General features: G+C 39.6%; 1 protein-coding gene and 1 pseudogene across 2 annotated transcripts; both read right to left on the bottom strand.

Annotated features, from left to right (window-relative positions):
• Nucleotides 1–50,567: 50,567 nt before the first annotated feature.
• On the bottom strand, nucleotides 50,568–283,895 carry PBX1 (PBX homeobox 1). 2 transcript variants are annotated; one of them, XM_007424304.4, is made up of 9 exons: nucleotides 282,969–283,895; nucleotides 279,519–279,592; nucleotides 106,256–106,500; nucleotides 99,727–99,917; nucleotides 98,259–98,394; nucleotides 90,123–90,282; nucleotides 80,405–80,517; nucleotides 79,166–79,255; nucleotides 50,568–58,230 (listed from the first exon to the last, which is right to left on the bottom strand). In XM_007424304.4, exons 1-9 carry the CDS (start codon nucleotides 283,157–283,159, stop codon nucleotides 58,138–58,140), a joined length of 1,293 nt encoding a protein of 430 aa, XP_007424366.2. In that variant the 5' UTR covers nucleotides 283,160–283,895; the 3' UTR covers nucleotides 50,568–58,137. The 2 variants fall into 2 exon arrangements, with proteins under 2 accessions (XP_007424366.2, XP_025019917.1); XM_025164149.2 differs by lacking the exon at nucleotides 80,405–80,517.
• Nucleotides 245,560–245,659, bottom strand: LOC112540208 (U6 spliceosomal RNA; annotated as a pseudogene).
• Nucleotides 283,896–288,358: the final 4,463 nt, after the last annotated feature.

The following is a 288,358-nucleotide window of genomic DNA, read 5'->3' as shown; positions in this document are numbered from 1 at the left end:
GAAGCATTCAATAGCTGTTGGAAACAATATGTCCTTATTGCAGCTGGCAAATCTAATGACCACACTGGCAGCTTTGTGACCTCCAGCTATGACCTTTTGGGTTTAGTGTAGCATTCTTCCTAAGCCATGCAAAATATCACTGCTCTTGCTTTTTCCACTTCTGTTTCCTTAGGTTGCTTGATAATGTAGACTGCATGGACAGAAGAATGTTCCTAGGTTCGGGTATTTTAAGATGTTAGTCTTGTATTCTAGATGGCTTTTAGGTACAAATCTTATTTCATCCCATCACCTCCATTTTTCAGTTTAAATATTTTCTTGCAGGTTCTGCTGCTGAGGTCTGTGAGCTGTACAGCAGTAAACTTCAATCCTGGTTGCTGTTTGCCAGCCAAAATTCTAGAAAATAATAGCCAGGACACGATAGAATTTCCTACCCCCCCATGAACTTCAAAGGCCAAGCTGGTCATCTCCTCTTGGCTTTCTAACTTGTAGCTAAAGCAGCAGATAGCAGGTAATACATAGGAGAGCCGTGCAGATTCCAGGAGGGTTCAGAAGAAGTGCTTTGGACCTCACACCAGGAACACATTCAGTAGCATCTGAAGGTTTTCGCTGCTTTGGTCAGAAGGATGACAGCAGCATTGCAGCTTGCTTTAGAACAAGGGTGGGGCTTGTGTCATGATGCCATGATGCTGCTTGCATCACTCTGTCCCCCTCTTGTGTCCCCTTACATGAATGCTGTTGAACACTGGATGACCCTACAAAAAGATGCCACAGCTTTGAGTTCACACACAACAAAACTCTTGAAGCAGCTACATCTTTTTCAGTTTCACATGAAAGCCTGAAAAAAGAAGGGCTGCTTCAGTGTAGAAGGTGCTGTGTTTACATCATGTCAGAAGCACTTGTTTCAAAACATTTTCAAAGCATGCACAGCCTCAGTAGCTAGGACTAAGATAGATGGACTAAAGATCAGCCATAGGTAAATGCTATGCTGGTATTTGAGACACCACTGCCGCTGTGTTAATAATAATTTTAGTTGTTGCTTATTCTGCTGGGGCTGCTGGGAACTGTAGTCCAACGGTATCTGGATAGGTGGCTGCATTTTCCCCATTCCTGTGTTAGCAAACAGTGCTGTGTTGTTACTAGATGTTCTCATATTAGCAAGGCATTGATTTATACTGTGAATATGGGTGAAATGAATGGTTCTATGAATTTACATTTGCAAGCCACAAACCTAGGGCCACAATGTCAGGAAAAATTGGAGATCAGCAGGCTGTCTCATGCTTCTTAAAAAAAAAAAAAAGTTTGAAAAAGCCATTGTGCAGGCTTTAAAACAATGTTTTTGCTGCATAGCTATTCACAGCTATGTAGGTGGACACTGACAGTTAGGCCTAAAAAACAAAACAAAATAAAACAAAACAAATGGCTGATTAATCAGCTCCAAGTTCAAAGGAAAGAAATGGAGAATGCCTACAACCTTCAGGTCACAGATACCTCTCCACCACCTTAGGTGAAAGATAAAGGGATAAAAATGTTCCAGCAGTGGTGGTAAAGCTCTGAAGACGTTCTTGTTAGTAGAACAGTGGCAACAGGCTAGACTTGTATATACATAATTTAATAAAGCAAAGAACACATCCTAAAAGAGACCTAGAAAGTGAAAGTATACGGAGGGAGAAGTATCATCAGGATGAGGAGTATCTTATGTGCCTCTTAGCTAAGTTGGGAATTGCAGTGTAGGGATTAACCTCAATTTGATTGTTCCTTTTTTAAAAATAATTTTTATTGAATATTTTTTACATCATAAAAGAAACATGAGAAAATACGAAACAGAGCATAAAAAAAGAGATGAAAGAAAAAGTGCAGGGAAAAAAAAAGAGAAAAGAAAAAGATATTAGGGGAAAAAAGTGACTTCCAATCTTCTTTACAGCAGTTACAAACAAGCTTATTTTCTCTCCTCCCCTTTTAAAATTTAATACACATTTCCCCTAGCCCCATATTCAATCTTTTTAATTAAGAAAAGCAAAAATTACCCAGGTCATTTTTAACTGTTTTCAGCAAAAAGTCCATAAAGGGTTTTACTAATCAAACAAGTCTATTTTATATTCTTTCCTTGTAGGCAATCTTCTAATAGATGTTTCTTTGTGCAGAATTAACTTGGTGCTGAAGCATTGTTGTATAACTTGATCTCTTGTCATCTTCCTGACAGAGTGCACCAGTATATCTCTTGAAACATTTTTTATCTTTACCTATTGTATATTGATTCTATGCACCCTGTCAGCTTCTGTACCCACATCTTCCTCTTCCGGTTCCATAGATTCTGTTAGAGCTTCGACAGCTCTCTCCTTAACGGCTTCTCCGGGTTGTTCCAAAATCACTCTCAGTCTCAGATGAATTTCTTCCTCTCTTGGTGCTTCCTCTCTTGGTGCTTTTCATTCATTTCTCTGGTTGTTATTTCCAACTTATTTTCTGGGGTCTCCATTTTTTCCTCAATTTTTTAACCTTTCCAACCGTTTGTATTGCAGATTCTTTCCATTTTTTATTCATTTTCTCTTCCATATTTGCAAATCTTTCAGCCAGGTTTTTCTTAACAAATTCAGTCACTGAAGCTGCCCCCCTCTCCCCCCCGCCCCCCAATTCACTGTCTCAGATATTCACGCTGAACATGCAGACACTGGAGAGGAAAGGATCAGGTGAGGTCCACTTGTCTACCCCTCCTGTGCATATTGCCAAAACATCCCTTTTTTAAAATTCCAAAATGCAAAACAGATAAAGATAAACCTTTATCAGGAAAGCAATAATTTCAGCATGTGGGCAACAATGGTAGCTTAGCCACTTTTCCTGGGCATGCTATTTGTTTCTTAATATCCAAGGGTTTCTTTGCTTTTGACACTTCTCTGGTATCTAAAATAGCTTTTTCCAAGATACTCTGAATGTAGATTCTCTTTCCTGTCAAAATCTTGAAGAGAAGCAGGTGATCAATGACATATTGTCAACCATTCGCCTTTCCATATGAGGGTAAAAAATTGCCATTTAAAGCTGTGTCTATCAAGGTTCAGCTTAAGTGGTTTCCTCTCTCCAACATACAAGTCAGAGATTCATGGTACAATTCAGAAACAGTCTGGATTTTCCCAAGCTCTGTTTTGGGAAGAAAGGCTAAAAATAATGCCCCTGGATGGTCCTCAGACCTACCTTCAGGTAACCTGGTGCCCTCTGGAAGGCCAGGCTACCAACAGATGGTTATGAAAGTGGTCTGATTCCTCTGGAGAGCACCTGGTTGGAGATACCTGGGAGAAGGCTTGACTTTCAAGAGGAGCACTCTTGAAAATTCTTGATCAAAGAAACAAACACTGAGAGTATAAGCTATGACCGCATTGTTAAAAATATATAACCCATCTTTCTGCTGGTATGATGCACAAGAAGGCTAACAATTAAAAGTCCCATGAAATAATTAGAATTGCTGAAACCTCATAAAATAATTAGAATTGCTACTGAGCTTGGTAAAGTCTCATTCAAGTCAAGTTCAACGCCTAGGGTGTTCTTGGCAGCAATACCAAACTGGTGTTGCCTTCAGTTTTGCAGTCTAACCATCTAACCCACAGTTCATTCCTTGAAGGTCTCCCATCCAAATACTAACCAGGCCCAATACTGCTTAGCTACCAAGCCCAGATAAGCTCATCCAGGTGCTGGCACCTACTGAGAAGTTAGCTAAATGAAATGGACATTTGGCTGAGGAGGAAGGTCTTGACTCATTTCCTGAATGTGGAAAAAACAGGGACTGAGTGCACACAGAAGTTAGCTGATCTGGAAGTTCCTAAGAGACAACACAGAAAAGGCAGCTCTCATTTAAATGGCCTGTGAACTACTAACATTAATAACAGTCAAAGGAATTAGGGGGTTTCCCTGTGGAGCCACCAAATTGCAAGACTGGCCCTCAGTCTGTTGCCAAACAGAAGCTTTCTGTAAGTCATTTAAGCGCGTGCCTCATCCCCTCCACAGGCTCCGTCGGGTGAACTCCATGAAGAACCTCTCTGAATGAATGGGAACTGCTGCACAGGTGTGTGAATTGCATTCTTGGGCAGCTTCCATGCATTTCAATGATGCTGATGGTGCAGGTGACATCGCCAATGGTTCATGCCCCACCAGTAGCAAATCTTCTCCCATCTGCTTGTATGGTGGATGAACAGATGTGCCTCCACAACAAGCAAAGGTTAAATATTATAATACATATTAGCTATATACTGAAAAGGAGATGAGCTCCTCTTTATCTTTTTTTCTTTATGCAAATATGTAGGAAGCTCATTAGCAAGGTGAGAAGCTGGAGCTTAATTAGAAAAGAAGGGGAGGCAGGGACAGTTTGATTTAGCCACGTCAGCAAACTAATGAGCTAATTGGCCTTTGGCAGCATCAAAGGCCTTTATTAATTGAGCACCCTGTACTCGTTCATTACAATCTTTACACTGATCATTCCTATCGTGGGCTCAGAAACGTTAATCAAATGTTAATCATTCTATTCTCTATCCAGCAAAACCTATATGTCATGATCATAACACAACATAATATAAAACATAACACAACAACATAACATAATTGTCTTATACTATATTATTAACAATTCAGAATAAGCCCTTTTGGCTGATGTTCCATGTTGTGTGTATATATATTTACATGTATCAGGTTATGTGCACTAGTGTTAAGATTCATCCAATACCCACTTGGAAATATTGACTCCAAAGAGCTAAACAGAACAGAACAGAATTATTACGGTCAGTGGCAAATACAAAAAGCTAAATATCAGTTGCTGTACTTGGACAAAACAGTAATATTCAAAAACATTTTCAGCTTCTTTTGCTCATTTACTCCATTCCCTGGCTTCTACCTTCTATAAGCTATCTACATTTCAAATCACCTTTGAACAATGTATGCATGTTCAATGTATGCATGAGCGCTCAAAATAAGCTTCATTGCTTGCACATTTTTCTATATGCACAGAATGATGACTTCTTTGGCTACTCAATAAAAAAGTGTGAGAAAGTTTATTTCTCACAAACAGTTGGACCAAAAAGGCTGTCTGGACATTTTGCCTTATTTGTCAGGCTCTTTAAGGGGCTTTATTTGAAGACTAGGTTTATCTGAATCCTAGATAATAGGCTGGGGGATGAAAGAATCTAGGTTCCTAGCCAGCTTGTTCCCCTAGGCTGGCCTTAAATTCTTAGTATGGTCCCCCTTTCAGTTTGCTTTTTTATATATGTGTTTCTTTCTTATTTTGGGGGGCGGGGGTGAAGCAAGAGAAAAATTACAGAAAATAAAAAGGAAGATTGCATATGACTAGTCATTAATGATAGAATATTCAGCTAGCATTATGTGTATATTCACATACTGTATTCTGCAATTATTTCATTTACATTTAAGTCAGTCTTTGCCTCTTTAAGAGTAAAAATACACAGAAGATTAAACATATGGAATAGTACATGAAGACCACATGTCTAAATATTCCTTCAACTGAAACTCCCAGTGATGGAATTATTACTGTGGAATCAGTAGTGAGGCGATCTGTACGTTATCCCTTTACTGTTTGCAGGATCTGACCTCAGGACAGGCAGCACCTCTCCAAGATCTCTCCTCTTTCCATGCCCATGAGGAGGAGTTTTTAAAAAAATCTTATTCTCCTCTGCCTAGGACCTGAGAATCGAATGCCTCATTATTCAGATTATTATTTTAACAAGATGTCTTGCTCTCTCAGAGGCAGCAAATGCACAGAAGAGCCCATCAATTTTCATAGAAAGCCATTAAAGTTCTTTCTCATTAGCCATAATTAAAAGGTCCTGCTTGTATTCCCAATAGATCACGCTGCATGGTAGGGTTGCTGGAAAGATATATCCTACTTGGCAGTTATGTGTGAAACTGGGGAGCAAGACAGGTGGAGGGTCACAAAATGTTCTGAATCTAGAAGCAGAAGGAAAGGGCGGGTGGGCTTCTTCAGGAATATATTCTTCAGACTAGCCAAAATTACCAATTCTAAATCCAGATCCAAGACCCCCTGATATCTGGAGTATCCAGTGTGTTTCCAGGCCTGTTGCACAGATGAGCTTTAAACCTGGTCTTAGGAAAGCTCTTCTCAGACAAGGGTGCTAGGCAAGTGCAGCCATGTTTGCCCTCTTTGATCCTGGGTGCTGTGCTCTTGTGGAGTGGGTAAAGGCACTGGGACACTTGCCTAAAGGAATGGGCTATGGTGGAGAGTCCTTATTGGATGAGCTCCTGGGGCTGGTGAAGTAAGGAGGCTACCACACTGTCTTGGGTGGGGTCCATGGGGTGTTTGGTCATGCAGGAGCATGCTGGGAGTTCTCTTTTGCATGTGTCAAAGGTATTGTTCACAACTCTGTTCCCAGTCCCTAGGACCTGGCAGGGGGCAGAACAGCCCTTGGGCAAAGCTAGGATTGCACTGTAATTTGTCTTGTACACCAACTACACCTATTCCTGGACTGGAAGGCCTTGCTCACCATGATTCATGCCAAGTGGATTAGTGCAATGCAGTCTACAATCAAAAGCTGCAACTGGTCTAGAGTGCAGGCAGTTTTTGGCATTTCTTGTAATGACACCACTGCTGGGCGAGCTGCACTGGTTCTCAATGGGTTTCTGGGTGCGATTCAAGGTGCTAGTTGCCACCGTCTGTATAAAGCCCTACATGGCATAGGGCCAGGCTATCTGCAGTACTGTCTCCCATCGTCTCTGCTCATCCCACCAGATCTAGCAGGAAGGGCATGCTCTGGGCCCTTCCTTCCAAAAATGCCATCTTTTTGGACCTAGGAGTTATGCCATCTCTGTGGCAGCCCCGCCCTGTGGAACAGCATCCCTCTGGAGATCTAGATGGCCCCAACTGTTCGCTTTTCATCAGGCATTGAAGAACTTGCTGTCCCTGCAGGCATTTAGGCTGTAAGGTAAACTCTGCTGGTTAATGTTGGTTAAAGGTTTTTTTTTCAGTTGGATTGTGTATGTGGCCTCAGGCATCATGGTTGTTGTTAAATTGTTGTTATTGTTCTTAACCTTTGTATACTCTCCAGAGTCATTTTTGTGAGATAGGCAGTTATATAAATTGTTTAAACAAACAAACTCTGGCAAAGGCTATGTATGTATGTATGTATGTATGTATGTATGTATGTATGTATGTATGTATATAATGCAAACAGTGGCACTTGTACCATTTTGGTCATTAATTCAGATACTGATGAGTATTCTGCTGAGGAGAGGGAGAAATCCTGCCTCGTGAGAAGTATAAAATATTTTATCACAAAACAGAACTATTTGTAAGACTGATGGATTCACTTGTGAGACCTATGCATATTTACTGTATATAGGTTGGAAACAGGCAAAGGTTTTCATCAAACTATAATTCTGTGTTTCCAAACCATTGCATTAATTTTAGATGCACTATTAGTAATAAGGCATATTTTATTCAGCTGGTTTCTGTGAAATCTTCTGCCTACAGCTTCACTTAAAAGAACCAGTACCATATCCTCACAAAGTTGCTGTGACCTTTGGAGGAATCACAATAGACTTGTTAGATCGGTTGACAAGATGGATGGAAAGAAGCAAACTCCTGTTTCCATTCTTGGACAACTAATGAGAACCTTGCAAGCAGGAACTGGAGGCCCAATGGGGCCAACTCAAAGCTATTAACAACTGAGAGCATGAGTGAAGGAAGTGAAGGAAATTGTAAGCCTTTCATGGTGGGAGAAAACAGTTTGGGGCAGTGGTAATTTTAAAAATGAAGAAAACATAATTTCAGAATGAAAAGGAACTGTTTTTATGACTGATAACATGGTATGTAAGGCATGGAGTTGGTTAAGTGTATGAGTGGTGCCCATGTTATAAATTTGTATTGGGGTATCAAAGAGCGGTATTCAGATTTTGATGCATCCAATGAAATGCTAAACCAAAGCAAACACAATTTAAATGTTACTGAATAATAGTTCTTCCCCACTGGGCCATGACCACCAGTTTCCTGTGCGGACAATCCCTGAAGCAAGAGGAAGGAAGACAGGCCAAAATCATTGAGGCTTGCTCCACTGGACTCACTACCTCCAACCAGGACTACTAATTGTCTGTGAAATCCTGGAAATTTATTTGTTTTAAACCATTTTTATATTGTTTGTAAGCCCCTTTGGGAGGATTGTTCTGAAAGTTGAGATATAAATTGACCCCAAGAAACAAATGTATATTGATTATACTAAAGAACTGAAGAGTCATAAAAATAATAAGAACTTACATGCATCTTGCTTAGCTAGAGGTCTGAAGAGTTCTGACAACTCCTTTATGCCCTTGGGTGTTTGCAGGAGGGGAGGAGGAGGGAATCGATGACATGTTGCAAATGCCGCAACTTACATACGTCAGATATCATGATGCAACTACAAAATTGTGGTGTTTGTGTGATGGCATCATCATGCACATGTTGTAATTGTGACATTATCATAGACGACTACACATGCCAGTAGAGTTGGTGGAGAAGCAAAAGGTTCCAACATAACAGTAACTATAACTGATGCTAAAATGTTAACTGTTAACACGAGAGCAACAGCCTTCATTCACACTCTTCTATTTTTATATATGCGTATGTCCATGAAAAGCATAGAACATTACAGAGATAAAGGGAAAGGCACTGAAAAGCACATAATACCAATTCAGAATTTTATGAATGTTCTTCCCTCATTATATCAAGGGTGTTAACCATATTCACTGTATTAGCAAGTTGCTTCTTTTAATTTATATTGCTATAATGTACTAAAAAGAGGGAAAAGGAACTAAACAAGAACAAAAACCACAAAAAGAAACAGAAAAAATAAAATAACATAAGCATATTGTATTACATTCAAAGGAAGTAATTTTGCCCAGTTTTTAAACTTCTCATTAAATCTTGACCACAAGGAATAATATTAATCCATCTTTTCACCCCATCAGCAGAGAGCTAGTTCATAAGTAGAAAGCGAACATGTGTCATCAGTCCAAGACTGTAAAACTGTCTTGTATTTCTGGCACTGAAAAGTAATATTTATTGCTGTTCTTCAGCAAAATAGTTCTTAACACAGGGCTAAATTCCTAATTTTTGGTACAGAGTTCAAAAGTACCTTAACATGTGTGCATTTAACTGTTTTATTGGGGGGTTTTGGATTTTGTAAGCTGCCTGGAGTCAGAGAGGGTGGCCATAACAAATTTAATAAATTGAAATTGAATGAAAACCTATTTAAATCTCTATAGATCTTTGTAACATTATATTAACAAATGTATGGATATTAAGTCAAAAGAGGGCAATAGTGAGACAAGCCCATATTATGTGAGTGAGCGTCCCCACTTTCAGCATAATGCGCTGACAGCCAGCTCCTTTTAAACTGTCTCTGAGATGTTCACACCTCATGAACCACCCAAGAGGCAATTGAAAAGTTGTATCTCATTGTCTTACACCATCTGCTATACAGTCTAGACTTGGCACCATTTCACCTTTTCCAAGGGGGAATTTGAAATCTATCACTTTAAGAATGAGTAAATCATAGAAGGTTACAAATGAATGGATCTAGGTGTCAGATTCAGCCGCCATGGCCTGGCACGGCGAAGGCACCGCTCAGCTTAGCCTAAGTCAATTTCACCACCTAGGCGCAAGCAGAGAAAAAGGGGAAGTGAAACCATGAGCTGATTACGGACAGGTGGCGATGCTTAACTCAAAACCGCAAGTGGATACTTTGTATCAGCAGTTTCCCCTCGGGCGCTGCAAACAAAGGAAAGCGCAGAGGCTCGGAAGCGAAGCAATCAACGAACGATCGAGAACGATCGAGAACGATCAAGCAGGCAAACCCAACAAAGGCAGCAACAGCATAACCCATAGACTGCAATCAGAAAGACAAAAGCACCGGACTGAATCTGCCATTTGGGTGAGGGGGGATTACTGCGGGTAATCTGTAACTAAGCAACGGGTAAAGTGTGGGAATGGAGAAGCTATAAAATACCATGTAAGCTATGCCAAGCCAACCCTGGCTTTGTCTGTACTTACTTACATTACGCTTGAGTAAACTGCTTTGCTGAACACATGTGTCACGAGAGTTTCTCTACCCGGTATCACCAAGGAGAGCTCGCAATTTTATCCACAGGACAGCCGAGTATTCCAAGCCTGTCGACTTTGACCGAGATGGCCAGCGATGGAGAAGGCACGAGCCAGCAGTGCAACGAGGAGCCCAAGCCCGAAGGCGGGATGGCGGGACCACCCAGAGCAAGGGGCACGGGGACGCAGCCGAGAGGGTGCTGGAGGATGCCAGGTGGTCGTTTGGCGTTGGCATGGGGCCCAATGGGTCAGCAGGATGGGGAGTCACGATGAGCCGTGGCTCAGGATCGAAAACTCAGGAATTGGAGGAACGCCTAACCCGCTTGGAGGCCAAATTCGAGCAGCGGGTGGAAGCCATCCAGGTGATGCTGCAGGCCATACTTCATGGGAACAAGGCCCCTGCAGCAGAACCATAGGCAGAGGAGGAGTCGGGCGAGGCCAGCGCTGGTCCTGCGCCCCATCCGGCTCCGAGGACGTTCCTCAGAGGTGGGGTATCAGGAGACTGATGGGCGGTGGACGCACTGCAACTCCGGGGCCTGAACGGAAAGTTCTCGGGGGGCCCCAAACAACTACCCTGCTTCCTCACACAGGTGAGGAATTTTATGAAGCGGGGTGGCCACCTTTTCTCCAATGACGGGGAGTGAGTCGCCTACATGGCTGACTTGTTGGAGGGCCAAGCAGCCAGTTGGGTTGTCTGTCTATACGATGCCAACGCAGTAGAGCTAGAGAGTTTCCCAGAGTTCATGCAGGCACTCCGGGATAGATTCGAGGACACGCTGAGTGCCAGGTGGGCCAGAAACGACATCCAACACCTGAGACAAAGGGAAAAGTCAGTGGCTGAGTATGCCCTAGAGTTCCGGTGCCTAGCAGAAAAACTCACCGATTAGCCAGAATCCCTGGCTATTTCAAGAATGGGCTCAACTCGGACATCCTAGAGAGGGTGCTCGGTTGGGACGATCCGACCATGCTAAAGGAGTGGATCTGGTTGTCCAGGATGGCAGAGGCTGCGTGGCAGCAGATTAAGCGAAGGACCAGGCACCAGAAGCCGAGCAAAACCGAGCCGGGCGAGGCGGCTGCGGAGGAGAAGCAGAGCAGCCAATGGCAAACTGCAGGAGGGCAGGAGACTCAGAAGAAACCAGGTCTCTGTTTCCAGTGTGGAGCACGGGGCCATTGGGCGGCGCAATGACCAACGGAGCAGGACGGGGCCCCACCCCACGTAGATGCCGGGGCCCCAAAACCTCCGGGACGGTGTCCCCCTGACCGATCACAGAAAGGAGTAGGGGCAGCTGCAGCAGAGCATAGTGGGGCCGGCTGGCCCACCCCCGAGATGGCATCGTCAGGGGAAGAGGCGGTGCCAGTGGGAAACGAGTGGTGCCCGCACTGAACGACGTCCCAGTGCGGGCAGAGGGGCCGAGATGCGAAGACCCAATGGTGACCGAGGACTGCCCACCCATGCGGGTGAGGGTCCACATCCAGGGAGCAAGGTCTGGGGCTGAGGCTAACCTGAAGGCGTTACTGGGTTCCGGGTACACCCATTGCTTGATACACCAGGCGCTGGTATCGGGACTGGGCCTCTGTGTGTGGCAGCTCTGAGAGCCCATAGCCTTCAGACAACTGGACCGCTCACTCGTGGGGGGGGCCAGCTCAGTACTACACTGAGCCGGTCAAGATGACGATCGGGACCCATCATGAGGAGCTATGGTTCATGGTGGTCCCGATTGCCGACTACGCACTGGTACTCGGACTGGCATGGCTGAAGCAGCGGAACCCCCTCATCGACTGGGTGTTGGAGGTGGTGTGATTCTGAGACAAGGAAGAGCAGACGAGAGAGAACCGGAGGCGACAACAGGCGATGACGAAGAAGGGAGCAACTCCGGAGCAGCAATCAGTGGAGGAGGAGCTAGCCATGTGGGGAAGCGTGTGGACTGCAGCGGAAGCCAAAACGGCTGCGGTGGCAACGTCGGGGATCCCAGAGGTGGCGGCGGCCCAGGTGGCAGCAGCGGCGGCCGACCCTGCGCAAGGGGGAGCGGAGGAGCTGGCGGACATCGGGAGTATCCCCCATCCTTACCGTGACCTGACAGCAGGTTTGGCAAGGCGGAGTCGGACCAACTCCCGCCCCACAGACCCAGTGACTGCTCCATAGAGCTAGAGCCCGGGGCCAGTTGCCCAAGCCTAAGATGTACTCCCTGTCAGGGAAGGAGATGGGCACCCTATGGGAGTTCGTGGACAAGAACTTGAAGCGGGGATTCATCCAACCCGCGAAGTCCCCCTTGGCGGCCCCGGTGTTGTTCCGGGAAAAGAAGGATGGCTCGCTAAGGCTGTGTGTGGACTACCAGGAGCTGAACGCCATAAGTACCGAATACCACTACCCCCTTCCCCTGATGAAGGACCTTCTGTCCCACCTGTCCAAGGGGAAGGTGTTCACAAAACTGGACTTGCGAGAGGCGTACTTCAGGGTCTGGATATGCGCGGGGCATGAATGGAAAACCACTTTCAATTGCCTGCTTGGAAGTTTCCAGTTCGATGTGATGCCGTTCGGGTTAAAAGGGGCCCTGGGCGTGTTCATGCAATTAATAAATGAGGTGCTGCATGATCTACTATACCAGGGTGTCCTTGTCTACCTGGATGACATCCTAATCTATTCTGAGACCCTGACCGAGCATGTGAGACTAGAGTGTATCGTGCTCCAAAGACTGTTAAAAGCGCAGCTGTATGCCAAGCTCTCAAAGTGTGAGTTCCATCGAGAGCAACTGGACTACCTTGGGTATAGAATATCCAGCAGGGGTGTTGAGATGGACCTGGCGAAAGTGAAGGATGTACTGGGGTGGGAAGCGCTGCGGACCCAGAGGCAGCTCCAAAGCTTCTTGGGGTTCAGTAACTTCTACCGGCAGTTTATTCCGAACTTCGCTCAAGTCGCCCTGCCACTAACGGACTTACTTAAGACTTGGGGCAGCGGCAAAACCCCCAAGCCTAGCATGCCCCTTGCATGGACCCCGGAGTGTCAAGAGGCGTTCCGGGACCTAAAACGAAGGTTCATCGGAGAGCCCATCTTGCGCCACCCCGATCCCAACCAGTGGTTCGTAATCCAGGTGGATGCCTCCGACGTGGCGACGGGAGCAGTCCTTCTACAGCCCAGACCTGAGGAAGCCCTCCACCCATGCACCTATGCCTCACGAAAGTTCACCGAGACAGAAAGGTGGTGGATGGTGTGGGAGAAGGAGGCGTTTGCTATAAAGTGGGCCCTATCCACCTGGAGACACCTACTGGAGGGAGCGAGCCAGCCGTTTGAGGTGTGGACAGACCACAAGAACCTCGAGGCACTTAGGACCCCACAGAAGCTTTCGCCCAAGCAAGCACGCTGGTCCCAATACTTCGGACGGTTTAATTTCGACCTCAAACACATCCTGGGGAAAAAGAACTTCTTAGTGGACGGACTGTCCTTCATGCCCCAACACGCAAGCCAGCGGGAGGAGGTTGTGGACTCGATTGTCCCCGCGACCTGGCTGGCCGCAAAAGCTGTAATGCGCAGCCAAACAAGGAAGCGGGCAAGCGACACCGAACTGGGAATCCAATGAAGTTTCCAAGAAGCCGGTGAGCAAGACTCTTGGGTGGCAGAGAACAAAGACTCTTTAACGGGACATGGGGGGTTGTGGTGGCACGAGGGCAAGTTGTATGTACCTAGGGGTTGCCGAAGGGAGGTGATGGAAAGAGCCCATGATAATAAAAATGCGGGCCACTACAGGTTTGTGAAAACCCTCCACCTAATACGGAGGCAGTTCTGGTGGCCGAGCCTTCGGAAGGACGTGGCAGCGTACACAGCGAGCTGCCCGATTTGTGCAATGGCCAAAGGGAGCAAGGGGAAGCAAAGGTCTCCTCCAGCCTGTAGCGACGCCGGATGGCCCTTGGCAAGAAATCGCCATGGACTTTATTGTGGAGCTACCCAAGAGCAAGGGGAAGACGGCTATTTGGGTAGTGATGGACTTGTTTTCAAAACAAGTGCACTTTGTGGCTTGTCGGCGAGTCCCCACCACGGAGAAGCTGGTGCGGATGTTCGTACAGCATGTGTATTGATTGCACGGCGCCCCCAGTTCTGGGCAGGATTGTTGGGGGGAAAAAACATATTCTAATCAAAGAGTGCCAGCTGGAAAAATCACAGGATACAATGACAGTTAAACAATTGGATGAGCTGAAAAGAATGGACCTCAGAGATAGGTAGAGTAAGAGGAAACATTGCTGGAGAAAGAACTAGAGACCTCAGATAATGATTGAGATGATAAGTTGTCAACTATCCTGGCTTGACCAGCACAGTCAGTACTTTGAGTGTTTGATCCCATTTAGAAAAGGCACTGTGGTAAAATCCCTGGCTAATGTCCTGGTCCCAGCAGGGTGCTGTGGTGACAGCAGCATCACAGCAGCAGAAAGAATGGAAGCACCAGACACCCAAATCTCTATTTATGTAGCCAAACCAATCATGACAGCCTCCCCAAGCTCTGCCAACTGCTTATTTCATTAAGAGCTCCAGTGTAAATTAGAAAGACCAGAGGAGAGTAAACTGGAGAGAGGATGGGATGTGGGAGTGACTGGCAGGATATATTATAGAGGTGCTGATCAGATAGACCAGATAGCAGGGTGTGATCTGGGGTTCGTGAGTGGTTGTAGTGGAGTGAAGTCAAAATTCTTTCTCTATGTAGTATTTTAATTCCAAAAGCTGCTTCCTGCTTTAAATCAGGGTTTTCTGGTACAGAACCGATATATTTTTTTAAATCTGCTTAGGTGCTACGTTTCTTGATTATCCCAAACACAGTTTTCAAAATCTTGTTATTCCACTGTGTCCAAACAGAAATAAAAAAACACCAAAAAAAAAAACAAACAAAAAAAACACTATATTTAGTTCCTCATATTCTGCAGAGACAGGATCTTTATAAAATTATCTGGAATAGGAAATATGTGTGATTTTTCTGAAACATATCCCTGTGATTCAGTTCCCAGTACGTGCTTCATACTGGGCATTTGGCTATTCAAGTGTAGGAGAAATGTAGAAGATCAAGAGTTTAAAAAGCTCCTGTGTGCTGATGAGTTGATCCAATTCACATGCAGAGCAGAGAACATAGAATTTTTTTTTTTTTTAAACTTCAATTTAATTTGCCATTTACAATGAATGATATCCATTTGTGTTCCCTCATTATTTTGATATATTTCTTGGTTTGGACCTAGAGTCAAGCCTCAGTGTCAAATGCTGCTTTAAGCCCGGTTATTAATATTTTGCTCTGTTGGATCTCTCTCTTTAGAATTTGAGAGACAGAATGTATGGTGGGATGGGAGGAGGAAGGAAATGAGAATATATATATTTTTTAATTGTATAGTGCATTATATACCGCATAGTACAGGATCCATGTTTCTACTTCTTATTCTAACATGTCAGCAAAAGTATATCACCCCTTTCTCAATCTATATTTTGCAAACAAAGCAAATATTAGAAGATACTAAAATATTTCCAATATCTTTTTCTAAGTAATTGAATTATTGATTTTTGCATTCTGGAGTTCTGACCACTCATAAAATTGGGATGTGAACAAATAGCTTAATACTTTCCAAAGTATAATACAAAGGGACAATTGCTATCGGTTGTTTCATATAATCAGCTTCCTCTATGTAGTTCTGCATCTGAGCACATAATAGTTGGGAGGAAACTAGGAGCAAGGCACTAGAAGCCACATCTGGAATTGTGGCCCAAACATTAGCCTCTGTCATAGACATTGATGATGGAATGTCCTACCAGCCTGATTAACTCTAGCCTTTCTTCACGTGATGTGTTGAGGAATTTGGGAATATGGCCTTCTGCTTATACTGTAAATAGAAGTCCCCCTTATTTTTTCATTCACTTATTCAGGAGTGCCAATGGGCATTTATATGGAATTTTCTCAGAGCTTTTCTTATTATTTCAATTCATATAATTACTTTAGTAACTCTATCAACACAACTGTAAAGTAGGCTATTGTTTTTATCCTCATGTGGGGGAGTTGAGCCTTAATGGCTGGCTTAAGGCCACTCAATTAGTTCCATGCTCAGAGGAAAGAATTCCTAATTATAATTTATCCTTTCAAATACTACTAGCCTTTTTTCCTGGTGGTACATCTGCATCACATCAAGTAAGAAATTATGTAAAGAGGGCTAATCTGTTTGTATAAGCCATGGAAGCCACACATACCCATCAACAGCTGAAAATACTTCAGACACAGAGAGAATGTCTTGTCAGATCATTCCTTGCCAGACAAATCATGGCACTGGATTTCAGCTGCATTGGATTATCTCCAGGTCCAAGTCTGACATCAGATTATTGCACCAGATTCTGTGTTTGACACATACTTGGTTCTAAAAGGCAAGGTCTTGTTGACAGAGCTTCTTATAGGGCCTGATAGCTAGTTATGCTGGATGGCAAGAGAGAGAATGAATAAGCCAGCTAGAATACCCTGTTCTTTGACAATTCTCTTTGACAATTTTTATGGCAGTGTGCCCATGGATAGTGAAGGGAGGATGTCATAACCTGAATACTGATTGCTTGGGATGCAAATAATCACTCAGCAATTCTAAAAAGGAATAGGATTGAAAGGTCACAATGCGTGAAGAAATTCATGTGCACCACATGAATGCAGAGATGCTCATCAAGTTGACAGTGAAGGAAGCAAGACTGCCAGCTCAACTCAGCTCAGCAAAGTTTTAAAAACTTTAGATATTATACCCAAGATACTTGCTTCAGAAGTTCTCCATGCAAGTCCTACTGACATGAAAGAGCATTGCAAAATATTATCTCCTCTCTCTGACTGCTGTGCTCTCTTGCCTAGGAGAAATTTTGGTGTTCATAGTTCATGCTAGTTAAAACAGTACTAAGTCCTTAAACCAAATCAAATCCAACTTTCCATGAAAAGTGAGAAAGGAGATAAAAGAAACCTCTAAGATAATCTAGTCCAATGCTGCCCTGCAAACACATAATTAATAATCACTTATAAATTCTTACAGTTGAAAGCTGCAAATAGATTATGAGTGACAAAGATAGATATGAACTAAGGAAATATAGGAATGCATGGATGAGCATAAATAGTTTCCTTACTTGGATTTGCTTCCAATTTACTTTTGCATTTGCTTCCCATATGCTAAAAGTTTCAGGAAGCAGAAGAACACTGCACCATGGTATCTGATTGTAATTCATGCATAAAGCATGTAACACTCCAACACATGTGAGCATATTCCTTATAGAGACATTCAGAACTTCTGAACACATGCTAATGAACACAAGGGAATATAAAATCAAATCAAATATTATTGAAATGAGATATGAAAAAAGCAGCAACATTAAAACAGATGCACAAATACAGTTAATCTTCCCCTGAGTTTTCCAGTGGAATTTAACAGAAGTAATTGATATTGAAGAAAGAAGTTTGATCATAATCTATGTATTTTGAGGGATGATGTGCTCAATTATGAGGGTTGAAAACATCATTTTTGATTAGCTGATGATTGGAAGGATATGTTCTGATTGCTTATTATAGATGAGTAAATGTTTCTGTTGCACAAGCAGAGGTTGTTGGGGAGGAATATAAGGTAGCCAATTTATATGGAATAAGCAAACTGAATGAGTGAGCAAGGAAAACTAACAGAAATGTGGCAGTGGATTTCGGTGGATGGATTAAGGGGAAACCCTTAACAAACCTATATTCTAACTGGATGTGTGCATTCAGCTAATCTGAGAGTCTGGGAAGTGATCAAGAAGATATAAAATCTTTTCTGTTATTGAGGCCTTAAGAAGCAGAAGATAAGAAACAGATTAACAATGTAATTCTGTAGTTGTGTTCTGCAATTTTTGTGGTATGTTTGCATTCCTGCATCAAAATAAGATAACATATATTTGCAGCAAATACAAGTTTGTAGCAGTGCTTGAAGATAAAGTAAGAGGATTGGCACAATGAGTGGGTACACTTCAGTTCATAAGAGAGGATGAATATTTATCGGATCACACAACAGAAGTCTTATAACAACAGCTGATGGAGGAAACCACATTTCATAGCAGAATAAAAAAAAAAGAGCAACTTCATTGGGTGAGAGTATAAAGTATAAATAAGAGATTAAAAAAAATTCTGCTGTGCTGAACTCAGCAACAATTTGAGGGCATCCCAGAAGAAAAAGTCTTTAAGCCTTTAGAGAAAGAAAAAGACATAGTGCCCAACAAGAGAGAGCATGGTGGATCTGTGAATGGCTATATCTTGCAAGCAGATATTTAAAAAATTGCACTTAATGACTCATCAGTATGAGGAACAGAAGCAAGTATGCACTGCCTAAATCTATCCACTTCTAAAGTGGGCTGTCTGCTAGGAGCACAGATCAGGGATGTAACAGAACAACTTCCAAGGCTTATCAACTCCAGTGACAATTATCCCTTCCTGCTTGTGGGGACAAATGATATCGGCAAGAACTGTTACAACCATGGACTTTGAAGATCTAGGACTGAAGTTCAAGAATCTTGGGGATTCAGGATAGTGCGCCCATCCATCCTTCCAGTATATAGAAAAGGACTGGAAATGGAAGAAGAGTAGGGCTGATGAATACCTGGCTATACATATAGCGTTGAGGACAGAGATTTGATTTTAGGGTCCAAGGCTGAATTAATTCAAGATGGGTTTCCTCTCTTAAGGTAAAAATGGGTTTGGCTGAATCATGGCAAGCTTGATTAAGTAGTCTTGAAACTGAAACATGTGGTAGTTGGAGATGAAAACCCTGAAGAACCTCAGAAAAAAATGTATATTGTAGAAGGAAGTAGGAGTGTTACTGTAATGGGGCCAATTAAACCACTCAGTACAAATGCAGGAGAACATTGACTCATAAATTCCATGGTTTTCATTGTCTACAGTATACCTTATGGCTCACAATATCTTAAATAAATAAGATGAACTTGAATCTTTACTCCATATTTTCCAACAAATACAATTGAATAGATATATCAGAGTCCTAGTGGCTTAATTCCCATGACTGGAATATATCAATTCCTTCCTTCCTTCCTTCCTTCCTTCCTTCCTTCCTTCCTTCCTTCCTTCCTTCCTTCCTTCCTTCCTTCCTTCCTTCCTCCCTCCCTCCCTCCCTCCCTCCCTCCCTGTATTGAAGTTTTTAATAAACATAGTAAAAACTAATACAAACTAAACTAGAAGAAAAAAGAAAAAGAAAAGTCAGAAGATGTAGAAAAAAGATAAACAAAAGGAAAAGAAAAACATAGAAGAGAAAAGAAAAAGAAAAAGGCAACAAAGACAATAACAAAAAAGTGGCTTCCAAACTTCATTATTGAGCATCAGCTAATACAATAACTTTTCACCCTCTTTTAAAGTTGCAAATAAAAAAACTCTTCTCCCCATAGCCTAACTTTTATCTATATGCAATCCAGAAATTGTCATCTTTTCAGTCCTGGCTCAGCAAAAAGTCCATTAGATGTTACCAGAAATATCAAACAATTAATTTATCCTTGTTCAAGTAGTGTAATTTTATATTCCTTCTTTTTGCTCTTCACAATCTTAACCTTTAAATCATTCCAATGCCATCGCAGGATTTGATCTTTCATCAATCTTTGGCATTCAAGAGGAGTCTTCAAAGCTTCCACCAGCCTACTTTGTAAATCCCATAAAGAGGCATTGTCCAGGATTTCTTGTCACAGCTGTTCCATGTCCAGATCTTTTTCTTGATTTGTCTTTTGTAGTCCCATTTTGGTGATCTCAATCTTTCACGCCTTCAAACTCTATAACATCTATGTCAGGTAAAAGTTTTAAAAAAATTTTCTCATTGTCTTCTAAAAATTTATTCATTGCAATCTGTATTCTTTCTGAGATCTAAGTTATTAATATCTCAATCCAGTTATCAAAAAACTCTTTAAGATAAAAAAAGGTTATAGCTGGCTTAGCCACTTTAACTCTTTTCTGCCTGATCCTTTAGTTCCCTCTAGCGTCCATTTGCGATCTTCCTCAAGCCTCAGTTCCTAATATGGGTTAAGTTCCATTTCAGTCATTTCCCACAAGTATATTATTTAATCATATATTGTTTTTCAAACCTTACAGCAAAAATAACCAATCTTCCAAATCTCTATGGTCTCCCAATCTGTTTAAAATGTTCTTAAATCAAAATCCTTTTTTTGTTGTTGTTGTTTTTTGCCAATTGTTTATTATTATTCTTAAATCTCTGTTTAAAATGTCTTAAATCCAAAGAAGAAGGTAAAACTCACCAGGTATCAAATTAAGCTCGCTGTTTTGAAGGTCTCTAATATCCATCAAGTGGTTAAACTTCACATTTCCAAATGTGATTAGAAAGCTGGCTTAGTGTCCTTATTAAAGGATCTGCTCTTGCTGACAGCAAAGATATGTTCTCCCTTGGCTCCTGGGGCTCAAATCCATGGGGGAACGCTGTTTTACGGTTGCCTTGTGAGGAGTTACATTCAGAACACTTGTGGGCGATCTCCCATTCTCTCCTTCTCTGGAGAGCTTTGAAGGACCGGTCTACTTGCCAGTCTTTAGTTCTACACAGCGGTCATCATCTCCACTCGTTCATGGAGTTCTCTTCAGTCAGCCAGCAGAAGCCAGAATATGTCAATTTCTTCAAGAGGAAGAGAAGGACTAACAAGTGAGAACAGTGTATGGAGCATGGCTTTTCTCAATCCCTTTACCAGCAGTTGGCCATGTGTTTGTTTATATGTGTGCCCTAGGAAGCACAGGATGGGTTCATCTGGGTTATATGATTGTGACTAAGGAGATAAAGGCTTAGAATAAGACAGCTGCAACAGTCTTAGCTACTACCCAACTGCCTGTTACATAAGGATGCATTGAGAATTTTTTTTAGGAAACTTTTCTCTGCAGCCCCTGGCCTAGTCCAGCTCATTTTTGAACTTGAATGTGGATGTTTCTAAACAAAGCATTCAGTAGGGTACTTTGTGGCATTCTAAGAAGCAAGCTAGTTACGTGTACATTAGATGGCATCACAATTAAATAGGTGGCTTAAAATTGTACTGAAAGATAATAGTTCTTCATCAAACTGAAGAAAGGTATCAGGTGGAGATGTCATAGGGTTCAGTCCTGGGGCCTCTACTATTCAACTTTTTTCTTAATCATTTGGATGATGAGATGGATGGAACATTTATCAAAATTGGATGGGATAGCTATAGGAATACTATCTAAATAAGAAAACAATCAATTCCAACAGCAACAATCAGATCTCTCCCAGCTCTTCCCCCTCCTCTTCCAACTTGCTGGTGTTCTGGACTCTTCATCCTGGATCTTGTCTGGTTGGGAAATGCAGGCCATGTTTTGGAGCCACAGCAGTGTGTATGCACCAATGGGGCCTATGGCTGTAGAAAAGGTAGCTGGCACTGGCAGTGAGGAGGGTAGGCTGGAAAACTGCATGCAGTGAGCAGTAACAGGGTGGAGGTGGGCAGCCTGGCATGCTGCTGGACATGATGCTCTTCAGTCAAATTGGACCTGCTGGGTCTCTTTCTTTCCTTGGATAAAGTTGGTATTAGAAATACAGATTCTAAAGAACAGAAATCAGTACTTCCACTGTATTCTTGTTTTGCTACCAGATCTCACTCTTTAGAGGCTCTGGGGATTGTGAAAAAGAGTTTGGAGGACTCTGGGCTGCTTGTGGACCACAGATTGCTTACCATTGAGGTAAACGGATTACAGGTAGAAAGGATGAGAACAACTCTAGAGCAGCTGCCAGTTGGAACAGAGTAGTTCCCAATTAATTGAACCAATGATTTAATCAAAATAAGTTGCCTTCATATGGTGGAATAATAATTTTTCTATCTGTGTTGGTACAGGTATGTCAAACCCCAAATCCACCATCATGAACAAAAAATAATCCAATCATAGGCAAAGGTTTGGGTGGGGGAGTGCTATATGCATCTACATTGAATTTGGAGTCTTAGAACCAAAGCTATACTTTGAACTTCTGTGTCTCAGTTATCCCTTTCTTTCTTCTACTTCTTCCTGGAAATGCAGTCAGAGTTCATTGGATTAGCAGCCAATTTAATCAAATTTAATTCTGATAGTGATTACAGAATTGGTAATGTTCATCTGAGTTCAATAAATGAGCACAGTCTGTACCTGTTCCACAGGCATAAATCCTGCATTATCACTGCTGAACCGTTGACAATGATCTTCCTGTATGGGGAGAGAGAGTTGGCCCTTGTCTGATGCCTACTATTCAAGGGAACTTCTGAGTAAGGCTGCTGGATGTGGGCACACACAACTGGAGCCTGCAGATACGCAACCTTACAATGCCTCCTTTTCTCTTCCTCTCCCTCCCTTTTTGATTGCTAACCTGAGGGCTGGAACATTACTCATGCTTGTAAGCCAAAAAAGAAGTCACATTCTTGGTCTTGTTTTGTGAAGAACAGGTCTAAGATTCTGGTTTAGATGACATGCTCAACTAACAGGAATCCTTTTAGGCATGGAGCCAACACCCTGACTGAAGTGGAGTGGGATGAGAGTTGAAAAATGACTTTATAAGTTGTGCAAACCCACAATCAGTAAAGCAAACAAACATAAAAAACATATGCTTGCACAGAATTTGATCAGAAGCTTGACATAAATAGAAATGAATGAAATTAAAATGTCATAATATCCTGTTTAAAATAAAATACTGTTTAAGGAATAAATGCTTGGTGTACTTGGTTGAGTAGGTTTCTGCATAAGGCCTTCCAGTTTTGCTCTTTAGATGTCTGCTTCACAGATTTCCGATTACAAACTATCCCTTATTTTGCTATGTATGATTTTGGAAAACCTCAGCTGCTACACGATCAGCATCTCTGGAGGGTGTGAATGTTGCATGATTCTGGTATGTCGATGCTGGTGGCCAGCTGGTAGCCAAAAGGTTCTGCAACTTGAAAGCCATAGGCTCACACCAGGGTGAATGCCAGGGAAATTTTATTGACTATGAAATAAGAGAATTATAGAGGAAAAAAGATATACCAGACTAAGGCCCTTCAGCTTGTCAAAAACCCCTGGCAGACAGACCTTCTGGAGCTGGCTGGCTGCTGCGCAACAACTTCAGGTCTTCAAGACATCTTCGTAGTCTTCAGGTCTACAGCCAGGTTCAGATGTGTGGAACCCTTTGCCATTTGTAATACTTTTTCAAAGGAGAGGGGGTATAAACAGCACAACACCTGGAGGTGGGGCCTGATGGCACATCTTATCAGTCATAACTCAAACAGTTGATTGTCTGCCAGAGTAAGACAGCACCTTTAGCATTCCACTGATCATCTTCTGCTCTATAGGTGTCACATTAGGGAGTACATGTTATTCTTTTTATCTTAATTGCTATAAGTTATAATACAGATAGGAGGCTCAAAAATGAATGTGATTATGCAATAATAGGATACAATCTGTAAGCTAGAATATGGAGGAATCTATCCTATATGTGCAAAGACAGGGAAAAAATGGACTACACCGTCACACCTCCTCACCATTTCTTCTGCAGTGACAGTATATCTGGCTAGCTGATACCAATCCTTTTCCTTCCATCATAAGTTTCCCGTCTTCCCTGGCCTCCTCAGGAGAGCAGTTGCTTATTTTCTTCTGCTCCTGCTTTAGAATCAGCTACAGTAAATGCCAAGTCTTGTTCTGAGCTTGCTCTGTAACTCACCAAGTCCAAAACAGCTTGTCTGCCCTTCTGGAAAGTTGCTTCAAGTTGACTTATGAGGCCACATCAGAAGTGGTTTGCCATTGCTTCCTCCAGAATTTTTTCCCCCACATTTTGGAATCTAGGTAGTCCCCATTCAAGAACTAGAGCCTGGGCTACCCTTGCTTAGCTTTCTAGATAGCTGAAGTCAGCTGAGACCTACCCTTTTGTATCCTGATACAGATTCATTTGCTGCTGCTTCTGACATTAAGATTTCTTGATGATAGATAGATAGATAGATAGATAGATAGATAGATAGATAGATAGATAGATAGATAGATAGATAATTTTTATTAAAGATACTTTAAAAGAATAAAAACAATACAAATTTTGAAAGAGTAAAGTAAGGGAAGTAAAGAAAATAAGAAGTAAAAAAAAGTGCAAAGAAAAAATAGAAAAAAGGAAGAAAAGAAAAAAGAAAAGAAAAGGAAAGGAAAGGAAAGGAAAGAAAAGGCTATAAAGAAGCAGCTTCCAATCTTCTTAACAGCAGTTACAAGTACATTTATATTTTACCCTCTCTCTCTAAGATTACAACATAATGTCCTTCTTCCCATACTTTACCCTTTCTAATCATGAAACTCATAAATCACAAGCTCATTTTTTTTCTTTTTTCAGCAAAAAGTCCATAAGGGGTTTCCAATCACTAATAAATGTAGTTATTATCCTTTCTTTAATCAAACAATGTCAAATTTTGCCATCTCTGCTAATTCTGTCATCTTCACCATCCATTCCTCCATTGTGAGTATTTCAGAATCTTTCCATTTTTGTACATATAATAATCTCGCAGCAATTAACACATATAAAAACAGTCTTCCACAACTCTTTTCTAACTGTCTATCCATTAGTCCCAACAACAAAAGTTCTGGTTCCAAATGAATATTAATCTTTAAAATTCTTTGTATTACTGTGTGTATTTGAACCCAAAATTTTCTGGCTTTTTTACAAGTCCACCAGGCATGATATCCACATTTCCAACATAAAATTGAAGTACCTTTATACATTCAAGATAATTTTTCTGGAGTCATGTACCAATGCTACATCATTTTAAAAAGTTTTCTTTTAAATTATAAGTCCTTTCAGCCACATATTTTCCCACTGTTCCATCAATATATTATGTCAAAAGTTCTTAGACCCATTTTATCATACAGCCTTTCACTTGTTCTTCTTCCATTTCAAATTTCAACAAAAGTTTATACATTTTAGCAATTACATGTTCATCATTTGCACATAGTTCAGGTCAAATTCTGTCTTGTGCTGTTCAATTCTGAATGTCCTATTATCTACCTTAAATCTTAACTGTGCATATGAAAACCATTGAAAACTAAATCCTTCTGCAGTCAGTTGATCTCTTGATTTCATCTTATATTCTCCATGCTCTGGTAACAACTCTTGATAGGTTAACCACTTCTCTTTGTCTGCTGTTTCTTTTCTATAAAAATGCCTCTTGTGAGACCCATAAAGGGTTTATATCTATTCCCTGTTCTCAATATGGGACTTCTAATATAGTGATTTTTAAAATCTACATTGACCTTAACTTTATTGTATCATAGAAAGCCATGCCATCCAAATCTCAGGTCGTGCTCTTCTAGTTCTAACTGACATTAAGATTTCTTACCAGCAACCAGTGTCTGAGAGATAAACCTTTCCCCTTCCATATAAGGGGTATGTCCATTAGGGACATTTGCAACCAGATTAAGCTAAGTGTGTTCTTATTTATTTAATAAATTTATATGGCCACTCATCTCATATGCATGGCTCAGGGTGGCTAACAGTTAAAAACAGAACAAAAACATAATAAAAACCAACCCAATTTTAAAACAAAGCACTTCCTTAGTATTTGATGCCTCTCTTGCTTGCTGGTGCCACCATGCTCATGCACTATCCACAGGGGAGGAGAGGGCCAGACAGTTGAAGGAAATCATGAATTGAGCTGGGGAGAACGAGGTAAAGGTGGCTTTGCCAGTAGAAGGCAAAACCGCCGAGCCACAACCTCTCTCAAAGAGATCAGAATACAAACCAAAGGAGAATCTTGGAGGCATATAAAGCTCCCCTTGCTTTGAGCTGGGATTCAGTCATCTTGCAAATTTGTTTCTAAGCCTGGCTCAGGAGTAGTAACTCTCTTTAGTAACCTCTCATCAGAGATCATGCAGTTCTGTGCTGCTTGTGCAGTACAGATGCTTTGTGAAGCAGGCGATGAACTTTGTGAAATTTTTGCCTATGCTATCAGAAATCTCCTTACAGTTATCCAGATTTTTAAGCAGCACATGCAGTTGTCAGAGAAGTTGGATCTAATGGTAGAACTTCTATGTGATTGATAAAGAGTAACCTCCTTTTTGCTGCTTCATAAGCTGACTGGTGCTGTGACAGGGGCAGGTCATATATGTTGCATGTTCTGGTTGACTGACGATGGAGAACTGGCAGAAACTAGTGCTTCCAGATGTATGACTGAGGGGGTGGCACCGAAGGCTTCATGGTGATGATCACATATCCAATGGTGGCATGAAGAGCTTTTATATGGCAATTTCAGAACACTGCTGTCCTGAATAAGCTCGAGGCACATACTTCCTAAATCTATAGGAGGTTTATTCAGTTAATGTGGGAATACAATCATAAATTTGCCACCACGAGTTTATTATTTATTTAAAATAAATACATAAATAATAAAATCAGAAAGGCTTTCATGTCTTCATCTCCCTGCTAAGAGCTGAACCAATGGTTTATTAATCATACTGGCTCTTCAGTTTGAGAAAAGAGAGGTTGGTTGGTTTTAATACACAGCATGTGTCAGGAATCATGTTACAGAAGTTCTCCAATCTTTTGTGGAATACAACACTCTGTCTGCATTCCTTTACAGATGTTGCTCTCTTTTACATTTGTCAGTAGGTTGGCTTGATCGTTTATTACAGCAGAGAAAATGGGTTGGGAGCTGCAGCTCAGAACATATTGGGGAGAGAAGAAAATGGAATACAACAAGGCACCAGGAATGACACCAAATAGAATAATTTCTGTACTACATTCAATCAAATATGTTTTTGGTTTTTCTGTTTCATAGAAACAGCTGTGTGAAAGATTTTCTTTTTGTGAGTGTGAATACATTCACTGTCATGAAGTTCCACCCTAGGGACTTACTAGCGAGAGCAGACATCTGATTTTTACCTTGGTGTAATACTAGCAATTCTGCACAATACAACTATCTGACTACACAATTTGGCCTTTTTCTTTTCTTAAGAGCCACACATACTATTCACAAATATATGCTTGTTCAGGATATTTGCACAAGTGAAATATGATTTTTAACATTTTGAATATCAGAATGTAGACAGAGCATCCCATGCGGGTTAACAGCTGAGTTTTACAGTGAAAGCCATAACCAGCCTGCCCACTGGTTGTGAAATACCTCCCTTTCTCACCAGAGCCATCCACAGTGCTGAAAGATCAAATAGCCATCTTGGCCACCTCCAGCCCTTTACCAAATTCTATTGTTCTGTCTGGCACCCAGCCCGACATGCATATGTGTGCCCCCCCTGTGCCCCCCGTTTCCCCAAACGGGGATGGAGCTCTGATCGCCAGCAGCAGCAGCAGCAGCAGCTGCCTTCTCTCTGTTTCCCCCTCCTGCCTGCAGACTAGCTCAGGCCCCACCTGAGACCTAACATTTGTCTCTTTGGAGAATAGATGAGTATTTATTAGAATTAAACAGCTGGGAGCGCAGTGATATTTAGACGAACATTAGAAGGGCTGCAGAAGGAGGAGATAATTCCTGGAGCTGCTTAGAAAAGCTGGCTGAGCTCAGTTTCCTCCGGGATTTCGCAGGTCTCCTGTGAGCAGCTGATACAGTTAATTCTGCACTTGAGCTGCAGGCTGGGCCACACTGATATTGCCATGTTATTTAGAATCGAAAGGTCAAGCTGGAAATTGAATAATCATTGACAAGGAATCCATCAGGGATGCTCCCACTGTGGTGAGCAGCAGCGCAGCCTGTCCTGAAGGCTGATGAGCAAGCCAGGCGGCAGGAAGTTGGGGCTTGTGGGGCTGCTGGTTCCATTTGCTCATCCGGTCAAAGCTTTACACACGTTATACAAGGGTGAAGTATTCAGCAAGAGCAGTGAAGCTCTGAACCAGAAGCCCCTTCGTTGCCAGCAGGAAATCTGCTATATCTTGAGCCCATATCCCCAGAACAAAGTTGAGGGACTCGTGAGGGATGCATGATATACACCAAGACTATTTTTGAAGTGAGCCACTGGGGCCTCCAACCCAAACTTCATGACACAAAAAGTATATAATGGGCAGGACACCTTCCAGTTTTCTTTTACTCCAGTGTAAACACATAGTGACTTAATTCAGATTGGGAGCACTGTCCGCAGGGAGGGATTCCTAACCCTTTCCATCAGTTTCTCCACTGATTAAAAATTATCTCCTCCATGGCTTAAAAAACCCCTCCACTGGCACCAGTTTTCTTGGTTTTTTAGTCACCCTAAAGGAAGGAGTAGAGAGCCAGTTTGGTGTCTTGGTTAAGGCACCAGGCTAGAAATCAGGAGATCCTGAGTTCTAGTCCCACCTTAGGTAAGAGGCCAGCTGGGTGACCTTGGCCAGTCACTCTCTCTCAGCCCTGGGAAGGAGGCAGGGCAAATCACTTCCGAAGAATCTTGCCAAGAAAACTGCAGAGAATTGCCAGGAGTCAACACTGACTCAAAGGCACAAAAAAATAAAACAAAAAAAAGGGAGTGGGTTTTTCCCAAACCAGCAAGTTGGCAGAGAATGGGCTTCCCCCTGTCTAGATGTAGCGCTCCTAATCTGAATCAGACCTGTGTGTGCTTACACAGCAGTAAAAGAATAGAGCATGGAAGGGCTGCAGTGTGATCCCTACTTGTAAGCATTTTCAGCTGTAGATGTCTGCACTCATCAGATCTCATCATATGAGTAGCCTCCTATGATTACTGACTCTTGAGGCAGGATTTCTATATGCACTTACCTTCAGGCTGAATCCGTGTGAAGGACTAAATAAAGACCTCTTTTATCTCAAGTCTCCCAACTAGTATCCTCAGCCCAATTTTTACCTTCCCTTTCCAATCCCATTTCAGGAAAGAAGGCTCAAAATCATGAAGCCACCACAGCAAACAGTGCCTCTCATCACTCTCCCCACATCTAATATTTTATTACCCTACAGAGACCCGTGCCTAAACTCCACACTCTTCTGGGTCTAACTCTTCTGCATTATTTCCCTCTGCTCCTGCCTGTGTTAATTGGCTGTAGATACAATATGTGTATCATCGTAGTGTTAGTGCTTTGCTTTGTTATTTTTGTTTACCCTGTCACAATCCTGAAGAATTCTTGAAGATGTACAGGAAATACAATACTGTAAACAATTAAAACATCCATCCAAAACAATTAAAACATGACTTGGATGTAATGTGCTCCTATCAGCTGCCTCACTTTAGACCAACTGGAGCTTCTGAGTGATCCTTAAAGGCAGCCCCAATGTAGAACACCTTACAGTAGTCCAAACAGGTGGTGACAAGAGCATGAGTCACTGCAGCAAAGTCCACTTGCCCAGTAGGGCTACAACTGGCACCCTAGCAAAAGCCCAGTCCCTCTCGGCCACAACCTTCACCTGCTGGTCCAACAGGAACCGTGAGTCCAGGAGGTCCTCCAAGTCCCCTGATTCTTCAGTGGCAGTGCTTCCCCATCAAGAGACACCACTGGAATGTCAATGGATTAACAGAATTCAATTTGAGCCTGTTCTCTTCCAACCAGACTCTTATAGCCTCTAGGTACTGCAACAAGACCAAGAGCATAACAGTGTGGCCCAGAGTAGCACTGTAAACCCCAGGCTGTTGGATAATTTCTCCTAGTGGCATAATTAAGATATTAAATAGTAGAGGGAAGAGGACTGGCTCCTATGGCACCCCACAAGCAAACTGCCACCAAGCCGACCTCTCTTCATCCCCCTCCTTCACTGACTAGAATTGTCCATTGATGAAGGAGCAGAGCCACTGCAAAATAATGCCTCCAATCCCCAGAGCCAGTAGCCAATCCAGAAGAAGACCATGATTGAAGATATCAGAGGCCACTGAAAGATCTAAAAAGCTCAAGACAGGTGCACTCCCCTATCCAGGTCCTGATAAAGGTCATCCATTACAACAGTTAATGCCACCTCATACACAGGCTGGAACCCTCCATTTCCTCTAGGCTGAAGCTATTGTACGCTCTGAAGCATAGTTGATTCTTCCCCACTAGAAAAGGAAGGTTGTAGACTGAGCGATAGTTGTCTAACACCTCTAGATCCATGGAGGGCTTCTGAAGGAAGAATTGCACCACAGCCTCCTTTATGGCCTCTGGAAACCTCCTCTCCTGCAATGAGATGTTAAAAATCTCCTGGATCCAAACAACTACTCTGCCGCTCCCCCCACCCCAGCTAACTGAAGCAGCCAAAAGGGGCAAGGGTCCTTTTCTCTTTCTCTCCATTCCAATGCACAGAAGCCACCCACACAGAAAATGCCTCCTGTTTTATTTTTCTAACTGGACTTTCATGGTCAGTTTTCATGAAGGCAGAACCATTCTGGATAGACTTGCAGACTCCAGATGTGGATGCTGTGATTATAACATGAAGAGGTTCAGGAGAATGAGGCAATGCAGCACTTGCTGATCTCCTCCAGCTACTATTTACTCTAATTGCATCTTATAGTGGAATTAAAAGTAGGAAACCAGTATATTTCAATATGGGGCTGCAATACAGTGCTGTCTGCCTTCCTGTCCCAGGGCTATTAATCTTTTCTGAAACCTTCCAGGCTAGGAGGTACTGTAACTGTTCTCCTGTACTTAGCATTGAAGCAAACAGACCTTAGAAAGCAGCTGCTGTTGCTTTGTTGCTGACTGATCTTGAGGTCAAATGAGGTGGGGCTTCTCCGACCATTGTTGTTCCAAGAATAGCTCTTTTTCCAGGGCCCAGACCAAAGCAAGCAAAGACAACGGAGCTTCCAGGAGGCTGTTACTGGAACATAATCATTCTAGTTTGACCTTAAGACAATTAATTCCAGCTCTTTGACTTTTGCTGTACAATAATATATTTTTAATCGTCCTCATATGGTTGCATGCCTTTTACATGGAAAAGGAAAGAAGGCTAATCCTCGTGTTCCTGAGCGTTTCCCCCTCAGTTTAATAGTATATGTTAATATTTAAATAATTATTTAGCCATGTTATGTAACTAGGGAATGTTGGAGGCATTTAAAAACAGAGGAAAATGTTCAGTCAAGTGATCCCCCACTGATAGTCTGTCACCCAAACTTAAGCTTCCAGATCATAACACGTGTCCCCTGTGTTAAGCATGATTCTCAGCATTGTTTATTAAAGGCTAGGCAATCTTTTGGGTCAGGAAACACATTTCATACCTTGAGAACATGTGGTCACACAGTGATAACAGTGGGAGATTTGATTTCCAAGAACTCCTGCCAGTCACAATTGGCCCTCCAGGTCAGTCTGTGCCATCCCAGTGTGATTTTGTGGGGCCCAAAGCCATTCCTGCAAATAAATATTCTGAACTGTCTACCTGAAACACATTTTGTGGAAGAGTGTCCTGTTTTGCATAGATCTGTTCAAATATTGAAAATCAAGTTTGAAATGTTCAGTTTGATGATGGAACAGCCATTTTTTTTTTGTCTGCGCTCAGTCATTACTGACCCTGCAGTGACTGCTTGGACGAGTCCTTGCAGTTTTCAAGGCAATTGTTTTGGAAGTGGTTTGCCAGAGCCTCCTTCCTAGAGCAGAGCCCAGCTGGTGAGCGCAGGAGGCGGGGTTTCCGTTGCTTCACGCCCTTTTCGGGCGAGCGCGGTTTCATGCTTACCGGCAACTGCTCCCGACTCCCATGAAAGCAAGCGCCACCAGCATTTTTCCTCCCACCGGAGTGAGAGTACCCATTTATCTACTCACGTGAGTTTTCGACCTGTTGGGTTGACAGGAACTGGGGAGGAAACAGGCGCTCACCCTGTTTAACGGGAAGGCTGGACTCGAACCGCCGAAGCGTCAGCCATTTCTGGCCGGCAACTTTCAGCGTCATTAAGCCGCTGCACCACCGCGTCCCCCTCGGAACAGCCATTGCTCAGAGGAAAAAAACAAACTGGCAGTGATTTGCAATCTCAGTTAAAAGAATCCCCAACATTCAGAGTCCTGTCCAAGAGGACCACCCCATCCAGAACAACAGGACACTAGAAGCAAAAGGCAACCCACCTCACCATTATACTAACTAAAAACCAAGGAAGTAGCCATTTATTTACAAAAATTTATTTGCCACAGACGTGTATGTTTTGAATAGTTTAGAAAACACTGTGGAAGATTAAAGGGGGAGACACAGAAGAAAAGATCTATAACTGACAGGTACTGGAAAATAAACTACATCTAGCAGACAGAAATACATGGAGGATACAAAAACAAGGATATTTCATGAGTTCAGGTATTTGCTTTTTAATATGTTTGCTTTATTTCCTGAAGAAGCAAAGTTTTCACTGAAATACTATTCTTGAGCATCAATTTCCTCACTGGAAGGATGGGGTTTCATGAAGCAAGGAGATGTTACTGATCCCTCATGATCTATCTCTTTTTTGTTTCAGGGAAGGTGAGATATGATCTGTTTTGGAGGACACTGCCTTCAATCCATTGCCGTTCTGATTGCTTTTTGACTCACTGTGCTACCTCATCTTAGAGAGAAATGAAGCCTATTAGATCAGCCCACCCCACCCCTGGCAACCGATGGGCCTGATTTGTTTCCAGAGGATGCTTGGGGTTTTTCCCCAGGGGCCTGATGGGCAGTTTGGCTGAGGTCCTAGTCGCAGCTTCCAATGGCCCTGTGGCGGGGGCCTTAGACCAGATTGCCTTATGCAACCTCTCCTTCTGCACCTGGGGTGCACCTTAGTTCTCTGAGCAGCTCTGGGATGAAGTGCAAGAACAGACACCTGGAGTGGCATTGGAGAAAGACAAAGAGTGAATCTGACCAAGCATGAGTAAAACCCCCTCATCGCAGTGATAAGGGAGGCAAAATGCTGTTATTTTTCCACACTTATTGTGTCTGCTAGTAGCTGCCCAGTGGCCCTGTTTAAGGCAATCTGGTCCTTGCTGCGGAGGGACAGGCAAGGACCATCTGCAGGGCCATTGTGAGGAATATTCTCACTATCTGGCAGATAAGTTGTTTGGATCTGCTCAGAGTTGGATTCTGACTGTAGAAATCCAGTAGAGGTGCCAGAGGCAAGGTCTTATGGGGTTATCTGAGTGGGTATTTGATTTTGTGACTCCCAAGGAAGTGGACAAGGTTCTCCAGTTTGTAAGCTTGGTTACCTGGATGGTTAAAGCTGCCTGGGAAATAACCTGTCATTGGCTCCATGTTTGAGTAAGGGATAGTCCCCACATTCATGAAGGAGTCTAGAAGTATCCTCTCCTCAAGAAGTCATTGCTGGACCTAATGGTCCTGGACAATTTCCATCCAGTCTCCAACCTAGGTTCCTCCTTCCTGGACCCATTTCAGTTGTACAGAGATGACACTGGTCATACTTGCTGATGACCTGAGGTAGAGCTGGGATGGGGGTGTCCATGCTAGTGCTTCTTGATCTCTTAGTGGATTTCAATACTGTTGACCACAGTATCCTTTTGGATGAGTTTTGGGTGTTGGGAGTGGGAGGCACCATTTTATGGTGGTTCTCCTTTCTCTGTGGCTGGTTTCAGTTGTTGTTGTGAGGTGGGGAGAGGTTGTACCTGCAGCCCATTACTTGTGGGGTGCTGCAGGGCTTGACACTCTCTCCCTGTCAGAAGCCTCACAATCAATTAACCATTTTGCTAATTAGCTTGCTTCATTTCTGCCATTATAAGAAAGGTGGGGCGGGGGGAAGCTAGAAGGATAACCGTTAAGTGCAGATGTTATCTGTTTCTTAGGAATGCCCAAGGTCATACCAGCGTGAGACCAGGAGAGACCCAGTGAAAGGTGCAAGAAGGACTATGGGATAGAAGGGTGGTGGTGAAGGAAAAAGAGGTTAAGTAAAGTTTTGTGCGTGCAGGCTTTTTAGTTTCAGCAATACTTTGGAGACTGTATATTACTTCTCAATGAATGAATCTTTCTTTGAACTTATCTGAGTTTCAACAGGAGTCACATTTGTTGGGGACTGAGCATTGCAATTCATCACACTCCCCTTCATTTAACATCTATATGAAATCACTGTGTGAGGTCATCTGTTGGTTTGGGTAAAGTATCATCAATATGCTGATGATATCCAGTTGTACATCTCAACCCCAGGCAGGCTAGATGATGTCAAATTCCTAACCTAGTGCCTTGAAACTGTGTGGGTCAGGACTTCTGGGGAAGAAATGGCAGACTGAAGACAGCTCCACAAAAAGCAGAGCTGATGACTACAGTGGAATGAAGAGCCAGCAAGTAGACCAACTCTTTGATAATTCTTCTCTGGACAAGGAGAGGACTTGAGATTGCCCACAAGTGCTCCAGACAGTTGCTTCTCATGAGGAGACTGCAAGATAGCCATCTCTGGCAGGTTTAGAGCTCTTAGAGATGAGGGAATAGCCATCTTGTTGAAACCATGGTCAGCACCTTTGAAAGGGCACTGGGTTCACATACTTCCGTTTCTAATCACTTTCAGAAATTGCTTGTTAACTGCTTTTCAGCTATTAGGAACTTTTGGATCAACAAGTTTTATAGCACCAGGTGAGTTTCCTTCAATCCTTAGCAAAAGAAGTTTTAAATACAAGTTTAAAGACTTTTTTTTTTTTGGAATAAACAGCAAAAGGGTGATTAAAACTTTGATTTTAGAAAGTTACAAATGGACTAAGGGTCCAGACAAATTTGAAATAAGATTTGGAATTAATTATAAAGAATCCTTCCCATAGGAAAATGCTTTTGTTTTGAATTTTTTTAAAAAAACATATGTCAGGCCCAGCCCAAGAACAACGATGAAACAGTCCAGTCGAGTACAGTTCCTTTATTAGCTTACACCTTATAGACAGAATCTTGCCAAACTAAACGTATACTACAGCAACTAGTGGATATACCCTGGGAGATTCTAGGGAGTGGCTACTCTGAACCTCTTATGCTTCCCACGCTCCCCCTGTGGACTGTATTGCCTTTTGCCTCCTTTCCCGTGCTGGAATGCACCCCCTCCTTTCTGATAGCCTTGATCTCCTACATTACTCTCCTCCTTGTAGATATATTCCATCACATCATAGTAAGATAAGACTTTAAAAATTGGAAACTAGAGGGAACTAGAAGGAACTAAAGATTATAATTAAAGAAGAACACTTAAACTTGGCTTACAAATACAGAATGAAGCAAAATACTTTAACACTGGACATATTGAAGGATATTTTTGAATGATGGACTCAGAAGTTAATTTTAAGAGTGTCTCCTCTATAGATAGACTGTGTTTAAAAGATGTTTATGGAAGAGAAACAAGTTTACCTGAAAAGATTGAGACAGATTTGAAAGTGAATTTAAAAATGACAGGCTACAAGACTGACATGGAACAAGATGTTACACTGGACATACAAAAGAAACCATCTGATGTCTTAATGATTAAAAGGGATATACAAATAACAAGCCAAGAGAGTGACCTGGATGATTTTCCTATATTGGATTTACTAAAGAGGCTTGTTAAAGCTTTGCAGAATTTTGTGAGAAGGGACAAAGAAAAAATGAAAAGAAATCAAGTTCTAGGACATTATTTGAAGGGACTAAAGATCAAGATTGTTAGAAGTAAAAGAAAGAAATATAAAGTTGGTTTATTTGATCAAGGTTAAAATAGATATGTTGTTATCTCTGGTAACACTTAGTGGACTTTTGCTGACATCAGTACTGAAAGGACGAGGTTGTATGGATTTGTTTATAGAAAAGAGATGGAATATGGGAAGAAGAGACCATTTGTTGTATTTTAAGAGAAGGTGATAAGTTACTAAAATTGTTTATACTTGTGATGAAGGGGAAAGTCATTTCTTTATATATTTATTTTATTTTTCTTTACTATATTCTTATTTTTTCTTTTTTCTAGTTTTTTTTCCTATTTTTTTTTCTTTTCTGCACCTTCTATTTTTTTCTTTTTTTCTTTTCTTTTTTTTAGTTTATATTGTTATAATTGTAATTTTTAATAACATTACTATTAAAAAGAGAGAAAATGTGCGTTTAGATAGGGAAGAACAGACTGAGGCTCAGTCTTGACCAGACCAAGTGCTATGTTTATTTGGCCTACTTCTCTCAGATCCAGGGATATTCCATTGTTGTCTCTCTCTTTCTTTTTCTATAATAACTTTACTCTCAATGAGGTTGCACTTCCCCATTCAAGACTTGTGTGCAGTCTAGAACTCTCAATTCCTGCTTGAAGAGCAGGTGGCAGATGTGGCCAAGAGGGCCTTTACATAAATACATCTAATGTACCAGTTGCATCTTTTTCTGGACCAGAAGGCCCTTCAGAGACTCATGGCGTGGTCACCTCACAACTGGATTACTGTAATGCATTCTCCATGGGGCTGCTCTTGAAGACCATCTGGTTCAGAATGCAGTGATGGGGGAATTGCGTTATGTGCACATGACCCCACTGCTTTGCAAGAACACGACACTAGGCTGTGTAAGAATGTGAGATTAGGTTGAAGTTACCATAACCTAAAAATAGAGGAGACACATATGCAGAAAGGACAAAAGCCAGGAATCTCGTCAAAAAATCTCTTCTGGAGGTAGATAAGGAGGAATCAAGTCATTAAGGATCAAAGAAGAAATGTCATCAGAAGATGGACAAAGGCAGCTAGGCACCAAACACACAGAAAACCCCCTGATCGACAGCTACCAAACTTGTGAATCAGCACAGCAAGGGTTTGGGGGGATAAAAGAGGTCCTGAAGCCCACCCATTCTTTGAGTTGTTCTGGATGCAGACTTGGCATATCAGTGCACGGGAGAGCAAATGTACATTGTAACCAGTAAAGTTTTGCTATGACTTTGAATTCATTGGGTCTCTGTGTATTGTATCTGAACCTTACATGTCTCTATATTTGGTTGAAAGTGATTTGCACGTGCTCCTAATTATTTCCTGGCTCTTGACCAGGGCTATGTGTCTTGTATGCGCTAGACACACCTACAGTATATGTAAAACCCAGGTAGAGAGGAAGGGAGGCTGTGAGATCCGAGTGCCTCGATAGGCTGCTTGTGTGTGCGTGAGTGTGTGAGTGCGTGACCATAACCCGAACCTGGGTGTGTATGTAACAGTGCATTGGTTCCCAGGTGGCTCCTAGGTGTTCCCAGGTGTATCTTAGGTAACTTCAGCCTAGTCTCACCTATCTATTTCAGGGCTCATTTATCTCCAGTCGTCTCTGCCCATCCAATAAGATCAAGCAGGGTGGGTTCACTCCAAGTCCCATCAATCGAACAGTGCCATCTCATGGGACCCAGGAAGTGCACCTACTCTGTAGCAGCATCTGCCCTCTAGAACAATGTACCTTCCCAATTGTGTGGCTTATGATATTTAGGACATTATAAACACCTGATTGCTCTTCCAGGCTTTGGGATAGGATGGTTGTAGAACCCCCCTTAGTTATGTTGATTTATAGTTGGTGGTTGATTTATAGTTCTTTGGATTGGCTGTAACCTTTATATGTTTTTTTTTTAAATTTCTAAGCTGCTTAGGATTGTCAAGGAGTTGTGTGGCCTTGAAATTTAATAAATAACAAATCTGTCTCTCTCTCTCTCTCTCTCTCTCTCTCTCTCTCTCTCTCTATATATATATATATATATATATATATAATCTCTCTCTCTTATCTATTTCTATCTATCTATTGTCATCTATCTATCATCTATCTATCTCTATTATTTTAAACATTCCTAAAAGATTCAGATAGCCATCTAAGATTCTGAGGTAGGATCCATCAAGGAGATTTGTGCTTCAGTTCATTGAAACAAGGCCTAAGTGTGGGTTGCTGGCCCACATACCTCATTTTGAAAAACTGATGTGGTTCAGATATATGTGAGATTCCATTTCAGTCCCCCACCCTGGCTACAACCTTTTAAGTACAAACTGTTCCTCAGAGAACAACCCTTGTTTAGAAGCGCTGGGTCCTCCTGAACTGACTGAAGGGTGTTCCTTTTCAGGAGGAAGCCAGTGGCTCCTGGCAGGCCAAGGCAGGGCATTTCTGAAGAGGGAGATCCAAGCAAAGTACTAACAAAGCAAAGATAATTAAAGGAAGCTTTAATTCCAAATGAGGATCATTTTGACAGAATTGAACGTCCCAAAGCTTCTTGCATTCCCTTGAACTAGCATTCAGACATCCAAATTGCCTTGCAAAGTAAATTTCATATTAACAAGCAGAGAATCAATTTTAAATAACCATTAAAGTAATACAATTTCAAGCTTCAGGCGGTGGGGTTTGATACTCTCTTGGCAGGCAGTCTAGTCCACAAAACTCAAGGGACTCTTAAAACTGCAAGGCTAGAAGCAGAGAACAAATAACTTCCTTCCCTCCGTGTCCCTCCTATTAAGACATAACAAGAACCTCAAAATGTGAAACACAAACATCCCTGTGCTTGGACAACACTGCAGATTGTGCTGAAGGAATATCTTCTCCTTTTCCCCCCCATACTTTCAAGACAAGATTACAGAACCAAAAGAAGGACATGTCGCTGGATTAAAAACAGCTGCCGATAACAAGCTGTTATGGAAGAAAAAAAAACTCTCCAGAGTGAGAAACAGCAGGAAGCTGCCATGTCAGGATCATGGATAGGGAGATGGTTTGCACCATGCGCCACGTGACCCTGACCCACACTCTGCCCCGCTGCTACCAGTCTCTGCCTGGCCCTAATTGTTTGACTCTTTGTTCCCGCCAAGGGCTGCAGCCAGGGGCTGATGGCTCCAGGGCTCCACCCTGCAGGACCCGTCACTTGCCGATCACATCCTGCCAGCTCAGGACTGCTTGTTCTGTTGGTGGGTCACAGAAACATCCTCTTCAGTAGCTCCTTCTGCACTGAACAGCAGGATTTCCGAGGATGGGATTTTAGGCGGGATGATCAAGTGAGCTTCCCTCCATTGTGATTGTCCTGGTCAATCACAGATCGTTGGCAGGGATGAAATTTTTACAAGAACCTTCATCACTAGTACTTATTCAGATTGTAAGCAGCTATTGCCTATATAGTTGTTGTTGCTGTTATAACTGAAGCTATAACTGGTGGGTCTCCTCCTCCTCCTCCTCTCTACCATAACAAGTATTAACTTGTTGTGAGCCTGAGAAAACTAAGAATATAAGAACACTAAGAGCATAATCTCTGGATTGCAGTTTGGCAAGCTGAATACAGTGGTACCTCGGGTCACGAACTTAATTCGTTCTGCAACTCTGGTCGCGACCCGAATTGGTCACGACCTGAATCAAATTTTCCCATAAGGTTCAATGTAAATACGGTTAATCCGTTCTGACCCCTACGAATTTGGTCACCAACCGATTTTGGTCGCGACCTGAATAAAATTTTCTCATAAGTTTCAATGTAAATACGGTTAATCTGTTCTGAACCGTATGTTCATATGTATTTTTTTTTTAAACCACAAAAATATGAAACAAAGTACAGTACAGTACAGTATGAAGAGGGAGAACGCTAACCTTGCTTGAGGCAACTTCTGGCGTGGAGGACAGGAAGGTGGGTGGGGAGGCGGTTATTGCTTGGAGGGAGAGTCCCCCTCCCTACAGGAAGCCACGACCATGTGCCAGAGCAGGGAAAATGGCCATAAATCCTGTTCATCACCCGATGCGGAGTTCGTGAATGGAAGCAAAATTTTGCGAATGCTGCTGTTCGTGAACCGAATTGTTCGTGAACAGAAGCGTTCGTGACCCGAGGTATCACTGTATTTCCCTCTTCTGCATTCTTCCTATTTTGCAGTTGTAATTAGCAACCTTTCCTCTCTTCCTTTTTAAACATGTTAAATATATTTTCAAAACTACTAAACCATGGCACGCTATCTAATGGTAACTACTCGGTCTTTTTGAATAAACTTTTGTTGTTGTTAAAGCTAGTGTAATAGCATTTGTTTGAAGTGTAATAGCATTTGTTTTATTTAGCATGCAACTGATTTTAGCTAAACTAATGTCTCCTTCCAGCAGTTTGGTTTCTAGTGGTTTCATGAAGGTGCCCATGTACTGTATTATCTAGGCAGTTATACAGGAGTGGTTTGTCACTGCCTTCTTCCAAGACATTTTATTCTTTCCAATCCAATAACACATTGAAATGAAATTATGTAAAGGGTCTTGGAACTCTGTCCATCAGCAAGACAAAACTGTACAGAATGGGACCAGATTTAGTCTAGGGAGAGACGCCAGGAAAAGGTTGAATTAAAAAATGGGTCAGATCCAACCAAGGAACATTTCAGAATATGTTTGGTCTAGTAGTTAAGGCACCAGGCTAGAAACAGGAGACTGTGAATTCTATTCCCACCTTAGGCATGAAAGCCACTGGTGACTTTGGGCCAGTCCTTCTCTCTCAACCCAACTCACCACAGAAGGGAGTTGTTGTGGAGAAAATAGGAGGAGGAAGGAGTATTAGGTATGTTTGCCGCCCTGAATTATTTGAGTTATCAAAATAATAAAGGCGGGATAAAAACATCTAAAAAAAAAAAATTATCCTAGTCCATCCTTAAATGAGAGGCAACTGGGAGGTGTCTCAGAACTTTGCTGATTCCTCCATTCCAAGTCCCCTCCTTCCTGGTCATGTGAATGAGAACAAAGTATATGCAGTCCATCCTGTGCTTTCCAGCACACCCACACCCACACATTGCTGGCCAGCAACCCTATCATGGAAGGAAGGTTAGAAGAACATTCGAAAGGCTGCTAGGAGGATTTTAGGAATGGGCCCTCTCTGGATTGGACTCTGGTTAAACAGGTCCTTCTAAGCTGACAGAGACAGGATCTTGCCCTGTTACATGAGAGGGGAGTTTGAGCCTGTAAATCCTGAAAAAGTAGAAAAGTTCTTGAAGCTATTAATACAGCCAATTATATGTCAGATCCATGTCCCTCCAGGCTACCCAAGAGATAATGTGTGGTTGAGTCCATTTCATCCTCAGATGAGGGGTAGTTCCACTTGTACTGAATGAGGCAATGGGGCACCTTTTCCTCAAGAAGCCATCACTAGTCCCAAGTGTTGGATAATTTCTGACAGCTCTCCAACCTTCCCTTTTGGGGGGAGGTAGCAGAGAACTGGTCAGACTACAGCTCCAGAGGCTCTAGAAGAAAATGAATTATCTGAACCCTCTTTAGTCAAGTTTCAGGCCAGGGTACATTACTCAGATGACATTGATTGAGGTTGGTGATGACCTCTGGCAGGAGAAGGATGAGATTGTTGCAAATGTCCTGGTCCTTCTTGATTTCTCCATTGCTTTTGATAGCCTCGATAGTAGTATCCTTCTGAACTGGCTTTGGGAATTGGGAATTGGGACTGGGACCACTGTGTTGCAGTGGTTTTCCTCCTTTCTTCAGGGCCCATTCTAGCCAGTATTGGTGGAGCAGGTGAGATCTAGCATCAAGGCCCCTGCTCTGTGGGTTCCCTCAGAATTCAACATTTTCCCTGCTCCTGTTTAACATCTATATGAAGCCACTGGATAAGGTTATCTGATTACATGGGGACAAATATTATGAATATGCTGATGATACCCACTTGGGTGTTTCAGTCACTGGCCATCTAAGAGATGCTGTCAAAATGCTCCTGCAGTGCCTGAATACCATTTGAGTCCTGGGAGTGGGGGAGAACAGGCTTAGTCTTAACCCTAGCAAGACTGTGTGGATGTAGATTCAGATACCTTCTGTTTTCTAGGATATTCCAGCTTTAGTTCAGACTCTTCCTATGGCTACTGCTAGTGGAGGGTTAGATGCGATTCCAGCTTGACATGCTCTCTCTACATTGGGTGCATCCTTCCTGCTAGTTGTCCCATTGTTAGAAGGAGCCCGCAACCATTTTTTGAACATAGGAAGAGTTGATGCCACTCTTTACATTCTTTTACTCTTTACACTCTTTACACTCTTTGCAGATGACATCTGCACATTTTTTCCTGTAGTAGTTTTAAAGTACTGTTTTTTTTTCTTATGTTGCCTTAAGCATTGCTGTCCATTTCAGCTTTACCCCTGGGTACTGCACAGGAGAAAGAATGTTCTCCACTTTGTTTTGAAGGTGTTTCCTCAAAAAGGGCTTCTGCTGCCTCCATTGCAGTGACATTTCAATAGCACAGTGGTTACATCACTCCCATCCACCAAATAGTCTCTTTCAAGGTGTAGAACAGAGGAGGGATCACCCGGTATCCTACTTTCCATTTGTATTCTGCTGCTGTTGTGTTCATAAAGCTGAAATTGTTACTCTCCATGCTAATTACCCACAGTATTGTTTCCAGTAGCTCTGGAAAGTTCTGTGCCTTCTAATACATAAATATTAGTAATACTGATTATTGATATTAACTCATCTGCTCTTTTTATCTCTTGCCTATTGTGCAGATCCCTCCCTCTCTCTTTGCCAGTTAACTGTTTTTGATGTTTGGTGGTGTTTAATAAATAAGCATCAAGCTATATTTTTGCTAACTGAAGTGAGAGGCACATGTGCTTGTCCAGATCTGGATATCAGGATTGACTGGGAGTGTGCTGGAAATGTGGAAATGTTTCACTGTAATTTCCAGCAAAAGGGTTTGGGGCCCAGCAGGGAGCCAGAACTAAACTCTGAGCACTTCAAAGCGCCCAGTCACAAAATATCCCCATTTTTATTTCCAGGTCCTTGATCAAGCATGCAGCTGAACACATTGAACTCAGAGCACATTGCAGATACTCATTTAAAATGTTCTAATTGAGGAACTTTTTTTGTGTGCCTACAAAGCTAGGACAAAGATTTTGAAAATGGCATTTACAATAGAATAAGAAAATCTCATGCTTAATGATGGGAAAGAATACAGCATCTGCAGCATGAAGATGGAAGCACTACCTGAAAGCTGGACCTCAGAAATTTTGGAGATGCCATGTCCAGAGGAAGCTCAAGACAACTAGGTTTGATGAAAATAAAAGATTACTGAAATCTGAAATAATTACTGAGGTTGAACTTGCCAAGCTCTAACTTAATTCAAAATTGTGCTTTAGGAAAGGAGATCTGGAACAATCTAAGACAGATACACAGTATACATGTTCAGGAATGAGCAAAAATGCTTAAATGTTCACAAATTATCAGGAAATGCAAGTTTAATGGCACATGTGTCAGAATATCTCTCTATTCAGAAGATACTAAAACAAAACAGTGTGAAGCTTTCTGATTTAATTAAGGAACCGTTATTAAGATCATTGCCAGAAAACTATAAATACATGTTAGAGTTAATCGGCCTTCGTGCTGAAATTTCCCTGGAGAATGTAATTGCCATACTGGACATATACTAGCATGTTTCAAAACACACAATTGAAGGAACTTCTCTAAGAAAGATAAAAGCGAAGAAACATTGTCTACCATTACTGTAATGCTGTGTTTCTCAACCTTGGCAATTTTAAGATGTGTAGACTTCAACTCCCAGAATTCCCCAGCCAACATGCTAATTCCCCAGTTACCAAGTTGAGAAACATGGCTGTAATGGAAAGGGACACAGTAAAAGAGACTGCAGGCTTTACAGAGCCAAGACCCAATCATCACAGAGAGATAATGAGATCAATATCCTAAATGAAATCAAGCTGGATTGTAAAAAGAAAGAGGTACAGACTGTGAAACCATTTTTATGTTAGCAACTAAATGCTCACTTAAAATTGGGTATGATTGTGGACTTAGAAAGAAAACAGACTTTTGCTGGAGAGTGGTGCATCAAGTCAGTGTATCTGCAACAAAGGATGTGTTTATAAGCCTTGACCAGTCTTACCAAAGAAAAGTTAACATAGCAAATAGAATGTCAATAGACATATGTGGAAAGGCACTGAAACTGAAATGCCTGATAAATGATAATGCTAGCAGGCATATTGTATTTCAAGAAGCATTTTATGTACCTGAATGGAATTGAAATCATATAAGTCTATGTTATCTTATGTAATGTGGCTGTAAAATTGTGCTTAAAAATGGACTTTGTACTGCTACAAAGGAACATTAAAGTAATGTTAATGGGAAAGCAAAATGGATCTAATTTGCTGAAGCTTATGCTACCTAAAGCAAACAGAAAAACAGGATGCATGCCCAGTGTTAATTCTGCAAAATAGCACAGAAGATTTGGTCAGAGAGATTAGCCTATTATTAGGAAAATAAAGGTTGAGGACTTAGCAATTGGATTGAATATCTGTCCTTGCAAGAAACAAATGGAGCCGAAGTGTGATTGTTACTTGAATGCAAAGGGAAAAGGGAACAGGATCCCCAGGGTTGAATTCAAACAAGCCAGCCAGCCATTGGACAGATATTTGTGGTCCCATGCCAATCAAAATGAAGGGCGAGGAAAACTCCCATGAAAACTACATTCAGGGACTGTCACTCAAAGTATACTGTCGCCTATCTCTTAATCACTAAGAATGAAATATTTAAGAAATTCATACTGTACTGAACTTACAGAGAAAACAATGTATATGTAACTAGTGAACAATTTAAATAAAACGAGGAGTCCTTGGGGTTCTCTGAGCTTGGTTGTTTTCTTGCAAATGTTTCATTACCCGGCTAGGTAACATCCTAGCCAGGTAACGAAACGTTTGCAAGAAAACAACCAAGCTCAGAGAACCCCAAGGACTCCACAGTTCAACCCTGAGCTACATATATTCTCTTCTATTAAATAAAACGTCTTGGAGATACTAGCCACTGTCTTGGAACTGAAATAAAAAAGAACAAAAGTGGAGGGTGCTTGCTTAATGACAAAGAAGAGGTAATAGACGTAGTGAATTTTCTAGGGCTCAGTGAGGCAAAGGAGTCAAGTACGCCAATGGGAGTTGGCTATCTAAACAAAGGGGGACGCAGTGGCGCAGTGGCTTAATGACGCTGAAAGTTGCCGGCCAGAAATGGCTGACACTTTGGCGGTTCGAGTCCAGCCTTCGCACTAAACAGGGTGAGCTCCTGTTTCCTCCCTAGTTCCTGTCAACCCAACAGGTCGAAAACTCTACTCAAAACCTTGAGTAGATAAATGGGTACTCTCACTCCGGTGGGAGGAAAAATGCTGGTGACGCCTTGCAAAAGGAGCTGGGAGCAGTTGCCGGTAAGTGCGAAAAAACAAAACCACGCTTGCCCGAAAAGGGCGCAAAGCAACAGAAACCCCGCCTCCTGCACTCGCCAGCTGGGCTCTGCTCTAGGAAGGAGGCTCTGGCAAACCACTTCCGAAACAATTGCCTTGAAAACTGCAAGGACTCGTCCAAGCAGTCACTGCAGGGTCAGCAATGACTGAGCGCAGACAAAAAAAAAAAAAAAATCTAAACAAAGGAGGAAACCAAGTCTAGTTTGCAAGGCAGGATAGGACAGCCATGGGAAAGCTGCTGTCTGTTGCATCTGTGAGCAGACCTGACCCAGCCAATGTGGTTGGACTGCTAAGCAGAAAGGGGAGTGAGCCAACATAAGAGGACTGGAGAGTGTTAAAAGATTATGCAGGTACTTAAAAGGAACTATGCACTTGCATTTAACACTGCCTGTAACTAATAATCCAATATGTATTGAATCTTAAGATTCAGATTGGGCTGGAGATAAAGCAGAGAGGCATACCTATTCTTCTATGGGGCTGTGCCCATCGTCTGCTGGAGCAAGACATAACTCATCATAGCCCTGCCGACTGCAAAAGCTGAGGACTGTGCTGCGGACCAAACATGCCAAGACTTTGCGGGGCTGCACAAACTATTACTAGACTTCATAATAAAAAAACCAGTTCCAGCCATGTTATTCCTTATTTCTTATACATGGGATGTATAAGAACTGCAGACACAGAGCAGGCCAGACCCCATATGTATGAGATGTTCAGGTGCACCCAATAAAGGTCAGGCAGGGCAAGAGGCCATTAAAACTGACCTACTGGTGATGGTATGGTGGCAGATACACTTATCGAGCCATTAGCCAAGGATGCTTCCTCAGGCTGAGAAAAGCAGTGGGACCTGGAACAGGAGACGATGCACGGTGGCATAAGCCATCGCCGTGCACAATTCAGAGCATGGAACTGATGAGAAAGGGAACGTTTGATGCATCACCACTATCCAGCAATGTGTTTCATAGATGATGGAGAATAGAGGGAATCACCTGGTGCCCTACTTTCCATCTCTATTCTGCTGCTGTTATGTAGATAAAAGGATTAAAGCTGCAATAACTAAAGGCCACTCCCTTTGGAGCTCTCCATGCTAATTACCCTCAATATTGTTGCCAAGGGCTCCAGAAAGCTTTGTTCTTTTTGATATGTAGAAAAATAGAAAGTGTACAATAAGTTTATGTCTGTTGTTCTTGTCTCTTTCCCTGCTTTTGGCCAACTTTGCCAGTTAACTTTTTGGGATGTTTCTGACACTTAATAAACAAGCTTCAAGCTATATTTTTGCTAGCTGAACTGAGTGGCACGTGTACTTGCCCAGATCTGGATACAGGGATTGACTGGGAGTACGCTAGGCGCAAAGTAAAGTGGAAAATATTCGCAATCATTTTCCAACAAGAACAACCTCACTGGCATGCAGAATATCCCCAGTTTGACACCAGTGGAGACTCAAGTGGCTGCAGAAACAATGAAAAGAGCCACCCTGAATGAAGGGAAGGGAAGGAAAAGGAAAATAGGTGCATGACTGTGAAGAGGCTGGGGAAGTAACAGGAGGAAAGCCAGACATGAACAACCAACAGATGGGAGAGGAGTTTCTTAGTAGCTTATCTCAGAAACGACGGCTTCGCGCAGGCGGGGGGTTCCAATTGCAGTTTCCAAGATTCCGTTCTACCCTTCAAACTCATTGCGGTATTGAAGGCTGCATGACTCTTGTTACCTTGATCATGCCTTGCTGTAAGCGTCGTGATGGGAGGTTAGGGAAGGAAAAATAGTACTAAACGACAACAGTCACGCTTCCGCTGAGTTTAAACCTGGGGAATGTGACGCCAGGGCTCTAACTGCTGTGCTATTGAGATCACGCAATAACAAGCAGCAAAAAAACCTTGAACAAACACTTTGAAAATGCAAGAAAGGAACTTTTATTTTAAAGCTGCGCGTTACGCCTGCACATCTGTACATTTCTTCTGCTTTAACTTGGTATACATGTATTTCAATATGTGGGTTTTAAAAGGACAAACGTGATTGGCCATTACTTTACTGGTCTAGGGGAACTGTCCAATGGGAGAACGTGGTCCCCTGCAGCGGAGACCGACCCCGGTCAAGATGTTGGTCGGGAGGCTCTTCCTTCGGCTTAGATCGGAGCTTCCTTGAGCGAAGGGCAGGCGCGGCTTCGACGTGCCGGGCGGAGGTGCCCGTCGTTCAGCTCCTCCGTGTGATCTGCCGCCCTGGCATTCTGTGGGGAGCTCATGCTTAGAGCTACGGTCGGATGAGGCGTTCTGCAGTACATTCCCAGGAATGGAATAGATCAGTTGCGGAGCACGCGTTGTTATCAGCGGTCTCACGTAGACACCAACTATTAAAACTGCAACTTGAGAAGGTTGAGCTGGCTATTATTCCAATTGGTTTGGAAGCAAGGAAGGGGGCAAAAAAGACAACATGGCCAGTACAGCTGTCCTTTTTTTTTCCTGCATTGCGTGTGTCTGCGTGAATGCGTGAGCACGCGCCTTGGAGTCAGTTTTTGTTTCCTGGCTACTGCCTGGATTAGTCCCTGTAGTTTCCTTGGTAAGATTTTGGAAGTGGCTTGCTCTTGCCTGCTTCCTAGGGCTGAGAGAGAGTGACCGGCACAAGGTCCCCCAGCTGGCTTTGTGCCTAAGGCAGAACTAGAACTCAGGGTCTCCCTGTTTCTAGCCTGCTGCCTGAACCACTACACCAAGCTGGTTCTCATACACCAAACGTGCACAGGTGATAGATATTTTTTTGATCTCATGGTCATAACTACCCTCTCTTTTGCCCTCCCCCTCCGCTGCTGCTCCCATTCTGAAGCTAATGTTTCAAGACTTTTTTTTTCTTTGGTGAAATAAGTAATATATTTGCTTTCAAGGCAGCAGTGCCTAGATTTTATTATCTCTTGGCAGCTGAAGTTTAAACATCTTTGGGGTTTTCAATACATGGCAGATAACTGATTTTAGAAATAATTGATAATTGGGTTTTAGAAATTTCTGAGATGTCACCTGGGAATCATGCTAGTGGCCAAGTTATAGATTGGGGATGAAGTGGGGGAGACCCACTTAATAGCTTTTCTTTTTTTGGAGGGGGAAGGCTGTTGTGGGCATGGATGTGGTATAAAGTCAGTCAAGACGGCTGGCCTTTTCTGTGTTTTTGCAGGGCCAGTGGGAGGAGACTCTGGTATTTGCTTTTAAAAACTGGATTAAGTCTATATACATTTACATATTTATTTTCATATGTTACTCAACTGAACATGACAGGAAACCATGTTACCAATTTTTGACAGTCATGCCACCAATTTAATCAGCATGGTCGAGGGAGGGGGCTCTGGGGGATGCCCAAAATAGATCTGGGGATCCTGGGTTACTCACCAACTGCAGATTGAGAGCAGCTCATACGAAGCTATTCTGTCCCTTGTAGCCATTTCAGAGCGGTGTTGCGCCTTGGCCACCTGTAATGGCCCTGACTTCCTTGGGTTAAACTGGAGAGTTTGCAGTGGTTCTATTAACGTTCAGTGGAACGTGAACAGAATTTTACGTACATCCTGGAACTATGATGAAATAAACCTAAGTAGAAACTTCCTGAGAAAGGTCAGAGATTTGGAGGAATGGGGTCGGGGGGATGCAGTACCATCTCCCCGTGTATCCAATCAAGTATGCTATACCCATGGATCTGCTTCATGCTTCCTGGAAAAGGAAATTCATGAGATGGAAAGACAGAAGAAGGAGAGGAAAATGGACACTTAACCTGCATTTCCCTAAGCAAATGAGCTGTGGAAGGTATTTGCCAAGAAAATGTCAAGAGAAGCAACTAGCATGACAAAAAATAGAATCTGCATAGGTGCAGCCCAAGCACTGAGGAAGTTGTAAAGAGCAGGAATGGAGTGGATAACGTTGTAGTTACTAAAATTGTGGGCTTTTTTAAAATTTAAAAACCTTTATTTTGACTTACAGAGTAGTCAGGTCACAGCAAATATTTTCTCCACCTAACCCCCCCATTCCACCTTTTGAATGACCTCACTCATTTTCATTGATCTCTTCATCTCTCATTATTCCTCTCCTATAAAGTGTATCTAGCATTCTGCAGGCTAAGAGAACAGAAGATGGTAGAGAGGAAGACTGGGGGGAAATGGACAGGTGAAGGTATATGTGGGAATTTCAACTTCTGATTCAGATTTGTGTTATATAAAGCAGATCAGTGAATGCATTGGGAAGAGCTAGTGAGAGTAACACATCAGGGGCATTATGTTGATTGTGTGACAAATGAAAAAAGGTATTGCCAAGTGAGTAAGAACTGCCCTTGGAAATGGGTGGAAAGCAAAACCTGCTGGAACCATATCCTTGGAGCATAGTTCCTAAAGCAGAGCTTTTCTTCATAGCTAAGAGTATTCTTGTAATAGCTGCACAGTAGGCAGGAATTCAGCAATGGATGGCTGGCCTTACATTTTAAGAACCAAGAAAGTGCCACCTGTTATGTTCCTGACTACTGCAAAATTGTTAATTGTAGGTACTTTATCAGAAGACGTTGGGACTTGAAAGATGCAAAGAATAAGCAGAAAGGGGAAAAATTAGGGTCTTCTAAAAAAAATTGCTGTAGCCACAGTGACATCCCCCATGCCTCTTAGATACAAGACATGGGTTGAATTAAAAACATTATTCTAAGTTGTTATTCACATTGCAAAGACTTGGCCAATATGAAGGCTATTTTTACTGTTATTGGGTTTGGGAATTTGAGAGTCCAGAGATGTAGATCAGTTATCGTGTTATCAGAAAAAACTACTATATGAATTACTGTAACTCATATTTTTCTTTTTGCATTTATTATTTATCTTAGCTGTCTATGACTGTAACGGAACAACGCTGAATACTCCATGAAAAGACCCAGGTTTGAAGAACTGGGGGTCAAAAGTATACTACACTGTGTAAATTCTGCTACTGAATTCCTTCCTGTTTATTATGCCAGCCACTCAGTGATGATAAAGGATCTGAAAAAGAGCAGAGTCTTAAGTCAAATGCAGCCTTTATTTATTATTTATTTATTATTTATTTCAGTGAAGCTTGTTCAGAATCTGCTCTTTAGGGGAAAAAATACAGATACTGCCTCATGAGACAAGAAAGAGTATGTATTTAGATAAAAGAGGCTTTAGTAGAAGCTTAGTTTACCATGTCCTGAGGGTTCAAAGCATCTTACCACTTTTGAATTCTGTTTATTGCTAAATGAGTTCTGGATGCTCCCCTTCGCACTGAAAATCATTGTGGTATGCTTTAAAATGCTAAAGGACTCTGCGCTGCAAAGTTGTTTGTGGATAATTGGAGAGTTATGCTAATAATGTATTTTAGTGGCTTAAATATTTCTCTCCTATTAATTACAACTCATACTAAACCAGCTTCCTTGTAACTGGAAACAACTATCATTTTTCTGGTAACTATACCAAAGGTGGGGGCCGTGTGCCATTCACTTGGGTATCATGGAAGATTATAGGGCATCTCTGTCTCCTATCTTTTCTCCAGTTATCAAACTGATTAAAGATTTAGGATGAAGACAAGTTTTTTCCGTACAAGAAGTACACCAGTTTTTGCAACAAAAGAAACTATTTATTTGGAATATGCAGTAGCAATACAAATCAGGAGACTGTAAAACCTACATCTTGTTAGTATTATTATAGAACAGAAAGTTTCAGTGGGGATCCAAAAGACACAGGCCTTGTCTTTAAGGGAGCAGAAAACTTGATGTAAGTCAAAGCAAAGCGAAGATTTCTTAAGGTTTATATTGGGAAATTATTGGAAACATAAGAAAAGACAAAGCAATTGAGAATACAGCAGGATGCTTTTGCAAGAAACAAAAGGGATCCTGATTAAGAACAAACAATGCATTTTGTGATACATTTTGATAATAACAATGGTAATAATATGTTAAAAGCTTTATGCAAACAAGGTTGCATAGGAAAAATAAGGGGCCAATGCAAAGAGTGATGTGAAAATCTCACCATACCTTGCAAATAAAGAAAGAACAGCGCTGCCATCCATTGTTTTACAGATTGAGTTTTTGAAATGTTGGATCATATATCAAATTTTGTTCCCTAAATGAGTCCAGTCCTATAAATTCCTCCATCTGCCTACCAGCCTGAGCCTTGGATTCTTCCTCGCTGCAGGGAAAAGTTGTGACTGATTCCTGTTATATCACTTTTGAAAGCACTATCGCTTTGACTCCCTGATTCTTTCTGAGAAGTAATGGCCATCAGTCAAAAAGATAACATTTTGAACAAATGAGAATTTGGATTAGACACTGCTTTCTCCATGCAGTGTGAATTGCACGGCAGTATACTCTTACCAGTTTGAGATTTCTCTGGTAAGATATAGTAAAAAAAAAAAAAAATCACCAAGGTGGACTGGGATTACCTTAAATCTACAGATAATTGGAATTCAGGGTACCATACTTCCAAAGAGCATACAATTTGTCTTTTAGACATGAGTCCAGGTCTGTAAATCTGAATCACTGCAGCTGGACTATATCACTCCAGAGATTTCTCCTTGTAGTTAGAAGAGGTTTGTTAGTGTCTGTCTATACAACAGAGTGCAGACATGTCTAAGCATGCTTGCTTTCAATTACAAAATTGAAGTATTTCCATAATAATGTGACTCAATGTATGTATGTATACACATTGTATGGGGCAAGGGGCTAACTAATTCCAACTCAAATCAGATTATTTTTCAAGCCAATAAACATTGGGTGTTTAAGCCAGAGCTTAAAAGTTTGCCTCACTTTTGGAAGAGAGCAAAGAGATTCCTGTAACATCATACTCTGGATTTTCGCATATCTGTTGCTAGTTTTGGAGGTTTGTGGGTTGGGTTTGCTACTCCTTTACTGTGTGATCCTGATGGGGCAAATCTGAAATTAGACAGAATGCTTTTTCAGTGTGTTAACATCAAGGCTGTTATCTTAAACACTTACTAGGAAGCAACTGGATGCACTATAGACTCAACTTGTCCACCCTCCCCATTTTCTTTGAAAATAAAAGATGGAAAGAAAATCTCCAAATTTTCAGGGAAGTGGGGGCAGTTAGAAACTGTTTTTCCCGCATAGATGAAAAAATACCCTAAAATCCAAAACAAACCACCAAAACCAGTAAAAAAATGTTTTCAGCATTGTATACAGGATATAATTTTGCCCTATGATGCCTTACTAGAAATAGGTACATGTTGTAACATCATTTAATAAAGTATTATAGATAGAGCAGTTTTTGTTTGTTTGAAAAAGCAACATGCATATTTTCCCCAGCAAGCCTTCTAAACTCTGAAACCTTCCAAGAACCCTCCTCTTCTACTTTCACAGCCTGAAAATGAGGCCCCAAAAGGCCAATGCATCTTTGGCTCAGCAAATCAGGAATCACATTACATGTGATGATGTCATATCACGAGGTAGCTAATCAGATTTAACTCATTATGGCAGTGAAGAGAAATAATGTTAATTGTTTTGGTCTCCTTCTCAACTGGGAGACGGGAATTGTCCTTGGTGCTAACGATGGAAATAGTTACAACAGGAAACCCTAGTCCTTGGCCCTGATTATGGGGCACTCTAGTAGTATTTACACAATTGTCTGAGCTCTCCAAAATCACCAAGTTAGAGTTGTGATGGCAAAGTGCTTTTTGAGCAGCGGGGCACAAAAATCTCACTAATTGATCTTCGTTATTGCTTTGTTCCCCACAGTGTTAATTTCTTCATTGATGATTCTTTAACAAAGGTGCTGGTAATTGAGAGAATTGAGAGAAAGTACCAAGAGTTGTACTCGTGGATTGTAGCAAAACTGGCTAAATTCTGGACCAAGGTTGTCCTTGAATTAAGATTGACGAGCATCTCCCACAAAGTCATTTAGATAAGTATTTAAGAAGACAGGATGAAATAGTACATTTCATCTGCTGTTTAATCTTAAAAATATAGTACCAATAAAGTGAGATCTGGCTAGATAGTATTTTAAACATATGGCTGCATTTTATGAGCATTCCCTCGGTGGGCAGGTGGTATAGCCTGGAAGTGATGATTGATGGCACAAGGGGACTCCCTTTGCCTAGTGATTTCCAACATGCTTGCCTACCACTCTTGGCTCTCCTTGTCTAAATTCAGGCAGCGGGACTGGGCAGCAGCTGGCAGATCAGCAGCTTTGGTTAATGCCCTGAGAGAGGTCCTGGGGCTGGCTTTTGCATGGAAACCAAGACCCGGAGGGGAGAGGGAGATTACCAGTACTACAGCAGAGTGCCAGTTCAAATTATCTGATGGCGGCCTAGAAGATGGGATATGGCAAAAAGAATTTGCACTTTCACTTCTGAAAGAATACGATCATTGCATTGGCCAGGCAACGATCACTGAGTACCTGTCCCTTTCATCTGCCACCTTTGCAAGTAGCAAACAGCTGCCTTACAACAGTAACCCTACACGCTACTACTAGAAGGGGGCAGCTAGAGGAACTTGGGCCAAACTTTAACTGTGGGCCAGCCTGCTAATAACCTGATGGCTCTGTAGTAGCAGTGTGCTATGACCTCGTTCCAGGGAGAAAGTTGATGTGGCCTGTCTAGCTTTTCAAAACAGTTCAGGGAAGCCAAGCGACCAGACATCCCTGCGTGGGAGTCCTCAGAAGGTTCAGCTCACCATCACTGTCAAGCAAGCCAGGTGAGAACTGAGGCTAGGTAGATTTCAGGAAGTTCAGCGTTTCAAGTACCTTGCTCATCACTTTTCAGCCTTCCGCAAGAGGCAGCTGTCTCCCTACCAGGTATGCTGCAGCAAATACTGGCTATTCTGGCTGCGAATTCTAGGAGCTGTAGTCCCAACACATTCTGAAGGCATCAGATTAATGAATAAGAGTGTTAATTTTATATAAATTAAGCACATTCAAGGGAAAATAATTTATCTTTTTTTCTATTTGCTCTAAAGAAGCTTTTCACATCACTTTAAAGGCAATAAAAAGACTTAAGTAGTAAGGAAATTGGGAAATATATTTTCAAGGCCATAGTCCGACCAAAAGAAAAAAGAAAAAGATAAAAATAAAAGAGATGAGTCTAGTATCCTGCACAAGCCTTGTTGAAAAAAACGAGCTGCACAGAAAAAGCCCTTCTGTAGCTTCCATTTGTTTCAGGGGAGGCTTACACTGGAAAACCTCCCAGTGGATTGGGCCTTAAAATAAAAGCTCCTTTTAAAGTATGCAGAACATAATGAAAATGTCACTTCTGGCTTTCAAAGTTAGTAAACAAAGTATTAAGTGTACCTATTATGCTCACTATTCCAACCATTGTTAAAAGTTTTACAAAATGAATTACTGTCACTTCTTTTAAAACATTGTGTAACAGGAAATGAATGTGCACAACTCTACACTTGTCTACCATTCTTGAACTAATTCACAAATGCGTTAAAAATGGAAACAAAAGAAGGGCGAATGTAGGTAGCTTGGTGTTAAAAACTATACAGGTATGAAGCTCTTTTTGCCACAGGACAGGATGGGGATGGTCTGTCCTTTGATGCGTGCTAGGAGGGTAACTTTTTATTTTTATAAACACTATTAAATTCAGACTGTTTTTTTGGTTTGTTTTTCCTTTATCTGAATATACAAGAACATTCATTATCAAATGTTCATTATCATCAATACTACAAAGAACGAGACACAAATCGCAGGAAACAATGGAAAATGTTAATAAAGCTGAAAGAATTGAATGTTTTAATTTTTTTTTTTACTTTTTTAGGATTCTTTTTTTTTAAGTTTCTGCAGTTTTTTAATTTTTTTGTTTTTGGTATCGAAGTTGGGTTTTTCTGGGCAGAAAATAAAGAACCAAATGCATGAGAAGGCAGCTCACAGTTAAGCAAAAATATCAGTATTACATAATTATAATAAAAATAGTAAATCTGGATATGCAAAGAACTACTACCAGTGTATGTACCATTAAGGAGTTCAGTACCATACCGTGGCGGACCATAATAGAAAGATATATTGTTACAGGCAGATAAATGCAGTTCCATCTCTTTCTTCCCTCCCAAACAACTGTAGTCTGCCGTGCAAATTGCACAGTCCAGATAATAGTTTGAAATGAAGTTAATAAATAATACTGCACAACACTATCTACCTATAAATGGAAGTTGAATAAAATCTGCTTTCCAGGAGACTATGTCTTTTTTTCATTTATCACAGCAATATAGTGGTCTCTGTGAAAGTTGCCAATAGATGTGTTAGATAAAGATCACACAATTAATGTAATTAATTGCAACTAACCTGATTACATTTAATTACATTAAACAAATATTTCAAGAAATATTCATGGAATCTCACCCACGTGAATCCAACTGAAGGAAGTTTCAAGTCCATGCAGAGTGGCCTTTACCAGGGAAAGCACATCTTGGCTGCATGAATCCATGCGGCCACTAGATGGCGGTAGAGACACCAACAACTTTGCTTCTTTGCTGTCATCTAGTGGTTGTCTGGATTTGTGCAGCCCAGATCTCTCCTAACTTTATTTGGCAAAGGTATATTCCATCCAAACACTAGGCAATGCTACCTATTATGGCTATATTTCCCCTCATGCACTAAAGTTAAGTATACACCTTTGATGTGGTCAGTTGTATTTTGCATGTGTTTCTTTGTCCCAGCTCCTAGATACAAGACACCTCTTACCGAAAGCCATCTCTATCTAATTCTGCAATCTCTTTCCACATTCCCATCTTAATACCACCATATAGACACTGTGGCTTTAATCTCTTAGTTAGTATTTGCTTCTTGTTTTTGCCTTTTCTTTCTTTAATTCATCCTAATGAGGTATTCTGTACAGTTTAAAAGTGACACTAGGCCTGTGTGAGGTGGCTGCAGTTTGCCTTGAGTTGCTTCATGCTGCAAAGGTGCTTCGTGTCCCTTCTGGGGCCTTATCTAGCATGCTTACTAGCCGGAAGAGCCTCTTCTGGCTATTGCATTTGCTAAGGAAGCCCCAGAAACAATGTGAAATATTGTGGCAGGTTCACTTCAGTCTTTTGGAAGGTGGACAAGGTGCTTTGAAAAGCGAGTGCTTTGCTCAAATCATTATGAAACCATCACAATAACATTATGAAATGTTAGTTGGTCCATTAAACCTGCTGCTTTTCTATAGTGCCTCCAATTTACTTGGTTTTAATCCTGGGTATATGCAGGTTATTGAGAACAGATGGACCAAGCAAGCTATAGATTTCTCATGACTTCTCATAAGAAGCAGCAGGGTCCCAACACTCATCCAGACAGAACTGCCAACGTTGTTTGGTAATGGTTACAAAGCTATTTGTAATCTGTGTTAATCAATGTGGGCTATTTGCCAAACTGAACTCATAATGATCCCAAATAGAAAACCCCTTTTCTACTGAAAATATGGAATAATGATGATTAGAGCCGAGGGAGCTTAGAGTACGGTATAAGTACACTGCTAGATACTGCACCAGTGGACATTGTTCTTGAACTTGGGGGACTGATTTGTCTATGTGTTGCCACTAATAAAGAAGCCACACCACAGCACAGCTTGGGTTATTTAATGTCTTTCTGTCTTTGGGCTGGGGCAAGATACTTCATTGAGGACACAGTCAATCCACTGGGAAGTTCCCTTGAATGTGCCTTGCTGAAATGTGATCTGTCCTCATGTTGAAGACTAGGAGGCAACCCATTTCATCTTATTCTGGAGAGCTGAGTTTGAGCACAGGCAATAATTTAAAGTCACCATGCAAATATATATTTTTGAATATGCATTTCCAATAGCCAGTTATCTTCTCCTCTCCCCATCTCACCCCACCCCATCATTTTTATTTAATTATTTTTCCACCAGGAAAACATGCTTTCTTAAAAGTGAAGTGTCAGTCTTTTTTTTTTCAAGATCAAGGCAACACCACTATTTTAGCAAGGATCTATATGCAAATTATAATATGCAAAGCCACAAAGTCCAAATGTTTACTAATGCCCTAGTAAAGGCAAGTTGTACATTCTAGCAGCTTGGAAGTAATTTCCCAGTAATTTCTTTCTCTGTGTAACAGATATTGGTAAATTAGGAGTGTAATGAAAGCTCTGGATATTTTGCAATTTCTGCAGCTTCACTGTGCAGGTAATACCCCCCCCCCTTTCTGAATATCTAAGCTTTATGATTGTGCATCCAGGTGGACGATGCTTGGATAAAGCTCAGAAATCAAAGGGTATAAGACTGAAGACCACAGTGCCATGCACAGGTCTTTATTGCTCTGCCCTTATATGGTTTACATTTCAAACAAAAATGTGAAACGCTTTTCTCCATCAGTAAAACATGATTTGTAGAACCCAAATAAATTATGCAAGATCATTTACTACCCAGATTTACTGCAGTTTACCATGTTATACTAAGCAACTAACTGTGCACTTCCTTCATGAAGAAGAATGCACATCCCTAATTACAGTTCCATGGGGAGTGTGGAACAACAGAAATGAGAAGTGGTCAGGTTCATGTCTAGGGTGGATACAAGACATGAAGGGATGGTAGAGTAGCTCTGCTAACAATTTCCTATCTTCTTGTAACCATGTGGCATGTTACAGACATACCTTGCAGCACCAGGATTGCATTTATCCAGCCTGTAACAGGGATTGTCCCGGAAGGCAACTCACCAAAGACCCAGGATCTTGGAGGAACAGACAACTGTTCTCCTATGAAGGAGGGATGGTGCCCAAAAGCCAAGGGAAGAGCTTAGATGGCTCCTGGAAAGAGGTAGTGAGAACACGAGAGAAATGGGAGGAGGCGGTCAGATACCTGGTAGGCTGGAGGGAGTTAAAGATCGACACTGGGATAAAAACAACAACAACAACAGCAGCAATAACATAAACAGTACAAATGCTTTCAGAAGATGTTTTTGTTTTCTCTTCTTCTGATCATTCTGCTGTGAGAGGATGGGCAGTGGTGATGGTGAAAGGAAAGGTGGCTTCTACCCAGAAAAGAAAGGGAAGAGAGTATAAAGAAGTGTCCAGATTGGCTGAAAAAGCATCCCCAAAGAGAGAAGAGAAGGAGACTCCTGTTGGGTGGGCCAGTCAGCTCTGAATCCAGCCTGCTGGCATCAACAGGAGAAAAAAACTCTCCCCTCTCTGCCCCCACCTCTGCCTGGTACAGGGTGGGAGCAGCCGGGGATACTGGATTGCTGGGAGATCAGTTGGAGGTATCAGAGTGAACGCTGCCAGGGCCTTCTGTGGGGGAAGTCACTGACGAAGGAGTCGTAGCATCTTGCCAACCTCCATTAGCCTAAGAAAGAGAAAGAAATCTGTCAGTTGCCATCAGGATGAGGTGCTCCACCCTGCAAGGTTTCATAGCAGCAGCGGCGGCAGCAGCGGCAGGAAGGATCTCCTCTTCCACTCCCCTTACTTGTAGCTGTTGCTCAGGACTCTAATGCCAGAGCTGGTCAGCCACATTCGTCTTAGGTGACAGATATTTAAAAGGTGACAGTCACTTACATTGATCCAACTGAGAACAACTAATGTTACTACAGCATCAGCCTTTGGTATTATAGGTTGCTTTTTCATGTCTCAGAAATGGAACTAGCGAGCAATATAAGACATTAAGAAACATTGACTCTCAATCACCCTCATGTATACTTAAAGGGGTAGTAGTGTGCAGTACAAATGGCAGATGATAGCATGAGGCATGTTAGGATCACTGTTATGGGGTTACAATGAAACCTATACAAGTTTATTATTGATGCATTAATATTACTCTCAGTGCAGCTGCCTAATTCAAAGTTTATATAACTCGGGTTCACAGTTACTGAGGTGTTTTGTTCTTTTGCAAAAAACTCACAGGAATGCCCTATTCATACGATTAATATAACATTAAGATAAGATGAGAGCTGGCACTCTCAGCTTCAGCTATAATCCTCACTACTTCATACTGCAGGATACCATGAAAGATTCTGGTAGAGCTGTGATCTAAATTCACAGATTCTTCAGAATCCAAAAGTGATTATGTCACTTACTAGTTCCAACAAATTCAGAACTGTAGCATCCTCTAATGCTTGGTGACCTCCACTAGACATGGAAATGTCCTTATCATCAAGCAGTTTCCCCTCTTTTGCAACTTATTACATACGTTACATCTAGGACTGTCTTATTCTATTTGTGAGCCTAAAGGCATTACAACAGTGTTGTCATGTCCCACTCAGAATCATAGCTGTCTGAAGGAGGGCAAATAATAATACACGTCCAATGTCATGACTTATGTACTCTCATCAAGTACCGGGAATAACTTGTACTAAGTTGTATCTTTTTGCATGATGACATCATGAAATGCCATGTAGTCATTTTGATATCATCATGCCACTGCTCACAACGTCTTTCTCTAGGCTAAACATACCCAGTTCCTTCACTCTCTTTCATTCATATAACTTGTTTTCCAAATATCCACCTCCAAAATGTTTGCCTACCTTTTTAAATTATGGTACCCAATTGTATACAGAACTTCAGGTCTGTCTACTGAGGGAACACCATTTAATTATTACTTGCACTTACTTGGAAATGTTAAATATGAACACATTATACAAAAATGCTTCTTTGGATATTGATAGATGGGCCTTACCCTTTGGGTTAAGGTAAAAATATTCAAAATTAACGTAAATCACAAGATACTTTATATTTTGTGTGAATTCTCATATACAAATTTAGTAAACATTTTCAAAAATTCAATACACTGTTCTGTAGATTTCTATGGGATACTTCAATTCCAAATTATCTTTGAAAAAGATGTAGCTGTCTGTTAAAAGGAGGGCATTGGTGTCCTGATTCTTGAATTACACCATTATGCATACCTTTTGACTAGTACCAAACTTTGGATAGCTTCACATAGTGTAAATTTTCCTTTCTGAGCCTTTTTGGTATATTCACACAGCACCTTTAGTAAAATGGAGTGTTTGGGGTTCAAAATATAATAAATGAGCCACAGCTACTATCACTATTACAGTGATTTGAAAATTACAGCATACTATTTCCAGAAAATTGCATTTTGATCCTTTTTATCATGCTAAACTGATACTATGGGTTAATCAGACTTTATAGTTGACAGGTTTTAGCTATGTGGAAGATTTGGAAGAATGTTGGCATTTTTATTTTAGATTAATTATTGGATAATAATGATGACTTTTTATCATATCCTCCATTAAAGGATGTGTTTGTTGTCACCCACTGGCAATATTTACAATGCTAACTTCTATTGATGTCTCGATTTGGACTAACGACATTTTCAGCTGCACAAACACCTAAATTATTAGATGTGATCATTAAATCTTATGAGACAAAAAAACCCACAATTAATCACAATTAATACTTGTTAGCAATATATCAATTTGATATGCAAAATTTAAAGAGTGAACAGAATAAGGAACTGGAGGTCTCATTTTTTTCTAAATAATGGAAAACTGTCTTAATGTCTTAATCAAAAGTTCCAATTTTAGACTACAGCTTATTCAACAAAAAGTAAGATTTTGGACTTACTGGACCCCACTGCATTTGTATACAAAAGGAACGACTAAATCATTGTGTTGATAGCTAAACTTGAAGTACCAAACCACTGGAGGTCTTTTACTCTGGCACAATGCCATGTTCTCCCCTCAGCAGCCCTTGAAGGAAGATCCCTTACCCAGAGAGACAATGCCCCTGTGACTCTGGATACACAGAAACAACAGAGCATGTACTTTCTCCAGTGCCTGTATTACAGAGACATTCGTACTAGCCTCCTCTCACCATTTCCGCATAAATGCCCAGAGCGCACAGGACAATTCTACACCTCCCTGCTGCTTTGAGATACCAACCCTGCTACAACATATAATGTTGCCAGGTTCTGTGCAGCAGCGATTAAAATTCATCAGATGATGACCTGTGCCATAAACTAGACTTAGTGAGCATCTAGTTCACCATATTAGAGTGCTCTGTAATTTCATATAGTCTGCCACATACTAATCTTTATGATCTCCCACACCCATCTAATGCTCCTACCCTTCTTTTAGATTTTTTAGATATATACTTCCTGTTTTATATCTTTTAGCTTTTAATAATAATAATAATAATAATAATAATAATAATAATAATAATAGTTATTATTAGACTCTGATGTATTTTCTATGCTTTCTAATTGATTGTATCCCACCCTCCTTATGCTGGTCTTTGACTGTAATAAAGATTTGATTTGATTTGTATTGATAGAAATACAATGAGAATAACACTTCATTAAAACATGTTTTTGTGGTACCCTAAAACTGTTATATTAGAAAAAGTCATTATATGTATTAGTTTTACTTTGAAACAGGGTTTAATTTTTTTGGAGGTCTATATATTTTTTTTAATTACACACCTAGTACAGGGAAATTGATGGTTGGACAATGGAAATGGATTCTCTGTGCCCTTCTTGTTGCTAAGAGATTTATTCTTCAATGTTAGAAAGGTGAATTTATGGCCCCAATTGTTAGCGGAGTGAAGAGTTGATGCTACTTATAGCTTATGTATGAGTTGCTTAGACATGTAGATTATGTATGGACAATTATAATGAAATATGGTAATCCTTTACTGAAACTGTTGTATCTAACTGAATATACATGTATTGTATATATACCGGGTGTACCGAAAGTCAGGCCACATAAACAATTTATTATATAAATTACATTAACGTTTGAACTGATTGCCATTTTCTTCTAAACACTTGCTTACTTATTTGACAGATGACCTTTGAACATTTCTAAGTACAATAACATTTTCTCTGAAAAAAAAACCTAGTAAAACATACTGTGATTGGCTTATGAGGCCTGACTTTTGGTATATCCTATGTGTAGTCTCCTTTTTTCCACTTTTTCTATTTTACTTTTTCTGTTCTGTTTAATTAAATAAAAAAGGGAACTGTGGTTTTATAGAGACTGCTGAGAATTTCATTGATTTTTTTTGTGATCTACTTATAATCCTGTGTTCATGCGCATAGTGTTGGTAAGCCAAATATCTCATTCTGCATTTGTGTTTTATTTTTATTTTGTCTAAATAGAGAATGTTGCATTTGCATTTGTTAAATTGCACATCGTTAGTTTCAACATAGTCTTCCAATCTATCAAAACATTTGAATTTCATTCTGGTCTTCAGAGGTGTTAACTATCCTACAAGGGTTTCAGCAGCTGGTAGCAGCTGGCTTGCCTTGCATGGACTTGGGAGCTAAGCAGGATCAAGTCTGGCTAATACTTGAATGAGAGACCATCAGAGTTGTTGGCTTGACTGGAAAGTTGAAAAAAAAAAGTTTTTTAAAAAAAATTGTTATAAATCTTGATACATTACATTGTTTCAATACAGTGATGTTTATACAATATTAATTTAAGATTATTGACATTCTATTATTAAGATAACTTAGAGTGTTGAAAATAGAGAAGAGGAAAAAAAAGGTATTCTATGAATATTAGTTACAATTTAGGATGTCTATATTATAAGCATAACATTATTTGACTTTTTCATCCAAAGTTGAGTATAGCATTGAAAAAAATACCACTGCGAATTGCATCAAAGTATTTGTTGTATGATAAAGGTTTCAATCTTAAACTGATTACTTAGCATTAAAGTCTCCATTGTATTGTTACCTAATATATATAATAAAAGGAAAAAATAGATAAACTAAGCAAATTTAACAAGAATTAAAATACCAAAAAGTAGGGACAAAAAAAAAGGAAAAGAAAAGAAATAACTATTGTAAATTAGCAGATGTATAAAAAGGGGGAAGTCAGCTCCCCCCTCCAAAAAAAAATCTTGAAAGAAAGCAATGGCAAAATACTTCTGCCCTGTTGCCAAGAAAACTATATGAAGTTATCAGAAACCATGTTTTTATACATTTTGTGTCATCTGTAAATCTGTAAAAAATCCTTCCACATCTTAATCAACATCATTTGTGAAAATGCAGAAAACTGCAAGGCCCAGGAGAGAAAGCTCTTTGGTATCCCACTTGAAATCTCCCTCTGCTTTGACAAGGAACCTTCTCAGAACAGTTTTCTAGACAATAATGAAGCTGTGTATTATCATCTGATCCACGTTTAATGAGAATGCAGCCCAAAATATCACACAGATGTTTAAGTCAAATACTTAATTCTTATATAGTCAAATACTTTGCTGTATTCAAAATATTTCACTCCCACTCGAATGTCCATTATCCAACTGAAAAGCAGAATCAAGATTAATCTGGATAAGAGCTATACATAACACATCCAGGTTGGAGTCTACTGATATTGTATTATTAAGAAGATGCTTACTACTTTACAGACTTTATTAATATCTTCTCTGGTATTCAGATCTGACTCTCTGGCCCAAATGTCCCAAGATCTTCCATTCTGAAGCACATGTGGCTATTTTCATTCCTGGGCATGTTATTCCTTTTTAAGATTTCTTAACGATGAAAGATAAGGATTCTGAAATTTCATCAGCAAGGTACTCTGGGTGCAATTTGTCTGCTATTTCCGCAAGGCTTTAAACAGGCCCACTTTGGGGAGAAGAGGAGACAAAACTATTGAGCAGTATACCTTCTCTCTGTCCCCTGGGAATGTTTCACATACTCATTTAACAGCATGCCTACTGGAGTCTTTTGCTTCAAAAGTATCAGGAAAAGACCCAATGCATCTCCTTTCCAGCCTCATTATTAACAGTCTTCCAGAGTTATTTCTCTGTACACATCTGTGATGGGCCTTGGTGAGTTGTCCTTCCTTTAATTTCTTTTACAAGTACTTTATTTTCAGCTTATTATTAATCTTTTCCACAACCACATCTGCTTGTTTAGATGTTATTTGTCTTTTTCACTGGAATTGTTTGTGATGATACTTCTAGCAGCACTTCTATAGGAACTCTAATTTATCTTGAACTTCTTTTCCTATTAGTATATCTAGCCATGGAATCCCATTAGGAATTTCTCAGGATTTATTAAATTCAGCTTTTTAATCTAAGATACCTGCTTGGCTATTTTCATATTTAGCTTTCCAGAAGATCATGAATTTCAGTTTCTAGTATTGAATGATAACATTTCCTCAAACATTCTGATATTTCCATTTTTTAAACTGACTTCTCATTATCAGTCAAAATTGAGGACTTTTGTTTTTTTCATCTTTTTGAAAGTTGTCATAAAGACATAAGAGAAATTTGCAGAAATTCCATATGCCCCACAGATATCAGATCAATTGAAATACTACCATTAATCTTAACTTTTCCTTGCAATTACATGTGTTGTAAAAATGTGTTTCCTTCACAAAAGCATCTTTTATATTCTCAGCCACAACTGGAATAATTTTGATTATTCCCATCAAGAGATAACAATCTGGCTGTCCTTTGTAGAACTTATTTTTCATGCTCTGCACATTAATGTGTAGATATCATAACCTTAAAATGGTTCTAATATCTCTGCTACTTTTTAAATATGGCATTTTGCTTATTTACTTATCAAATTTATACTTTTTCTCCAGGAGCTTAAGGTGGCCTATGTGGGGCTCTATCCCTACAACAAAAATCTTGTGAGGTAGGCTGAGTCGAGAGACAGAGCAACTGGTCCCAAGGTCATTCAGTGAGTTTAATGGCTGGGAGTGGATCTCAAACTGAATCTCCCAGGTCCTAGTCTGGCGCCTCTGCCACTCTCCCACATTGTCTTAAAATTTCCCAAGACTGTTTTTTTTTTTTTGGGTTGCCATTTTTAGTACTTCAGGTTACTTATCCCAGTTCTTGAAAGATTTAAAAAAAATTTTTTTTTTAAATTTAAAAACCCTTTACTGATGTGTTATTGCTCCTATCCTGTGTGTCACATAGCTGCTGGATGTTGCCAAGAAGAATCAAGTTGGAGTGGCCAGAGAGGTTGTATAGGATCATTTTATGAAAGGCAGGGCTCCACTGGTTATGGAAGCTGGCTGGGTGTCTTCGGGCCAGCCACTCTTTCTTGACCTAACCCACCTCACAGAGTTGTTGTTGTGGGGAAAAGAGGAGGGTTCATTATGTACACATGAGGTTGTACAAAATAAAAGTGGGATATAAATCTAATCAACAAATACACTCTAGGCTCTCCAATTCACTTACCAAGCAGTTCAGCACTCATCAACCCAATCTTTAAAGACTACATGGTTGTTTCAGTCAATGGGAAAGATCTGGCTTCAACAGAAGAGAATATGCGCAGCTCAGGGTTGACCTGTGGAGTCCTCGGGGTTCTCTGAGCTTGGTGGTTTTCTTGCAAACGTTTCGTTAGGTGCACCGAAGATGTTACCTAGCCGAGTAATGAAACATTTTCAAGAAAACAACCAAGCTCACAGAACCCCGAGGACTCCAAAGGTCTGGCTTGTTTCTGGTTTATTTCTGGATGTGATGCTTGTCAAAGTGTGGGACAAAGGGACAGCAGTTTTCCAGACCTGCACACACAGTCCTCTATTTACAGTGATATTTATATTTATAGTGCCCTTAGCTTAACAAACTACAATTCAGATGGAGCTTTTTGCGCTGGTCTACCTGCCTCCCTCTCTTCCTTACACAACTTCTTTCTGTGCTATCACTTCTGGGGTCCCTTCCAATCTAGGGAAGAGGGAAAAAATTACTCTTTTCTGGACTTCTTGCATACCAGCTCTTTTGTCAAGCTGTCTTTGCTGATTTCTGGTCTGTTGTCTGAAAACTACAGTCCTTTCCACCAGCCAATTAACTCAGCAGACCCCTCTCTCTTAGATCCTGCTTGCTCCTGCTGGGTGTTCAACTGCAGATACCTCCTCCATGACACACATAGTCTTACAAGTCCACGCTGCACAAAAACAACTCCAGGAATGCCAAACAACCTCCTCCCCCATTACTTAATGCTTCTGCCCTTTCATATGTTAAATGTTCACCAGGAAACAGAAGCAACAGGAGTCTGAACATAAAGCTGCTCCAAAGAATAACCAATTAATCCTCTCTTAGCTTGAATCTTCTTCAGTGGGCTTCCAGTTCAGGTCAGCAAGGTTCCAGTGCACTTGTTTATCTTGAGTGACAAGTAAATTTATTTACTTTCAAAGGAGGGTGAAATTGTCACTGGAAAGAACCTTTGGATGTCTGAAGGGAAGATGGAGGTTGAACATATTTTTGAACACTGAGGAAGCTAAACAATATCTGTGAATCTGGATGTGCCATTTTCCTAAAGGAATTCCATCAGCTTCCCAGACTGGGTGCAGAAGGCAATGCTATTCCCATGGAAGATGAGTGGAAAAATTAACTACAGTGGCACCTCGGGTCATGAACGCTTCTGTTCATGACCAATTCAGGTCACGAACAGCACCGTTCGCAAAATTTTGCTTCCGTTCGCAAACTCCGCATCAGGTGACGAACAGGATCCACGGCCATTTTCCCTGCTGTGACATGTGGTCACGGCTTCCTGTAGGGTGGGGGACTCTCCCTCCAAACAATAACCGCCTCCCCACCCGCCTTCCTGTCCTCCACGCCTCAAGCAAGGTTAGCGTTCTCTCTCTTCATAGTGTACTATACTGTACTTTGTGTCATATTTTTGTGGTTTAAAAAAAAATACATATGGTTCAGAACGGATTAACCGTATTTACATTGAACCTTATGGGACAATTTGATTCAGGTCGCGACCAAAATCGGTTGGCGACCAAATTCGTAGGGGTCAGAACGGATTAACCGTATTTACATTGAACCTTATGGGAAAATTTGATTTGGGTCGCGACCAATTCGGGTCGCGACCAGAGTCGCAGAACAAATTAAGTTCGTGACCCGAGGTACCACTGTATCATGGTCACTCAACTTTTAGCTTGAAGGTTCCACACAGAGGCAAGGGCAATCCAATTAATCATCCAGTTCCTCTGTGACCAGTTCATACTATCCCATGGCTATTGAGCCAAAAACTGTTCTTGTATACTCTGTTCAAAGGAAGTCCTATTACAGCATCTTGCCATGTTTGTTCTCTTCCATGTTTCTCTTCTTTCAGCCTCCTCCTAATTTTACTACTTCATTTCATCTAGTTTTCTAAGAATCTGTAGAGTTTCTACTTCAATCATATTGAAGAGTGTTTTCAGGGAATAAGCAGAAGGGTGGAAGAAGTCATTATGGCTTGCAGAAACCATGCCTTAACATAATGTGCAAATGTGGCCACAGTTGTATTGAAGATCAGTAAGATTTTAATTATCTGAACTTGTTGTCATTTATTCTTTGCATACTAGCGTGTGGAAGAATGAGTGAATGAAGAGGATCCAAAGAAAGGTAAAAGTTGTTTCTTACATTAATCACAAACATTAGTTAAGTTCTGATACCACACCAGGTATTTCATATGTTCAATCAGTGTGCAGGATTTAATTCTTTTTGTAAAATTCCAACTCTGTGTGGATATTTATACAATGATTTTTTTTTCTTAGTATTTTCCTGCAGGTGCAGGGTCTGCTTTTTCGGATCAACCAAACGTTGATCTGTTGGTTGCAACAGGAATTGACCAACTGGCTTGCTGCTCGAGCTTGACATCGGGGGCTGAGAGTAACTGGCCCAAAGTCATCCAGCCGGCTGTCATGCCTAAGGTGGGACTAGAACTCACAGCCTCCCAGTTTCTAGCCTGGTGCCTTAACCACTAGACCAAACTGGCTCTAATGAAATCTATACCATTAATGTTGATGTTTAAAATAATAAATCACATTTCAAGTTTGAGCAGTTAGTCAGTGGAATCAATTACCCAGAGAGATGGAAGGTTTCCTTTTGTTGGAGGTATTCAAGTAAAAGCTAGACAGCCATCAGTCTGAGATGCTCTAATCTGAAGCCTGAACAAAGCAGGGGGTTGGATTCAATAGCCTAAATGGCCCTTTCCAACACTATAGGTAGTCCTCACTCAACGACTGTTTAACAACAGTTCAAAGTTACAACAGCCTTGGAAAAAGTGATTTACGACCTATATTTGCACTTACAACCGTGGCAAACCATTGTACCCCCATGGTTATGTGATCACAATTTGCGACCTTTTTTATGATGGTTGTTAAGTGAATCACATGGTCATTAAGAGAATCACATGATCGTTAAGCAAATACCTGCAAAAAAGTCCAATGGGGAAGGTGGATTTGCTTAATGACCATGTGATTCACTTAACTAACATTATAAAAATGGTTGTAAAATCGAGTCTGGTCATGTGGTGACTAACTTAACAACCGCCCCCCTTAACAACCCATTTTCAAGTCCCTATTGTGATTGTTAAGCAAGGACTATCTATATGTCTCTATAACATACAAAAATGAAAAGCTCCAAAATAATCTTATATTTCAGGCAGTTGTCAAATTCTGTTGATGACTAGTCCATTCAGCTCCAGCATAGTTTTTGAAACTAAAATATTCTATATCTCTGTCCTTAAATGCTTATAGTGTTTTAATACAAAGACGTATAAGTTAGGTGGTTTATCATATGTAAAAACAAGTGTAATTTCCAGATTCCCAATCTAGCAATGTAACAATTGACTGTACAGAGCTGTGTTTCTCAACCTTGACAACTTTAAGTTGAAGTCCAATATGTGGACTTCAACTGCCAGAATTTTCCAACCAGCATGCTGGCTGGGAATTCTGGGGGTTGAAGTCTACACCTCTTAAGTTACCAAGGTTGAGAAAAACTGGTATACAGAAACACTGCATCAGGAGCACTTAGTTATGAACATGCATTTCTTACCACATTATGCGGTAAGAAATAATAAATAAACGGCTCTGCAGCATTTCATTAATTCAAAAACATAATTACATTAAGAAAAAGGACTGTGTAGATTAGATTTATGTTTTTAGGTCTTGCAGTTTGAATTCCAAAGTCAGTTATGCATATCTTTTACTGTACTTGCTGTCTGCAATATTGGGTGATGGCTTCTACGTGGAAATGTAGAACATAACATAACATTGATGGTGCTCCCAGTTCCTTATTCACGTCCCTGCTTTGCTCACATTTAAAGTGAAGAATAGCACAGAGGTGGGACAGCAACCTTTTGGTGTTCAGCGGTCTCCTCTTTCTTTCCTATTCTTTGTTGAGTCACCAAGAGCTGCAGGAGGTGTAATGATGATCCACTGAGATCTCAGGAAGGTACAAGCTGCAAGTTTTAGAGTCAGTAATTTGGGGTAGGGTTTTTTTGAGGTAGGAGGAGTTTGGGGGATCTTAAAATAGTATATTAAGCATGTTAACCTGATCATAAGCTTAATGCATATCTTTTTTAAAATACTGCAAATTACACTGCTGATGCATGATGGTTTGCCATGAAAATTTGGTAGAGCTGGGATCTGCAAAAACTGGGTGATGGGCCACAAGCCACTTATTTTGGTATAGTTTCATTTTTACTGAAAGGGGATGTGCTCAGGCGGGCAAGTGAATCTTCTTTCCTAACCTTCTTATGCATCACCCTTTCAGCCCTTTCTCTCTTAGCCCAGATCACTTCCATTTCAAAGCTGGCTGGTGAACAAAGTCTGCAATGCACCTTCTGACAGACAGACAGACTATCATTCTCCCTTGATACATAGGTAAGGTTGGCCCACGTTTAAACATAGCTGTCCTCATTATACTAAGTTTAGAGCTAAAGGCCAAATAACATGTTAAATAAATTACAGATTAAACAAACATGCTTTACCTTGCTGGTACTATTTTAGAGAAATAATCTGGAACATGATCTCCTTTTGATTCAAGACATAACACCAAATTACTGTACTGGGCTCTTATTTAGCCTCAAAATGTACTTTGTGGTAAATATCTTTTAATAATTAAAAAAAACAAAAAACAAAAAACAAAAAAAAACAAGAAGAAAGGAACATTTTAAACTCAACAGAAATGTCAGATACAATCCAGAGCAAGCAAAATTCTATATTAGAGCCAGTAGCTGCTTTTCTCCAAAACAAAATAAACCAAGTTCATGCTTTTTTAAAGACATGACTAACATTATGTTTAATTTAACCTTAAGTCATCAAAAATTGCATATTACATATACTGTAGAGCACTTCTATTATCTCATACCAATATTTTTCAACTAAGTGTTCCCATAATAAGCTGCAAATCATTAACTATTGAATGCTTGAGTGCTAGATCCAAAGAAAAAGAAAAGAAAAAGAAATATTGCCTCTTTAAAGCTACTGCTCTCACTCTAAGAGTTCCACCACGGCACATTTTAAAGTCTATTCTTGAAAGCTGAAATGTGCTGTATGCAGCACAAATAAATTTTTATGCTTAATTGCAATCCCTGAAAACATGAGAAATTGTGATCAAATGCTTCCTGCCCCACATCCACACTAAATAAAGTACCTATTTTCAACAATCATCTGGTCAGCTCTGCCTGCTGCCATGTGGCTGAAAATCAGCATGGACAAGAAAAAACCAACAAACAGGTAAAAGGCAATACACCAACGCCAGGCTGGCTTAACAAATAAATCTCAAGGGTTATCGGTATTTTGGCAAATCAAAGTACATCAAGCAAGGACAGATACTAAGCTGAGAAGTATCAAGTTCTGTATATTGAAATGCTCAGGTCTATTCGCATTCTTTGGGAAGACCTGCTCCTGCCAATGAACGGCTGATCTGTGATCTCTTGTGAGTTCCCACCTCTGGTGGAATTCTCCTCATCTGAGCGCAGCTGTGAAAAACGGATCCCTCCCCCAACATATTAATAATGTTTTAGCACTCAAAGGAATCTCATAGTCTTTTTTTCTCTGTACCGTAAAAGGCAAACTTCGACCAGCATTTGATGCAAGCTGGATCTAAAACCCAGTCTGAAGTTTTGTTTTCTCCACCTGTGATATCCGACATGTCTAGGTGGCCTCCAGAACTGCAAAGCCCTGCTTTGCTCTCAGCCTTATTGAGCGCACCTTTTAATACGAGGTTGAGGCAATTATTTTCAGATGGTTGACTAAAGCCCGACTGACCCATTTGCCTGGACAGCTGCTGGTGCTTGTGGATACTGTGGCTTGCAGATTCTCCAAGCCCAAGAAGGGTCACTCTCACACCCCATGCAGAGACAGGTAGCAGCAGACCACCCTGCTCTGCTCCCACTTTATTTACAGGAAGGCAGGCAGCTCATTGTTTACTATCTCCCGGAAGATGCAGCCAGCTCACACTCTTCCACATTCTGACCATTGCAAGAGGCAGCAATTACCAAAGATTATCAGCCCAACAATGACAAGCTGCATAAAGAGAGACACTGAGCCAACGCTGCCGCCCGGAGACTGGCATATTCAAGTACACTCGGGACATTAATAGCAATTTACGTGCCATCACTGAGGGAACACCACAATGGCCCTGTTGGCAGCCTCTTATTTTGAAGCCTGTTATTTGTGGGAGTTACAAGCTATAATCACAACAGAAACTTTCAAAACCCTTATCTTCGATGACACACCAAATCTATTTCAGAACTGTAATTGCTATGTCACTGGAGAGTTTGCTGCTTAATGCACTCAAATGACATTTAGTGTTTGCAGGGTCATTATAGGAATCAGAAAATGTGGAGGAGAAAAGAGGGAGGGAGGGAAGAGTCTCCTATTGTGTACTCAAATTATTTTTAGCAAGGGTTTTATTGCAGTTGCCCAATTAAACAAGAGGGATAGATATAATCTTTGTACAACACAGACATTCTTATTATTTCAGTCTTTACCCCCATCCCAGGGCTTCTGAAGAGATGCTCTGAGAATCAGGAACACGCCCCTCCTCACCTGAAGGGCACAGAGGCATTGGGAAATGAGGAATGAACTCAGCATATATATTCAATTTTGGCTTTGGAGAGAAAACTCTGGCATCTCCCTCCAGGCATGATCCCTATTGCCAAGTGAGAGAGCAGATCCATTTAACAGCCATTTAATTCCAGCCATTTGCTGGACCTCACATGCTATTGTTTTTGTCTCCACTTCCCACGCAGCCTCAGAGCTGGCATAACCTTATTGTTTCAGGTGCAACTTATATTATTTATTTCCTAGACATGAAGTTCAGGGACTAATTCTGAATAACTTCAAGCATTGCTGGATCTTTTCCAGAAGCTCTCTCCCTACGATAGAAAAGTTATGGAGGACAGATCTAGGATTCACATGGTGGCAGCCACATTCTATGGAACATGGATATAACTGCAATATAATCTGGGACTTGATTTCTGTGTCATGCTTCTGGGTATAAGAAGTTCTTATTTGCAAGGAAATGACCATGAAGTATACCCTTCCCCAATTCACTCAGCAATATCCATGTGCTTATTATTCTTATTGGCAGAGATTTGCACCATCTTCCTGTACATCTCTTTCCCTTTCAGTACTTGACATAATATGCTTGGCACTCTACTTACTGACCACATTTTTGCTCTTTTCTTTGAAATTCTAACTTACCTTTTGCATTTCAAATCTAATCCAGTATTGTCAAAGTCTGGAAAAATAATCTGAACATTCTGGGCTTGTGGGTGGCGTATGTTCAACCTATCAGCTCCACTATATTCCAAGATGAGAAATCTTCATTCCTAGGAACATGTTTTCTCTTCCGCTCCTCCCTCAGCCTAAATTCTGCACAGGCCTTTTCCACAGAAAGGACTACTACAACTTTACATTTCATCAAATTCCCTCCTCAAACCACCAAGTTACATGTAGGGGAGAGAAAGCCATTTTTAAAAGAATTAGTTAAAGCCCTCTGCACCAATTTCAATCACATTTAGCAGACTTGAACCAATCATTTAGTCCTAGCTCACCTGCAAATTTTATCCCGTTCTATTAAAAACACAAACAAAAAGTCTTAAAGCAATTTGTGCTTCTCTCATGGTAGACGATGGAACAAATAAAGCTCCATTTTCATAAACGCTACTCCAGACAGGCACTGGATTGGACTTTACTACTGGTTGTTCAATCTAGAACAAATCAGGACTTTACCTAAACTCCAGATTGGGGTTCTCCATGTCTTGAATTCTCCTAATATTTCCCAGGTCTGAACAGCATATGTGAAAATATACAACTGAAACCTTGATGACACAGAAATCCTATCCTGAGTCATCAGAGAAAAACCAAAGCACCACCCCCAATTAGAAATACATAGGCATTTTCCTATGAACACCTATTTACTGGCTAGTCATCCCATTACACGGCATTCTGCAAGCACACGCACCTTTATGCACCAATACAAATCCTAGTCCTGGATCCCTGACCCTGAGATATGAATAGATCATATCTCTTGCCTAACACAATCCAAGAAGCAATCGAATGAAACTTAGAAATAATAAAATGCTCCAAATTTTTTTTTAATTAATTTTTTGTGAAACCAGACATTAAATCTTTTCCATTACTGGGTCATTTATGCACGAGAAGTCCAATTCCAGTAACTTATATTGGATTTCTTAATCAGATGTCTCAAGCAATCTATCCGGCCTGTGCACAATTTGCATAAGAAGAATATATTCCAGATCTACACCTACCTGCTGCATTTGTGCCGACTTAATAGGAAACAAGAAGATTTCTTCTCTTAAAGTAAGCCAGGCTAGTATATTAGGCAAAAGTAGGGGAGCACTTGCAAGGTCCAGTTTAGACAGGGACTCATTCATGCCTGCAGATTCCTGAGCTTCTATCTGAGTAAAGCAAATACAGTTGACAGCATCTTTTTTCAGCTAATGTTCAGTTTGACCCTAATTCCAGATCTAGTTCTGGGGAGGCAAAGGAATCTGATTAAGATATTTGCCGCAAACTATGACATGGAAAAACTATTTGGAATTATGAGGCTAACAATGAGGCCAGCCAACTGAAACAGTCAACAATGGTAAAAATGTAACACTTGAAGGTGAGACTAAGGAATCTAAAGAGCCAACTTCTTACTGTCGTTGTACACTGAAGTGAGAACTATTATTTTTTGAAAAATACTCAGCATAAATTATGACTGAGCAACGCCTCAAAGGTTTGCTCATTAAAGATGATAACGGAACAAGTTTCCCAATGTTTAATCTAATAGTTGACAAATATTTGATTGAAATGGTATTCCCAATTAACAAGGCAGCACTAAACATATTATTACAATGCAGATTTTACAAAAAGTCTAGAAATTAAAGGAGGAGTCCCCCCTTTTCATTCACAGATGGAGGAGAATGCCTCTTCTAAAATGGTGTCTGCTGTAATGCATGTGTGCATCCTCTTAACCAAAGCAGGCATCTTGCTTCTTTTGGGTTTGTTTGCTTTGTGCCTTTGAGCCAGCGCTGACTCCTGGGTGCTGCCCGGACAGGTCCCTGCAGTTTTCTTGGCAAGATTTTGGAAGTGGTTTGTCCTTGCCTGCTTCCTAGGGCTGAGAGAGAGAGAGTGACTGGCAGAAAGTCGCCCAGCTGGCTTCATGCCCAAGATGGGACTAGAACTCATGGTCTCCCGGTTTCTAGCGTTGTGCCTTAACCACTGCACCAAACTGGCTCTCATCTTGCTTCTTACTTATATGAAATTGAGAGATTAACTGATGAAAATCTGTATGAATAACCAATTAAAAGGTAAAAGGCATTTAATTGGATTTATACAAGGGGTATCTTGTTTGGCTTCCTGATTCTAACATTGCCCAGACCTGCATGAGAGTCAAAGTCTTCTGTCACTGTTGGCCCCCTCAACTGGTACTGAGCATCTTTTCCTCTGTGGACATGGAGGTTATGTACAGTAGGAGGATGACTAGTAGCCACTGAAAATCTAAAAGATTTATCTAATCCTGCTTGAAAGGGCAAAACAATGATATAATTTGAAGAGGAACCAAGAGTTGAAATCATGTCAAGCAATGTATCCTGGATTTAGATTTACATGAAAATAATTACTCATCACTGTAACATCAGCCTTTGGAACAGAGGCATTTCTGCAACTAAGTATTTACATAACATCTTCTTTCCTCCTTACACAACATTTACTCTCACAAGGCTTAATGCTATACCAGCAATGGTTCTGGAAGAGATATACTGTAGTAACCATCTCTTCCAAGATTGAATCTGTACTTGTGTAGAGGGCATAGTTGAATCAACATCACACATTTTTTTGAGCTGTCCAATATGATATACGTAGCACTCCGAGCTAGTATCATCCCTCCTTGCTAATTGCTCTGGCTGTTTTAAGGAAAATATGTTCATCTTATTGGCAGATAAATCTTCAGAAATCTCAGAAAGGTTTGCAAAATATTGTTCGATCATTATGGCAGTAAGGAAATTTTGGTTATAAATAAGATTTGGTAATTATTTTCCATATTATAAGCAATCAGCCATATATTTTACATTTTAATATTTTAGTTTTATTTTATGTTTTGTTGTTTGGTGTGCTTTATGAATTTTGGTCCATGACTATTAATAAAGAAATCTAAAATCCTCATTTAAAGTTATTCAGATTGATGCCAAAAGCTCAATTTGCCATTGTGACAGCAAATTCCATAGTTCACCTGTATAAAGAAGTACTTTCTTTGATCTGTTCTAAATGTCTCACCAGTCAGTTTCACTGTTTTTGTACTGTGAGCCATAGAAATAAAGATCTCTTTATCTACTTGTTTAGAACCACATATAATATAATGCATTTACCTATGGTATTCATTCCATTTTCTTTTTCAGGTTTGCTTATTTTACAGGTGATCTTTCTGTAGATGACACTTGGTGCTTTGTGTAATGTGCACATGGTTAGTCCTCCCTCTTCCTCCAGCCAGTCTCTTTAAGCCTTTCTCTCCCCTTCCCTCATTCTGTCCTGGAGATCAATCAAATCTTGTCTCTTTCAAAATCACTGCTGATTCTCTTTTCACACTTTTGTTTTAATAGCAAATACTAAGTCAATCAGGGTGACTGCATTCAAATCTCTGTTGGCTCATTTGCTCCCTCATAGCGGTATTCCTGAAAACAAAACCCCTTGGTCTTTTGGTTTAGTCATGAAACCTACTTATTTTCAGGAACAGTCAGGGGCAGTGAGCTAGGCCAATCCTTCGGGGGGCAGGGGGCAGGGTTAATTTGTAGATAAGTATCATATCTTATCATGATCCGTCACGGATTCATTTACTCCTCAGCATTAAAAAGCCAGAATGGAAATGGATTCAACTAACACAGAGGTTAATGTAGAATGATGGGCTCTTTCATGTGGCATTTTCAAGCCTAGTTTTTGCAATGGGTTTATATGAGCAGACATAATTGTCTGCACATGTTCAGTTGCATTTGCTTCAGATTACTTTGCTGTTCCTGCCCGGTGACATCAGACTTGGTGCTAATATGGGAGGCGTAGAATGCATGTGCTATATTATTCAGATGCAGCCAGCTCGGGATTGAAAAAGAAAGAAGGAATTCAAATAGCACAGCAGTGGAATCCGGGAATGACATTCCTGCCCTTCTATTTTACTGATCTGTGTTTTCTAGGGAGTTCTCTCCCAATTCTTAATGAGGAATCCATCCATCCATCCATCCATCCATCCATCCATCCATCCATCCATCCATCCTTTCCTTCTATTTTGTTCTGGAACAGTGACACAAATATTGATGAGATGTTGCACTGACTAGGTAGTCCTTGACTTGCAACCATTTGTTTAGCAACTGTTCAAAGTTACAATGGCGCTGAAAAAAATTTACTTATGACTGGTCCTTGTGCTTATGACCACTGCAGCGTCCTCACAGTCACAAGATCAAAATTTGGGCACTTGGCAATCAGCACACATATTTACAACGGTTGCAGCATCTCAGGGTCATGTCATCACCATTTGCAACCTTCCCAGATAGCTTCCGACAAGCAAAATCAATGGGGAACCGCATGATTCACTTAACGACTGTGATTTGCTTAACAACCACGTGATTTACTTAACAATCACGGTGTTTCGGTTAACAACTGCTGCAAAATATGTCGTAAAATTGGGTGTGGTCATGTGATGCCTTGCTTAACAACTGCACCATGTAACAATGAATTTTCCAGTCCCTATTGTGGTTGTAAGTCGAGGACTATCTGTATAACCATTAGAGGACATTCATTACAGCATAGGATGTTGGGGTGATAGGGATCACAGTGAGATGCCTGGGAAGTCACATTTCTCTCTGATAAAGAAGGAAACCGTTATTTGGGGCTGGTGAGCATCTCTGAAATTCTGAGAGCTTTGTGGATGCTCTCAGAAAAGAGCTGCCATGAGATTTACATATTATGAAATGGCTCTACATAATGGATGTAACTAATCCCAAAATACCATTTATCAGAAGGTGAGTGCTCTCCATCATCTCCCCTAACTTGCTCATCAAGGTGATCCTCTAGCCTGCCTTTCCCAAGATACAATGGCAGTTTACATTTTCTATATTTTTCTGGGCAGATGAGCATTTTTTTTTTTTTAAGTACAGGGTTGCAATCACTTTTTCTATTCTAAAAATGCCTATAGGGCCTATGTGAGGCCTATAGCATTTCTGGAAATAAAAATGATGCTGAGGGCAGGCTGCTTGTTCTGCAGCGTGATGTCTTCTCATTTTTTAATTAATGAAATCGTCTCTTCCTCCCCACCTTACCTCTTCCCACTAGGCCACCTGAAGTACTTTTACTCCATCCATCTCACTCTGGTATCAGAATAAGGCTAGGAGAAAAGTGCCTGTGGGACAGAGGTACAGGCTGAGCTGACAGATTGAAGACTGTGCCAGGCTTGTTTACATGTCTGCCTCAGTCACATAAAGTGGGAGGGAAAATCTAATTTTAATGTTATAAAAGCACTTGGTTGAAGGGAATATCTTCCTCACTTGTCGGTGTTTTTCTTCAACCTTAATCCTTTCCCCCAAAATAAGCCAATCTGGGATGAAAGGAAGCAAGGTGGGAAGGGGCCCCCATTATGTTAAATCTCCCTCCTCCCACTTTATATGAGAATAAGACTGCTGTGTGGGCAGCCTATGTGACTGCCCTGTTTGTGTAAAACTTTGAGTCTTCAGTGTGTAGAATAGCTCTGAGTCAACTGTGTTATAAAGTTACCTTCAGCAATATCCCACCACTACAACAAAGCCAAACATTTTCATGACTGAAAAGCTGTTTGGCAACCTGCACAGGTGGACTTCTAAACCTGAGTATTTAAATTTTTACATGGATTTTTCTGCCTACAATTCTGTATAGCAAAACGAATGAGGGAAATAATGAAAGATATGCAGTTTTGGCAAGCAGTTGTCATGGATTGCATCACATCATATTTTACCCTTGATGCTTTTGTTGGACATTGATACAAGCTCACAGAGAATGCCCAGCCTGCCAGTGGTGGCAGGCCGTACAGTCCCACTGAGAAAAGACTTGTTTAGCTCAGCAAACCTTTGAGCTTTACAGGCCACAGAAATTCTGAAGATTTCCTGGAGTAGATGGGTGGGAAACCTGTAAACCTATCCAACCCCCAAGCTGACGTTTGCATTGTCCAAGGCATGCATGAAAACAAAGCACATTTTACCCTTCCACAAGTTTCAGGTCACCCCTCGAGTGCAGCTCTCTCTTTGACCTCTAAAAGTGGCAGAAAGAAGTTCCCAACATTGTGTATGGCAGCCTCCTTTTTCAGGCTGCCCTCTTGTCCCAGTTTTCTGTCATCACTATTGAGATGGTGGATGATTGATCTGAGAAATGAAGTTGGATTGCTGTCCCAAATCTACATTCGGTTCTCCTTGTGACTGTCTGATCAATTTCACTCCGTAAGACACAGCTTGTCGGTATGAATTTTCATGCTAGTCAGAAGCAGACAGCGCAACCCAGAACAAGTAGAAGATGTCTCCATTCCACTCCAACCTTTCTTTTTCTTTCCTTGGTTGTCGCATTATAACAATAATTATTGTTATAATTATCAGCATGCTTATTAATCGGGTAGTCATCTGTTTTGTTCTTTGAGACTGACTGGAGTGGGAGAGAGAACTGGCTCCAGCCAGCCTTTGGCCATCTTGTTGGAGATATCTGGGTCCTGCTTTGTGGTGATATACCCTACTGCCATTGCACTAGGTGTCACCTGTTTAGCAGCTCCTCTCAGCAGAATGCAAGTGGCCGCAGGTGCCATGTGAATGCTGATTCTGTCTGACAGCTGTAGACGCCAGCTGCCTGTACAAGGCCTGCCCACTTGCCACTTTTTTGCAGCTAGAATTCTGCCATTGGCAGGACCGATACAAAAGCAATAAACTAGGTGACGGTAAAGCTAAGATAAGTCCTACTAAGTGGCATTTTGAGCCCTATGGCTTTGAAATAATTGGGAGAAAGAGAACAAAAAGAAAAAGAAGAAGAAGAAGAGTAAGAAACAGAGAAAAGGAAGCCTATTTTTCTTACACTGATGCCCTGCGGACTATACATCTGACTTGCTGTGAGCCCGTCACTGTATCCTCCTGTCTGGCTGATAACATGGCGAAGGGTATCCACCTAAACAGACCAACAACAAAGAAAGAATTAGGAACATGTATATTAGAGAAGAAGGATTTCTTTGGAGGTCATTACAATAGGAGTATTGGTTCACAGTCAAGATTTCCCTGTGTTCACTCTAAAGAATAAAAAATGAAGCTGCCTTCCACCCATATCCCCATCTATTGCCACAGTCTATAACAGCAGCAGTTTGTGCTGGATTCTAAAACGATGAAGAAGAAAATATACAAAGGGAGTAGGAAATTGTTGGAGTTTCTTTGACAGTCTTAGCAATTATATGGGAGCGAGATATTTCTTTCTAATCTGTTAAGTCTGCTATTTACTCATCAAGCACGTAACTCAAGATTTCTCAATGCCGCTTGCAACTGAAGGTAGTTGACTTAGTATAAGTGAACTTATGTGAGGTCCAGTACTCTGCATCTCAGGCTCATCCATTCCTCTTATTGGTTATTAAGCTAGCGTGCATTCTCCGCATTCAGTGTAACATATAATCTGCACTGGCTTTAGAGGCACTGCCAAAAGATGGATATGTTTGGGTAGTTGGCAACATTATTAAGAACTCCAGTGAGATGTGGTAGGGAATCCCAAATGAGATGGGGCAGAGGTAGAAGGAAATTCCAGAAAAAGTTATGAATACCCAAGAGGCTAGAATGGCAATACCTCCTGTTATAACTACTGCATCAATAGTAAATAGTTTCTTTTTCTGACTTGATTTCTTATCAAACCGGTTTCTAAGAAAGGATGGCAGGATTTGATCTGACACTGAAATAGGACAGAGGCCCTTCATTAGTTTACCAGCATTCACTTATTATTAAGCTAGGCAGAAGATAAAAATATGGAAGCCTGAATAATAAACTCCTTTTATATGATTCCTTCTCCCAGAAAATCCACTAAGCAAATTGGCACTCTTTCCATTCAAAATTTTGATTTTCCTCCTATCAAGCCAGAGCCAAATGCATTCACAAAATGTAGGCAGGTTCCTCGTTTTTATTCCCTGCTGGTTTTGTACTTTTGTTTCATTTTGATGGATTTGATGGTTGCTGAGTTTTAATTCCTCTCGTGGGACAGGAATGGGGGAAGCCAATAGGATCAAAGCCCTTCATTCTGACACTGATGCATTCACTGGCAGTACATCCGATGGATCCCTACCTGTGACTGCACGTTGGCTCCAACCTGGGCCCCTTGGTAAGAATCCCCATTGAGTGACTGCACGCTCATGAACAAATCTCCAGAGTTTGACATGTTAAAAGAACTGGAAGAACCTGGAAAGGAAAGAGTGAGGCACCTGAATCATAGAAAGGAAGAGGAGCAACCACTCGCCTGTCAGCCAAGAAGAAGGAATGGCATGCAAAGCAACCCCAAACAGAAAACAATATGGTCAGGTTAGTAGCACAGAGAATAGTGCAAGCAAAATTAAAATTAAAAAACAGAGAGGGTATAAGAGCTATAAATTTTACATTAAAAAAAAAAAAGACTGCTCTCTCTCTCTCTCTCTCTCTCTCTCTCTCTTTAATGGCTTTCAACAGGAAATAGTCTTTCAGATCTTGATGTGTGGTATAGTTCCAGTTTGGGGGGGGGATGACAAGTTTGTTATGGACAGCATTCTAATACCTTAACAAGCATTGATATTTTCAGCAATGATGTCTGGAGGACAGAGTCTTATTAGTCTAAAATCACTTCCATAAATGTAAATGTATAGCCAATGAGTACAGCATGCCATGCTTAGACACTGCCATTTTCAGGAGGGGTGCTGGTGACAGCCCGTAATGAAGCTGTTATGGCCAGCTTGGCAGGCTAGTGAAATGTGGCATGGAAAACAGACTAAATAGTTGCATTCTATACATCCAGATATCCCACACATCTACATCCAGAGAGGAGTACGTGTCACTTGTTGGGCAGAGGAGAAAATGAGGCACACGCCTGTGGTCATGCTCTCTTTATCTTTTCCAAGTTATATCAAGCCCTGTCAAGACTTGAAACTGACTACATGCAGATATTATCTTGATCACCAGTTGAGGCTGAAAAGGCAATTCCAGATGCAAATCTTTTTCAGCTTTCCCCATATGTCTCCTCTCCCAAATATGCCTTAAAAGTGGCAATCTAACTGAAATGCATGAGACAGGCTGGAGGGGTTTATTTTTGAAACTCTCGTGCAACTCAGTATGTTAAGTATGAGAAAGGTCAACGTGCAAGGTTTAGTGCTAAACATGACATTAGGCTCGAAGGGAGAGACTTCAGGGGCCCAGGTCAGCTCCACTGCACTACTGCAGTGCCAAGCCGTTCAGTGCTTCCCCTTGGAAGATACACAATTGCTTTGCTCTTTGTAAAACTGCTCAATGGCAGTGTGTAGGCAGATGCTCTGTGTAACTTCTACTCTGGTTTAACTCTGCAAACCCTTCTGCTTAACCCCTAGTTCCCAAAGCAAAGTGAGAAGACACATCTGGAAAAGAGTACACTAATTATTTCTCTGCTCTGGCTAGTCTGTGCAAAGTCCTTCTTTCCCTTATTAAAAAGCCTCTTAGAGGATAGATTCTAGAACACAACAATAGTCACTAAGGGCTAAAAGTTCTTCAAAGTCTCCCATAGCTAACAGACCCCTGCTGCCTTCACCAGTTTTGGAATAGTTTCTGAAACTATTACAAAATAATTCAGCAAACAGAAATGGATTGCAAATGAACAGCCAGTTTTGCAATGGATAATCCAAGAAATCTACTGGAAATTACCTTGATTCATTTTCAATATCTCCCATTCTTGCATTGCACTTTTTTAAAGAATGCAATTATATCAGTGTTTTGCCTTATGTGACACCCGTCCTCTGAGCATACAGAAGCTTTCCCAACTTTAATTACTTAATTCTCACAGGAATGTCATGGGAGTAAAAGTACAACTCCCCTCCAAACAGATGGCCTCAATAAATGATCTAGATTTTCAAGGTCATGCTGCATCATCTTGAAGAGATTCTAGGAACTCCATGCACCATCCTGTCTTTCAACATCTGTTTAGGCTGCTTGAACAGAATAACTACTTTCTTCAGCCTGCCTTTTAAAATAGCACCCAAATGAATAGCATTCTACCCATTTAAGAGATGGGGAGGGGAAAAAAAGCCACAGACTTTCAGTTGAAATAACAAAAGTATTAATACATGCTGTTTACAGAATATATATTGCTACTGACATAGGTAACACATCTATCAGGATGTTCTCCTATGCAAATACTGAGTAAAAGAATAGGAACTTCAAAAATACATTTTATTTAGCTTGCATTGTTTTCTATGGTGTTTGTACATGGATGTGCTTTAGGTTCTTCATAACATTTATGTACATCTTTAAGTGGAAAATGTGTCATGCTGCTTCTGCTATAGATACAAAATAGGTAAAACATGACTATTATGTACATTGTATTAATGCACAGCAGTAATTGTTGAGATGGCACTTTGTGCCATCTGTGGTGCTGTCTCAGCATTTTTGGCAGCAATACAAAATTATAGAAGGGGAAACACCAAGGATAGTGATGATTATACAGTGAAGGGGGGGAAAAACCCTAGATATATTATAGTGATTAAAATAAACATGACCAGCCCCCCTCCCCAAAAAAAAGAACAAAAAAAACCCTAAGGGACCTAAGGAAAGAAGGTAACTGAATATTGGGTTTAGTGGACAAAAACTGTTTTTGCGGCTCTCCATGATTTTATTTATGCTGCATATCTTATAACCTGAGAAAGAACTTAATTCTGTGAGCAGCATCATTCAAGGGGTTGTCATGGAGCAGCAGACAAGATGATCAGTATATTATTACATCTGCAAAAATCTTCCAGAGATATTCTAACCATCTTCACAAAAGCTCTTTTTGCTACTGCCCAAATGTGTCCGATGTTTCTGCTGAACAGAGTCTAACAAATTTCCCTTGAAATTCCATTTAAAATGCACTGTCAATTCTAATCCCAAATTGTATCAACTTTGTTCACTAGCATTTCCCCTCACCAGAACAGACTTTTAACAGGACACAGAAAGCTGGGAAGGGAGAAGCAACACTTACAACATAGCCAGGACAACACAAGACATTTTAGTGTCTGAAGCAAATCTCTTCCTATTATTGGTAGTACAATAATAATTTTAAAAATTGATAAATGCTATCCTGTAACATTAATTCATAATCTGCTTCCTGAATGGATCTGTTTGACTTTCAGCATACATTACTATGTCTAAGAATATGATGCAGAATTTCCGTCTGTTCCACTACTATACTACTCAATTTCTGGGTTAAATAGGAGGAACGTTATCAATGTGTTAGTGTTTTAGTCCCTGGGTTTTTACCTTCTTTAGTTTTTTATTGTATTGAATGTTTAATTTGTACATTTCCCAGAGTCATCTTGAGTTGGGCAGCTAATGTGATAGCTAGATAGCTAGATTGCTAGAGCTAGAGCTAAAGATTTATAAGGCCACCCAATTCAACAGTGTAACTCTGGATAGCATAAAAATAAACTATAAACCAAAAAGACCCACTCCCAAACCATATAACAATATACAAACATCAACAATATATAAATATAAAATACAAATAGAACAGAACAGAGAACAACCAAAAGGGGACTCTTGCCCAACTGGCCCCTAGTGCCTGGGGAAGAGCCAGGTCTTAATAGCTTTACTCTTAGATAGACAGATAGACAGAAAGACTACAGATGGTCTCAGTAGTGTAGTTGCTCTGTAGCCTTGCTACAGTGTTTTGCATACCAAAATAGCAATATGAAGTGAAATATGTGAGTTTCCATACCTAAAGAAATCCTCTCTCTCTTTTAGCAATAGGAATGAGTATCTGCACAAATGTGGTAGAGAGATAAACAGCCCATTCAGGAGGGAACATTCAGAGAATGACATGGCTGGATAGTTTTGTTTTTTTTAATGTCATCAGGATACCTGAGAAAGTGTCTTAGGAAGAGCCTAAGAGGACACTAGTTGAATTCAATGGGAATTACTTTGGATAGCACATAGGGTTATTACATCTAATTCTTCTACCTGCTGAAGTTTCAGAAATCAATACCCTGAGTGCATTAAGAGTAAACCAATAAAATACATTAATAAATAGCATGCCTGTATTTAAATAAGGATTTAATGATAGGAAGGCAGATTCTAATAGAATGTTACAAAAAGCTTCTCTGATAGCAGAACCAATTACCCAGAGAGATGGTGGGCTCTCCTTCGCTGGATGTGTTCATGCAGAGCGTAGACAACCTGGGATGACTTCCCTGAGATTCTGCACTGAGCAGAGAGATAAACAGCCCATTCCAACTGTTCGCTTCCATGGAAAGTTTTGAGGGTTACTCTTTCTTTACTGTTTAGTTTGAAACAAATTCCACACTGCAGTTACTTTGCCTCCCTTTTATTACACCCTCAGCCTCTCTCAATATCCAGTGGGGCAAAAAAGTATTTAGTCAGCCACCAATTGTGCAAGTTCTCCCACTTAAAAAGATGAGAGAGGCCTGTAATTTTCATCATAGGTATACCTCAACTATGAGAGACAAAATGGGGAAAAAAATCCAGAAAATCACATTGTCTGATTTTTAAAGAATTTATTTGCAAATCATGGTGGAAAATAAGTATTTGGTCAATATCAAAAGTTCATCTCAATACTTTGTTATATATCCTTTGTTGGCAATGACAGAGGTCAAACGTTTTCTGTAAGTCTTCACAAGGTTTTCACACACTGTTGCTGGTATTTTGGCCCATTCCTCCATGCAGATCTCCTCTAGAGCAGTGATGTTTTGGGGCTGTCACTGGGCAACACAGACTTTCAACTCCCTCCAAAAGTTTTCCATGGGGTTGAGATCTGGAGACTGGCTAGGCCACTCCAGGACCTTGAAATGCTTCTTACGAAGCCACTCCTTTGTTGCCCGGGTGGTGTGTTTGGGATCATTGTCATGCTGAAAGACCCAGCCACATTTCATCTTCAATGGCCTTGCTGATGGAAGGAGGTGTTCACTCAAAATCTCACAATACATGGCCCCTTCATTCTGCCCTTTACACAGATCAGTCGTCCTGGTCCCTTTGCAGAAAAACAGCCCCAAAGTATGATGTTTCCACCCCCATGCTTCACAGTAGGTATGGTGTTCTTTAGATGCAACTCAGCATTCTCTCTCCTCCAAACACAACGAGTTGAGTTTAGACCAAAACATTCTACTTTGGTTTCATCTGACCATATGACATTCTCCCAATCCTCTTCTGTATCATCCAAATGCTCTCTAGCAAACTTCAGATGGGCCCAGACATGTACTGGCTTAAGCAGGGGGACATGTCTGGCTCTGCAGGATTTGAGTCCCTGGCGGCATAGTGTGTTACTGATGGTAGCCTTTGTTATTATGGTCCCAGCTCTCTGCAGGTCATTCACTAGATCCCCCCATGTGGTTCTGGGATTTTTGCTCACCATTCTTGCAATCATTTTGACCCCATGGGGTGAGATCTTACATGGAGCCCCAGATCAAGGGAGATTATCAGTGGTCTTGTATGTCTTCCATTTTCTAATTATTGCTCCCCCAGTTGATTTCTTCACACCAAGCTGCTTGCCTATTGCAGATTCAGTCTTCCCAGCCTGGTACAGGTCTACAATTTTGTTTCTGGTGTCCTTCAACAGCTCTTTGGTCTTGGCCATATTGGAGTCTGGAGTGTGACTGTTTGAGGTTGTGGACAGGTGTCTTTTATACTGATAACAAGGTCAAACAGGTGCCATTACTACAGGTAACAAGTGGAGGACAGAGGAGCCTCTTAAAGAAGTAGTTACAGGTCTGTGAGAGCCAGAGCTGCTTGTTTGTAGGTGACCAAATACTTATTTTCCACCATGATTTGCAAATAAATTCTTTAAAAATCAGACAATGTGATTTTCTGGATTTTCCCCCCATTTTGTCTCTCATAGTTGAGGTATACCTATGATGAAAATTACAGGTCTCTCTCATCTTTTTAAGTGGGAGAACTTGCACAATTGGTGGCTGACTAAATACTTTTTTGCCCTACTGTATGTACAGGTAACAGATATTACAGCAATCAAAAACTATTTTGTGTGGTGAAAAAAGTCATGCATACTAAGAAGACCAATCCAGTTCAATTCAGAAAAGGTTAAATAAGGAGGCCTGGTTTTGTCTATCTCATTTAAATGACAGAAAGTAACAGGTGCTTAAGTTTTCAGGCCAGTAAAAAAGAGGCTGTCTTAAGTGCACCCACATTAGGTGAAAGCAGCAGTTTGCAAAGAGTGATTGATTTATACTACAGGAGGGAAGGAGAAGATCAGAGGAGTTCCAAAGCAGTAAGATGAGAGTCGGTGATGGTATGTGTCAAAGCTGGAGAGAAAAGGAAGCGGTACTGGAAGTGAGAAAGGGAGAACCAAACAGGTGCAATCAAAGGAACAAGAAAAATGGTGAGGTAAAGAAACAATGGAAAGGAGAGGACTCAGGCTGGACAATTTCAGTTTGGCCAGGTAGAAAGCAGAGGGGAGTATGGGGAGAGTAGTTGGCCAGGAGGCTCACATGCTCAGTTTGTTCTGTTAAATGGCATGATTCTAAAGAAGACTGAGGATGCCAGATAACCTCCAAGAAAATTAACAGCAGCTTTGTAAAATGAGCAAGAAAGAAATGAACAAGCAACTCCCTGTTCCCCAACTCTACATAACTTCCTGGACACCTAACGTCATCTGGGGTTATTTGGCACGAGTATCTAAAAGAGTCCATTGCATGGCCCAACCACCTGGTTGTTATCAGGCTGGTCCCTCAAATAGGAGGGCCATTTCTGACTAACATGCTATAATAAAACAACCAAAATATTGTCAAGAAGCTCTCCTGTGCAGCTAATTCCTGGGAGGATGGTTAATTTTACACTTGTTTTTCTCTGTATTTGTCCTTGCCTTTATTGTCAATAAGAATACTTGCAAATAGAGATTTTTATCAGGAATTGAAAACTTTCTCAAAATTTGTAGGGGGAAAAAATCAGAATTTGAGAGGCAGATCTTCCTCACAAATTTAAATTTATATGCAGTATGTCATTAATTTGCCCAACATATGCATATTCAAGTAGAAATGTTATTTCGGTCATTGACCAGTAAAAATAATATTCAAGTAGTTTATAAATGGAGTCCTTTATTTCTGAAGTGTGTACAAGATTAGTCCTTAGGCTCCACAGAAGTTTAAGAAGTTTAACCTTGTAATGTTTTTGCTAATATAATGCTTGCAGCTGTTAATGTACGTTATGTTTTGGGTGTATTTCATAATCTGTAACTTCTCTAATATATTAGCCAGCCAGTATTTACAACTGTATTCAGTCCTAGCACCATAGCTCTTAAAATAGCTGCATAATAATAAGAACAGATACTCCTTCTTTATGTAATATATAAGACTAATACTGACAGATCAGTAATTCCATTTATAGGGGCGATTCCCTGAGTACCGTTTGTTTAAGGATATTTGTGTTTCAGGATTTTTTATATCACCAAAGAATAAAAATGTAGATAATGTTTTTATCCCTAAAAGAGCAGCACTTCCTTCATAATTTTTGCTTAGTTTTCTGCAGAATTTGCCTGTGATTTCCCTCAACTAGCTGACAATACACTGTTTCAAAAACTGATCACCAAATATCTCACGTCTCCCCTTTTGCATTGTTACTGTTTTTAAGATTCTGACCGTGGCTTTTGTATTTATCTCCCATATTTGCTGATAATGCATCTGATTTTCCTGGATTCTCTTTCTAGCCAGAGAAATCATCATGTAGCAGAAACACTGCAGAGCATCTCCATAAAGCAGAAGTTGGTAGCACTTTATTCCAGACCCCCCTACCAAGCTTCTTGACCTACTTGGCCTAACAGATTTTAGATTCTTTTGATCAAAAGTTATGAACAAATAGTGGTGTTTAAAATAATATGTCATTCATTTTGCATAGCAAAAAACCTCAGCTACCTACCTTTGGATTTATACTATAGACACTTGTTTTATTCACACTTTACATGTTTCAGTGCAAGTGAATTTTACTTGTGTACAGAAAACCAATACATAAAGCTGCTCCAAATTTTTACCTTATTCTGGTTAACTATGAACTTGGGCAAAGGACAAAAACATTTCCACTCTTCAGCAAGCAAGTGGTCTAAAGACTCGTCCTTTCTTCTACATGTATTTTTTTTTTTGTGATCAATTCATGAAATGTGATCTTGTGAAATTTTATCATGATTTTGCCATGGCAAAAGACACACCATGTTTTTTTTAAAACAATGCTATCCATAAGGCAGAACTAATAAAAACATCCATCTCACACCAGTAAATTGCAGACTTTGATCCACAAATTAAATGAGACACTAATAAGGCAAAACACATTTGCTTTTGAAAGTAACTAGAAAACTCTTATAACTTGTGGTGCTATCTGTCTAATATGATGTTTGTGATTTCTCCATTTTTGCCTTAATATGGCAGGGTGCCAGAAACAAAGGAGCTCACCAAATTTGTCTGCAAATCCTACAATTCCAGTAGTCATCCGTGGTCATCCCTCTTTCTAAAAGTCCTTAGTTAAGGCAACTGCAAAGTCAAGCCTACCAAACAAATGTGAGCAGCAGAAATACCAACTTGCAGAATGCAAATAATGTCAGCAGAGTTTCTAACTTTATCCCCATAACACAGAAGGTGGCATCAGTTTTCCAGAGAAAGGGAATTGTAGTTAAAGGCTTGGAGGGTGGACCCAAATCTGTTTTCTCTCATCAAAATGAAGCGTGAAGAAGGACTCAGTCTGCATGGTACTGCTAAATTTTCACTTAGTAATTTGTCATTCAGAGAGGAAGATGCAGGTCACTGATTTTCAGTTGCTATGGGTTTATCTCCTAGCCACACTGACTTGGAGAAAAATGACACTATGGACAGAGTTTCTGGTAGGAAAAAGAGACTAAATTTCAAGTTTTATTTACTTCAGAGTTTAAATCATTCAGAGCAGACCCCATGTCATGTTTTCCAACTGCGAGTAGGCTGTAGTTTTTCACCTTTTAATACACAAAGCCATAATGTATGCATCAGTCCTCAGGTTGATGCTTTGCAATATAGTGCCCCAAATGTAACAAGGACCAGCAAATCATAGCTTATCTTATAGGAAACAAGTTGTTACAAAATAAATAGTTTTGAATGATAAAGTTTCCCTCCACTTACATTTCAAAGTTGGAATCAGATCATTGCTAATATTTCTATCTTGACTTTCTTCACAGTACTCAAGGTAATACAATTTAATTTATTCCTTGAATAGCCAACATGAAAACTGCATATTGGAAAGGTTGAGGAACAAACCATGTTTGAATCTCTATAGAGGAAGAAATTCCTTCTGACAATTCTGGCAAAGAAGAATGAAATTACACAAAATAGGACAAGCTTGGAGGAGACCCACAGACAATGAAGTCAGCAAGCAATATTTTAGGGATAAGGTCCATACAATACAGACCTAAACAGAATGAAAACATCCTGAGCCACAGCACCATCAAGGTATATGTGCTAAAGTTTAGCTTTTCTTCACTAATGTGGCTTCCACAGAAGAAACTCCTGTTTTCATGCCCCGCAAATGAAAATTCTGAGTCACCTCGTCTCTCCGCTATCGAAACATATAAAATGTACATAGACAACATTTTTTTCTGAGGGCATCAGCAACTCAGGCAAATGTTACCTAGGCAAAAATCCTGAACACATTTACATTAAAGTAAATAGCGAGACTATATTGCCTTTAGGAACAGAAAAACAGACAGGAACAAAATAGTCAAATCAAATAGGAACTCAAAGTGAAAAACAAGAAACATACATTTATACTAAAAGAAAATAAAAACCCCACTGAAAAAAGAACAATAACAACCCAAAAGAAAAAAAAAAACTAACCAGCTGAATTGGGAGTTGAGGGTGAGTTAGCTTGGCTTCCATGGGCTGACACATTTGTAGCAGTGACAGCCGTTTTGGCAGCATAAATATTGGCTTCCTCTTGAAATTTACCTATGTTCTTCTTGTACCGGATTCGTTTATTTCCAAACCAGTTTGATACCTAGAGTGAATTTGAGAAAAAGACAAAAAACAAAACAAAAAAGCACCTATTAATAAGAAGTCAAAGTTATGACCAGGATGGGAGGCTAAAGGCCATGGGAAAGTGAATGGAAAGGTGGTTAAAGCATGCTTATTAATAGTTAAAAACCATACCATCTCTGAACTTACAAGACATGGCCATAGATCACCAAATGTCAAGTTTCAATATATATAAATAAAAACTACTGTGGAATCTTTTCTGATGCTTGAGCTTTTAGATGGCATACTAAACTTGTTCTTCTAGTCATAAATCTGGAAACTTCTCAAGAAACAAGAGAGCTATCAAGAACAATCTCCCATCCCAAGGCATCATTTTTCCTATAAATCAGCCCCAACATCAGAAGTAAACTGATGTAGCTGTTTAAAATGCAAAATCAAACGTATATAGCATCAAGACAGTTCATAGTGTTCTTGACTTTTTACAGACAAAAAAGGTAGAAAAAAACAGGATGCTAAGGTATATTTTGTAAGAACAAATTACTGAAATGCTAATTTGCAGAGATCTCATAGCTCAAATATTATCAAAGATGGCAAGATGAGTGCCCCAGGTAGCACAAACCCCTTATTTTCAAGGATATGGTCATCAGCTTAAGATATGACAGGTATTTACTGTACAATTTCATGTGCTGGAGGATGGGGGTGGAATTGTTCATGAGCTCATGTATTGCAGAATGTGTTTACCTACAGGCCCAAGTGATTTTAGGAATTTAAAGAATTAATTAAATAAAAGTTTATAATGATCCACAAAGAGAACACCACTTGCTCTACAAATTTTTGGTGGGTAATAAAAGTCATGTAAAGCTGTATGTACAAATTCAGTGTGACCATTCTGAATTCATCACTTTCATGTTGAGTGAGAAGTTGCCTACTGTTGTTCTGGTTGTAAAAACTCCCCAGCAATTAGTATAGATAATGCAGGTGTTATTAACAGTTTATGAAAAGTTCTCTTGATTGAGAGATTCAAGGTAAGCCCTTCTGTCCAACTTCAGTCAGCTACCCCACTGTCTGGTAACTATTCCCTACTTGTGTATCCACCAAAACTGTGCCTCCGGCAACCCAGGGAGGCTTTCCTGGTGGTACCCTATGGGAACCACTGATGCTTGTGACAGTGTTATAGACATTACACCCTGCTGGAACCATTGGAGCCAGTGGCCCTAATATAGGCCCTTCCTATACAGAGGAACTATACCTGTTGAATAATATCCTTGTTTTGGCATTTAATATTCAATTGGAGGGTGTAGACGTATACTGGCTATTGGATTTGGGACTATTCATTAATAGTACAGAGCCCTGTAGTTCTGTGGATTATACTCACAATCCTAAGGGTCTTATATGGGCAGCAGCCTGTGAAAATATGACTGTCATGGTAATTAATTTGGACAAATGGCATGTCATGACTGCCTCCAGAAGTTGAAAGCCACAGATAAGCTTCCCAGTCATCACAAGTATTACGTCACTTCAAAACCAGGCTGTGACTGAATCTGTGGAGAACATGCTTATAAGATGCTACCTAGTAACTTTGAAGGAAGCTGAATCCTGGGGCATGTAGTTGTTGATCTGACTTACCATAATAAGATTAACAACCCCACAACAACCCCATACTTTTGGTTCCTACAGTATATAGAAAAAACCCTGGTTGAGAGACAACATTGGGGAGTATATCGTTCTAAAGTTCAGCTGCCATATCTAGGAATATATGAGCTGCAGACCACTATCATGAATGTTTCTATAGACGTGGAGACTGCCTTTTGTGTTGTCACTGAGGCAATACATATTCTGCAGTGCCAAAATGAGGATATTGGCCATCTTACTGTCAAAAATAGGATGGTCCTGGGTTATTTATCTACCTCATAAAGGGGAGTATGTAAATTGGTGAATTCTTCTTGTTGTGTTTGAGTTAATCAACATAACTGTATCGAGACTGATATTGCATTGATCTACAAGCAGGCACAATCTCTGGAAGAAGTAGCTAAAACCCAGGTCCTAGGGGAGAACTCAGAACACAGATTACTATCATATAGTATATATTCTTCCATGTGGACATGGATAAAGGTCATTTTATTGATTTAATTTCTCTTCCTTCTAATAGGGATAATACATATGTTTGTATAATGGGTGGATATCCTTGCTGTGGAGCTCCTCTAACTCTTGTTGTCAAAGGTGTAAAACATTCTCAGATGATCATTATACCCCCAGGTTGGTCTGCATATTATCATATTGTTCCCCTCCACCATATTTTCCACCTGTAGATGGGGAAAAGAAATGGGGGAATGTGGGCAACAAATATTATTCTATCCTTACATACATGATTAATATGAGGGATTTTGAACTGCAAGTACAAGGAGCAGGCAAACTGAAACTGCCTGAGGACCCTGGAGGGGAAGGAGACAGATAACAGTTGGGTCCAATCACTCTGGTTCCTGGTTAAGTGGTCATTTTCCCCATGACAATCTAAAGTCCTGTGTTGTATCAGTGGTCTCTTTCCACAATTGTCAGTACTGATGACATGCAAAGGGCTTTAACAACTCAGATAAAGCAAACTTTTTCAGTACTTTAGCAATGTAAGTTTTCTGCCAAAGTCGGTGATCTTGCTCTATTCTGAAAACAAGGATTGGAAAAATTCCATTCACGTATTTTATAGAAAGTTGGGTCAGGTCAGATAACTTCATGGTTACAAAATGCAGGGAGCTCTAAAGACCTTGGATAGCATAATATAGGAGAGACTGCTGCAATAGTATCTCACCATGGTTGACTCAGCAAAGGACAGTAATTCTGAAGAAAACTGGCAAGATTTGTTTTTTCAAATAACTTTCTAGTGGTGGATGCTCAACTGTGTATCCTTAGCTTGTGCTATTGTATACAAAAATATTCATACCACCGTGCAAGGTCAATTGTGAGAAAAAATATCCTCAGAATCAGAAATACAATGAAGGAGATGCTTGAGATCCCCAACCAAAATTGACTGTCCTATAACTAAATGGAGCTTGAGGCTTCCTTAAAAACTGGATAGAGTGCATTCACAAGCATAAATAATATTGGATCTCTTGCAAGGAAGTGAATGGCAAATAACTGTAAGCTCATAGAATCAACTGATACAATATTCTACATATTTAATGTATTGGAAAGTTAAAAATATGCCTAACTATGGAAAATACACTCTCTATAAACAAGCTAGGGATAGAATGCAAGGCATGGCTTTTAGAATTCTTTCTAACTCCTTTATCTCAGCACCATAGGAGGTATATATATTTTCTTCTGTGCAATGAAGTAGTATGTTGCATCTGTATCTAGGTGTGTACTTACTTTCTCTCTGGGATCTAATCAGGGTGTATGCATATGTGTTGTCTGTGTACATGAGAGTCTAATCAGGGCAGATGTATACAGTATGTGTCCCCTCTGTGCTTCTGCTTTTCCCTTGTGCTGGGTCTGTATGTGTTATGCATGTACAGGGCAAGCAGTATATACTCCACTCTTGAGCAAATGATCCTAGAATGGAGCACACGGTAGCATTCTGAGCACCTGCCCAACTCTTGTCCTGTAGGGTTGTATTAGGGGAATTTTCTTCTGGAGAATTTGTCTTCACAGCCCTAAGCTGGATCCAGCCCATCTTCAAAGATGAACTTTCTTCTGTTGGCAGCTGTCACCATATAAAATTTGGTCCCATTCTGATCAGTTTTTAGACAGAGTCCTGAGCCTACTTACATAATTTCTTTCCAACATGCCATTGGGTTGGAAAGAATAAAAAGGTTATATTAGTGTATAAGTTGGAAGCTTTTTCTTAGTTTTTGGAAAGACAGTCAACAGTAGTCACCAGCTTCAGAAACTCTGCAATGTCATCTCTCATTACCTTTTTCACCTTATGTCTTTTATTAAATATTAATCACATTATTCAATCATAACAATGTCATCTCTTTCACCAGGCATCTTATTGTACAACAAAAAGATTATTAACTAATCTCAGTTTATTTTATGAATGCCCTACATTCTAAAATTCTATTAGCATGATTTAAAAATAACTATAAAACCTGTTGCAATACACAGGAATGAAGCCATAAACATAGTGTGTGAGATGGACAGCTATATAAATGTCATACATACATACATACATACATACATAAAGTCATATGTTTAAATCTGTGTTTTGGATAACGCACATGCTAAAAAGTGAAATGCATGGAAAATCTGTTTCATACTTTAACAGCAATTCAAGTTTGATTTCACATAGTGTCCTGAAGACAACAGAATGTGATATGAAATAATAAAGAAAAAAGGATATAATCTGACTGCTCAAACCATTAATAAACTCATATAAGATAAGCTTAAGAAGAGATCCAGATGTGAACATCTGGAAAGATCTGAAAAGAATTTTCAACTCCGCTCATAATTCTATGGTGAGATCGATGCTCTTGGAGGTGCTAATTTCATATTGGATAAAGACAGCAAATGATCCCCTTGTTTTGGAATCTAATACAAAAAAGAATGAATTTGATGAGGATTGAAGAATGTTAATTAGAAAACTTGTAATTAGAAACTGGAACAACTTGAATCTAAGTATAATGATTAACAAACCACATCAAATTCATGCTAGATTACCAACTATCTTTCAATCTTTCAGTGGGAAATCCTATAGAGGAACATATTGATAGAGAAAGAAATTAAGCTCCTAAAATTAAACTTAATGTCACAACTACACATGACTTAAAAAAGAGGCATAAATGCCAGGTGATTTAATTCTATGGCAATGAATGTCAAAGGCAGAATACTATATAGTAACCTATATGAATTTAACAGGGGCATGAAGTTTTTTTAAAGAAAAAAAATAAGTAGCAAATGAATATATGACATATTTTTAAACAAAAAAGGACTATAGAATACACAGAACAATTATTACATAAAGAAGATGAAACAGGAACAACTTTTGGAAGAAGGAGAAGGAGAAGGAGAAGGAGAAGGAGAAGGAGAAGGAGAAGGAGAAGGAGAAGGAGAAGGAGAAGGAGAGGCGGCGGCGGTGGCGGCGGAGGTGGCGGCTGTATAGTTCAATTGAAATAATGATAGTTTCAAATATCTATTATGAATGTAGAAGTACAGAAATATTTATGCTTCCCTTATGTTATGAAGCAATAGATATTTCTTCTACTGATTAGATTAAAATATGTTTGGTACATTCACATCCCCCTATGATTGTAAAGCCATCACCAAATAGTTATGGTATACACTACCTGTAAACTGGCTAGTCTAAACCCTGAATAGAAAAAATGGCTTAATCATAAAAGATTAAAGTATCACATGAGCTGTAACATCTTTTTCTTTGACATGGCAATGGTTATTTATCTCTCAAACAGATCTAGTTCAGTTAAGGACCAAAGAATCTCTCTAAAGTTTCTTTCACTATTTAGGATGAAGCTATTAATTCCTTTGTTATATTTCACATGGAATTCTACCTACTGGTAGAAAAAATGTTCCCTTGTGTGCTGTTTGACTTGGGTACACTTTGTTTTAAATCTTATATTTATCCTTAATTTTGGCACAGTTTTCTTTTTTGTATGTTCTCCTGCTATATCTAACAAATTTGTGGATTTTGAGCTCAAGATTAACCTATTATACCTTTGCTTTCCAAGATGTTCCTCATGTTAATTTCTGAGTATTGTTATTACATTATTTACATAACCAGAATCCCATACTTCTTTTTTGAAATAATCTTGTTGCATTTTTGTTTGATAGGTTTGAGGAAAATAGTTGTGGTGATCAAGAAAGAAACTCACAGCTGCTTCAGAAGCTAGGCAAAGTCTTGATTCAAGTGCATTTACCCTTCCTTAAATCTATTTAATACAAGCCATTAGGATTTTTAATAATATCTGGTTATCCATTTACTTTCTCCACAATTACTACAATATTTCTATTTCTATTAGGACTACATGGTGTAATCTGAATCCAGAAGCACATATAAAACTCACACATTTTTCTCTTTTCTAATACACATACCTGCCTATAAGTGTGTATAATAAATACAAGTTTCTAGATTTTGGATGATTGCTTGAGTTAATTATTCCATACTAGTAAGTAAACTTTCCCCACTTTGGTGAAGCACAGTGCATGAATCTGCTGTGTGTACCCAGAACCCCTGGAAAAGATCGCTTAATTCATATTTGTTGATTAAAATAAAAATATGTTAACTCAAGAAAGAGCTTCTCCACTCAGAACATTTCAGTACCTCCTTTGGCCTTTTGATATAATCTTTTGTCATTCTTGGATTTCCAGAATAAGTCCCTAATTGTGTCTTCTGGACTCCTGCCTTGCAGAAGACATTGGTTATTTAAAAGCAGACCCTGCTCCTCTTTCAGGAAGGCAGGAACATTGCAGAACAGGCCTTGTCCGGATTCATATTGTTTCAGTTCTTTGCTGAGGCACCATCTCTTGATTCCTTACAATAGAAATGTAGAGCTACAGCCAGTCAAACTAACCACTCAACTGATATGACTTTAATTACAATATTACCTTGTATAAAGTAATAAAAGAGAATATCACAAGTCTGCCACCTGTGAGCTTCAAATCATAGTAAAGTAGTAATTTAATCAGAACCAGGAGCTCTTGTTGGACTTCTCCAGAAAGATACTATCTCCAACAAAGCTGCACTGGAAAGCAGCTATTGGGATAATCAGGGTGTCATTTATATCATGCAAAGCCTTATAAAAAGCCTTATCATACAGCATTATAAAGCACAAATTGACCAGCTGACAGTTATTTGAGAGGTATTAGTAAATTAGAACACATCAATTTTGGCAGGATTTAGTTCTGCAAGCCTCCCAATTGTGCCTGCATTAGCAAACTATATGGTATTCATAAAATTATTATATTTTTATTATGTAAATCTGCTCAGCATCTTCCATATCAAAGGCTTTGTTGAACATTTGGCAAGGTTAGGAATAACATGAATTTCACCATAAATTGGTGAGCCATTCTTTAAAGCCACTAGGAATGGTGGGGCAAATTGAGAAGTTCTCACCAGAATGTGAACAACAGCTGAACTGGCTAGAGTTCTGCATCATACAGATGTTGAGCTAGTCCATCAAACTGACTTTAATAAGCATAAGAATTTGGAAAGTGTGTGCAAGCACAGAAAGAAGTGTTATATATTCAACAGTAACTGGAGACAAAGTATTCCGCATATTGTTTGGAATACTGTAATAGAAATTATTTTGAAAATCCCAGCCCTACTCTCAGTACTGAGCTGCCATGTGGCCTTCAAGAGATGTAATTGAAATGCACTGCTTTTCAGACTTCCTACCATCAGTAGAGAAGTTTGCCTTATAATTCCCTGAACACTGCTGGCAAATTTGCTAGATAAATTCTCAGTTCACGTGCATCTGATTAGTCTAATGTTTCCTGTGCAGAAAGAATATTATCCAAGGACACTCAACCACTTCCTCTCTTATATGTTGAAGGTAAAAATACTTTGTAGTTGCAAACTATCTTTTAAGGAAGTATGTCTATCATTACTATCTTTGGGAATTCCATCAAAGCTTCCAAGAAATCAAAGGGCTGCACAGAATGCAGTTGGAAAATAATAGCCCTGATGCAAACAATACCTTCTCAGTTTCAGCTTTGATCTTATATATTCTATGACATGAAAATAATACCCTTGCACCGTTGCTACATGAACTGATTATTTTTTTACTAGTGAATGGAAATAGTCCTCTAGAATTCTATTTATTTCCAAATATAATCCAACTTCCAGAAAATTTCTACGTTCATTTTTTAGCAAACCACCTCTTTTTGTTCCTGTCCATTGTTTTTTCTAAGTAATTCATTACTTAGAATGCCCAGCATTCATTATGGAGTAATGCAAACACTTTTTTGTAGCCTTTCTATCCTTAATGGATGGAAGGATAGATGGATGGATGACGGCCACCCCTATAAATGAGCATTCAGGTTTCTTACCTGTGAGACCGTGATGCCACATTTCTTGGCTAGTTCCTCTTTGGCTTCCTCACTGGGATAAGGGTTGCTGAGATGAGAATAGAAATACTCATTGAGGATTTCTGTAGCCTGCTTGTTGAAATTTCTTCTCTTCCGCCTGGACACAAAACATGAAGGATAATCAGTATCAGTGATTCCAGAGCATTATGTTTAAAAGGCAAGTCCAGAGCCATGAGATTCCTCCTTTGCTCCTACAAATGGACTGTTGCTCAGTTACGTCATCTTTTTCTGGGTCTCACCTTCTGGGGCAAATGAGACATCTAACATGCTTGGTATCCTCTTGATACTTGCACCACCAATCTCATTAGCTGTTTTCTGATACTTTTCTCTTGTAAAGCACCTTTCATTTGCCCTTTCCAAGAATAAAAAATGATACCAACTGGAAAGGCATAATTTACTCTTCAACCATCTACTTTTGCTACATGCACAGATCAGGGTTAAAATGTGGTTTGTTCTATCTTAATTCTTTGCCCATCCTGTTAGGCTTCTCCTCAATTAAATTGTTTGAATCATTATGTAATGAAAAACTATGGTGGAGTTCAGACAAAATCAATTTCTTAAAGAATAAAAATATTAAGTGAGCTCTGACCTATCCAGAGCTTATACTATTCTCTAAACTTTCCTAATCTTGTCAGTTAGAGAATTTGCAGTTGTTTGCACTTAGTGTTGGATCTGGCAAATTAGATTAGTCATATATTTCTAATCTTGTATTTGTGCTGGAAATAATTCTATCACTCATCTATCTCTTATGTCAGAAAGCTTTAGCAACAGTTTCTTTTTAGTTAAGCTCAGTAATGGTGCAGCATCCCCTTACTTCTTCTAATTAGAAACTGATAAAACACCCTTGTAAATCAGTTAATCGAGTGTCTAAAGTGAGTCTCACCAAAATCAGGACTATTATATATATATCTGAATTTGGGGTTAAAGAATAAGAAGTCAATCACATTTTTACTTTTGGGAATTAAACTGTTAACAGCTCAGTACTGGAAAATCCTTTGTAATTTATTTATTGAAAAATAACACAGTAAAATTTGCTGAGCAGCTCTGTTCAAAAAAGTATCAGATAAAGCTCATATGTTGAAGAAATAAGATGGCGAACCATCGTTCTATAGGATCTATTTGTTTTATAAACAATTATAAGTCTTCATAACTCACAGGATATGTGGAAACTAGAAATTTTTGATGCTGAACTAGTAAAGTACCAATCAAAATATATTGTTATTATTGTAAATTAAATAAATAATTTTTAAAAGTTAAAAGGGTCTAGCCCAAGCAAGTGTTTACTAGCTCACTTCCCCCACTATCACCAAATAAATTATTTATGACACTATCATCCTGTGAATGGGGGAAAATCAGCTCTCTAACTGGGGAATGCTTCCTGAGTGCCATAGACAAACAGGCAAATGTATATGTCTGGGCTAAAGCTCACCGTGCGTCAAGAAATCGAGAGCGCAAGATCATGACGGCTTCACACGTGCTCTGTTTGAGTTGCATCTGGATGGAGCTGAATTTGCGGTGGATGATGCTGACCATCCTCTCTATCTCTTTGGGTGAGATAGGCCGGGTCCTGCTCTGTTCCCGCAGCAGGTTCATCACATGGGTCGTGAACTCATTACATGCCTGGGACAGCAGGAGAAAGAGCATGGAGAACCCTTAGGACCTAAGAAGTCATGATAAGGTGGCATGTTGCAGCTCTAAGGATGCATGAGGGAATGTCTTTGCTTCCTCAGAGCTCTCTATTTTTCTGCCCCATAGTCTTGAACGATTATTAACATTCTATAATATTAAGGGCAGATGCAAAGGGAAAGTGGGAGGGGAGTGAGAAAAAAAAAGATATGAATAAATATTTAACAAATTGCATACATGAATATATATACAGACAGTCCACTACTTACGAACACGTTAAGTTCCAACAGACTGTTTGTAAGTCCGTTTTGTTCATAGGTCCAACCAAGTAAAAAAAGTACTGTCAAAAGTAAAAAAAAAAAAAAAAAGGAGGAGGAGGAGGAGGCCGGCCCACACAGGGCAGCAGTGTAGACAGAGGAGCCCTGTCTTCTGCTGCCAGTGCAAGAAGCGATAGCCTGCACACTGTGGAGAACTAGGCTGTGATGAGCCAGTGGGGCGCGGTGCTCTCTGCTGCCAGGCAAGGTAGGACAGGCAGCAGTAGTTCCCTGGGTGAAGGGGGCAGCTATGCGGGAGGCAAAACTGCTGGCCCTTTGCGAGGCCTTGCAGGAGGAAGGCAGCCTCCCAAAGTGCACTGTAAACTCCAGTGCAAATCTCCAACCTCCCAGAAGGCAGGAAAGCATTAGTTTGTGGCATGCTGGAAACTAACCCTTTTCCTCCTTCTCCCAACTTCTGGGTCCATCTTCTTTGTATCAGTGAAAGTTCGCAACTCAAAAGTTCATAAGTAGGGGACCGTCTGTGTGTGTATGTATGTATGTATGTATGTATGTATGTATGTATGTATATATTACACACACACACACACACTGTATATATACTCTGTATACAGACACACACACACACACAAATAAAACAAACAAACATGTTCTGATTCAGCCACAGCCAGCAAGGTGCTTCCAAGAGAACTTCAAGAAAAACATGTAAACAGTGTACTCTCATATATGCTTTTGCCAATATAAGCTAGTATTTTTTTCTTAAAACTCACACACACACACACACACACACACACACCCTCTCAATTATTATGTAGCCAAGGGTGCAATCAAAGGATGCATGACAAAAGTTAAATAGATCAATTGCAAAACATCTGTGAAGTTCAACTTATATAAAGTTCCTCCACAAGTTTTAAATTGCATATCATCTTAGATCACAGGCTCTTTCAAATGATCTGCTGCTAAAATTCTGCTGTCAAATTTCAGTGGGAATAAGGAGGAGCCTTTGGATGCATTCCAAAGTCTCAGGGACTGCATATTGACTAGGGTCTGCTTACCCAAGCCTTATATAATGTTTCAAATATTAGGACATACAAATGTAAATCAGATTTGCATATCTCTCTGATCTGTGGCTGGAGCTGAAGCTGAAGCTAAGCAGAGTGGGGTTTCGTTTGTGCCTAGATGAAAGACCACCTGAAAACCTCATTTATGCCTCCTTGAATTCTATGACAGAAGAAAGAGATGGGGAAATATGCACTAAGTAAATAAATGGATAAAGAAGAACACTTTCATGGGATATGCATTAAGACAGTCATGCAGATGCATAGCCAAATTCAAAAGTTATCTTTCTACTCCATTACTTTCAAAGGATGTGCATCTGAATTTATTTTGCTGTCTCTCACACACATGCCTTTCTTCCAAATATATTATGGCAGCATACAAAACAAGACCTCAAAATTGTCATATAATCCTAATTTATAATAACAAAATAGAGTCATAAAACAACTCAGAATCTACAGCCGGGGCAAATTCAGGTGTCTACCTGATGATGAGTGAGAGCTGCTATAAGCTATATAACACCTCTGTTGCAGGAGCTATACTGGCTAACAGTTTGCTTCTGGGTCAAGTCAAGGGGATGATTATTGCCAATAAAGCCTAGATGGCTTGGGTTCTGGGTATCTGAAATCATCTCTTCCAAGCCAAACCTTCTCACCTGATAAGGACCAGTCAAGAAGATGTGCTGTAGGTCCCCACCTTTCACAACATAGGAAGGGTGGGTGCCCAGTAACATACCTTCTCTGCCATGGCCTCTCTCTTTGGAATATTCTGTCTTCTGAAGATTGGATGATGATTAGTGCCACCCCTTTTGCTATTCCGAAAGGCCCTCAAGACCCAGTTATGTGATCAGGCCTGGGGTTCCCAGGGAACCGGAGACTTGCTTAGATAGCTCCATTGCTGAGGGGGCCATTTTTATTCTCCTTTGCCCTATGGTTTGTATTTCTGTTTTTTTAATGGTATTTATTAATGTGTTTTTTTATATTTCTTCAGTTGTTTTTACTTGTCTTTTTATCTGTATCTGTTGTACGCTGCCCAGAGTTGCTTCAGTGAGATGGGTGGCTATATAAATTTGTTTAATAAATAAATAAATAAATGGTTCCCTCCTTATTAATATTTGGAGGTGAGAGGGGGGTGCATGTGTGTGTATGTGTGTATATTGTCCAGTGACCTATATGTAGCACTGTTGATGGGTGCGATCATGACTTTATCACTGATAATTCTTTTATTTTTATTTTTATTTTACTATATTGTTTTGTATTATAAGCCACCTAGAGTTTGGGATTGAGGCAGCATAAAACAGCATAATACTGAGAGAGCCAGTTCAGTGTAGTGGTGAAGGTGCTGGCCTAGAAACCAGGAGATGGTGAATTCTAGGCCTCCCTTGGGCGTGAAAGCTGACTGGGTGACTTTGGGCCAGTCCATCTCTCTCAGCACAAGAGGGCCAGTCTAACCCTGTGAGGTGGGAACCTCACAGGGTTGTTGTGGGGAACAGTGGAGGTGGGAGCATTATGTACACTAAAAAGGTAGAAAAATCAAGGTCTGCAGAAAGAAAGCTTCCTAAGAAAGGCTACAGAACAGATTTTTTTCTCACTTTTGTAAACATTAATGCATGGAAGCTTCTCCAAGAAGGACTTCCCTAACAGATTTTGAGATATGAGCAACAATATAAAGAGGCATTCTTGTAGGAATTCTATTCTATTGACTTCCATTTTTTTATTAAGAGAGTGGAGCTTATATTGGGGCCACCATCTACCATTCCAAATCAAACCACCCCTTTTTAAATTGGATAGCTCCAACTCAAGGAAGCAATTAGTTTTATATATTTTCTCCTCCAAATTATTGTTAGTAGAATAATGTTTCCTGCTTTTATTGTCCAATTCAAAATATAAAATTAGATGGATGGATATTATGATCCCAATGTCTTACATGAGTCAGTATAAGGAACTACTGAAACCAATGGGCTCATCAAATGCATGGAAGAATTAAAGGCAGGTATTCAGTTTAATCCAGTTACAATACAATCCAGAGATCTTGTATTACTCATCTTTCTAAATTTCAAACACTTTAATGAAGCCAAAACTGTATCTGTTTTATAATGGGAAAAAATAGAGAACAGTTTTATTAGTTGTTGTTGTTTATGAAGATTCTCAGTCATCCAGGTGGAATTGTCTGGAGGTTGAATCATGGCAACTGGACTTCTTTTCTTTTTGGTTAGAGACGTTTCGCTACTTGTCCAAGCTGAAGAAGCTGCTTGGACAAGTAGCAAAATGTCTCTAACCAAAAAGAAAAGAAGTCCAGTTGCCATGACTCAACCTCCAGACATTAATTATTGTTGTTCAGTTGTTAATTCATGTGCGACTCTTCATGACCCCATGAACCATATCGTGCCAGGCCTTCCTGTCCTTCACTGCCTCCCGGGGTTTGCTCAATTTCATGTTCATTGCTTCAGTGATGCTATCTAGCCATCTCATCCTCTGCCGTCCCCTTCTCCTTTTGCCTTCAATCTTTCCCAGCATCAGGGTCTTTTCCAAAGAGTCCTCTCTTCACATTAGGTGGCTGAAGTATCTGGTGGCCAATATTATTTTATTATTAGAGTCTCATGGAAAAATACTGGGTGGAAAAATGGGTCTCAATGAAGGGAAGAGTTTTTCTGCTTGAATAAATTGATTAACTTCTCTTTAACATTCTAAATAGTAGATGTGCAAATATCTCTTGTGCATACAGGGTTGCCATCCAATTCAGTGAAAGTGAATAAGCCCTCTTACACTGCATGATTGCAGCACACTTCCCTCCAACTTACATGAAGACATTCAATGAGTACTGGTGTCCCATATATAGAGACGGCTATAAGATCAGGCTGAAAAAGAATTGTTGAGAACAGTAATCTTTTTTAAACTTCTTTATTAGAGAAATATCTTTTGGTACTTTAAACCAAACTTTCAACAACAGAGTGTAAATTTCTCATTTTTTATTGATGTATTTGACCCCAAAAGTTGTCAATAAGAAAGAAAGTTTCTGATTCTATTCTCCTGGAGAATGTATTTCTGTTAGAACTGAAGGTAAAGGATGGTGGGAAAAGTTTGCTCATATCCGAAGGTCAGAACTAATAATACAGCACAACATTCTGGATTATAGAAAAATAACCATAATATAGGATTGTTAAGGATTCATGTAGTAGAATTACAACTCCCAGATCCTAGAGTTTTATTTAATAAAATACCTTTATATGCTTCTTTGTCAAATGCTGTAAAAACTAGTTAAATATAGTATTTTTCAAAAAAACTTATTATTGTTGGTCACACAGTTACCCAGATGTTTAGACTAGATTTGGCATTTTTATCTATCTATCAAGTCCTTCTCAAGGACCTGGGATAGGCAAATGTTGTTTGATGGTGTTAAAGGTATTGTCACAGGATATAAGCTGTTCCAAGTAAAGCTGCCTTTTGCAATTGACTGATGGTGATTTTGTCAATGCTGATGGTCTTCAAGTGGTGCTCCGGATGTTTTGGGATTGCACCCAAGGCACCTATTACTATTGGTACTATCTTTGCTTTCTTTTGCCACAGTCATTCTATTTCTATTTGCAGGTCTTTGTATTTTGTGATTTTCTCCAGTTCTTTCTCTTCTATTCTGCTGTCTCCAGGTTGCAATGTCCACTATCCAGACCTTTTTGTCTTTCTTATCAACATTTTTTAAGTCTGGGGTGTTGTGTGGCAAGTGCTTGTTTATTTGAATTCTAAAGTCCCAGAGCACTTTAGCCTCTTCATTTTCTATTACTTTGTCTGTTTTGTGGTCCCACCAGTTCTTGCTTGCAGGCAAATAGTATTACTTGCAGATATTCCAATGCACCATTGTTGCTACTTTGTCATGCCATTGTTTGTAGTCAGTCTGTGTGATCTTCTTGCAGCAGCTAACAAGATGGTTCACCTTCGGATATTCTTCTAATGCCCTTTTTTCTTCTTCAGCCATCTGATGTACTTCCAACATTCCACGGCCACCTATGCTCTTGGTAAGTAGAGTCTGTCAACGTCACTGCATGGATGAAGGATGACTCATTGTCATTATTTTTCTGGTCTTCCTATCCAGGGCTTCTAATTCTGCTTGAATCCAGTCCACTATTCCAGCTGTGTATCTAATCACTGGTATTGCCCAGGTGTTAATTGCCTTGAGAGTATTTCCTCCACTGAATTGCTGTTGTTATTATTGTTATTACGGTTGGTTGCACAGTCAGCCAGATGTTTAGACTGGATTTGGCATTTTTATCCACCTATTGAGTCCTTCCCAAGGACCTGGGATAGGCAGATGTTATTGTTTGATGGCGTTAGAGGTATCACCCCAGGATATAAGCTGTTCCAAGTAAAGCTATCTTTCGCAATTGACTGATGGTGATTTTGTCAATGCTGATGGTGTTCAGGTGATGCTCCAGATGTCTTGGGATTGCATCTATGGTGCCTATAACTATTAGTGTGTTAATAGTTTTAAAACATTTTTTTTCTCTTTTATGCCCTTTTTTCTTCAAGGAGAAGCAACTGACCTAAGGTACGATCACAGCATCTCTGACTTCATAGCTGAAATACATTATTTTGACCATAAATACCTAACATCCAATTTAAATGTTCAGCAGATTCCAAATGGTAATGCTTTTTCTGAACTGCATCATTTGAAATGGGGGAGAGGTTGCCCACTGGAATGTTTTCCATGGACAAAATGTCCTATATACTGAATATTAGCATCTCAGAGAGATGGGTTCAGCCTATATCATTTTCCTTATATGCTATCTTTCTAAATGCAGAAACCTAGCATGTGCCCATTTCATACATTCAGACTCTTCAGCTGAAGCAGCAGAGTCAAGGAAAACGCTTGCCAAGTCCTTCAGTCAAAAGATGCACCTTCCGTCCCTGAGCCAAGAGAGAACCAGAGGACTGTGCTGTAGATGAGGCCACCCTAACACTACAGCTTGGCCTCTGCCAAAGAACAAGAAACTGCCACAGAAAAGACTGGTACCTGCTCATACTTCTCCAGCTCTGTATGGTAGATCTGCCGAATCTGTGAGAGTTTTGCTCTGTAGTCAGAATGTTCTACGGAATTGTCTGAGCCAGCACCCCCTGATGCTGCTGCCGCTGCTGCTGCCGCTGCCGAGCCCCCTCCTTTCTCAGGGCCAGCTACCCCTTCTGCTAAGAGCATGTTGTCCAGCCGCATTAGCTGTGGGTCTGTGGGTTCCTCCTCCTGAGCCCCTCGAATGCTCAACACTGTGAAGAAGACACAGAAGTAAAAGGCACTGATTAAGTCACGAAACGATGACGAACAGTTTCCACAAATGCCTAGGTCTCACTTTTCAGCTCTATGTTTGCAGAGGAGCTGCCTTTTTAGCAGTGTTTTACAGATACAATGAGATACTTGTATACTTGAAAAAAGTCCAGGAAGCCTAGGTCAGTCCCCCAGTTGGAAATACATTTGCATTGCTTTATCCTACAATTTTCTTTCTTACAGGGACTGCTAATGAAGGCTGTGTGCCATGGCCAAACAGCTGCTGTAGTATTCATGTGCTTCCCAATGTATTTGCTATGCATTAAGATTGCAACTGAATATTAAACTTTTATAGACCAAGGGACAGAAGATGAATTCTGAAGAGTAACTTTGTGGGACACAAAGAAAATACCCTCTCAAAGTCTACACATAACTCAAACAAGATCAGAGATATACTGTATTAGGACTGCAGGTATCAAAAAATCTGCCTGTAGCAAATTGGGCTCAATGGAAAATACATACTTGACAATGATAAACTATGGACTGTTCAAAGTATTGTGGGTCAGCCAACTTTTTAAAATATTATTTGGGCATAGTTCAAGCAAAGAGAAGCATTTTATGTTCCACTTCTTTGACAGAAGAGTTGTATACAGCTTTAACTCTATCCCAGTGAAATAAATTGGACTTAGCAGTGCTTCATTTTGGCTGGATTGTGACCCAAATGTCTATGGATAGGAATTTAATTATATTTTATCTTTTGCAGCCAAGAATGAACATGGGCTCAGTCAGCCCTGCATTTGATTGCCCCTAGATTCCCGCTCAAGTAGGAAAAGTGGTAAAAAATAATTCTAGAACATAAGCACAATTTGGGAGCATGCACAATTCTTTCAAAGTCTGTGCAGCTATCCATTAAAAGCTGCAGAGATGCACTCAAGAGGCAATTGCATGATTAAATCAATACATCATTTAATATGGTGTTTTTCTGATATATATACATATATATACCCTAATACGGTAGTCCCCAGTTTAAGAACGAGTTCCGTTCCCAAGGTCTGTCCTTAAATCGAATCTTTATGTAAGCTGGAACAGTATTATTGTATAATACTATATAATTAGTTGGGTAATTAACTCAAACCATTGTGTATTTAACTCGAATCACTGTGTATTTAACTCAAATTTTGCTACAATAGGCTCCGTTCCTAACTATGGGTTGTCCTTAAACCAGACATTCTTAACCTGGGAACTACCTGTATATATAAAATCTAAAATGAAGCATAGTCAAAGTTGCTGCATTTTAAAGTGTATGTAGAAAAATAATCTCACTAAAATACATCTAGGAAGAAAAACTTGAAATTATAACACATACGGCCCTTACAATAAGAAAACAGCTTTAAGATAATAATATACATTTTCTTTATAATAACTCTGTTAAAAAATGAAATCTTTCAGACAAGTTCAACTTCTGGTGGCTTCCTATGGAAGAGGTTACCATTGCCATTGCCTTCTTCTGGGACGTTATTTTGACCTTCCAGTGCAATCTATAGTCCTGATATTCCTGGTGGTCTCCTATCCAAGCACTAACAAGGCCTGATCCTGCTTAACTTAGATCAGATGAGCTAGATGCTATCACCACAATCATAAGAGCATAAGCAGTGCCCTGCTGGATCGGACCCTTGGACCATCTAGTCCAGGAGTCTGTTCTCACAGTGGCCAACCAGTTGCACAAGGAAGTCCACTAGTCTCTCAGCAGATGGCCTTCAGAAGCAGTCACACTGCCATCAAGACCAATAGCTGTTGGTGCCCATGACTCCCATGAGTTGGTACAGCTCTTTTTTTGAAGCCAGCCAAACCTGGTAGCTAGTTCTACATCTACAGGTAGCAAATTCCAAAGCTTGATTCCTCCATTCTAGCCAGTCCCAAGAAGGTCCCTTGCAGGCAATGGTTCCCATGCCCTTACACTCTTCACAGGAATACAGTACCCAAGAGGATGGTAGAAGTGTGAAACGATAGTAATCTGGCTTATCTTCCTTGGTCAAAAGAACAGGCATCATTCCTGAAGGCATCAGGATAAGTCACAGGGGGAACCACAATCATTTACTCTCCAAAGAAAATAACTGGCAGCAGTAGAGCTCTAACAAAGGGAAGGGGAACATCCCCACTCATGTTTCGCTTGCCTGGGAAACACAACATTATGTCAGAAGAAGCTTCTGGAACTTGAACCCCAACCATAGGTGGTTGCTTATAAGCCAATACTGGGTTTGCCTTCTCTAACAAAGGAAATATTGATCTGTGTCACCACTTTAATAAAACAATTTTATGCAACACTAAAAATGTCGTAACAACTGCAAGTTGATCAAATGAATTGATCTAAAATCATGATGCTTCCATAGTCTTTTCTTTGAAGTGATCACCTTTCATCCACCATACAATAATAGTCCATTGCATTCCAATGTTCTCTAAATAATATTTTCTTGTTCCACGATGATATTCCTTGATAAACAGCAACTGCAGTTTTGTGATAAACTGTACAATATTGACAGGCGAAAGTGTGATTTCAGTGTTCTTATGCTGTATTCAATTTGTACACTTACTTCCTCTTTGAAAATTCAGTCTGTTTCATTACTTCCATTTGATTACAGATGAATAGCCTCTCTAAATCAACATGTCAGTTTCTTTTCCCACAAGGACAAATGGAGGGAGGGGCTTTAATAACTAATCCTCTCTCATTTTTCTTTTTCTTTTTTAAGTGCTATAAAATATTACTACTACTTTTTTTTTTAAGAAAATACTAATGGGAGTAAATAAATAATTAAAGCCTCCCTCACTCTATTGAAATAGAAAATGATATAGAAAAGGGCACAGACTCACAACTCATACCAATAGGAAGCAATGAAATGGACTAGAGATTCAAAGAAGAGAATTAATATTAGAAAACTGTTGAGTGGAACACAGACATTAAAAAAGTGGATATTACAGAAAGATACATGGTTCAGGGCCTGGTTACTTGAGGGACTGCCTATCTCCCATAACACCTCCTGACTGATTTGATCCTGCAAGGTTAGTGTGCTCTGGGTTCCTTCAATTATACAATGGCATCTCTTAAGACCCTGGAAGTCTGCCTTCTCTGTAGCAGTGCCTGCCCTCTGGAACAAGGTTCCTCCCAAGATCTGGATGACCCCCATTCTGCTGTTTTAGAAAAGTCATGAAGACCTGGCTCTTCACCCAGGCCTTCAGCGAAGAAGAGTGAGACTCCTCACTTCATTGCGCTTGACATCTTTTAGTTTTATTTTTTTATTTTTTATTGATTTTATTGTAATTTCTTTGACTATTGTGAGCCACCCAGAGTCATTGAGAGTTGGGCAGCATACAAGTTTAATAAATTATTTATTAAACCAATTTATATAGCTGCTCATCTCACCACAGGTGACTCTAGGCAGCATACAACAAAGTTAAAAACATTAAAAATATAAATATCTAAAATACATTAAAAATATAAAAATAAAAATAAAACAAAGAATAAAAAGATGTTAAAAATAAGGGAGACACCTCACTTATTGTTATCATCATTATCTTGGCTATGGATAAGGATGTTGCTGGATAATGTTATAGCAATATTTTAATTTCTAGGTAAACTCTCTATATTAATCACCCTTACAACTACTTGCAGAAAACCATTCCTTTACTTTGCCGTAAATTGAAGCAAATAGAAGGACACTCGGGGGAGATGGGACAGATTGATCTCGCACTTAACTTTTTGTTTCCCTTTGTAGACTATTTACAGAATTTGATCCATACAGGTCACACCAAACATTAAGTACAGTACTCGACCAGAAGCACTTACCTACACTAAATTTCGCTCAATATTTTTATAGGAAAAAAAAAAAAACACAGGCTAAATGCAGATCTATTCATGTGCTTTACCAAGAAATGGATACATCTTGAAATTAATCTTGAATTCCTTCCCTTGTATGGATTAAAATCAGACATTCCCAATAATCTGAAAAGTGTTTGTTTTCTTATTGTCATCTGACCATGCCAAGGTTGTTGCAGAATGGACAAATGGAAAGTTGTACTTGTAAGAAAGGTTTATAAAGTATAAATTATTCTGTGAAGTCAGGGTGGGCACAATACCAAAGCATTAGCACTCTACTTTTCTTGGTCATCAAAACCAAGCCAGTTCTGATGTAATTTCTGGTGCTCAGATTATTTTTCCATGTTAAAAAATTAAACCTGAATGTAGAACCTTGTCTTTTGCACTGCATTCCAGGATGCTCTTTCTGGTAGTTCATTATTTTTTTAACTTGGGATAGCTGCACATTATTATTGAATAAAATCCAGAGGCACACTTTGCAATTACATCTGAAAAGGATGGCTTTAAAGAGTATGGTTGGAATGAGGGAGGAATGAGCCTAGCAAACAAGTTATTGGAGAACTGCAATACACTTCTCCCTCTAGAGGCATCTTTTTATGCAGAATTATTAATGTTCTGCTCTTCCCCTACTCAGAGAGATGAAACCAAACTATTCTGCTCAGCAGAAGCTGGTGGAAAGAGCAATGAATCATGCAGGGAACCAGTGGGAAGCCTCTTCTGTGAGTGTATCCTTAGATCAAAAAGGCCTTTGAGCTGTTTGTTTATTTTTCTCATAACCCAGGAATGGTTTCCTCATAGCTAGGAGTGGTTTGCACAGGGAAAGGTTAGTTCAAGAGCTAACTTTGTCTTCTGAGCAAGGCCTCTTTAGAATAACATCAGAGGCTATGGTCCACCAGGAGCAAATAACAAGCAGGTCAAGGCCACACTGAGGTCAGTAGTTCATCTAAAGTTGAGGGTTGTTAAGAGCAAGGAATGAGAAAGCCTTAACATCTGCACAAGAAGTCAAACAGAGCACAAAACAAACAAGTTTATCCAAAAATGACTGGGACTGTAGTTGCAACAAAAAGTTACATGCCTTGTAGTTTGTCTGGTTTTAGCTCACCATGTTTGGTGAACCCAAATGTTGTAGTTTCTAACCCACAGTGTATAGTTTACAGTACAGTATGAGCCAGTTATTATGGCTTGTTCAATAAACTATGGTTAAAAGAAACCATGATTCAACATAATATGCTAATGTTTAAAAAGAAAACTGAGAATCTAGAAGTAGGGTCACAAAGAACTAACGCCTGGCATACAAGAGAGAAAGAGTCAAGGACTGAGCCAACCATCCGGATAGCGCAGTCTTAGTCTGTCAGGGTCAAGTATTCTGATTTAAGCTTCAGTACTTCTCATGCTAACCATGGGCATCCATCAGGTGTGTGTGTGGAGGCAAGTGATGCCCTTTGTGACAACTGACATACTTATATCAGACATTGGGACACCATTATATAAGGTTGCCACTTGTTGGATGATGTTCCACAAGCTGTTACAGTATTTTAGCACTGCTATTTGCTGTTGATGCTGCTGATACCAACAACTCAGATGGCCCAATGTAACATTTTCACAATTGTGAGATCACTTCAAAGAACTGAATTCCCTAGTCCCCTTTGAACATCTAAACAGATCAGTTACTTTTGATAGTAAGCACAAACAAGTAAAAATGTATTTGGAATGAAACAATTACATACTTTCAATTACCTCAAAATGAATATAACCAAGCTGCAAATCCTTTGTAGCACTTCCGGTTTTTTTCCTCATTTGCATTTGAAGATCCCTTATAAAAGGCCAAAACTCTGACACAAGATGCAAGAATTCGATGCAATTCGAATGGAATAATAGTAATTATAAAGATACTAGAGTGGCTCAGCTGACCAGATATTGTCAGAGATATGACTAAACATAGCTGCTGAAATCTAGGGTCCTGTTCATATCCCATCTTAATCCTTTACACCAGATTGGCTGTAATATAACTCACTGTGTGCATCACAGCTTATAAAACAAGAAGTATTTTAGAACTCAGCAGCAAAGAAAACAAGATGTATGATCGAGGATGCAAAAATTAAATAGAAACACCATGGTCAAATCCAGAAAGATGATTTTTAATGAGATCACAGCAGCAAGGAGTCAAAGAACTATAAAACAAATTCCATGTACCCAAGGAGGCTTTAGACTCGCTTTGCTTAGGCAAAATGCCACACGTCATTATTTTGTATAGCAAGCTACTTTAAAATTCAAGGGAGCTTGAAAGTAAGTTTTGGATATAGCATCCAACGTGCCCTTTTTATAAAGTGTCCCAAGCCATTCCTTTGATTCTGATCTCTTTTTAAAAAAAATAAAATTGGTAAAATTAAGTTGTCTTCCAATCTGAAGTCTAGAAAAATGATCCTTGCAATTAAGTAAATAGGACGTGACAACTCCAAATGCCAGGCCCTTCTTGTCAAATCATTTCTCCTATACAACCAACCCTCCTTTTTTATGTCATCACCATCATAACCAAAGCCAAACAACATAAAAATACATTTTCTCATTTTCATTTAACACATATCTCCTTTTTTATTCTGTAATCTTGCTCCACTCCCCCCAAAAAAGAAAAATAGTAAGGTAGATCAGGGAGTCATTTCCAGTCCTCTTACCCATGAAGCTCAAATGTTACTGAGCTAGTTCAAATTCAGAGGCAACCAGATTGTCATTACACTGGTGAGCAAGAAGATGCCTGCATTGAAGGGAAAAGTGTGAATGCTCATCACCCCCATCTCTTACTCGAATGGGGGTCAACAGAAGGTATAAACCAGAAGTTTAGTTTCACTTTAGGAGATTCTTGGCACACATGAATTAAGAATTGTGATTTAAAATACATTCTAGTCAATCACTTTACAAGCCAGCTAAAAATCCTGAGTTATTTTTATTAACTCTTTAGAAAAGTTGAGCTTTTAACTCCAAAACACTTTTTTACATTGACAAGACAGGAATCTTCTATAATTGTAGTAAATTCCAATTTATTCTTTCTCCCAGCCATAAAGGGAGAGAGGGGTGGTGCAAGGTACAGCTCACATGAACACATCTTCCTGTTTGTCCATGTGTGTTTCAATCATGGCTTAGCATACTATGTGAACCAGGCCAGTGTCTCTCAGCTTAGCCAATCTCACAAGGTAGTGCTAAGAAGAAAGCAGGGAAGTGAACTTGATCTTGAAGGGAAGGTGAGATGTAAATATGGTAAATTAAAGATCGATGTGCTGGTAGCTTTGGAATGATTTATTATAGACTGGCAGAAACTTTATGATGATAACAGAGGCTGACATGATCCTCTTGAAAATATTAAGGATTTGAAAGCCAGAAGGAATGTGCTGCTTGGATTGGTTCTGTGAATGTACTTGGTCTTAAAGGGATGCTAAACAATAAAAAATGATGGAAAGGTTAGATACAGACACAACCATTGCCATTAGAAACCTCTGGAAAAAAATGGCAATGGGAAAATAGAAAAACAAGATGTGGGATTAACATGTGAATGTGTTCACACCTAATAATGCATAAAAAACGGAAGAATGGTGGAAGTTGTCTTAAGAATAGATGAAACTGCCCATGTAAACTATCAGTCTCAAGCCATAATTATACATGTACAAACACTGGACTAATTTATTTCTGAAGAATATTTCATATGGGGCATAATAACTTCTCAATATGATTTCTAGCTAATGTATCTTGCATCCATGTAATGCAAACACTTAACAGACATAATTGAGTTTTCACCCACACATGTTCTCTGCACAGTTGAACCCTGGATACTCTACATATTTTTGTTGCAATCACTGAGCAATAACTTAAGCTCTATAGTTCAAAGAGAATCTCTCCCCCAGCAGAACAGAGAAAACAAATTGATCAATTTGAAAATCTATGTCTGACAACAAATAATAGTTTAAAAGTTCTATATCTATCTATCTGTCTGTCTGTCTGTCTTCTGCCTGCCTGCCTGCCTGCCTGCCTGCCTGCCTGCGTCATTATAAAGTCAGCCTGATCCATGATCCCAGAGATGTGGACTTGTCTTCTGTGATCCTCTTGAACATCACACCACTTCAGCCTTTCTTGCCCAGTTGTCTTTTCGTTTTGCCTGGCATAGACATTTGCTCATGGGATAAGCCAGGCACACATCACAGACAGCCTCTCAAGGTAGAGAACCCCAGTCTGGGAGACTTGGGGAAATCAGGACATACTACACTGAGAATGACAGTGCTGGAATCTTCACACTTTTGCACAGAGAAAATGCTATTATGACATGTTATTAGGTACGCATTCAGACGGAACAGTATTATGATTATCTAGTTTGTGTTAATATATAGTTTCATACATATAGCACACATTTTATAAAAACAAGAGGCAATTTAGCAAAGCCCAGAATGGATGAGCTGATAATTTGGAGGATGTTTCAGTTACAATAACTGGATTTGCAGCTAATACACACTGAGTATATTCAGCAAAATAGTAAGATCCTATTAAATGTATACTTTTAATTTACAGCACTTGAGCTGATTCTTCTTTCTAACTCATAATCAGGATGTACATACAGTTAAAAGTTCTTGGTCCAAATGTAAAAACTCATGTTTCTTTTTCCATTGGCTTTTACTACTACTTTTAAAAGGCCAGTTTAAGCATTCAAAAGAAAATGTAAGTGCAAAGGTAATTATGTCTTGTGTCGTCATGCTTAAAGATGAAGATAAGTAAATTCTGCTCAAAGAAGCCTTGAACCCTGGGACCAGAGGCCCTGATTGCATCTGATGAATGTCCAAATTGACACCAAGGACAATATGACAGATTGGTTTTAAAGAGCTTGGCAATGCACTTGATGCACGTCTGCCTCTTGCAGTGAGAATACGTGGAGCGCATTGATTCAAATTCCATCTATACTGTCCTAGTTCAATCTAAGAAAAATGCCAGGGATTAATTTAGCATAAATGAGACATTACAAAAAGCAGGTGTGCCAGGATGAGGTCATTCTTTTCACAAAGAACTCAGCACCCTAGGCTGAAAAGGCTAAAATTCCATCTGCCCATCTTCTAATGCCCAAAGTACAGTGCTTACACCAGTAGGCTGGCCTCTCCGGAAGTGTTGTAATAGCCATCTTTCAAAATGCCAAGCCACACGGGGCTGCATTTATCCTTACCAACTACTACCTGTGACAGGCTCAGGGGCAGTGATTTGTGATAGTGAGGTTCATAGTTGAGTAGCTATTTTCTTCCATCCAAACACTTGTAGCTACTTCCACCTCTGCCCCCATATTTCCAACATAGTGTGGTATCAGCATGTTTCTGGCTTATAGAACTCAAAAGAGTCAGTCTGGCAGGTTGCAATAAAAAAAGATTTAAAGCAATGGTATCTTTTCATTCATTTTCATACTGTGAGCAACACTGCTTAAAACGTTTTACTCTCTTTTTGTCTCAAGGTTATTCTACAGACACATGCACACACCAACCCCAATTCATTACCCAATATTTTGGAAGTGTACAGGGGGAAAGGCAGAGAAGCATACAAATCAAAAAACAAGCAAGAGTTTTTTATTTCCTGCTCTGAAAATATGTTGGCCATTCAAACATCCACTAGAGGGTACTCTTTCTTCACAAAGGAGTGGCACCCCTCCAAGAACAAATAATTGTAATAATCGCTTAAAAAAAATAAACAGAAAAAAGGACACACCTTGTTCCCATTTACAAAATAGGCATCTCTCTTTTTCTGACACTACAGGAGTCAAGAAAGAGGCCAGTTTCCTCAGTGAGTATAAATGAGGTCCAAATTGATTCATTGTCTGACCATTGACTAGAAACTACCATATGGGATCATTTCTTGGAGCCTCATTTATAGATGACATTTTGAAATTTGTAGGATATACAAGTTGGATTAAATATAAAGAACTTGGTACAGGAGAACAGGGATCCTGAAATTGCTTATCAAGAGTTTTATAGGGCTATCAGATATGAGCTACAAAAATCTAGATGAGCGGTCATCTAGACTTCTGCAGCCTAGACCTAGTTGTCCTAGATATTGTTTGATAACCTATTTCAAGGACCCTGCTAGCCCATATTTTAAAAGCAATATGAATTAGATGTGTGTGAGTGGATGATGGTGCAACCTTCAATTACAAGTCTAATCACACTCACATGCAGAATGTGTGTTGGGAGGCATGCATTAACTCAAATTCCTTCATGTACCACGCTGGAAGCTACTGATGCCACCAACATTTGTTATTTTCTGGCTTGGAAATAAGAATGGTGAAGGACTCATTGTTTTGTCTCAATATGACGCAACTTTTATGATGCTGAAAGATAGTTGCCATCTTGAATTTCATATTGAGCTGAAGATTTAATGTACTCCCATTTAATGGACTTCAGATGCAATGGATCAAAATTGCTTTTGGGTTTCATCCTTGAAGTAACAGTAAAGTATATTGTTTCCAAAGTCTGTCCAGACAATTCACATAATTTATATCACTTAGGACAATTTACATCATTTGCATAGTTACATAATTGACATTTTTACAAATGACATAAAGAGGTGCAAGTTACATAGAAATGTCAATTATGTAATTATGCAAATGACATCAATTATGTAAATTTAGATTTAACAGACGTTTGGAATTAACCAACACCTTTTCCTCCAAATGGTCTGTTAAATCGAGATTTCACTATAATTTAATTCCTCTCCCCCTCCTGCTCTACTTCACTTTGCTATGGCTCTTGTGACAATGAGAAAGAAGGAAGAGAAGGAAATTTCTTACCCATTTATATTTGGTTTCTGGGCCACTGCTCTGGGAGAGTTTGGATATTGTTGCGGATCTCATTACATTGCTGGGGCAGGTCAATATTAGATCAAGAAAATAATATTTTTTTCCAGATTTGGGGAAATAGTTTATTTTCCAGTGCAGCTGGGAAGTTCTTTTATTTAGAACTGGCATCTACAACCCCAGAATTCTGAACTAATACCAATTTTATTCAATTCACAGGATTCCATCTGCTAATGGAAACTATTACTTGTGGACTATTAGGAACAGCTTTATATGTTTAATATTCATGATAAACCTTTTTTGCAGTCCGATTCTTTCCTCTTCTAGAAAAAATAAGTTAGCTGGAACTTCTTAATGCTATGAAAGTTTATTAATTGGTTGGTATCATAAACCTCCTACCCAAAGATCCACCTCTTATTCTCTTATTCAGTACTGAATGCTGAATCTTGCAAGATCGTTACAGAAGTCAATTATGAAGGGTGAAATTGCAGGCAAAGGAACTAGATGAATTCCTGCTTGCTGACATGTTTGAAATTTATCATTTGCAATTCATCAGAAGAAAATTCAGGCCTGACCCAGTGAACTAGAATCCCTGATAGGAGGACATGGGCAAGTCTCCAGAATGAATGGAGTCAGATATTGAATGCATTAGCATTCTGCCTGCCAGCTGGCTCTTAGCACTGTGTTTCAAGCCAGGGGAATGAGCAAGCAGGAGATAAGGTCCACCTGTCCCAAGACAGACCAAAAGAAGAGAACTGAGGTCAGGAAGGGCTGCCGGGGCTGAGTAGTGGGGCACAGACACATCAAAACAATGGAAGAGAAGTGCAAAGCACTTTGTGCACAGATATGCTTTACAGAAAAGGTGACAGTTAATTAGAAATCACATCATTTTATAGACTAATGTTCCACATTTTGTGAATTGTGGTACTCAGAAGTGGGAAGGGAAGATAATGGATCCCCCTCCAGTTACAGTGGAAATGATGCTGCTTCCTTCCCTCCCTCTGAGAGCAACTTACGGATTTTTGAGACCTTTACAGTCCTAATGCCTAGCAATCTACAAACAGTGCAGTAAGGAACGGTTACAATGTTAACAGACTTGGAAACATAAAGTCCAATATTAATGTTACTGTATTAATTGCAATATAATTATATATAAAATTATATATAATAATATAATATTAATGTGCCCAGGCCTGGGGCCCCGAGTCTGTGAAGGGTCCCGTCTCCTGGTTCTGCTAACAACCATTGATTGTAACAGCCGTCTCAGCTGCTGTGTATTTTAATTTTTGTGTTTATGATGGAAATTCGTTTTTAATTTAAGATTGTTTGCCGCCCAGTCATTTGTTGAGATTGGCAGCCATACAAATAAAATAAATAAACAAAACAAAACAAAACAATGTGCCATTCCATATAGATCTATATTCCATATAGATTCTCACCATTTAGTGGGCAATTTGTTAGTAAACAAATAGTACAGCTGCCATTCTAGAATCAGACACAAGTGAATAAGAGAGTCTTGGGCTTTTTATTAGTTGTTACTATATTTACCTGAAAGGAAGATTAGCCCCCTCCCCCACCTGAAATAATTCACCTCTAAAATGTGAGAAGAAAGACTATGGAATTAAAGTGATGCAGTGGTTAAGCGTCTATGGTCAAAGTGCAGTAAATTAAGATACTATGCATGGTTCATTGTCCCGTTGTCATTTCAGCATCCTAACGTGCAATTTGGGCTTCTTGTTGGTATTATCAATATCTGAAGTTGTATTTCTGCTCTCAACTTATATTAGCTGTTCAGTTCTGTTAGTTTACTATTATTTATTAGTTCAACTGTTATGTCTCAGCTCCAAAGAATCCTGGGGTTGTAAACTAGTGAGGGAGTTGAACATTCTCTTACAGAGTTTTCAATTTTTTCCCAGAATGACAGGTTTTATCTATTGTATTGTAACCCGGGCCTCCAACCCTCAGTACCTAAGCAAAGTCATTTATAATTTCCAACTGTTCATGCATATGCCAAATGTTTATTGCAATTGTAAAGTTGAACATAAAAATATCAGCTTTTGGAAATGATTTTTCTGAGGTCCAAATTTGGACAATGATTTTTTTACCACAAAAGTGTTGGCTGACCATATTCTGAAGCAAAGAAAACAAACTTCTTTTTCCTTTGAATGTATTAGTTGGATTTGAGAATTCACACTGGCAAATTTCAGGGATGTTCAAAACCAGAAAGCTGTTCCTTGGCAGTTCCCCCCACCCCCACCCCAATTTCTAGTTGCTAGAACTTGAGAAAGAAAGAAGGAAAGAAAGAGAACGAGAGAGAGAGAAAGAGAGAAATCTGAGATGCAGTTTTGATACTCCTCCCCCCCTTTCAAGTCAAATGAAATGAAATGAATTTGTACCCAAAGCAAACATGCCTGAATTCTAATCGCAATCTATGCTGAGAGGGTTCTCTTTTCAACCTGCTGCATAGATTAATTCTCTTTTTATTTTCCTTTTTTCTTCCAGGGAGATATTTAAACAGGTAGCAGTTTTTCAAGTAAATGATTGCAAGTTATTGAAAATAATGTGCTATTTAGTTTCTGAGGAGAGAATCCTGGCAGGCAGCTCCAAGAAGCAGCACGGGAGCAGATGGGAGTGATTAGTCTGTGATTTTCAAAAGGGCTTTTTTTCCTGCCTCCTCTGTGCTTAAAATGGGCTGGGAAAAACATTCCTCACCCCCACCCTGGAGGGAAAGATGCTGCTAAGGCAACTCCAGGGGAATCATCTGACTTTTGCAGTGGTCTTCCAGGTGGAACAGGAATATCTCATGGGAAAGGACAATTGGCCCAAGAACCTGTAGGACTGTTTTCCAGCAACGAACATAGGTAGATACCCAGTGGCGTAAGAAAAGTGGTGTGAATATACTTGTTCTGCTGGGAAAGCTAATGACTAAGAATGCCCTAGCCATAGCTAGCCCCTAGCTATATCTTTAAAAATGGGCATTTATTTATTTAAAATATTTATATGTAGGCATCCAATGCACCTCAGCACGTGATAGTGGAAAATGAATTATGTCTACTGTCTCTCGACAAACTGGCACTGAGGGTGCAACAGTATATTAGACAAGCCCTGTAGGAACACAACATTTGATTTTTGCAGGCTTCTGGATCAAGTGGGAAAGCTGATGTGTATATAACTACATCTGAATGGTTCTATTTAGACCAGGGTTTCTCAACTTTGGTGACTTGAAGATGCATGGACTTCAACTCTCAGAATTCTGGGAGTTGAAGTCCATACATCTTCAAGTTGCCAAGGTTGAGAAACCCTGATTTAGACTGTCGAGGGAATGTATGGAAGACAAAGCTAGTGGAAACAAGCACAGACCTGCTTCTCCTCTCCATCCAGGGCCTACACATTCCCGAGCGTATGAACATAGCTCACACTCTCATCCTAATTACAGTACTAATGCTGTCAAGTAGAAGAAGCCTCACTCTGGCCCTGCATCAAATGCAGAGAGATCTCCTGGCTCTTGTAAAGGTTAGAATTTTAAAAAAATGGTTTCTTCCACTATTAACCCTAATGGAGTGACAACACACTCAACTACATGGAGCATGGGTAGCTCTAGGCAGCAACCCATTTCTCCACTGACTTGACATTGCTCAGTCCCAGCAGGTTTAAAAATGTCTCTCAGTGGATGGGGTGGGTGTTAACAAAACAGAGGAATGGAAAAAAGAGGTGCAGGAGGCTGCAACCTCTCATAAAACACCTGCTTCAGTTGATGCCCTTTCCCAGTTACATAAACATGCTGCTTTCTGGCCAGCAAACGCTTGCATTTTTTACTGACTACTGTCCACAAGCTTGCTCAGGGCAATTCTTTCTTTCTCCACATCACAATAGAAGCTAGAGAGGCTACGTATAAAAAATTCCTCTTGTCACAATCACACAACGTGGTGGACTGAGCCCATAACTGAGCATTTTAGTTAGTGATCAGCATCCATTATCAAGAAAGAAGATGTGAGATTTTCTCTTAAGCTCACAATGACCATCGCAGAAGCAAAACAAATGAGCTGAGTCACCTGATACAACAGCCACAACCAAGCAGGTGCTTGCTCTGATAACATTTTTTTTTAATGGTCATCCTCTAAAATCACCGCAAGTACTGTATTTTCTTCCTTTTCCAGCATCATACAATCATAACTTGTGAGAGTTGGAAGGGATCTTGGAAATTATAGAATCCAAGATCCTGTTTGATATAGAATATGCAGTGCAAAATACAATTATAGCATCCCTCACAGATGGGCAATCAGCCCCCAGCCAAGGAGAACTCGCTACTTTCTGAAGCAGTCTGTTCCATTGTCAAACAGCTCTTATTTTTAGGATGTTTCTTCTATTGCTTAGCCAAAGTTTGTTTTTTCACAATTTCACCCCATTCTACATTTTTTATGCCTTGCAACTACAGCTCGGAAAAAAAGCTGCCTCTGTGGAGGATGGACAGCAGTCAGTAATCTGTACAGATTTGATTTCAAGAGATTAAATGTTTAGAATTCTTCATTCTGCAGCGCTTTAGAAAAAGCAACGGCCAGGTAGGAACGGAAAACTGTTCAGGGACAACTCATACAAGCAGACTAGCAGAGAGGGGTTTCCTGTGCTGACTCCCAACTTTTAGTATAAGGAAAGAGGAAACAAAACCTTGGAAAGTAAATGATCCCATATTACTTGGTTGTTGACCCAACTTCCAAACTCTCAGGAACCAGGAGGCTGAAATTGTAAGGATCTTACCATCTTGTCAATTTCTTCTAAAGAAATAAAACAAATACTCCAGAGCCTTCTAATGTGGATGCTGTGGATCCTTTAAGTGTCCCTGACCTGACCCCAGACCACCTGGTTTGAAATGTTAGGCCTGTTCTGACAGCACTGTAAAATGCAGGCCAGCATGGAGGATGCACCAGGTGATCATCAGCTTGTCTAAGGAAGCAGTTCTGTTAAGGGGAAGGGGATTAGCAAGCCGGAACTGCCGTAATTGCTCTATAAGAGGGCTCATGCGCTAGCAGGCTTCACCCCATCCCATCCAAATTAACGTGCCTATCTTTTACAGGCCAGCACACACATTCTCAGGTGGCAAATGTAAGAACAACCTCAATGGAAGTGGTGGCTTGCTTCCCTCATCCAAGAGCATAAGAGTTTTACTGAAGAGTGTATTTTAACTCAGCATCACTTGTTGATTTAGTTCACCATACCTGATCAAGCCTTAAATGCTTGTGACTTTAACAGCATCTCAAGCAGGTAGAAGTAGAAACAAGAGTCAACCAAAGCCATGATCTCTTTCTTTAGCTACAGAAATAGCTTTCGCAAGATGCATGTACGTGTGCAAATTTGGATCCCTAAGAATCCCAATTCCTTCAATAAGGACAGGAGATCAAGTGTAGTCATTCTTGTGACACATGGCTCTTTTTCCATTTATTTAAATTGGATTGTTATACTATAAATTACTGTTCATGATTGTTACATTCTGAGCCCCTCTTTTAAAATAGAGGTATTTTTATAAGCATTTGGATAACAGACATGTTTGCATATGTAGCAATCAGTCAAGATTATCTTTTCTAAATGAGGACAGTCTCGGGAAAAGCAATGTAATACTTCTATGTTTTTCAGAGAAATTTTAAATGGGGCCTCAAGACTATTGCTGTATTGCACAGGGGGGAAGCAGCTTTGCTGGCATTTTCCACTTTAATTTTAAAAGAGTTTCTGGACCACTGTTTTACTGGGTGACAAAGGAAAATAGCTCTCAGTCTGTAAACAATTTTTTAAAAGAAAACAGTGAGTTGATTCAGGCATTGCCTGGCTTACATGCCATGTTAAGTCCTGGTCTCTTTAACTATGATTTTCTAGATAAAGTACGATTGACTGAGTTCACACAACACACTAAACTATGACTTAGAAATCACAATGACTAGATCCATAAGCCAAATCTATATAAACCACATTATGACTTAATGCACTGTGTTAACTAGGTCATGCCATGCATAAGCAGGTTCACTGAAATGAGTGGGGCAAGTTAGTCATGATTAACTTAAATCCTGTTGAATTTTTAAAGTCTGCTCTAAGCAGGACTAAGTCTGGATCCAGTCCAAGTGCTTTGAGGGCTATTTGTTAGTAGAAAGATGGAATACAACTCATGTGAAAACAATCCCTACATAAATGTAGGCTAAATGACAGCATTGGTACATTGTGTAGAAAACTGGGGTCATGTATGCAAAGAGTTCAGTGCCCAGAAAACTCTAGGAGTAATGGCATTTTGTGCTAAAGCATACTCAGTAGGTAAGGAGATTGAATATACATGCTCTCTGTAAATATCTGCTACTTTTCTGTGTTTTATGATCATAATCAATAACTTACTTACTGGTGTCATTTATTAATGATGTCACAGGCATAGGCAAATAAGTGCTCATAATACTCATAAAATCCAATCCAACCCAAATCACACAAACTCAATGGCATGCATATTTTATTTAGAGGAAATAACATGGCAAATGACCCAATCTGGTTTGGGGGTGGGGTGGGGTGGGGCAAGGCAGGGGACAACATTTGAAGTTCCATTATCTCTTCTGCAATATCTTAAACATCTGTGTAATAACCCATTTAGGATTCAAAAGTTGATTCTCCAGAAAGCATTTGGCTTGATAAGAAGAGAGAACTCAAGAGAATAATCCAGTCAAGTCCCATTGAAACAAATTCAAGAACAATCAATTTTCTTGGACAGCTTCCATTCACAGCATCAGCCTGAGCCAAAGATCAGATGTTGACTATGCTACGACAGTCAGAATTGGGCTGCAAAAATCCTGACAGCAGCAAAGAGATACAAAGAACTCTAACCCTCTGCTACCATCTAGTGGTTGTCCAATTTTTTTGCAGCCCAGATATGAAAAGCCAACAGGTCTCAAACTTTGTAGTGCCATGGCCCCCTAACCATAAGATATGAATCTGTATAACCCTATGAATAAAACTGTCAGATCATGTCCTAGTAGGTCTCTTGCTGTTACATAGGGGTCCCACTGTCAGCTTGTCCAGGCAGAGCTGGAGCAGTCTGGCATAATCCAGCAGTCCATGTAAAAGCCTTGCAAAGCTGAATAATTGTCAAAACACACTCCTGGGCCTGGGGCTCCTACAGCCTGCCCAAGGTGACCCTCCCAGAATCAAGGTTCTTATGATTAGTGTCACCTTCCCCATTTTCCAAGGGGAGCTTTTCCCAGCGGTAACACACTGGGTCTTGGTGCTTAGCCTACATGCCTGTTTCAGGCAGGCCAAATCCAGGTCCTCTTCTACTTTTTTGCAAACTCTCTCCACTTGGTTTGGTATCCCCTGCTAAGTGCTGAGCCAATCAATTGGGGAGGCTTCCATTGCAGGCCCCTCCTGTAGCTCCCAGCCCTGCCAAGACTGGAGGAATGAGGGGTGGAGTGAATTAGTACAACAGGGGCTGAAGAAGCAGGTCATAGATGGTGTTGATGGCCTTGGACTTTTCCGCTCCTCTGTTTACTGTCAGCAGAACTGTATCATGAAGTAGCATAGCCCCAGCTAGTACCTTGTAGGGTAAGGTGAGCAATATCCCTCATCCTGGGGTGTCCAACCTAAGAAAGCTGGTTGCCAAAGGGGAGACCCTGAATGAGTGGCAGCTTTGCCCAATGTTAACTTGGTGACCAAGGAACAAAGCTGCCAAGAAGCCTCTTAACCTGGTTTTATCTCTACCAGCTAGGCTGTCCCCTGTCATATGAAGCCAGGAAAAGGTCATTTCTGGTCAGCTTGCTAAAGCCATCTCTGTTGCTGGCCTTTCCAGTCACCTGTGGGCTGGCTCCCCTGACAGTAAGTGAGCATCCCTGCTCCCAAGGGCTGCAGCTCCCATTGACTGACCAACTGCTTCTCACTTGCCCCCACTGCTGGACTGGTAAGGAGTCCTTGAGGCAGCTGGGTCCTTGGAGCTTGGGTGCTGCCCTCTTCCTAGGCCTGCCATAGAGGTCACTTAAGACTGACACTTTGCTCAAGATCAAGGCACTCTTGTCTAAACTCAACTTCCCTCTCTTGCAAGCAGAGTTCTTCTTGGGTTTTTTCCCAGAGTTCCTGGTTTTGTTCCAGCACAGTGTCTACCCAAGTGCTGTGCTCTGCATCTTGAAGGAGGACAGTGCTTCACGGGAGGGAAAATAGCACAATTGGGCTGCTTGGAGCAGGTGTGCAAGCACCAAGACCCAGCATGATGGCAGAGCCACCTTTGGAAGAAGGGAAAGATGGCATTAGGCAAGAGCACCTCAGTCTCCTTGGTTTACTTTGGATGGTGCTCAGGATTGTGTTTGGGCTACTGCAGTAGCTGTTGCTGTGCAAACGCTGCTGAAGGAGAGCCCCCGGGCCTGGTCCTGCACATAGCTAGTCTTGCCACTTGTGTTCAGGCAGTGCAGGAGCAACTACAACCCCCCCTGGGGGATTGCAACTCATCATTTGGGAAAATGTGTGGTAGCCCTAATAGACCCTTAATTAAAGAAGTGTGGAAGTTCATTATGGGGGCATGTCAAACTAGGGTATCTAGGAATAGGAAGTGGAGAATCCATCAAAATACTATGAAGGAGGCAAAAGCTGGAACATTTCTAATTACTTTTTCAGAAATTACAAGTCTTAAATAAATTAAAGAAAAATACTTTTTTTCCCCAAAGAGGTGGTAATTATTTTGGGGACTAAGTAAATGTGACCCTGCTTTTTAAAAATGATTAGGTGCACTGATGCAGAATAAGTTCAATGCTGGTCAGTAGCCATTGGATTCCAAAAATGCAAACTCAGTCTCAATTTTATTCAGAATAAGGTCTCTAAAACACATCCCTGCACATATGTTGCTTGAACTGGGCCTCTGAGAAAACCTGAGATATTTGTAGTTCAACAACAGGCCTATCTTCTGTCCTCTATCTTCTGTTTGCACAAAGAATCTCCTTATTGTTTGCTCTGTTGCTGTTTAAATGACCTGACCAAAAGAAGTCAGAATGTTCTACTTCTGGTCTGGGTCTCTCTTGTGTGGGGAGTAGGATGCATGTTGTATACTACTTTCTTTTCAACTGAGGATCAACTTTTATTTAACCTCTAGTCTGCATGCTGAAGTGGAAGGAGGACTGGAAAAGGTTTATCTTGGGATAACTAACTGTGGAGACACAGCCTTGCAAGACCTGATGCTGACCTGAACAGGGGACAGTTCATGGCTGGGTAATAGTTTTTTACTCCTTATTTTTATGATGACAACCTTATGTTGAGTGAAGCAGGCAAGAACCTAAAAAGGGAGCTGTAACTCCTGCTGTGTACCAGATCAAAAACAACCCGAGCAAACCATCTGGTCCTTATAAACATAAAATAAGATTAAAAGTACACAAGAGTCTCGTCCTTCCTCCAGGTGAAAGCATGTTTGCTTCTCAGTGGGAAGGGAAATGCGGTGCATGTAATTTGTGTTGTGTGATACTTTAAATACACATAATTTCTGCAACAATCAATATGCTCCTCACTTCATTTAAGACTCTGAGGCCTTGTTTGTGTAACTCTCTTAATTGGGTCAAGGTGAGGATTGTTCAAATACCCTAACCCAGTCAGATATTCTGGAAATTGACCCAGAGAGAGCTAGTTTTAATCTGAAACAGCTCCAAAGTTGTTTGGGGTTAAACTAACTCAACCAAGTCAACCGTATCACCTGAACAGAGGTGAGAGGATTAACAAACTGTTAACACTCTGCCTCTGATTTGAAAACAGACACAAAGTCCTACAGGAGCCCTGAAAACTTTTCTCAGGTTTTTTTTCCACACTCTTTTCCTTTTTAATCTTTATCTTGATGACCACTTGGGTGTGTGTGAAAATGCATGGAAAAAAATGGAGTGCATATACACTGCTGTAGAGTCACCGATCATGAATTGCATCCTCATGTTTATCCATTTTCCTTCAGTGCGGAGAAGGACTCTCTTTTGCAGTGGTTGGCAGGATTAAACAATTGGCTGCTTCCTTCTGACTGAATTATTGGAAAGTGCGTTTCCAGCACATGGGGTAGAAGCAATTGACTTGGTCACTAATAACACTGACATATTACCAACAATTCTTCATTGAGCACTGATGATAAAACTTCAGTATGAGTTATTATAATTGTGCTATTTAATTGTTATATATTATAATATATAATAATATTCATAATTCAGTTTGCCTCCAGGAAGACCAAGTGGTGAAAACTGCACTCTCAGATGATTGGCCAGGCAGGCACAATCCAAGCCAGATCATATAGGTTCAGTAATAATGTTGCAAACAGTACTTTCAGACTACAGTATGTGCCGAGCACTGTTTTTGTACAGTTTCCCTTAAAAAAAATGCCCAGTGAGATTATTCTCATTTTACAGATATGGGAACTGAAGCTAAGAATGATTTGCTCCAGATGATTCCTACTGAGTCTATGGCTGACATGGCAACTAAATTTAAACCTCTCAGGCCCATGAGACATCCATTGTAGCCTATCCAAAATACAGCAGCATAGGTTGAACAAGCAAGGTAGTGGATGAATAATAGAATCAGAGGGTTGAAAGGGATTTTGGAGGTCTTCTGAGATGAGATGTGTAAATGAATGAAAGGAATGATTGCTGACATTTGCCATCTAAAAGATTCCACTGTCATATATTCTCATCAATCTGAATTTCTATAACTATGCTGAAACTTCTTTACCAGCCCAAAAACTAAAACTCCTTTACCAATACCAAAACTAAAATTATCCTTAATTCTTGATGGTTAAACAAAAATCTAAATATACATATAAATCAAAATCAGAAAAAGAAACTTCATATACAATTAAACAAAGTAAAACAAAAATCTACCCAGATAAGTTTAAGGTGGCAGAGACAACTCAGTCAGTGGACTGCCACCTCCATCACCCAGAAAATTCTGGAAATGTGGAGTGCCACTCTCCATACATGCCCAACGAACAAATTTTAGTCTGATGTTAATGCAGAACCAGCCAAGGCTAACTTGCCTGATGCATCTGACTCCACTCATTGATACATAATTTCCTCAGGAAAAGTTAGCAAGAATGACAGCGCATGTTTTCAACAAAGAATGAGTTAACTACACCAATGTAATTAACACCTCTTGTTAAATCACAGTTATTACTGTCAGCATACCAATGGGAATAATTATGATCAAAGTGAATGCATGATGAAATAATACTAGTAGTGTTCAATTACATTGGTATTATTTAATCACATGCATGGGACTTTCTAGTTAGGGAAAACTGGCTGCTATCTAGCATGTAAGAGTTTTGCTGAGTATGTAGTCTGAATCTGTCACTAATAGTCCACCCTTAATAGCCTGGGTAAACTGTACTGTGAATGTGCTTGAACTCACATTCACTTTATGTGAAATCTCCCAAATTCACCAAAACTAAATCTCCCCACTTATCATCCATCTCCTTTTACCTCTTTTGAATCAGTGCACAGAAACAATTCCCAATGCTAATCCCATTGTCTCAGCACAATTCCTTGTCAGGATTTTAGTCACTGGGGCCAGCAGGGTGGGGAGTAGGGATAATCTATGTTAAACAAGACCCTGAACAAATCGCAGAGCAAGTTAAATAAGTACGGTACTATATACACTGTAAATTATACCACTAGCCATTAATGGGCTTATTGGCTGTAGGATAATTTGAACAACTGAAGATAAAGGAAGAGGCAGCAAGGAAATCCAGATAATTTTAGCAGAAAGGAATGAAACAGAGTGTTGGTTGTTTCCAGCTGTTTTCTCAAATCATGGAACTTGAATAATTTGGCCTTTGGTGACGACTAGTACTGTTGTTAGATGTTAGGTTGATGAATGGACAAAACCAGACAAAAGCAGCCGTCCTAGACTTCATCTGCCCCGGCCTGTACTAGAGAGAGCTTTCTGGATAAGATATGTGTGAATGTATAAATCTCTCTTTACTTTGGGACTTCCATGGAGGGTCTAATTTTGGGAGTAAGACACAGTTGCTGTGGTGTATAATGATTCTATCCTGCTGACCACATGCCACATCCTACTGTTTTTAGTTTTTACTGTGATGCCCAAATATGCGTGCTTATATAAGTTTCTAGCTGAGACACTGATTGCTGATGTTCAACAGTCCTTTTGGAGATGAAAGTACATTACTGTCTTGTTGTGATGGAGAACTTGATTATATATACTAAATATGTTTGGTTAGAACTTCAAAGCTTTCATGGAAACTATAGGTCTGTCACAATTGGTACCTGGAACCACTCCTTTAAGAGAACAGAGACTGGAATGATTTTCTGCATTGGGTGGAATGATGGAGATGTGCTTGTGAAGAATTCTATTGTCATGGACAGACCACGACCTCGGTAGGTTTAGACTTTCTGAGACTCTGATCTCTGAAATTAGGGGTAATTAAATAAGATGGTCTGGAACAAGAAGCTGGTGAATCTGACTCTAGTCACCTTGGCTAGCGTCACAGATGTTCTGTGAAAACTGAGAACAAATCCAAATGAGGGCAAAGAAATGGATCCTCTCCACTACTGTTATAACTTTTCAGATTCAAGCAAATCTGTTTTTTTTTTTTTTTCCTGGTTCATGAAAAACAAGTGTAGACCTGTCAGCCCTACAATGTAGACCAGACTAAGGAATCAATATCATATCCTTGTGAGGGAGTTGGTTGGTGATATAAATTTGATATATAAATAAAATATTGGTCAGGTCATTCCATACTTAATTTATATCAGACTAGATTTTACTTGTCCAGTTTTAGTTCAAATTGTCCAAAGATGTGGACAAGGTTTGTTATGTAGTGAAATTTACCACAGGTTTGTCTTTTTTGGCTTGTAAATGCAGCCACTCCTGGATATGTAAATGCTAGCAACAGCTATACATGGTTTAGTCACATTTGTTTGGATGAAAGTGTTTGGAAAATTCAGTTGGTCGAGAATATTGCAACCAATCCACTGATTGGGCAGACAATGTGATCTTTTTGTTACAAAAGCTGCAGTTGCTATTGGTGCATTTCTGTGCAAAATTCAAAGTGGCCTTTGTTGCTGGCCTTTAATAACCTGCAAAATCTAGGACCAGGCTAAATGAAAAATCAAATTATTTCATAGAACAATTCTTAGTGAGGTGGTCTTCTTTGTATTTGCTCCTAAGTATCAAAACTCTGAGACAGATAAACAGAAAGAAGAGCTTTTATTTCATGAGTTTTTAACTTTTAATTCTAATTTTGTCATATTTTATTGTTAACCATATTAACTACTATGTTTAGGGGACAGGTGGGATAAAAAGGGAATAAAAAAAATAAATATCTCAAATATCCAACAGAGGGAAGTGAAGAAAAATATTTTGGAAAATGAGAGGATACTCAGATCATGTATATTATTCGTTGTAAACCTGGACAAGCAAAATTAAAAATCAAACAGCTTTCAGCATTTGGAGTTGTCTTTCAAGAACATATGTCTGCAAAATTATTGCTGCACAGCTCAATGTATCCTTCCCTGGCAAGGAGAGAGTTAAGTGGGAAAAGATCTTGGCAAGAGGGGAGGGGGTTGAGGAGTTTCTAGCCATCAAGCTTTATTGTGTTATTCCAACTAAGCAGAGACAAAAAGACAAATCTAAGCTCCCCACTTTCATTTATAATTGAACCTAGTCCAGAAGGATGGAGAAAGCACCATCTGTAAGGCAGAGCGGGCTAGCAGCCGGTGGAATGAAATATTCAAATTACTGTAGGCTACCTCGCATTTTAATGACAGGGTTACAAAAAACTGTCTTGTAAGTGTGGCTTGCACTAGAAGAAAAGAAAGTTGTGTTTTCTAATGCATGAATTAAGTGAAGAAAAAAGTACTTTGAAGGAAAAGGACATGGATATGTGATTTTGCAACTCATCCAGGAAGGTTTACATAACCAAATAACTGTTCCACTTAGTTCTTTTAATTGATCCACAGTCCTGAGACAAAGTTTTAAGCAAGAGAAGTGAGTGCGTGTACAGACAGACAGACACATATTCCTTTAAAGGAAGAATATGTGCTCTCCTTTAAATGCTGTGCCTTAGTTGAATATGGAGAAGATGCAGCGTTTTTGCACTCACCCTTGTTTTACCATATCAGGATAAAGAGGACTGCTGAAACAATCAATCTTTTATATGGAGCAAGTCCCAGTGAAATAGGAGGGGATGCACTTCTGAATAAGGATTACACTACAATAAAGGCCTGGCAATTTCATATGAGAGGCCCCAAATATAAAATAATACTATTGTTTAAAATCTTATCCAAAATAAACTGAGGAGAAAATAAGAAATGTGACTGTCTGGATAGATATTTTCAGAGAAATTTTCACCTTTCAGTCCACCACCCCTATCCTGCTACTGAAGTCCTGGAGGACGCGGAGAATGGAGGTCTCTTCACTTTCTTGCTGTTCAAGTGAGCGGACACTGCTTTCTTTGATACCTTTTGACTCTTCGTAAAAAAATGCTTCTCCACCTCAACTACACCATCTTGTTTAAAACCTAAGGTGAGGACTACCACAGTTTTTTCCCTGACATCTGCCACAGTTCCTAGTGCTATTTTCTTGGATTTCACCAGAGATAATTGTTCCTTCTTGAAGTTTCAGTCTGACTTCTACATTCCTACTCTACTCCTACTCCATTCCTACTTTCAAGATATCTGTCATCATGCTTCCCATTTGTCTTAATAGCTGACAGGGCAAAGCATCAGGGCATGTCTGCATGCAGAAACCGAGGGGCCTTGATAAGGCTGGTGCCACCTCTTCAGATGCTCTCCAGGCTGCTGCAATCCTCCTTGAGCTTCTGGTGGGGCAGGGTGGCAAACTGTAAAATAACGTAGAATTCTTGGATGGTGGAGCAAAAAGGAAATAACTCCATGAATTATGAAATAAGTAACAGTTGAAAGCATTATTTGGATTCTAGAGACTTATTTTTTTTAGATTTTTTTATCCCTTTATTATTTTTATAAATAACTCAAGGCAGCAAACATGCCTAATACTCCTTCCTCCTCCTATTTTCCCCACAACAACAATCCTGTGAGGTGAGCTGGGCTGATAGAGAGTGACTGGCCTAAAGTCACCCACCAGCTTTCATGCCTAAGGTGGGACTAGAATTCACAGTCTTCTGGTGTCTAGGCCAAAACCTTAACCACTAGATTAAACTGGCTCTCTTTTGACATATTGAATAAAAAAATGACTCAATATATTTTTCTATAGCATGGATCTTATGTTATCTTATAATGTTAGACAATCATTAATTATTATTGGTTGCACAGTCAGCCAGTTGTTTAGACTCGATTTGGCATTTTTATCCACCTATCAAGTCTTTCCCAAGGACCTTGGATAAGCAGATGTTGTTGTTTGATGGCGTTAAAGGTAATCGTCGCAGGATGTAAGCTATTGCAAGTAAAGCTGCCTTTTGCAATTTTGTGTGATTTTGTCAATGCCAACGGTCTTCAAGTGGTGCTCCAGATATCTTGGGATTGCATCCAAGGCGCCTATGACTATTGGTACTACCTTTGCTTTCTTTTGCCACAGTCGTTCAATTTCTCTTTGCAGGGCTTTGTATCTTGTGATTTTCTCCAGCTCTTTCTCTTCTCTTCTGCTGTCTCCAGGTATTACAATGTCCACTATCCAGATTTTTTTGTCTTTCTTATCAACAATTGTTAAGTCTGGGGTATACTTTGGCAGCTGCTTGTCTGTTTGAATTCTAAATAATAATAATAATAATAATTAATATTAATTATTTAATAATAATTTATTATTATTATTATTAATAATAATTAATATTATTATTATTATAATCTCCTAAGGTAAATTTAGGAATCTGTTTCACATTTCATGATATAGGTTAATAGTTCCTTCTTTTTTGTCCTTTTTTTGCTGTTTTTTCTAGTAATTTCTTTCCTATTTTTTCTTATCTCATAATTTTTTTTATTATTTTCTATAAAACTTGTAAAGAAAAAATAATAATTTAATTTTTTAAAAGGAAGCATTATTTGATCTTGTTTGATTAGATATCAGCTGGGTGTTAACCAGTAAAACTTTGTATCACCAAATGCGAATTATATATGATATATAGAAGGTAAAGCTATCATTTTATGTAACATTGGTTAGGGCTCAGGGAGACGACGACAGCTAGTTTCTTCTATCACAGAAGAACAAAAGACTGTGAAACTTTAGAGCATGTAGTATGACTGAAGGGAGACAGATTTTTAACGTGCAAATAGCACAGCTACCATAGACTTGGGAATAGTCTCAGAAAACAGGAGAGACCTGCGGAATGCCTGGTGTAATTCTAAAGCCTGCTTTTCATTACTTATTGCCTGATGCTCGGCTGCTGGAAGCTGCATTAATGATGTCAGTTACAGAGAGGGAAAGCGGCTGTGAGCCACAAGCACCAGGAAGTCACCTTCCGTTGGTCGCTGGCAGACACCATTAGGCAATGACCCTTACTTCATATGGTCTCTAATACTCTCCACTCAGCAGAGTTCAGGTCACTCCACAGCATCCGGCAGAGCATAAACCTGGCTCTTTGGGGAGTGCCTGTAGCCTTCAACGTTGCTTTTTACCAGCTTTGGTTGTAGTCACTCAGTGCGGGAGTTTCATTAGCCCTGAGCCATGTCACAGTGCAATGATATATTTAAGCAATAATGAACAGCAAGCCAGCACTGCCTGTGTTTAAAGGAATGTTGCAAAAAGGGGGAAACACAATGAAGAAGAATCCTCTGGAAATACAGAACTCAGCTTTCAATGGCCTTGGTCTCACCCCACCGCGCTCCAGCCCCAGGCTCCAATTTAAGTGGGTGAAACTAAAAGCGCATTCCCCCTAGGCAACCAACACAACAGACACATGTGGAAGTTTAACACATACTCCAGATAATGCTACAATGATTCACATTATCACATTCGTTCATGATTATTTCCATAGGGTTATTTCTATATACATATAGACCCATCACACTGTTTTCTTTCAGAGTAAGCAAAGGGCAGGGCACAGAAAAGGTGTAAGAAACAGTATGCTAAAGTAATTGAAGGCATGAGATTAGAAAAAGAAATGTAGCTAAAACTAATTTACACCTACCCCACTCACTATACTTCGCCATAACTTTCTATCCTTGCAAACCATCCTTGCCTCCTCCACATACACTCATTCATACCTTGCCTTTTGTTCGTCAAATTTCTCACCTCTCATTCTAGCGATCTCATCAATTACATATAACCATAACCTTTTCAGTGTTTCTCTTTCTCCCAACCCATTCACAATAGCTTTATATATTTGTTTTGCACTCTGATTCTCATTATATGACCAAATCACCTCAACATATCTCATATTCAGGAAACATTCTATCAAGGTGCACAAATTCATATACTTGCTCTAGTTTTCTGCCACATTTATATAACTTTTAAGTGTTCATTCCAATTTTACTATCAAAAACAACTTTCTCATCTCTCTCATCTTTTTAAGTGGGAGAACTTGCACAATTGGTGGCTGACTAAATACTTTTTTGCCCCACTGTACTTTGGTGGCTGAGAACCTGAATGATCTGCAATGAAAGTAGATACAGTACTTTGTATGATGTAGTGATGGGTGTGGATCTGAAAATTAAATTATCAAAAACAACTTTGTTTTTGATAATTTTCAGATCCACACCCATCACTACATCACACAAAGTACTGTATCTACTTTCATTGCAGATCATTCAGGTTCTCAGCCACCAAAGTACGTAGCTACATATTAAAGTACATGCGGATTTCAGGTGTATTGGTTGAACACACCTCTAATGTCACCACCACCAATTCTTTTATATATTCATTCATAAATGCATTAAAAAAAGACAAGAGAACATCACACATCCTGGTCTTACTCCCTCCTAAGTACTGAAATATTTTTAACAATTCCATTTATTCTCACATGCTTTACCACCACCATATACTACTCTTAAAACAATAAGCAACCAGCCTTCAATTACATATTTCCACACCTTCCATAATTCAAGCTCTTTAACATACGCTTCTCTAATTCAACAAATGTTCAATAATCTTTCTCACATTCATACGTCCCTCATAACCTGCTGAACAGCAGAAATCTGATCTGTACTCCTCTGCCCAGCATAAAGTGCATTTTTCAAATTTTGTTAATTGTTGTCACTTCTTTTAACTTTTCAGTCAGAATTCTGCCAAATACCCTCCATAGCACACTTACCCAACAAATGCCCCCATAGTTTTTGTATTACTGTTACTGCCTCTCCTTTTGGACAGTTGGACAATAATGACATTCTTCCAATCATCAGATACAGATGCAGTCTTCACATAAGTTCAACAAGTTGCACTGCTGATCTACATCCACATTTTATCATTTCTCCAATTACACCATCTACACTTTTAGTCTTATCATTGTCAACTTTCTCACAACATTTATGACTTCCTTTTCATCATTATTATCTTGGATAATAATGTTTATAGCATTCATATCAATTATACTCTTTGACATATCACTATTATCTCCATACAAATCTATGAACAAATCCTTCCAGCAACCACTCCCTTCAATTTCACCCCAAATAATTTCATCACTTTTATTTTAAATCCCACTCACTCTGCTGGAGAGTCCTTGTTTACCTGTTTACCTGCCTTCATGTACTTCCAAAACAATTTTTAATTTCCATCAAAATCACTTTGTATTTTCTCTGTCTCTTTCTGGTTCCTCCACTACCACCATTCACTGGAGCCTAATATGCAATTATCACCAATTTAGGAATTGCCACTTTCATATGCCCCCCAAAAATTTGACTGACCCCATTTTTTATTTCTGACATACATTTTAGCCCTCTCATGGATATTTAAACCTACACCTTCCCTACATGTATTCATCAACCCCACTCCACAAAATCAGATTACCTTTATTTCAGATATACTGCAGTTGCAAGGAAAAGTTCAGACATTCCTGGTCAAATTATGTATTTTAATTAATTCCTAAATAATCAGAAGCTGACACAATGCCTACATGGTACAAAGTGAAATACAACATCTTTCTGCAACTTTGAATACATACTTAGTATTCATGAACAGTTGTTTATGGATTCAAAATAAGAAAACAATTAATATGGCAACTGCAGAAGTCTGGACACCTTTTCAATCAGTATTATATAATAGCTTCTTTGTCAGAAATAATAGCTTCCAAGTGTTTCCTATAGACAGCTAGCAGTCTTTCTATTCTTGCCTTTAGAATTTTTCCACTCTTCTTTGCAGAACTGTTCTAGCTCAGTAATATCCTTGCATGAATTGCATATGTATGGACACATATGTAGCATGTGGGTTGCTATTAATAATAAATAAATATTATTTTTGTTATTCTAGCCATTACTTCAGCAGGAAGCATATGTACCAGCTTTTCATTTATAGGATGCTTTTATTCTTCATAGCATAAATCAAATAATTGCTCAGAACTACTGTAGTTAGGCTTATGCAAAAATATTTTTTCCATTAAAATTCAATCTATAAAATAAGCTAAACTGGATGCTTTTAAGATCCAAATCATCAACATAAAAACTGCTTACTAAAATCACCTATCAGCTTGCAAGCAATATGGGAATTGAACCAGGCTCTTTTTAAGTTTGTAGCTAGTATTCCTACTTACCCATTGGGCTTAGCATCCTTGCTTTCTTTTCAGTACAATTTTTGAATTAAGAAAACATCTCCAGAGTATGGTACAGTGGCAGCTAAGGGTCTGCTGTATCAGGCCTGATTATGTGGTATCCAGGAAATAGCTTTCTGATATTGTGATTTGGTGCTGTAGTTCACAATGGATAGACTTTGGGTTTATAGGATTTATTTTGATTTTCTAAGGTCCACTGATTAGAGCCAGATAGTGAACACAAAATTGCAGAGCAAGATGCCTCTGAACATGTACTCAGCCTAGGCATCTGCCTTCAGTACCAGAACTAGAGCTCATATACAGTACATACCCTGTCTTTCACAAATCTTCAATTTCCTTCCAAGCTTTCTGATTTTAGCTGCCCCATTTAAGAGAAAAAGGCTTTAGGAGTCAGTAATCTATGCTGATTTATTGCAATCACCTAGAGATCTAACAGAAGATCTTGATCTACCTTCTGCTAGGCTCCGCTATAGCTCATGGCTCGAACCACAAAAGCAAATATAATTTTTCCTTAGGGACATGCTTACAATGAATATAAGAAGAAAGATGTGTAATTTGTAGACTCACATGGGTCCCACCTTGCTGGCAGAAATCAGCCAAATTGAAACATGCCTAGAATGGGAAATGAAAGTTGCCTGGTTGAACCCCAATCACTTCCAATTAATAGAAGTGTTGTGCGATCATCATCCTATCCTGGTGTTAATTCTTGTGAGAGGGAATGTTCACTACCAAGAATAGTGCTTTGCTCACACATTCAGCTAGGAGCAGAGCACCAACCATAATGGATCCTTTTCTTCCACCAAGACTGCAGGCTGACAGAACTCTTGGTGTGAGCCTCCAATTACGTAAAAGCCTGGCTTGTTGCTGTTCCCAGAGGGCATAATTAGATGAACCCAGCCTTTGTATAATCAACCGCTCTGCCACAGGGCCTACCTACTCAGGCTACAGCTGAGTACGTAGGCAGCATCTACTTCCTTAAAATTTTCTTTTTCTGCTGTCAGCTGACTACAGTACAGCATTTCTTTCATCCCTATTTCCTCTTCAGTCCTTCCAATCTTCATCAATGTCAGTTGCCAAAACCGAATCTTTGCTCAAGATGCATTCTTTCTCCATTCCATATGTCCCTTCAGTCAGACTAAGTTGCACCCATCCCTGGGTTACCAAACTCAAAAAATCCTGTTGTAATATATATAGTCTTTCCTACCATTCTGTCAGACCATTTTATTTTCATATGCATGCAGAAAGACCCAAGGTATGGCTTTTTCATAATGCAGGGGGAAAAACTGTTCTAAATTGTTCCTGGGAGAAAAGGTATACTTACTTCCCTCTCTCTCCCAAGTGAAAAGTTGTAAGATGAACGAATAAAATCAGGAAGCAGCTTAAGGAAAGAACTAAATATAATGATCAAAACATAAGGTTCCCGATGAGTTGCCCAAAAGATTTTCTAGACTTTGATTTTCCTCTGCAACCCCCCTCCCCAATTTAAATATATTTCCTCTGCCCCATATGGCTCTGAAATCAAGAGTAAGACTGGAGTAGGGGAAATAACTGGGAGAGGAATTTGCAGGAAGTATCCAGCTTGCGGTTTGCAATGTTTCAGATTTGATTTTGAAAAATTTTTGAAGCAAGTGAGAGTGTGAATACAGCACCTATGTGTGGCTTATTAAAGTAGTGTTGCCATTTTCCAGGTGCACAATCTTGCTACAGCTCAATCACATCTGCTGAAAGAGATGGAATAAAAAAAAAAAAGACCCAACTCTTGCATTCCAAACCTGATAGCACACACAGATGTAGGGCCATAAATTTACAGATGCAGCAACTCATTTCATCTCTGTACTGGATCAGGCTGCTGGCACAGCTAGTCCAGTGCTGTCTCTACTAAATATGGCACCAGCTTTCCAAGGTTTCAAATCTTCCTCAATCCTGCTTCCCAGGAAGTATTAACCTCAGCACACAAAGCATATGCTCAAACAATGAGTTACAGCCTTTTCTCTAATATAGTCCTCCCTTCTCTCACTCTTTTCAGTTAATACCTTTTTTCCCCCATGCTGGTGAGGCAGTTTTGTAGGAGAAGGGCAAGTTCAACTGAGATGTACACTTGCCAACAATCTGTAACATTTTAATGTAGATTATGTTCAATTAAGCTGAGCATAGATCTGTCTTGAATAGTGGGGATCCTCCAGTATTCTGTTGAATATGCAGGCCATAATAATCACATGGGTCCAGTTTGTTTCACAATGTGAATTTGAACCAGCCTTAGGAACTCTTGGGGAGTTCTTCAGTGGGTTAAGCCAATTCCATAGCGAAATATATTGTTTAGGAGCCTAGACAGCATGGCAGTAGGAATGGGCTGCAAGATGGCCAATTTCCTTTCCTAAAGGAACAGAAGCTGTAGCCTCTGATTTCAGAAGCTCTGAGTCAGTTGGCATCAACAATTGAATAAATAAATAGGTATGATTATACCAATATAAACTTAACCCCAGGAAATAACAAACTAGAAAGCTTATGTTATTTCTGCTAGATTTTCTTATAGTGTACAGAAGTAATTAAATATGGTCTGGAACATAGATCTTCCCCCTCCAATTCCTCCTCCCACTTTTTTTGTGTGGGTTGCAGGGGGGTCCCATCCTGTTTCATCTTATCAGTTACTTAAACAGGGGTTGGGGCGATCGCATGCATTTTCTCCATTCTATATGATTAATCCTAATTATGGCCTCCACAGGCACAGCACACACCATTGTAACAGCAATACATGTTGAAACAAACCAGTCACTCTTTCTCCTGCTAAGCCATTAAATTAGAGAGTATTCAATTAATAACAGCTGAATATTCTGTCACATTTAGGAAGATGTATGGTAAGACAAGGGAGTTGTGATGTCTCTGACAGAAATGATAAAAGTTCTCTCCACACAGCCTGGCAGATACTTGGCTCCTGCTCCAGCTCCCTCTTCATGTTCTCAAACGTCAGTACAGACACAAGATCCAGGCCTGACTTCAAAGCAGGACGGCTCTAAAGAGAACAAGAGAACTTGCCAAAGAATCTGAAGGCAGCTTCCCTCCAGGAGCCGTCTGAATGTACTCACGCTCTGTGGCAGATACACACATAGATACTTGGAGCTCTGCTAAGCAATAATGCAAGCACAGATTCAGCTGGAGTCCTCCTTTCCAATTAGTCATCTTGAGGGAACTAATGATTGTAAACTTTCTGTGGTCACAAGCTATAATCCACCAGGAGTAATCTTGTGCAAACCTCACTGAAATCAAGGCGAGCTGAGTTTGAGCACATCTGACCATATGCACAGCCCCTAAACATTTCAGTGGGGTTTGCCAGGAGTGACTTCTGGTCAAATGGGATGACTATGGGCCTAGAATTTAGTGTAAATGCCTGGGCACCACACAGCAAGCTGCAAATTAACATTAAAGAAGAAGAACCTGCCATTGCTATCAGCTTCAAACATAATGGTAAGCAATGTTTCATCCAAAAGCCAGAGGTATAAGCTTTTAAGCAATTCACAAGTCGAAGACAGAGGGAAAAGGGAATGTGCAGCAGACCAGGGTTGCTCTTGGCAATAAAAGCTGAATGTCTCTGAGCATGTAGTGATTTATTTTCTCAGACAATTATCCAGCATCTAGAATTAGAGACCAAGGGTTTCTGGCTCACCTGGACTTGTTTGGATTTGAAAAAAAATCTTCATATACACACAAACACCCAATTCTGTGGGATAGCAGAATCCTTACTGAAGAACAGCATTTACAATTTCCGTATTAAACTTCAAAACAAATTTTAAAAACATATACTGTAATTTAAGATATTTTATTGTCTCCTATTTCATAAAAACAAAGATTCACTGGTCATAATAAAATGAGTTTAACTGAACTGCTAGCTACAGAAATTATCATCCTTCACTGGGTATAATTTTTTTTGGTTGGGATTTTATCTTCTCATGTTCCAAAATAGACATTTAAAAGCCAAGACCTCTGAGTTTTTTCATTTTATTGGGAAGGGATGATACAGGGATCCTTTCAAGCCTGTCCTGAATCTTTGCTTAATCATAGAAATTAAAATTACATAACTGTTTGGCAGTATTTGTTATCCCTTAATCTATGACAGCTAGGTAGATTTTTATGCCCCAGAGTCAGAATCATGGAGTTAGTTGGATGCCTCTGAGGTCATCTAGACCATCCTCTGCTGCCCACAGATAACCAAGTTACTCCATCATATAACCTTCCTTTCTCCCCAATCCCATACACCACACACTCTTTGAAAACACAAGAACACTGCTGGCTTGCACTCCCTTAAGTAGGGGCAGGAAATGCTGGAGATTTTGAGGTTTCTTTATACTTATAGTGATAGTAAGCATCAGCTTTGATTAATCCTTCTTTAAATTTCATATTTTTTCTGCATTTCTCAACATTTGTCTTTAAGAGTTAATTTTTTGGGGGAAAATAACTTATAAAGTATTGTAACACAAATATAGCAGGGCTATTGTCTGAAACACAGGCTGATAATCAATATAAGGCAAGCTAGGTTAAAAGGTGAAGTTGCTTTCTGGCCTTACTCTTGTATGTTTGATAACAGCCACAAACCAAGTCTTGAACTTTTACCTCCACACCAGAAAAATGCTTTACCAATTTCATTTTTATACTTCAACTGATGTTGAAACCATAAGTGCAGGTTTCTGTAAAAATGGTGTCAAACTTCCCAGTAGGTTACCTACAGTACCTGTAGTCAGACTACAAAAATGGAACATACTTTTACAATTGTTCATGAATGTGTGGCTACAGATTATGTTCTGCCCTGAAATTATATAAATCAACAACACAGGTCAAGCACCCAATTTTTAGAATTTTTCAGAGAACAATGACCTGGGAAACTAAATGCTACAAAAATTGCATTTGTGCATGTGGAAGTGTTTAAAAAAATCAACAAAGGAGACAGTTCTACACAAAATGTACCTCATCGCATTGCTTCCATAATAAAGACTCGTCTTATCTATACCTGTCTGGGAGTGAGGCCTGCTGAATTCAACAGGCTAAAGGACTGAGTATGAATGTGTGTGTGTGTGTGTGTGTTTAATTAAACCAAGGTAAAACACTTGTTCAGTTTTTAAGCACTGAGAATAGTGTTACATGATGCTAATGAATTTTTAGTATTGTAATCCTGTGGAAGAAAATATAATTTGGTCACCCTTTGGGCTGAATATCCTGTGTATGCCCTCTGAGGCTTTCAGTACCTAGATGCTAAGAGTCTGCAGAGAGAAAGTCACAAGTCTCACTGCTGTAGGGGAGGCATTCAGCCAATCTTGCAGGCTTTAATATCTGGCAGGAATAGCACTGCCCATGTCCAAACTCCAAAGTCAGTGCACTTAATTCTTCCCAGCTTCTTAAAGTGCATCTGAATTTCGATTTTTCTTCCATTTAATGGATGCAAGGTTGGAAGTAAAAGACTTGGTCCAGTGCCATCTCTATCATGATCTTGTTGAGTGGCCTTGGGCAAGTCACTGCCTCTTCACCTCTGTTCATCATTAATGAAATGAGAACAGCAATGACCCAGCAGACAGTATGTCGGTGAGAATGAACGAGAAGAAGAGGAAATGTTGCATGCCTTGACTCTCAGGGTTACAGTGGGGTATTACTCTAAACAACCCTTATGCTACAAAGGTAAGCCAGCCTGCTGCAAAGCTGTTTGCCTCCAAAGCTTCCTGCTCGACTCCTAACTAAGCTTGGCTGAACAAGAGTTAAATCATCCTTGCCTGCAAGGCTAATACTGCTACCAGTCGATCTCTTGCAAAACATTCCAAGGAGGATATGCTAACCGGTTTCCACAAGCTGCTTGTCGGGCTGTTGATGCCTTTTTTTTTTCTTCCAAAGGTTGTTCTTCAATGGCCTTGTTTGAGGATACATTTTAGTTGCTAAGAAACTAGTTTCTCTTTGTAGACTCCAAGCACAAAGACAAAGAGACTGTCAAAGTAACATGCCATTTTGACAATAGCCCCAACATTATCATAAAATGATACTATATTTCTGAATCTTCCTTTTTAATATTTGCTAATGTGATTTAAATACAATATTCATGCATAGGACATATATACAAGTATATACTCACAAGAATTATACCATGTGCACTCCTGAAACACATACATAAGCATAGTAGTTACAGAAGCTGTAGGATAACATACACAAACACATATCATTTCTATCCTCCTCTCTCTTTCATGCAATCAAACAGGAAGAAAATTCTGAAAGAAACAAAGTGAAGCTTCATTCACCCAATGATTCAAGACTGATATTTTCTCATTTGCCACTGATATAGGGAGAGAATTTTTTTTTTAATTGAAACATTTAAAATAGAGAATCTATAACCAACTTCAATCTACTTTTATTCTCTTTCTGGCTGCATCTATTTCAAAAATTTATGCTTTTACAAGCAATGTAAATATTGCTCAGTACATCTGAGCTATCTGTGCTAGGAAATTACATATATAGGTAGCACAGGCTATCTGAAATGTGACAATATTGTTGCACAGAAATTTTGTAAGCAATCAAGTGTGAACAGTTAGCATGTAAATGATATGCTGACCATAATCTTTTATTTACACACACACACAATCTAGCAAAAGAATATGACTTGTGTAAGAGGATAGCCATATGTTCATGCACAACTGCAATTTATTTATTTTGAGTGTCCACAGAGTTCAGAAAAAAATCTGAGCAACACAGTTTGGTTAGCTTCTTGATAAATTGACTCCAAGATTGATGACACAGACAACAACTTCCAGAATTCCATAAATAAGTAGGCTCTGTCAACTGCAATCTTATGGAAAATTAAATATAAAAAGTACAACACAATTATGCAGGTCAATCACAACTGCTCATTTACATTCTATTCTTGTTTAGGACTCAGAACTCAACTAGAGGAATAAAGATTGGGGGGGGGGAGAAAACAATCTAGCCCAGTTCACCACTGTATATATTTTTCTCTCTAGCATATTGTACATTTAGTAGGGAGCATTTTAATCTGGAATGTCATGGAAAGAAAGAGTTAAAAACTCCATCAATACCACAGTCCTAATGCATTTCCTCAACACATGTGCATACATGCAGACTCTCATATATATATATATATATATATATATATATATATATATATGCTTTACATTTGTTTAAAAAGAAAGAAAAAATATTGGTGCATGGATTTGGCAGTGTCACCTATTTGAGAGGGGCATGTTTCATCAATCCTATGGGATTAAGTTAGGTAAATAAACCCCACACCTTCAATTCCACAAACCTCAGATCCTTTATTTGTTTTGCTACCTTACAATTCAACAACACATAGGATGAATCTCTCTCTCTCTCAGTTGGCATATATGGCACCAAGATAATAAACACACACAAACCTACAAGCAGATATGGAGCAACCAGGGCATCACATGGTATGTGATGTGAGTAAAACCTTGTTACTGATAAAGCTTTGCTTTCTTGAGAAGCATCCTGTGAGCAAGAACAAGGCCTTCAAAGCACTGCGCTCCTGGCGCAATGGGGCAGAAAAGTCATGCCTGCTTTAGGAACACTAAAGCATGCTGCAGATACCATCCGTCAGGAACTTACATTTGGTGGGTCCCAGGCGGCCTTATGGAACATTCTTCCCCCCCTCAAAAAATTAGGTTAGCTCCATCCCTCTTGATATTCTGGAAGTCCCTCAAGACCTGGTTATGTCACCAGGCCTGGGGGTCCCAGGGAACCAGAGACTTGTTTAGATGGCTCCACTATTGAGGTAGATATACTCACTCTCTCTTTGCTTGGGGTTTGTCTATTTTTAATTGTAATAACTTTTAATTTTTAAATGTTAACTTTTTATATTTTTAAATGCTTATTTTATATGTGTGTTGTTTTTTCACTTGATTATTATACGCCAGAGTCACTTCTTGTGGGAAATTTGATTAACAAAATAAATATAAATAAATAAACACTAATGCAAGAGCTGTGCCTCCTTTTCTTCTACACACCCTGATGCAGTATGGCACATTTGTGCCTCTGTTTTATTTACTCACCATCCAGAAAATATAAACACAATTCTCTTGTAACCAGCCAGGCAGATGGGCGGGCAGACAAGCAAGCAAGCAAGGGAGCAGGCAGGTCCTTCCACATAATGAAGCTGAAAAAGGTCGTGGTGACTAATGCTTTTTGAGAAGCTACTTCAGTGCTATTGTGCTGTCAGGCAGGAAAGTTGGGGCCAATAACTTAAGCGAGCAGCAAAGCAGAGGTAGCAACATCATCCTGGACTGACTCTTGCGAACAGTCATTGCCCTAAGAAGCCAGCTGAGCCTTCTGCTGAAAGAGCTCACTTTCACTTGCTTTGCATCCCTAAACTGTTTTATGTTCAGGTAAGACATTTTCAACAAAGAGGACTTGAACATGACCAGATGTAGGGCTTTCTGTGTTTAAAACAGTATACGCCTTAAGTAATTTTTCAGCAAGAATTTAATCCTCCCCAAATCACTGCACTACACGAATTCTACTGGGGGGTCATTTGGAACATTGCTTCATCACAGACACATGCAAACTGAGTTTTATGAGAAATGCATGCTGAGAACCAGGGCAGTTATTTATATTAAGCAACAACTGATTCTGATGATAATTCGTAATTCTTGCAGGGCAAGAGGGAAGCAGAGTGGATACCACGGGCTAAAATCCAGCTTCACCTATTAAACACCATAGGGAAATTGCAGGGCAGCGCCATGTTACTGTGCTTCAGCTGGCTGCTCTCATCTGCAGGTAACATCTCAGTTTATGACAGAGTACACCCTTATACCAAACGGTTCAATTTCAAGTGGAATTAATGCTGATCATGGAATGATTCCAACTCTCCCTTCCATATTTTTCCAACATATCATGAAAATTTGCTCCTTTTAGCTAGGATCCAAGATTACACAATGTTGTGGATGACACAAAACAATCATGTGAGCAGAAGGAAGCTTGGCAGTAAAATGGGAAGTCAAGAAAACACCCTGATCCACAATGGCAAATGGGGGACTACACTTCCCTCCTGCAAAGTAGGAAATGGACTACGCCATTTTAAAAACCTAAATTTTATTTCAGAACCAAGCAAACACAAAGTCAAAAACAGTCAGTTGCTTTTGGAAAATAAAATAAAAACAGAGAATGAATTAGCTCAACAATTAAAAGAAGAACCTGGAAGAAGATTCAAAACAGCTCACTGTTGTAGGCGTGTGCCAGGGGGTGGTGCTAAAAGTTAGAATCCTATGGCCCCTTTAGTATAACAAATGCACAAGTGCTAATTCATTTGAAAGTGCAATTCAAAATATTTCTAACTACCCTGAGATAATTGGCTTTCTTCCTATGTCAAGCTGCCCATTTTTTAAAATCAACTAATATAGTTCCAGTGTTTCAATCCATTCTGAATAATAATATTGGTGACATTATATGAGGAAACTTTCTCTGCCACAGAGCATTGTATGATGAATTCCATGCCCCAGGAGTTTAAGCCATCATCCCCTCTATCTTAATTTCACTGGAATTTGGAGACTTTTTAAAAGTCTGATTCTGTTTAACTATCACTGCTAGACCCTCTTTGCTTCATACTGCTTTTAGTACAAAATTCTTTATGGTAATTGTTTCTAAGAGAGGAACACTATTATGTTTGTTTCTGCTTTTATATGTCATTAGCTGCTTTGAATTATTTCCTTGGAGAAGAAAAATGAGACCCAACATTTTCTATAAATAACATACATACTGTACATACATATATTTAAATGTGTTTTTCCCTAAAAAGTATTCAGTTGCATAGGATACATTTAAACTCACCCAAAATACCCCAAAATTTCGAAGGCACATGAAATTCAGTAGGTAGATAAACTGACAGTTCCTGAAGGCTGGATCAAATAATTTTCTGTATAGTGGCTATAAACCTAAACTACAGATCAAGAAGTTCCAAGATCAAATGTCACTCCTGTGACAAACTTCAGTGGATTTAGGCAAACTTTCTTTCTTTCTTTCTTTCTTTCTTTCTTTCTTTCTTTCTTTCTTTCTTTCTTTCTTTCTTTCTTTCTTTCTTTCTTTCTTTCTTTCTTTCTTTCGCAGTATGCTGTGTAGACTGCTAAATCAGGATTATGGGAAGCTATGGGTGAAAAAAAATGGATTCATATATTTATGTACATTCATATCAAGTTGACTTGTGCAACCTCCAAGCACACTTGCTTGCAATGTACTTTTCTTTCCTCTCCTATAGGAGCCCCCTCGTACTAGAACTGATTTGGAAGGTGGAAAAGGCTGCAGAGAGAGAAGGAATCCATTCCAGTGGGGTCTGTTGCATCAGTGAACAAGCAAAACTGGACTGAACCTGTTACAAACCAAATTTGCAGATTATCTTCAATATATCCAATTTTAGTTTACATATGCAACTGCTGTTCATTAAAACACCATTGACATATGAAGTCAAAAGAGAAGCAGGATTTGTGCAGGTTCAACCCTCTCACATGTATTTCTATGATATGGGAAAGCCCTTTCATGAAACATGAGAATCTTCTACATATCCAGACGCAACACAGAAAGAAATCAAGTGATCATTCCTAAAACTCAGGAGTTCCAAATTTTGCCAGATTTTGCTAACTCTAGCTCTCTGCATATGATCACTGAATATCTAAAATAACCATGTAATGAAAGAATTGAGATTGTGCCTCTAGTAGGCATTCAAGACTCCATTAAACACTTAAACCTTGGACCCTTGTACACTTTCTGGGCATGATTTGCATTCTTAATTTTCAAAAAAGAATTCAGGTGCATCTACCTCCTTGTGCAAAAGGAGGCTTCAGGTATGTGGAAATTAGTAACTGAACTGACACGCATGTCATAGTTGCCCCAAATGTCAGTTCTCTTAAACTTCTGGTCGTTTATCTTTGTAAACCAATCAGAGCTTCTGCTCAGGGCTTGCTATCCCAAATAAATATAGACAGGCTGGAGCTTTTCAGAAACATCACGGGACCTTCTGCTCAAATGCAATGCAACTCACACAAGACAGTAATGGGTTAGGGCACTCTGTGTAACAGGCTTCTTTCCAGTACTGGCCAAGCCCCAGTAGGGATCACCTGGATCACATTTGCAGCCACTTTAAATATTTACAATCCCAGTGTTACCATATGTCACAAATGCTTTACTAACCTGTGGAGAATATAATATTCCAAGTTATTATGCTCACTGAAAATTTTAACAGTGACAATTGTAACAAATTGCTGTGTCTGCTTATAGAAATTAGAGGGAAAGGGAGAATACTACCTTTTTTTGAAAGAGATCATGGCTGTGACTATTCTCTCAATAGCCACTAACAAAAAACTAGTTTAGGAATAGCTGGGATTCTCTGACTCTCAGGGTAATTGTACTGACTGCAAGCTGCACTGGGAGTAATGTAACATGGCATACTAGTTAGCACATCTTAGTTGAGGTTGAAAACAAACAAATATTAAACAATGCTTATTTGCATAAAGATACCTGGTTGCCACCCAAAATTGCAAAAATAAAACATTATTATCAGATTATTACAAATGACCTTTGTTTGCCAACCACAAAAATGGCTGGTTTAGCTGAAGAGCTCTAAACTGGAAGAGCTTTGTTTGATTTTCAAAGACTCAGAACTGCTGCTAGGGATCTAGTGCAAGACCAGGACTTTGCACAACCATGTTAGTTCACAAAGCAGAGACTATGCTTCTTTTAAAGGCAGCCTGTTACTTGAGCAATATCCTGCTCATGGATTTTACTTAAAAAAACATTTAAGTTACCAGTCCAGCAATAGGTGAACTGCTATAGTTTGGACTACAGCTACTAGAAGCCGCAGCCGGTGTGGTCACTGATAAGACTTTATGGAAGCTGTAACTCAAAACTATGGACCCCACCAAAATGATCATCCTATCTTAGCCCTTTATATCTGTATCTTCCTGAATGTGTGCTATAGTTTCAGCTAAAAGTCATAAAGACATTTGAATTCTAGCTTTACTTATATTCTCATCATACCTCTGAATCACTTCTTAGACCTCTGACATAATATACTTGCAAGTCATAAGAACCTTGAGTTCAGAGACTGCAGATGACTCACTGTTTTTTGCACATGGCCAATCAGCCTTTTCCTGGCTCCCACCTTTCCTCTTGTCATTCTCCAGGGGACAGAAAATGGCTTATCTCTATTCACTCCCCTCTTGATTTCTGATGGTAGAGGCACTCCCCCCAAAAACATCAAGATGGTGGCCACGATGATGCAGTGGAAGCTCCACCTGTTTTTTAATGTGTGTTGCACATTTTTGAGCATAAACTACAGATAACCCTGGATCAAGCAAATTTATTTACAGGAAGCTGACCTTCTAAAATATTTAGCTCCAAGCCATTTAGGGCCTTCAGAAGAATGGTAGTTTATAAAATTATGTACAGAAATAAATGGATAGTCTACATTCATCTTTTAGTATCGGCAAGATAATTTAAGCAGATCCTATTAAGGGGCTAACAGCTGCTGTGTTCTGAACTAGGTGAATTTTCTGGACATTGATATTTTAATATAGAATAGGCAATCTGTCTAGGAAGGACCACAGTTAGTGTATTTGTCTAAGCGAGTTAAGGCACTTCATGTTTTAGATGCTGTTTGAGCTGACTCTACCAGCAGCTCTAGCACGGGAAATTGCAATTGTCTAGACCAGTGTTGTCCAAACTTGGCCACTTTAAGATGAGTGGACTTCAACTCCCAGAATTCCCCTGGCAGCATGGCTGGCTGGGGAATTCTGGGAGTTGAAGTCCACTTATCTTAAAGTGGCCAAGTTTGGACAACACTAGTCTAGACCCACTTCCACCACTAGCCAATAGTACCTTGAGTTGATCTGAATTGAACTTCAGTATATTCACTCTTTTCCACAACACTATGGATAAGTGCAGTAGTCAAAAGCACTCTGGGTTTCATTATTTCCATATACATTCCATGTCTAAATTAATTCTATAGCCAGGTATAACACATTCCTTGAGGGAAATCCTGGGAGAACTGCAAAGCCAAATTTGATATAAACGTATCAAGGCTAAACCTTTTCCCAGGCTTTGCTCTATTTTTTTTCAAAGCCAGAGTGCATTTGCTGCTTCTTGTCTTTGTTGCTGTGCTTTTATTCTGCCAAGAACAATGGCTGCCCTTGCTTGATCCTTCAGAAGCACGGATTCTCTATTAGCTCCCATTATTGAATGCTTCTTTATTTGAGGGACCTGTGGATGGATTTGAGAGCAAGAGAGAAAGTGACTGAAAGCAAATGAGGCCAAGATGTGTATAAGCACTGAGCGCAAGAAGAAGGTGTCAATTAAAAAAATGAAGCCCGTTGCATTTGGTGCTTGACAGTTAGGGTGAGCTGAGCTGACAGCCACTGCATCAGCCAAGCTTTGGTGGCTCCTTCATCTCTCATGGTCCCCTGAGCTGGAAACCTGTGACATTGGCTTGAGCGGAGACTCACATGTTTCATTTGGTGTGGCAATAATTCCCCTGCAGCTACTTTTAATCATGATAATTAGAAAGATTGGAAGTTTAAGAAGTCCAAATTGAGCCTGAAGGTAGACTGTAATGAAGCAGGGTGGGTGCCTGGAGAGGCTACAGTTTGCTCTGGGGGACCAGCAAAGAGACCAAAAACTTATAAGAGGAGCTGTACTTTGCGGAAAATCCCTTCCCTGTGAGATAGTTAGGGTTACCACTCAGTAGATGCCTCTTGCAGCTGTGCTACTGAATGAAACAAGAAGGGTCAGGAACTCTACTCTCTCAAGCAATCTTCACCACTGAATTTCAAAGCTGATTACCATAAATATAGTAAGATGTGACATAACTATTATACTGCAACACATCACTAAAGCGCCATAGCTCTAGCACAGGAGTTCTCAAACTATGGGTTGGGACCTGGGGGGATTGTGAGCAACTTTAGGGAATTGCAATTTAAAAAAACAACTGATCCAAGCTTGCACAAAGGGGGAACACTTTCAATACTTGTTCCAGGCTTTGCCTGCACAACCCAGTAGTGGGCAGCAGTGATACCCAGTGATATATGCTGCAGCTTGAAATTTAATTACTAAAAATAAGCATCTTATTTATTTTTTCCCAATCCTAACCCCAGTGAAATCATTAATTCTATTCAAATGATTTATTCACTGATCATGTTAGTGCTACAAAGTTTGAGAAACTGATAGAACAATATAGCCTTACATAAATCTGAAGAAGCAACTCTGACCACACATAGAACCAAAGCAGGCCTGTATCTTATAAGTAAATAAACAAACAAACAAACATAAGGATCAATTGTACATTTAAAATATACTGGACATATGAATCTGACTTCAGTTCAGTGAGTCCTGATCTGAGTGAGACCTTCAATTGAGTGAGTTTTCTGCTCTGCTTGATTTCTTTCAATGCCTTTATAGAAGTGTTCTTTGAAGTCCTCTGAATTTCAACCTCTTTTCCTGTAGATTATCCCATTTTCAGGCTTTCATTTTAGGATGCAACTACGCAAGGTCTTTCTATCCAGGCTCAAGATAAAATCCCCCCTCCCCTCTCCCATTGTATACTACATCATATTGTGGAGAACTGTCTTCAAGTATTGCATGAGGCACACAATTCCAATAATCCAGACATTCTGTACATATTTTATTTGCATTTTATCTTGAAGTATATGAAAACCAAACTGCAGCTTTTAACAGGTACCTCACAAATATTAATCCCCCACATGTATATGTATATATGACTCAAAAGGCAGCAGCATGAGCAATAACAGGCATTTCTGGTTATGCCCACGTGTCATCACTGCTACGTGAGCTGCATTAGCTGCCAGTCAGCTTCTGGGTACAATTCAAGGTGCTGGTTCTTACCTATAAATCAGTTCATGGCACGGGGCCTGGGTACTTGCAAGACCATGTGTCTCCAATCATTTCTGCCTGCCCAGGGCATTCAGGCCAAGTGGGTGCCCTCCAGGTTTCCCCAATTGAATGTTATCATCTTGTTAGACCAAGGTAGCATATCTTCTCTGCCCCCGCCCTCTGGAACAGCACCCCCCAGAGCTAAGGAAGGAAGGTGCCCACTCTCCTGGGTTTCTGGAAGGCCCTTAAGACTTGGCTCTGTTCCGAGGCCTGGGGTTAATGTCTTTGAGGAGTCCCAGTTGTGTTTTTTACTGTTGTGGTTGTTCTCGTCTGGACTCTTAGGCTTTGTTGTTATGTTTTTAACTGTTTTAATTGTATATCTGATGTGTTGTAAGACATTAAATAAATAAATAAATAAATAAATAAATAAATAAATAAATAAATAACTCTTAATCTATAATATGGACTGCCATGTGGAAATTTATAGTTCAGTAAGCCAGTTGGTCACCCATAAAAAGTACATAGCATTCTTTGTCTTCTTGCTTACATCATTTGACCCTGGGCACAATCTCATTACTACTGATAAACATCTATAGTTCCAAATCTGGCTGAAGGATAGGCAGACAATCTGCAAACCTGTTCTGCTCTCAGTGTGTTAATGGTTGTGTGGTCCATGTCACTGCTGGAATGGCCTTAGGGGAAGACTTGATGGTCTCCCAAGCCATCAGCGTCTTTCTTGCCCTTCCCTGCTTCCCCTTCCCTTCCCCAGCTCACTGCTCTTATTAAAGCTATTAATTCTGAAAGCTAAATTAGTGTGTTTCATCTTCAAATTGCTAGGGAACACTTACAGAGAAAGCCACGGCCTAATAGAACAATCCTAATTTAATCACTATTTTTTCTTCCTCCCTTCTCCTCTGATATTTCTCATCAACTGTAGACATATGAATTAATCTTAATTATGGTAAAACACCTTCGTAAACTGTGGTTTGAAGATAGCTTGTTTCGATTGATTCAGATTAAGATAAAACATAGTCTTCCAGGATCCAGACAACATGATATTCTATGGGAAATTTAGCTATAAGGAGAAATTTGTGAGTTGCAGGGATAAAGGGGATATAAATTCATTCTTGTAACACTAATCTGTAGTTGAGCATGAAGTCTGAACCAGTTCATATTCTTCAAGGGCATGCAATTTGAGGCTCTTCTGTAGCGGTGTATATGTACACACAAACAGTGCATGTACATATTATTTCAACGCATTTATAGAAGAAGCCGACCAGCCTTATGATTTATGTCCAGACAACAGGCAACCTTATGCAAGCATTATTACATCAGCAGAACTGAAGCCATTGCACCAAAGAACCTCATCTGACATTACTTGGATCCTTTTCTGTCCCTTTTAAGCTATTAATAAGTGTCTGGGCTGCTCTGCTCTGCTCTGCTCTGCTCTGCTCTGCTCACTTCTCCGATTGCCATCATTCCAGGGGGAAGCAAAGAGAGGGAATAAAGAATAGCTCCACCACATGACTCACTTATTGTTTCACAGAGAGAAACAATGTGATGTTACAGAAATCAGCTACTAGCACTGTTTCTGCAGTTCATACACTACTGCTTATGCTCTGGTTCATACATATTCATTACAGATGCTCTCCAGTCTATTCTGATGAGGCAATTACCCCTAGGTAACAGGAAAGAAAGCATGTTCTGGGCTGTATTTGCATATTTGCTCTAGGTTAAATTACCCTAGACCGAGTTAAGGACCAGCTCCTCTTCTACTGAAGAATAAAAAGCCCAGCCCATATGTGTCATTTTAAAACTAGGAATATCTATTAATACCAACACCAACAAAAGGATGAGTTAAGGGTATATTAATGGACACCAAATTAGTCTTACCCTCCCCCCCATTAAAAACTAGGATGCATGCACACACTAGCGACGTATTTGCATCTCCCTCTGCTGACTGTCTTTATGAGCAAAATGCATATTACGAATTAGATGCACAGGTTGTCTACTCTGACTTCTTTCTGATACGCACAGCTACTGTACCTTCATTGTCCTATTTTGTTTTTTTTTAGCAAAGTGGTACTTAGACAAATGATATATCATTTTGGAAGGAGACTGAATTTGTAAATCACACAGGTACCACCATTTAGCAGATTCCTGTCTCCTCACCATAGTACCACTACAAGAAGAATCCATGGAAATGACAAGGAAACATGAAAACAAGCAGAAGCCCACAGAATATTTAAATCTGTCAAATTAAATTGAACCTTGTGATTGCAGAAACATTGTCTTCTGATAAAAACATATGCTTAGTAACCTCTTCACATACAGTAAATAAAAATAAAATGAGTGAAAGTGAGAAATCCAGTTATATCATGGCTTTATTATGGGCCCCTATTAAATGGACCTTTTTGTGCTTTCAGATGTCTGAAATAAATAACCCAAGGTTTCTGGCAATGCGTTTCAGAATCAGCAGTACCCTTCTCTTTTTCTAGCCTGCTTAGGAAAAAAATCTGTCCACTTTGTTTTTCCAACTGAATTTCTGCCCCCCTGCCACCACATGGGGGGGGAGCAGTGTTGAAATGCTGAGGTTGCAGGAACAAGACCCTCCCTCCCTCCCTCCGTCTTCCCACGTGCAGGGATGGCAAGCAGGCACAGGCCCACTGCAGCCATCCAGGGGAACAAAGAGCAACCTGCGGGCCCACCCAGCCCAGCGCGCTTGTGTTCACTTATGTGGCAGACTTCATAAGGCTCCGCTCTTTGACTGGCGTTGAGTTTATGTGAAAGTAATTAACAGTAATTAATCCTTAATTACAGTAATTAGCCAAGTCGCAGTAAATTAAACCACATCTGGAGCAGATGAGGGCTTCCGAATGGGAGCCTAACACAGGCGACAATCGGGGAGATGCTGAATTCATCTGACAGCATCTGATTAAGTCTACCTGTTGCTGGCAGCTTCATTTGCATGTTGTTTTTGTTTGCTTTTCTTGGTAACCCTTGGAAGAGCATCCCTATCACTGATCTCTCTGGCTTGACTAGAAAGAGAGAATGAAATTGCCCTGGAGGGGCAACCGAAAGAACCACAAAAGTCATTAGAGGAGAAATATAAACAAAGGATAGGACTGGAAAAATGTATTCCCCCCTCTGCCCCCAGAAGAGTGGGAAGGGATTAAAGAGGCTTGTGGTTGTGTATGCTCATCCCAACTCTTTTTCATCTGACATGCAAGTTTGGCAGGGGTTTGGGAGGTAGAAATGGAAGTTGCTTGTTGCAGCTTCGGACATGCATAAAAAAGTCCTCAAGGAAGCTGTTGGGAAAATGCCAAATCTTCGCTATATTAAACCTCAGAATCTTGTAGTTTATCAGACTGAATGAAAATGGAAAGTTCTAAGAAACCTTGCATAATTTCCCATAATCAGCATTTCCAAAACATATTTCTGGATACCGGGGAATAAAGTTCTGACTGGTACTGCAACCTTCAGTTTCTTAGGAACTTCTTTTCAGGAATGTGCCTTAGCGTAGCATCTCTGTAGCACCATCTAACCTGAGTCTTTCAACAGGACTTAATGCTTGTAAGTATTCAAAGGGCTTTGGCCTTAATTGGTTAAAACTGGCAAAATAATAAACTACAATACATGATCATTGATATAGTAAATTTTAATTATGAAAGGGCATATTTCATCATTTCTGATACTAGAAGAGTCACCTTGTGTGAGATGGGCGGCTATATAAATATGATAAATAGATTTAAAAAAATAATACTAATATGGTTTTATTGTATTTCTAAAACAGAGCCTGAAAAGGGAAATATTAAGAACTGTTATTTCTTCTGACAGGGTCAGCCTGACATGTTGTTTTATTTTATCTTATCCTTTTTCTCTATTGTTTTAAAAGGCATCTATATTGAGGTTATGTATAATACAGCTTTTCATGATTTTGCACAGGGGCAACATAAAAAAACAAATCCCAGAACAGGTGGCTCACCTGCAGTACATGGCTTTTATGGAAGGTGCACTTGAAGGAGCAACAATCCTGCATTTCAATGAAAGGAGTGCAACGTACTGCAGATAACTGCATCTTCATAGAACATCTACAGATATCTAAGTATATCCAGGGAACGAACCTTTGTGTGCACACTTCATAGAAAGCAATGTGATATGGACAATTTATTATGGATGTCTTTGGATATACAATTTATCCTGAGGTCTTAACCACATATCTTGAGATGCGTTCTTTCTTCAACCGATCATCCTTTAAGCTGCAAAACTGCAGTAGCTTCTCTTGCATCTCTACTTTAAACAGGTTCTTGTCCGGAGCTTGGAGTGCAGCTGGCATAAGATTGTCTTGTCCGTTGGCAAGAGAACCCAGAACTCATTCAGCACAATTTCTTCTTCTTCCCAGCATTTACATTGTGATGCTTTGTTTCTGCAGCTTAAGGAACATGACTGGGAAAACTGGGTTCAGAAGAAATGAGTGTATGGGCTTCCAGTGCAATGCAATCTCCATGACGAATCTCACTTCCTTCTGCATTTGATTCAGAGCTAATAGAAAGCAGCTGAATCATTTAAACCTAAGCATCCCACTGGCTGGATATTCATGCCTGGTACAAGTTTCCCTGGCATTTGGGAAATTTAATTTAATTTAGTTTAACATAATTATTTCAGACATTTATATGTTGCCTGCTCCATTAATGGCTCTGGGCGGCTTACAAAGATATAGTTTTAAAAATCCATATAAACCATATTAAAAATATGACCAATATAAAACAGAAACCTAAAGCAGCTGAAGTTTAAATGTTTTGATTCTTTAAAAGGAAAAAAAATAATTTTATAAAAAGGAAGGGGTTCTTCTTTCAACTCCAAAGATAGCTCCTTCCAAAATATGGGTCTAGCCATGGAAAAAGTAGAAGTGCTTGTTGATGTCAAATCTATAACATGATGGATGGGGGGATCCATCAGAGATACTCCTCTGAAGATCTCCATATGCAGAAAGGATTGCATGGGAACAAGTACTCATTAAATAGCTTGGGTCTAAGCTATGTAAGTCATTATACATCATTGTGATTACGGTAAGGTGAACTCAGGAGACAATCAGCAACCAGTAAAACTTTTTCAGCAGAGGCTGGGACCTCAAAGAGATACCACTCACTGCTCATACTGCCCCATGTCGGTCCAATTTTCAACCATCTTCAAATGCCACCCCAGGAAGAGCGTATTGCAATAATTATCAGCACATGAGTCTGTGTCTCCTCCAGGTAAGGAGCCCTGATTTATCAGCCAAAATTGAAAAAAGGCTCTGCTTGCTACAGATGTTATATGGCTGTCATTCATCAGTCTGGCTCTAGAAGGATCCTCAGACTGCAAACTGATTCCTTAAGAGTAAATGTATTCCTAATGTCTCTTCCCCCCCCCCCCCATTTTCTTGCCTGAATGTACGATACCTACTTTATATTGATATTTAGGTATTTAAAGAACCAACTGGTTAATCAAATATGCAACCTTTAGTAAACTTTGATTTTTATGAATATAAAGTGCCCAGTTTGATTTATAAATGAGTTAAGCTGGAACTGGACTTATAGGACCTTTTTTAGAATCTCTTCTGCATGTAGCTTTAGAAAGTCGTACTCATTCTCAAAAGTGTGCTGCAAGTATGGCTTGCAGAGCTCTGAAACAACAATACATGCATGGTTTATGGACTTGCAAAAGAACATTTAGAAACTTTCCACTAGATATGCTGACACAGGAGAATCAGCTTTGTGATGAATTATCATCTTTTATCATCTTAGCATCTTCTCATTCTCATCATGTTTTGCCCTGTTTAAGAGACTTAATTTTATTTTTATTTTTAATTCACTTGGACATTACATAATACAAGGATTATTATGTTAATTAACTCAAGAGCAGAAAAGTTCATTTGATCTTCTATGCTGAAAACAATAATATAGATATACATATCTACCAAAATATGACTACATCCTACCTCCTCAGACTAGTTGAGGAAAAAGGCTGAACCTTACAAAAGAGAGGTCAAGGAAGGGCACCAGGCAAGGCCAATATCTTAGTTCCATCCATCTATTATTCCAGACAATAAGGGCAGATGATGCAGCTACCTTGTAAAGTAAGCAGGCTTGTGCTTATCGCTGTCTGGATGGAAGCTCCATGTACGCAAGGGATAAATGTCTCAGATAAAATATGAGTTGAACAAAATGGTACATTTGAAGTTAGATCAAGGTGTATTGTACATATATAACCCTATGTGAGCACTTGCTCTGGAAACTGAAAATTAATGCTCATTACAAGTATCTTATGTGCAAAATAAACTTATTCATCTTAGATCCAACATACAGGCCAACAAAATTTGTTAATGAGTTGCAAGATGCATTTAAATTAGTTACCAACCTGACTGAGAAAGATTAAATAAAGACATGTACATACAAATTAAATTAAGTAATCCTACACATTATAAATTTGTAAAGATACTTTTCACGTGATATTGCAAGTCAATTTAAATGTCAGTTTAATAAATATGGAATACCCTATGATACCGAGTATCATATAGTCACTTCAGCAAAAGCACAACCCAGATTTAAGAGGTACTGAATATTAGTTTTAATTGGCTTAGTTTTTATTGTTTCAAAGGAAGCCCCAGCAGTTTAACCCTAAAAAGAAAGCTACTGCTAGTTTTATGTAGAAATGGAAAAAGCAGCATTGCCTGGTCAGATGGAAGAAGCTGGCACGTGTTTGTATGGTTTACACCCCCCATGGACTCTACCTATTTAATAAGCACATGACCAAATGTCTTCTTATTTGCCCCACTTTCTGGTTTATGCTGAATTTACACTATAGCAAATTGATCTATTGGTGGATTTTAGTATACCAGCTTCCCTGCTCTGGTACTAAAGTAAAAAAACTTCAAAAAATTATAATATGTGAAATCAAAGGTTTAAGCAAGGAATGCTTTTAATATGCAGCAAGGGAAAGTGCATGCTGTAGTTAAGAGGTGTTCCCCCACCTTAAATTATGGCAAAATAGGAAATATCAGATATTGAATCATGAAAAAAAAAAAAAGCTAGCTAGTAATAAGAGCATTTGCTTTGCTTACAAAAGTTCCCAGCTTCATTCCTTGGCATTTTTAATGAAAAAGGATTTCAGGGGCTCACAATGACTCTGTCAGAGGTTAGCTTCCTGCTGGGTATGACCAGGGGTTGACTTAACAGGGGCAGGGAAGGGCACAGTGAAATCCAGGTGTCCTGTCTCCTCATAGGCACACCCAGTATAGTCAACCCTTGGCTTCTCTTTAGCTCCTTTGTTTATTCACTGAATTTATATTCCATCTTTCCACCCAAAATGGTGTTCAATAAGACTATCAAGAACAAAAGATAAAAGCAGAATAGTAATTAAAAATGCAACAATTAAAATCACACCTTAAAACAAAACTGAAGGGACATCAATTAAAAAAAAAACAGTGAAATGAAGTGAAATCTTGTCTATCCAGAGCAACTTTAAACATGACTTTGCCTGTTTTCCATATGACCATATGAAATATGACCTCATATTTCCATCTGAGGCAAGGGTTCCAGCTCAACTAGCACTTTGATCTACCATGGAAGGAACATGGTATGGTGCAGATATAAAGTTAAGGACTTGCAAGTCACATTATTCCAAAGGAAAACGCACATTAAATACATACTCAAATACTTAAATCTCTTTGCCAAAATTTAATTTTAAATTAAAAGGATTAAGATCTGCTGTTTGACTAGTCACACCCATACTTGTTTCTGATCTTTCATAATGTTTCTATGCCAGTTCTAACCCAAGAAAGCAGATATATATCACCCCAGCTATCATTTGCACAGATTAACTGTCTTGGCCCTACATGGCCAGCACTTCTTTTCCCATGTTCCTACCCCCCAAAACCACTCCTTCCCTCAAATCATAATCGCAAAACATTTTTCTCAACAGAAGAGAATATCTGTAGCTCAGGGTTGAACTGTGGAGTTCTTGGTGCTCCCTGAGCCTGGTTGTTTGCTTGCAGACATTTCATTACCCAATTAGGTAGCATCAACAATGTGAGTGTGGGGTTTGCTGCCTGTTTATATGCAATAGGGAGGTGACACTGCTGCATATAAAGAGGCAGCAAACCCCACACTCACTCACACTGATAGTGTTACCTGGCTGGGTAATGAAACATCTGCAAGCAAACAACCAAGCTCAGAGAGCACCAAGAACTCCATATTTTTCTCAGTGTTTTGCTAGCTGAAAGACATAAGAGGAGGCATATCAGTCTGCACAACTTCACACAGACCACGGACTTGCAAGCACTGCTTGTAAATGTAGACCCCTGAAGGCTTAAAAATATGCAGCTGAAAATCAGGCAACGCAATCAAAAATGCTTACGGCAGCTTAAACTTCTAGCCATAACTGCAGCAGCACCTGATATTAATACACACTCAAGATTCTCTCTTGCTCTCTCTTTCTCAATATATAACATCAACTCTTTTCAAGCTGAAGGCTCAAGCCCTCTCCTCATCTGCACAGCTCAAATTAATTATACACTTTAATTTCATGAATTATTAATTTGATTCTGACTCGGCAGCTTAGCATTATCCAGGGCTACAGACTATACAATTCCAGCTTCATTAAAACATCACCAGCTGCCTGGGAGACAGGCATTAAAATGGAGAGAGAAATAAAAAAAAGTTGGTTTCCTCTGCATTGCAATGGAGTTTTCTCCACTTGCATTCTAGTCCTTCAAAAGACCAACTTAAATAGACAATGTGAGTCCATTTCTCAGGACATAATTCTCTTGTTTCTGAAGGTGTATCTTCACTTGTTCCATACTTTTTGGCTTCCATGATTTTCACCTTCAAAGCCTATATGGCACAGTCTAAAAATGTGCAGCTTTAGAATCAAGAATGAAACCCACAGGCTGAACCCAAGAGATGGCTGAGGACAAAGAATTTACTGAATACTAGTGGCCCCTTGTATCCCGGTCCTTTATAAGACCAACTTAGATGATGTGAAGGGACATGAAGTGCACAGTGGTGACATGATCTCTACCCAGGGGGCTTGCAATCTAAAGATATAATCTTCTCTTTGCAATATTGAAAGAAAGAAAACCCCCTACTCCTCCCAGGAACACATTAAGCATGTAAACAGCAGGATCTTCTGGTTATATTTTGTATGATTTTGCTTACATTACTTAACAACATTTGGATTTCTGCCTACTTAACCACAAAAACCAGTCCCTGGAGAAAAGGATGTGTGTCTTTTGGACTGGGATATAAATGCATGCAATACACTTTAAGCGGTTCTTCAGCAGCAAACAAATGTTGATGTGGTGATTCTGAATCTATGTAGGGGCCCTATGCAGATGGCGCAGGAGAGATGTGGATCAAATCCAGATCAAACTGAGACTGAGTAATGCAGAGTATCTAGAGTTGCTGCAACAGAAAGAAAGGGAACAACACCAGTTTGCTAAAGGAGGGTGGATGAGAGAAGCAAGCTATTAGCAGTTAGATATTAATTTCATGCTTTTGTTTTTTGCTGTTCCACTGATCCAAAAGGCTGTTTTCACCCACTCTGCTTCAGTCACATGATATTCTCTCACCTGGCAAGGATAAATAATCAGCCCGGTTCATCTTAACTCTCCAAATAAACAATGGTGAAGTGTTGCCTCCCAGCAATTCCCCAGCCATATAATTTATAGAAGGAAGATGCTGGAATTTAGACATACTATTTAAGCTACTTCAGAAATCTAAGGACCCCAAACCTGGCTAGATTTGAAAATCAATGGAATTAACTAAGGGAGATGTTCACTAAGTAATCAGCAGGTACAGCAGACCTGAAATTCTATAAAGAAAAATGGAAAGAGATGACATTGAGGGAGGCAGTGGGGATTAAAAATGAGCATCCAAGTGGTAAAGGCACATATCCATTGATCGCTGCATTAGGGATTAAGGCTTCACTGAGCAGTCAGAAGATTCTATAGCAGAAAGTGGTTACAGAGGATGAGCATGAGCACAGTGGAGATATATAACCTCTGACAACAGAGCACGATTGAGACAGAGGACAGACAGAATTCTGCTGAACCTTGGAGCAAAAGGTTTGCATGTATATGCAAATGGATGCATATAGGTACAGTATACAGGTGCACTAAAGCTGTTGTGTCTGGCCTTTCAAGCAGCAAAGAGTGTGACTTTTCTTTATCTCTTTGCTTCCTTCTATCTAATGATCATCCAGATTTTTGCAACCTGGCCCCATTGTGTATACTTGTGTAACTATTCACCTTATGAACTGGTTACATTCTACCTTATTTCTATTCTCCATACAGCCATGAACTAATTCCATGGTTCTATCTCTGTGTGATGGTTGCTGAAATAATTCCCATGTATCACAGGAGAAAATGGAAATATTATGCTTGAAGGTGTCAGCCATTGGACCTTCTCTGAGAAAGCTTCACGCCTGTTCTCCTGAGACAATCCAAAAACCCATCTTATGAAGGTAAATTATTTCAGATCTGCTGCCAGCCTAGTCATCAAATTTATTTATTTAATTAACTTATAGGCCACTGGACTCCCAAATGACTCTGGGCAGCTTACAACTATATACATATATGTATAAAGGGTTGTAGCTGAACCCTTTTGGGGAAAACAGGAACATACTATAGAGTACCATGGCCATTTGCATACCCTGCTCCCCTTTCATTAATTCTCACTTTCTCATGGTTTGCTATGCCCTAGTTTATGGCTGACTACAGTCCTTTGCAGTCATTCAGAAAACAGATGTGTGGAGGATAGATGGAAACTTATGGACCATTCTCTATACATACATACTTCAATAGCTGGTCATAGCCGGGGAACTTCTGGAATGAAACTGTACCTGTGTTCTACCAGAGACACCTGAACAATCATGATTCCCATTTGTGCAAAACTGAACAAAAATATAATTTCCTTGTAGATCTTCCTTATCAGTAGAGGGAGTTTGGAAAATAAAGGGAGAGTGTTTTTCTTTATTTAACATATGAAGAATGCCTAATTCTAACCTGGATTAAGTCTCTATATTTTAAAAAAGCAAAGACCTACCAACTAAGGTTGCAAATAATACTTGAAAAAACAGCCAGAGTTTAAGACTATTTTGTTTGTTTGTTTGTTCCATATGGTTTCCTTGAAATATTTCAGCTATTTTCTTCTTACGCCCATGGAGAGTTGATCTGAACACCACTGAGTATACAGGCTTAGAGAAACCACTGACTTGACTAAACATAAGAAGATACCACATACGCTGATATGGACTTGAAGTTTATTTACACTGAACAATAAGTAATATCTGGTAATTTTCAACATAAGCAGGCTGTGCAAATCTTCCCTGCCATTTAATTCAGCTTTTTTTCAAGACAGCACTGTAGAGTAAACATGTGTGCAGGTCAGACCTGAACTAACCAGTTACCAAGTGTGAAATTTCTTGCATCAGGAAGCATGAAGGTTCCCATTTTCAAAATAGCCAGTAATTACTGCATTACTATCCTCTACTTTTTTTAAAAGTAAAAACTGTAAGGAAATTAAACTCCCTGAAACCAGACATTAAGCACAAGGATAATACAAAATAGCTAGAATCGACTACATGGGATCCCTACAATTTTTTAGTCAGCAAATTCTAAGTATGTTTTCTTAAGTACCAAGTTGTTTTCAAAGCTCAGAGGAGCAACTTAAAACTAATGTCACAAGACAAGCTGTTAAATATGTGCCAATCCAGACCAAGGAATGGATTGGATAGTTCCTTTTGTTCTCTAAAAACTGGACAATGGATTTGTAGGAGGAGATCCAATTGTGCAGCAATTCTGCAAATGTATCCTTTGTGCTGTACAAATCACAGAGTAAACTACAGCTCTAACAAGAAAGCTTCTTCAAAAAGGTTTGGGACCATGCTACTTCATTTCTCCTTGCTGACAAAATAAAACAGCAGTGGCTGGATGTTTAAATGAAATCTTTGTTACTCATAAGACAGACAGATCCCTGGCTCAGTGTCTCAGGAGGTCACAGGTCTAAGTCCAGTGAATCCCCAGTGAGCTTCTGTGCTTCATGAATATGCATGGTTCCAAGTCATTGCAAGCAAAAAGTCAGCTGGGCCAGAATGGCTTTTAAGTCAGTGCACACTCCTGAGCAAACGCTTCATACAAATCTGAGTGGATGGTCACTTCATATGATGAAGGCAGAACTTCACTACAGACAGATGGATATTTTCTACATTGTTTTCCCACCTATCTCTCTTTTCCCCAACATATAAATAATTAAGAATGCATCTGTAGTGGTTTTCCAGACCATGACTTCTGTAATTCACAACCATGATCCTTGAAGAAATATCCTATGGAAAAATAATTATCACAGGCAATTTAAGAAGCCTGGGCCAAAAGAACATTTAAGAATCCATATATGTGCATGTGTATAATGTAATGAGGTTCAGATTCTGGTTATTTATTTATTGACAATTTTTTGTCCACTTCCCCAGTTCCAAGACTCTGGGTAATTTATAACATGAAAAAACACATAAACATAATATATAATAATAGCTATATTCTCTTGTAGTGATATGGATTCAGAGAATTAGCCCAATTAAACAATGTGTGTATTTTTGTACTTTGTAAAATATTCTAGCCAAATCTAATAACATTTGCTAGTTCGCAGTCTGAACTCTCCATCTGTAGACATGAGTAATATGAATTCACCTCACAAGAATAGTCTCAGGACATATACCTCTCAAGGGCTTTCCATACCATTGATCATGGTTTCTTTATGGACCCAGGATGTCTGCCTTCTCTGTTACAGTGCCTGCCCTAAGGGACATCATTCTCCCAAGATTCAAACCATTCTTGTCGTTCCACAGGGCCCTAACAACCTGGCTCTTCCCCTGAGCATTTGGGCTAGAGAGTGGGATGGACTTATACAGAATGTATGAATGAGAAATATGTTGTTTAATCTTGTTGCTTCTGTTCTTGTTGTTATTTCTCATTGTTCTTTCTGGTATTCCATTATCCTGTTTTTTATGTTCTGAAGGTTTATTATATTATACTGTATTTTTATTTTTAATGCCTTGTTTTCATGGTTCTTCAAATTGTGAGTCACCAAGTGTCACTCTTGGGCATCCATGTAACTCAAATAAACAAACAAACAAACAAACAAATGATCATAAAATTTTGCAAAGGAATTTTGTGGCTGCATTTTTTCTAAGCCTCTAAGTACCACAGAGGGAGCTGTGGCCATGTGGAGGACAAATGTGTAGAGCCTTCCTTTGTTAATTTACCGTGGGCGGGGGAGTTAAACAAAATAGCTGTGTGAAGTCCATTAAAAGAATAATTCTACTTCTTATTTCTTAAAAATACAGAGACAAAAATAATTGGTTTCTAGCATTTCACCAGTGAATTTAATAGTGACTTATTTTAGGGGGGCTCTACAGCCCATAAAAAAGTCTAAAGGGCTACAGGCATCCACTAGGTCATTTTGGCTTATATATATTTTATATAACTAATATTAATTGGTTTCAGTTTCATGGACTAATAAGAGACCATGAAGCAGTTGCAGCCACTTGAAGCCTTCCAGGTCCGAGAAGGCATTTCTGCCTTACGTACAGAAATGCTTTTTCAAAAATAAGGAAGAGCAATTCATCTGATGTTTCTGTGAGAACTTAGCCTTTGTTATTGCAGTGGACAAAGTGATGTAACAGTGAAGCTGGAACAAACCTGGGAGAATCACAGGGGTAGTATTATATATATAGTAAGATAAACAAGGATGTTGTTGTCTTAGAAACTTCTACAAAAGATAAACCCAAGTGTCTTATTAGCAAGACCTCTCGGAAGATACAGGCCTTGATCACACAAGGCTGAATTGCATCTAGCCTCTCTTTCTCTTGCCAGGAGAGAGAGCTTGGCACTTGCTCATGAAATGGTCACTTCACATTCAGCTCAAAGGGTGTCTCAGAAATATGCAGTAATAATAACAGCAGTAATGATAATAAATAACATGCTGCATTTTCCCTAGGGGCAAACATTAATGGTACAACTGGAAATGTTCAATTTGATTATAATGCTTTACGAAAAGGTCATTGAAAGACTGCAAAAGTTTACCTTAGGGATGTTGATTCTCCTTGCTGGATGAAAATGAAAAAGTCAAGCCACCCCTGCTTGCAGCACCCACATTTCTCTCACATTTTCTGGGGCCAACAGTAGGGAGCATTGCTTATTTAAGATAGACAAGGAGGATGGATTATATCCAAGCATGCATGCATCTTAGAGCCAGCAAACATTCACTGTCGAATGAATGATAAACAATTTTAGAAGCACACATTTAATGTATTTTGCATTCCACTCAGAAGAGCTATGCTGGAACAATTGCTTCTGGTGAAAGGTCAGCAACACCACTGGTGGGGATTTGAGTCCCATTCTTTACCCATCCCAGTCAGCCACCCAAAGCAGCTCTCCAGCCCATTTAATGGTACCTGGCTAAAAGTACCTATGCATCCGAAACTAATTATTCATACCTGAAATGAACACTGTACATTCCTTAATGTGGAATTTGTCCTTAAAATGATCAGAGGACTTGAGACAATTATTTTTGTTAAGACTGTAAAACCTACGATATTTGGTGATTCCCATACGTTTATCATGGCTATCAAGGAATATGTTTCAGAATTTTCAGCTTTTTATTCTCAAAGCGTTAATTTCCAATTCCACTAGTTTACATGTAAACTATGTAAATCACAATAACCTTGGAACAAAAGACAATGGCAGTTATTCCCAGGGCACTGATAGAACATTTACTGCTGCAGAAATTGTAAGATTACAAGTCTTACAATCAGCCTAAGGAAAGGGAAAGTAGGAGTGGGGGGTGCAACTGTAATCTTTTGCAGTATCTCAGGTGTGAAATATATCGTTCACTGTACTATTCTTGCAGTATAATCACTACAGAATCTTTGCAAGCAAACAAGGAGGTTTGAAAATGCCTGTAGAAAATCACCAAGTACAGAAATTATATCACATCACTTCCTTTAAACACACAAATGTAATATTATGTTTATTACACGATTGTTACATTGTCACCATGTAACACAACAGAAATCTAGCAGAGCCAGATATATTAGAAGCCAAAGTAACATGGGCACTGAAATAGCTGCCCAAAACAAAAGGTCCTGGAACCAGTGGGACTCCATCTGCATTGCTTAAATCAGAACCAATAGCAACAGTTACAAAACTATGTAAAAAAATATGGGTTACCAGTAAATGGAGAAAAAACTGGAAAAGGTCAGTGTTCATCCCAATCCCAAAGAACAGTGACATATGCATCTGCTCCAACTACCACACAATAACCCTGATATCCCATGCTAGCAAAATGTTGCTGAATATCATACTAAGTTGATTGGGCCCAATCATGAAAAGACAACTGTCTGATGTACAAGCTGGTTTTATAAGAGGAAGAGACATTTGAGACCACATTGCAAATACTTGATGGTTGATGTAACATGCATGTGAATTTCAAAAGGATGTATATTTATGTTCTTTAACTATAGTAAAGCCTTCAATTACCCTGAACATTAAAAATTATGGAAGTACTTAAAAGAAACAGGTGTTCCAAAACACTTGATTCAGTTAATAAAATCAGTGTCCAACATTCAAGAAGCCACTGTCAGAACAACTTATGTAGTTCAAATGGTTCAAAATTGGAAAAGGGTGTGCAACAGGGCTATATTCTATCACCACTTCTATTCAATTTATGTACAAAGGCAGTTTTGAGGAACCCAACTTATACAAATTGGAAAGTGGAATAAAAATTGGTGGCAGAAGCATTAACAGTTTAAGATACGTATAGGACACAACTCTACTAATGGCAAATGAAGAGGATATAAAACAACTTATTCTAAAAGTCAAGGCAGAAAGTGAAAAAGCTAAAGGAAGAGTAAAGTGATGATAACAGGTGGAAATGGTGACACCAAGGACTTCCAGGGGAGGTATGGCCAACTGAAGACAGCTCTGTGAAAGTAGAGCTGACAAATGTGGCAAAGACCAAGGAAGTGGTGAGTAGATCAATTCCTTGGAACCTCTCTGGATAAGGAGAGGATGGGAGATCACTCACATGCGCTCCGGACTGCTGCGTCTCATGAGGAGACCACAGGGCAGCAGTTTTCCATGGGTGTGAGTGCCAGGAGACACAAGAACAGGATCAGCCATCTTGTTCACAACCATGACGGAGCCTTTTAAAGGACACTAAGTTAGCAAACTTCACTTTCCAATCACTTTCAAAATTGCCTATTAACCATCTTAAAGCTATTAGAGACCTTCAAAACGACAGGTTTGAAAAGTCTTCATGGGGTGAGTTTATCTTCAACTCTGAACAAAAGAAAAAATAATTATAAGCTTAATAACTTAAAGAATTTGAAATAAACAGCAAAAAGCTAAATAAGATTTTGATCTAAGAAAGTTATAAACTGATTAAGGGTCCAGAGAAATTTGGAATACTGACTTTTACTATAATATTTTGGAATTAACTATAAAAAATGAACAGCTTCTCATGGGAAACAGACTTATTTTGGCTATCCTGGCTATTGCAAGTCATAACAAAAGATAAGTGATGATTTTAGAAACTGGATACCAGAGGAGACTAAAGATTTTAAGCGGAAGAAAAAAAAATACAAACCTGTTCTTGATGTCAGTTAATACTGGGACCTACAAAATGACACAAATGTTATAACATCAGAAATATTAAAGGAGATATTTGAAGAATGGAGGCACAAATTAGTAACTATAATATCAACACTGTCAGTAATGATGTCTGCTTCTATGGATAGACTATGTCTAAAAGATATTAATGAAGGAATGACAGATGTGGAACAAATTTTATCTGACAAGACAGATAAAGTACAGAATGCAGAGCTACAAATGACAGGCCAAGGGAATTATTTGGAAAAGGGCACTTCACTGGATATACAAAAGAAACTGGCTGAAGTTTTAAAAATTAAAAGGGAAATACAAGTGATAAACCAAGAGAATGAACTGGAAAATGTTTTCTTATTGGATCTACAAAAGAGGCTTGCTAAAGTCTTGAAGAAACCTGTGCAATAGGATAAAGAATTGCAATCAAATCCTATAACAATATTTGATTGAATTAAAAATTAAGACTGTTAGAAATAAAAGGAAGGAATATAAAGTTGGTTTATTAGATCAAGGTCAAAATAAGACTTTTTTTTTTTTTTTTTTTGCAATGTTCTGGTAACCCGTTATGGACTTTTTGCTGACACCAGGATTAAAAAGTTTGTATTTTATGGATTTGCTTATAGATAAGGGATGGGATATTGGATGAAGGGATATCTGTTTAACCTTATAAGGGGTGAAGAGTTATTCAATTTGTTTACACTTGTTGTGATGAAGGTTGGAAGTTACTTCTTTATATATTTTTTTTTCTTTTTCTTCTTTTCTTTTTTACGGCATTTTTTATTCTTTCTTTCCATCCTCTCTTCTAAGTTCAGTTTGTATTAGTGTGTGTTAGTTTGTATTAGTTTGTACTAGTTTGTATTTAGTTTGTATTTTCCTCAGCTCCTAAACTGACCAAACTGAAGACACTGGCCCCTAAGATTAAACAAAGAATATAATTTGGGTGCTCTGCAATGGCTAGCATGGAGAAGATCTGTAAAAGCAAAGACATTAGTCTTAATATCAAGTGCAGACTAGTAATTTCTATTGTTTTTTTCCTGTAGCTACCCACAGGTGAGAAATTTGGACAATTAAAAAATGAAGATAGAGGAAAACTAGAACTAGACTCTTAATTTATGGGTTTGGACATGGAAAAGGACCTTGGACAAGAAAAGTAGTGAACAAGATTTTAGACCCCATCAAGCCAGAAATTTCACTGGAACCTAGGATGACCAATTAAAGTTGCCTTATCTAGGTCATGCCAAATAATCAAATTCCTTAGAAAATTCAATTGAGCTAGGAATGGTTGGAAGTGCTAGAAAATGAGGCAGCAAAGAACATGCTGGATAGACACTATCAAGATACTGGTTTAAATCTAGAAACATTATAGAGTTGTAATCCATCATAAAGAATGATGAGAACTAATCTATAAAGTCTCTGAGAGTTGGATGTGGCTGAACAGATGAGGAGAGACAGACATTTTTAAAACATGTATTTACCACTTCAGCTTCTTAGTCAAGGATGGGCAATGCATTATTAAGCCAAACATAGCAATTATTTTTAAAAGTATATTTTTCTTGCTTTCATATACAGAAAGAAATGGGAAAGAGAAAATACAAAAAAGAGAAAGAGGAACTTAAAAAATCAAAATCAGAACTTATTATAATACATATTTTTAAAAATCAGTTCATTTTTAAAACACAGCATTAAACCTTGACTACATGGAATAACGTTGGTCAAACTTTCCATTATGTTTACAGAGAGCCAGTTCATAATCAGAGAACAAACATGTACTTTCAACTGAAATTCTGGGGTGACACTGTATTTCCCCACTTAATAATTCCATAATTCTTCATATATTGATACTTTCCAAAATTTGGGAATATAATTCAAAATTACATTCACTTCTTTAAACCATACTATTCTACCCAAAACCATATTAATGGTTTAACCATTCCCATTCTTAACATGCTCCAGGAAAAAGCTGCTACCCTTCCAGTCATGTTACTTCCTCAATGGATGACCTTCTGTAGCTCTCCAGAAAGTTGGGAGGCTGAGTGGCATCCTCTGATGGCTCAGAATTTGCCCATTCTTGCTGTAGGAGATGTAAAGATAATGTTATAAACAGCACTAAACTATTTGCCCATATATAAAATGAAAGGAGTTTTTTTTAAAAATAAGACTAATATTGCCAATCAAAGTATAATAAGGAAAATAACTGTGATGTAAGTCAAGCAATAGCAGAAATATAAAAGCCAATATTGAATAAAATCCTGCTGATTTGCTGCTTTGTTAAAAGGCACTGAACTTCTCAACACATAAAACAAGTGCACTGCTTGCCTCACTTGCCAATGTACAGGGAAAAAAAATCAACTTCTTTAAAGGATGGGAGGAAAACATTTAAAAAGTAGAAAGACAACAGTTTTGTAATGATAGCATCTGGCATCTCTACAAAATCTGTATGGGAGTTATGTTGGTTCCAAAGAACAGGGCTGGTGAGAAAGTACACTTAAAGTGACACAGAACAGTTTTTCAAGTTGGACAGTGTCATAAAAGCTATTTCAATTATATGAGCCATTTAGATATTTCTTTGCAACCAGCAAAGAAATGTCTCTGTTCCAAAATCCATTGTCAGGCAGGTGTCTGTCTTCCAGTATGTACGATTTCCTGCCCTCATTCCAGGTAAATGTACATATTTTGCAGGCAGTGCAGAATTTGGAGAATAGTTGTGCATGCATTTAATAATTAATTGGAATGCCATATTTTCAATATTTGAGTGGGCACAGAGAGCAAGAACTGGCTTTCAGAGCTTTTAGTTGAGCAGCATTGGAGCTCTTCTGGCGGTGGCTGGGAAGATGGCAGACAGAGAAATCTCTAGGGCTTTCTTTCCTTTGATTCTGCTCTGCAGTTCCATCTCTCTCTTCTTCTTTTTATTCAAGCTATATGTGATTGAAACGCCCAAACATACATCATCTCCTTTGTTGATTAATCCTCCCCTGTGTGCCTTCAATTCTCTCTGAAATCAGCCAGGGAAAAGGCATCTCAAAGAAAGGCCGGGCCAGAGTGTGCGCTACTAGGTTGGGCTCCTGTGCTCACAGATCTGCTTAATTTGGCCTATCTCTCCCCAGTGATAAGGCTGCTAACAGCCTGTTATCAGGCAGTCTGTGAAAATGTGCTCCAGCCTGATTAGGTCTCAGTCTTTGCCAAGGTTATAAACAGCCGTTATCGTTTTCCCGAACAGAATAATCCGGACAGTATCAGCTCAGAAACATATGGGCCACACAGCGAAGATAGCCGCTGACGGACACTTCATTTTAATTGTAACGAGTGGATAGCAGCAGCCGGCAGACAACAGACACAACTGCCCAGTTGGCAGCTGTTCTCCCTTCTCTCTCTCTTTTTCTCTCTCTCAGCTCCAAGCCTTGGATGTTAAAATACACATATTGACTCTACCTAATACATCTCTGATGGTAAAGCATACCCATTTCCCAGTAGAAAAAGACAGCTCACCACTTCCACATATCACTTCATTAAAGCTGACTGCAAAATCTGCTGCAACCCCCCAAACTGCACAAAAGAAATCAGACGCATTTGCTTTATTACTCTTTCTTCTTATTAGTCTCTGTGTTAAAAATGTTCTGTCTGTTCCTAAATTTCAAGGGAATTAGGTCATACGAAGAAATTCTACACGGCAAAAACAGAACTACTTCTGGCATCAGAGCTTGTATTCTCTTCCCATTAATCCACACAATCTTAACAGCAGCACCTGAATGAGCAAAGTGTATCACACCAAGAATCTACAGAACTGATGGCCTCAGATGACCCCAGCAAGTGATTCAAGCCACATCCTTCAATGGACAATGCACTTACTCATAGATCAGATCTTGCAAAAAATGGGCTTGATGGAAATGTTAATGGCCTCCAAACAGGATAATCAGCAAACAAAGCCAATCTATTGAGTCTTTCTACTATTCACTTTCCAGATATGTCAGCATCTCAAACAATTCTGCATTGAAGAAAGCTGAGGTTGCCGTTTCAGGTGATGATCTGAGCCAACACTGAAAGGAGTAGTCAAAACTAGGAAAAGACCTTTCCAAATGGCACAATCCTGCCAGGAAACTTTTCTATGCAGCTTCACTTCATTTTTAAAAAGACTTTCACAACACCAATGACTTGGTAAGAGGTCATAGTTTAGGACTGTTTATGTGCTTGCTCTTATGCTTCATGAAGTTAAGATTAGAAGGGGGGGGTGGGGAGAAAAATCAAAAGTCCAATGGCCTATTCCAGAAGTTGGCAATTCATGGAACCCACACACACAACCCACCTTCCAAAGTGATTGAAATCCATGTGTATCCATGGTATAATCCAAAAGTGCATAGTGATGCCACTGCGTGAAAACGTTGCTGAGCAATAGATTATTCAATTAACTTTTATGACTGAATGTTGCCCAAGAAAATTCATCAGCTGCTGTCAAAGAGATCCATATGTTAACCTCAGCCTCTCATGTGGATTATGGGTAAATAAATAATTCCTTACTGCAGAGGAATGTTGTAAAAATTGCTGAGATAATGCATCTGAAGCAGCCTGAACCCCTGACATGATATCTGGGATAGGGAGAGTTTAGACTGTACCTTTATTATTATTTTTTAAATGGGATTGTTTTTGTTGTTGCTGCTGCTGGCCAATGAAGGAAGGGGTTCTCTGAGCATAATGCTTTTCCTTTTATGAAACAGGTGTTTTTTCTGCTTTGTAGTGGAGAAAACATGTGATCTGATAGGATCCAATCCAATTTCTGCCCTATAGTTAATTCCTTGGGAAAGTTCTTGTCCTACAGAATGTATATTTGCTCTGTTTCATGGAGCAAAATATATGGTATTTTAAGTTATTTCAGGTTCAAATCCAACTCTGCCTTGTACAAGTTTCTTGAAGAAGCTGGTTGGTCTTTGTGATTAGGCTCCTATGGCTACCATTTTCTGGAAGTGCCCAGAACAATTTTCAGATATCCAGATGTGCCCATGGTGGGTTACCCTGCATAAACACTTATTACTATATTCTTTCTTTATTATTACCCTAGTAGAAACTTTGAGAAAAATGCACCTTTAGCTCCTTTTTCCCTAAGTATAGCTTCATTTACATAAACAAAATATATTCAGAAGCTGTAATCTGAGGATTCTAACAGTTGTAGCCTGAAGCTTTTGCTCCTTCAATTAGGATTAAACAAACAAACAAACAAACAAAAATTAAATCCTGCATATTATAATGATTACATTGACCCATCCCACCTGGTCAGGCAGAGAAGGTATGTTACAGACCTGTTGATGAAAAAATGTTGACTGGTGGGATCCAGAAGGAGAGACTTCTCTGCTGTTGCTCCCGCCCTATGGAATACTCTACCCCCAGAGCTGAGGCGGGCCCCCCACTCTCCCAACCTTCTGAAAAGGGGTGAAGACCTGGCTCTGTCAACTCACATGGGGCAAGAAGAGGGGTGACCAACCCTGGGGCTGGCTGGCACCTTGAAGATGCTTCCATAGGTTAATAACCTTTATTTACCATCAGTATCTTGGAAGACATTATTTATGTATGAACATGGTTTTTTATTGTATTTTAATTGTATTTTCATTAATATTTATTCCTGTTTTACTGTAAACCACCCAGAGTCGCTCCTGAGTGAGATGGGTGGTGACTAAATTTTAAATATAAACAGTGGAAAAGTGCCCCTAGGAGATAATGATAATACCTCCCTGTGACCAGGCTATTTTTAGCCAATGATCATGGATGAAGTAGAAGTAAAGTAAGAACCCCTCACTGTCCTGAGTATCTTCTTTTGTTCAACTCACCCTGATTAATTCAGTGATTGTACAAGTTGATGAGAAGCGTGTGACACTTCAATGTTGTTATCTCAACAATAATAACAGTTAAATTGGATAAACAGCTACATCACACATATTGCTAAGAACCTAGGGCTGTGGGTCTCCTTTTCAGTATGTTGATAGGAAGGCATCTGCTCTCTCTCACAATCCATAAAGTCTCCTCCCATTCTGTGCTGCCCAGATCTGCTAGTTATCTCTGTGGGAGCACCAGTTCAGCTGTAATGAAGGATGGTTCATTGAGGTGTAAAGCTTCATTTGCATTCCCTCACTGTCCCTTTTTATGTCAAGCTCCCCCCCACCCGGCTTTCTCAAAAGGGAAGGCTTAGTTGAGAGATTCTTAACCGCATTTGCATTCTTGAGACAAGCACTTTGGCATTAATTCATCTCTGCACAAAAGTCTCCTTTCGTCTTTTTCCCCCCTCTTCAAGAGACCCAAAATGAATTCAGCAAGAGTAGTGCACTCTTTTAATGCTGCAGTGCTGTGCCATGCAGGATTACAAGGGATTGGGGGGCTTTCCTTTTCTTTATTCCCAGTGTTCAGCAGCTCTGCCTTGTTTTGCTATTAAAAATACAGCAAGATAATGTTCTTAGGTCCATTAGCTACAGTAATGGTGCTGCCACTTCTGTCTCCAAATGCACCCAGCTCCTGCAGATGCAACCAGAACCAGCCCTAGGTGCTCTCCACCCTGCAGTGAGAGTGCTTGATAAAACAACAACCTAATATTCATACAGCAAGGAGAGTTTAGAAACCTTGGGAAGATTTAGGCCTGGGCTCTGATTCACAGATGCTCTCACCATAATCTGTATTCTGATCTCAACACCAGCAGTGCTGTGATCAGAATAACCAAGGCCTCATCAAAAATTCAGCCTTCTTGACTTCCCTGCATTTACTGCTGTTTCACAGACACTGAGAAAATGTAGATACCTAGAAAAGATTCCTATCTTCTATTCTGCATTGGAAGTGGAGAATCATTGCCTTTGTCAGGTCAGCCAATTCTTCTCTAAGCAACAGTGGATTTCATTAGACAGAATATCTAGCTGCTTCATTTGAATCCTGCAGTCTAGTATCTAGATCCACTAGGGAAAAATCCAAGAGATTATAGAAAGTTGAAGGACAATTCTCCTTGGTCCATTCTACACAGCCAACTACGAAGGAATCTGGGACTGCCTCACAATTACTGTATGTTAAGAATGCTGTACAGGAGTCGCTTGTGATACTAGCACAACCACCATCCTCACAATATTCTGTATAATATTGTGTTTGCAATGACAAAAAGCAATTATTTGAAAATGAAGCAAGGGGTTAAAATGAATGTAAAAGAGTCAAATAAATGAAGGCTGTGCAATTTCTGTGGGAAAACCATGACATCAAGAAATGAGGCAGGTTACAATTCATTAGGGAGTTATCTTTCATAGATGTTACTGAAAATTAAGAGCATCCTTGTCTGGAGCGGAATCCTTCTCTGCCTTCTAGTCAAGGCAAACTGCTACTTCGAAATCCATGGAAAAGCAACAACTCAGGCCTAACCTAATGATCCATTTAGTATGTATGGTTCATCAGTCCAATAGGTTGATTTTATTTATAGAAAATATATATGCCACCTGTTTAATGGTTCTGGATCACTTACAAGACATAATAAAAATTTCATATATAATCACATAGATATAGATATACTCATTCATTCATTCATTCAGCCTTTACAACAGTAGCATTAAAAGACCTTAGAAAATAAATGTTTTGATACACTTCCTAAACTGTGTTACGGTTCTTTTTTTTTTATAAGAACTTTATTAAGTTATAAAAAGCATAAAGGTAAAAGCTAAAAAGAACTAATAATCAAGGAAAAAAGTAGAGAACAAGAAATTTAGAGATAGAGAAAGAATACAAAAGTGATGGAAAATAAAGAAAAGGGAGGGAAAAAGATTACAAAAAGAATAACTTCCGACTTCTTATACAGCAGATATAGCTAAATCATATAATAACCCCTTGCTCTAAAATTACATCTTAACATACATATTTTGTATAACCTATTAATTTAACTAATCATAAAATCCATATATCATAATTTCATTTTTTTCTGTCTCCTGCAAAAAGTCCAAAAGGGGCTTCCAACTGGCATTAAAATTAGTCAATGTTTTTTCTCTAAGCAAAGCTGTCAATTTTGCCATCTCAGCTAACTCCATCATCTTCACCATCCATTCTTCCATTGTAGATAATGTTGAGTCTTTCCACTTTTGAGCATATAAAAGTCTAGCTGCAGTTATCATATATAAAAACAAAGATCCATGAGCTTTTTCCAATTGTTTATCCATCAGTCCCAAAAGGAAAGTCTCTAAACTGTGTTACAGTCCTAATGGAAATGTATTCCATCACTTTTTCCCTACTATTGAAAAAGTTGAATTGATTATGTCAAATATATTCATGGTGGGACCTACAAAATGTACCCAATTGATAATTTAAGAGTATGAAACAGACTATACAGGTGTGGGAGATCCTGTCAGTAGTTTGGGCCTAATCCATACGAGGCTCAATAGACCAGAGATTTCAAACCTGTAACTCACAGGACACATATAGCTCTCCAAGTCCTTTACCTGGAAAGGAGTAAGTCCTAAAGGCAAGGCAGGAATGTCTTGGCTATCAAAGTTACTCCAAAAGAAGGCAGCATTTCTACCTGCACATTTCTATGGAGTAAGAACAAACTGGACAGACTGATGGAGACAATGAGGAAAGAGAAAAGCAACAAGCCAGCACACAGAACAAAAGAAAGCACCTTACACACATAAGAGCTTGTTTATCTCATCCAGGCACTAGATTCTTCCTTTGGCTAAGAAGAAATAATTCCATGCCCAAGAAGGCAGGGCAAGGGGCAGCTGGACGCCTAACCTCACACTGAAGCACTATCACACCCCCTGTTTTTTCCATTTGCTGCTTTCTCTGCCACTGGGACGCTGTCCTGCCCTGCCCAGGTGCACAGCCACCTCTCCTCTGTCTAAAGCCCTAGAAAGGAGGAACTGCTGCAAAGGCAGATGTGGGAAAGAGCAGGCCAGCCGTGAATCTTTCTGTGATGGCGCTGCAGAGCACCTAAGGGGAGGGAAGGCTCTGCATTGTGGCGGGGGGGGGGGATGCAGGTCATGTGACAGGATCCAGAAGCCCAGTACAGGGCAATGGCTTCAGCCCAGGTCTGGGGAGGGGAGGGGGCAGAGCTACCTCTGTCTGAAATTTCAGCACTGCCCCATTACACCAGGGTTCCCTGTATCTCTTCCTTACTGCCAATGGCCTCACTGCTGCTAACTGCTCTCCATGCAATAGCCACCTACCACATACACGACTCCAACGTCAACAACAAACCTGTTACTGCACAGCCTTCCCTGCAGCCTAGGTGGCCAACACGAAAGAGCACAAAAGTAGGTCTTTTTTGCAGGAAAGTTAATTTTATTAACTAAAGGTATGTTTAATGAAATACCATGATACTCTTCTTTTTTAATTCATCTGACAATTTTGCATCAATCTACAAAAAGACTTCAGTGTTAAGGCCCTCAGTTTAACAAACTGGTTAACAAACTTAGATGCACTTGTGATGATTTGAGTTTGAGATCCCTGCTACAGACCATCTCTGCCATGTATAACTGAGCAGAGGAAGCAACCAGCAACCAGTGAAGTAGTTTCAATAATAAGTAATGTTGAATCAAAGGAAGCCTCACTCACCATACATATGGAAGGATTCTGGGCCAGTTGCAATTTCCAGCTGCTAGAACCCTTAAACATTCCAACCATAATTAATAATATCAAAAGAAATCCAGGAGTAACAACAGGGTCATGCTACCTTGTACAGAATAGCCATCAGAGCCACCAAGCCCATCTCTATGCCAAATTTGCGTATAAACCCAGACTGAAAAGGTTAATGATAATCCATTTCATCTAATAGTTCCTGGAATTGCGGCATCACTACTTTCTCCAGAAGCTTGGTTACATATGAAATATTAGACATTGACCTCTGGTTATCAAAATGATTTGTGTCTAGTGATTGCATCGTTTTAGGGAGGCTGAGGGTCAGAGCAGACAGGAAATGATACAAAGTATATGGAGTCATGTCTCCTTCCCCCCTCCACCCCACAGTTCTTCTGGCCTCTCACCATGGCAAATCTCTTTTCAACTTTTGAAGGGGCTGACAAAGGAACTCAGTTTGCAGTTGGCAAGACAGGTGGATCATTGTCAGTAGCTGTGCTGAATTACTTATCACCCATTCCTTCAAGTTCAGTCTTCAGAGGAGGGCTGGAACAGGGCCTGGTGGCATTCAGTGGCAGAAGAGCTTGCAGTAGTTTTGTCACCCAACCAAAATTAATCCCGGTCTTGTGTCTTCATGACAAATACAGTATGAGAATAAGGTCACAGAGAAACAGAATGTTTGGGATGTTGGTAATGCAAATGTTGGCTTGGCTACCAAGATTAAGGCTTGGCTAATCAAATATACGTCTAATGCAACTACAGTCAAATATTTCCCAGCCCACTGGTTTCTCTCTGTGTGAAGAAAAATAAACAAAATAAAGATAAAAATGGTAATTCCAGCTCAAGTTAAGAAAACATTTATATAATGAAAGAAACTCAGGTTGTCATCCGTAAGCCAGTTGCACTAAAAGAGGCAGGGTTATATCCATCCAGCCTCATTGTACAATTAGATTACAAGTGAACCATCTATTTACCCTTTCACAGCATGCTTAGTTTCTGTACGCAACTGAAGCTAAAACCTAGGTCCAAGCTGAAATTCATTCCACTGACTGCTGTTACCTTTCTCCAATTTGACCGGTCTATATACAAGGTCAACTAGTTTGGGGCTTATTTGGCTTAGCTGGTTCATAGCTCAGACTGGGTGTCACACAGAAATCAGCAACTCTTTTATACTCTTTATTCTCACACTTCTGTGCTGTGACAGCTATACTATGGCTTTCAGTAATGTAATAATATTATTTTTGAGATCAGTTAAGGTATAAAATGCGTGTACCTTCAGTCTTTAATATTAATAAGTCTTGTAACTAGTGGTTTCTTGTACCTCCGAATTCTTGAGCACAACTGGAAAGGGCACTTATCCTGAAAAATCTAATAAATTTACAGTTTTATATACTTCCTTCAATTGTAAAAGTCTTGTTCAATAAACTTTAAAATGCCACTATAGAGCAATAACACAGACGGTATAAAGCCAGCCCAGGGAAAGCTGTGCAACTAGAAATTGTTCCCCTTTCTGCTAGAGCAATAAAGTTTTATATGTTTGAACTGACTGTAAAAAGGTTTGAATGTTGGCAACTGGGGAATAATCTGTCTTCTTTATAGTTATTATCATATTTCCCACAAGACCCCTTGGTCTGTGTCAATCCTTCTTGTATATGACACCTTTGTACTGTCAGCGAAAGCTAGAATACTTTACTTGTTTGTTGTTGTTGTTGTTTTTTTATCCTATAGGTCTTGTATCTGTATTCCTTCGGATTACAGCTAGCAGGAATAAATTACTTATGACAAGTTTCAATTGAATGTTTCACCAAATAACACTGCATCTGAAGTGCTTTTCTTGGAGAAAAAAATTAATAAATGATTATATTAACTTGTCACTTGATCTAAATTTGATTCAGGAACATTATGATGCAGGAGACACTCATAAAAAATAATTTTCAAGAAGGTTGCAAGAGAAGCAGCTACCGCACTGGGGCAGCAAACACAACCTTGGAGGCAGGCCATTGTGCTACCATCTCCTGAATTACAGCCTGAATTGGAAGAAATATCTGTGAAATACCTTGGGAAGGCCAAATATTAGGTCCAACTAGTCAAAGTCAAAGCTGAACTACTGAGTTAGTTATTATGGTTGCTACAAGTTAACAAGGCAATTAAACAGTTTCTATGTCAAGTAAAATGTTTAAAAATGTAACTGGATCGTCAAGGTGATAAAACAACATAACAAAATGTTGCCCCATTTAAGGAAATGGAGTACCTGTACATAAAATAAATCAGAGTTGTCTGGGTACTTCACCAAATAGGGAAGCATGAAGCAGGAACTTGCATCCTTATAGAAGGCGCAATATAACAGAATATGGGCTATAAACCCAATGGGTTCTTCTTCACATGGGCAAAATTTTAGCTCATAAGGAACTTTTTAAAATTTGCCCTTGAGAAGAGCTGTTGGGGGGGCATTATAACATGCTAATTTTAGAGTTCTTTGGAATTTAGGAACAGTTTTTTAAGTATCTTGCCAGCCTGAAAAGTGGGCCTTGACTACTCCAAAATACATTCTTGGGTACAGGAATCCAACTGGCTTTTCCATTCTCTGGCATGTTGCTTGAGTGCAGCAAGCACTCAGTCACAGCCCTTCATCAAAATAAGTTCTTTGAGAGCCCACAGTGTTGCTGTCTCGGCAAAGATTATCTTTTCCATGTTGATTCACAATTATCTGTCATAATCAAAAAACCTATTGTTTCTGGGAAAAAATGGTTTTATCAGCGAGCAATAATACAGATCCATATGCTTGTCTCCATTTTAGTTGCACCGGCCTTCCTCGTTAGTATCACATCAGGTACATGGGCCCACTTGAAATATAGACTGTAACATTTAGACTCAACCCCTTCCCAAGGGACAAGGCAACCGTATGGTCCCAACTAGGCCCCAAACAAAAGTTGCATACATGCTGTGGCCAAATACAACTTTAGCACTGCTGGAATACGCTGAGCCCCTCTGGCCCAGGGAAAGGACTTTACAGTTTCCACTGGTTTTGTGCATTTTGAACTACATAGTTTTGATGTGCCCTGCATTTGATGGAGCTATGAAAAACAATGTCCAAGTATTTAAAGATTTTTAACTTGCTTTACTATCTGATCGTTTTAACTGCCAGCTGAAGTAGTTCTGGACTCATATTCACATGTTCCAGATCATTCAGAGAAAGACAGCCTTTAAGATATAGAGATTATATGCCAACAAGCAGCAGCTACTTTTCAAATATTCCCTCTGAGCTTCCAGCCATTCCCTCTATTGAACAACAGAGCTGAGTATGACAACAGGCCTATCCTTTCTCTATAAACTAGCTTTCTGCCCTCAAGTGTGGTGGAGGACACTGTTCCATCGCCAGTGTTGAACAGTATAAATTCAGATGCCAGAATCTTTGTCACTTTGGGCAGCGCAGCAAAGCATCTTGGAATGACCTTGGCTGATAGATAGTAATAATAATATTTGATCCCAGATGTTTGATACCAAGTGTCAGAGTCAAAAGGATAAGAAAATGATTTAAGCTTATTGTATCTATTTACTGTGTTATTCAAAAGCAATTTTAATTTACAAAACACTTAACTATTTTAATTATCCTTGCAGCTACAGCTTTCCCTGGGTGACGACGGTTATTCTTATTTTACAGATGGAAACTTAGACTAAGATCTAGATTGGGTCTAACTTAGATCTAGACAGGGTCACCTAACCAATTATTGCAAGGGAGTATAGAAAGCTCAGATTCAAGGTTTCAAAATCCAGGTCCCACTGTCTATCAAATGCACGCCTATGACTTTCATTATCACAACCCTAAAATTATGGGTACTGTTCGTCAGAAATATCTCATGTAGAGACTTTCTTGAAACCAACAAGAAATTTTTACCCACAGCAATGATCCTCTGGCTTGTGTTTGTGATTTCAGACCTCATAAATATCTAAACAGTGGGTCTGTAGCAGATTTCAGATTATATGCATGTATTTGAACTTGTCCAAGAAATATCACAAAATTGGTTAAGGACTAAAGTAACCACGATGGTATTATTTCACCCTTGTAAGGCAGAGTCTGCCACAATCATGTGACTACCAACACTTGGAGGACAAATTAGAATATAGTTCTGGATGAGCCCTATAGCATGGGGATCAGCAAAATGGGGGAAAGAAGGGGGTCAGTTTACAATGATAAACTTATAGAAAAAATGACACTTGATAAGTGTAATTTTTAAAACAGTGGTTTAAAATACTATTACAACATCTTATCATATTTATGCAAAATTCTTATATCTAACATTAAAATCTTCTAGTGTTTCCAATCATACTATTGCATTGTTACTGCATTTTTCTGGATTACTACATCACAATTTTCCTACTTTTCATAGATGAAGTAAAGGATATGCTTATAACATCATAATTCCAAGGTTCACTCACTCTTGATTATTTCCCCCCACTCTATCATATTATTAACATATTGCTTAAAGCTATATTTCATTTGCTCTATAATAATTATTCCACTTGCTTTAAATTTCAAGAGTTTTTTGGGGGGGTTTTTTTTTTTTTGCTTGCCTACTTTTTTTGGTTTCCTTTTGACACCATGTGTATTTGGACAATATGTTCTAAAACAATTTTGCCCATATATGAAATGAGTGTAGGGGTATAGAATTGTTCACCAACGTGCATCAACATTAAACAATTGTTTCAAGTGTTCCAGATATATGAAAGCTACACAGTATTGCAAGGAGAAAAGGATGCTGCCTTATTATTTCAGATGGATAACTATGGCCCAGGTTACCAGCCTCCTGTCAACAAGTTAGACATGTATTCCAGCATTATCATATTATCATAATTATCATAACACAACCCAGACTCTGTTTCAGAAACCTAAAGCAAGAATTAAAAACACATAGCTCACACTTGAGCACAGCTGCAAGGTGATCAGTTAATCCATGGGTGAACCCTCCACTAGATCGCTCAAGCCTGTTAGTTAGTTTGGATAAAGATAGCTAGTCTGGATCAAATGAAACACTGAAACAACACAAAAAAAATTATTCAAAGCAGACATTGCTCAAGAAAGTCAGTCATCATATACTTTATCTGAAGTATTGAAAATGTAAAAACCCAAAAATGGCAGCTTTCCTAAAATTGCCAAATGCATGGGTGGGGAAGATTTTGCAGGCTGAAGGCCAAAGTAGTCTTCAAATGCTCTTAGGAGCTGCATTCCTACAGAGAGAGTGGCCAAAGATGCAATAAGCGAAATTATCAAATGTCCATTTTATCTTTTCAGATTTCTGTAGACATCCCCCATCCCAAAGTCATTCTATCATACAACCAGCATAGGTACCAGTTTCAGGTCTCCATAGTCCCTTCGCGAAGAAACAATCTACCATTTAGTTCACTAAAGTTTTATCATGACAAAGCAGAGCCTCAGGAGTTGTGAAAATCTATGCACAGAGCCACATTGGAGAACAAAGACGTTCAAGGAATACCTTGGTTGCACCTCCAAACAAAGAAAACAAAACACTAACTTCTCAGACAGGGTGATAACATCACAGAGCTCTAGAGGCCAATGAAGATCCAGAAATCTGGGAAAGGTCAGGAAGAGGGCAAGACGAACACTTAGAATAGAAAAGCCAGTACATACCAGTAGCAAAGATCAGAGATGATTAAATACAAAATAAAAGAGTGATGTAACCAAGAACAGAGATCAGCCAGCTCAGTTGGCTTTATGGCCCAGTTCAGAAGACTTACAGAGTTAAGATTATATCCATGGACTGGAAATTCACCCTGCTGACCTAGAGAGACCATAATTAGGCTCACAGATTTGAACCACTGTCTTGCTGGCATGAGCTGAAAAGTTCCTGCAATTTGCCAAACTTAGTACGTGTGTTACAAACGCATAGCAAAAGGGGTGGAATGAACTGAACTGCGGTATGTGGGGAAGGGAACACTTGTATCTTCCATCACACACTCATGTGTTAACAATATAAGTATGGGAATATGACATAGATGAAAGGGGAGGGGACTAATATCTTTCCCACTCCTGAGACTGGAATTACCAGGGGCAAGGGGAATCTTTATTACTCATCCTGCTGGTGAGCTTATTTATTTATTTTTTTCCACTAGGAGTGAAAGCTGCCATTCCTACCTATAGACTATCATGCTGCAGATTAAGATAACAATATACTAAACAAATTGCCCAGCAACTCTAGCATTAGGTGCCTGACAACAAAAAATCAACCGAAGTAAGCCATGTTCACAGAGCAGAGAGAGACTTGTTGTTCACCTACTTTCCCACCTTTATCTTACTGCTTGGACCCCTCACACCCCTCCTTTCTCTTTTTCTTTGTCACTCACCAGCACACACACACACCACTGCCCATCACAATTCTGGGCATTTTGCAAGTAACAGCAATAAAGTGAGAGAGCTGACGAAGGCATACAGAACTCCAGTTCCACCAAATGTGCCAAGGGAATGAGAAGCACAGCAAGGGTTAAGTCCATCCTGTAATAAGAATTTCTGTTCTGGCGCGTTGCGAGAGCCCATTACCTCCCGCCACATTACCTCATTCATTTCTTATATGCGGATGGTTTATTTTCCCATGAGCACCCTGGCGCTCAGACATGGCTAGTATAAAGTCCCCTCCCTCTGCTCTATTTCTCTATCCATCACATTTAACACCCTGACAGTAACAGTCTATAATGTTTCTATTCTACAAAACCGCTCTGTCAACTCCAGGCTTCCAGAGCAGCAACTGAGGAAAATAAATAACATCAACACTGTGGACGACAGCATCACAGCTTGCTTTCTGCTGGGGTTTTTACATACATACACACACACACACACACCCCTACACACATACCCCTACACACACACACACACACACACACAACACAAAGGGGAAAAAAAGAAAGATGTATGCATGGGAGGAGGAGCAAGATCTTAAACACTTGACAGATGCAAAAGAATATTTGGGATCTCTTCTATGGCATACAAAGGATTGCCTTTTACCACACACATTTCTCCCAGCCTTTCCCTCTCTCTCTCTCTCTCTCTTTACACAGTCATAGCACTTGCAGTGAATTCAACATTCATCCTTATGTGTTTTTCCAAGAACCAAGGCAGTGGCCCTGCAGCCAAAGTATTATTGCCCCTCTTCTGTTTGAATGTGAGAGTCCCTCTGCAGTGTCATTGCTTTATCCTCAGAGGGAAGGGGGGATTGACCTTCCCCAAATTACCTTCTGTCTTTTTTCAGAGCATGAGTCTGCTGTTGGAGCCTCTTTCATCATCACCATCATCACTAGGACCACCATTCTCCTCATGTAGGCAAAGGCTAATGGCTGCATTAACATGTATTCTTCTAGTTCCCGAACTGGCAGAAAATATGGCAGCATACAGTGGGTTGCCCCAGTGACCAAGCCCTATTCTGTCTCAGTGACAAGGCTGGAGACTGATGCTGTTCTTATGGTTTCCACGTGGGACAATACAAAAACAAAGATTGATGGATTTTTTTGGCTTCATTTCCACTCCGGTCCAGGGTCAACTCCTGGTGGGAGAAAGAACCCGCCACTGCTGTCCTTACTGTGTGGTAGGGTGCGCTTTGGCAGAGGGGACAGAGGCTTTAGCTAACTATTGGATTGCCTGTGTGGCAGCCTATGCTTCTGACCTGTCCCTCAGACTATTTCTGAACATGGGTCTAGCACTGTTCTGAGCATGTTTGTTTAAACATATTCATGGAGCTCTTCTGGAACAGAGCTAAACCTGTATCCCCCAAATACCCCAGAGCTGGCAGGTTTCACACACAGGCTGAAGCATGAGGGAATTCTCTGAGGAACATATGACCAGTGAGGTTATTTTCGGGGACGTGGATTTAGTGCTCTTACGTGTTCAAAAATAGACTGACAGATCACAGACATGATGAAAAGATTGGAAGGGGAGTTCCCTCTTGCTTCAGCCCGCCTGTCAGATGGCTGAGGAGTGAAGTAGGAGAAAGCAATTGATAAATGTTGCAAGGGAGTGTCGGGGTTTGCAATAAATTGCTATGGCTGGTAGCACCTGATTCAGCCCATGCCCCCCAGCTATGCCTGTGAGCTCTCACTTGGATAAAAGGGGAAACTGGCAGAAGAATTCTTTTCAATTTCATTCCAGGTCCCACATATCCCAAGCCAATAAGGCTTGCAAGGAAACTGCAGTGCTGGCATTAAATAGCTGTCGCCAGCACCCTACCGAAATAGCCCATGAAATATGCAAAATAGCATTGGAATAAGCCAAATATTAAAAGCAGAAGAAAGTATAGACACAAACCCCCTTGTCAGCGGAAGCAGAGAAAGAACTGTAATGCACTAATCCGGGACAGAACTACCAATCAATAGTCTGCAGAACCCAGCTCTCTTTTCTGATTTAATCTTTTGGAGCGCCAGTGCTCTTTTTAAAAACAAAAACAGGCCTAGTACTCTTCCAGCAGAGTGCTACCCTGTGTATATAAGGACTGTCCCTAATGCCAGGTCAGATCAGATGCAGGATCCAGATGCCTAGTTTCTCCAGCAGCCCAAACCACAATGGCATGGAGTACAGTGCTCAGTGACCTGAGGAAAGGGCATGTGCTCATGCCAGCCTAAAGCAGCCAATAGGAACGGGGCAGATCCCAACCTAATTACCAACTTTACCAGTGGGACATGGCAGATCCACTTGTGTTGGAAGAAGAGACAATACCACTTTAAAACTGGAATAGGTAAATACAGCTTCAAGGTACCTCTGCATGGGCTATGGATGAGTTAAAAGTGACAATATGAGGACATGTCCTCTAAAAACTGTTAATGAGCCACTGCCATGCTGTTAGTGGGATGAGAGACCCAGCCCTAGCAAGAGTCATCAAGATTTGAATCTTACTTGGAGCAGTGAAAAAAAGGAGATCCATCAGTGTTTGTATTAGATGTCTATCCCATTTTATCTCAGATGGATGAGGATTTAAACAGCCTGACTGTTCCATCTGCAAAGGGCTGAAACAGTTGTTTTTAAAAGCAATAATAGAAAAAGGAAGGAAATTAAGCGTTGATTGTTAAAAGGAAAGGGTCTTTCATGTTTTGACCTATACACAAGATCATACATTTAACTGATACACAGGAATTGATTCTAGATATATTGTCTATGTGGGATGAAAGACAAGGCCTGCTGCTGTTGAAGTTTTGTAGTCCCAAACTTTTAAGTGTCGTACCTTGATATACACCTCCTTAAAACCTGGTTATCTGAGTCTTCTTAAATTCTCTTTTGGACTTTGATTTTGTACATATTCATATCTTTTTTCATATATTAATTAATTAATTTGTATTAAAGGGGCATACTAACTTCTTTCATATCAAGAAAAGGAAATGATGTGTTACAATTTATTAAAGTGCACATTGACAAACTACACATACACACATACACAAAATAATGGGAAATGACACTTGATTTTGCTAGAACTAGCTATGCTACTCAAAACTAAACTTACACATGATATTCATACCACAGGTATTTTTTAAATACTTCAGATTAGATACTTTCTTTTTGAAGAAAAAGCTGCACAAAGAGAACCAATACAACTCTAAACCTTTCATCACCACTAACATTTTCCTGTTCTCCTAATGCTATTTGTCCCCAGTGTTTAGTAGCTGGGAACAGCACCTTCAGGGGAAATGATAGGATGGGTACATACAAAGCTTAGAGTTACTGCTTTGTTATGGATGGAAAAAGATTGCACAAGCAACTGGTTTGCCCTTGCCCCTTGCCAGCATGGCCTGGACATTGGCAGCAAAAGGCATCTGTGGTCTTCCCTTAATGCAACATCAATTGACACCACAGCAGCCAGCCCAAACCACAGGTTGGGAAGTATGCAGTCAAAAGGGTTATCTAATGCTAGCTTCATTCTAATTGAGTTGGTACCATATGTCACCCAGCAATAACATTGCAAGCAGTGTGCAACTGAATACATATTTAATTCACATAATGGGTACAACAGTAGAAGTAATCAAGGCAGTTTGCCATAAGCCATAAAGAAACGCAACTTGTTCTCTATCAAGAAACATTCAGCATCGGGGGAGGGGGGGGAAAGAAAAGCATCCCCAGAAAGAGAGGGAAAAACACGTCACCGCAAAAACATCCAGCAGTAAAAAGGCTGGGGCTTGAATAAAAATCAATAGGAGAATATTGTTGACAAATCTTTCGCCTTCTCAATGTAATTAACAGTAATGGATTTATTGGCAGGATCTTAAAGATTTTCATGTTAAATAGAAGCCCAGAATGTTCCTTGTCTGGTCAGCCCACTGGATCATCCAGGGCTCGAATTGCTTCATTCTTTACACAACCCAGCCAGTTCTCCTTGGCAGTGCAGGACTTGGAGTGGCACCTGACATAAAGCCAGTGGCTCCTCCCCTTCATTTCTTTCTGCAATGAGATGATTAATATGAATGTGGAACACTCATCAATATCTTTGGACAGATCAACCGGCATTTCCATTAAAGTCCTATTAATGTGCGAGAGACACAGCTGTGGACAGGTTGGTGTTAAAAAAAAAGTTCTGAACGGAAACTCTGGGCCTGGAAAAAAAATGAAACCCTGGTCCTTCCACTCATTAAACCTTCCTCCCCCAACATGTTTTGATGTATATTTCATGAGGATAAACAAACATTCATTTTACTTTAGTGAGCTGGTTTGCTGCAACATATTATCAGCCTAGCCAGCAATGAGGGGACATTAATTTCAATTCTGGTGTTTAAACACTTTGGCGAGGCCAATCAGTCATTTCTGGCTTAGCCCTCCAAAGCCCTCAGGAGAAACTGGGGCTGCCCCCCCCCACTCCTCCTGCCACCATCAACCTACTCTAACATGGGAAAAGGGGATCTGCCTTTCCAACTATGGGGACAAGAGACAGCTTCTCTGGGGCAGGCCATGGAGGCCCGAAGGCATCAGCTGATTTGAACAGGTTATTAAATGGGACATTAAATGGGCACAGAGGTGATTGGAGCACATGTGTGCCAAAGTCCAGAAAGGATAAGTAGATAGACAAAATTGTCCCAATCTCAGTTTCAATCAATTTTATTTTGGTCTCTAACCAGCATAAAATATAGGATCATACAAGTTAATCAGAAAACTACAAAGGATTTCTATAATGTAAAACCTCCATAATAAATAAAAGGAAGTCCTAAACATTCCTCAGAAATCAGTAGATTATGCTGCAAATACGTATCATGTAAGAATACAGGTACAATCATAGCGACATTGCAACTGTGCAACTTATAGAGAAGGGCCAGACTCATTTGAAAAACTGAAAGGCCTCTTAAGGAAGTCAGAATAAAATCAGGCATAAAATGTGCCCTCCCTCACTTTTAATATGTTGTGTCTGCAAGGATATATATAATAACAAGACTGGAAGACTTATGTCTATCAAGCCAAACCTAAGTATTATAGACCTTAAACTTAACCCACAACAAGTCCTCTGCTATTCTATGTCATAAATTCTGTGGAATTGGAAATGTATGGGCATCCATAGATTACTATATTTTATATTGCTACAATGGGCCTAGTAGAGGATCATGATGAGCTCACTATGCATCCAGAAAACAGTCAAATGCCATGTTGAATTGGTTTAATAAACAGATCACAAGCAAAATGTGGGAAACAATAGCAATCCTCTATCCAACATTCAGACAGATTTTTACAAAGTGTCACTGGCCACTGATGGTTCTTAAGTTCATAATTTGGGGAGGGGAGGGGGTGCTAAGAGTTCACATTTTACAAACTGAGCCAAAAGCTGCAAGGCTCAGTTCATTAAAAGGTCAGCCCAGTAGTAACAGTGCTTCCATCATTAAAACAACTCCCTCCTCTTTCTTTCAACCTACCAAGATACATATGTGCCTCTAAGCAAAGCTTCTATTGTTCCTGCTTAGTATGTAGAAACTAGATGGTAAAGATCCTAGGCACCAAAATATTTGATAGCCTTACTAAATAACTGTGTATCCTGAAAATCTTAAGACCCATGAATTTGGAATATTGGTACTTCATGGCACGGTGGTTCCTGCAGGAGGAATTTTTGGGGGAAGGTAAAGTAGTCTAAGTCCAAGTGACACAAGTGGGGATAGAAGAGAATTTTATCAATGTGCAGCTTGTTGAGAAAAGGAAGCACCAAAAATCAGAAAACCATTTTGCTTCTTTCAAAATGTCAAACAGTACTTTTCAAGTGCGCCTTGAAATTCAATTTTGGCAGACTTCAGTATAAGCTTGGGCATTAGAATAACCATCTAGGAATTTTTTGCTAATCTTATCAGAATTCTTGGAATCTCTGGCTGTTTTAATCAAACAGGTATCTCCGACTCTTACTTGAAATTTCACTTGTTGCCTCATGCAACCTAATCTCCTGTAGCTATACAGGTAGTCCTCACTTAATGACCATTCGTTTAGTGACCGTTTGACGTTACAACATTGCTGAACAAAGGGACTTACAACCGGTCCTTGCACTTACAACCATCGCTGCCACATGATCGCAATCTGGGTGTTTGGCAACCAGCTCGCATTTAGGACGGTTGCAGCGTCCCAGGGTCCCGTGATCGCCATTTGTGACCTTCCCAGCCAACTTCCAGCAAGCAAAATCAATGGATAACCATGTAATTTGCTTAACAATTTCATGATTTCCTTAATGACCATGGTGATTCGCTTAATGACTGCTGCAAAAAGGTTGTAAAATCAGGTCCAATTGGCTTAACAACCACCCCGCTTAACAACAAATTTTCTGGTCCCTATTGTGGTCATTAAGCGAGGACTACCTGTACTATTCTGATTCTTGCTGTCCCCCCCATCCCAGCTCCTAGCAAGCAAGCATAATGAACTCTTGTACTTCTCCTACTCTTGGCACTGGATAAGGGGGAGCATCTCCTCAGTGATATGAATGCTTTGAAGATCATCATAAAAGCTAACAGAGACACCTCTTGAACCTGGTTATGGTCATCCTCACCTCATGTTGTATGTGAGGTTAAGGGTAATCTCACAAAGATCATAGTGACAAGAAGTTTTGATAAGCCAGTATGGCCAATCAAAAATGGTGGATCTCTATCCACAGATATGTGCCAGGCTCCTTGATTTTCTCTCTGCTGAAACAATGGGCCACCTCAACTCCTTCCTGCATTCCCCAGTAGCCTCTAGGATTGTGCTGCTAAAATTGTACAGCAAGTTGCCAATTTTCCATAGCATGTTTTTTTCCCCAAAAATAAGGATTAAAATAAATATTTTGAGGCTGTCTTAGATCAAATATATCTATTTTCCCTTTAGAAGGCCACAGTCCCGCCAAAACAAAACCATTGTGCATGTTTTGTGATTTAGAGGATGCAGGATTGGAGACAATACTCTAGCCTTCCACAACATGGCACCCTCTTAACCATGGCTCCTGCCACCCTTCCTGCAACTGTGATGGAGGAAAAATAGTGGTGTCCTGCCCAGTTCATAGCCCATTCTGTCCCCACCCATCACAGATGATGTTATTGGCCTAGCGCTCCATTATTTCCTTGTGCCACTGCAATGCCCTCCGCATTCTAAAGGACCAGATACAACTGTAGCTTCTATAGTCAATGGATCAAAGTTGCCATTATCTTCCAAATCCTGGGATAATGGAAAATTATTAATCCAACACACATAGTAGGCAGCAGATTGTGGAAGGCTCTCCTAGTCCCATTGTGAGTCATAGATATTACAGTTATACTCAACTGCCCCAGATATATAATGAAAATATTGGAACCTCTCAGGCCTGAAAATGTTCAGCCAATGAACAAGGCTGTCTGATACTTTAGGAAAAAACACAAAAAAGAAAACAAAAAGGACAACTTCATTTGCAAACAGAAAGGACAATCCCATTGCATTCTCTCCATATTCAGACTATATTCCTGGACAGAAAGAGTAAGAGATATTCCATCTTACTCATTCATGTGGTATGTGTATGAATTTATATCTATCAATTTCCTCATGCAGAGGACCAGTGATATTTCACATTCCACCTGAAGAATAAATGCAAAGCAGAGACATATTTTTATATTTTACTTATTAATCAATAACACTAGGTCATCTAAGGTATATAGAGAGGATAGAGAGTCTAACTCAATATAATTTAAAAGGTGAACTGGGAAAACCTGGAAAGGAAGCCCTGGGCTTAAGTCACAGCAAAGAAAAGAGAAGGAAATTAAAAACATACAACATAGATAACAATAACATAAGGGTTCTTCAAGAACTGGTAGCAGCAGGCAGACAAAATCTAGTGGAAGGCGTTAATGCTCCAGGAATCTTCTGAAGAAGAGAGCCAGCCTGCAGACTCTTAGCTCTCAGCTCTGCCATTAAAGTTGGAGCCTAAATTATTGATCCCTTTCCTTGATCAGCATAACAGTCACGTCCCCGGAATCAAGATCTAAGTACACTGCGGTCCCTGTGCTGCAGCCACTGAAATAATTAGGAGAAATTCTCATTAAAGGAGAGTGAAAGGTTTGGCGATGGAGACAGAATAAGGGGTCTGGGTGGGTGTTTAATGTGTTCTAACAGAGTCGAGGAATTGCTCTGATCAAATCCCTGTGCAGGGCTTTGGAGTGGGGGCGGATGTCAGTTTATCAAAACGGAAAGTATAAACAGCGTTCTTCCCTCCAGTATGTGCCTGTGTGTATGTGTGTGTGCACGTGTGCACATGCGCACGCACTCTCTCACACACACACAGCTAGACAGACAAAAAGCTATTGCTGAATTCAGACCTAAATATAGTCACATAGAGTAATAGAGACAAAAGGGGGTGGGGAGGAGAGGGAAAAATGAATACAAATAACTAAAAAGAAAATTAATAATGGAAAATCCATCATGTACTCCTTTGAGTCTAATTTATTCATCCTGTAGAACTGTGAAGGATCTGGGGAAAGAAGAGGAAGAAAATATAAAACATATGGACTTAAATCCCAAAGCACTTGGGAATTCAGACCTCACAAACCTTAGCGTAACACAAAACGGCAGGAATATATGAAAATCTACATATAAAATATTATTTGCCAACTGATAGGGCCAGTCTCCTTCTACTGATACAGGAAAAATTCATAAAATTGCTCCCCTCTGGGAAACATGCCTGGAATCTGAGAGCTGTTCAGAAAACAGTGCTACACGCACGCGCACACACACACACACACACACCACTGGGGATGAGGGGAAGGGGAGAGAAAGGGCAGGAAAGATGCAGGAAAATGGTAAAAGAAAAGAAGCAAAAGGCGTAGGACTGATTAATGTGAAACCCAGCCCCACCCCTCATTTACCTCTTCATTCTTTAAGTTTCCCCATATATTTAATGCCAACATATTGTAATTTAAAAGAAAAAAAATCCCATCTCACACATCTTATCAGAATGGTTAGAGAGAGTATTAACACAAAACTTGTTTGTTTGTTTGTTTGTTTGTTCGTTCATTCATTCATTCATTCAGAGTGCACTCATATATTGAACATCTGCTGGCTCAGGGGCTACTTCAAGATTTAGTATTACCAGTGCAAGAAGGCAGATACACCTTTTGGCTGTCCACCTAGTTAGAGCTTCCCTTGCCATTGCTGTGCTCCTGGTTTCTATGCCTGGACGTTGGGGCTGGGGACAAAGGGAAGAACACAGCCCAAGTCATGTGATTGGGGTGATTTAAAAATCCTGTCCATTATCAAGCAGGTAAAAAAACCCAATGTGCAAATCTTTTCTGATGTTTCTGGGAGGCCACTTGGGAGAGCAGTTAAGCAATTGCTCTGGAGTGCTTTCCCTGCAGACTCAACTCCCAGGTGTTCCAACCAGGCAGGCAAAATGTGAGGGAGGGGGTTTGTCCTTTTCCACACACAGTGGTTTCCCAAGAGGTCTATGTGCGTCCTCTGTAGATACACCCACTTGTATCAGGTTTCAAAACAATGGTTCTGAGGAGCAGTTCGGAGGAGGGCTGATGATTGGGAAGAGTGGTATCATTGCTGGCTGTGTGGTGAGGCTGATAGGCATGGAGGTACTGTTTTGTTATTTGGCATAGCGGATGCACAATAATGTAAATGTTGTTAACGGGAGTATGTCTTTATTGCCTCTAGGAGGGTGACCAGTGGGCATTGTTCCTGGCACAATCCCTGGTTGGTGGCCACTCTGGGTATATTTCTGGGGACATCCAATGGTTGTTTGACAATATTATGTCACTTTTGTATTTTTGATTGATATGTATTTCTATCTCCCCTCTCCCCATTAGATGCAGTGACTGCTCCATCAGCATGATGACAGCACATCTCAGATCTTGTTGCAACACTAAAACTGAGTTGTGACAGACCCATTTGTGTAACCACAAAATGCATTACTACTATGGACAGCAGTAGTGTGAGAAATGTAACAAAATCACCACCTTTTTGGAGGGAGGGGGAAACAAGGGGGAATGGATCAAACAGGTCCTGGCAATACTCCCTCTGTGTTATGAAAGCATGTCATGTAACATGGATGTCACATTTCATGGGAAGCACCACATCATTAAATATCTTGGGCTGGAACAGCAAGGAAGAGAAATGCTGAATGTCATCGAGAGAGAAGAGTCTGGGGTTATTTATTCAGAGCATTCCCCACTAAAGCCCCTGTTGCTGCATAAATCTGATACCACTAGGATTTCAGTTTTGCCCACCTCAAGGTACTGATGCCCCAGCTACTCTCAACTGCTGCCACAGCAAGACTTGATTCCACTTGATTCAGAGACTACTCCTTCCCATGGCAATTTGGAAGGGAATCATTGTATGTGTCTCCTCAGCTATGCTTCAACATCACCGTTTCATGCAAGGCTAGGATTCCCAATTGCCAGACTTCTGGGTAGTTAGGATTGTCCAGAAAATCCTCTCCTCTCCTCTCTCCTTTCCTTGGGGACTTTTCCTGCCCTTGCCTGTAAAAATTCCTCTGACTGAATGAGGGATCTGTGCATATTATTATTAAAATACTTTTTATTTCTTAAAGTTACTGTATTTAGGTCCTTTTTCTTAATAGCTGTTCTATCTTACTTCACATCACTGTCATGTGTATAAAGGCATATGTAAAGTAATGGCTATAAATAGTAAAAATAAATAAATGAATACATGAGAGGTCCCCTGTATTTATGACAGATTAGCTGGGAAATCTAATGAGCTAATCAAACAGCTTGGCATATTTTCTCATGCCTCCTGAAACCTCATTCCCCCATAATTCCCTGGTCATGAAGCAGCCCTCGGAAAATTAGTTTTTATCAGTAATACTTGGGAAGGGGACAAAAGAAGCCCATCTTTCTGACTCTAACCACCCCAGGCTTTTACAGTAGTGTGAAGAGGAAAACTGTTGGAGGAGGGGGAAGGAGGAGGGGACTGGGAGTGGTGATGACAGTGGTAAACCAGGAATTCTTGGTAGGAGCCTAGGATGTTTCATAGCATTTCTACTCTATTTATTTATTAAAGAAATTTAACCGATGGTTTATTAGGACCTGGGAGACCCAGATTCAAGTCCATTCTCAGCCTTGGAAATTCGCTAGGTGACTAAACCAGTCAGCCTCTTTCCAGTGGGTTTTTTGGTGGGGGGGGTGGGGGGGAATGCAATGAAGGGAAACCTCCATGGAAGCTGCTTTACTCTTGGAGGAAGGTGGAGGTAAAGTTAACAAATAAATAAAGAAAATAGAGGTCCAGTGGGTTTTTTTGAAGTGACATTCCATTCTCTGTTGCAATTTGTGCTGATCACTCATTTGACTTAAACCTGAAGTGCTTTACTCAAAAAACAGTATTGCAAGCCGTGGATAATTGTACAAGTTATATTTTCATTGCATCAGTTCCCACTTGGCAATTTTGGACAGATGGATTTAGTTATTAAAGCAAAGAAATTCATAATAATACTGATCAATACTATGTTTTGAAGTAGTTATACCAGAATTTGCCCATGTTGCCCACTAGGCTTTTAAGATCTGTGTTGCACCAAGAAGTAGGTTTTACACATGTGACAGGTTCAACTTTAATATCTTAGGGAACACCTGCTTTCCTTACCACCTAAACCAGGGTGGGGTACATAAGTGGAAAATACTAAGGTGCTTTCAATATACTGAGTCTGTCTGTCTGACTATCTACCCACCCACTTAGTAAACAATGAAAATTCTATGTACATTGATGGTGTACAAAATAAAACATTTTCATGGATAGTCATTATCTATTCTCTGAAAATGACAGTGCCTCACAGGTATCCATAAAGTTTATTAGTCTGGGTGCAGTAAAAAAGTGGGTTGATTGCAAGCAAGTGTCTAACTATGTAGGTTAAGCAGATATTTAATGATACTGGGTTTTTTGCATAGAGTGAACCCAGTTTTCTAGGTCTGTTCTTAGCTATTGTAAATAAGTATCCAAACTGAATTTTAGTGCTGCTGGAATGTCTTTGGGCATTCAAAATTCTTGCTATGCTAATACCTTTGAGTACCATCTAAACCTTCTCCTGAGGCCCTTCAGAGGTATTGTCATGAGAATACAGTACCAGACGTCCTAGTCAACATGGCCAATCTATCCAGTGGTCACAAGATTATAATGACCACTGAATTACAATTATCACTCAATACAATTATCACTGAATGGAAAGCTGTAGTCCCAACACATCTGGAGGAATATAACTTTGGGTACAGCAGATCTAAATTGTTACCCTGAATATATGGCTTTTGAAGAATGAGTCTCTAAAGCAGTGTTTCTCAATCTTGGTGGCTTTAGGATGTGTGGACTTCAACTCCCAGAATTCCCCAGCCAGCCATGGAATTCTGGGAGTTGAAGTCCACACATCCTAAAGCCGCTAAGATTGAGAAACACTACTCTAAAGCAATACTCTCTGATTCTGATCAGCCAGTCAATGTTGTGCACTGCTCAATTGGAAATGCAAAATTTCTCCTGGTGCAGCACTCAAGCACACTCTTGGCTGAAAGAGAACCTTTGCTTTCTCTTTTCTGAGTTCCCTGATGCTCAGACCCTTAGAACTCAGAAGCTGGGTGCCCCAAATGATCAGAGGTGGTGCTTGACACTTTGAAGTTGAAACTTTCTGGAGCCTGACAATGGAAATTTGGGGACCATCATTCTGAGTACCCAAGAGCATCCTCCTTGTTTGCACAAGACACAAGTGAAATACTCCACTGATGAATGAAGCATTCCCATCTTACAAGCTGGTTAGTATTGAAAATATTCAGTGTTATGCTCATTCTACTACTGACGTAGAATGGATGCTAATAATTCTCTAAAACGTTCATAGTAGACGTAATATCAGGACCAGGGATTTCTGGACTGAAAGCCTGTTTTGAAAATGAACATTATATTTAGTTCTATGAAAAAACATTTACTCCCTTTCAGATTTCCTGAACTTTTGCAGATCTTTGCCATTTTATGTTAAGGTATCTTCATGAACATCCTACTAATAGTGCTATGGCTAACAGCTTGGATGCGTAAAATAAATAAAAGTTAAGGTAATCTCAAAGAATTCAGTTGATATTATGATATGACTGGTATATTTTGCAATATGCTATGAAAAATAAAGTTTACTTATAGAGCCACACAACTGTGTTCTAAAACCCAAAACAAAATAGCAAAGATTCCTTCAAGTCAAGCTTGACTCCTGGTGATTGCACGGACACATTCATGCAGTTTTCTTGGAAAAAGTAGTGAAGTGGTTTGCCACTCTCTTCATGAAATGCGTTTTTTTCAACTCTTCAGTGTAATCAATGGCACTGAGACTTTCTGGTGGTCTCCCATCCAACTCCTAACCAGGTCTGATCCTACTTAGTTTTAGAGCACAACCATGGTCAGCTAGGTGCTTCTACGCTAACTGAACATTATAATGCTTATTAATTGCTGATCCAATTCTGAACCACTATTTTCTTCTGTCTTTACTTCTATCGTCAGTTGGGGGGAGGGGTTTAAGGGGAGCATTGAATTGATGTGACATAAGCCCTGTCCATTGTGTACATGTCCCATAATGTCATATGTACATCTAAAATAGGCAGAGCTTTCATCACAATAGTGTGATGTTGTTTTTATTATTTTGACAAAAGCACTTGTTTTCTGCTCTGCACTGGAGATTATATCGCTGCAGGATCTTGTCCATGGTGGTAGTTTTCCTATCAAACAGCTTGGGAAGAGAATTAGAACGTTTAGGAAATTAGTTAAATTTTGTCCACTCTCCATCAGGTTTTTAGAGATTCTTTATGGTCGGCTTTATTTTCAATTTTTTTCATTGCTACTTTAATTTTAAGTAGCTTTTGAACTATTTTTCATTTACCTAGATATTTGTATTGCTTATTATTTTTTCAGAACTGTTTTATTTTGCTGAAATGATTTCAAATACCTGGTCATTTCCAAAATAAAACACATCTCTTTGTATGTCTATTGCCTAGTCAAAGATAACTAAGCATAGCTTTGTACTGATAAGGAAGTAAAAGAGAAAAGACATAGGAGAAGAGTAAAAACCAGCATTCCATGATAAAAAGTATGAGAATATTAATCAGTATAACCTCCTTTTAGCAATTTAAGTTATAGCTGTAAATATAATATAATATAATATAATATAATATAATATAATATAATATAATATAATATAATATAAGTTATAGATGTAACTGAAACCATTTTTTTAGACTGAAATATTTCTGGATTTGATCTAAGCCTAAAGATTTGGGTTTTCAGTAACTACTACTGAAGTCAGTGGGACTTACTTCTGAGTAAACACATTACAAAACCATCTGGTTGCTAAAACACTACCTTTCCTGTTTGGTATTAGATTTATTTATTTATTTATTAAATTTGTCCCTGCCCATCTCCCCCCAATGGGGGACTCTGGGCAGCTCACAACTCATTAAAAACAATAAATAAATATACAATTAAAAGCCTATATACACAGTTACAAAAGATAAAGGAAAAAGTCCAGGAGGCCGATGGTTCAGGGCAGCGACGCCAGCCCTCTAAGGGGCTAGCCAACCCCACACTTGATGACTTCCCTCCCCGCCCCAGGCTATATGGCAGAGCCAGGTCTTCAAATCCCTCCAAAAAGCCAGGAGCGAGGGGGCCAATCTCACCTCCGGGGGCAAGATGTTCCAAAGGGCGGGGGCTACAGCAGAGAAGGCCATAATTAAAAATTAAAATTAAAATAATTAAAATTAAATTAAAGGTCAATTTAACATAATATTCACTGAGCTCAAATTGTCATTTGTAATGAACACCTGATAACTTATAACTAAGAAATTGTGAACATTAAGCAACATGTGATTAGCAGCCCTGGAGTGTCTTTGTTTATTTGTTTATTTTTGAAGTACTACAGAAATCATAACTTCATACCGACTCATACAACTTAAGGAAGAAGGACAGTTTCCCATTTGCTAGGGGCTCTATATAAGAAATGGGACAGGAAAGGCCCCATTAGCCCAGGGACATGATTATAATTAAATCATTCCAGGGTTCCGGGGCAGCCCCGAGTGTTTTTAAAGTAATACATCTTAGACTTATCTGGGACCCTAAAACTGCTTCCTGGGCCATATGCATCCTGCTGTCTATGGGGTTCCCAATCTTTACTTAAGGCGAGAATAAAAGTCAGGAACTAAAACAGACAGATTTTTAAAAACACTTCAAATAAAAGCCTTTTGAAATACAGTTGCCTTATGTTGCTTGGTGAAAACAGGTAAATGAAAGGGAGAACTAGGGCCAGTGGGAATACTTTGCTATACAATCAGGACTGATTTGGGACAGCCCGGCCTTATACAAATCTCACACACTTTGGCTCCCCTCGCCACAGTCATATTCCCACCACACAGATTCTAAAGGCACGTCATGCCCCACTCAAAAAGAAATTTCTGAAAACAAATAAGTCAAAAATGGAACTTTTCAGGCTACACAAGGATCATTTTTTTCTGGAGGAAATGAAACACATTATTTCACAATACCAACAGTTAAGCGGGGGGGGGGGGTTGCAATAACATGGGTTTGGGGTGCTTTGCTTCTTCAGGACCTAGCAACGCGGCAACACTGAAGGAAACATGAATTCTGCTTTGTATTACAGAATTCTGCAGGAGAATATCAGACTATTTGTCTATCAAAGCACAAGTGGATCATACAGCAAGACAATGAGCCCAAACTTCCAAGGGAATGGATGGAGAACAAATTCAGTGTTTTGGAATGGGCAAGTCAAATTCCAGACCTAAACTCCAAATAATTTTTTAAAAGATTTTTTTATCCCTTTATTATTTTTATAAATAACTCAAGGTAGCAAACATACCTAATACTCCTTCATCTTCTTATTTTCCCTATAGCAACAACCCTGTGAGGTGAGTTGGGCTGAGAGAGGGTGACTGGCCCAAAGTCACCCAGCTGGCTTTTATGCCTAAGGCGGGACTAGAACTCAGAGTCTCCTGGTTTCTAGCCTGGTGCCTTAAGCACTAGACCAAACTGGATCTAATGTGCAAGACTTGAAACAAGTAGCTCATGGCAGAAAATCCTCAAATATTACTAGGTTGAATTAAGTTGCTGGAGGAATAGACCAAAATTCCTACACAGCAATGTGGAAGACTAATTACCAATTACAAGTGTTTGGTTGGCATTATTGCGGTTAAAAATGATGCTACCAGCTACTGAATCTAAGGAGGCAATTAGATTCTTACATTGGCACACTTATGTTAGATGACTTTGTTTATAAAATAAATAAAATAAGCACCAAGCTTTGATATTTGTTCACTCAGGTTCCCTTTATATTCAAGCTCTGAAAGAAAATCAGTGGTGATGGCATGCAAAGATTCAGAAAATCCGAAAGGGGGCAAATACTTTTTCACAGAACTGTAACTCTTAAAACAGGCTGCAAGTAATGCTTGTGGAGAGCTACTCCCCCCAAAGACCACAAGATAACTGTAGCATCTGCTATTTGTGCAAAGTTACAGGAATGCTGCTGGAGATAATGAATTGGGCATCTTGGAGCTGATGTGGGTTTCAGAGGACACACTTGGTCTCATACCAAATGGTTACTCCTTGGCAGTTTGTTGACCCAGCACATGAGGGGTGAGCAGAGCAGTTGAAGTGAGCCAGAGATGCGCCCCGAATTCTGGAGGTGAACGGGCAAGAGCCGTAATGCCGTGCAGAGTAGCTGACACTGAACATCTTTGCACTGTTTGGCCTCAGTAATGCCAGGCCAGTTGTCATGTGCCAGCATGGCAGCAGCCAAAGCCCTCAGCTTGTTAGACTGAAAGAATGTGCCGTTTTAATTAATGATATGTAAATATCCTTGAATGGGCTGCATTTGCATATTAAGAGAGATTTGCGGAATCTGCGGAGTAATATATTTTAATTAAGGATTAATTAAAAATAATGGGAATTTCATTTTGCCTGGCAGAATCCGTTTAGATCTGAGCACACGTCTGCTCAGGAGTCTGGTCCGACTGTTCAACATCCCACATCCTGCAGCTGAGCCCACCCCTCCCATGTTTATACGGCACCACCCGGGTCTCCAACAACAAATCGGCACCAAAAGGGGGGGCAGGCAGCCAAAGCATCCTTTCTGTGTACCTCCTTGGTGTGATTTTGGGCTGGTTTGGGTGGGTTTTTTTAAAATCGTAAAGTAAGTAAATGGCTCTGAGACACGGAACACTAGTTGTGTTGGCAATTATGTTAATGGGATGCTATTAGGCTATGATTCTATATGAGCAATTGGGGAGAAGAAATGCCTTACTGAGAGAGAATGATACAACAGACGTCTGTCTTATTGATATAGCTCCAGTGGAGCTTTCTGCATAATTACACTAGGCCACTTTCCACGGGTGGGGGAAAAGGCCTTAGACGTGTAGATAGGAGACAGGACTCAGAACGAAAGCCAAATTCCATCTCTGACAATAATGCCACACTTATGTCAACTGCATGGTCAGTTGTTAAAAAGAGATGTGTGTGGCTAGAGCCAGCTAGAAATCTAGCAAGCAAATGCCACAGGACTGTAGTTACTCATGGCTCTTCCCATGCTCTGAGACATTTCCTAGGTTCCAAAGATTTTGTGGAGGAGTCTGGAGTCAATATGAATTTATTGACTACACATTTCATTATTTTCAGAATTAAAATATTTGTTCAATATGGTTTACAACTACAAAAGGCAAGCAATGTAATGCCACAAAACACGTCATTAAAAACACTTTAATAGTCCCAAAATTCTAATTAGAAGATCAGCAAAGAAGAGCAAAACAATGAAAGGTCAGCCCAAATCAGTAATAAAACATATAAATATATACAGTAGTTGAAAAAAGATATAAACATATAGTTGAAAAACTATAACTGACCTCTGCAGAAACTAAAAGTGGTCAGATAAAAATGTATCCTGGACCATATTTAAAAGAAAACAATTTAAAGGAAAGGCAAAAAAACCATCCTCCTAGAGAAGGAACACAGAGAGGGAGTCTGGCTTACAATCTCACTATCCTCAGACCTCTGACCTTGTCTGCAAACTATGAAAGCAGTCCAAGAGCCCAGATAAATTCATACCCTAACCAGACAGATGAACAATACCTGGTGCTTTTGAATTCAGGCAATAGGTTATAGCTCCAGAGATCCAGCATTTGCTCTCCCAGTGAGCGATGACCTCACCTCGTCACTGATCTTCCTAAACCACTTAGAGCAGACAGACCAAAGAGAAAGGTCTGGCACAGTCGCCTGGAAGTTTATAAGCAAACTAAGAAATGAAAAACCTAAGAATGGTTTTCACTGAAGGGCTCTTGTTGCCAGATAGGCAGACCTAATATAGGAGGACTGGGGAAGAAAAAGAAGATCCCTTTCATAATCCTAAATCCAGTATACAACTGTTGGGCACAAGTCTTGTGAGGGAGAAAAAAAGATTTATAACTGATAATGTTCAAGAGACTTGGATTTTTGGATTTTTCTATTTTAAATCTACTCTGGCTATAAGATGGGAAAGCACTTCCTAAAAGCTAAGAAGAAATGCAAGTTTCTGATAGTTGATTTAATAAAACTCAGAATCTGGGAAACTAAAACATTTTACTTAATTCTAGGGATCTATATGATCTTACAAATTTGATAGTTTTAAGAAGATGAACATCAGAGTTGTTAAAAGAAGAAACAATTTTGCTATAAATGAACATCAAGTAGGCTTCAAGCTTCTGTTTAAACCGCAGGCATCTTAACAGAAAACTCTAACAAGATGAGTCAACAAACTGTTTGGAGGGGTGTGATTATGAGTTTTTATAACCATTCTTTTCTGCTGGGCTGAAACATTTGGGAAGATCTTGGTGAGTGGCTATTATTAAGATGATGTAAAAACTTGAAGGGAATAGAATGCACCCTTTTAAAACAAAGTAATGCTAGAAATAACTTCAATAAGTCAGCATTTCTGTTGGGCAGTTTTCCAAAGGGAGTGGAACATAGTTCCCATGGAAGTTTTGGATCTTATTACAGTAATGCCTTCTGGTTCTACATATCTACTGTAGTAAGTTTTGTTGATGTGGCTAACTGAAAGGAAATTGGGATTCTGGACAGTTGTACTCTTGTCAAAAGTTTTTGCTTGTTAAGGGTTAATATAGATCTAATACTTAAAGGGTTGCAATTCTTAAATATTATTCTCATTTAACATACCTCATGTTAAGTGTCTGCTCCAGCCTACTCAATTGCATTCTGGCACTTATACTGCCTCCCCACATTCATAAGGATTTTATCCCTCCAACTGCCTCAGTCAGATAGAAAGTGTTTTTACAAAACGTAACTCTTTATTGGCCTCACTCCTCTCCAATAATTTACCAACTTAGTTTGAACAAATAAGTGAGAACGTCTTTGTCTACATCCTGTAGGCCAATAAAGAATTTGTGATTTCTTAAATTATAATTCCAACTCACTTAATTCAACAACAAAATAATTTTGTCATGAAACTGCTATGCTGACAATAAACTACCTAGCAGCATCTGAGTCACACGTACATTACAAATACCTTGACCATCTTTTTCTTCCACAAAATGTTTAACAACAGGTCCACATTTCTGAAACATCCTAGATGAAATTTGTTTACCCCAAGGATGGAGCATGATTTTACACCAGGTTTGTAGTTTATGAAAAAATGGATCTTCCTTGTGTGTTCTTCCACCTGGAGATCATGAATGGTGGATTCCCACAAGGCCCTCATCTTCTTATCCCAGACTAATGATGATAGAACACTGCCAATCATGAAATGTGATCCAATAATTGAAAAAGAATTGTGTTGAGTAGCAGTTTTTGGATTATGCTTATCTTAAGCTCATTTAATTAATGGAACCACTTATTCTGCTCCTCAAATCCCATTTTGCACTTGCATAAAATCCCATTTAGATTTAATGGACACTCCAGTTTAACAGACATCTCCTCTCCAGGTAACCGAAATTCACAACATTGAAACCATAAAAGCAGCAGCCCAAACAAAAAATTCCCAAATAGCAATATGTTTAAAAATCAAGATACTAATCGATTAAAAAGCCTAGGAGATTAAAAATGACAACCAAAAAGCCTAATGTCCTCATTGTAAAGGCATTCAATAGATGAGGACTATTCGTGAAAAATCCTACTCCTACTCATGGCATCTCAGGATAAGAGGGCACCCAGAGCAAGGCCTTTGAAGATTATCTCAGGATATAGGAAGGGATACACAGGAGGCATTCCTTCAGTTATTGTGAAGGATGGTGTCAGGTTCAGCCGAAAGAACTGCACGAGACAGTGCAATACAGTTCTGTTGGGTTTATTAGCTTCACCTGAAGAAAGAAATCTCTCCAGACTGAACCTAAGTTCCCAAGCCAGCAAGCCACAATACCTTGAATTCCTTAGGGTGGTGCCAGTCTCATCTTCTTAAATTTCCCACGCTCCTGTTGAGGGCTAAGGAAACGCTTATTTCCCTGAGCGTGGCCTTCATAACACCATTCCATCACAGATGGGCCCATGATAGGCTTTAGGGGTTAGTATAGCACCTTAACCTTGGACTGGAAATGATCTGGGAGTCAGTGAAGGTCGTTGAAGACTGGCCCAGTCCAGTCCATGCCCAAGCCCAGTCAATTCTCTTGCTGCAGTATTTCATAATACAGGTAGTCCTCAACTTACAACCATTCATTTAATGATTGTTCAAAGTTACGACAGTGCCGAAAAAAGTGACTTACAACCAGTCCTCGCACTTATGACCATTGCAGCATCCCCACAGTCACGGGATCAAAATTTGAGCGCTTGGCAATTGGCATGTATTTACCATAGTTGCAGCATCCCAGGGTCACATGATCACCATTTGTGACCTTTCCAGGGGGCTTCCAATGGGGGAAGCTGGATTCACTTAATGACCATGTGATTTGCTTAACGACTGTGGCAAAAACGGTCGTAAAATCGGCACAACTCACTTAACAACCACATCACTTAGTGATGGAAGTTCCAGACCCAATTGTGGTCATAAGTCAAGGACTACCTGTAGCTGAAGTTTTAGGACTGCTTTCAAGGTCACTCCCACTACCAGGCCATGCGTTACTACAGAGAAACCATCTCTATACAATCAGGACCATAACTAGTGTATATGCCTACACCAGTAAAAGGTATTTTATGTCATTATCTTTAATGATAAAGATGGATCTAGAACACCACAAAACTGCAGATTTCTATATCTTTGAATTCAGCAGCTTCATGTAGATTTAAAACAGCCTAAAGGATAAAATGGAATCTTGAAGAACCCTACAATGCAAACAGTGTGTAACTGAACAGAAGTCCTCCAGCATCACCAATGCCATTTCATGTAGTATTTAGGCTAGGTGTTGACAGTTTCAGTGTCAAAAAACAGGCCTAAGTCTTATTTGAAAAAGAAAATCCATTTCATTTGATCAGCTGCTTGAGCAGCTTGCCCAGGAATGGAATATTGGCCACAGATCATTTTTCCTCTTGAACTGATTTCACTATGGCCTTCTTTAATGATGCAGAAATATATAACCTCCTGGCCCTATTGGACATCCCTGTCCCCCTAGATGTAATAAGCTATGAAGAGCAAGGGTCAAGTGAACAGGTGGTTGGGTGAACTCAAGCAAGAACCTTTGACTGAATGTCAAAACTAGAGAGACTAAGTGTTGACAAATACAATTATCTACTCTTGAATTGTCTAGCTAACATATCACAGCAAGCTACCAAAAGCTGAATGTGATTTCATGCTAAGCCAGATCTCCAAAGGTCCCCAGCCACTTGGAAAAGCTCTGTTAGAGACACTGAGAGGACACAAGATTGCCCCTATTATTGCCACAGAATAAGTTTGATTATGAGCTGTACATTTGATCAGATTCAAGAAAGATTTTCCTTCAGTTGTCTTAACCATCTCCAGACTTGCTTCATTGTTCAGAAATCTGCATGGTGGGAGAGGATTTCCAGTAGTATTGTGTCAACTGCTGGGTCATTTTCCTATTCTACAGGACTAAGGCTTTGAGAGAAGCACCTACCGTACTAGCCAGAAAATCCCCAGAGCTCTCTAGAATCTCTTGGGTTCCACTAGCTTCTACAGACATAACATCCTAATTAATAATTGCCGTAAGCCAAAATCTCAAGAGAAAGTAGTCTAATCATGACAAGGGAGTAGACATAAAAATCCCCCCAGCTTCAGACCACAATCCTCCTGCCCAGGAGAAAACTACAGATCCAGATTGTGTCCTGCCACATATGTTGAGCTGGTAGCAATTTAGGACAAACCATGATTGTCATGATTCCCATGAAATCCTAAGCTGCTTCAACAGTCTGAAATCCCACAGAAACATTGTTCTGGGGTCTTCCCCACCATTTCAAACTACCACACTTGGTTCAGAAAACACAAGAAAACTCCCACCCAAGTTTGAAGTAGACTTAACACAGCTAAAAAAACCCCAAAACAAATACCAACACAAGCCAGGAAAAAAAGAGTAAAAAGTCATATAAATCACGTAACTTTTCCCAATCTTCTCGTCCTCCTCCTTCTTTTATACTGTCTTTATTTTGTACAACCAGCAATTTTCCACACAGCAACCCTGTGAGGTGGGTTGGACTGTAAGAGAGCAACTGGCCCAAAGTCACCCAGTCAGGTTCCATACCTACGGGATGACTAGAAACTCAGGCTCCTGGTTTCTAGTCCAGCGCCTTCACCATGACACTAAACTGGCTCCCATCTGCCATGCCCACTGAGCCAAACAAAAACAATTACTACTTCTTAAAAACCTAGAGTCTGAAGATGGCTTTAAGCAAATTATTCCCTGTTTGCCTCAATTTCCTATGTGTAAATCCTTAGCAGCAATTTGATCCAGTCAATTCAAAGAAGTAAGAAGGGCTAAGAAGCGTACTGACTTCAAGAGGGTCTAGAATGCTAGAAACAGAATCTGCATGAGAATTAATGTGTTGGCCAGGAATAAGAACAACAACATCAAACACTAGTCAGTCCTAGTCCCCTTACTTGTAAAAAGAAAAAGACGTAAATTGTTTAAAAAGAGAGATATAACACATGGTTATGGATAGGACTATACATTCAAATAAAGTGGTTTTACACTTTGGCACCTGACAGGTTTCTAAGTTGTTTGACTTACATGTAGGAAAGAAGTTACATAAGTGAGGAAGAAAAACTTTGATTTTCATGCTGACTTTTCACCATCCAATTAATCTGATCATTGGTTTAGTGCTATCAACAGGTAAAACTACAGAAGTTTCTCTTGGGAGTGATAAACTTTTATCCATTCCTGGGCCCGATTTAAAAGAAGGAAAAGAAAAAACCTCATCTATACATAGGATAACTGAAAATCACTGTGCAAAAAGGAATCTTACCACAACAGACAGAATGGAAATCTCTTAAGAACTATTTGTTATAAACCTTTCGCTTGCATTTCTTTCTTACCCTCTCTAGAGAATATTTTTAAAACTGGATATGCAGAAAGAGAAAGAAAGAAAGAAAAAGTACAAATATATATTATTAAACAAAACAAGTTTTATTTATACACACACATATTTACATAATTCAATTATTAATATTTAGGTCAACTTACTTAACAGTAGGAAAGAAATGGAAAATTAAACATATAAGATAATACAAGAAATCTACATTTCTAAATAATTATCCACTCAGAAGTCCTGGCAGTAAATGCTTGTTTTTATATAGGATGTGATCTTCAGACCAATATATAACTGATGGAGAATGTGTCTTCTTCCAATCTTGCAGCATCAATTTTTTGTGATCACAAAAGCATGCGATATCCATTCCCATTGTCCTCCAGTTAATTTCCAAACTGTTGCTTTATAACTTAAAAGTATCTACAAAACCCAATAAGTCTTCCAAAACAAATTTAACATGTGAAATAACTTTATCCAAAAAGAAGCCAGTATAATACAAGAACATATCATATTAACTGATGTTGCATTTTTAACATTACATCTCCCACAATTAGTTGAACCCATTAGTTTCTTTCTGAAAAATTCATAATCTCCAACAAACACGAAGTAATGAAATAATAACTTCTGTTAAGTCAATTATCGTTTTAAATCTATGACTATGGAATATATAGTGCCCAAAAATTATTTAATTGGCATTTATTCAGTGACTCTGTATTCTTGAGCATTTAATTTGTATATTCTAACAAATATAAAAAGGTAATTATAAATTCGTTATTTTGTACATGAAGTCATCTGATATTAGAGTAGATCTGAAGCACCTAATGTTACCAGCCCATATTTAGGCATCAAAAATATTTTGCAACTGAAATACTGAAAAAGATACTTAAGTTGCAAATTCTGAAAATAACAACAATTCTTCATCTGAATAATATCAGAGAGAGATTTCCATACTTTCCAAGGTAGTTGGAACTTGACATCTTCTAATTTATATGGTATCAAATATACAATTTCCATGAAGGAAAAATTCTACAAAACTTTGCATTCATTAACCCAAGAAAGAAGATACACTTTGGGGTATAAGCTGAAATCTGGAAAATTAAAGCCTCTTTTTTAACTGACAACTGAAACTTCTAGAGTGAAAAACAAGGGGGAGAATTTTTCAAGATTAATTTTCAAAACTGCATGAAATGACTGAAGATATGCTTTAGGGCTATATAGATTGTATAAGACTATATCTTATAGGAAAATGTTTTTTTAACCTTTTCACTTGAAATATATAGTTTAAGAGAAGCTCATCTATACAAATCTATAGCTAGTTTAAATAATATCTCAGAGTCGCTGGTCTGAGATGGGTGGCTATATAAATTGAATAAATAAATAAATAAATAAATAAAATTTAAATATTTAAATTCAATTTAATCATCATTTAAATTATCTAGAGAGAAAAGAGAAAAGACTTAGCAGTCTTACTCATATCAGTCAAGTCTGGATCAATTCACATTATACCTAAAAAGTGAAAAAGGTGCCCAAACTATCAATTAATAATATTACAGTGGGTGTAGATTTTATACATATATATATTTCAAATTTATATAGCTGCCCATCTCACAAGAAGTGACTCTGGGCGGCGTACAACAAAGATATAAAACAATAAAACATGTCAGAAAAACAATCATGATTAAAAAGTTTAAAAAGCATATAGCACACAAGAAATTAGATTAGCAAGGGAGCCTCCTCAAGATCTCACTGGTCCCCTGAGACCCCCAGGCCTGATGACAAAGCCAGGTCTTCAGGGACTTCCGGAAAGTAAGTAGGGATGGAGCTAACCTCACTTCAAGGGGGAGAATGTTCCATAAGGTGGGTGCTATGGCAGGGAAGTCCTGCCTCCTAGGAGCCACCAAGCATAAATCCCTAGTAGATGGACCCTGCAGCATGCCTTCTCTACCAGACCTGATGGGAATGGCAGAAATAATTGGGAAGAGGCAGTCCCTCAGATAACCTGGCCCCATGCCATGAAGAGGTTTAAAAGTCAAAACTAGCACCTTGAACTGGACCTGGAAGCAGACTGGCAACCAATGCAGCTCATGGAGCAGAGGTGTAACATGTGCTGTTCTAGAAGCACACATAACTGCCCACGCCACTGCATTTTGCACCAGCTGAAGCTTCCAGATACTCTTCAAGGGCAGCCCCATGTAGAGCACATTACAGTAATCCAATTGGGAGGTGACTAGGGCATGAGTGACTGTGAGCAGAGCCCTCCAATCCAGGAACGGGCGCAACTGGCACACAACATGAAGCTGTGCAAAGGCCCTCCTAGCTACAACTGCCACGATTTTTCAGTACATGCCACCATATCATCTGCAAATAGAACATGTATATGCATATATTAAATCATTACTCTTACTGCTCTGGTTAAATGGACATGTTAAAAGTTCTAAACATATATCAAGTAATAAAGAAGAGATAGGACAATCCTGCTCAATGTCTTTTTTAATAAAAGGGTTTACACAAAATCCCATTAATCCCATGTGTTTTTGGAGAAGAATTAAAAAACAAAACTATAGACTTTTTGAGAACTCCTAAAGAAAAGAATGCGGGGAGGGGAAATTGCCAATAAAATTTAACAAATGACTTCTCTGCATCAGATGAAACAATTATAGCAGTATCCACCACAACAGTTCTCCAACTTTGCTTTGAGGCTAAGAGGCATTTCAAGATTGCAAAAACATAGAGGAGTAAAAACTGGGCTAAAGACAAATTTGGAATCAGAATACACATCTTTAACAGACATTATGAAAACAGACTTGCAGAATGTGGTTGCATGGAATTCATGCAATAAAATACATGGGAAAAGAATGAGTGAAGTCATACAGTAATTACTAAAAGGAAGAAGAGAGGAAGAAAACCTCAAAGATGTTCAAAAGTCTACTAACATGGTTTGCCTCTTAAACAGATTATTAAATTAATTTCCTCAGGAGAGTTGCTTAACTTATTCTACACATTTTGTAATAGACTATGTGTGTATCCAAATTCAGGTTTATCAATATAAACTGATAAATCAAAAAGCAAATTAAGCTTTGGTGGTCATAAGTAAATTATTCACATTCCAACTAAAGGCCATGTGAGATGATCCCATCATGCTGCAAGTAGTTGGTACAGCTACACAGATCATTAGGACCTGATGTTTTTTGATGTTCTTGTAAAATTTCGAGAAGAAATTAACAGTATATAGTAGAATCATTAATTCTATTATACTGTTCTACTATACTGTTATTCTATTATACTGTTTTACTGTACTATTCTACTATACTGTTAATTGATTCTATCATATGTAATGGAATCAATTAACAGTATAGGTGAACAACTAACTGAAAAGTAACTGCAACGTCTTATGTCTTTATTATTTGGGGAGATTTCAAGCATTTTACGTACCATATCAGTCTCTTACAGCAGCAATTCTACTTCTCCTGCAATAATATTCCACCACTCCAGAGCCAAGGAAAGCATTTTTTGTTTGATTCACTTCTCTCATGGTTCCTCCCTCTCCCCATTTCATTTTCACTGATGGGGGACCATGTATCCCACCAGCAACACCAAAACCCTTGTTTCTTTGGGTAAGCAAAGAGATTCTTTGACTATTTATTTTGTAACTCTGGTATTTTAAGAGGACAGGAGGCTGAGCAGAGAAAGCTGCACTTGCATTTGGCAGCAGAGGAGAAAGGAAGCCACAATGCCTAGGCATTAATTAGCTGTTGGGTTTCAATGAACAAGACAGTGCTGCTGAGAACAATCCTCACCATTTAAATCACTGTTTAGAAGAGGCTCACCACAAAAACCACCACTTAGTCCCAGAGGGCACCGACTTGGAAAAATCATTCTTTTATCTTAGTCAGTAATCTACGTCTTCAGCTGGAGTTCTCAGGTCCAGTGTTCAAGCCATGCTGTTTTTTATGGAAACAGAGAATAGCTGTGATTCACCCCAAAAGTACAAAGAACGACCCCTTTTATAAAATACTTGCCTTTTATAGACTAATGGATGGGGTGGAACACGAAAGATCTTCTATACTCAGTTCTTCATCCCCAGGGGTGTATTAGGTTACATGTCAGGCATAAGAGCACAGGAGGAATACTTTTGACAATGGCTAGGGAATAGCTTATCTTTCAACAGACAAACAAACAAGGTCAGTAACTTAAGCAAGCAGCTTAGAAGGGAAGGAGCACATCCCAACAGGTACCAATCTGGCTGGAAGAAAATTTATTTCCTGATGTTCATTATGATGAAATGGTAGATTGCTGCATTAATAGAACGCAGGGAAAAAGTTAACTGTCTGCTGCCTTATTAGGAAAACAGGTATAATGTTAAGATAATTTATAGGGAAAGCAAGATACCAGGTAGATATGCTAGCAGAAGACAACCAGACAAGAGTCCTTAGAAGTTATTATGGGGGGGGGGGAGAACCAGTAAGTATATTTATCCCCCAAATAAGCTTACAGTAGAAGAAATTATGCCACATCTTTTCAAATAAATCTAGTTTCATCATACCCATTATATAACAATCTATAGACTAAAACTTTTCTATCCATGAAAACAATCCCCACACTCTTGAGTGCCTATGTAAATGGGCTGCTAATTGTAAAATATGAAAGAATGCAGGAGGCAAAGATAATAAGGTGCGCTCATCATTCAATAAACAATTCCTGATGCACTTAGCTTATCCTCATCAGGGGAATTTGTTCAGCTGTTGGTTAGTCACATCCAGCGTCTCCTTTTGATAAGAGGAGTTGCATCTCCCAACACGATTATAGCCAGAAACAATTCCCAGGATTGCACTGCCATTTTTCCATCTGTTGTGATTATGAGAATTGCTGCCAGTGATATTTGTGACCATCTGGATAACATGTTTGATTTTTGTTCATGTGAAGATATACCTAATAGCAGTTGGGTAAGACTGTTGGGAGAGTCAAAGGTATGTGGACTGAACCTGCAATCATCTACTGAAACCTCTGAAACTCAAAAAACTTTCAACTGAAAATTGTGTTAGCCAGAAAAAATAATAGGAGAGCAGAAAACAAATTTGTTTATATGGCCAATATGATTATTCTTAATTTTAATTGCAATATGCTCATTTTACCAAGTTCAATTTTTTAAATTATTAAACTTCAGATTTGGAAAACTCAACTGTTTCATTTGTAATCCAAACTAAACTGTGAAATGTATTATGCAGAGTTGCACCTAATTAATATTTGGATGGGACACTATCACGAAATCTTAGAGCTATAGGATAGACTGGGAAATTTTAAAAAAACCAAAACATTCTGGAAGAAGGCCATGGCAAATCTCTTCCATTTTATTGCCAAAATATTGCATAGAATGCTGGAAAAGGTGGAGGGAAACAGAAGAGACCGATCAGCAGCAAGGTGGATGGACTCAGTTTCAGCGGTGATGGGGGCACCTTTGGAAGACCTGAGAGACCAGGTTAGGCATAGATCGTCAGGGAGAACATCTATCTATGTGATCACTAGGACTCAAAAACAACTTGATGACACATAATCAATCAATCAATCCATCCATGCAATCCCCAGGAACTGAATCCGATTCTAAGAAATATTTACTTTCTTACTTTACCCTTTATTTGAGAATTTGCAGTCCTCAACTGAAAAATAGGAAAGAAGATTAAAATCCAAACTATCCATAATATAAGTCTATTCACAGGCAGAGGTAAGTGTGCCTGTGTTGTGTTCAGATCCAGGGATTTGTGACCATTGCTACAGCACCAAATCTGGCCTTTTTCCTAGAGATTTTGCAGTCTTGGTCATTTAATAGGAAGCACACAATTGCCTGTTGAGACCAGTCCAGATTATTTGTGATTTGTGAAGAGGTTAACTCTGCCCTCCAAGGGCATTTCAAAAGTACACATGTGACCATCTCAATTTCAGTGTCTAAACTGAAATTGCGTAAGCATTCTACATGGCAGATACTAGTGAATCTCTGGGTCAATATCATTAAATGCAGAATATCTAAGCATGCCAAATAAAAATATTTGACAATGGTAAAAGGTGTACACATGAGCTTTTTGTAGTAGAAGTGTGAGGTGTTGAGTCTATCCCTTTGTACATGAAAATCAACAGTTTTCGGCTTGACCTTGTTCCAGGCTTTGTCTAAGCCCAGCATAGATAGATATCGAGGGGAGAGCCCACAGTAGAACAGATTGGGTGGTGTTTGCTTCTTCCACAAGGAACTATATATGTCTATCAATACAAGTTGGACTAGGGATGTACCTCCACAGTTTTGTTTGAGCCAGTATTTTAACAGGCAGAGCCTCAGGTGGGCCTTGACAGAGATGCATCTAAGCTCCAACCTTAGAAATACATTTGTGGCAGAGCAAGTGACTCAAAGTACGGATCTCAGAAATTTAGACCGAGCTGTTTCTAGTGCATTGGTAACTGTATACACGCAGCACTGTATACCATGCAGCAAAAGACTTAGTACTCTAGCTTTGAAAAGTTTAATTGCTGGAAATACACAGTTGTTTTCCATACAGCACATGTATCTGATTATTGTGTTAAAAGCTTTTTGTGCATAGAGCATAAGGTTTGAAGATTGAAGTTTCCAGGAGGGAGACAACTGAAAATAAATACCTAGGTATTTAAAGGCCTTTACCTACTCAATGTGGATGTTTTTGCTTGTCCAAATACGACGGAAGTCAATATATCACTTAGTAAATGCAGCCATCTTGATTTTGCATGGTTGATTTCCAGCATTTCAGTCTAGCAATATAATGTAAGCACACGGAGGCTTCATCACAGCCCTCCTTGGGATACAGAAAGGATGGCAACATTGTCATTGTATAATAGTATGGAGATTGGGTTATAAACTAAAAACGGGGGATGGGATTAAGTTCTAGTAAGAGCTTGTACAATCTTATTAACATAGAATTTAAATTGGGGGGAGACAATATACACCACTACTTGACTCCCTTGCAGGTTGGAATAGACATACTCAATTTTTCTGTTCATACATTTGACTTGCATTGTGGTATTTTCATATGGCATCATTATGAGATGGAGAAGACATTAATCAATAGAGGAGGCTGCCGATTTTCACCATAATCTTTCACAAGCGATTGAATCAAATGTGCCTTCAGATCTATAAAGGCAGCATAGAGGGAATCTCTTGGCAGACTGTCATACCTTGAAGACAGATGATACAAGATGGTGCATAGATCTGCTGTTGAAAAGCCTAGTTTAAAGCTGGCTTGTTTCACAGCTAAAATTCTTTCTTGGTGCATCCAGTTGGTTAGTTTCTAATACAGATGTTTCACATATAATGTACTAATTATAGGCTTATTAGGAAGGGTGTTCTATCCCCTTTTTCATATATTGGAACTACATAGATTTACTCCATTCTTTGAGAATCTGCATGGAATTATTACTGTGCATGAACAGGGTGGCCAAAACGGAGGCCCACCATTCAGGGTTTAATTTTAGCATCTCTGAAAAAACAGGTTCCACCTTATGGGCCTTGCCACTTCTCAGTTGAGCAATTAAATTTAATATTTCTGACTCTGAAACCTGGGGCCAGTTGGATAGAACTAGAAGGTGTTGAGTATACATCTGAATCCCTAACTATTGTTTGAAACAGAGTGCAATAATGGGCACCCAAAGTATCTTGTGGACTCCCCTGATATCCACTTGAGTCATTCACTTGATTTGGGCCTCATTGCCACAGGGGAAACAAGGCACCCTAATACAGTACTGTATTGTTTTGAGCTTGAACTGACTGGATCAGTCTGCCCATTCAGCTAGTTGGCTCACTTGCTTCTTCCCTCTCAGGAGGACCTTGTAGTCCTTTTTTAAGGAATGAAAGGTTTTTTGAGTATGAAGATTATTGGTGCCCCTCATGGTTTTATGCATGGCAATCAATAAGGCCTTGGCATGAATACACTCCTTGTGAAACAAAGATTGACATTTTATTTTGCACTTTAGGACACAACAGCATGATTCTGTATGTTTTTACTCAGAAATAAACACCATTAAGTCCAGAGGAATTTATGTTCTACTAGATGCGGACTGAACCTATTGCACGTTTTAGCAGAACGTATATTAGTCTGCACATTTGCAGAACAAATGCACAAAATTCTCAAGGCGTCAGACAATACACCAGAATATTTTAGTAGTGTTGTTTTTTTTTAAGGAAAAGAAAACTGATCTACACACATCAAATAACATGTTCCATTAGCTAGAAATCTGGACTTTAATCAGTGCTTTTAAAGTGAGCTCTGTTATAGGTTTACTAAGTGTTTTTGGACAAGCCTTACTCTAAGTCCACTTTCTCAGAAATGACAATTAAGGAGGTCTGCCAAAGAAAAAAGTGGGTGCACAGCAGTTTTGGTCTTCACCAATTCTAGTTTGTATTTGTTTACTGCCAGGTTCACAGCAGCCCCAACATACAGCTGGAGGCTCTTTGATTTTAATGTGAGGCCCCTTGCCCTGCTCTCTCCTCAGGAAGATCACTTTTCAGATCATACATTGGCTGCCCAGATACTGCTGCTGCAGAACATAGAAGAAAATGAGCCTTACAGCTATTTTCTGCAGATAAAATGACAGAATGAAGACCAGCAAAAACAGGATAAGAAGAGAAGTTGAACAGATCTTTACAAGTAGTTCTAAGTGTGTTAATTCCATCCAGATACTACTGGAAACTAAAATCTGTGTTCTTTGCTGATCTTTGCAAAGTACCACCAAAACATGCCACTAATATCTTGGGGCATTTATTTTTAGCCAAGACAGCAATAACCAGGATATACTAAAAATCTATGACAGCAAAACCCTAAAAGATATCTTAGTTGTGCCAAGCCACGGTCTTGGAGATGATGCAGGGATTATGCTAACAATCAGGTCTTGACAATGTCTGGACCAGTAATCACCAGGAAATGAAATCCCATATATCCCACACAGAATTCTATAACAAAAGGAAGGTTGAGTTTAAATTTCTATTACTGAGTGGCTCCACATTTCCTCCAATGTCAGTTTCTGTACTGCCCAGACTTCAATGCACACACTAGCTCTGAATCACAGAAAGTAACCGCAAAAGTGATCAAACGTAGCCATGCATGTAGAACACTTTGCTTAGACCTTGATCATGAAAGAACAGAACAGCAGCAAGAACATCCCATGATTGGAGTGAATGTTGTCAGAAGTTATTGTTTTAATCATGCTGTGTCAGGAAGCAGGAAGCCTGACCGTCTTGACATAACAGAGACTAGAGGCATTTTTTTTTAATGATGCAAGAGCTCCAAAAGAAGGAATGAAGCAAGTTTATAATCTGGAAACAAGGTGGCAATCAAAACTGAAATTCTTTGTGGACAAGAAATGCAGCAGCAACCTCAGAACAAAGAGAAGATCATATTAATGATATAAATAGCTGCAGGAACAAAAGTGGCACATAGGAATAGAACAGAATGACTCACCTGACCCCATGGTTCAGGGAGCTCAGAGTTGCAAGGTGAATGTGGGGAGAGCCCACACCTTGTGGAACAATCCCCCCCCCCCCCGAGGTTTGGGTAGCACCTTTAACATCTTTAAAAAGGCCTTGAATACAGAGTTCTTCCATGGTGCATATGGATTATTAGGGCAGTGCCATATTTTTCATAATTTTATAGTATTTTCTAGAATGAAAAGAGAGAGAGAATATGTGTGTATGTTTCTATTGGTTTTAACCAGGAATTGGCTGAAGCCTATGTTATACAAGTTGAACAAATAAATAAATATGGAGTCCTTGGTGCTCTCAGAGCTTGTTTGTTTGCTTGCAGACATTTCATTACCCAACTAGGTAACATCATGATGTTGGGTCATCACCCTTGTTAGTTTTTAAACATTAAAAAGGGTTAAATTAATTACTATCCTTGAATTATTAATTTAACAATGTAGATATTTCAATGCAAGTCTTGGGAATCCTAAAAGAAGTGGGCATTTTACCTTCAGTTCCTATTAGAAGTTAACACAGCAGAATCTTAAATGGCTTCAAAAAAGAATCCAGTAAAAGGCCCATCAGTGTTGTGTAAGATCCAAGTCTAAAAGATATATTGACACTGATTTCATTTGAGCACTGTCAGCTTCAGTTGCCTGGGGGGGTCTCATAATGCTGAAGGAAAAGGCACAGCACTTCTGCCCTGAAAGGAAACTGTCACCTGATTTAGGACACAAATAGGAAGGAAAATAGATTTTTAGCTATGAAGTCTGGAGCAGTGGTCAACCAGCTTAGTCAATGAATACTGGAAAGAAGCAGCAGCAATTTATGCAGAGAAATCTGGAAAGCCTTTTAAACCAGAGTTTTGCTTATTTCTTCAATTAGGATATACAATTCTATCTACAGTGACACTGATTTAAAAAGTAGAGCACAGTGCCCTAATTCTTCTTCTTTCAGGAGCTGTATGTGAAACGGGGCCACTTCTGTTGCTAGGTGGACAGTGGAGGAAAACACTATTCAAGGCTTGTCAGTACAACAAAAGGAAAAGTAAAACAGAGAAAAGGAATCTCTTTAGGAGGAAGAATCTGTCCATTTCCAGTCTTTATTCCATTTCCATAATTCTGTTCTTTTTCCACATAAATCTGCCCTTTAGAAAATCACTTGAAAATACTTTAGTGAGAATGAAAATGCTATGGCTATGCAGTGCATTGGATTCAACCTCTAAAACACAGTTTGAAGTATGAAGGAATGTGAATGTAGTGCCAGACTACAACACCTTAAAGCAGCCGCATCTTTTCTCAGGGTCATGCTGAAGCTGTTTTAAGGTGTTTAAGGTGCTACAGTACAGTGCTGCATTCATGCTCCTGCACATTCTGAATCATCTTTTGGATATTAAATCACTGCACAGTCTTTGTAAATCCTTCCTTTCTCTGAACAGTAGATTTAAATTGCTAGGAACAGTACTGCAACTTGTGGAGAAATGTAAAATCTACGGTATGTCAATGTTCTGAGGTGCACATTTATCCAAGTGGTGTGAATTATGTTGTTCTTTATAGGAATTCACAAAGATCAAATTCATGAAACACTACTACTGTTCCTCAAAAAAAAGTTCCTTTCATAGACAGACCACTCAAGCATTAACAATATATTAACCAATTATACATTACCAGAAATACATGATACAACCTATATTCACATTTGATTTTTCCAATATAACAAAGATCACATTTTTGGTAAAAAATGAAATTAATTTGTTTTCCCAAGGTTAAGTTCTCTATTGATTAAAGTTGCTAGATGTTTGATAGCTATATTTGACACCAACTGATATTTAATTTCAATATTTCAAATTTTAGTTGATGTTTTTACTATATTTAATAGTTGGCATGCAACAGTAAACAACATCTGGTGACACTGACATGTAATGTTGTATGTCATCATAATTTTCAAACTTCATACTGTTGCCAGGGAACTTTCCTGGGGCACTTATGACTATACTAAGTTTACTTGGAGCGTTATCGGGCTCATGTGAGCAACTACAAAGTGATTACGTTTCCTATATATGTATAAGAATATAATCAATATTCTCTCATGATAGCACATTGCACAGTATGTATTATGGAGAAATCAAATCCAAATCAATGACCTTATAACTGAAATCACAGAGTTCTGAGGAAAATAGTTTCAAAAGTTGCTGGCAAATCATATTTGATGATACTTGCCAATTGTCAAGCTGTTAATGTTTAATAGTATTTGACAGTCTAAATGTAATGTCTTGTATCTATAGCATCTTATAGTATTGGATAGACAGTTTACAGTGTTTCATATCTGGAAGCTGCCAAAATCAACAGAGTCAACAGGATTCAAATTTCAAACTAATGCAGGTTTAATTTGAAAATTTTACTTCAAATTTAGATTGGTACAATTAAAACATAGATTAAATTTAATATATATGTGCATATGTTTCAGCTTTTGTCTTCGGTCATTTTTGGAGCAGTGTACTGCATTATATACTAAAAACCTGAATAGAAAAATAGAGCATCAGATGTTAATGCCTTTATAAAAGAGTGTTTATGAGCAAAGTTTCCATCTCACACAGTAAGGTATAATGAAATCATCAGTAAGTACAGTTTACCCACATGTTACAATACAAAACTAAAAGACTTTATGATAAATTTAAGTTCCAAAAATATAAATATCTAGGGAAACTCATGAAGCAAGACAAGTTGCAATGACAGGCAAATGTTGAAATAAGAGGCAAAATATAATTTATTGCAGCCAACAATAAAATACATACCAAACATACCATGGTCTAGTCAAATAAAATCAATCAATTTAGATTAAATGGCAGGTGTTCAAATGTTGGTACAACTGGTTCAGATTTCTCACCTGCCATGTTTGATTTTCAGCCTGCATCATATGGAATTTACAGACAATTAACTTTTAAAAATCACATCAAAAAATGGCTCATTGACAAATCTCAAAACACTGTGGCAAAGATAGAAATTATTTTTTGAAAAGAGCCATTTGGGGCTGTGGGCCTCTCTGCGCATTCTGTTTAAAGTAGCGCAATACCAAAGGATCATTCCAACTTGATTCTGCCCTTTTCCATGCAGAAAGAGACTGAAATCAAAGCAGTGTTACTCTAAGTGGATCCAGGAGTGGGGAAAGGAGAGGTCACCTTACCTTATTGTTTCTTCTTTTTTTTTACTTTTCCCATTTAAAGAATTCTTGCAGCTGAGTGCAGGAGTTCTCTTTCTTTGCACATAAAAACAATGATCACTGGGCCACACACAGTTGACCACAATTTAAGAAAGAATGGCAGATTGTCTTTATTAGCATATCTTAGCCACTTATGTCTTCATCCCATCAACAGGCCTACCATTTTCTCCAACCCTTTCTAACAACCAGCGCAAGGTAATTCTTGCAAACTACAGCAATTTGTCGAAGTCTAAAAATAATAACTGTGCATATTAGTTGGAGATAGGAAATGATCCTGATACTTGGTTTAGATTATAAATTGAAAAGCCGGATTAATTTTAGGTAGAATGAACTCAGAGACAGCCAGTTTGGCGTAGTGGTTAAGGCATCAGGCTAGAAATCAGGAGACCATGAGTTCTAGTCCCACCTTAGGCATGAAGCCAGCTGGATGACCCTGGGCCAGTCACTCTCTCTCAGCCCCGGGATGAAGACAATGGCAAACTACTTCTGAAAATCTTGCTGAGAAAGCTGTAGGGACTTGTCCAGGCAGCCACCAGGAGTCAACACTGACTCGAAGGCATAAATATAAATATATACAGTATATAGAATGAACTCAAGCCAAGTGGTGGAATAGAGACATGCACAAAGGTTCCAGTCTGATAAAGTCCATTAAACAACCACAGGCAGATTCTACTTCTTATTTTCACAGTAATGATACCCCAGCAAAGCAGTTTTCAGTATTCACTGTCCAGGCTTTTCCCTTCTATTATTCTAAATATTTGATCTATACCTTCTAGGTTCTTCTTTTTTTTTAAAGGTGGAAGTCATCGTAGAGTTTTTATTTCTTCAGGAATTTTAACAAAATATGTAGGTAGCCAGTTGATATATTTGAAGAAAAAACACTCAAAGTCATAGCAATGATTTTATTAAAACCAAAAAGGAATACAATGCTGCCGTCTTGTCATGAACAAGGAAGTTTCTGAGTTGTCTGGAATGTGACCATGGGAACAGCCAAAGAGAGAAACATCTAGATGTGAGGATGCCACATGCATTGTAGAACAGAAGAAAATCTGCACATCTTTAGGTTAGAAATCATACTAAATGACAGAGAGGTTTCAGAATGAATGCTAGGCAATACACAGAATTTATTATGTCAATCCAGTAAGAGTGCTACAATCCTGAGACTGTCATAACTTTGTTTTTATAAATCTGGGACTGCGATTCTACATGTGATTATTTAAGAATAAATTTTAATAACTCAGTGGGACATTTTTCTGACTTCCTACAGAATTGCACCGTTTATAACCTGTCACCAAATTAATAGCAAACACAATTTCCAGCAAGATAAATTCCAATAGTAAACTCGTGTACTCTCTTCCTTATATTTGATCTTTCTTTTTTGGTTCCATATGACATTCTCCAACTTCCCATTTCATCGAGGACTCCCATGTTTTCCTGGAGAAAGTCTGACAGCCATTGTCAGGAAGGACAGACCAGCTCACTCAGGCTGAATGCTCAATGCTCCTAGCAGCCACAGCTGAATTCCAAACAATCAGTCTTCCAAATCTGCAAGTATACTTCTGCATTTAGGTACAATGCCAGCCAAACTATAACTGTCAGTTGGATGCAACCAAGAGGTCTCTCCTTTTTCATGCATCTGTTGCTTTGTTCTCTCTGAACTTTCCTCCTGAAAGCCTTCGGTGTTAAGCTTCTATATTATTATGAATTAGTTCTGACTGCTTCCCTAAGACTCATCTACTGAATCTGCTTAAGCTGTAACAAAAGCTTTAAAAAGTAAAGCAGGAAAAATCTAAATGAAGGAAGTTATTTTTTAAAAATGGAAAAAGCTTTCTTTTCGGATAATGATTTTTGGTTTTTTCCAAAAACTTTGTTGGAATAAGAGGAAAGGGAAGCTGTAAGTGGATGTGTGGAACAAGTATTGTTGACTCAGTGCTTACACACTGAAATTCAACATAAGGATATGCGCCTTCTGAATTTGAAGTGTGTGGGAAGGCAGTAATTATTCAGTATAATAACTGCATGGGGAATAACAAGCATTTTGCATATTCTCAAAGATATATCTCCAGTTGTAGGACTCAGCCTGGAATTCAGCACACATTTTAGGGGAAAAAGGAAGTTTTTTGTATTATAAAGCTGCTTTGTAAAGAGTTGTGCTAGGAAGGTAAGGAAAAATAAATAATGAATTCTTGTGTAAAGGGAAGGAAAACACATCAGAACACGTACATAATGCTAATTATTTATTTGTTTGCTAGATTTATATCCTGCCTTTTTTCTAGGAGCTTGAGGTGGCATACACAGCCAGCTTCTTCTATTTTTTCCCACAACTATCACCTTATGGAGTAGATTGGACTGAGAGTCACCCAACAAGTCATCCACAGCTGAACCTGCCTCTCACAAGTTCTAGTCAAACACCAAAACTGTTAGACTATGCTGGCTTTAGTTGCTATTGGCTTAGTGTGATATGCAAAACTATCCCAAGAAAGAAACCACAATTTACGTACTGTGGTAATAACATGGAAGCACTCCTTGCTGTTGGTTTACAATGCTTAGCTGAATCCTGGTCAGGGTCACTTGCCCTAGAGGGAAAATAGCTTTTCTTTTTCATATATTCTAAACAAAGGAAAGAATTTACAAAAGCAAGATTTGGTAGTTCTACGGGGCAGATATAGTCATAAAGAACCTCTTTGCCTTTGTGGAGTAGGGGCAACTGATGATGTTATCCATGTAATCTGTGTAGAGAGACTGATGCTATGTAGAGTACTGCTATGTAGCTACTCCACTATGGAGTAGTGGCCAAGGCATCAGCCTAGAAAATGGGAGACCCTGAGTTCTAGTCCTGCCTTAGGTAAGAAGCCAGCTGGGTGACCTTGGGCCACTCACTCTCTCTCAGCCCTAGAAAGAAAATCTTGCCAAGAAAACTGCAGGGACTTGTCCAAGCAGTCGCCAGGAGTCAACACTGATTTGAAGGCATGTGCACGCACACACACACACAAAACAGCAAAAAAAGTGATATTATGTACATTACTTCAATTTCCAGGCCATTCAGACCTGTTTTATCCTTTTGTCAGAGAAGGATGACCACAATGTATCAAAATGTTGTATAATGGCTTGTAACTTTACAAAAGATAAAATGATTCAACTTCCCATATTAGTGGAATATATCTTATTTTTTTTAAATAAGAGTGTATTAATTAGTGGTAGGGAGTTTTGTTTTTTAACACTTAATATGGTTGACCTTTGACTTGAATGTGAACATCCTAGTTAGCGTTCATCCTCTGCTATTTCATCTGGGTACTGGCAGAAGAAATAAAGATAATATACTAGGACATCCACAGCACACTTCACTCATTTGACTGTGGCTTCTCAATAAACCTTGGCTTAAGAGTTCTCTCTCAGTTTTTACATATACAAAGGCAGTTTGCAGGCAATGGAGGAAGGTTCAGTGCTTGATTTCTGAAAGGGTACAGAGGTCTAATCTGTGTGAAAGATAATCATTAGTCTGTAAATATGTGAGGAGAGATGTTTCAGGGGAAGGAAAAGTGCTTTGTATATACTCACAAGCAGTGTACAGTATTATTATTTTTGAGAATTCTATGCCCTGAGTTCCCTGATTAATCTTGGCATCACCATCTCTTACTAGCTCTCAATGTTTTCTGCTGTAAACAGGGAGCAATGCTTTTAAAGTAACATTGATATGTATACATAAAATTTGACCTATCATCTAGAAGACGGCCTGTCACAACGCTGATACCATCTGAAGTTATCATCTGAAGCTATTCTGTTGCATACAGGTTTAGTTCTTGCTTAATGATTCTTGTACATTTGAACTGGACTGGCCACTCCAAAGCTTGAGCTTCTAAAATTCTGCCCCAGGACAGATGCATTTATGTACAAATGTGTCCTGTTTTAATCTGTGAAATGCTGAAAGGCATGTTTATATTTGTTTTTATGTTAAGATGTCAAGTCAATGGGCATTGCCATCCCTGTCTTGTTTGTTTTGTATACTCTCCTACAATGTGTAGCTGTCTTATATTCATGTTGAGTTCATAATAATATTTTATTCAGATAGAAATTTCACCACCACCCTGAATACATTAAAAAAATACACTTAAAAGAAAAACAGTGATCTCCTCATCATGAGGTAAATTAAAATTCTTCATAATTGGGGTTATGAATTCTGATTGCCAATATGAATATAATGAACATTTGAATAAGATATAAGATACAGATTTAACCTCTATGCCTGAGCATATATAAGTACAATTTTCATATGGGAGACTCTAATATCTTCCAGTTGTCACCCTGATGAGTAACATGTCAACTCTGGCCAGAGGAAAAAACCTCCTATGCAGAGTATGCATAATCTTGAAAAAAAATAATTAGCTTAAAGAAACTGACTGGGGCCTCCTTCACAGTTTTGATTGACTTGGTTTTATGTCATTTTTATGCATGCATTTTAATTGTTTTATATGTTTTAATGTATGTTGGTTTAGTCTCGGACCGTAAAGCAATAAATAAAAAAAAGTTTTAATCATTTTTTTGTTTGCTTAAGAAATGTATATGGCTTCCCAACTCGAACAATTGTAACTCTGGGCAGCATACAATCGACAAACAAGTGAACAATAAAAAGGAATAGATATAAAGATACAGATATAGATATAGATATAAAAACAGCAACAAAATAGGTAATCAGGAACCCAAATTTATATTATACCCCTCCAAGCAGGAACCTCATTCAATTTGGCCCCAACACCCAAATAAAGAACCAAGTTTTTAGAGCCTTTCCAAAAGCCAGGTCAGGGCCAACCATATATCAAAAGAGATAATGTGGGAAAGAAGAGGGGAAGGCAATGATGTGTGCAAACGAGTGGGAAATGTTGATGTTAATCTTTTCCAAAATTGTCCAGATCTAATTCACAGAATGCTACTGGTTCTCCATCCTTAACTGCTTGCCATCAGAATGATCTGAGAAAGGCTGACTCTTTCACCTGAATTTTACATTCTGGGATGCCAACTGCTCTCTCTTCAATGTTTCATGGCTTTCTTGCCCTAATTAAAGCAATCCTAGAGATCTAGCAGCCTTCCATTACAGCAGCATGCATTAGCAACAGCTGTCATTCAGGTGCAACTGGTCTCCGGCTCAGTGAAGCAGCCCACTCAGCCTTTGGGGTCCCAGCCACTCTGGCTCACACTAAGGGTGAGAAGGGGGCATGGGGCAGGGGAAGGACAAGGGTAGCAGGCTAACTCCATTCCCCAAAAGCTGTGGTAGCAATCGTGGCCTGGCATTTGATCAGCACCTCCTTTCCAGAGCTGAGAACCCTCTCCTTCTCCCACTCTCTTTCCCAACCCACCTCCACCTCAAGCTTCCCCTCACTTTCTCCTTCCTTTCTCAGCCTGGGTTTAATTTGACACCTTGAGCCTCGGTAACGAGGTGAGGAGCAGAACAGCCACAGTGGATTTCATTAGGCTCAGCACTGCAGGCCCCACTCTCTGTGCGTTAATGACATCGGAGGATAGGGAAACGAGACAGCCACCGCACGAGATGAAATAAACATGAGGGCTGTCAGCAGTGACAGCTGAAGCAAAGGGGACAAAAATAAGTCAGGTAGAGACCTTTCCCATTCTACACAATGCAAAGCGACACCTGGGAAAGACCTTTTGCTGCAATCCTTTTTTCTTGGGAGAAAAGGGTTGGGGCGAGGGGCAGAGGAGATGAAGGAAAGGAAATGCTATTAAATTAGCAGCATTTTACCATACAAATTACATTTATCAGTTTAAATGTCAGCGGGAACCAGGCCCATTCTCCTCCCTTAGGGAAACACTGTGAAGGAACAGGAGTTCTTTTGCAAATAATAGTGAAGCTTCTCCCAGGGTTAGCTTCACAAATCCAGAACAGCGATCCATCTCATGATGGGAATGAGCAAACAAAACATTTTTCCTTCTCCCCAGGCCAGCCACAGCGAATGAACTGCACAGGAGAAAGGATACGGCAAGGAAGATGAAGGGATGCTCCACTTGCCCTGCTGGATTTCTTTCTTGAAGCAAAGAAAGCTGGAGAGTCCTGTGGAGGAAGGAGGAAGCACTGTGGTCTTTTGCAGAGAGGACGTGTGTCACCGGGGTGGGGGAGGGGGGATAAAGGCATGCTGGTGAAGAAACTATCCTTCTATAGTTAGCTTAAAGCCACTGTTCCCACTGAATAACTTATACAAGCACAGCGATATGATCAGCTCAAAGACAGAAACAAATAAACTACAGTGTACAGATGCACAAGGTGGATGACCTTCTAATTCTGTGTACCGTTTCAGTTTACTGTAATTGGGGGTCTAGCACTGTGTGCTCTGGCTGGCAGTGGTGCTTCAAAGTCTTGACTCTTTCCCAGGCCTGCTGAATAGTTGTTTTCATTTGAAGATGTCAAGAATTAAGCCTGTGATTTTTTGCGTGCAAAAGGGGAGGGGGGAGAGAGAGAGAAAAGAAACAACTCCCACACTCAGCCACTGAGTATTTGAGGGCCATGTTTGTTTACTTGTTTAAAGTATTTGTATGCTGACTACTGCTTTAATGGCTCAAGGCAGCTAACTGGAAGTGGAGGAGGCTCTGGACAACAGCAAAGCTCTGTTCCTGAAATAGCCTTTTAGGTGCTGTTTAAATAGATCTATCACTGAGAAAACAACACTACAATCATGACAGCCGGAAAGTGGGATTGCCTCTCCCCCCTCTCTAGCCATAACCCATTCAGGAATCCAGATTCCAGAGACTACAGTCCTAAATGAAGCCGTTATATAATCTGAACAGAATTCTCTGGCCCACAACTCCTCCTGTGTATTTAAAACTATTCCTCAGCCAAGGAAAGTAGGAAATGCATTAGGTCTGCAAGAGAGTACAATTTTAATCAGGGGTTTTTCTCAGATAAGAAACCTGAGTTTTGAGTATGTAAACATTAGGCTGCTTAAGCAATCCTATCAAATGAAAGTGTTTTTAAACAGTCTGTCATAAGCCAGCCTAATCATTACTAGAAGCATGGAAAATAGCAAGGGCATGTTTGACAGGGCAGAATTCAGAGATACGGGCAAGAAAGACCTTCAGAATGTTTTTTCTACAGAAAACCATTGTTACAACTTACAGTCCTCCCCCCGCCCCCCCAAAAAACAATTAAAAGGAAGGAAAGGAAACTGTACTGGTACTATCTTCTCATCAGGTTTGGTGCAGGGATCTGTGTGGAAATTAGGTCCTTCATTGTATGGTCCTTAAAGTCCATTGCTAAACCATTGACCAGAACAGAGCAGACAGTCAGATTTCAATTATTTAGAGTAGGCTTAGTCAATCTAAAAAATAAATACTATCTGCCTGTCCAAGAGACACCCACCATCTTTTTCTTTTTCCGTATGAGGATACGTAAATGTGTAGAGTACAGAAAAAGCAGCTTCAAACCACAGCAGTGCCCAGCTGCATGGCTCAAAAACTCAATCACCACCTGTCAGAACATTCCAGAATGGACCTAGCAAGCCCTCTGTTCTGAACTATTGTTCCTACTTAAAATTCTATATTATGGGTTTCCTGATGAGTCTGGATCTAGTCATATCTTGCTAGGTGATCCTGTCATACAATATGGGTAAGAAATAAAAGAGTAACCAAAGGTGAGAAGAAAAAAGAAGGGCAGGGGGAGGTGAGTTCTGGGAAGCAGAAAGTCCCGCAGGAGCTACAGATGGACTCTGGGGTACAAACTGGTGCTGGAGAGGAAAGGAGAAAGGTATTTGTAGCTGGCAGGGATTTTGAAATGCCAGCAGAAGGGTGCCTACCTGAGAGCTAATGTGAAAGCAGAGATACAGCTCTTGCCTACCACTACAGTGATAATATACAATGTTTAAAAGAGGTTCCACTGAAATGAGAGGAGTTCTTTTTGCTCTGCAGTGTGAAAAGCTACAGAGCGAAGGTTATGAAACCTGATGCTGTAGGACCAGGGCCCTTGCACCCCTGTTTCGTATTGCAAAAATAAATGCAGGCCTCATCAGCAAAATGCTCAACTTGGCCCTGAAGCAGGGGTAGAGATTCATAACCCCAATCTAGACTGAACCTCCATGTCATTCCTATCTGAGAAAAAATATATGTGAGTTTGTCTGTGGAGGCTTTTGCATAGCTTTGATTGAGTTTTTAGGATTTCAACAAAAAGTGGCAAAAAAACCTTCTTTGTATATGTGTAGGTAAATGAACAATTCTCTTTGGAAGTTCCAAATTTCAGTATGAACACTGAAATATGCACACATACATGCAGAAGAAAAGTAGCAAAGACTAATAAATGCCGACTACCAATCTATAAACATTGTTTCTTGCTGGATGCTAACCAATCTGGGAGATCTGCAATGGTACCCAATCCATTAGGTTCAGCGAGGAAGAGTTGAAAATCTAAATGCAGTGATGGAACTCTCCAGTTATCTTTTCCCAATCCCACTTGGTTTTTTAAAACTTTCACATTCCTCCAGTTTTTCATTTTAAGTTTCACATTATGTGAAACATGGATGGATGTACGCGAAAGCATCAGATGGAATATGTAAAAAGTGCAGTAACCATTGGAAACAATTCACTGAGAACCTATCCAAGACCCACTGAAAGGAACTGGAATTATGCTAGCATTTAGAGGTGGCTTCATCACTTCTGCCCAGCTCAGACTCCAGAATAAGGGTGACTGATTTATGGGTGACTTTAATAACACTTGCCAATGGTTATTTTTCACACAGTAGTTTATTTAAAGGAGTCATAAGTATTAAGACACACTGGAATTTATTGCTGGATCTCAGGCTCCCATTTCAGATTACTTCTGAAAACTTTTTCTCTGACATCCCCTGTCCCTAGCCTCTTGTTGGTCTGATCCAGACCTGAAAGCGAAGTTGGAACATACTCTGATTTCCATACTAAATTGGGATAGTACTTAGCATTGTCTTGTCATAGGGGTACAGAGAATGGTTGTAACAGCCCATATAACAGTGTTATTGTCCTAGCTGTGGGTCTCATCAGCATATTTCAACTATAATATGACGAATATTGGTGGATAGGACATCATCCTTGGGAAAAACACAATCAAAGTTAAATCATCGCTGTGGATACAACTTCCTCACATTTGCTTATTTTAAGCCAATAACCAGCACATGTGTTGGTTGACAGGCTAAAAAGAGTTGGTTCCTGGATAAGCAGAGAGGTGCCAAAAGGAGCAAGACCTCTGACTGTTAACTACTTCCTGAACATTACTTGGCACCTTTCTGGCATGCAAGCAATGAAGGAGGAGGCATACATGATAGGAAGGAGGTATATTATTGCTTTTCTGTCAGCAGTGCTATGGGGGAATATGTGGGGCCTCCATTAACATTTTCAGCCTACTGTCAAAGCACAGTTCTGGTAGCCAGCTGTCCCATTGTCCAGCCCTGGCTGACCCCAGTAGCATTCAGCATCTGGCTTGGACTGTCAGTTCAGGAGAAAACTCCCTGCACAGGCTGCTTTTCATTAGTGTTTCTCCACACCTTTTAGGACTGGATTATGGCCCAGAAATGTATTTCAGGGCTAAAGCATGCTTAAATATTGCACAGTGGAGCTAAACAGATGAGATCTGAGAGTACTGGGGCGGCTGCTTCTTTCTGTTTTTCTCCTTGTTCTAGGTGAGGATTGCTAATTACTCAGCTAATGGCCCCCTTCAAAAAGAGAACGAGCGAGAGATTGTCATAAATGCTGATTTTGTCTCTTCCTCACATCACCACAGAGATAATAGCTTTGGAGTGGGTGTGGGAGGTTTGTATCAGGCACAGAGCAGAGAATAAACCCAGTATATCCTCTTCTAGAGCACCAGAGCCAATTGTCTAAACTGCACAGGCATTAGGAAAGAATAGCTCACACTCTGTCCCGCCTCCTCCTCCTCCTCCTCCTCCTTCACCTCTTCTTGCAAGATCTTTTTTTTAAAAAATTTAACCATGAGGGAAAAACGTCACTGATATGCAGCTTAGCAGCCAACTGACCCTGGCAACTACTGACCCAGGGAAAAGGTTGCTTATTGAATCCTGTTGGGATGTGGGCTACCAATGACGTCATTCAGTCCTCAGCTGTGAGAAAAGCCAAATCAGAAAGGGAAAGGGGAGAGGGAGACAGAGAACCTTGCATCCCTGTGGCAAGAAAACATATTTACAAGGAACAGTTTTCTAGACTTGTTGTTCTTCACTGGGGTTCTTTAATAATTTCTAGGTTTGTATTGCCAACAGCAGTATGTCAGACCACAGCAGCCCTGGGGCAAGGGACATAACCCATTCAGTATCCTAGCTTTGATAAACTGCTTCCAGAGAAGACAGGAAAAACCCTGCAGTCCATGAGATACAGATATTTTCCTCCAGGGCATGTTTTTATTTCTACTTCTTCCCCTTTCCCCAATTTCTAGTACATTTGGAATGCAGCAGTAGAATCCTTCCCTTGTTCCTCCATGCCCTCTCTAAAAAGATAATAAAAAGCAGACTAGTAACAAAACAAACCCCTCTTCTGTATAACAGCATTTCTGGCATTTGTCACATATGTTGGAACAACCAGAATTCCTAGATCCATGTTCACATGAAATCCTAGCTTGGTAGTTGCAAGATATATAGAAGGCATTGGTGGGAAAGGTCTAATACATACCCAAACACTACACTGTCACATTTTGAAAGGGGCAAGTCAAGAACAAAAATAGATTTCTTCCCTCTGCAGCTTCTTTGAGAACCATCAAGGGTAGAAGTCTCACACATTTTGCCTATTTCCATTTTCATGTAGTTTAATCACAATTCTTTTGTTAACGTTGTTGTTGGAGGCTTGGGTGACCTCGGTGGTTAGAAGCACATGCTACCAGCTGAGGTATGATAGTATGTCATTCCTCAACAAAGATAGTTCTGCCGCATTGTCCTGCATATCATCATTAGTATTACTATTATACTACACTCTATGTGAGGCTGTCCTTCTGATGGATTTGGAAGCTACAGCTAGTGCAGAATATAGCACCTAGGCTACTGATTGAGATGCTGTTCTGCAGACATGTTAAAGCATGTTAGAAGGTATGCTCTGGCTGCTAGTATGCTACCAAGCCAGATTTAAGATGCTAGGATTAATATACAAAGCTCTCAAGAACTTGGAATCAGGTTACCTGAGATCATGTCTCCAATGACATCATCTTCTCAGATATTTATGATCTTCAGGGTGTGGTTCATGCTTACTGTGCCATGGTTGGCTATTAGGCAGGGACTAAGTGGTGGGAGTTCTATGTTTGTCTGGCTCCAGTGCTGATCTTTGCTCAGGTGCCCAAATTGGCATTCCCCAGCCATTAACTTTCCCCTTCAGGAGAAAATCCTTGTTCTGATTTCACTTTTATATTATGCCTTTATACTTACTGTAAACTGCTTGAAGACTTTTAAAGTAAAAGTATATTAATACATTTGATAAATAAATAACCCCTGACTATTCTAAACCTGTCCCCCTGTAGCTATCCTTCTTTGAGAAGTAAGATGTCTCAAAAAAGTAGACAACATTAAACATTTCCTTTGGGAGGAGACACAACTGGGGACTTCTCTCTTTTAGAAAAATCTTTGTTTTGTCTCATGTCATCTGCCTCTCAAAGTAAAAATTCACTGTTCTGATACATGAAAATTCATGCGCACTTTTGAGGGCCATCTTGATTCCAAGGGGATCAGGCCATGCAGTTCTGAAAAGAGCAAGCAATCTTGGGGATACTCAGATTTTGGGACTGCACAAGGCAAACGAATACAAGAAAATGTCTCGTGGGCATCCAGCTTTGTATATGGTAAACTCATGTATGTTGAGGATTACTGTATTAGTTCTGGAAGTGTGAAAAAGTTCACAAGCCAAACAAATATGTCCCCCATTCTTCCATATAAGACCTACTTAAAGGCATACAGCAAACTCACAATATTCTCAGAAAAAGTCTGGCCCTTCAGACAATTTTCAAAAAGCTTAAAACGTTTCCTTTAAAAGCCAGGGTCTCCCATTAACAACACAAAATACAATGTTTAGTCTCTAAGCACATTCAGAGGCAGATGTCATATATACATGCTATTGTGACCTAAGCAGATGGCTGAGCAGATTCAGCCTCTATTCATCCAGCTGCACCCTTTTTTGTTTGCGTAACTGTTCTTACTGGCTTCCTTTGATTAGGTCAAACAAGTAATTCTTTTACTGTATTCCATTTCTAGTTTCTGGTCTACAGAAGTTCATAGGACAGTCATGAGAGCTAGAAACATACCATGGTAAAGCAGCTATTCTCAGGGGACTGAGAATATTTCTGGTGTGGTTACTAGATTCTGTTATTCTAAATTTGGTTAAGTGTTAATATTTCTCATTTTATTTGTATTTCAGAAGAAAAGCTTCCATCTCTTTCAGCCACTGCCAGCCTCTTTCAGACACCAACAAAAAATTAACACAGCTAATATATCAGAGGGACAGCAGTCTCTACTAAATCAGGTTTTCCCAACCTTACATTGACTAATATCTAATGCTTAAAACAAGACTCTGCTCCATGTACTTCCAATTCATGTGGCAAGATCAGTTAATACACAAGGCATACATGCTGTTTCATGAAATCCAACTTGTACCAAGGATGTCTATGTAATCATTAGGGCTGGATTAAAGCCAGTTTGGCCCCTAGCATCAACAAAAATGAAGGGGGGAGAGAATTCAGTAAATCCTTCCCATAATCCTGCAGAATAAATAGTGTATGCTTGAGGATCCCAATCTGGCACACAGGGATGTTAACATACCCACAGATACTTCCCTTGACACCTGCCACCATCTCCCTGATTTTTTCCCCATTAAATATCATTTTACATTTTTAAAATGGAAAGCTGGCATACCTACACAGCAAAGGCACAGTCTCCTCTTTATCACTTTTATTTCCAAAAATGCCTCTGACTCCACTATAAACCTTCTTAGAAAATTGCAGCTCAGGGCTTTCAAACATCTACCTTCATGGATTGAGTGGCCCTACCTACAGCCACTCATGCCTTGGTCACCTCACCTCACAGTGAGCTCCACATGGGATGCCCTTGAAAACCTTTTGGAAGCTACAGTTGGTACAGAATGTGGCAGCATGAGCAGTGAGGGAAGGGCCACCCTGTGCCTACGTGACACCCCTGCTCCATGAGCAGCACTGGATGCCAGTGGGCTTCCAGGTACAATTTAAGGAGCCGACTGTCACTTTTAAAGGGTTACATAGCATATGACCTAATTATATGAGGGACTGCCTGCTTCCTCTGGTTACTGCCCACCCAGTAAGATCTGGCAGAGTTGGCTCTCTGCTTGTCCCACTAGTTAAGCAATGTTATCTAGCAGGACCTGGGAGGCAAGCTTTGCCTGTCACAGCACCTGCCCTCTGGAACAGCATCCCCCCCTGAGATTTGCATGGTTCCCACCTTACCAACCTTTAAAAGAGCATTAGAACATGGTTCTTTCCCACAGCTTTAGGTTAGAGTGACTGGAAGGACTTTTTCTGCTTTCATCTCCAGGGGTGGCAGAGGGAGCTAGCTGTGGCTGCCTCCAGAGGACCGTGTCTTTTTGGGTTCCATCTCTTTTTACTGTTTCTATATGTTAAGCTGCCCAGAGCTGATGGAGATGGATGATCTAGAAACTCGACAGATAGACAGACAGACAAGAAAATGGGGGTAGAGAGAACATTCTGCAAGGGGTAGGAGGCAGACAGCACACTGCAAAATCAGCACTTTATTGCTGATTATGTCTCCCATAATTTCCATACTGTGAATAGGGAAGCCCATTTCAACAGCCATTTTATGTGACTGCCTACAATGTTTTCTAAGTTGCAAAAAGTGCCCACTAGCACCCAAAGATTTAGATTCAATAGCACTATCTTTATCAGTGTGTGAAACAAGCACCACAAATCTCTCTAGGTTAGTCAGAAGTAAAGTTTTATTGGAAGCGTTTGCAAAGGCTGGTGGACTTCGTTGCAAATAAGAAGCCACACCCCCATACACACTCCAGCCTAATTATATATATTCCCGATCGCAAGTCCCTCCCCTTTTCCCCATTGGCTAAGGTACTCAGGGTGTATACTCTTTCTGGCCGCTCTAGGATTTCTTCCTGGTCCCTCCCACCTCATCTATGGTAATTGCTCAAGGTTTCAGCTAATTGCATTATACTGATAAAGATTGCTCCAAGTTAATTTGTATTTACATTGTCCCACACAAGGAGACAACTTCCTCTCCATCTGCCACTATTTGATAACCATAACACTTAACACTACTTCCTTATCTCTCACACAGCTGTACTCTTAGCATGCTCAAGTTACTATTTCTTTGTCAATAATAACATATTTTATCCATCTCTCACATTAGTGAGAGAAAGGATATGTGCTTAGTAAGTTGCTGCCTTCCCGAATTGGCTTTCCCCAAATACTCTCCAAAAGTAGCCAATATTTCACACTGTTTGGAATCCTTTAGTAGGGGGGAAGATAAAGATCCCTATTTCAGCCCAGTCTTTCACAGCTTTTACAGGACATAAAATGTTTTCTCAAAATCATTTATTCACTCTTTTACTGTCAGTTGTGATTTTATTTGTTTGTTTGTTTGCTTGCTGTTAAGATAAATTACTTTTTACTGTTTTATGAAATGCTGGTTATTTTAAGCAATTTTAGGTTTATATTCTATCTTGAGCAAATCCTAACAAGGCATTTAATGACAATTCAGAAACAATGAAAGAAAATTTCACAGTCTAAGCATGTGAAAAATAATCACTTTCTACCAAGCCTTACCTTCAACAAGGAAATGTTTTGAGACTTCTTTGATATCAATCTTTTTAAAAACTTATACATCCACGTTTCTAGAAAATACTCTTAAATCAGCTTTCAATCTCAATCAAATATAACAGAATAAAAAGAACAAAAGTACGGTACAGTATCAGTAAAACCATAGTGGCAATCTAAAAACAAGTACAGGTAAGAGACTAAATGGCAGCAAAGCATAGAAACAATTGAGAATGGTGTTCTGTATAGGACTGCTGGAACAATAGTTCCTTTGTGCAGAGTTAAAAAATGATGGGTCCAACCTGACCTGTCTAATACATCTGGTATAAATCTTGGGTGAAAAATATCTGTCACAATGCTTTCCCCTCCCTTATACTTCAGACAGTAGGGGCAGCTAAAACTGGGCCTCACAGGGAAAGGGTGCACTTCTTGAGATATGCTGCAATTTATGTAAGAACAACCAGTTGTTTAACTGACATCAGTAATTTAACCACAAACTATTGCTAGTCATGTGTAAATTCAACAAATGCAGGGGCACATACTTAGCAGCAATAAAGTTGTTAGAAACTGCCAGAATGAACTAAGTTTGCCCTCTGTTGTTCATTTTTTTAAAAATCTATGAGATATAGAATGGGTTCCTTCTTCTGACTTTGCTTATCCACTCAGGTATCAGAGCTGTGCAGACCTGGTCGTGATTGGACTTTCAAGAACTATCTGTTCAACAGCAATCAAAATAACCTAATTTGAGTCCAGAGGAACGCTGCACTGGGCAGGAGAATAAGGAATCAGAAAAGGAGGCTCAATTCATGTTCCCCACTGAACGTTCACACATTTTTCCAGTTATAATTTATGCCAAGTCCAATGGGATGAACCAATCAATCCAATTTAAAAAGACTACATTGCCTTGAGTGGGCTATTGGTATACATGATTTATAAATATGATGGCAACCTGTACTCTAAGCTAAACTTGCACACCCTAAACCTCTTCTGTACAAAACCCCTTGAAATTAATTTAGTTGTAAATAGATGCTGTGGAGCATCTCACATTTACAGCACTGGGCCCCGCAGCCCAAGGAAGAATCCAAGACATCATGCCTCCTGCTCCCTCCACCAGGCACCACTAGCACAAAAGCCAGCTTTTCGGAGGAGGCTTGGTGCAGCTCAGGCTCTCCTGTGTGAGATCTCCAGAGCATCGTCACGCACCCTGCAAGCAGGAGAATGAAAGAGATGGAGAGAGTGCAAGAGAGTGAGTCTATTTGAAAGCACATTCTAACCAGACCTAATAAGTTAATGCAGAAATCCTCCCATTGAGGCTGTCTATTGGAGACACCAGTCTCCCCTGAATCAAGAACTGTTATGTTGTAATATAATAGATGTAAATTAAAACAGAAAATCTATCATGCCTCTAATGTTGTCTGATAGCTGAGTGTGTGGATCCGTAAAAGGAGAGGCACAGCAAGAAAGGGTGATATATGGCAAAGCTGGATAGAGGGTGAAAAGCGTGGCGAGACAAGCGGGAGAATGCCGCAGCCTGCTCTCGCTCCTCGGACCCAAGGGCAAGAGAGGAATAAATGTTGATTAGTGTTGATTTTGTCCGACACGTGCTTGCCGAGTGACAGTTGGACTAAGCAGCTCTGATAGAGAACCATTAATCTTGGTCTGGTTTAAGTAGAGTATATTAATTTGTGTCATTTTTACTAAGTCGTACTGAGAAAGGCCTCTTACTGCTTTGCATCTGACTGCTTTGGTGGTTTAGCCTCCTTTCTCCCCACCCCACTCTTCCTTTTCTCTCCCCCCAAAACAGATCCTGCATTGGAGGCGGCGGCAGCAGCAGCACCATATTCAAATGACACAGCAGGAGGCCAAGAGACCTAGAGCTCCTCACTTGGATTAAGAAAATAAACTCCCAGGGTGTTGGCATAGCAACAGCATTTCAGATGAACTGCTATATAGGCAATGATTAATAAATTAACATTTTTATCCCGTTCTTTTCTTCTTCTTCCTCTCCCTGGAATCCCAGAAAGCATTTGTTTAAAACAGGGCAGAGAAGAAGGGGAAGTTACCAAAAGGTGCTCTCTTGTGGGTGCTGTTAGACCTGCCTGGAGGGGCTTCAGTTTGGTCCTACTTAAAAACACATCTAGTAGAATTCCACTCTATGGCTTTCTGCTGTATTATACTACAACCCTGTCATTGAATTTTAACTAGTGCATACTGTGGGTTACCCACTTACTAAGTTTACATGCTGCAGGAATCAAAGGATCTCTCCCACTAAAGTATACTAAAAACTAATAGCACAATATGTCTGTTTCTTACATCCATCCATCCATCCATCCATCCATCCATCATATTTGTATGGCTGCCCATCTCACTCTGGGCAGTGTACAACAGTCAATTAAAAAAACCAAAAATATATAAAACAGTCATTATAAAAAACTATAAAAAAGTGCACAAGCAAGAGAAGATGATGCTAACCGCAGAAAGGGTTACAAGATCTCTCAGTCCCCTGGAACCCCCAGGCCTGATGGCATAGCCAGGTCTTGAGGGACTTGCAAAATGTCAAAAGGGATGGAGCTTACCTCACTTCTTGGGGGAGAAGATTCCATAAGGTGGGCACCACGGCAGAGAAGGCCCACCTCCTGGGACCCTCCAAGTGTAATTCTCTAACAGACAGGACCCGCAGCATATCTTCTCTGCCAGATCTGATGGGACAGGAGGATATAATCGGGAAGAGGTGGATCCTCAGATAACCCAGCCCAATGCCACAAAGGGCTTTAAAAGTCAAAAACAGCAACTTGAATTGGATCCAGAAGCAAACTGGCAACGAATGCAGCTTGCGGAGCAGAGGTGTAACGTGCCATTCTAGGGGCAAACATAACTGCCTGCACCACTGCATTTTGCACCAGCTGAAGTTTCCGGATATTCTTCAAGGGCAGCCCCATGTAGAGCACGTTACAGAAGTTCACATGGGAGGTGACTAGGACATGAGTGGCAGTGAGCAGAGCCCCCCAATCCAGGAACAGGTGCAACTGGTGCACAACACAAAGCTGTGCAAAAGCCCTCCTAGCCATGAATGCCACCTGCTCTTCAAACAGGAGTTGTGAGTCCAGGAAGACCCCCAAACTGTGCACCAGGTCTGTCTGGGGCAATGCCATCCCATCCAGCACCAAAGATGGCATAGTCCTAGAACTGGAAGGCCCCAAAACCCAAAGCCACTCAGTCTTGCTCAATTCAGCTGAAGCTTGTTGTTCCCCATCCAGACCCTCACAGCCTCCAAGTACTGGGATAAGACATTCACAGCATCACTTAATTCACCAGGGGCAAAGATGTATAATTGGGTATACCTCAACCCCATGACAACGGATGAGCTCACCCAGCAGCCTCATGTAGATGTTAAATAGGAGAGGGGAGAGTACCAAATCCTGTGGCACCCCACATAGTAGGGACTGAGGGTGGGATCTCTCCTCCCCAACTACCACTGACTGGAATTGGCCCTGGAGAAAGGAGGTGAACCAGCACAGCACCATGCTGCTCACCACCAATCCAGAAGGATACCATGGTTGATGGTATCGAAAGCTGCAGAGAGGTCAAGTGGAATGAGGATGGATGCACAACCTCCATCCCGCCCTCACCAGAGATCATCCAACAGCGTGACCAATGCTGTTTTCATCCTACACCCAGCTTAATCCCAACTGAAACTGATCCAGATAATCCACTTCATCCAAGGTCCTCAGAAGTTGCTATGTGACAACCTTAATCACCTTCCCCAAAAAGGGGAGATTACATACTAGACAAAATGCAGCCGCGCGGGCAATCTTGCGTGCCCCAAGGATGGTACATGTAACATCTTTGCTGTGGGAGCTGCATTGGGTTCCAGTTTGTTTCTGGGTTCAATTCAAGGTGTTGGTTATCACCTTTAAAGCCCTACATGGCACGGGTCCAGATTACCTGAGGGACTGTCTCACCCCATTACATCGACCCATCCCACCCAGTCTGGCAGAGAAGGCATGTTGCGGATCCCATCAGTGAGAGAATGTCGATTGGTAGGTCCTAGGAGGAGAGCCTTCTCTGCCGTTGCCCCCACCCTATGGAATACTCTCCCCCCAGAGGTGAGGCAGGTCCCTACCCTTCCAATTTTTTGGAGAGAATTGAAGACTTGGCTCTGCCAACTTGCATGGGGTGAGAAAAGATACAATTGGCCCTGGGGATGGCTGGCACCTTGATGATGTTCCCTGAGTTTATTAACACCTAATTAACATCAGCCTCTTGGAAGTATTATAAAGGAAGTTTGTTTTTAGTATATTTTAATTATTTAATTTTTATCTATTTTAATTAATGTTTATTCTATTTTTACTGTAAACCGCCCAGAGTCACTCCACAGTGAGATGAGCAGTGACAAATTTGAAATATAAATAAAATAAATAAAAAATAAAAATTGTCCAGTATAGTGGGGTCCAGTGATGGCTTCTTGAGGAGCAGGTGAACCAAAGCCTCCTTAAGAGGTGAAGAAACAAACCCCTCACTCAAAAAAGAATTAATTGTCACGAGAACCACTCTTATGATACCCGCTGGGCCGCTTTAACCAGCCAGGAGGGGCATGGATCTAAAGAGCAGGTGGTTGAACTTACAGCCCCAAGGAACCTGTCCTTCCTCAGGTCCAACAGGTTCAAACCGTTCCCAGATAACAGGGCAAGACTCCTCCCTGGGCATCTCCACCATCCCTGCAGCAAGGCTGGCATCCAACCAAGAACGAATCTGAGCGACTTTGGTGCAGTGCCCTTGAAGGCCATTAGAGATTCCCAGATCACAATCAAAACATCTCCATGATCTTGGCTAATGCCACACCCAAAACCTAGCTGAGCATATCTCTGAAAGGGCTACCCCCACTTCCAGACCCAGCCAGGTCTTGGTGATACATGCCAGATTGGCCCTCTCATCAATGATTAAATCAAATCAAATTTAGCCAAATCTAGCATAGAGGTAAAATATGGTTGTGCTGGTGGCGGTGGGAACTCAGGGAATCATCAGTTATTTCTGACCACAATTGTGATTACTATAATAAATATAACATGTACATTTGCATGCAGTCTAGATCATGGTCTCAGATTTGTTAACCTAGTAGTTAGTGCAACCAAAAAACAAGTCTCTGACATTGTTGGTCCGGCAGACTTAACCGTATCCATACTTTAGCCACATTAAAGGAAGGAAGGAAGCAAGCAAGCAAGCAGACAGCAAATGTTATAAAATGAACATATCCAGAGTGCTCCTCTTTACTTCCCCACTACTGAAGTAGAGATTCTTAACATTACTGTGAATTCTCTGACAATGCAGAAATATGTAAGTTTATAAATAATTTAGTCTTTGATTGTAAATAAATAAACTTAGAACAATGACTATACAGGTTGTCATCAACTCATGACCACAACTGGGGCCAGAACTTCTGTCGCTAAGCGATGCGGTCATTAACTGAGTCACACCCGATTTTATTACCTTTTTTGCTACGGCCATTAAGAAAATCACCATGGTCATTAAGTGACTCACATGGTCGTTAAGTGAATCCAGCTTCCCCCATTGACTTTACTTGTCAGAAGCCCTCTGGGAAAGTTGCAAATAGTGATCATGTGACCCCAGGACACTGCAACCATCGTAACTACATGCTAGTTGCCAAGCGCCCGAATTTTGATCATGTGATCACGGGGACACTATGATGGTTGTAAGTGCATGGACCAGTCATAAGTCACTTTTTTCAGCACCGTCATAACTTCAAATGGTCATTAAACGAATGGTTGTAAGTCAAGGAGTACCTGTAACTATAAAGAAAGAATCTTGCATCCTAACAGAACAGCAGGCATAGCTATGAGTTCACAAGTATTAGTTGGAATGGGGAGAGAAAATGAAGACCAGGGAGGACAGGAGAACACCAAAGAATTAGCCTTCCATAGCTTAATTTATATAGGATTTGGGAAATGTGTGCTATGAGATTTAAAGTGCCCTTTCTGCACTATACAATATGCCTGTGCAAATCTTTTGAAAGAAGTGCTAGAATATGCAGTAGCAATATATGAACAACCTTTTTCCCAAATCAAAGGATTTGCACAGCCATATTCACCAGAGATGTTCCAAGAAGGAAACCAGAATTTTTTATTTCATTTTCTCCGGAACCCTGGCTTAACTCTCTGTAACATTCTCATGGCAGCCCTAAACCTGAGTTCTCTTCCAGATATTCTTTAAGAATGCCTCTATATAAAGTTTATTATAATAATCCAACTGTGAGTAACCAAAGTGTGAATGATTGTAGCCAAATTTGATGGACTGCAGAACAGTCCCAACCAATGAACTAAAACATTATTCAAAAGTGCTTCTTGTAGCTGCTGCCACCTAGAGATCCAGAGACAGCTAGTGGCCAATGATCACTTGCAGATTGAAGAAATGCTTTTTCAGAAAGAACACAACTCCACCTAGAACAACCTGAACTCCAGGCTCATTTCATTCCCTACCAACCAACACTGCCTCCTCTTACTTGGGTTTAATTTCTTTTTCCCTCATCCAGCCCATTATAACCAGGCAATATTCAAGGGTATCAAATGCTTCCTGGAATGTAGATGGCAAGGAGAAGTGGGTGCTCCCACCATATTGACAGCACCTCTTTGCATAGCTCAGAATACATATTACAACAGTTTTATGCAAATAATGAAAAGGAGAGGATGGAAAATGGAAACTTATTGGATACCACAGACTAGCAGAGAAGTATTTTCTTTTTGGATACCCTCTCATGAAAGATCACAATTGCTACAAAACGGTATCCTCAAAACTCAATTCTGCCATGAAATTATTGAGGATGCCATATTCAAAAGTATTAGAAACTGCCACATCAGGACCACAGACACTGCCCCAAGAAACTATTTCCAAATGTAGGTCATCCTCAAACAAGATCAAAGTAGGCTTGTTCCCATATACTGAAGAAAAGCCAAAATAATCTGTTGAAATAATCAATATCTTCTAGAGAAAGTGTAAGATTTCACCCAGGAGCCAACAGGATTGGCAGCCTTCCCTAAACTACTCTGCAAGCTTCAGGGAACATAAAAGGGAATTAGAGATCCAAAGAGTAATACTGGGATAATGTACTGACCTTTTGTAATGGCTTGTCTCAAGAGATAGAGATGTGAAGCCCTCCAGTAAAGAAGAGGAGCCTAACCTGGGATAGAGATTCTTCCTTTTTCCCCATATCAGGAAGAATGAAAATGGGATGGGAGAACTTTTAGACACAGATTTCACCTATAGAAAACCTTGAGCAATGCTAGAATATAGCCATTAGATATAACATTTAATATTGGCATTATTTAAATATTCAGTTCATTTTGCTTCTTGAAAGTGCTGATGACATCTTATTTAAAGAGCTTGATTGTTATAACCCTCATGAAACATCAAGATTTGTTAGTAATCCTAATTGTCATATTGATAGAAAGTAACATTCTGAAAGTTTTCCTCACCTTAGGTATCTCTTGTAAGATCCTTTACCTTTCATATGCCATTTGTATGTCTTTTAAATAGCGAAGCAGGCTAAGTTAATACTTAATTTCTTATCTTTCTACATCAGCCTACAACAGCTGAGTGCCCTCCAGATGTGGTTGGACTTACAACTCCCAGGATTTCCAGCCAATTATAGCTCCAGTACATCTGGACTCAACTGATTAATCACACAAGGCTGATTTCCTTGGTAATACTCAAATGGATCAAGACAGGAAAAGCAATGCCAAATTACAGATGTTGTAGGATCCCACTCTTTTAAAAGTATCCTCGGTATATAAAATTTAAAAGTATATTTATTTCAATAATATACTGCATTGATTCATTTTGCTTTCAAATGTTTCTATTTTTGTTTCAAATTGAGTCATCAATTGTTGAAGTATAAATAATGTAGCATTTCTTCATTTATGTCTATGGAGGAGAAACAGGCAAAATGTTAAAGCTGAAAACTGGAGAACCCGTCATTGTTGTAGTAAACAAAGAACAATGTATTTTGGGCTGTACTATATTTAACAGATATAGAATGCAATAATTTTCAAAAAACAAACTGAAAAAAGTTGGGGCAACACTTAAATACCTATTTTGCCACATGGAATATAGCATAATCAATCTCACTTTCTGAATCTGAATTATTCAAATATGTTACTGGCAGGTTCTATTTTTCATCCTTTATCATTTTTATGAACTTCTAAAACTTGCCTTATTCACCTTTTGCACATTTTCGTTTATTTCCTGATTTGGTGCATTTCTTCCACATCTTAGCATCCCATGTAGCATTTAAAATGAAAATACTAGGAAATATTTCATCAAACTTTTTTTCACATTTTCATATTTTTTCCTTGGCTTTCATTGCAATGACCATTTTTATCTTCTACTGATATCCGCAAGGCCTAGTGAGGCCAAGAGGCATTCTTGGAAATAAACATTGTGCTAGAAACTAACATTTTCTATCATGCCAGCTTCCCATTTATTTTATTTAACTTTTTAAAAATCCTTTTAAAAAGTAAAGTTGGAACAAAGCTTGGCCAGCACCAAAGACAGTGTCAGGGGATGTATTTGTGTGCACAGACACCACACTGAGGATTCAAATACTATAAAGTTGATGGCCCTAGAAATAAAGGCTTAGTAATTTGAAGGTACCTGCCAAGCCCCTTCAAAATGTAAGATATGATAAAATAAACATTCTATAGTGATACCTCTCCCCCCCTTTTTCCAAGCTCCTCCCCCTGCCCCCCCCCCCCGATGCTCTTTTGTCCTTGAAAAACTGGGGCCTTTCTCTGTTTAAGGAGATACTGGTGACTTCATAACTTCAACAACCCTTATTTATATGCATCCTAGTAGAGAACAAAGACTATTTTGTTTGATATTCTCAGATAGCCAAGGCTGAAGACTCAAGAATGAAATGTGGACATTAGAAATGAACAATCAAAAGTATATTTTTCTTGTGACACAAATAAGTGGTAATATAGTATTTACAAAAACACAAGCAGCTTGTCCAAATGTTGATTATCCACCAAGCTACATTTCTGTACAAATAATTTCCATTTCTTAATGGGCATCTCAACAATATGACTATAGAAATGGATTACAGCTGAATAGAACAGAAGGGAAGCACTAAAAGAAATGCAGAGAAATGGGAAAGGAATTAAGAACATGAAATACAAATGGTGATGGAGGCTCAAATGACGGGAAGGTACAGAAGCAAGAGGAAAGCAACCAGGAAGGAAAGGGGGAGGGGGGGATTGGCATCCATTCATCCATTTATGTCAACCCAACTTTATGGCTACTCTTTAATTAGAGCTAGACAATCTTCCTAGAGACAGAAACATAACTTTATACAGTATCTGTTGACTTGCTATTTCAGATTTGAAAAAGTAATAAATAGATCCCAGTATGCTCAAACTAGAATGCACCCTTAAAATTCTAAGTGTCTTTCTGGGAATCAGAGATGTATCTGAATAGAGCATGGCATTAAAGCTACTTATTAATAATATTTCAATATCCTGCCACCAATGAGACTGCCAAAATAGTTCATAATACTAATAAAATAGTATAAAGCCAATATGTAATAAATAGTTTTAGTATGAAACTATCAAAAATTTTCTGGGAATCTTACTGCAATGCAAAAGAAGATCAATAGCAAAAATTATACAATCTTTTCAGCAGCCTGAATTTTAGGGTTGTCAATTGGCAAGGTTCTTTCTTTTACCTTTCTGGTATTCTAATTTGTGATCCATGCTTTCTAAAAAAAAAAAACCCCACAAACCAATAAACATGAGAGGTACGAGGGATTATTTCATTTTATTTTCTTTAAAAAAAAAATTTGTTGTTAAAATAATAGAATACAAAATTAAGGAAAAGAATAAGATGGACTGAAAGAATAATACAATTTTTTTTAAAAGTATAATGAGAAAACTTTCTAATAACGTCCTCCCCATCCCTTCCATTTGTACCCACAACCACTAACCAGAGTTTAAATCTTTATGTTTTACATTGAACATTCATGATGGTTGTTGGTTCCTCTCTCTGTCCTAGAAACCATATTCCAAACATCTACATCTGCCTTGCTGTGTAATGAGGGAGCCATTCCTGCTTGAGCATGGTTAAACTTCTATTATGGAGATATACTGTCAATTTTGCTATGGCAGCATATTCTTCTGTTTTGGTCTCCTGGTCTGATATTGTTGACATAGTTTCTTTTTTCCAATGTTGTGCCACGTTTGTTGCTGCTGTCGTCAAAAATAGGGAACCCTTCACCAATTGGCGTGTCATCTCTGTGCAGGGGCCATGGTAATCTGCTCTGAATCCAATGTTAGTATATGTGCTGACGAAGCTACATTTTATCTTCACTTATGACCACTCTAGGTGAGGCTGAAAGACAATGACTAGTGCAGGATCGTGCTGTGAGCTTTATGACTGAACAGGATCGGAATCCAGATCGCCCCAGTCCAGCCGTTTCTCCACCACACTGCTCTGTTCTTTCGGGCTTAGTTGTCAGAAGCAGAGAAGCAAAGTCGGGAGCCTAACTCTAGCATGGAACAATAGTGCTGCTTAATTTCTTTCACTGATTAGAGAAAAGTCACCCTGCCCTGAGAAATGTTCTCTTTGACAGCACAGCAATTTGCTAATCTCAGGAAAGCCTACCATCCAACGGAAGCTGAAGCTACTCCAATTCAGTCAAGTGGTTGCCTAATTTTTTTAAAAGCAGCGAAGATAAGAGTAAGGCTTCCAGACCATGCCCACTTTCAGAACCAACAAATGGAACACTGACTTCCCAAAATCTACATGCTGACAAGCATTTTTCCAAGTTTATTTAAAAACTGTGCATAGACTTCATTGCGTACTTCTAGGTAGAAATAAAATATTCCATACTAGAAAGATATCTAGCCCCCAACACTAATATTTTGTAAAATATTCCAGCTGATATCCATATCTTTAATATGAATTATTAATAGGAATTAATTTCATATCTTTAAATGGTTTAATGAGTCTTCTGTTACTTTCTTTTATATTAAAATGTATTAACCACATTTCTGTTATGCAATGCTATTCCTCTTTTGCCTTATTCTGTTGTGTATTGCTGCTTCTTGCAGCTAGAGGTCTACTATTTTCAAATAGCTGCATTTTCAAATCAAGGTTTAAAACTGACATTAAAAACTGTGTAAGATCTATAACACACAAAGATAGTAGAAGTATTATGGTAATCATAAATATTGAGAAACTGCACTGAGCAACTGAGTAAATTTTATTTTCCATTTCTATATACAAATATGGAATAAGAATGCTAGAAACAGATATTAAATGTTATCACATAAAAGCACAAATAACATTTCTTCCAAATTCAAACAAGATGCAGAATCAATAGCACAAAATCAATTGTTTCCATTCTACAAAGTGTCACTTACTGAGTTACAATTAAAGCAGAGTCTGTAATAGTGGAACTATAAGTTATGTTTTTTAAAAAACTTAACTATAAAATTTTACTTTTTCCCCTTTTTTTCTCTCCCCTACCCCAACTTTTCAATTAAATGAGTGCAAGGACAAATGATCCCATTGTCTTTAGCTTTAAGATATAAGTGCTTCTGAAACCTCTGTCAAAGCATTTAGTAACGCAAGATTTAAGATGTCCAATTAATTTTTTCTCCAACAGGCAGCCAAATGTAGATGCAGAAGGAGGTTAAAAGCTAAGTGTTTAATTAATATTAAATTTATTTGATTCTTTACTACTGAAAGCATTGTAAAATTGAAAAAGCAGTTATTTTTATGGTCACCATGCTCTACTTTGATCTTTGATCCACAGAATAAAATCAGAGTGTAAAGGTTCTTCTGCTTGACTGTTCTTGTTTAATACTGGGGAGGGGGTATGGAGGTTTTGATATTAAAGTGGGGCACTGTCCCAGATCTTCTAGACTGCCACTGCAAGTAGGTACAAGAGCAACCAGCTGTGATATTTCAGGTATTCTTCTGAGGCCCTTTCAAAACATAGTTGGCTCTTTTTCAAGCAGTTCTTTAATTTAATAATTTACCAGTCAAGCCCTAGCTCCTACACACTTTTCTTCCAGTTTTCCTCACATTATACATGTGATAAATCCATGTTAGATTTGCTGATTCTGGCTCATATTAGACACCTCAATGTCATGCTGGTATGATATCTGAAAACACAGTTGCAAGCAACACATCTACAGCACTGGTTACTTCGTCTGTTCAAACACATACACAATTTACAGCAACTAAACCCTAATGTTTTTTTTCCAAACATCAGAAAAACATTCTTTGTTTGAACACAAACACTCAGTTTTAAGATAACAAAAATAAAGAATGAGGGAAGAGAGGAAGATTGCAAAAAAAGAAAAGAACAAATTAAACTAAACATATTCCTTACAAAACACGCTAGATGGGAATTTGGGGAGCTGAAGTCCTAAAACATTTTAGCAATGCCAAAACCTACACTGATCAATATCATATCTAAATTTAATACCTCTTTGGTATTAAATTCCAAATCTCACTTCAATCCTGAATGTACATGTTAATATATTCTATACTTGATTCCCTAAATTCAGGGTTTAAAAGTCTTTCACCAGTTACTACCTATGGCAAAGGTGATGGTCCTAGTCAGATAATCCATAGTCCAAATAGATTCTTGAAACTCCCTGGGAGTTTCAGGCGCCACTGATGCTCCTGTTAAAAGTCTGGTCATTGTATGATAAGGAAAGGATTCCAGCAGTTAGAATGATTGTTCCTAAGCTCTTCCTCCTCTTTGTAGAGGTTGTCTAACCCTACAGCTTACCAAGAAGATGGATGAACAGGTGTGGCAAACCACAGCATAAATCCCATAGATCATAGGAAGTTAACAATCTGTTCTATCTTACATAGAGATGGCACAGAAAATGATAATTTTGGCTGGTCTATAAAGTTTTCTAACAGGATGGAGTTATTGTGTTGAGCAGAACATTTGAGATCACATTTGAGATTATCCTGTAAAGCTGTGTACACTGATCACACAAAGCCATTTATTTATTATTTATTTTTAAAATATGCCATTCTGTCAATTGGACCTCCAACAACAATGATTCTAGGAGCACCCATCAAACTACATACCTGTTCTTTATGAGGAGTGTAACCCCATTTGAAACAGGTAAACTTTCTAGTTCCCAAGCCCAGAGTTTAATAATTATATTCCATTTTCCTTTAAAAACTACCCCCAAAAAAGCATCTTCCAATAAAAATAGAAAAATAAAAAGGGAAAAATATAAATATATAAACCAATCATTTATAATAAAAACTTTCATAAACAAACCATATAAAAAGATCATATACTGAAGCTATGTAGATTTTCACAAAACATATGAATGATTAATCAAAGAAGTAGCCTATCTTGTTTGGGAGGATAGTCAGTCTTAGCATCATGTGAAATTAGGTTTCTTGTCCCTGCCTGTCTAAAAATATGAGTGGATGACCAAAATGTAGAAAATAATCACTAAGAATGGTCACCAGGTGAGGATGTGGAAAACGCACTGCAATTTCTTTCTTCCCAAACATGCTTCTCCGCTGCCATTGGCTTGAGGACTTGCTCCCCTCTCTCCCAATGGTTAAGGTAAAGATTGCTGCTAACCTGATTAACTGGGTGTCTCAGTTTCACCAGGGAGCCCTGCAGGCTGTGTCAACAGTGGCTGGAGGCTCCTTATGGCCCGTGCGTATTATAAAGCACTCTGGCTTAGACTGAAAACTACTAGATATATGTGTAGAAAAGGGAAATTGCATGATATTGTCTATGTAAAAGGAAATTCTACTGAAATCAAGAAAGAAATGTTCCAGTTACATACAAATGTATTCAGCATGCATGCCTGTATAGGCACACACCACAGATCTCTCTCCCCCATCCCTGTCCAAACAGTTTCTGCTAATCCATTTTCAGCAAATGTTTATCTGAGGCCATATCCAACCGGATTTGTTAAGCCCCCTCCTAACAACTTGTTGTCACAGTCCATTACCAAATTGCATATAGTTATATATTCCACTAATTAGGCTTCTAAAATATCATTAACATGTCTCTTGATCATTAGCATAACGTATGAGGCGTCCTCGTTAGGCACGACTCAAGTTTGTTAACGTGATAATGAAAAGGCACAGGGCTGGCATTATGGGAACTGAGCTGATAGGAGGCTGGGAACATCAAAAGCAATGAAGCTAAACAAAAATATGGTGTGGGGGGATGAATTCTTCAAAATGAAAAATAGAATTCAGCAACCTTTGAATTAGGGATGTGTTCCAGTTTGAAGCAGCAGAGGTCAGGGGGAAATGCATAGGTATGTTAACTAGAGCACTGCTCTTCTTCAGTCAAAAGGACAGCCACTTTTATAGAGCCCAGTTCATCAGCTTCTTCTCCAGAGCAAGCACTACTGAAATGAATGACAGCTCCACGAGAACATTTCCTGCATAGTTCCTATAGCCAGGAGTGGGGGGTGGGGGCTTGCACAGAAAAACTTCCAGGAGCATTAGTTTTGACTGCAAAACCTATAACAAGCAAACAAAACATTTCTGGATGTAGGTGATAAAGTAGCAGAAAAGGAAAAAAATCCCTATTGTTTTGTCTCGACTTTCAGAGAATCCTAAAATCACAGAGGTTTGGAGACCCTCTAGATTCCCTGATGAGGTGTTAGCAGAACCTCCTTTGTTGCCCAGCAGCCTCCCTCCCTTCCCCTCGTGGTTTGTGATTGGCCAGGTCCACCAAGTCAAGCCCCTCCCCGTGGCAGGCACGCCCACACAGTGCAGCCTAAGTATTCCAAAGGTGTTTTGCTTAGTATAGCATAAGCAGTGCTCAAGAAGAGTAACTGCAGCTGTTGTAGAAGTGAGAAGAGATGACTGAACATGTACAGGGCATTTTTTTAAAACCAAAACCAAAAAGCCAGAGCTGCACATAGCAGGGAACCACAACCTTTCCCCCCTCACTTCCCAAGAATTTTTAAATGAATTACTCCCCCTGTATAAAACAGACAAAGGAAAAGAAACCCGTGTCAAACAAAGGGGACAGGATTTCACATAGGGACAGTTTAAGCCATAGAGTTTTCATTTAATTACACTGTCAGATGGAATATGGGAGAAGGCAGCAGTTAATCAAAAAGGGCATATCAGGTGTGGAGGTGGCTTCAGATTTCACCTTAGCCTCTCTCAAAGGCTGCAGGGAGGAACAAAAATTTATCTCTATTTTTGAATCTACACAAACTAGTTTATTCATTTATTTAATCATGCATTCAGAGTTGCCTTCTATCTGCCATGTTGAGATGGAACTAAATGCAGATTTGATCACTTGAAGATTGGCTACTTTTTCTTCTTTCCTTCTTCCCAATCCAGTACAATGCTGGAAAGGAATTATGTAAAGGGGGTTGGGGACTCAGGGTCTGCATGTGGCAGAGGAAACTTTCCAAAAGTGGGAAAAAATGGGTTCAAATTTGCTAAAGGGGAGAAACCAGCAAAACACAGGCAGAGATCAAAATTGGATCAAATCCATCTGAAGGCTATGGAGAAAAAAATCCAGAACAATTCCTTCAATGCCTCCCCTATGGGGAATCCCAGCCAGGCAGGGGTTCTTCCATTCTAGTCTCCCTTCTCTTTTTTTCCAGTCATGTGCATTCCAGAAGCCAGGCTCTGCATGCTTTTCCTAATTTGTTTTAAATTGTCTTGCCCAAGATCTCTGAAGAATTTGAAGGCCTCCACACTATTTTTCTGACCTTGAATAAGCCTAATAAAAACATTGTTCCAATATGGGTTTTGAATGTTTTCTGATGGCCAACACAGCTAGATTTGCCTATTATACAGATGTTTATTTAAATTAGGGTAGGGAACCTCTGATCTGCATACCTAACATTGCCCAGGAGAAGACTGGGAAGGAAGTAGCACACATTTAAGAAAAAGATGAAAAGCAAAGACTGGGGAGTCAATCACATGGAACTTTAGTGTTGTTCTATGTTGATGTAATCCTATTTTTTTAAAACTGAATCTTGTCTACCTCAAGCAGATAAAAATGAGGTAATAACTCATAATTTATTATAAACGCCTTCTTCATGAAGTAGCAAACAAACGCGCTTTCAGATAGAAAGTGTAACAGGAGGGGTTGGACTAAAGGCATATGATATATTACTAAGTCCCAAGAAAGAATGTGAGCAAAGAAATACGGATTATTTTGGTGGGATTCTAACCTGCAAGTTGGTTTATTTTATGGAAGCTAAAATAAAAGCCACAAGGAGCAGGGAAGGGAGGAATTAATGGACAATCAGCAAGGGAATAGTGTATTGCCTCCAAGATTATTAAACTATAAAAAGCTCTCACTCGTTCATTCTCTGTCTCGTCCAAATAGGCTTTCAATAGGAAACAGATGTGATGGCTGATTAACAAACATAGGATATAAAATGCATTTCCCCAATTGTACACTGCAGAGGCAATATTTCTAGTTCAAGCTAAGGTGTGAAACACACAAAACCAAATTTTGTGGAGTACCAGCAGCTAGGTTAGGTTAGGTTAGGTTAGGTTAGGTTAGGTTAGGTTAGGTTAGGTTAGGTTAGGTACCTGCCATTCCAAGAGTTTCTCCCCCATCCCCATTCCCCAGAGCCCACCATCCCACAAGGTGTCTGGGGCTTGCCTACCTTTGTGAAGAAGAGCTTCATTTCAAAATGCTGAAAACACACACACATCACGGTGACCATACCAGACTCTTTAAATGAATCCCTCCATGACGCCAAAGCACAACAGCGGGAGGGGGAATGTAACATAAAACCATCAAAACGCCAGGAACAGAGAAGAAAGGGAGTCATTGTTGTGGGTTGTCAGCTCTGTTCTGTTTCTTGCAGAGAGATTTCAGAGCAGGAGGGGAAGGTAAGACCGAAGAGAGAAACTTGCTATAAAGCTATTCAGCCTGATCCCCAATGTTGACTCCTGAAACCCTCCCCCAATTAATTCATACCTTGTTCTTTCCTGAAATAAATGCTCTTAACTTTGGAGTCTTCTATAACATAAAAATAATTTTCCTGCAAAATTCCAGCAAGCCCAATGTTGTCTAAAGATAGCATGACAAAGTCAATGCAACTAATAGGGTAAAGTTCAGGGGAGATGTCATTTATGCTTTTAGGACCCAGATCTTTCTTGGGTATCAGCAATTATTTTAATGTTGTATAGGTTTTATAGAAATAACTTGTGCTGCATTTTTTTCTTTTAATCAGTTCTGACTCTCCAAAGACCTGGGAAGAAGAATATGAACAATGTATGGTATGCATGATAAATAATTTGAATTTTCAGAATAGCTGGTATACAAGAGTTCCAACATTTTTTGCAGCTGATTCTAATAGAAGGATGCAAGCCAGTAACTACTAAAAATCTAAAGAGTTACCAGCAAACAAAGGGCAAAGAAGAAACAAAAACATATTTTCAAGTTTTGTAAGGACTGGAGATAGGAGAATGGAAATAATTGTATTTGGGAAAGACTGCAGCAAAATAAAATAGAGCAAAGAAATTGAGTTTTGGCAATTCAAGAAAAAGAGAAGAAAAGACTTCCAAATTTACTGCTAGAGAAGATTCAAAATAAAGAGAGAGAGAAAGAGACAATTCCAGCAGCAATAGGCAGGCTGCAGCTCTGAAGCTAACTGTGTGCTCCGTTTTTCATTCAAATTATCCTGTTCCTATCCAAATAAAAACCAGACCGGTGCTGCACTAAAACAATTCATGGGCCAAGTCTTGGATAATACCCTGATGAATCCAGGAACATCCAGGCTGCCAAATAGCCTCAGCAGAAACAGTTCTATCATGAAGCAAGGTGAGACAGAATGTAATCAGAAAAGTTCAGCGTAACAAATAGTACACCACAGTGTCATTCATGAATCTAAATTGGATTACTGGTTCTGTTTGGACTAGTATCCTGTATTCCTAGGTGATGGTAGCCAGGTTGTAATAGCAGATCTCCAACACCTCTGACAGGAATTCTTCATAGATCCTTTCTAAATAGAGATGCAAAGACCTGAACTTAAAGCTTTCACTCTTAACCATGGAGCTATAGCCCATACTTTAAATTCTATGTGTTACTCAAACTGGCCAAAACTTCCCCAAGATTGTTGGGAAACCATTATTTAAGATAAGAAAATGAGCTTTGACTAAAGATGACTTTATTTGAAGCTTACATTCACTTAGAGTTATGAATTTCAATTTAATATATGGGCCCAATTCACAAATTGCTCAAAGTTCTGACTTGTTTCACTGTAATAAATTACACTGGCCTGCATTCCCACAACAAAGTAAACTATGAACTGCCCATCCAGCCTGGGTGCCCTTTAGATTTTAACTTCCAGCACAACCCCCCAGCCAGCAAAACCCATTACTTAGAATGATGGAATTTGAAGTCTACACACTGCGAGAGCTGGAAAAGACTGGAAAAAACTGCTGTATAAGTCATTATTTACATGGCTGGATCACTTCATACAATATGCTAAGCCTAAACACAAAGAAAAGCAACACATCATATCCTACCCCAACATGTAAATCCTGTCATATTGGAAAACAAACAAATCTCATGGTAAAAATCAAAGCTGCTCCACCAAGCCTTGAAATCTGCATAGAGAGGAATTTCTTGGTACAGTCTCAAGAAGTATCTTGCTAAAAACTCTGAGCTTTGGTTTTGAAACTTGTTTACATAACTGAAGCAACATATTCTGGCCTTGTTTTCCCCATAAGGGATAGAAAACTAACAAGAAAGTAGCCAATTTCATTCATGTTTATAAACAATGTTCATATTGTGGAACTTGTTCTCCCTTCCATATCATGACCCTCCTCCCCCCACTATAATTCCTAAAAAAATCTCAAAATGCTTACACTTAATAGAAATTAGGCTCCAGGTAAAGAAAGATGTCTTGGTAATACAACGATTATATGAATTGGACTATAACCTCTCAACTCCTTCTTTGTGCTTGTTCTGCAGAAGTTGGGTAATACTAATTAGCAGTTACACAGCCCAGATTATAATATAGTGTGAATAGTGCAACGTTTGGAGTCGATCTGATTGCAAACGTTTTTCTACCAACTTCCATGTTAACACAAAGGATAACAAAGTAGGAAATGTTTATGCAATCAGCTCTGACTAATATTTGTAAGTAAACCCCAGCAAAGTGAAATTATACCAAAAGGAAGCATGTCTGAGAAGGGCGCAGGTGAGCTAAAACCTACCCAGCACAACAGGTGTTAGCATCTCCTATCACATGTATAAAATGTTATCCATAGTCATTTAAATATGTTGTGTGTTTGCAATATAATTAGTAGAACGGTCTACATAAGAAGAAGAGGACAGGTATGAAGTCTTTACCCCACAAAACTTGGGTGCACAGTTAAAGACACTGGCCTCAGGACCACCTAGTTGTGCCACATGAATCTGCTATCAGTCTGATAGACTGCTATCCTAACAGGCAGAATGAGGATTTAAATTACAGCGTTGGGAGTGGGGGAATGCTAAACTGGCCTTTCTCTTTCGGAAAACTTTCCCTCCCAAAACAGATCTGTTTTGACATGACTCTAAACAGAATGCGGGGGGGGGGGGCATTTCAAAAGTATGTACTGTATGTATATGTTTATCTATATATGTAGGAGAATACACGTGTGCAGAAAAAGTATTCAGCTACCATCTCCTTCCCATCTAGGTACTGTAGTATATTGAAATAATACCCCTTGGAGATTTACAACAACCAGGTAGGGTCATGACATATTAGATCTGTAGATCTTGCATTGACCCCGTTTGCATGATAACCTTCCCTAACTGGATCTCTCCAGATGTTTTGGGTGTAACTCCCACAATTCCTGGTACAAAGGACACCGTGCTGAGGCAAGTTGTTCTATGAAACAGATTCCTGTGAAGAAACCAAAAGTAAGACCTCCATATATTCCTTGTATCCTATTTACTAAAACAAGAAAGGCCGAACACATTTCAAATCTCCTTGGTAATTGTGGAGCTGAACCCATGTTATTATTAAGTCCATGTGGTGGAAAAATGTAGCCATCTGTTCAGGCATGTAACTGCCTAACATGGGTTCAACTGCAGCCACCTCTGGGAAGAAGCAAGACAGCTGTTTAACTATGTGCAACACTGTAAAAATTATCAAAGGAGCCACCTGAAAGCTGCAGTGGGAATTTACTAGAGCAAAATGGGGAGACTGAAGTTGGCATTTAGCTAAGATCTCAGTCACATTCTTGCAGAAATGACTTCACTGTGGCTAACATCTCAGACTGTTTTCTCACCTCGTTCTCCCCACCAACAACGGCAGCCTCCATGTCTGGCATCATTAGCTGACAGAGCTGGTACATGCTGGACATGACCAAACCCATTTTCCTCAAAAGCCAACACAGCCAAGACGGTTTTATAACGGTGCAGTTGAAGTAATAGTTCAAGTAGCCTGCACCCCCACACGCAAAGTGGGTAGGCCCAGCATGCTTTGATGTTCCCTGTATGGCAGGGTAAGGGAGTTTTTAGGGCTTGGGGGTTTTTAACTGTACATTAAATTGACTTTAGGGATTATGCTAATGCTTTCATGTGTTTCTTTCCTCAAAAAGCTCAAAAATTATTCTGGAAGCTGTCTGAAGCCTGGAATCCAGTTGCTCAATGCTGCAGTAAAGCTATTCTGTTTGAAAGACTAGTCACTAGTAATTCCTGTTTGCGCAGTGCATAAGCACACACAAGTGGGAGTTAGTGAAACAAGTGTTGAACGCAAGTGATGCACCCACGGATTGCATCTTGAAAAATGAGACAACTTTCTTTTGTTTGTCCTGCCAGGAGTAGAACCGTGTGCCTATGTGTTGATTGGGAGATTTTTATTAGAAGTGTTCCACGTGCACCTTATTTTGGCATTAACCATAATCCCTTACTCACAGTTCCCCTGTTCTGAGCTCTTTTTCCTTGATCTGGTTCTGAAGTATTTTCTGCAAATGCATGTAGCAAAGGAAGTCAGACAAAGGTTTCCCAGTAACCCAGAGAAAGGAACCTGACACTCTTCAGATGTTGATAAAACTACAGCTCCCAGCTTGCCTCATGACTGTTTATGTGGGCCCCATTACTGCAATTACCTTCTTTCTCTTACTTGGAAATAATTATAGCCTTTTAGGATTCCAGGAAGATGCAACATGAATGACTGCCATGCTAGCACATGTTCTGCATTTTTAAAAAAATCTGAAATTATCATAATGACTTCTGTATTTCATTATATTTTTTATTTTGTTACTAAGGATAAGATGGAGCAGGCTAGTAACTGAATAAATCCTAACTATGCATGGTAAGAGAAAATTAATATATTGTTGCTATTTTGCACAATACTATAGGTTTAATATTTTCAAAGGATTAAGAAACAGGGAAGAAGAAACAAGATTAAGTTGAAGATGGACAGACTGCAATAGAAGAATCCCAGAAGGTAGCACTTGAAAAAATGAAGCAGTAAATTCCTGTATCTTAAGAAACCTTTAGTCTCTGATATTTTTCATACATTGTCAAGTAGCCATAGCAATTTATTTAAAAATAAAACATTTCACCTTTAGGACAATTGAAATTTGTAGCTGATACTTGACTTTCAATATACAGAAGATACGTGGGCCAAATTAAACACCTCTCACAAGAACAGTTGCCAACAAGCTTTCAGGCTGTCCCTTAAGATGTCCAAGTTCTCCTTTGGAGACAGCCCACAATGCAGTAAATGCTTGAAAGGACTAAGACAAGCTGAAGATTGCTATGCCTTCAATCCCATCCCAGCTGTCATGGGACAACTTGAGAATTCTTTAGAGCACAACAGATGAAAGGGAATGATGGCGAAGCATGGAATGGGATGGTCTGCAGTTATGCTCAGTAGTTCATTTAAAGGTAGAAACAATGGAACAGCAGTGCCTTCAGGCATAATTCATCCCCAGCTTGATTTTTGCTTCCTAGGAAATGGAAGTTTCCTAATTTGTGAAACCCTTCCCACTGGCAGGAGGAGCCAAACAAAAGTGATAAAGACATATGCAATATCATGCTTGCTTGAGTTTAATCAGCTAGAGCTTAGACTAATTCTAGTTTATTGTAGGATGCGAACACACTCATTATCTTGGGGCTAGGACCTGGCAATCCTAGTGCATAAATCGGTACTGATGAAAACAAAAATACAGCGCTCCTGCTAATCAAGGTTGTAAATACTATTTTAAACAAGTACAGCCTGGCTCACTGTTCATCTCTTTTCTTCAGCACATTTCAAAATCACAAAGAAATGCAGTATGTAGCTTTTCACCACTACCTACAAGGCACATCTCCCATCCTATAACCCACAGTAACACAATAGTGAATACCGTGGCTTAGATGTAAAGGAAAGGCACTGCATATGCTTAAAGTTACTTTAGGAGGTGAGAGATGCTGTCATATTTGTATGCAAAATAAAGCATGAAAAGGAAGGTAGATTTCTTCAAAGGGAAAAGGAAAATCCAGCCAGAATGATGGATAGGATGCAACAGGGAGACTAAAGTTAGAATTAAGTGAACTGAGATTGTCACCTGTGTTTTTGTCTTTAGCACTTTTTAAAATGGATTATGAATTCAGGGACATTAATATCCATGCATACTGTTCATGTTTCATTTACAGTAACATGCTCTAAGTCTGTAAGCTATGTATATCAACCTCTTCACCTACTGCCCCAGCACTAAAGCATTCGAAGATTTACTCTAATGAGTAAATAATATAATAATAAAAATGTCAGAAAGAGAAAGCATAAAGGTTCATAACAAATCCAGGAAAATGAAAAACTATCCATTGTTTACAGTAACTGAGTTATTAATAATTTTTGTCAGATATTTGGAATATTTTGAACAAAATATATGATCTTATATAGTCATGAAATGTGTTAATTCATTATATTAAGTGACCATCTATTTTGCATGAACATTTGATTCAGCTGTGGCACAAGGAGAAATGGTCCTAGCTTCAGCCATCTCTTCCACCAGCAAAAGCAAGCTTCATGTTGCTCCCTCTAAACATTTTGGAGTCCTGCAGGCTTGGTTCTGGGTCCTGCTTGGAAATCCAGAACAAGCAAGTGGAAACGTGACACCTTGAAAGGCCAAACTCCAACTGGCTTCTTTTACCAGAGCAGCCAACCTTTACGTGCCATCCTGGGAACTCATAATGGTTCCACTCACAGAACTTCATTAACTTTTTATACACTCAGCTACTCATTTATAATCATTAGTAGACAAGAGGCGACAATTACTTGAGCACTGAGCAAAGGAGGAAATGTATACAGGAGAAGGGCTAGAGAACAGCCCTCACCTAAGACCCACAATGGCACCCTGTTTATCTGTTGAAGCATTTCTTAAAACAGCTCCAGAAGCACAGACCTGAGGCCCAGGAAGAACTGGCTAGGAGTTGGTATTATATGCAGGAAAAATATTTGGTGGGCATTAATTAAGTCCAGGCAAGCAGCATGGTAAAAAAATACTGCTGAGTCCAAAAACTGGGCACTGCACTCAAGTATTGCTCTTAAGGAGTAGATTTTTTAAAAAAGGAGGATCCATTTGGTGATTCATTCTGCATCTAATTATTGCTTTAAAAATAATGCAACAAAGCCACTAATGAAAATATATCAATGAAGTTATTCCCTCAAGAACTTTTAAGGAGGAAAGGACAGATACACAGAGAGATATGGGGAGAGAGCTGCCGAGTAAATTTAGCTTCATTATTATTTTGCTTCTTAGCATTACATACACAGTTCTCAGAAAAAAGTATTCATCACCTTTTATATTTTCTGATTTTTTTAATCTTTGCCACTTAATATTATTTGATCCTTGTATGGCTCCTACAGATATATAAAGAAAGCCCATGGGAACAAATAGCAAAGTTTGGTACTTGTTTTTCATTTATATCATAAACTAAGTCATCTATTATATAATGTGCCAGTATGAAAAATAATATTATTTCAGTAACATTTGAGCATTTTCTACCATGGACTATTTGTTTCAGGTTCTGCCACAACTTTTTAATGAACTTGGCACTGAATTTGTTCTCCTTCATCTGTTCCCTTGTACAGTAGACTTACTTTTATGTTTGGGATCACTGTTTTGCTGTACTACACCTGCTCTCAGTGGATAGACAGATGGCTTGATATTCCCATGTAGAATGCTTAGATACACAACAGAATACATGTTCCTTTCAATGACAGCAGGTCATCCAAGTCCTGAGGTAGCATATCATCTCCAAAGCATGACACTACCACCTCTATGTTTGGATGGTACAAGGTTCTTATTGTGGAACCCTATGTCTGATTTCTCCCAGATGTATCAACAGCATTATAGCTGCTAAAGTTTCATTTTCAAGTCATTTGTTCGTAGAACATTCCTCCAGAAGTCTGGAAAATCATTCAGGTGATTTTTGCCAAAGCTGAGACAAGCAACAACAGTCTTCTGAGTGAGCAATAGTTTCCATCTTGCTACCATCTTATGAATCCCATTTTTATCAAAAACATACTTATCGTTTTGTGAACGGAGTCATGAATACTGACTTCAGCCAAAACAAGAGAGGGCTGCACATCTATAGATGTTCTGGGATTCTTTGCAACTACCTAGATGATTTTATGCTATACTCATGGAGTGATTTTTACAGAACAGTCACAGTTGTGAAAATAAGACTATTATCTCAAATCTTTTCCATTTCAAGACTGTCCGTGAGTAATCATTGGAACCCCTGCAGCTTTAGAAACTGTTTTGTAAATTTTTTCAGATTAGTGGGCATCAATCACTTTTTGGATGGCACAATGTGGCTCTAGGATGTCTGATGTGGCATGATATGGTGAAAATGTGACAATGATGAGGAGTGTCAAAGTTTGAGATATAGGGTAGAGCTGGCCCAAATCTGTCCTGATGATGTAAAAAAGGTTTCGTATTGGCCTGAGTTATCCCTTTAACTGAATTGAGTGAACTAGGAAGCATACTTTTTTCAGGCTGGCACTTTGTTAATGAAATGAAACAAGCATCACACACACAAAGCTACGGTAATATTCACTGGCAATGATATCCAAAAAATCTGAGAATCCCAAAAGGGTGGGGGGGAATTTTTCACAGAATTCTATTTGCTTAGAATTCCTTATTCATTTCCTCCCTTAGCTTTTAAAACTGTCCTTCCCAACTACTTCTATACTGGCAGAAAATACAGTAGCTGAAGGGGTACAGGCTGGGAAAAGCTGCTACTATAATGCTTCAGACCCGTTTGTTTTTCTTCAAGGGCTTTGCACAATTACACATTTAATTTTTATATATTTTTTTCACTTTTGTTCAGTTTGAAAAATTGCTCTGGAGAATGGAGCGCTTTCAAGATGTGACACCTGCCAACCAGTCAGTGACATATACGGCTGGATCCTACTAGAAATGGCAAAACTGGTTTATTTGGGGTTGATCCTGTAGTTGGGAGTTGATCCTGTAGTTGGGAGAAAATACAGCAGACTAAAATGGGTGCATATAGTTTCATAGCAATTTCCATCATTAGTTCTGCATATCTGTATGCACACTCTGAAGATGACATGAATACTTACTAATTCGTAATTCATTTTAACCAGCTGCTTGATCACAAAATCTAGATGGCTAAAGGAGGCTGAACAAAGATTTCTCATAACTATGACTTACGCATATTCACAATTTCCATAGAACAAACCCAGAAATGTCTTTATATACTTAGGACAAAAACACTTTTTTTTCTAGTTCTTACAATTCTTACTGTAGTTATTTCATCCCCAATATCAGTAAGGGAATACTGATATTTCCTAAAGTCTAAATATTTTTATATATTGGCTCCATCCATATTTAATTGTTTGTTATGTATGCAAGCTTGAAGCTTATGCATTTCATTTTCTTTTTCTTTTCCTCTTTTCCTCTAAGCACAAAGGTTTAATAATAATAACCTAATAATAATAGATTTTACAGTTAAAGACCAACAGTTACAAACTAAAAGAAGCACACATATTAAAGCAGTCAAAAAGTGATAAGTAAAATAGACATAAAATGCAAATCAGCCTAAGGGAAAACAAATTATCAAGAATGGTAGATAATTAAACATCTAAGAGCAATAGCAATTGCATCAAATTTAGCAGCCCTTCTGGTGATACTGGGGATCTATCAGTTAAGATGAGTCAAATATTCTCCCTCTCCCATCTTGTATGGCTGTGCGTTAAAAGAAGCATTATTAGTTCACTTTGCCATGTCATATAAAAGGAGCATCACAACAGGAGATGTGAGACTGATCCCATTTCCTCTAACAGACATGGACAAAGTCATTCTTGCAGACAAATGTTAGGAAATCTTCCTTCGAACAGTGGAGATGGCAAAACATTACATTGGACAAAGGCTCTCCTACAGGTTGGGCAAAGGATGTCCAGTAAGTATTGAGTCAAAAAGAACAGTCTCCCAAACACGTCCACTCCATACACGCACAAAGGATGAAGATCAGACTTATGATTCACAACAGAGGATCTTGGCTTGGTTATAAACTATGGTTTATATAATTCAGACATAATAAAAGTAAATCCTGTAATAACCTTTTTTTTTTTGCACTCAGTGGAAATAAAGAGGGAAGGAATGAGCATGTAAGTTCAAGATTTGTGGCTAGCCATGTACATAAGGCAAATCATGGTTCACCATTATGTCTCTATGCTGGCAGTGTATGCATTTCAAGGACAACATATTTTCAGAATAAGCCATCCTTTGCTACAATTGAAAACTATACCATGTAAAACATAAAAACAAAGATGCACAAGAATCACCAACTTGCTCATCAGCATAACCTTACCACTATGTCAGCTGAACACTTCATGAAGGGTGAAGACAGGCGTAACATAAAATGAGAGCTCCTACCGAATCCCTCTGCTACAAGGTAAGCCCAGCTTCTTCCCAGCTTCACAACTGAAATGATTGGCATGCATATAAGCAAACTGAATTCTAATTCAACGAAGAGTTTTGTTACTTGCTTTGGGCTCTATTTTATTTTGCTAAATTTTAAATTAAATGTAAATATTAATTAAACTCAGATTAAATGTTAGCTTATTTATTCATTTTTCATTTCTCATTTTTCTAACGGAAAAAAGCTTTTTTACATACAAAACTGCTTTAAGAACATGGAAAAGGCTTCTTCAAACATAGGGCCAGCCTATAAGCAACTGATACTTCAAATTATCATAACCATTTTTAAAGATCATGACCCTGGAGATAAAAGATATAATTGACTTGAAAGATACATGAGAACACCTTAGGAGAGATGAAAGCTGGTTTTTTTTTTTTTTTCCTTTTTAAAGTTATGGTTGTCTTCTGTCAAAAATATTGAGGCAGATTTTTCAGGGCAATTTGTTGTGATCTCTTAATATCACATTTTGAATAATTTTTTTTAATTATAGTCAATGATAATCAAAGTAAAAAAAAAATCCTTTGGAAAAAATGGCCCAATACAGCAAAGACAATATAAGATAATATAAGACAATATAACAGTCATGTAAAACCTTAAAAGATAAAATTTAAAAATCAGAGAAAGAGAATTGAATGAAATATAGTAAAATGAGATAAAACATAAGATAAAATAGAATGTTTAAGAGTATCTCTTAATATAAAGCAAAATTCATACAAACCAATTTTTCTCAAAGTTCCTAAGAACTTGTTAATGTAATGCAATTCTTAACTTCAAGAAAACAGCAAAGTTTTAAAACATTCTGGATAAGCCTATAGCAAAACTCTATTCAGAGTTGGCAAAGTTTGTATAGTATTACAAACACAAGAAAATTGGGAAAAATTGGCTTAAATGGGAAAGGAAGGCTACAAAGAAAAAATCAGAACCACGAAAGGAATGAAAAAGGAATGATTCTGGATCAGAGAGAGGTGATCCTAGAGCTTCAAGGCCTACTGACTAGTGCAAGGTGGGGTAGGCAAGGGACAACTAAATGGCAGGAATAGCTCACATCACTACCTCCCCAGGACAAAGACGGGGTCATACTGTCTTTGTCCCGGAGTCATGCAGGCATGACCCTTTTTGCATTACCTTTAACATTCCAACTTCCATTAAGTCTGCTATTTAGCATGCCCCACTCATAAGATTCCTCACAGGATTTTGTCCACCGCTGTCTTAGGAGTTGTTAATACCTTCTCTTCTGATATATCTAAAATAAAAGTTATTTGCAATAGGAACGGGGAAGCTTTCTTTGTCTCAATGCAGAATTAGCATTTTCTTGAAAGTATTTGAAAAAAACTGTTTTTCAACATGTGTTCAAGGCTGAGTGGGTATACTGTATTATACTCTACAGTTTTGTTTCATCTACCTTACACTCACTCAATAAGATACTATAGGGGAAAGCCAGTTGGGAATCCAATGGTCTCCTGAACACATAGCTAGAAATGAGAGAGATGGTGCGAATAAAGAGCAAGCATATAAAACATTTCTAAGAAGCAAAATACTCACCAGACAAGAGGCTGTACTGTATTGGTGGTGTGGTCATATTCATTCATAGCAATTAATGAAAAGTTTCATTAAGCATAAATGGCTAACGCTAAGATTTTCTGTACATGTGCCTAAAGAAAGCTTCAGGTGCACGGCTGAAAGTTGACAGATGTGCAGTATCTTTAATTTCTAATATTCAGAGCTAAAAGAACTTGTAAAGGAAAAGCCCCTGTTCATATATTACAAGTTGGATACATATATCAGAAGCCATATAATTACAAATATCAACCCTATCAATAGCCTGATGCCTTTTTTGAAAGGCAGCTTGATCATTATCTGCTTTTTACCACTGCAGGAAATTGATGGTCATGTTCCAGAGCTGGGGTTCCTTCTTGTCTGCCAGAACCTCTGACCCACCTGACATTTTACATTAATATATATAATTTCTTTAAACATAGGAAGCTGACATGCTGCAAAACAAAATGCTAGTCTCTTATTATCTTTATTTCCAATAATGTCTCTGACCCCTTAGACTTTCTTTAAAAATAAAAATGATGGGGAGTTACAAGCCAAATGCTTTGGAAGTATGTCACCCTGCCCTGCAAAGAGCAAAAATAAACAGATTATTGTATTCTGTAGCAGGGGATTAAAGGGACCAAGTAGCATTCTGGTATATGCCCTCATGACTGCCATTTTGTGGATGGTACAACCTTACCTAGCTACCTTTCCCACAAAATTCCAACATCAGTTTTGAAATCAAATGCCTGTCTTGTACCTGCTTATTAAATCTAAATAAAACAACAAACATATAGTCAAAACTTTAAACTCAATGACTAAAAGCTCAATGATATGAATTAAAGCCACTTGAGGCTAGTCAACTGTTATGTGAAAATAGCTCTGCTGAAAAAATGGGGGGGGGGAGTGAGACAGAGGCATACATTTAAAACATGCTAAAATACCAATAGTGCCACACTTTCATTGTGAATAAGAAAGGTGGCCTTTTGTTTTTTAAAAAATATCAGAATGGAAGCCACTTTTTAACTTTGCAATAGAAACTAAACTTCATAGAAAAGTAAAAACTAAAGCCAATAAACAAACTGATTTCAATAGTCAGTTTGTTTATTGATTGTGATGTCCCCATCACTCCCAAAAGGTTAAAATACAAGTAATTGCAAACCCTGGCTTTTATCTGGATGCTTGCAAGGTTTTTCAAGGGCCAAAGCTCAGGATATAGAAAAGTAAAGAACATATGTATGTATATTGCAAGGTAACAAGTGTGAACCTGCAAAGAACTGCCAGCCCCACAATTGTCTCCTGCATAAATTATGTTTCTCTTAAATCACTTAACTCAAGATAAAAAGGAGGGTTGTGAGTCTCTAATTATCCAGGGGCTCTTTTCTTCAGTTCACAAAGCCTTTGTTTAACCTCAAACAGATAAATGCGGAAGCAAGTTAAGGTTTGTTTATTTCCCTCAAAATAAATATTTGTATTTATTTATCATGCCCTCTGTCACCAGTCTGCGTGATTCCCCATCAATCAATAAACTCCATAACCAACCAGAACTCCTGTGTGGGCTTTAGTTTCTCTTCCAAAGTTAAGAAGTCCTTTCCATTCTGCGATTTTTAAAAAGCCAAAGGCCATCTCACCTCCATTCAAAATGAAAATGGAGACTATCAATATTTTGTCATGTTTTTCAATGCCCTTTTCCCTCTCTTCTTCAGCAGGAGTATTTCCACCCACCAGTCAGCTGTGCCCAGTCTGCCAACCTCTGGTGGCGCTGGATCCCTGCCTTGCATGGAGTGATGGGGACAAAGGGTGAGAAGTCAGAAAAAGGGCTGACTGGAGACGAACTTTCAGTGAACTCCGTTGGGAAGGAAGGAGAAGAGGGTGAAACACACCAGGCACAGCTCTCCAAAGGGAGGGAGGGAGGGAGGGGGGAGAGGCAGAGGGGAGGGGCCCTCCTGCATCCCCTTCAGCACAACTGCCTTTGGAAGCAGCAAGACATCAGAGCGATATGCAAACGGCCTTCCCAGGGGGCACATTCAGTAACAGAGGATGCCAACACAGCTCTTTTCTCAAACAAATCCTTCAGCAGCAGAACTAGGGGCCAGCCAGACGGATTTGTAATCTGTAGGAACCAAATAGGAATTCCTTTTATTTTGAAAGTCACCATGGAGTTTGCAAAGAAAAAGGAACTTCAGGGAGAGCACAATTGTGAACCCTTCCCCAGAAATCCATACAACAAAGAATGCTAAAGAAGTCCTATAGAGCTTTTTTAAAAAGAGGAGGAGGAGGAGGAGGAGGAGGAGGAGGAGGAGGAGGAGGAGGAGGAGGAGGAGGAAACGCTTTGCAACATCACACTTCTCCAACCTCATGTTCCTGATCTGCAGAAAGGAAAATTAGAGCTTTTCATTAACTGTCCCTGTGGAAGTGGCAGAATTTTTCTAATTTGGGTGAGGAATAATAAGAATTTTAAAAACTTATTTTTAGCTAGCCTTGCCTACCACGACCATCCTCAAAATATGAGGATTTCAGCTCCCAGAATTCCCGGTCAATATGGTCATTGCTGAGAATTTTGGAAGTAGATGTGCAGACATTCAGACTCCCCATCACCATCAGATGGACATATGGATCTTGACAGAGAGAGAAAGAAAAATGGGCTTCAAGAAGGAAACCAGAAAATTCTACAGCAAGGATTCTCTGTCTTCATCTCCAGTTCCACAGCAGAGTTTACAGAAATCGACATCTGCAACCCATACAGGAATTCCAATCCAAAACATTGTCACATATGTTGGACTAGACAGGTCCACAATCATTATACAGCCATGAAATCTCAGGCAACACTTAGCAAGGCAGTTCAGCATGTATGTTGATCCTCCTCATTTCAAAACATTTTAAGATCCTCAAATCTACTCCCAAGATCTCTGTTGCAAAAACTGGACAATCAAAACAGGTGTACTGTTCAGCTGGGTAACAGAGTAAGAAAATGAAATCCTTTTAGAATATAGTTAACTATTCTCAAGCCAGGATTGATGCTTCACTTGGTAATCTGGTGGACATATCCCATGGAGATTAACCTTGTTTCCATTATACCACCCAGATCAGCATGCTTTTCCTGGGCAGAATCATGGCAGGTCATCACTTTAGCCAATCCAGCATTTCCTATATCTAAGCTTGGAGAGACTGCAGTGAAATCATTAGAATTATTGTGGCTACATGTTAGGCTGGAAAGGAAATAGTACATAAATGTCTCTTCATCTGCCTTTTATTTGGATTGGTGCCTCTAACTCTCCACGGCACCCTCTGGCCTTATTGTCCTTGTGGTGGCCCCTCCACTTCCTTGACTCTTGGCTCAAAACCCAATAACTCCCAAATACATCCTTAAAGTCAATGGCCATACAGATGTGTTCTATTTGCAAAGCCAACAATAAAAACTGAAAGGATCTCAAATTTCAGAATTCCAGAGACAATAGTAACAACTAATGACATTAAAAAGGACAAGCCCAGAAATCCAAAAAGTGTTCCCCTTTTACTGGAGAACCTCCAAACAGATTTACAACATGGACCTGACCCTTACTTAACCCCAAAGCAGCTGTCCACATTCGTCCCCAAGAAGTACCCCTGACCCCAGAAATATCTCTTTAAGTCAGCGGTGCTATATCCTGAAGGATTTGTCCCTGGCAATGCCACAGTCATAGAAGGCTCTCTAGTCTTTCTGGAAGGCTCCTGCAATGATCTTGTAATTCTTACAAATGCTCAGAAAAAATAAGGATTTCATTTTTAAAGCAACTACCAAGCTGAAAATCAAAGAAGTTTTTATAAGGCTTCTAGTGGACTAAGAGAAAAGGCCGTTGTTTAAGAAGTAGGCATTAGCTCATTTTTCATTGATATCTCTTCCTCTTTGCCATCTGATCCACACACACCCTGAGTTTCAGAAACTCACCAACATACCCACCTCCCCACAAAGTATCCATTAAAATTACTATTTTAATAAACAAGAATTATTCCATCTGATAATTTATAATACCTTCCAATTACAACGCTGAGGTTTTGATTCCCACAATTCAGGAAAATTAATCATGATTTATTGAATAAACCACAATTTTCAAACCACAATTGCTGGCTTCCCATAGCACACTAACCCAAAATTGAATACTGTAACCATTCCACAGCTTAGCATGCTGTGTGAAAACCAGACCACTCTTCCTTAGATGGAAATGGCTTGCAACATGTCCCGCCAAAGCAAATTGTGCTCTGACGTTTCATAATGAAAACATACCACCTTCTTTAAGCATCGCACCTAGAATTCCAACACCCCCCTCCAAAGTCTCTTAATTACCATTTCTAATATACAGACAATATACTTACAACTTTGTTTGGACACTGAAAATGTGGACTTAAAAAAAACAGATAATTAAAGGTACCATCCAGCTGCTTGGATTCAGTCAGAACTGCCACATTTTCCAATCCCAAATGCCACTTCTCACCCATCAAAAATGGCTGAGTTATTCTGTGGAGGAAAGAGATAGTAGGGAAAGAAAGGAGACTTTGGTTCTTTAGTGATGAGGGAAACACATGTGTTCAAATATCATCACATTCTTGTCTCACAATAGAGCTGGAAGCAACAAGGAAAAGGGCTAAACTGGGACCAAGACATCACTCCAGCCTCCAGGCCTAGGTTCAGTTCTAGGAAATATTTTTAAAGCTTTTCTAAAAGCTGGAAAGATCAACCACATTACATCCAAGTGGACCCCTTACTCAGACCTGATAGATGAGTGTCTACAGCTCCTGGCACAAACTGCTGAGACAGAGGAGAGGAATAAAGAGGAGGCTTTGCTTATGAAAGAAAGCCAGTTTGGTGTAGTGGTTAAGGCAACAGGCTAGACACCAGGAGACCGTGAGTTCTAGTCCTGCCTAGGCACAAAGCCAGCTGGGTAACCTTGGGCCAGTCACTCTCTCTCAGCCCTAGGAAGGAGGCAAGGGCAAACCACTTCCAAAATCTTGCCAAGAAAGTTGCAGGGACTTCTCCAAGCAGTTGCCACAAGTCAACACTGACTCAAAGGCACCCCCCAAAAAATTGCTTATTAAAAGTAAAAAGGATGGGGAATGTACAAACACAGAACACTTGTGGAGATGTTAGAAAGAAGGAGACAAAATAGTTCTGGGGAAAACAAAATGTTATCTGGCCCCGGTTAGCTGATAAAAGTATGGGAACTATGCAAGTATATTTTAAGTTTAACAACTTAATCAAAACTGTGTGAGGAAAAGAGGCTGCAATTCTCTGTTGTAGGACAGAACACCCTGTGTGTCTTCAGCAGCACTCTTCTACGTTACTTCTGCTTAAGAATTTTCTCCCATGAATTCAGCCTTGGACTAGATACTTATTAAGGTGCCTTCACTGTAAAACTCTTTGGCCAACAAGACAAATCCTTTGCAGTTCCCCCAAAGCATATCTCAAAGAAGAATCACATTTCCCTTTTCCACCTCGGGCTGATTTACACCTTTACAGTTTCAGGCTTTCACAGGAAGTCTGAAAAGCAAAATACCACATTTAAGATGGCCACTTTCTTTTTCCTTATACACACACAAAAATGGGGAACAGAAAAGTTAAATTTGTTCAAGAAACAAGAGGAGGAAAACGAGGAACAATCAGAAAGAAACGAAGCTGGAAAAGTCAATACCAAGTTGCAAAGACAGAAATCCAGACCTGGAAAAAAAAGCTTGCCGCTAGTGGATAAAATGTGTTTTGAAAACAACTGTAAAAAACAGGAGGAAGAAAACTGAGATTCCCCCCCCCCCCATCCCAGGATAAAAGTTTGAATGCATAAGTATGAAAACCTATTTAAACCGTTATCTCCGTCCCTGCAGCTAATTCTTCCTTCCAGTGAGAAGTTCTCTAGCTCTTTTCCTACAGCCAGATTCTCTTTGTCTTTATATGGTTCTCTCTCTCAATTTCCCTTCCTCACAGCTCAGAGGAGGAGGGGGCATAAGGGGGGAGCAAGCAAAGGCAGTATAATTCTTAACTCTCTGAAATCTCCCATTTCCAGAAGAATCTGGAAAACCTGCATCATAGGGTTCAACTTAAGACAAAGGACATCTCCTCCCAGCTGTTTGTATTCTGGATATGTGAGCCGACTTTTCTTTGAGGGAGGAAAATACTGACTCCCAGACAACCAGAATTGCAAGACTGTTTTGGGAATGGGCAGCAGGATCTGATCATATCATTCAGATGATGACCCCTAGAATAATTTAAAAAAAGCCCTTGACTAAAGAATTCTAGAGCTAGTCCTTTACATATACCTGCTCTATCAGAATTTCAAAATCAGATGCTGAACATATATCCTAGTTGTTTATTAATGCTCCAAATTCAGAACTGAAATCTGATCCAAGCACCTTGGATCCATCCTCATTCTTGTGGAATACTCTGAACTTGACTGTTTCCACAAATTGTAGGTACATAGAGATTAAAGAACTCCTTAGGGATGTCTGGAGCAGGTTAGGAGCAAGAGAGCCCCTTATTATCTCTAGAGATGTTTTTGGCTAAACCAGGAGAGATGCTCACAAATTGGCTTGGTGTTTCTTTGTGTGATCTCACATTAGTGCTATAGCTAAACACTTACAATTCAACATACAGTAGTTTAAACTTAGCTAGTTTCTCTTTCTAATAATCAACACATTTATTTTACCTTCAAGTAAATAAGTACTTGGGATAAGTATCTATTGCCAGGGTGAGTCCCAAAGCAGAGGAAATCACAGGCTTTCCTTCCATTTGATTTGTGCAGCAGAAATGACAAAGATGATGCACCTGGCATATCACTGGTCTGCAGAGTCTTCCTAGTTGGCTTTCCAAGTAAACATGGAGAGATCCCAAAAGAAAAAATACCTCTCTAATCCAGGGACCCATGCTGACTGCTGTGCAATAGTCTAGAACACCACCCTGAACACCCAGAAAGATGCCATATGAACATGTATACTCTCTCTCTGAATGTATATGTATATAAAAAAACATAGCATACATTTAAGATAAGAAAAAATCTGTTAAATATCAAATCTACTGAACACTCTGTTTGCAACTTAGTGTCAAAAGATAAACCCACAAAACAGTAACAAACACCTCTACTTGTGATGAGCACTACAAAATCCAAGAAGGAAAAGGGCAAGCAAGTAATCTGTCTACAGACGAAATATTCTTCCTGCAATTTTATCTCCTATGGGTGTTTGTTCAAAGCTTTCTCGAAAGCTTTTAAACCAGAAAGGAGAGCTTATAGTGTCCAACTGTCCATACTTCTAAAAGGAACCCAGTCTGCTCTTCCCATCATGACCTCCAAACTGAGAAGAAGAAGAGATGGGGGGGGGGGGGACTCCACTTCGTTGCCCTGTGTGCAAAGCTTAAGGTACTCCAGATGTGCAAATGTTAGAGAATGGACCAAATAGGCAGAAAGCAAATTCCAACCACCTCGGGAAATATTGAGCAACAGCCAAATGCAGGCTCTGCAAATAGCATGAGATTGGGGGAAGGAGGGGAAAAAGCTTTGGTAGATATACCCACCCTTAATCCTCCCTGGATACTTCAAGAGGGATATTTGCTCAAGAATACACAGCGCGCACACACACACACAAAGAATGGGCAGGAAATCAGTGGAGCCAAATGTCAATTCAAGGCCGTAGAAAACTCTGTCCAGTAGAAACAAGAGGCCGGAGTCATTTGCCAGCAAACCATCCCATTCAGAATAAAGGAATGGATACTAGCATCTCTCTCTCTCGCTCCCTTCTCTTTAAAAGCATTATTGAGATTCACTGAATCCCAATAAAGGCTACAGTAATTCCAGTCAAATGCAGTCCAGAGGGAAATAGCTTCTCAGTTATGCTCCAGTCCTAAAGTGATAACTGGTATGCCCATTCATTGCACCAATAATGCACATTTTCCATCAGTCCTGTGGCTGCTAATTGGCAAAACGTCATGTTATAATAAACTCACTGTAGTTCCAAAACTCCCCTTCATTTCAGTGGGGCTTGTCGGGGCTTCCCATTCTGTAGTAATTAATAGTTTTGAAGCCCCACCACCTGAGATGGCCAAGTCACCTTGCCTCATGACGAGGCTATCCTTGAGTGCTGCTTCTATGCTTGGCTTGCAAATGGCAACCAACTGGAAACTGCTGAGAACTCCATTATTCCCAGGCCAGCTGTTTCAGTTAACTTCTTAATCTACGTGAGCAGACAACTCAACATGACACACACTGAGACACATGTGCTCATAATTACAAGGAGAAATAAACACTTGAACTTGATTTTTGTATGTGTTCTGCAACAAATTCTGGGGGCCCAGCAGCACCCTTGGCAACCGCCATGATCATGGATACTGACTGGGCCTTAACTGTGTACAGCGTGGTTCATTCTTCTGTTTGTCCATGTGATCGCTCACGCATGTGACTAGGAACAGGCTATTCACATGGAGAAGCAAATAACTGTGTGAACTGGCTATTGGTGTGTAATTCTTCTTGTCGTCTGCTCCTTTGGGAGTATCTGATTAGGGTCATATTTTAAAATCTGACTAATAATGTAAAAGGCAGACTGTCTAACCAAGCCTTATTCTTCATTGCGATTTTGTACCCGGTCTCTCACTGAATGCCTTACGGAGTTAAATAATTCGAGACAGCAGGCAGTATAAAGTATAAATTACAGAAAGCAGTGGAGTAAAGAGATTGTATGCTGAATAAATTAAAGCTTTCAGTTGTGAGACCAGTAATGGGTGAGGAGAGGAATTAGGAGCCATGGAGGCAATAGGACAATGGAGTCATGTTTAACTCTGATGGGAAACTGAGGGCATCTTTGGTGTTGAATTGAATTTACAGTCCCAGACCAATAACATTTTTGGTGTTTATTTTCTGAATTATTAATTTGTACATTTAGTTAAAATAGTATTATTAAAATGTGTTGGCACAGCTTTGCTCTGTCCCTGAGTTTACATCTCTGAGACCTTCATCCTTCCAAGTCCAAAAAAAGACAATCAATGGATTTTTCCCATAGAGAAATAAAAAATTATGACAGGCTCCCAAGCAACAGGCTAAAGGACTTAAGAAACCTGATGGGCAAAGTTTTCGTGATCCGAGGGTGCCCAAATTGACCATGACAATTTGCTACCAAATTGACCATGTCATAAATGTGAATAGGATGGAGACTGTTTAGCTTTTGTTCATGATTTAGAGGGCATTTGCTTTTTTTTTTTTTTTAAGTCTAATCACATTTTTTGACTGACATTAGTGATCTTTCTTTCCTTCCTCAAAATGGTGGGGAACCATGCCATTGCTTTTCAGCAATCATGGTTGGAGAAGGCTCTTTGGCCTGCAAACAAAAAGGAAGGCTTGGGGCATCAGGGAAATGCAGATTGCTCACTATTGCAGTACGTGAGGAGGCAAATGCTATGGCAACCTAGACACAGAAGTTGTCAGCTTCCAACCAAGATATGGAACACATGTCTTAACATGTACAATTTGGACGTGCTCTTTAGTTGTCCCATGCTGATTTATTGAAAAGACAATTTGGGTTGAAAGAGCTGGGGGGGGGGGGATTGCTACCCTCTCTGAAGACAAGCTCAAGGTTCAAAAAGATCTTGATAGACTTGAACAGTGGGCTCTATTTAGCAAAATGCAGTTCAGTAGCCAGGGTTTTGCACTTTGGAAAGCACAGCTGCAGGATAAGCAGTCCCCTGCTTGTGAGAATGGTCTGGGTGTCCTGAAAAACCACAGATTAAGCATAAGCCACTTGTGTGCTGCAGCTGCCAAAAGAGCTAATGCAATCTAGCCAACACAATCCCTCCCCTAGTTTTTAGTGTACCACTGCAAAAGGCAGCACATGAGTGAGTCAAGCCATTTCTGCCTTTTGGCAGAAATTAAATAAAACCCAATGCTTCCATCAAATCCTGTGCCACAAAGAAAACATTCAAAAGAAGAGAGACAAGGAGAAAGCATAAAGAAATAGTTAGTGACCTTGGCTGATCCCATAAAAGCTAAGCAGGGTGGGACTTTGTTAGTATTTGGATAGGAAACCACCAGGAAATCCCTGGGCTGTGGACTAGACTAGGAACTTACAAAACATTCAGGAAAAAGGCAGTGGAAAAACCATTTCTATACTCTTGCCAATGAAACAATAGTCCAAGCAGTCATCAGGAACCAAACACAATTCAAGAGCGACTTTATAGTGACCTCTTTGCCCTCACGGAGGCCATGAATCATCATCGCGTGGGGGGGGTGTTGATGGGGGTACCGTAATATCTTAAAAACATGCTTCACTGATGGCAAATTTCCATGTCTGTCAACATACCATCTGTAAATTGCATTAATAATCCCTTAGGACCTAGCATGCAGTAAGGGAATCACCACTACCACCAGCACCCATGCCCAGGCAGATAGGACACCAGCCTTGTCTAAAATGTAGGAAAAAAATAGTTCCTGTTTTTTTCTTGGAAGATTCACCACACTGAAGTAGTTGCTATACACAGAAGGAGTCAGATCTCACTGATTCAATTCATTTAAGGAATCAAGGAATGGGAGGCAGCAAGGTTTAGCCAAAGTAAGGATTCTGCATCCTTTGCTGTTCCTTTCACGTTTACTCAGCTTTAGTATCAGATACAGCCCTGTAAAAATGAGGGCATTTCTCTTCCAGAGTCTTCTCTTTGGCATTTCAGAGTCAATGGCTAAAGCAGAACAAATGCCTCTGAACAAAGAACAAGTGTACGGTATGCGTTCAATCGCTTTGCCCGTGATCCCTTACCAGCACAAAGCTTGCCTGCCTATCCCTTCTTTCATCTCAAGTAGCTCCAAATAAAGTAAGTAGGTTTACTTCTCCCAAAGAGAAAAGGAAGAGAAACCCTGATCTGAGGAAATCATTGGTATGTTCTGCTACTGATTCAGACAACCAAAATAAAGGAAGGGTTGCAGTTTATGGTCAAGGCCCAAAACATCTTACTGCCCCAGAATCAATAGCAGTTAAGCTATTTTAGCACCTCACTGTAAGTAAACAAGTAAAAAATAAAGAACCAACGATTTGCTGCATGACACCAAACATCTGCCTGCCCTGAGTAATGTATCTAGACTAAATATGTCTTTGTGAAAGGAGGATGTAGGTAATGCTAAAGTTCCTCTCTCGATGAACAATAATTTGAGGAACACCTTCTCAACTAACTTCAGCTATTTCAAAGCTACACTTTCATAGTGCAAATTTAATTCTCAGTCATACTGCACAAGTGCATATAAACATTATCTAGAGATTATGTGGAAGCCAAATTGTCAATCTGATCATCAATGGCTACTGTTGTCATTCACTATCACAGATTAGAACTTTTACTTTTTGTTTTTCCCATTTAAAGATCCCAAAAAATCAGTTTCTAGTTCAGTTCATTTTTTAGTTTTACAGTAACAATAACAATCCTTTTTATGCCACCCTTCATCCATTCAGATTCCAAGATAGTGTAGAATATAGATAATAAATTACTAAAAAACTAACACAATTCAATAAAACACTTGGCAATCATAATAAAATCTAGACGGACTAAGGGATGAAATCAATTAAAATGTCTGTACAAATAGACACAGTTTAAATTAGCATCTAAAATACTGTAATGTACACAGGCTTTCTTCTTCTAAAACCACTGTTGAAAAAGCCTACTCTTGAAAAATGCTGGAAACTTTAGTTGGAGCAAAATTTAGCACCTTGGCTCTAAAATTAAATTCTGGGCATTGGTTGTTCATTTTTATTTTCCAACTTAATTTAACATGTTAGTTTTAACCTTTAAAACTTAAATCCCAACTATCCATGGGACCACTTCATTCCTTTATGAACCAATCTAGTTATTAGGCTCTGTATGGGAAGCCTATTCCAAATGCCATGATTTGGAGCAATCTACTCATGCAGCATAGTATTCATGAAAACGGGGGCGGGAGGTTGTATGTTGTGAAACACATTTCTTTCTGGATTATGACTGGCTTCTTTTGAAAAAGTAAATTTTAACCTATCGTTAAAGTTGCTTTAACTGGTTTCACTGCTATTTCTAACACTGGATAATGGCTTAATGCATATTTCATACTTCATGATGTTACTGTTTGACATTTTTAAAAATATTTAATTCTTGCAGGATAGTAATATTTTAAACAAATATGCATTTAAGGCAATTTTAAGAACTCAGGGGAACATTCATACTTTCTTCTCTCAATTGTTTTTAGACTATAAAATGAAATACTCAAAAGCATTCACAGGAAAGAATGAAAGAAGCCATACAATAAGTCTGATAATCCACCACTGGTCTATTTCCTCTCTACTCCAAAGGAAAGGCTGCTGCTGAAAGAAAGAAAGACTGATGCCTTTTAACCCCCAATATTTCTTATTCTGGGGATACCAACTCTCCTTCTTTTCAGGCATTCTGATCCTGCAAGCAAGAACTTCCTTTCCCTCACATACGGTACAACTTATCATGCTTTCCATAACAACTCCTGTGTTAAAATTCTAGTAATTGTGAAATCTATTACATTTATCTTACTCAATAGTAAAATATGAAACAATCAATTAATCATTACTTTCCCTCTACCCATGAAGTGCAAGCTGAATCTAGACAAATAATATGGAGATGCAATATAATTTCCCTCGTGATACATCAATATTAAATCTTGTCTTTTATCATTTTTGAAAAAACAAACATGTTAAGATTTCATACAACTCACAGCATTATACATCAATGATTCATGACAACCAAGCTTATATAAAAAGTATCCATAACTCCTTTAAAATAAATTGAAATGACAGCAGGTAAGGGAAAATTTTGGCCAGTAAAGACAATCTGCTCTCTAAAAACTTTATAGACACTTTGAGTTTATTCTGGCAATGTTAACACCATGAAATATTAGCTGCACTGTTATAAGGAATGGTGGTATAATTTTTGGCATACTCTAGAGTCACTTAAAAACAGTAATAGAGTGAATTCCAATTTCAGTATCCCGGAACTCCAGGGTTGAGAAGAGATAGATACAGAAAAAACATTAGCTGAAAACCGTATCAACAAAGTTATATTTTAATCTGGCAAGATATTACCCATTTAAACTTCACTGAAAGAAGATGTGCTAGTTGCAGTATTCCCCTATATTGTCCTGTGTATTCATTCCCAGGCCAGGAAACTTAAGAAATTTCTGTCTCGAAGAATCAAATCCACTTCTTTTAAACCCTGGGTAATTTAAATTGAAATTATCATAAACCATAGCCAGAAATGTTCTAATAGCACAGACACATTACAGGAAGAAAAATAAAATAGTGTGCTGAAAATAAATTTACTAAAAACTAAACAGGTTGGAAATGGCCAGGAGCTTGTCACATAATTTTTGCTCATGGCCAGAATACTGAAAGCTAGAAGATATGCTTTCAATTACTATATATAATTTGGTAGAAAGTATATGGGACAAAAATAATATATCTGCCTGAAATACTCCCGGGACCAGTACTGTACCCCACAATTCCAGTTCCCCAGACCAGTCAAAGTGCTCAGGTACATAGTAAATCCTCTCTTAGACTTCACTGTTTTGGAAATCATCACATGCCTGCATGTTAGCATCCATATTGGTTGCAAAAGCAAGCCCAGGAGTCAACAAAATACACACATATGAGCAGTAAGATAAAAAATATACATATATAAATATGGGTTTGCATTCCCTCACATTATCCTATAGCACATGGATGGGCAGTTCATAATCTTCTCATCAACATTTTTGCAGAGACAGGATTTTAATAGTTCTGTTTATTACAATTCCCCCTATCAAACTTCCTGTCCCCACATTTCAACAAGTAATACTTGAGAATATGATAAAGTAAGCACAAATATATCACAAGTTATCAGATTAAAAAAAAACAACTACCAAACTCTTTATATTTGTTTGCAGGATTAAATGGTTCCACCTTTTGTCAGATCGTACAGAAGTTAAAAATTAGTTACATTGCTTTTGGCAATAACATTTTCAGAGTGGCCCTCAGTTCTCAATATTCACTGTCTGGCTAATAATGCAACTGGAATGAACCAGTGGTAGGACAACTCAGGTTTGCTCATCTCACACCAGCTATTAGACTTTTGAGAGAAGACGGGAAATTAAAAAAAAAAAAGTTGTATTCTCACCAACCATCTGCTACAACTTCGAACTACATCCATTTGCATTCAGGACACAAATCAATTAAAGACTGTGACAAAGAAGAGATTAAAAAAGAGTCCCAGGAAATGGATTATACTGGAGCTTCAAAACACAAACCAAGATCAGGTTTGTTCACCCTTGTAAAGAGAAAGGACAGGAAGGACTAATAGTAAAAGAAAATGCAACCTGGTAAGGGTCAGATGTTGTTCTTCCTACACTTACATATTTATTCAAGCTGCATTACATCCCATTAAGTGAGACTGTAGGGACCCCTTTACATTATATTACAGGAGACACATAATGAATGGCTCCTCAAGAAGGTCAGCCTTCAGCTCTGCAGCCTTAAGGGCTTCAGAGGCTTGAATGCCAATGCTAGGTGCTTTGTCTAGGTTACTAGCTGCACAAATAAGATTTAACAAAGGATCTCCTTAGTCATCGTATATAGATTGCTGGAGTCAAATAATCCCATTTCACTCAGCTGTTCACACGATGCAGAATATACACACACAGTTTCAGAGACGCAAGAATTCAGGTTTTCTGAAATATTGCACTCTTTTCTTTAATGCATCACTTTTCAATGTATATCAAGTGAGTTTACAATCATATTTGTTGTCACTTTCCTTCATGTCAGACCTTTTACTTATTTGATTGAGATCTGAATTACTGACTGTTACATCCTTGTTGAAAAAAGAGAAAAAACAGAGGGGAAAGAAACAGGAGGCAGTTTGCAACACTCCACAACTGAGCATCTGACCCAGGAGCTGAAACTCGGCAACAGCTTACACTCTTGCTTTTTCCTGTGAGCTAAGGCAGAAGACAAATCTCTCTTTTCCATAAAGAAAAACATTTGGAAGTTGAAATAAATAAGTATCGGATGTCACTGAACATTGTTCTCTGAGCATCTGCTGTTTAAGATCACCCTTGATTGATGACAGCTATTTTTAATTGTTGCTTTTAAAATTTAAATGCCCCCCTGAGACATTTTATAAGTGTATTAGCGCATGGCAGGAGGCCTGCGAGGTGGGAAACACAGAATGAGTATTTTCATGTCATTAACACTTGAAACCAAGAAATATAATTTAAAATAAGGTAACCCAGAGAAACAATCATTGAAAAGGCTGCTCCCCAATACATATTTGTATGTTTGCATTGGCATAGGTTTTCCCTGGTCTTGCATATGCCAAAATTAAAGTTATATTTATTCATACACAAACCATGCATTTTTCAATGACTTTTTAAAGCACCATAACAAGAAAAATATTTCTGTTTGAGTAGATTATAAATTACAATAATATAGCCACTTCTGGACTCTTTTAAACTTAATGTAAATTTTAGAAAAGTGTTAAGACATAAATGACACAAGAAGTATTCCTGACCCTCTTTATCTCTGTTTCTGCCTTACACACAGACACAGTATCACATAAATCACATTCTATTTGCCCCATTTAAAAATAAGTATATTAGGACAATGCAATACCAAAGGTGAAAAACTGCTTCCTTTACATTTAAATATATTTTTGGAATGAAATAAGTTTGCAGAGCTATACATTAAAAGGAGGGGAAAAGATACAAGGAAATAACAGAATTTCTCCTTACCTGTTTTTTCTTTAATTTCACACAAGACATTAAAAAGTGCAGGTTTCATTCTGTGACAGTTTAGAGCATGTTTTCTGCAAGGAAATCAGAAGGATTAGGTTTGAAGTGAGCCACAGAAACATGAATAGCTTTAAAAATAGATTAGAGGGGATTCCTTATGCAAAAAAGTATTAAAGGTTACAGCGTCAGTGGAAATTGTGCCCAAGTGAAAAACAGCTTTCAATTTTATACTGAATAGGATATCAGTTTGGTGATTGTAAATGCTACCAACATAGGGAACTATTTGACACCGCTATTTCAGCAGCACCCATAAACCATACTTGCTGGCCAGGCTATTAACTGATCAATGCCAGGAGCATGTAGAAGCCTTTCCAGTGTTTAATGATGATCTTATTCAACCACGTAGGGAACTTTAGTATCTTTCTCTTCCCTCCTATTTTCCTCTATTCATCCATGTCTTAAAATTCTTTGTGTTGAGGCAGCTCTACTGGAAAGGTTTGAAAAGCCCTTCAAGGAAACCTGAAGAATAGAATATCCATTTTCAAGTAAAACAGTCAGAACGCAGAGATATACTGCCAAAGAAAAGAAAACATCTAATAAGGCAGGGTGGAAGTGGAAAAAAATTAATTACTTTTACGTTCTTTGTATTCTGCTGGCTTCCTTGAAAGAGTAAAAACCGTACAGTTAAAAAAAATAAAAAATATTAATCAGGATTACAAATCACCATCACCATCACCATCATGTTGCTATTCTAGTATGCAAAAAGGGAGAATTTATATGGGTCATTTCCTGCCCCACTTCCTTGTGCCAAAATGGGCCAGTTGTTGTTTGTTTATTAGGTTGATTAGTTTCATGTCCCAGCAGATGCCTATCGAAGGGAAGAAACAATCTAACATTGCTTTAACAATTACTATTTCTTTGACAAGTAATCTCTTCTGAAGATGTGCTGCTGTAATATGCAAGAAGTCTAATCTCATTGGGCATCAAAGAATGGGTTTGAGAATCAAAATTACATGTCATCAGAACATGAACACTTTGGTGCCCCAGGCAGAAAAATCGAAGAACCTCCTCATTCCACTGATTAACATGGAATACAATCCATTAGGCAGGCCCCCTTCGCCAACGGCCCATCATTTCTGTGGGGCTTGTGCAAGAAAGCATCCCGCTGGTTTGTATACACTGTGTGGGAACTGCTTGCCGTCCATTCCACAGCCCTAACAGCACCCAAAATCCATGGCTCCGTGGCTCACAGCTGGTGCATAAGCACAGACCCTATTTTGATTTCCCAAATATCAGAACTATAAAAAATTAGTGTAAGTAAAAGTGAAAGTTTGCTGCCACATTCTTAAAAACTGTCTTTGATATCTCTAATCATTGGGTTACAAACAGCAGGGGGGGGAAATGAAATACACATTTCCTTTTAAAAACCTGATCTGCTTTTTAAAAGTCTGTAAGGAATGCTGCCTAGACAAGTATGCAAAGAGTAACAGGCGATAAAAAGCATCTTGTATTGATTTTCAATTAAATTAGCACATTTAATAGTATCTATACATACCAAGTATTTAAACCAAACATCAACTCTTGCAACTTTTAGAAGCCACATCTTCCCTCTGCTTTGTCTTATGGCAATACTGGGAAGCATCGTTCAGCAGAAGCTATTGTTCATCAAGTCAAGTGTTCTATCAAAACAAGGTTATGAACCTTGTATTTCTCAGCCCAATGATGCTTTAAAGCTACGCTACGTGCATTAATATATAAAAACTACTAAAATCTATGGAGTTTACTTGTAAGTAAACACTTGAAGAATTCCACTGTTAACTGGTATTGTACATCAATACCATCTCAATGAATGTTAGCTATTGCAAACCAAGTAAGATATGCAATTTACCATTGACACATAGATTCTAGCAGTCTATTCCAGGTGATTGTGGAAAGGATTATACACACAGAGTGAAAGTAAAATGCTAACAGCTTTTCTCTGTTAATAGGTAAGATTATTCTACTAGCTGTTTCCCTTTATTTTCCAATCCTCTGTTCTGTAAATCAATGTATATGTTTTTTTTCCTTTTGTAACTTTAGATAAGGTTTTGCAGAAATGTGCTAGGAGGGTGCTGTGCAGAATCCCATCCTTATATATACTGTGTGTATATGTATTTTTAAGAAGCTCCATTTTTAAAACACACAAATGTACACTAGAAGTGTAACACTATAATACTACCTACACTGAAGTTTTACAAAATAACTCTAACAATGATAATTAAAAAAAAAACATACTTTTCCTCAAAATTCAGTCTGGTGAGAAACAAACTGACATGGTGACTTGTGTGATAAGATGAACAACTGCATTGCTAAAGATAAAAGTATTGTACAAATTGTCAAATACTATAATATGCACAATTAGTAACAGGCACAAATATATAACTTGTCTTAATTATGATCTCCTGTTTCATATAGAGAATTCATGTGGTTTCATATGTGGAAGCACATTCTGTAATGGAAATCTATTTGTGAAGGTAGCGACATTTAGAGGCTGCATTCTACTAGCTTCTAGGCTCCTTAATAGCCTCAACTCCTTATTTTATAAATATATATTTATTCTTTTGAATATCACCCATAGAAAAAATGTAGTTCCTAATGCAGCATCAACACTTGCCATCACAAGAGGAAAGGAAATTATTTTGTTTGTACAAAGGGGCCACAAAAGGGGACAACCATTAAATGATATTAAGCCCACTGATTTTCAATGGGATTAAGTGTGCTTAAGTTTTTTTGGACTGTAGCTAAAGAGCTGTAAGGAAGGACTAAGCTTTCAACCAAGGCCTTTGAAAGGTTTTGCTTTTTTGCTATTTCAAAAACAGAAATTAGAACACCAGCCTTTTTAAGGCCACTCTATTTGCATATTTCTTTTAAAAGGTAAAACCACTCAAAATTTCTTTGGAATAACTGCTGATATAATAACCTATTTGCCTCCTCTGTTAGATAGCAGATGTAGACTGATATTACACCCAAAACGCAATCTTTCAAATATTACAGTTCAAATGGGAAAATGACACGATTTAACTTCTCTTTCGGATCAAATACAAATTAAGTTGGCTATCTGAGACGTTCAGTTCGTGAACTACTACAAACAAAAGCACATGGGGAAGCTGCAGCTCCCAAAGCAAACCAGCCAGTCAAGTTAGCTATTTAGCCTTGTCTAACTTAACTAAAGGCAGTCACAAGAATATCACCCGTGCCTTGGAACCTCTCTTTCTCTGAAGACCTAGTAAAAAGGCGGTTTTAGTCTATTACAGTCATCCAGTGAAAATGCGATTTTCTTCGGGATTACTTTGTTTCCCGCAGGCTAACGAAACCACCGAAAGCACAAGTATTTGCCTGGATCAGACCCTCGTGTTAAATACGCGTAAGTATCATCTTCATCGTCGTCGTCGTCATCACCCAAGGACTCACCTGGCCTGCGCTTCATCCAAACTCTGGTCGGTGATGGTCATGATCTGCTGTAAAATGTCCCCGATGTCTTGTTTCCGTCCCCCCTCGGTTTCAGTGCCCGCAGCCCCGTCCGGCATGTGTTGGGACAGGCCCGGGTGGCCGGCCATTCCCACTCCGGCGTGGGAATGCATCAACCTGGGCTGATCATCCATCCCCAAAGCTAGGCGCGGACGGGGCCCCTTCTTTTCCCCCCTTCTGGAGCTTTTTCGGGAGCGCGCTTCTTGGGGGAGAGGAATCAACTGCCTGGCTCGCCTTCCTGCCTTGCCTTTCTCCTCTGGGTTTTTAGAAAAGAAGAGTATTATCCCTTAACGAACCTCAAACCCTTCCGAGAGAGAGGGAGGGAGGGAGGGAGAGAGGGGGGGAGGGAAACAACACCCTCGGAATTCTTGCGAGGAGGCTGTCGGCTCCAGCAGGCAAGGAAACCCCAGTCTCTGCGGCGCACTTGAGCAGGATCAAGGCGAGAAGCCGGATCGGGCTCGCTTCTTGCTGTTCCTTTTTCTCCCCGTCCCAGCCAGGTTCTCGCCCTTCGCTGTTGAGGTGGCCGACAGCGCAGCGCCGGAGGCGGTCGGCGGTCGGCAAGCTACCGCTTAGTCTTCCACGGGCGAAAAACCGCCTCGATCTGAAAGGCGAGGGAAAGAGCCAAGCAAACTTTCCCTGCCCGCCCGCCCCGCTCGCGAGCCAGATGCTCTCCCCAAAGGGAGCTTCGCGCTGCGCAGAGCTGGCGGCGAAAGGCACAGCCCGGCTCCCCGACGCCTTTGCCAAGGCAGGCAGCCTCCCCCTCAGCTCGGTGCCTCGGCAAACTCCGGAAAGCCCCTTTCCAGCCTCCTGCTTTGTTTCAGGCTCAAGCTCAGGACTCCTGAAACTGACACAGAAAAGGCACAGCCAGGAAGGAAGGAAGGCGGGAGGGAGAAGAGGCGAGCAGATGGGTGGTGCTGATGAGAGAGCCGAGAGGGCGCCTCGCCCTCCTGATTGGCCGCCGCTCGCCGCCGACAACTCCTCCCCGCTTTCGCCATCGCCGATCCCCCTCCCCCCGCGGGCGGCTGCCTGTCAGTCACCGGGTTCAGAGGTGCGCAGCGCTGGAGGCTCCAGGCCTTAAAGAGGCAAGCTGGAGTTGGAAGGGGAAAGGGGCTCTGCCTCCGACTTAGTGGAGCAAGCAGCCGCCGGTTGATGTAGTGCAGAAGAGGCCGTCTTCAGCCAGGGGGTTGTCTTTCACTCGAACCCGGGAGTCGGGTATAAATGAAATGCACTTGACTCATATTGAGCCTAGTACTTGCTGCTTCTAAGTAGCAGACTCGGAGCCCGCAGATCCTGCAGACAAAAATAAACTCCTGGTTAGTCATCAGTGTCATTCTGGCTGGGACAATCATTTGTTGCTTCTTTTTGTTAAAACAAAACAAAATGAAACTGGGAGCCACCCATCCTTCTTGATCTGCTGCAGATCACCCAGAGATCCACATGTTTAATTATGATAAGATGCATGATAATTAATGAGAAATAATGTAGAAGGCATTTGGAGATTAGAAGGATGATAAAGATGACCACCCTGGGTGGTGCAGACTAGTACTGAGCTCACTGGGTGACTGAGCCAGTCATATTTCTCCACACAATCAACTTTCAGGGGTTCCCAACCTTTTTTTTGCTTGTTTGTTTGTTTGCTCATGGGCCCCTTCTGAGCTTCTTTACTTCTGTGATTCCCCCCCCCCCCATAGTCACTGTTAGCTGGGAAAAGGGGTGTTTTTTTGTTTTGTTTTTTTGTGCTTCAGGTCAGGGTTGACTGCTGGTGACTGCCTGGACATGTCCCTGCGGTTCTCTTGGCAAGATTGCAGAAGTGGTTTGCCCTTGCCTCCTTCCCAGGGCTGAGAGAGGGTGACTGGCCCAAAGTCACCCAGCTGGCTTCATGCTTAAAGCAGGACTAGAATTCACAGCCTCCCCATTTCTAGCCTGGTGCCTTAACCACTACACGAAACTGGCTCTCTTTTTTCTAATGAATATAAAAGTCTGCTTATTACAAACAGCCTTTTTCATTATGATATTTATTATAAACTATAATAATTTTCAACATTCATAGTGTTGAAATTAGCGTAGAGAATGAGATGTGAGGATTATGACAAACTGATCATTTGACGGGAAGTTAAGTTTGGGTGTCCTCCTCAGAAATATGGCATAGCCCCCAAAGGGGGGGCATTTGACTCACACTGAGAATCACTAATCTACCTCAATGGCTTGTGATGGAGGGAAATGAGCCTTCATAGGCTTTTTATATTGTTGTTTATTGATGGTTATTTTGTACTGTATTTTTATGTGGCATCAGCCACCCAGAGTTTTATGTGGTAAGATGGGTGGCCTTATAAATCAAATAAGTAAAATGAAGGAGGGAGTTTTAACTACATTGCCTGAAGTTCCTAGAGAAGAAGTGGGATAAATGTTTAATTCATGTCATTGTGCCTACTCCATGGGCTACTTCTAGATCCTGCCAACCGCAGTCACTCACTGCCAGCACTAGTCAAGGATGGAACTAGTTTATTATCAGTTGTTCTCTCATGCTTCATCCTGTACCCCATCTCCATGCCAGTGACCCATGTTCAGAAATAGCCTGATGAATTAAATATTACTGTAAGTACAGTCACCGTGCTCTCAGTTGAGAATAAGCCTAGTTGAATGTAGTGGATGTGTAAGCCTGCACAGGATCCAAGTACACATCTTGCTGGAATTAAGAAATATGTATGTAGATTATTACAGTTTTGGTTCCAGAGTAATTATTTAGGATGTGAGAGGTATCTGTTTGGGTTGTGCAGAATTTTTCAGTCAAAAAGTCCTTTTCAAACATTTACACATTGTGGGAAAAAAGTGTTCCAGGTCTAGTTCAAAAGGATTTTATCACTGTCTAGATAAAAAATATGGGCAGCACTTCTTTCTTCTGTTATTTCCCACTTCCCACCACATTGCTGAAAAACTTGCAGAGAGGTCAGATATAATAATTTATTATTATAATTCAATAAGCAATTGTTTTACTTACCTTTAAAAATGAATCATAATGATTATTTGATATTTCCTAACGGAATGTGTGTAGTGGCAGTCCAGTATTCATTTGCTGAGAGCAGTAAGCATGGCTAAGCCCAGAACTTGTTGTCAGGTAAATCTGCACAGCAGCAACTGTGTGCAACTGTTGTGCAATTTCCACTATACAGTAAGCCACATTTTATTGCAATGAAAGGCAAAATACAATTAATAAATCTGATTGCCCCAGATATTATTACTATTCTCATGCAACGTGAAAGTGTAGGGGTATAGCACTTTCCCAACTTTACTGTTTGCAACCCTTTTTTGTAACCCAAAAGCTAAACAACCAAATCTGTCCTCTATCAGATCTATACAGACTGGCACCCTTGCCATCCCATCAAACCACCAAACTAATTCCAATTGTCCTTAGTTAGTAATGTAACCTTAGGTGGATTAATTGTCTCTGCTCCAGACCTTCCCAATAGTGCACTAATTCTTCCTCACCATTACATAGGACTGTTCTCATTTTACATGCAGAAGGAAGGGAGAGACCTGACAACTCTGTCTGCTAGGGTGGCAGGAGGTAGACAGTTAGCCTACGGACTAGTAAACATTCTGCTTTATTTTCTGTGAAGTGTTTTCTTTGTTTTAAAGAGATACAGAACTTGTGACCCCAGGCCATTTGCTGTAAAGGTTTAGTGCAGCACTCAGAGATTACCAACTATTGTTACCAACTGTCATTTTCAATGTGACAGAACAGAAAAAGTGGTTATATTAATTACACCTAATTTAAGCCAATCAATGAGATCCCATTTAATATTTTGTCTTATTCTCACTCACTCTTTTGCAGTCCTAACATCTGTTGAAAAACCAAGTGTGATCTTTAGCCTACAGAAAGTTGCATACTCCTGTTTTAAAATATTGTTGAGCCAGTGGAAGAAAAAAAGTATATGGTCAAGTGTCCATTTTTTTTCTTACAAGCTGCACTTATTTATTTACATCGATACAACTTTAGATTGTCCTTGAATAAAAATGTATCAGAATGGCATAAGTAACACTTAACTACTTTAGACTTTTCTTTTGTAAGCGCAGGGCTTTTGATCATATATAGCTCCTTCTGGAGTCTTAAGTGGAATAACTCAAACACTTGCCTACTCCCTGTTGCTTTCAGACAGACCCTTTTCTCTGAAATTATGAGGTTCCTCCCTGTCATTTGGTGTACACAAAGGGCAGGAGATGAATTATTTTACCAGGTTTCCCCTGCCAGACCATATGTTGTTCTGTGTTCCAAACCTTAACCTTGGCAGGTAACCATTTTAAACTCTTCTTATAAGTCTGGGTGGGATTCCTTGGATGAGATGTCTGGATAGAAATAAAAAATAAGTCTCCCTGTCCCACATCTGGACAGAAATGCAGCCAGCTGCTCAGAGAATGACATGTCAATCATCATTCTACAGGTAGTCCCCAGGTTACGACAAATTCATTCAGCAACCATTCAAAGTTATGACAGCGCTGAACGAAGGAGACTTACAATGGGTCCTCATAGTTCTGGCCAACCAGCATCCCCACAGTTACATGATCATGATTTCCAATGTTCCCTCCTGGCTTTCCACAAGCAAAGTCAATAGGGAAGCCAGCAGGTAGTTAGAAGTTGCAATCACATTAGATCTTCACTTAATGACCCACATGGTCCTCACTTAACAACGGGAACCAGGACTGCTGGAATTGCCATCATGAAGTGATGCCATCATGTGACATCCCGCTTTACGACCACATTACTTACCAACGAAAATTCCAGTCCCAATTGCCGTCATAACCTGAGGACTACCTGTAATTCAGCCTTAGAGGTCAATTGTGGCATATTATAAGACTGAGATCAAGGCTTTTGGGAGAGGCAGGAATTTGAGCCCAACCTCAACTGAATATTCAGTTCTTAGATACCCCTGATCAGGAGCACATAGGACCCTGTTCCCTTGCCTGGGGCATAGGCTAGCCTTACTGAGACATATGGTATGGCCAGTGATTCTTTCTTCACTTGTTGGAAACTGGTGCCTTCAAGCTCAAATTGCCATTTCCCAGAGCTTTATCTGGGATATTAACTCTCCCCCCAGGTTTCTTGCTTTTGGCACCATTCTGATTTCCTTGCCCACCCATACCCCAGACTAGACTACCTTCTTTCATTCACTGGCATCCACAGGCAATTGGTAATACAAGAAAGTGCCTATAGGATTGCACCCAGAGTGGCAGTTCTTGGGCATATGCAAGGACTATGTGGTGGCCCTCATCCTACATAGGGCAGCTGATCAGATTTAAAGCTCTGGAGCTTGTTGAAAATCATTGTCCTACCTGGC

The sequence above is a fragment of the Python bivittatus genome, unplaced genomic scaffold (assembly GCF_059951505.1).
Source record: "Python bivittatus isolate LINGU-HERP-01145 unplaced genomic scaffold, Pbiv_v1 ctg000700_np1212, whole genome shotgun sequence".
Classification (NCBI taxonomy): domain Eukaryota; kingdom Metazoa; phylum Chordata; class Lepidosauria; order Squamata; family Pythonidae; genus Python; species Python bivittatus.
Note: the sequence above shows the minus strand (reverse complement) of the source record. Positions and strands in the feature narration are given on the sequence as shown.

What these genes read in the sequence shown, in the direction of transcription:
- PBX1 (XM_007424304.4), bottom strand. Translation starts at nt 283,159, where the DNA reads ATGGATGATCAGCCCAGGTTGATGCATTCCCACGCCGGAGTGGGAATG. An exon ending in TTGGATGAAGCGCAGGCCAG is followed by an intron (nt 279,593 to 282,968) that starts GTGAGTCCTTGG and finishes ATTTCCTTGCAG; the next exon opens with AAAACATGCTCTAAACTGTC. An exon ending in TGAAATTAAAGAAAAAACAG is followed by an intron (nt 106,501 to 279,518) that starts GTAAGGAGAAAT and finishes TCTTCTTCACAG; the next exon opens with TGTTGAGCATTCGAGGGGCT.